This window comes from Mchenga conophoros, linkage group LG11, assembly GCF_057382185.1.
Source record: "Mchenga conophoros isolate Kocher_MC1m ecotype Shallow Benthic linkage group LG11, M_conophoros_male_GT1.1, whole genome shotgun sequence".
Lineage (NCBI taxonomy): Eukaryota > Metazoa > Chordata > Actinopteri > Cichliformes > Cichlidae > Mchenga > Mchenga conophoros.
The window spans coordinates 22,539,928-22,750,144 of NC_140536.1; the positions used below are offsets into that span (position 1 = coordinate 22,539,928).

At 40.8% G+C, this 210,217-nt stretch overlaps 6 protein-coding genes across 12 annotated transcripts; 4 read left to right on the top strand and 2 right to left on the bottom strand.

Annotated features, from left to right (window-relative positions):
• The first annotated feature begins 2,781 nt into the window (after positions 1–2,781).
• LOC146564056 (CTP synthase 1-like) lies at positions 2,782–14,358 on the top strand. Of its 2 annotated transcripts, none has more exons than XM_085291513.1 (18): positions 2,782–2,941; positions 4,664–4,843; positions 5,904–6,074; positions 6,225–6,325; positions 7,265–7,381; positions 7,624–7,707; positions 8,215–8,295; positions 8,981–9,132; positions 9,749–9,881; positions 10,052–10,140; positions 10,711–10,805; positions 11,292–11,354; positions 11,493–11,536; positions 11,622–11,718; positions 11,799–11,854; positions 12,090–12,186; positions 12,381–12,525; positions 12,975–14,358. In XM_085291513.1, exons 2-18 carry the CDS (start codon positions 4,678–4,680, stop codon positions 13,048–13,050), a joined length of 1,767 nt encoding a protein of 588 aa, XP_085147639.1. In that variant the 5' UTR covers positions 2,782–2,941; positions 4,664–4,677; the 3' UTR covers positions 13,051–14,358. The 2 variants fall into 2 exon arrangements, with proteins under 2 accessions (XP_085147639.1, XP_085147640.1); XM_085291514.1 differs by having other exon boundaries at positions 2,823–2,910.
• Positions 14,359–14,494: 136 nt separating this feature from the next.
• rab42b (RAB42, member RAS oncogene family) lies at positions 14,495–17,955 on the top strand. 2 transcript variants are annotated; one of them, XM_085291517.1, is made up of 3 exons: positions 14,495–15,036; positions 15,250–15,472; positions 16,220–17,955. In XM_085291517.1, exons 2-3 carry the CDS (start codon positions 15,255–15,257, stop codon positions 16,668–16,670), a joined length of 669 nt encoding a protein of 222 aa, XP_085147643.1. In that variant the 5' UTR covers positions 14,495–15,036; positions 15,250–15,254; the 3' UTR covers positions 16,671–17,955. The 2 variants fall into 2 exon arrangements, with proteins under 2 accessions (XP_085147643.1, XP_085147641.1); XM_085291515.1 differs by having other exon boundaries at positions 15,185–15,472; positions 16,220–17,953.
• Positions 17,956–18,497: 542 nt separating this feature from the next.
• Positions 18,498–23,403, bottom strand: taf12 (TAF12 RNA polymerase II, TATA box binding protein (TBP)-associated factor). The gene is made up of 6 exons (XM_085291518.1): positions 23,252–23,403; positions 21,869–22,089; positions 20,039–20,116; positions 19,730–19,844; positions 19,007–19,095; positions 18,498–18,865 (listed from the first exon to the last, which is right to left on the bottom strand). The coding sequence occupies exons 2-6, from the start codon at positions 21,944–21,946 to the stop codon at positions 18,830–18,832; spliced, it is 396 nt and encodes a 131-aa protein (XP_085147644.1). The 5' UTR covers positions 21,947–22,089; positions 23,252–23,403; the 3' UTR covers positions 18,498–18,829.
• Positions 23,404–25,729: 2,326 nt separating this feature from the next.
• LOC146564059 (CD166 antigen) lies at positions 25,730–37,042 on the top strand. The gene is made up of 7 exons (XM_085291519.1): positions 25,730–26,059; positions 26,684–26,805; positions 27,378–27,576; positions 28,717–28,862; positions 30,886–31,030; positions 35,182–35,326; positions 36,315–37,042. The coding sequence occupies exons 1-7, from the start codon at positions 26,008–26,010 to the stop codon at positions 36,400–36,402; spliced, it is 897 nt and encodes a 298-aa protein (XP_085147645.1). The 5' UTR covers positions 25,730–26,007; the 3' UTR covers positions 36,403–37,042.
• Positions 37,043–40,068: 3,026 nt separating this feature from the next.
• On the top strand, positions 40,069–203,631 carry cadm4 (cell adhesion molecule 4). Of its 5 annotated transcripts, XM_085291522.1 has the most exons (10): positions 159,507–161,565; positions 168,726–168,872; positions 175,307–175,594; positions 178,284–178,445; positions 180,830–180,920; positions 185,610–185,782; positions 194,646–194,762; positions 200,343–200,471; positions 201,443–201,521; positions 201,671–203,631. In XM_085291522.1, the coding sequence occupies exons 1-9, from the start codon at positions 161,469–161,471 to the stop codon at positions 201,481–201,483; spliced, it is 1,245 nt and encodes a 414-aa protein (XP_085147648.1). In that variant the 5' UTR covers positions 159,507–161,468; the 3' UTR covers positions 201,484–201,521; positions 201,671–203,631. The 5 variants fall into 5 exon arrangements, with proteins under 5 accessions (XP_085147647.1, XP_085147650.1, XP_085147648.1 ...); XM_085291521.1 differs by lacking the exons at positions 159,507–161,565; positions 201,443–201,521 and adding an exon at positions 40,069–40,425; XM_085291524.1 differs by lacking the exons at positions 159,507–161,565; positions 201,443–201,521 and adding an exon at positions 159,173–159,499.
• A 2,589-nt stretch (positions 203,632–206,220) lies between these two features.
• LOC146564061 (adenosine receptor A1) lies at positions 206,221–208,138 on the bottom strand. The gene is made up of 2 exons (XM_085290349.1): positions 207,771–208,138; positions 206,221–207,070 (listed from the first exon to the last, which is right to left on the bottom strand). Exons 1-2 carry the CDS (start codon positions 208,136–208,138, stop codon positions 206,221–206,223), a joined length of 1,218 nt encoding a protein of 405 aa, XP_085146475.1.
• Between the last annotated feature and the right edge of the window lie 2,079 nt (positions 208,139–210,217).

Sequence of the window (210,217 nt, forward strand, 5' to 3'; positions counted from 1 at the left end):
TTTGCTTTCTGACCAGTATCTATTTAAAGCTGTTTTGTGTGTGTTTATGTGTGTTTTTGTGCATGCGCTGCTCTGCTGCAGTACAGCACCGATCATTATTATCCATGCTACCCACATGCCTAACCCCTAGAAGCCACAGCCACTGTTTATCCAGCCCACCAAGCACATGAGCAGCCATAATGACACTAATTGCCCAAGAGCTCACTCTTCCTCTGAGTGGTTTTGAACTGCATTGTGCCTTAAGAGCCATCTGTGTTCCCATCCTAAATCGATTTGTCTTTAAAATTCCAAAACTACAAGAGGACAGGGAAAGGCACCACTCTTATTCATAAATAATGTGTGTTTGGCATGAGGGGTGTGGGCTACTGTTTCTGTGTCTGCTTGAGCTGGGAGTTGGCCCTCTCTTGCCCACTGGAGGTCTGGGAGAGTAGAGCAGCTTGTGACATCTGACCCTGCTGCTATGCAGCTTACAGAGAGGAGTGGTGGGGAAACCTGCCAAAACAAACTGATGTTTGACTTTGGTGGAATATTTCTCATCATTCTTTTCTCGTGGATAATTCACTTTATTTGCACAACAGGGAAATGGTTGTTTTCATTATGATGATATTAGTCATTTTTTTGAGTCACTTAATTGAAACACAAATAATCTTCAGCAAAAAAAGCAAGCAGTCTTTTATTTATGATTTCATGGAATCAGATAATTGTGCTTTTTATAACTAATGTAATCAATTACAGATAATTATACAATTAAGGCAGAAATTAACACATACTTTCATCCTGGATTTAACTGCTGAATTTTCCCAGCTGCCTGGTTAATCATCTGGTTTTTAAACATCAGAAAATTGTAAAATTCTCATTACAAGATCATAGTCCAACAGTTAGCATAAATGATCCTAAGGAAGTCTAACATTTCCTTCATAATGATTCCTTAAGACCTGAATATATTTAGCCAACAAAATGTTTTGGCAATAAGTTGCCTTTGTTGTGTTTGTTGTTAGCGTAATTCAAACCATAGCTACTAACCTCATGCTCTAACAAGACAACATAACCACATAATAGGAGACAACAGCTGTCCCGATGAAGTTTAAAATAAACTACATCACTTCTTCTTTTTCTTCTTCTTCTTTTGGTTGCTACCTTTAGGGGTTGCCACAGCAGATAATCTGTCTCCAACTCACCCTATCCCTATAGCCTCCTCCTCTGTCACACCAACCCTCTGCATGTCCTCCTTCGCTACACCTATGAACCTCCTTTGAGATCCTACTTTTTTCTTCCTGCCTGCCAGTTCCATTTTCAACATCCATTATCCAATATATCCACCATCCCTCCTCTGCACACGTCCAAACCATCTCAGTCTTGCCTCTCTAAGTTTGTCTCCAAGCTGCTTAGTTTGAGCATGTTCGTCTGATATACTTATTTCTAATCCTCTCCCATCCTGGTCACTCCCAATGAAAATCTTATCCTATTTTACACCTAAAGTTCAGTTCTCATAACATATCTCATCTGTCTGTGCACAAATAACCTTGAGTGTCAAAAACAGTGCTATATGTTTCAATACGTCTATTTTATTGGGAGTTAGGTCAACAAGTTTCGCTCTAACTTAAGCTTCTTCCTTTTGGCTTCTCTCGCTGTTTGAAAAAGGTATACACACTGATAGTGTTGCATTTATAGAGAGTGACTTTGGATGTTGTGACACACATGACCACTAAGCATTGCAAATACAACATTGCATGGCACTCTCTTGTCATTTGCATCAAAGAAAGTCTACATCAGACTGTGGGGGTGGTGGGTGCGGCCTTATCCTCAGATATGTTTTGCAAATAGGTAGATTGAGAGAGGTGGAATTAGCTTTGAATGGCTCTCTTGTATTTTAATGTTTCAAAGACACGAGGAAAGCACAGTAGTTCTTCCTGCAGGAGGTTAATGTGTGTCTCTGCTCACTTGTCAGATGTAATTGAAGGGAACAGCTTATGAAAATGAGGTGGCAGGGACGAGGTCTTTAATTAGATCATGGACAGAAATGAATTAGAATCACCACTCTCATTACCCACAGCAAAACTGGAGCAGCACAACAGTGAATACAAAAAACTTTAATATCTTCGAGGCTGTGTTAGGGTGTAAACTGGGTTTTAAGTGGGACTAGTGCTTTGTCTCATTGTGCCACACTTGCCAAACAATAATACATGAGGACATTGAATTTCTGTGTTAGTAAATGTAAGGCTTATTTCCTTCCAGATCATTATTTATTAATAGTATTATTATACTTGTGAAAGGTCAAGCTTTAGCCTGCTTAGGGGATGAATAATGCAACATAGAAAACTGAGGACATCTAGTGGTGAGTCGGACAAATATGATAATTAGAATAAAGTTCTTCTCCACATATTTTGACTTTCAAATTAGAATAATAGCTATATTTTTTTTTTTTGCTTTATTTTAATTAGTAATCACTACTAAGCATGATAATATCTCATCACAGTAGTGGAGAAAATCTGTCAATTTATACAAAGAAAAAAAAGATTAAGAAGGCTTTAATAATCCAAAATCATTTTCCTGATGATTTTTAATTTCTAGTTTCAAAAAAGCTGCACTGACCTTGAAATGCTTTACATTCGCCCCAGTGTGTAGACTCGGGCATAAAAATTCGACCGTAGTTTAATCTGTAAGGCAGAGTTTCTCCGCAGTTCAGCTCTCCCATTGGTTAATCCTGTGTGAGCGGCGCCCAAGGTTTGCCTGAGCAAACAAAAGAAAGGAAAATTTACTTACATTACGAAACGGAAGGACGCAAACTGTCTGTTGGAGAAGTGGCTCAACCAGTCAGCGCAGCCTGTCATACACGTGTTTGCTGTACTGCAACAACGTGGGCTTTCTTTACGAACAGAAAGAAATTCGTTAGATAAACACTACATCAAGGTATTTCTGGACACTTTGCTATAGCCGTTTGGTGAGTTTGTATGGATTTTTTTTTATTGACGCTGTATCTCGGAAAGTCGTTTAATAGGTGAAGAAAATGCCGCTAACTTGGTTATTGGTGTCCCAAAATTGGTTATAACCAGTTAACTGATATAATAACACGATAAATATGACATTTTTCTTGTTGGATGCTAATGAATGAATCATTTTTTTGTCTCTGTAAGTAAAATCCGTAAGCCAGGACTTCACACAAGACAGTATGGATAATGTTAGCTGGGTTACGACAGGTGAAAACTAATCAACCGACCAGTTTTCCTCTGTGAAATATGTATGTAGCAATCCTTTAACGACAAATTACCTGCGGCTAAACTCAGTAACCCGCGAAAGCTCTCAGGAGCCCCTCTGGAGAAGTTACTCTTGCGCTCTTTTTTCCCGCCAATTTAACTTCATACATTGTCAATAAAAACAATAACAAAAGTTAATGATTCACTGCGTGTTTCACACCGGTGTAATTCGATCACATGTTAACACATTCTTAGGTTTTACAATTTGGATTTACCCACTTGTGTTCGTACAGTCTCACTGTAATGCATAGGTCCGAACAATGTAAACAAATGGATGTAAACAAAGGGTTAGCCACACCTCTATAAGGAAAAACACCATCATGCTGTCAGTTTAATCAAACCATGAAACAGACAGGCTGTGCTGTTAAGTGTTATAGCTATAAATTTACTGAGCACATAGCGAAATTCTCCATTTAAATGTTGGTGCAGGGCAAGTACCTTGTTAAAATAGACAGTTTAGGAGTCATTCTGTGCAGGGTTTTCCTTGAATCTGACCCCGCCCCCAACGAACACACACACATACGCACAAACAAAATGATCTTTCTCTTGTCCTAACTTCTAGATAACTAAATTAATAAATATAACATATTATTTAACAAATATAACAATTAAAATAAGTTGTTGTTTTTTGTTGCTACAGAAATGTCTTTTAACTGTTAAACCCATTTACTTAACGTCAATATATTTAAAGGACAGTAAGGGTGGTAAGTCCCACAACTTATGTGCAGCCCTTGAAACCTGTTTGAGATGTTTTGTTTTCTTCCGATCTTGTTTGACTTGACTGGGTGATCAAGTCGGTCATTCTGACAGATGGAAGCCTGTTACATATTACCAAGAAAGAAATTCCTTTCAATTCTGTTTACTTCCTTTATTTTTATAACTACATTTTCGACTTTTATAGTCCAATACATTCCACAGCTTGGGTCTTTTTCTGAAGAAACACAAATACTAGCACTGGTTTGATACCCTGTTATGTTTATGTCGTCATCTACAAATAAAAATAATGTATTGATTCAGCCATGTAAATTAAGTCTTATCTGAAATTAAATGCTCAGTATGAGTTTGATTATCCTTACCTTAAAAGAAGGCCAAAAATGTATTAAACAACATTATTCAATTCTACTTATTTAAGTTCTGGAGTATTGGTGACAGGGTAGTGTCAAGCATAGCATACAGCAACTAAAATATCTCGCTGGACATGTGTTTATTTATTTTCCCCAAAAACACTATAGAAAATTATAGAATAAAATGTCTTTTTTTCCACTTGCAGAAGGACCCTTGGGACTTTTAATACTATTTGTCTACTTGAGTAAATAAAGCTTGTAAATGCCAGTATTGCTAAGAACTTGTCCTAGAAATGTAAAGTACATTTGTAAGTCATTTACTGGATTCCTGTTTTCTGTGTTTAGTCTTAGATGCCACTATGAAGTACATCCTGGTTACTGGTGGCGTTATATCTGGTATTGGTAAGGGCATCATTGCCAGCAGTGTGGGAACAATCCTTAAGTCCTGCGGTCTTCATGTCACAGCCATCAAAATCGACCCATATATCAATATTGATGCTGGAACCTTTTCACCCTATGAGCACGGTAAGTAATTTATAATTTACTGCTTCTAACAATGTCCTTGTCCTCAGTCAATTGCCATCAGCAGTTTGATTCAATTGTTTGATGGAGTTCTGTGGTTAACATTTGACAAGAAGCGCTGTGGGAGTGTTAGAGCCTTTAAGGTAGAGTGGTGTGGGCACAGGTTGTTTCCATACAGTGTACAGTCCCTGACCATTTTTTGAGGTGCACCTGTTTAACTGATTGCCAATGGAAGTGTAAAATCAACCAATCACATGGCAGCAACTGAGGGCATTTAGGCATTTAGATAGGGTCAAGATGAGCTGAAGAAGTTCAAACTAAGCAGCTGAATGTGAAGGAAAGGTAGATTAAGTGACTTTGTACATGACATGGTTGTTTTTGCCATCTGGGTTGGGATTTCAAAAACTGTTGATCTCTTGAGATTTTTTTATACAGTGGTCCCAAAAAAGAGAAGATATCCTGCATATTCGTGTGTTTGTAACCACAAACACCTCATATACAGACCACCGACAGTTGTGAATGTCTTGCAGCAGCATTTTTAAGCAAAAGCAAGCATTGGGTTGTACTGCTAGTGATGCATTAATGGCATTGCTTGCTTTTCCAAGTTTTTGTTGAACAAACTAAATTTAGGAATGGCATCATTCATAGCTCTGACTTTGGAGGCAAATGGAACACAACATTAGTTCACTGTGCCAAAATCACAGATCTCATTCCAATAGAGAACCTTTGGGATTTGGTGGAATAGGGAAGTTGCATCTTGGACGTGCAGTCAACAAATCTGCACCAAAGTAAGTCATACTTTTATGTCAGCATGGACCAAAACCTCTGGACTGTTTCCAACACATTGATGAATCTGTGCCACTAAGAATTACGGCAGTCCTGAAGGCAAAGGGGGTTCCGACACAGTATGAGCAAGGTGTACGTAATAAAGTGTCAAGTATATATTTATTTGTTATGTTAGTAAGCGGGGCTCAAGTGGGGCTCAGGAAGGATTTTTACCAGGTGAAAAGCTACTATGAAACAAACTGTGTGAAAACACTGATGTACTGTTTGTCTTTTCCAGGTGAAGTGTTTGTTCTCGATGATGGTGGGGAAGTGGATCTAGATTTGGGTAACTATGAGCGTTTCCTGGACATCCGCCTTATCAGAGATAACAACATCACAACTGGAAAGATCTATCAATCAGTAATCAACAAGGAGAGAAAAGGAGACTACCTGGGCAAGACTGTACAAGGTTGGATATTACTGGTTACATAACTGCTTTTATTGCCAAAACGGGCCTTAGGAAAGCGGATTTGACATGTGTGCATGCATTTCTCAGGGTTGAGTTATACAATGCAAATGCACAGATAACTATAGCTAAAATGTTTCTTTTCTTTGTCAGTGGTGCCACACATCACAGATGCTATTCAGGAATGGGTAATGAAGCAGGCAACCATTTCAGTGGATGAGGACGGTGTGGAGCCTCAAGTTTGTGTCATAGAGGTAAGCTGGGATTTATGTTGTTGGCCAAGGTGACCTGTAGTGTAAATAAATATGCTGCAGTGGGAAGTATCTTATTTACATTACCATGGGTCATTCTTTAGTCTAGTAGTTCTCAGACTTTTAAAAAAATAATGCTCCACTTCAGAAGTGGAATACTTGTTGAATTTTTCTGAAATAAAGTAATTATAATATCTACAACAAATGTATTTTTCACATAAAAATGGATAATTTTCATTCAACTTAGTTTCATTTAACATTTTTCAACTGGTCGTCCATGCCCCACTTGCGGTAGCTCCACACCTCACAGTCTGAGTACCACCGCTTTAATCATTTGTGCAATTCTGTTTTTCTAGTGATTTTGAGAAGTAGATGACATTTTCCAAAAGGATTGAAAAAAAAAAAAAAAAAAAGCTTGTTGCCTGAAGCGATAGCAAATATTGGCACCATTCAGCAGCAGGTCTGAGAAATAGCTGAACCCGAACAAATGAGTGTCACTGTGCTGCACCAAAAAAAAAAAAAAAAACAGTAAAAACTGGTAAATAGAGGGATTTAAAAAATGATTTGCTGTTGAAAGGTTGTAAAAACACTAGCGCTGTTTCTAGCCTTGGGAAATAAATGTTTTATGTATTTTTAAAAAACAGTGTTAAATCATTGTGTTATAAATCAAGTGTTTATTTTACAGTATGTGCTGCAGAATTATTTCGTCTTTAATATATTTGCAGCTTAAAAGAGTCAAGTTCTCATAAACCAAGTTAAATTATTATCCTGCCTCTAGCAGTTCTTTCTATACAGCATACTTCAAACCAGCGCTGACAGTATTATGGGCTTGGTACTGCTGACAGTGTGCTGTATTTCCCAAGTCTTTCCAAAGTGCTGAGGCTCAGCCTGTGTATTCTTGCATGTAATTCTGTGCTTTAAGCTGGTGTTTTGTGTCCACAGCTAGGAGGCACAGTGGGGGACATCGAGAGCATGCCTTTTATTGAAGCTTTCAGACAGTTCCAGTTTAAGGTGAAAAGGGAGAACTTCTGCAACATCCATGTCAGCTTGATACCACAGGTATGGTTTGCTAGTGACCATGCACAACCAAGTAGTGTTAGCAGATATTGTAGAAAAATTGATTACCTGTAAGATCACCAGATCTAATGAGTAATTTGAAATATTTTTGTTTCATTAGTCTTAAATTCATTCTTTTGGTAATTGAAGGAACGTGGTATTGAACAGGGGGGGATAATCACTTTGGACTTATATTGCACGGCCATTTATGCTTTGTTTTGTGTGGCTGTATCTTTTCTCTAAAGCCCAATACCACAGGGGAGCAGAAAACCAAACCAACCCAGAACAGCGTCCGAGAACTCAGAGGGCTGGGATTGTCTGCAGATTTGGTGGGTAGTCAGATTAAACTGATTCTTATATCTGCAAGTCAAATGGATATCAAATGCACTAAGCATTAAAATGGCTAACTTGAATTAATTTTACAACTGCGTGCTAAATCAATAGATGAACTGTTTTCTGTAGGATTGATTTGGCAGATTTTTTTTTTACCACTATTATATCAGTATCATCTGATAATGTCTGTCACTGGATTGGGGGGAACTCACAGGGATCATTTTGTGAGGACGAAGAGTCATATGAGATGTGAAATGCCCGGTTTTAGGTTTTCTCAAGTCAGTTAGCACAAAGAAGCTGGTTTAAACTCGCTTAAGAGTGTACCTCTCAGATCTTGTCCTCATTCTTCTGATAAAGCCATCCTTTTGAATCACATGTTAATTTCATTATGTACACAATCAAATAAAATTTGGAGTGTATTAAATCGTAAACACTCAAGTGTGCGCTCTGGCATTATTTTGTTTGTATACATTATCCTGATATATATGTCCTTCTTTTGGCAGATTGTTTGTCGCTGCACAACTCCTCTAGAAACATCTGTCAAGGAAAAGATCTCCATGTTTTGTCATGTGGAGCCCACACAGGTGATTTCCTGTAAAACTGTAGGTAGGGTAGGCTACTTATGTTAGTTATGAGCTAGTGCAGTTCTCATCACTACTCACATCTACTCTTTCAGATAATGTTGTCATATTTTATAAATAGATATAACATTATATAATAATTTATTATTATTAAGTAATTACTTTTTGTTGCTATGATATCATTAGATTTAGATAGATGCTGACCTCAGATGTGGAAAGCATATCCTCTCATCAGCCACTTTGTTAGGTACACCTGCTCAGGTGCTTGTTTGAGCCAAGCATCAGAATGGGAAAGAAAGTTGATGTGACTTTGAAAGCTGATCTACTGGGATTTTTCATCTCCAGGTTAATTCCAGAGTTCGGAGAAGAATAGACAGACTGCTTTGAGCTGATAGGAAGGCAGCTGTACCTCAAATAACCACTCGTTACAACCAGGGTATTCAGAAGGGGTCAGAATGTGGTGTAGAGAAATTGAAAGCGTGGATCCATCCTACTTTGTATCAACAATTCAGACCAGCGGTGATGTTGCAAAGATGTGGGGGATTTGTAACATTTTATACCAAGAGACACTGTGGTCCTTTTGATAGCTAAGGCATACCTAATAAAGTGACAGGTCAGTGTATTAAAATGGTTTTTTAAAAAAAGGTAGCAGATGACAACAAATAACACGTCTTCTAATTCCTTTCAGGTGATCTGTGTCCACGATGTCTCCTCAATTTATAGAGTTCCTCTGCTGCTGGAGGATCAGGGTGTTGTGAGGTACTTGTGCGAGCGGTTGAACTTGCCCATTGAGATGAGACCCAGAAAGATGTTAACAAAGTGGAAGGAGATGGCTGACCGGTAGGAAAGAGTATCTCAGCCTTTAACTATTTTGAATTTTGTCTTGAACAGAGAAAACTAGATACATTCATTTAAGGTACAAAAAGGTGGACTTGGCTGCTATGTGTTTTGGACTGTGTATTTCGAAGCCTTGAATATCCACGATGCTGTTTTTGTTTGTTTGTTTGCTTGTTTGTTTGTTTTTGCTCCTTGCTCATGACATAACCTCAAATACAACACAAAAAAAGGACTCTGTGTGTTTATTAAATTTAAAACTTGGTGTCAGACTTGTAGATCATCCAGGCATGATCTTTTAGTCACCATTACACTGCTAATGAAAAAAAATATTATATTCACTTCTTGAACATAACATTACTAGACAAGTAGGCGTGACAGATTCAATCTAAGTTTCAGAACCTCCTAATATGTCAGCAATAATTTTGCTTGTTATGATTTTGGTCACAAAACTTTCCCTAAAGAATGCTGACACCAGAAGCAGATTTATTTATTTATTCTTTCCCTAGTGAGTACAACATACTGAGCGTTGAGGGGATCGGGTAAAACGGGTAGCTGAGGAAGTAATCATTCAAAGAATGCACCAGATTCTGTACTATAAATCATCTCCCTCTCTTTTCAGATCCGACCGTCTCTTGGAGCATGTTTCCATAGCCCTGGTGGGAAAATATACAAAGTTAGCTGACTCCTACACATCTGTTATTAAGGCCCTAGAGCACTCAGCCCTTGCCATTAATCACAAACTAGAGGTCAAGGTAAGGAGACAACTCTCTTCTAATTTCTGAATTTTGCATCGCTGTTTTCAGTTTGGACTGTTTTTAGATAAACTTGCTATACTTAAAATAAAACCTCACATATTCCTGTATTTGTACAGCCTGTTGTTGACTGATCTCTATCCAGATTACACTGTTTGTTGTTATTGCAGTACATAGACTCTGCAGATTTGGAGACTACAACCCTGCAAGATGATCCAGTGAAATATCACGAGGCCTGGCAGAAACTCTGCAGTGCTCAGTGAGTAGACAAAACAAGGCGAAAACACGCTAATAAGTGTGGATAATCAGCAGCTGTTGATATTAAAATGTACACTCTATTATATATATATAGAGTATTATAGTTCGTGCAGCTATGGTAGTAGCAATATTGCAAATGGGTTAAAAGAAAAGTCCTGCTTGTCTGTGGCTGTTTCAAAAGAAGCAGTAACAGGTTATGCTACAAGTTGGGGACAGCGAAAAAGATTATTGTATTACCGCAGGGGGTTGTTTTGATAAAGGAAACACAATTTAGGATAGTGTTGTTGTTTTTTTTCTTCTTTCTTCTTCATCTTTTTGAAGAAAAATGTCACTAGTGTGTCTTAATCAGATACTATCACAAACGAAAGCTTTTCTAATTATGTTACTTAGTTCACTAACCATACGATACTGAATTATCTTACATTGGCTGTACAATACCAGCCTGGCATTTTGCTTTTTTAAGTTTTCCAGAGAGAGTGACACAAGGTTTAAATAGATTTAAGTGGTTCTACATGTGTCTGTGAAATCTCAGTGAATTGAGCATTGATGGTCTTTTCTTTCTTTTCCACAGTGGTGTCTTGGTGCCAGGAGGTTTTGGTGCAAGAGGGACAGAAGGCAAGATGGAGGCTATTTCTTGGGCACGGAAACAGAATAAGCCATTCCTGGGTAAGGGAGATGTCAGGCTATGCTGTATGTTGTGTATCATATTATATTGCAGTTGGACGTAGTTTGAGCAGTTATTGAAAGACAAATAGGGGGAAACACATTGAGTTGATTATAGATATAGACTCAGTCTAAGCAGAGACTCTGTCCTACACACCTTAGTGCTGGGTGGTGTAGAGGATGTGCTGGGATGCTGTTCATATATTTTATGTATGATATGAATTTTTCAAATACCGCTTACACCAATGAAAAGACAAACCCCCTACTGGGGTTTTGTTTCAAGGTCTTGTATTTGTTTTGGCTGCTGAAATTCTCTCTGGTGCATATTGAAAGGGTAATCTGTATTTACTGCACACCTTTCTTTACTGACAATTAATCATATGAGGTAGCATTTAATATCCAAATTCATTACATGTAGTCAGTGATTTATATGTTATGTAAAAAGATGTTGTTTAATATTTAGAATTCCACTGGCCTTGTTCTTTGCAGGCGTTTGTTTGGGCATGCAGCTGGCAGTGTGTGAATTTGCCCGCAGTGTTCTTGGATGGGAAGGTACGTGATTGTTTAGTTCTGCTGAGGACACAGCTAAGAAACATTTGCTTCCAGTGGTTTCTAATTTAATGATGATTAAGGCTTCCACCTATTGGAAAGCTGATTTGTGCTCAGATCAGTTCATCTTGTGTTTTTCAGATGCCAACTCCACAGAATTTAATCCAGAATCCAAACACCCTGTGGTATGTTATCTTCTTTGTTTTGTTTTTTTACCATGCATGTTTACCATCCATTATTAGTTGTATAATCTTGATTTGATCCCTACAGGTAATTGACATGCCAGAACACAACCCAGGCCAGATGGGTGGGACTATGAGGTTGGGAAAGAGGCGGACCATTTTCTCATCCAGCACCAGTGTGCTGAGTATGTATCTCCCTGGATCAAATGATACCTGGACTTCTTCTACCTAATTACTGTTGATAAAATATTTTTTATTCTTCCAGGAAAGCTATATGGAGATGTGGAATATGTTGACGAACGGCACAGACACAGATTTGAGGTAGTGATCCAAACAAGGGTTAAATTTTTTTTTATTATACAGCGAAAAGTGTGGAAATTATTTTGTAATTACAAAATTTATTAAGCAAAAGTATTGTGTGCAGTATCTTATCTAACTTTGAGATTTGATTTGAACATTATTTTGTTTTGTTGGGCCCATGGCTTTTCTTCTAGAAGTACTGCAAGAACAAAACAAAAAATAAAACCTTGGATCACAGAATCTTATCTTATTTCAGGTGAATCCAGAGCTGAAGCATCACTTTGAACAAAAAGGACTTCAGTTTGTTGGTCAGGATGTGGAAGGAGAGCGGATGGAAGTCATTGAATTAGAGGGTATGGGGAAAGTGTGTTTGAAATCCAGCACCCACCGGCTTCTTCTAATACATACAATTCTTGAACACGATGTAGAGAAATCATGTTTAACCCCAAACTGTCCTTCATTATGATATCAAACATTTAATCTTTGTTGTTTAAATGAAGCCTGAGGGAGCAGAAACGTGCAGTAATATGCAATTTTTTGGTTTCAGACCACTGTTACTTTGTTGGAGTGCAGTATCATCCAGAGTTCACCTCCAGACCTATCAAACCTTCTCCTCCATACTTTGGTCTCCTGCTGGCCTCTGCAGGAAAACTCCAGAGCTACCTGGCCAAGGGCTGTCGCCTTTCTCCACGGTAAACACCAGCACATCAATCACTTGCCAATCCAAAAGTTATTTAAAGGAAATGAAACTGCAATGGTGACAGTCCAACAGTTTTGAAGTTTAGCTGTAACTGCAGCTATAACTTCCCAGTTCGCTTATTCCATCACGGTGTTTCTCCAACCTCCAAACAGTTGAATGTTATTTCACCTTTCTCTCATTTTTTATCATATTTAGCTGACATTTATGCTTTGATGACACTTTTAATAAGTAATCTGAGTGGTAAACATGTGAAAAAACCTCTTACAAAGAACCTACAACTTGATCAATATTTAACATCAGTCATTAAGCATTTTGCCCACACATATTATATCTGCATTTAAAACTGATGCTATGTCACAACAATTCCCGCAGTTACAGAAAAAATTGCCCCTATAATGTCTTGCTGATGTAATAATCTTATGAATTTACCTTTCATTTCAGGGACACCTACAGTGATCACAGTGGTAGCAGCTCTCCCGACATGGACATGCGTGAGCTGAAGTTTCTGTCTTTGTAGAAGTAATTTTTGTGTATGTGCCGCTCATGGAGATCACCCAGGAAATACCCTGACTGACTCTGCACAAACAATCTTTGTATTACTCTGTATTTTTGAATTGTTAATACTTTATTGTCATAACAATTTATAATTTATGTTCTTCAAATATTTTGCCTACAGCAAAATATTAAAGGTAGTGAATTCTGTTTATTTTAGTGTTTTAAAGTTGCTGCAAAAATCAAGTATTAATAAAGGTTTTATGAGGGAACTTAAAAAATTGTTGCTGTAATGGAACTTGTTAAAAAAGAATACACTAAGGTACATGATTAAAGGGAAGACATCAGCCCATCGGTATAAAGTGTACTGCCGTTATCATAATGATGTTCTGGTAAAATAATGAGAAGATGTGTATTTTGGAGTTTTTCAGAGAAATATTTTTCAGAGACTTTCTCTGTTTTTTGGAATTGAGAAAGGGTTAGGTGGGATTATATATATTGGGAATTACTGATATATTTACCTTTTTAAATTGTTGTAATTGTCAGTTTTTTCATCTGTATTTCCCCCATAGTTTAATACTGGTTTGGTTTTAAGCAATCTTTCTCTGTATTACATCCAGATCTGTTTGGACATGAAGCTGTGACTCTTGGGTGAAAATGTGAAATATTCTGCTCTGATAATGTTAAAGATTTAGGCATGAATCAATCACATGGATGCAGGCTTTTAATTTCTGCACGTAAGCTGTCATTTGAAGACTCGCTCACTTTGGAACGCCATTAGTTTGTGAAGCCCTAAAACTGAACTGACCAGTTCATGTTGCACAACTTTTGCCTATGACCAGGAAACATGATTGCCCTTTACTGCTATTTCTGACTAAGAACTGTTTAAATTGAAATATGCTGATGCACAATCATCTGACAGCTGGGGAAATTTAAGCAACCTTTGCGACAACAACAGAATAAAACTAAAACTACGATCTCAAATGGATCTTGAAGCATCAGTAAAAGCATCTAGTAGGTTATAACTATCAAATGTCCCTCTTGCACTTTCAGTCTACTAAGTAACATGAGATCCCATTTTGTTACCATTGTGTGACCCAAATGTACTGAAATGCCTTTTATTTATTAAATTTAGATGCATGTGTTATGCAGCACATCTGTTTATTTGTATTTTTTTTTTGGGGGGGGGGAGGTCCTGGAGAATACTACACCTACAAGCTGTAAGTATCTGTGAATGACTTTTCATAAATATGCTGGTGTCACAACTGCCTAAGGATGGACTTTTTATCCTACTAACCAGGACAGTGGAGAGGAAGCTTGTTGCTCTCCATGGTCCCTTCATGTAACTTGAACCCGTTCCATCACTGCATAATGTTAAGAGGTCACAGTCACTTTACATATAGCTGTGAGACCAGTTTGGCTTTCCCAGAGGATAAAAACCGACATTGTTATCAACTTCCCTTTTCAGATCTTCGCTGCACATATGAGATCATAAAGTGATAAAAACTGTTGCAAATAGTGTGGCAACTGTTAGAGTTGCCAACAGTCACCCTCATTTTGTATGTTTGGTGATGATGATGTCCCTACTGGCTCTCAACTACAGGAAACTGCACAGTTTCCCCTGATAAGTTTTTTTTTATGCAGCCACTACTTCCTTAAACTTCCCCCTTTCCCACATCTGGCCCTCCCTTTGTCCTTGTGCTCTTGCCCCTCCTTTAGTCAAGTATCAACAAGCAACCTTTAGAAGTACACGCCCCTGCAAAGCCACACTTGTGTACAAGCTTACTGTACTAGTTAAGATCAGCAGCTCAAATGGATCCACTTTGTGGGGAAGATTTTTCTACATACCTGCCCTCGTAGAGGATTTGAAGAGCCACCATGAGAATGAGAGCTGTACTGCAGTCACAAAAGGAAAGAAGCTTGGGATGGCTGTGAACACTGCTGCTGCATTGGTAGTGAGATTAATAAGGAGTGGCTTAATGCCTGTTTCTCAACATTTGGATTGTCAGAGGTAAGAAAGCAACTGGTGTTGAGTTTGTGTGGTAGATAGTCTCCATGAAGTTATGTCTCTTTCTTTCTCTTCAGTCTCAGTAATCTCTCACTATATTTGCTTTTAACCTTTTCTAATCTTTATGACAATCTGTTTTTCTCTTTCCCAGCGCTTGTGCACACCTTCATATCTCCAAAAGCTGTCATTCCTGTCTTAATCTCTTGTAACTGCCAGCAACAATGGACCTGACTTTGTGGCAGTACCAGTTCAGGATCATCATGCTGGGCGATTCAGCTGTGGGAAAGTCCTCCCTACTGAAACGCTACACAGAGGACTTGTTTATGGAGTCCATCAACGAGACAGTAGGTGTTGACTTCTACGTTCACTTCCTGGAGGTGGAACCGGGGATCCGTGTAAAGCTGCAGTTCTGGGACACAGCAGGACAGGAAAGGTTCAGGTATGGATGATCTTTGAATAAGATATATGCAGTCTACAATGATATGAGCTTTATGTTGGAATCCAGGTAACATTTATGTCGTTTTTAATGCATTAGGCCACATTACAAGGACCCTGTTCAAAAAATGAAAATTAGAGACACTTTAGTTGTGTGCGACAACTGAACTAGGGCCTATTCCGTTCACAATGAAGTTGTTTTGCTTTGTTTACTTTCATCTATGATTGTGTATCCACCCTGTCAGTGCCACAAGATAGGTGTGTACTGTGTACAGAAGTGCAGTTTGTGCAATACTTCTAAATGGAAGATTGAGCTCTTTTAAATGTAGTATTTTCCAGGCTCAGCGTATTTAATGAAAGAACTAGGAGAAGCATGCTTCATTCTGTCTCCAAATCCTTTATTTTCCAGTTCTCCAGCTGAATGAACTGAAACAAATTGCAAACTACGCCTGTTTGCATTTAACTTCACTCTGGATGGGATCTATAATCCCATTAAGTGAACCAAAGGCTTGTCCTGTTTTCAGAAATACCTGTTTAGATGAAGTTTTCACCACCTGACAGTTTAGATGACCTTTGGTTCAATAAATCAGGGGGAACTGTTTGTATGAATGCTTGTCCAAAAGAGCTGAAGTTATACACAGCAGCTGTTAACTGCTCATTAGAACAGGACATAAATGTTGATTCTGTTTGCCAGTGTGGGTTTTTCTATCTCTCAAGATTTTTTACCCCTTTGTCTCACTTCTTTCCTCAGATCAGTGACCCGCTCCTATTACCGCAACTCAGTTGGAGGCATGCTAGTGTTTGACATCACCCATCGAGCCTCCTTTGACCATATTAAAGACTGGCATGCTGAGGTGTGCGAGCGAGTACAGCCACATAAGGTTCTGTTCGTCCTGGTGGGTCAAAAGAATGATCGAGATGCTCACAGGGAAAGGGCGGTGAGCCGAGAAGAGGCAGAGAAGCTGGCCCAGCAGCTAGGAACGCCCTACGTGGAGGCATCTGCAAAGTCTGGGCAACATGTAAAGGAGTGCTTCGAGCTCCTCACTCGACGAATCTACCAGGGACTATTGAGTGGAGAGATAGAGCTGCAAGAGGGCTGGGATGGAGTCAAGTGCACTGTCCCACAGGCGCTACAGTTACAGCGAGCCAACATGCCTCAGCCAAGAACAGCAACTAAGGACAAGAAAAAGTGTTGCGGTTAAACTGTGGACATGTGGTGCCTATCTATGTGAACTCACGTGACTGTAAAAGCAATAAATAACTGTGAGCAGGTTGGATCGGTGGTGGCATTACTGTAAGGCACAAAAATCATAAAACACGCTGGTATGAAAAGTATTTTTGCACATTTTTTGTGAAGATGAATCTTTTAGAACTATAAGATGCTAGTATTTTATTTTGTGTTGGCTCTGTGAAATAAAATGGGGAAATAGGTCAGTTTAGTGTTTCATTTTTTTCTGTAACAGATATTTTTACACTTTTTGCTTTTTTGCCATCAGCAGGTCATGCGCTCGACTCCTGTTGTATTGATTATCATTTAATGAGACCGAACCTTTCACTGTAAAGCCCAATAACCTTTCCGATCTTGATATAGCTTCACCATTAGGTTAAAATTTAAGTTTGCTCAATGTCACTTGTAACACTGAGCTCAAAATATGCCTTACAAAGTACTCAAAGCTGCTAGTGAAGCTGTGGACTTTTAATAGAAAAATCTATATTCTGTATTTATAAGAGAAATATGGTAATTCTCTCTTTAGTGAGATGCCAGCTCCACAGCATATTACGCTAATGGACTTATGAGGTCATGGCTAACCTCAGTTCAGCTGGGGCAGAGGCTGTAATATGACAAGTTGTTTGTTCTTTTCTCTAATTTGTCTAATGGGTGCTAAAGATGTAATTGTGTCACAGTCACAATTATTCAAAAGTGAGAGAAGAAATGAACAAATCTAAATTATTGATTTCTCTACCTCGAAACCCGTACACTGGTAAAGTGGTTCCACCGGCTTGAAGGTTGAGGAGGCGAGGTAGTCTGCACAGCTCATGCCCACACAAAGACATTACAAATAGCGGTTTGCAAGCAGGTTTATGACTTTGAGGGGTCAAAAGTGATAGGATTGGAGCCACTGCTCCACAAAGGTATTCTGTATTTTCTTTTCAATTTCTATATTCCTATATTGTTTGTTCTGCCAGTAACTGGCAGCTATTAAGGTACTTGGTCCCTTGGTTCAGATTACAAATATTGTCTTGAGCCTTCATTTGTCTCTTCAGTTATTCTTATGAGCCTGAACAGTTGTCTTGTAACATGACTAGTAAACATCCTGCGAGGAACTGGTTGTCTGTAGGTGTTTCTGTGGAAATTCATTAAACTCTCAGGTGCATACATTAAATTGGGGTTTTCCCCCAGTGTCTCTGCAACTAAAACAAGGTCATTAAATGATGGCTGGTAGCCATCTGCTGTTTCTGAATATCTTTCTTTATCCTTGGTTGGCTGCAAGTATGCAGGAAGTCCATTTAATCACATCTGAGCCTTTGTGGTGTATTAATGTAATACATAGTGTGGCAATTTCACATCTACTAGGTAGCTGACTAATAAATGTGAAACAGCATCTCAGATAATTAACATATCCATGTAATTTGACCAACTTAAGTCTGGCAATACATACACCATACTCCAACCTTCCGATTGGTAATTTCAGTCATTAATTTCTTACAATGACAATTTCTTCCATCTGAAGTTTGGAAAATTGCATCCAAATAAGACAAAGTAAACAAAAGAAAAATTAAAAACCAAAACAATATGCTAAAAAATGTGTTAAGGTTGGTGTAGTAGTTTACACCTGAATTAACTACAAAAACCTATAAAGAAGTATAATGATAATCATTGCACAAATTGATTCAATAAAAACAGAGGAGTCCCAATCAGTCATTTACTTTACTTGCAATATATCTAATCTAATGATAAATCTCTAATGAGAAAGGTAAAACCAAGTATTTTAGGAAGGCACGTGAGTCAGGTAACACTGACATCCAAGTAATGAACGATACCAAGAAAGTATTTTTATTGACAAAGATGCAATGGAGTTCTGCCAGGTTTAGCTTAATGGCAACAATACAGAATCAAACATACAAAGACCACTATTGTGCAATGACTCTGGCAAAACACATAAAACTTACAGAGCTATGACAATGAAACATTAATGTCAAGAAAAATACATCCACCAATACCACCTCTCTATTTTAGTCAAAAAAAATAAACAAACAAACAAAAAAAAAAAACATCCCAGTTGACAGGAAAATAAAAGAGAATGGGGGAAAAAAAAAAAAAAAAAAAAAAAAAAACCACAATAGGTACATCTTAGTCGTGCTACTTTTTGGTTGTCTTGCGGATCAGCGCCATTCTCTGAAATGAGAATAAATGAAAACAATTAGGCCCAGTGTTCATCATAATACAAACCAAATTAACCATACTGACAAATATAACATCAGCAGTTATTCTACCATTTACAGTAATCTAACATGTGCAGCAGAGGCAATCGCTCACCTGTTTGTGGGCCTCTGTGGTACAAGCCTTCTTGAACGGCCGGATCTCATCTGAGCCATAACCAGGAATCCACATGTTCCACTGGCGCTCTGAGAAAAGCAATGCACAATGGCAGCAGGCCACAGACTTTAAAAGGCTCATCGGGATTTACAATAGATATTGATATCGAAGTGATCATATCTGGCAAATAACCCAGTCTATAAGGAAAGATCTAATTTCCATCTCATTTTCAAAAATTGATATATACATGTTTTTTTTTTTTCTTTCAAGGCTTTTACAGTAAATAATTTAAACTCCCTCTGTGATATTCAAACTTATCACAGAAAGCACATAGTTTACCTAACATTTATCTGAAACCATCTACAAATATTAAATTAAGTTCTTATCATTAATATAATTTAAGTGATAAAAAAATCAATTCATACCAGATGTTTTTTATGCATATAAAGTATGCTAAATCACCTTGTGCTCTCAAAGTAACAACAAAATTTGAATATAAATAGCCAACAAATGATAGCAGCAAATAAATAATTCAAATCAAATTCTCATAAGGCATGTAGCACTGAATTAAATATAAGCCTTGATAATATTTCTGTAAACAGCTGCCAACCAATAACTGCAGAATAAACATTCTTAAGTTTTTTGTGAGAGCTCAAGGCACACAGTACAACCTGACAAAATAAAGAATGACCCAATCATTCAAAAACGTCACAAGCAACTTACCTAGATGTAACTGAACATCTTTCACCTCCAAGGTGTTGGACTTGCGGTGGCGTGCCAGCTGACAGGCTGCCGTCACTACACTCTCTATAAAATCATCCGCAATTTGTAGCAGCATCTGAGAAGAAAACAGGGATTTTGAAAACCAGACAGCGAACTGAAGAAACCATCCGTTTCACTATAGCTTGGATACCATCATGTTAACAGCATTAGGCAAGTTTTAATTGCAGATGATGAAAAAATATGTAAATGTTATTCAATACAGAGAAGATCAAAAAAATCTTGCACAATTTATTTAAACTACTGACAAACCTCCTCAACGTCCTCATCCAGCTGCTCATTTGGGTCAATCTCTCTCACCAGGTCCTGCAGCTTTTTCTTACTTAGCACCTGGGAAAAAAAGAAGATGCATCCATCATCCTTTAACAAAAGCTAATGGGTGCAGTTGTGTGGTCTGCATAATACCTTAGTGATAGTAAGAGATAGAGATGGCACGATACCACTTTTTTATGTCCGATACCGATATCATAAATTTGGATATCTGCCGATACCGATATGAATCCGATATAGTGTTTTTTAATCAACAAAACTGTTTTTTAAATATCTTGCTGCATTTTGTATAAGTTCATACTCAAGTTTAAAACAACAACTACACTAAAGCTATTCTGTTATACCTGTATGCAAAAAAAATTATTTCATAGTTCAGCAATACTGATCAATCTAATAAACTTAAACCTACACCATCCTCCCTATTCTGGTATTTTAAAGAGTACTTAGCATAAATATTAAGCAACCTAACTAATAGGGTTCCAACTCCCAGCAACAACAAAAATAAAAAAATTAAAAAAAATAGGGAACCACCCCTCACGCTCCACCTCATGATGCTTAATTGACGTAATCAACCTTAATTTGATGCAGTGTGGAAAAAAAATGCACAGAAATCAATTATTTTTCAAGAAATATTAAATAGATTCAACATCTTTCTTCAACAAAATTGCAGACTGCACAGATGGTACCTTCCCAAAGGAAAAAGTACTATAGCTTACTAGGGTATATTAGACTTAACAGTTACTATATACAATAATGGACTTCTATACATTTTACATCAGATTAAAACTTTGGGTGTAAGATTCAGATAAATATTAAATAATTAAAAGCTCGACATTTTAAATGAGAATAAGAAAGAAAAGTATGTCTTTGTGCCCCCTTTTCCCTGTTAATGCCCTATCGGCCCCCCTGGCTAAACTTTGCTAGATCCGCCCCTGCACAGTTACCAGCCGTCAGCTACGTAGAAAAAGATCCTGGTGTAGAAAGTAATAATAAATAAATTCTAACAACAGCTGATCAAGCTTAAACGTGCTGCTGTTGTTCAGCCGCTGGTTTCCTCTGTCTGGTGCAAAGTGGGCCAAAAGCAAACAAGAGACACGGACTCGCGACAGAAAAGCCGATCAGCTGATCATTAAGCAGTTTCATGATTGAAGTAGCAGCCGGAGAGCGAGAGGCAGTCGCTCGTTAAGCTTAACGCAGGAATGCTTTACAAACATTCAGAGATGGACTTACACACGTGCTTTACTTCTCTCAGGGATAACTTTGTCGGAGATGAAATGCCAGGTTGCTAGCGAAGCTCCACATGCTATCCAGACCACCGACAGGTCCCGCATGCCACAGCCGCTCTATCACGTGATGCCTACTGCTCCGACGTGCTAACGTTCTGAGGTGAGTTACGGCGTGTTGCAAGTTTTGTGAGGTGCTTTCGTGATATTTAATGGATCGGATTACATTTTTTATTTTTCTCCGATATCCGATCCAGTAATTTAGGTCAGTATCGGACCGATACCGATACGTAATATCGGATCGGTCCATCTCTAGTAAGAGATAAAAAATAAAATGAAAAAAAAACACAATACAACACAGTTTTCTCACATTTAAAGCAAGGAGCCATAAGTTTTGCACTGATATTTTCATGATATTTCATGTAAAAAACAACAACAAAAAAACCCCCAAAAAAACAAAACAAAGAAAAAGAAAGAATCTTCATGTAAAACAAAATACACTCTCAATCTTTTGCATTTTAAGAGGTGAAGTCAGTAAGTTATTACACAGATCCTGACTTTGGTTCTACTAAGCAAAAAATTAACTAACCTGAGAGCCTTCTGGACTACTTCTACCCGCAGGGCCTGGTGGCAGACCCTTAACCACTGTCACAGTGCTGTTAGCCATGCTGGTGGCTAAAGGAAAAGCAGAGAGACTCTGAAGCGTCACTGCGGGGCAAAACAGTTGTGGTAGGTCTCTCTCGAACCCTCAGCAGCAAGTTGAACTCAGATGTGATGAATTACCTCTTTACCAGGACCGCAGCCGTGAATCTGAAATTAAAAGTCACAAAATAGAGTTACTACAGAAATTAATCACAGGTTGATCAAGCTGTTTAGGCTGAATGTCAGGACATTCATAAAAAATCCTTGTATCATCGTCTTCTTTGGCAAAAATGCAGAGTTTATGTCTTTGAAGCCTCTCAATTCTCAGAGCTTGAAAAAGGGGCCAACTGTCTTTGGGTTTGTGAAGCCAGACCTTCCATTTAAGAGGCTTCTTCAGTTCTAAGTCAAAGGAGCTTGCAAAGACAAATGGTGGGATGTCCAGGTATTTAACCCGTACTAGCGATCATCCCCTTTGGAGGTGGTCCTTAGAGTCGTTGACAGACTACTGATCATGAGCCAAAGTGTCAAAAAAAAGTGCGGGTCATTTCCATCACTGGGGGATAAGGGCAAAACTACTCTTGCCCACTCCATCATGTGACCTATTGAGGTTATGACCATCTACACCCACTGTGAACGACCATTATTGATATAATTAGAATGTCAGGTATCAACAAACTCATGATGATGATAATGGCCCACTCCTTTACTCACACCTTGGTTCATGTGATGAGTCACATTATTAATAGTGGGTTAACGACTCTCAGGACCACGTAAAGGGGAAAATTCCTGGGATGTCCCACCTTTTCTTTTTAAAATTGAATAAGACTCTTGGATTAAACGTCTTCAGAAACCTAAAGAAGTCCAGTTGCTTTCTTTATTAAAGCTCTCAAGACTTTCCTGGTTTTAAAGTAAAAAATAACACGAAGTTTTACCATAAAACCCGGTGCTTTATATTTACAATAAAGGGCCTTTTAGCGATAGTTGACTTTACTTATTGTTTACAACATTTATTAATAACTCTACTACCTTTACAATACCGAAAGTATGCATAGACCCAAGCCATGCAACTTAGCCGACAAACAATGGCATGGGTTTACTGAAAACATTAATCGAGTTAGTGAAAAATACGACACTCAAAATATAAAAACAACAGATCATAGATTAATCATGGCCGTGGAGTTTCACCGAATAAAACAAACAATAAAAAACACACCGAAGTTTGCGCTAACATTGGTGCTAAAAACAATAGCGGCTAACGTTAGCACCGAATCCGGTGGAGAATCTATATGGAGGCTAAATCTTAAAACTGTGCGTTAAATTGTCAACTTACTCAGTTAAACAAGCACTATCTGTCCATCCTTCGGCGTTGCTGTGATGCCAAATTTGTTGTTTGACACAAAAATCGTCTCTCACTTTCCCCTTTGGGTAGCTGGAAAAATAACCGAGGTTTCCTTTCAATACTTCCGCTTTGTTGATCTCCGTTTCCTGTGGGCGCCGCAGTCCTGGGTCCTCTACTTTGCCACCTGCTGGATGTTTCGTGGAATTACAACAACAAAAAATTGATCTTTTAATAAAGAAGCGTTGCTTTCTTTAGTATCTACACGAACTAATTTTACTAAAAAATAAAAGTTTACATGCTTCGAACAATAGTTATAATTCTTTGTTATAATATATATAATAATATAATAATAATATTTTCATCACATAACTTATATACTTATTCCTTTCCCTTCTGCACAATACAGTGCAAAAGTCTTGAGTCACCCATATTTTTAAATACATATTTTATTCTATTTATTATTCATTATTACATTATGTTTATATATTTTATATTCTGTTCTCAAGGAGTTGCTTTCTTGTAATTCTTTAAAATTTAATCGAGCAATAGTTCTCTCATTTTCATTTTTTTAGTTCTTTCTCGTTCGTTTTCACTTCAATCATTGCACCTGAACATTTTCAAATGATTATTGTGTGATTGTGTGTTTGTTTTGGTTTTTATTTGTTTTCTTTTATACTATTAACACGGATATTATCATTGAAGCAAAAAAAAAAAAAAGAAAAAGAAAGAAAAAAGGAGTTTTTCCTTTCCATTGTCCCAGGCCAACACGGTTGTTCATAAAGGGCCATCTGATTGTTGGGCTTTTCTCTGTTTTCTCTGTATTATTGTAGGGTCTTTACCTCACAAAACAAAGCGCCTTGAGGCAACTTTTGTTTTGATTTGGCCCTGCAGAAATAAAACTGAATTGAAGTAAAATATCAGATGAAACTGGACAAGCAGAAGACAAAAGAAGAGGTGGTGGGTCCAAAAAGTTTCATCCAGCATATGAACAGTATCTGAAAGTCATGTCCTCAAGAAACAGAAGTCCAGCAAGAGAGATGTGTTTGGAAAGATGTATCTGGACCTTCAGTTGAACCATCTACTGTTCACTGAAGCCTCGTCAGAAATGGTCTCAGTGAAACAGGGAGAAAAGGCTGAGGTATGACAAATTACACAAAATTTATACAGAAAATCAACGACAACACGTCTTATAAAGTGATGAATCAGAATCTGAAAAATTTCATTCCTCGTCAATATGTACAGTGGAGGTCAGGAGAGCGATACAACAGTGAGTGTCTCAGCCATCTGTAAAACATAGTGGATGCTCTGTCACGGTTTGGGGCTGCATTTCAGCCAGTTCGTTTGGGGATTGTATGAAAACTGGTGGAATTATGAACACAGAAAAGTAGAACACAGATTTTCATCCACCATGCAATACCATCTGGAAAGTGTTAGCAATTGATCTCAATCACACTACCAAATGCAGTGAAAAGCCCACCATAATAGAAACACAAAGAACAGAGTTCAGGTTGTGTTGAAGAATAAAGAAGGAATGTATTTAATTTTAAAAACGTTTGCTTTATTTTAATGTATGTTTGTACGTTTCAATAAATCAACTGCACCTTTTTCCCATTTTCCCAGCAAAATATAAAGTAATGAGAAGTGGCTCAATAATTTTATAAGACACTGTAGTCTCTCTTTTTTTTAAGTAATATGTTGTTTCAAGGCCAAAAATCTAACAAAACATTTCTTTGTTGTTGCTTTTTACTTTATTGGTGTTTTTATTCATCCGCAGTGAACAAATACACAGTAATCTCAAAATATTGCGCACAATATCCCCAAACCCCATGAATGTCCACTGCCCATTTACACCACGGCCACCATCGCTAATAATAACAATAAAAAACATGCAATAAAAACATTAAACCATGAAGTGTTTGACAACATATGCAGTGAAACGGCAATGATAATGAATTACCAATCACTCCCTCAGGGCGCTTTTTAGGGAAAATGGATTTTTATGTTTATCCAGTTCATTCTACTAAATGGAGACATAACAGCACACGAGAGCAAATAACATTTTATAGGATTTTGACAGGTAGTCTCTTTGCTCGGCTGTCTTGCATTGTTTTTAACGAGCTGTCTGCGCGTATTCATATAACTCGAACATGTGTAGGTCAGCGCATCTGAGGCCCACAGAGTCTGCGGTTCAGCTCCGGTTAACAGCTAATCAATCAAAGGTCAGAGAAAATGAAGCGTAAAACGCTGTGCTTCCCCGGTTTTAGATAGCACGCTCTGCGGTAACGTGTCACAAGTGCTTTCACATTCCGATGAACTTGAGCAGCAAAACACCGACCTCAACGAGTTCAGACGTGACAGACTCCACCGCCCTAAGAGACAAGTGACGCACCGCGAAGTGAATTTCATTATTGGAGCAGCAGCAGCGGTCCTTGTTTTGTTCACTGAGTTTACACTGCGTTCACTTTACAGTGTTTCTTGTGTATGTGACAAATGAGTCACAACATATTCGTAACTAGACTCAGTAAGTCGTGTATTTATGGTTTGGTGTTGACTGGTTGTTTACTTTTTTAAATGCTGGCTGGATTTTCAACTTTTCTTCGAACGCGCTTCCTGAAAATCACACGAAGAAGAAAGCCACACCTACACCCTCCTATACATAAATACTGAGCAAACTTTCATTTCGAGAAAGTGCGCAGGAGCCCACGACGTGTTCGCAGATATTTGTGTTGATATTGTTTTCCACAGCCATGAAAGCGCTTCTTCTTGCTGCAGTGGTCTCCCTGATTCATGGCAGTTATGGTAAATATTTTTCATATTACTCATGGACTTTTATGCGGTTCTCTCAAAGAGCTGAATATTATTTGCTCGTCTGTAATGAGATATTGGTTTAATCTTTCAGCGGGGTTCTGGTCTTCCTTTTTTCATAAATATATTCATACAGCTGAAGCCCCTGGGCTTCGTGTGGCGTCTGCTCGCCTGTTTGTCTCCTTGTCTGTGTGTCTCTTAGTTGATCTGTTCTCTTGAGGAAAGGCTTTGTTTTCCTCTTCTGTCACACTGATAGGTTTTCCCTTGCGACACACAGAGTGAAACAGGAAATATTGTTAGAATTATCGAGAGACTAACGCATAAGAGCAGCTAAATGTTTTATGTAGAGTGTGCGGAGGCCAGCCTCGCATTCAGTTCTTGTGAAAAAAATATGTAAACCATGTTATGCAGCACTTCTTGCCTGAAATGAAAGAGAATCAGTCTCTGTTATCAACAGTATCCGTCAAGTTGAAAAACCTGTTGGTCATGTGCTTGTGGTGTTTTTATGAGTACTCCAAGGTTCTCCGGGAAGAAAGCTGTTTTGAAAGCAGTGCTCAGGAGGTACACCCACCTCCGCAACCTCTCACTTAATCATCTGTTATGTCTGTCCACATGCAGCGTCTTTGGTCATCAAAGGGCCAACTGAGCCAGTTTTGGAGGGAGACACGGTCACGCTGGAGTGTCTATACACAGACTCCGACCTGAACATCAGCCAGGTCCACTTTGAGGTCTACTCCAAGGTGAGCTGGAGGAAGATGGGTGAAAAAGGAAAAGAGTGCACTTGAAAAATATCACGATGTGCATGTCACAGCTCTGTTTGTAACGTTGGAGATTTTGTATACCTGAGAAGGAGCTCACTGCTATGATTCATTACTGTTCCTAAATTTCGTTTTTCAAAATAAAGATTAAACTTTCTTATAACTATCAAAAGTTCAGTAAACATTATCACTTCATAACATGTAACTCCTAAAAATGATCCACCACAGTAATTCCCAGTAATGACAATGATTATGTAACTTTTCCTCCTGAATATGATATTTCAAATGTAATCAGATGGCTGCAAAGTAATAATTCAAGACACGTGACTTTTATTTTTTTTATGTTTAATTAAATCATTTTTAAATCACTAGGGATGTGATTACTATTGTATAACCTTAGACTGCTAATGTGTATAACTATCATATTAATTTATTTTCTCTGAGCTTATGTAAGCTCAAAGAAGTATTATGCAGCAGAGAATTTTCATTACTGAAAAGTAAATGTAAAAGAAGACCTCTCTTTTTCTTTTTATTCCCCTCTTTCTCTTTAACAGTACATGCATGGCTGGCGTCCCGTTATGGAGAGATATTGGTGCTTCTACTCACTGAAGATCCAGCAGCTCGCAGACACGCTAGTGCTGTCTATTCCCCATGCAGGAAGGTACTACGAGGGGCCCTACCGCTGTGTGTCCAATGACGAAAACGTGACCGAGCCAGACAACTCCTCGCAGCCCCTGTCCTTCAAAGTGCATTGTGAGTGTGTCGGGTGGCGTGGGTGGGAGCTGTGAGGAACAATGACTCTGTGACGCTGTGTTTTCCTTTTGACAAATAATTAACCTTAGATCGTTATAGCGTCTGTGTGTGTCTGCGTGTGTTGTACATGTCAAATAGGCATCTGCAAAAATCTAGATAAATATGTGAGTAGAAAATAATGCATGGTATTGCTGAATTTCACTTTCAGTAAGGAAAACACAGGACAATTTGAGATTACTAGTATTGCTAACAAAGGGACGAGGATAAAACACCTAAATATACACCGGTAAACAGTCTAAAACAATTGAACAGATAAACTGCGAAACCAATTTCCGTCATATTTCCCACCCAGCAGGAGGTAAAGACAATCTTTCAGACACTGTGGACACAGCTCTCTTCATAGTGAGGGATAGAAAAACATATTAAATATTAATAGACATATCTATACAATGGCACTGCAGAGGTTGCACAACAAAAACAACAGGAAGTAGAGCTCCGATGCAAATATGTACTCTTACCTACGAAAGATTGACCGCAGTTGTTTTATTTTTTTTTCCATTCGCTTCAGATAAACAGAGCCGTGTCCCCAGCGGGGCGGCTCCAGCTTTAAGGTATCCGTTATCAATGCAAAGCTTCAAGAAATGTCATTCATGGCATAGCTAGTCAGATTTTCAGTGCCCTCTAACTTCTCAGTGGCCATCGAATCGACCATAATGTTGTTTGATAGGCTCCTCAGCCTCACAGGGGTGATCAATATGAGGAAAAGATTAGAATGGACTGTAGGACCGAAGGAGAGAGAGGAGGAAAGAAGCCAAGAGCTGGATGGACGTGGGCCATCTATTGAGATAGAAGAGAAAATGAGCCATTATTCACAACATTGCCTCTCTAAAGACTTCAATAAGATGAAGCCTATTATCATTATTATTGACCGCTTGGTACAGTCTGTACCACAGGGAGGCAATCAAACTTGAGCATTTATGCTCAAATATACTTAAAATATCTGAGTGTTTACCAGCTGCTGCCACTGCAAACATATGTTCAGTTACGGCCTGAACGGTTGACAAAGTTGTTTCAGCTTATATTAAATTTCCTGCTTCATTAATGCCCGATCACACGTTCTCATTCCCGACTGCGTCTTAGATATGGGGGAGCTGTCACTGTCCAGGGAAGGCTACACCGGATACCTGGGTACCCCACATGAGCTGAAGGTGCGACTCGGAGACGACGTGGTGGTGAAATGCTCTGCCAGCTCATCAGAGGAGCCGAGCTACTTCTGGTACAAAGAGGTGAGAAAGCCTCGGGAGCGTGCACAGTGGCTGTGCCCTCATTATGCTTTTGGAAACTTGTCATTCTCTCTCTCACCACTCTCTCCCTCCCGCTCAGTTTGACCTTTTTTTTTTTTTACTGTCCTGTCTTCTTCCATTCTCACCCAGTCTCTGCTGGCTTCTTGCCTTTGTTCAAGCACTCTCTTAGTTTTCTCTCCTCCTTTTCTGTTTCCCTTTCTGACTTTGTCAAGCCACTTGTTTCCCCTTGCCCGCCGTCTTTCCATCCCCTTCACAGAAGAAGTGCTCTGTATTTAAGTGACCGGTTGGCTTGGGCACACCACTCGCTGGGGATTGCAGCTTGCCCACTTACAGAGGATTAATAGTTTAATGAGGTCTAGACAAGAGCCAGTCAACCTGAAAACAATTATGCGGATAGATTTCTAATGATTTTTTTTTCCAGTGTTTGGTTAACCGGCATTGAATTATTCAACTGGGCTCTTTGCTGAGCGAAGAAACTCTTGCCCAAGGGAAATTAAGACATCGCAGTGTAAAATGCCAAACTGACAACTGGCATGGCGTCCAAGAATAAGTTGATGAGTCAGGAAATACACCGAGTCTTCACAGTGAGAAAATTATATTATGCTTTCAAGGTGTCAAAATCGCAACTTGTGTAAGAAGTGTAATGAAGCTATGCAACTATTAAGACATCTAGGGACATGCAGACACACTTGCCAAGTTTCCCGTTTTGTTATTCCTCTTGATAAGTTGGCTTAGGGTTAATATGCTTGTTAAAGGGTCACTGCTAATCCGGGTTTTAAATGAGCTTACAAGTCCAAATCCAATTCAGTGGACATTTTATGCTGTTAATACTGTTTGTCCTCCACATGATCATATGTAATACTTCAAGTTTTTTTGTGGTTATTTAATGTACAACACTGTCACTTTGATGAAGACTAATAATTATAACCAGTAGAAGTGACAGTGTATTGTATGTGCTCACAAATCACTTGGGACCATTAGAAAAAAAGGAATTACGCATTCAGGGAAATAATACGACCAAACAATATGTTCATGTCACAGTTTATGTGAGCGCGTGTGTGTGTGTGTGTGTGAGTTTTTCTGTCTGTGTCTGCAAGCCCACTGTGTGTTTGACAGAAATGGATGTGGGGTAGAAAGTGGCGTACAGTTTGACAGACAGCCGCCGTGGGCACATTGGCCCCCGGTAATGACAGCAGGACAGAGGCAGAAACAGGCCACTGCTTTGGGAGCCAGTGGATTTGCATACAAAATGCTGCTTTGGCCAGACCTGGCCTTTATGGGAAATCCTCTTAATTCAGATCCATTCAAATTGAAATGGACTTTCTTGGCAGGAACTGTAGCTCCCAGGAGCCAAATCATTTGCATGGTGTAATGTTTTTTTGTTTTTTTTTTAAACTCTCCTCCACGCTCATTTGTTTTTCAATCCTTGTGTTTGGCCTATTATTTGTTTCCTCCCATGTTGGGCTCTATCTCATAATAGTGCTGCTATTTCTGTATCAACAATTCATCCTTCTCCCTTGCCATCTCATTATGTGTTGTGTTAACAGTGTGTTGTTGCAGCATCATTCTTTGCGGATGATGGTGTTATCTGGGTTATTGACTTGTGGTGATGTGTGTTCATTCATTGGGATTATTGCTCAGGTAAATACGTTTGATTTGGGACTTTTGGGGGCTGCTCTCTGAGGATCAAACACCCGCTGATATTTCTGTCTTTCTGTCCCATTACCAGTCCATCTGTTTCTTCCAGTCTAGATTTCACTTGCTCTCATTTTCCATCCTTGCACAAGTCTGCCTAAAAACGATTCCCCTTTTTCTCTTCTCTTTTTTTTTTTTTTGTCACATGGCAGTATATGTTCTCTGTTTCATCTTTTGCGCTCAGCTAAGTGCAGTTTTAATTTGTATGTGTTTAGCTGTTTGTCCTAAGGCTGCGAACAGTCTGGTAAATAGACATATTTTCCTCCTTTTTTCATTCTGTTTTTCTCCACCGTATGTCTTTCTCTCTCAGGGAAGTGACTGGGTTCTGCCCTCTTCTTCACTGAAACTGTCAAAATTGAATGCGATGGATGAAGGACAGTACACTTGCTCTGCTAGGCATCCATCTGTGGAGTCCCTCAACAAGAGACGCACTATCAGCATTACTGTACTGCCGGGTAAGAAAAGATTTACCTGGGTGAGGCCTTTTGTCCTTTGTACTGATTTTTCTACATTTCCTCTTTCTGAAAACTAGCTAAGGTTTCCTTGTAACTGAGGGGAAATTTCATCCATCAATATTAAACATCCCCTGAGCAAAAACAAAACTAAATATTATGTTCCATTTCCTTTTCGCAGTCAAATATCACCAGAAAGGTCAGGTATTAGGATACTTTTACGTCAGCAGGAGCGTATGCAGAAGTTGTCAGATACGAGACGCCAACCTTTGATGCTTTAAATTTATGGGAAGTACAGTACAGGCTTGAGGTTTAATGTATCTGAAGGAGAAATTACAAAGAAATATGAAAAAGGCCACATCGCCCCAACAAAGACATTTATTAAAACACCTCACGTTAAAAAAAAAAAAAGGGGGGGGGGAACAAAGTCCCAAAAGAAATTACCTCTAAAATGTCAAACATGTAAGAAGGTCATACCTGAGGATATAATACATTTTAAATATCATAAACAAATGGTAATAGTACAACTGCCTCGACTTTAAAGGATAAGAGGGTAATTATAAGAAGCTGTGGTTTTACCTGACCTTTGATTCCTTTTTTTCTTTTGACTGAAATATCAAGTGATGGTGTGTAAATGAAGAGCTCTACTGAAGAGTTGTGAAATTTAGACATTATGAGCCATTTTCCCACTGTTACATCTAAAGTCCTATAGTCCCTTAGACATCATACATATACATAATGTACAAATGACGGTATAATATATGACGACAATAACTGACGAATCAGAAAGTGTAAGATTTTGTCAGCTCTGTATGCAAAAAAGTTAGGACATTAAGGCAATGGTTTGAAAATTGCTTCAAGTTTGGGTTTAGTTAAAAAATGAAATGATTCAGTATAAGAAGAGCATCACAGATGCCAAATCTTTCATGAGTAGAGATGCGGGAGGGGTTCATCATTCATAAAACTCAGCAGTCAACATAAAATTGCAAATAATTTGGACGTTTATCATCTGAAATCCAATACTGAATTAAGTTAGGGTCCTACTCAGACACGCTGCACTAAAACCAGACATGATTCTGTAGTAGAAATCATTGCATACGCTCAGGAAGAGTTTTAAAAACCATCATCAGTAAACATAGTTTGCAAGTTAAAACTCTACCATGCAAAGAAATGAATTTACAAATGAGGCACATAAATGATGCCAAAATCTGGTTCACTGAATCAAAATGAAAAATTATTTTTGACAATTGTGGTCACCACATCAAATGGGAAGGAAGCACTAAATTCGCTTTTGTTCAATTCAGTTGTATTTGTTATCAGCAAGCACTTGGTGACAGTGGGAAGGATAAACTTCTGGCAGAAACAGATTGTGACCGGTTGAAAAGTGAGGGAGGAAAAGGGAGAGTATAGAGAGATGAGGACAAAACAAACCATGTAAAAGAGTAGACAAAATGCAATGACATACAGAAGGGGTGTATAAATATATCAAGAGTGAAAGGAAAAATTGCTCAGAAACTCCCCCAGCAGCCTGAACCTACAGAAGCACAACTAAGGGATGGTTCAGCCTCACCTGATCCAGATCTAACTCTATAAGCTTTATGAAAAAGTAAAGTTTTAAGCCTAATCTTAAAGGTAGATCTATCTCCCCACAGCTTTTTATCAGTGCACAGTGGAGCATTAGTTCCCATCGCATGGGTAACATTAAAGTCTGTAAAGATCCTTGAAGCCTGACCGTGTATAATGGTTTTAGAGCAACACATGGTGGCAACCAGATGACTTTTTCAGGAAACAAAGACGCTGCTAAACCACATTCTGCACATTACAACAGCATGACTATGTAGTAAAAGTACCCAGGTGTTAAGCTGGCCTGCCTGCATCTCAGACCTGCTATTCATTACAAAAACAAACAAACATTTAGAACATTGTTAAATTAAAAGCCCAACAGTTCAGGGAGACCCTGTGCAGCCGAAATCCCATAACCAGAAAAAAAGTAAAAAACATTTGCTTTAAAAACAACACTTGGTCTCTTTAGAGTGTTGTTAAGAGACAGGTAATCCAACACCATGCATATAAACTAGGGCTGCCACAAACGATTATTTTGATAGTCGACTAGTCACCGATTATTTATGCGATTAGTCGACTAATCAGATCATCATCCACTGGACATAAAACTACAGCTTATTGCACCAGCAGCATCTGCTCTTATATAACTATCATTAGCTTACAGCTTTAAGCTTTTAAGGTGCTAACTAAAAATAAAGACAAGATGATAGTTTATTCAATTTTAATGAAATTTGCAGATTGTTTTGGTAAAGTTTAATAAACTCCTTGCTATCTAAAATATAACAGGACACCGGAGTATATTCTCCAGCATCTCACACTTCTGATAATCAGCTGTCTGCTTGACGTTTATTCAGCTGTGTAAAAACTATAACTTTAATCTCAGCCAAACCGATTTACTCAGGAACAAATAAAATACTAAAAAAAAAGCCAAACAACAACATTTTTAATTTATCTAAGTGACTCATATATATTTAACCTGAGTCGCGAAAGACGGCGGTGGGTTTGAAAACAATTTGCCGGGAGTCCAGTGTTCTCACGGCGCTAGTGACCTAGCCCCCGGCTAGCTATCGAGCTAGTGGGTAACAGACGTCTCCGAAAACGTCGGAGCGCTTTTGAAAATATGTGGTGTCCTGATAAACTGAGCCGATATTTGAGGTTTACACAGCTACATTCTCGCCTGAAAATATGTTAAACGTTTATTTTGTGACCCAGAAATAATAAGAGTAATATTAAAACTAACTAGCTACCGCCATTGTTGGAAACTAAGCTGGGCCGCGCTATGATTTCTGGGACACAGCTGCTTCTTCTTCTTCTTCTTCGGGGTTTAACGGCAGCTGGCATCCTTGTACATGCAGTGCTGCCATCTTCTGTTTCAGTCCGTTATTACACTCTTAAATCCTGCTATTATTCCTGCGTCTTTTGCGATCTTACAAAGCTTCAAACGACGCGTCGACTATTAAATCAGTCGTCGACGATTTTGATAGTCGACGTAATCGTGACTAGTTGACAAATCGTGGCAGCCCTAATATAAACATGAAGTTGTTGTTAGCAATAAAGTGATATAAATCTTTTATATTTTTCCAAATATAAAAACAATCAAAAAAATCAGTTTACTTTAGTTTCATTTGCAAATCAATGCATTCTTGCATGCATTCACATTGTACTCAGCTTTAGGTATTTAGGCACTTGCACAGTCTCACTTTGCCTTTGTCTAAAATCTGCATGATTGATAAGTGATTTTTTTTTTTTTAAAATCTTATGAAACATGATGGTTGCTTTCAAGTACAAAAGTAATTCCATTACAACATTATAGCTAATCCAATTAACAGAAACTCATCAGTCTTCATCGTCTTCATTGCTGATCTGTGAATGATTACAAACTGTTAACACACTGCAGTGTTTAAATGCTATTCTCTCACCCAGTAGGAGCTTTATAGTTCCAATAGTTGAAATTATGCAATCTGTAAAAATGCAATTAAGCCAATAATAATAATGGATTGGATTTATATAGCAAGGCACCCAGAGCGCTTTACAATGCCACTATTCATTCACTCTCGCATTCACACACTAGTGGAGGCAAGCTACAGTTGTAGCCACAGCCAGAGACTGACAGAAGCGAGGCTGCCATATCCCGCCATCGGCCCCTCTGGCCAGAACCAGTAGGCAGTAGGACACAACAACCAGGACAGAGAGCCCGGGGATCAAACCGGGATCAAACCGTGTTGCCTCCAACATGTATTTGTTGTTGCCTCCAATACTCGTAATCTTAATTTTGCAGTGTTTACTTTATCCGCAGCTCTAAAGGCTGGATTCAGAAAAATCCCTCTTTTTTTTTTTTTTTTCTCCCAAACATTACCATTAAATTGGGAAATTGTGCACATAACAGGGCCGATCAGCCAGTTCTTGCAAATTGTAACAAGCAGGCTTCTTGAAGCAGGCTGTAACAGTTTGAACTGTGAGGAATACAGTCTTTTCTATCACAAACAAGCATAAGGTTGCCTTTAGAAGCTTCGCCTGGAGGCAGAATGTGAATACTTTTGCTGATTTCGCATTCCGTGTGATACATGTTTTCCTTCATGTCTGTCCCACAGAGGATGCCCACTGGTATGAGACAAGTGATGGCCGTCTCATGCTGATGATCTCGGCAGTAGCTGTAGCTCTTGTGGTGTTCATCCTCTCGATGATTGTATTCCTGTGCCGCAGAGCCAAAGAGACCAAGACCAGCAAGGGACCCATGTAAGAAACAACTGCGTGTTTGTGTCTTGTCATCTTAAGTCTTCACTTTTTAGATGTGATCTTTTTAAAGCGTGTTTACAATTTGATGGATTGTGTGTCTTCAGTGCAAGAGAATGTTTGTGCTTGTTTATCTAGTCACCCTCCCCCTCCTGTTACCCAGAGGATAGCTTTTTAAATGATTACAGCAATTTCCACAAAATTTCACTCTGTCTAGTGTGATATCATGTGAACCAAAGTCATTTCAGTCACCGTGTAAGTGTAGGTGTGTGCGGCAGTGTGCACCTTGGTGTATGCTTCACTCTCTGACTGTTCTCTCAAAAGAAAAAGAGAGGATGGGAAAAAAAAAACTTTACATATGTGCTGACTTCCACCTATTTGAAAAGGCATTTACCATCATGAATATTAAATTCAATCTCAGAAGCCCTGATCCACTTGACCTCATCCTTGATCTTTTTCGTCCTCCCTTTGCTCCCATGCGTTTCCACGCACTTCTTACTCGCCAAAGGCTCGGGCTTATGACAGTAGGTTAAATTCTCTGTCTAGTGTAAAAGTATAAAGAAGGCTACAGCAATTATAAGGAAATTAGTGGAACTCCCATTAATCGTGAAAGCTGACAGTGCCTTAATGTGCACCGTGACCCAATGTAGCTTTACCCATTAACTTCTTTTCCATGTAGATTAAAAAAAAAAAAACAGTTACAAAAGGCAGAATTTTCACAAGATTCTGCAGCAATCAGAAGTTCTGCATGTTTGTAGTGGCCTAAAAACAACTACTAAACTTTACAAACCTGTGCTGAGTATACAAGCATGTGTGTACAAATAGATACAGATAAGAGAGGGAGAGGATAATGTACTTTCATATCAGCAGCCAGGTGCGCTTCCAGTGCTTGGTTCTAGTATTTCCTCACTTATACCTTTCGAGCACCTACTGAGAGATCGATATACTGATAATCATGCTTGTCTTTCTTCTCCTTTCTTCCTCTCTCCAGTGATGACCGGTCTCAGAAAAAGCCGATCTACAAAGCAAGCTCGGAGTCCCTACCCTCCACTTGCGGAGACAATCAACCTCTGGTGTAACTGCAGAGGCAGGTGGAAGGAGAACGGATGAAAGGATGGAGCGAGAGATGGAGTTGTTGTCCATAAAAAAAATAAAGAATGTCATAAAGCAGTAAATGGGTATATATTGGGAGACATTATAGGGCAGAGTACAATAAAAATCAGCAACAAGCGGGGTATTTAAAAAAACAAAACAAAAAAAATCAACTGAAGGGCAAGTGATTGCTTTAGAGATGCCTGAGCAGCTTGGCTTGTGAGCGCACGCTGCAATTCTGCATCTTGGACAGAAAGGTGGGCAATTTTCCTTTCATGTATAATGCAGTGTGAAAAATGGCGGGCTACGTTCTTAGAAAATGATGATGAGGATTCTACTCGCAGCGCTATAAAGATGCTCCATTCAGTTTTCTTCTTTTAGTTGCACACATAATTGCTCAGCTGTGTATTGTGAATGAATCGTTTGGGTGATAGGACAAGGTTTTATGTTGTCGATTTGTTTCTCTTTCAACCTTCATGTTTTCCAAAGCAGAACCAGCTCAAAGCGTCTTCGAGAAGGTTATTGTAATCTCTTTACTGTGACAGCTCTCAAGCACATTGCACTCGGATATTTAATTTAATGTAGTTGGGATTTTCTGTGGTATTAAATGGCTTTCAGAAAATATTATTTACCATCCTCCAGTGTGCCATTGATTTTGTTCCATTTAAGAGACACTAAAGGGGGTGAGGAGTATTGACAACATGGTAAGAGCCGGACATGCATGCTTGCTTGGCCGCACATCCTCTCCATCCAATGCCATCTCAAGCTCGCATCAGCTTGTTTACCAACCTTCCTCTTCGGTCTGAAAGACCTTACTTTGAAGCGATGACCTTTACTCAGAGTACTGTGCATGTGCATTCTTGCCTCTATTCCCATCTGCCCGTAAGCGGAGAACTCAGCCCTCAGTCAGTTTGTATACACGTGTATGGACTTGCATTCACAAACTAGAAACTCTCATAATGTGAATAATCGCATTGGCAAGTAACCTTGAAAGCTTTCCCGTCAGTTGTAAGGGCAGACAGTGTTGGCCATTACAAGTAAGTTCTATTTTAACTAGACTAGATTAGTCTTCTCTGTCTCCCACCCAACCCCTCCCCAAAAAAAGCATCACAGACTACAACTTCATCTTTTTAATTTTCTCCTCTGTTGCCTTGTAACCCTTAACGCTGTGCCTCACCACCACCACCACTGCTTATTACCATAACCGTGCTCATAATGCTGAGAATTTCATTACGCTTGTCTGTTGAAGTTATGTTGGGTTTTATGCGGTTTTTATTATCGTGTGTGGTTGACCGTAGGCCGTTGTTAATAATGGGCAAAGCGGCAGTTTAACACTGACACTCCATTAACGGGTGCATGCGCCACAGAGCACAGCCAGGATAATGTTATTAAACTGATTATTCAAGCCCCCTGTACAGCTCAGCTCTGCAGCAGCAGCCTTCCTTTGTTTAGCATTTTACAGACTCCTTGTATTTCTTCTCCAACTCTACAAACTTCTGCTTGCTTTATGTCTGAGGTCAACCCAAGGAATGTGGAAGCATCAGACAGGGAGACTATAACCACAACAGAAAGACTTAGGGGGGAAAGAAACATGCTTCATAGTGGGGGAAAGAAAAAATACAATGTTGTGAATTTAAAATGCTCTCCTGAATGTTAAATGCCAGTGAGCACCATTTCGTTTTGGCCTTTGAGTCAGTCATGAGTAAATCATTCTGTGCTTCCTTGTGGATTTTGGTCTGGGGGCTTCTGATGTGCGGCCAAAAAAAACAAAGAGACACAAAATTATGTATCAGGAATTTCACACACTGGAGCTTTCCCTGAGGTACAATGCTCTGGTCGGGAGAGAGGGAAGTGAAGTTTACAGTGACATTTTGACCTTGACAGTGTCTCGATGGATAAAGCATCGGACAACAGCTTAGGTGCTGTGCAGTGCATACAGATTTCCTAAAAGTGTTTTGTCTGGTGCACGCAAGGTCCTGTCCGGATAAGGATGCAGATCTGTACTGTGGCATTAAAGCTAAATAGCTCCTCACTTATGTCCGCAGTTTGTCAAGTACCCTAGCTGCCCTTAGTGCACGCAAACCAATATCTAAAGGTGACTTATACCAAACGGGACACCGCACTGACTAATGCCTTACAGTGCCAGGCATTTGTAACACTGTGTCATTGACTACTGCTGTTCCCGTCACGGTCACTTGAGTTTGTATGTGCATTCTGCATATGTTGTGTCAAATGGCTGAAAATGAAGGAGTGGAGTTCGCAATAGAAGCAGGTGTTTTCCCCTCATTACTTCCTGACAATGCCCCATCTGGTGCGGGGGAGCTGCTGCCACAGACTCCCTGCCAACCCGGGAACAAACACTCGCAGAGAGGCTGACAGGGAAAAATGGGATGGGATGGGAATTGGGAAATGAGTAGGGCAGATATTATCCTCGCCAAACAACAAGGTTAAAACTTGTGTCGAGTAATAAGATCTCTCAGTGGGGACCTTAAGATCTAACACAGATCCATTAGTACAGGTTAGCTAAGGGGTAAGAGTTCAAAGCAACTTTATGGGAGTCAAGAGTAGAAATATTAATATTAATACAGACTGCCCAGGTGCTCTGGCTGCTTGAACTTTCCTGACTGTTCAAACTAAACTGACCAAAGTGTCTGGAGGACTTGTCAGAAGAGGCGGAAGCAGATTTAAGACGTGTGACGTGCCATCCCTGCAGTTACCTGAGAGGGGCGCCAAAGACACAGTTTCAAAAAGATGCCTTCAAGCCGTGGATGCTATAAGTCCATAGTAAACACTAGATTAGAGGGGGGACAAAAAGAGATGTGGAGAGAGAAACAATTTTCATAATGGACCAGCGCTCTCTGACTGGAAAACACAATTATGGGCAAACTGTGGCCGCAGCATGAGGGTAAAGTTAAAGAGCCCCTTTAGCACGACCTAATAAGCCCTGACTACAGATGATCAGAAACACCGGCTCATCCTTAGCCCAAGTTTTTGTTCCGAGCTATTACCGTCATTGTAAACGGTGATTTAACAGCTTACACTCAGGTCTGTTTCTTGTTCTTCTTGATGAGTCCTATGCACATTAATTGGATTCAAAGCAGCCTCTGCAACAGAATTGAATCTCAAACTACCCAGAGGCTACTGCTTGGACTGATTTGGCACTGAGTTTCACGGAGTTTCTACCACCAAATAGCCAAACAGTAATTTCAAACGAAGTGCCATCTTTCAAATGATCGCGTTTCTTAAGCTGCGTTTCCCTCCCTACAGTCAACTTTACATTTTTTGCACCACTTGTCCCTAAATTTGAACAATAACAACCATTCATTTCCGTCATCTTAATCAGCGTGCCTTGCATCTTTTAAGTCCTTGGGGTGGAATTTGAAATAAATTGGTTGTTTGAGTCGGAAAATTAATGCTGGTTATCAATCACATTTAGAGCGAATTGATTTCAATTAACTGGAAGACGCAGCCCCTCTTGCCTCCCCGGCTCTCCTCCTGGATAGCCCATTTCTTTTTTTTTAAACCCAGCCCCTTGCTCACATCCGCACACCCCTCCACCTGCTCCTGCTCTCTGCAATTGGCTAGAAAGACATCCAGGACCGCCCAATTGGCAAGCTTTACAATATATTTACAATGTAAAGTAACCAAGAAAAACCGGCCAAGCCGTCATATTCGGGGATTCAGAGGGAGAGAAAGTGGGTGTGTATGAGAGGGGAGCATTACTATGTAAAGACCTGCTATTACGCTCGGAAAGCCTAACAAAGCACACATTCGTTCACGCACAGTCGCACGCGCGCGCCCTGTCACACACACACACGCGCGCACACACACATAGACGATAAAGGCGCTGTCGGAGGGTGAACCTGCGGGTTCATGTCACTCTGATTTCTCAAAGGAAGAGGAATATTAAGAAAGATATCAGAGGGGAATACCCGCGATGGCTTTCGCGACCGTGTGGAACTACTGCGTCCCTCTAACCATCGTAACAGTGGCTTGGCTGCTCAACACTGGTAAGGCTCAAATGAAAGTGAACGAATGTGATGTGAATGGGAAGAGTGTCACGCCGTCTCGATGTGTTTGGGCTTTTCTGTGCAAGTTTATCTAAGTCCTCTAAGTAGAAGCTGAATAACGCTTAAAATGCACCGGGTCCACTCTGACTTACTGTGCACTTGGACGGGAAGGAGGAGGAGCGCACCACGGAGCAAAACACGTGCAGATGTGCCAGTTTACTGTTGTTTTGTGGACTGGTGTTAATATTTCTCAGTGGGTAATTAGAGTCAATGCCCTTTGCGGAAGCCGGGGCTGTATTGTTACATGGATATGAGTCATTGTCTTAATCACATGTCGGAACTGCTACGCTGGGAAGACCCCTAAAATGTCAAGTCGTTGAAAAGAAAAGTGAAAGGTGGCCACTTTTTTTTGACCATGCATGAATATTTAATGAAAGAAGCCAATGCTCTCTCAACCCTTGTGCGTCACAGAATTTACATTTTCTCCTGATGTTGGGATTCATTTTATTACAGCTGTTGTCTGTTTCGGAATGGGAAATGGGAGCCTGTGACTTATGCAGCCTGTGAATGCAGCGACACACACAGAGCTCCGATTAAATATTCTCATAGAACACACGAGAGCTCATAACAAATGCCCGCAGTGGACCAGACATGTCTCAGACACACCAGCAGCGGCAGTGCTGTTTGCTACTGCTTTTATATTCTGGAGAAGGGTGAGGGACTGTAAAGACCTTTGAGCCTCCCCCTTATCAGCTAAAATAACATCTAACAATGCTTTACAGCAACTTGTAACAGTACCTGTAGTGTTTTGTATTGCTTTTATCACCGTCACTGGAACACTTCAGGTTGGGATAGTCCTGCTTTACTTCTTTTACACAGTAGTTGGCTAGTTATGGTCACTCAGTAGCTTCTTAAGTGCCACATTTGCAAAATATGGGGATTTGGATTAGCCTCTGAAGAACTTCAGCTGGATATCTTTGTGGGATTTGTTTGGATGCAATTTGAAATAAAACTTTCAAAAAGAAAAGTCCATCTGAAGCCTCTGTGATTTTGACTAAGGAGGATTGATGATGACAATGTGCACATAAATGTTGCTCTGCTGGTTTGTGTCCTGTGGCTGTTGCACTCTGTGACCCCTTGTTTATGTTGTCCTGAGGCAGTGAAATAGTTAAGTGCTTGGTGAGGCATGGACACACTCAAACCTGGACGGTGCTGTTATGTTGATGTCTCTTGTATACAAGAACTACCTTACCAAAGCCATTTTTGTGGCTGCACTAATACCGACCTCACCAGAGCCAGTATATTGATAGATATTGATTTTTTCCTTTGGAGAAAGTGTGTGTGTTTGTGTGTATGTATGTGTTTAATGAACACTGGGTGGTTAAGGTATGCATGAGCTATAGGTATTTGTATGTTGTTCTCACTGTGTATGGGGTTTGTGTTTGTGGGTTTGGGCACCCATCTATGAATATGTGTGTGTGTTGCAAGTATGTGCTTTACATTAGTGTGTGTGCATGGGCGTGCGTGCTGCGTACAGTGCAGGGTTTTGCCTAAGCTGCAGGCAACCTCAGCTGGGGGCTGCTCACTGATCACTGTCATTAATCTAGCCTCTGACAGGGGCTGAGAGAGACAGGAGGCTGGGGAGTTTAGGGGTGTTACAGGCATAAGGTCGGTGGAGAAAGGAGGGAGATGAGGTAGAGTAAAGATGGTCTGTTTCTAAAAACCTTGCAGATGTGCACCGATGCTGTGTCTGCATTAGGAAAAAAGAGATTTAATAAAGATCTTGTCTCGGTTATTTTTCTTCCACCAATCTGAAAGAAGGGAAAGGTGGGAGGCTATAGAGGGTTGGCAGTTGTTATTATGCTAGAATAGATATGGACAAACTGGGTGGATAGATGGATGAGTGGACAGATAGATTGAGAGGTTGCTGTGACGATAGCGAGGCTGGAAGACTTGGCACTTCTGTGAAGGATGAGGGAGAGACAGAGGGATGGAAAGATGGATAGAGGAAGAAAGGCAGAAAAGAACGAGGGAGCGAGGAAAAGTGAGAGAAGAAAGGCAGAAAGACTTCACAGTGTGTCTGACGGGCAGGCCTGAGGGACATGCACACACAGTCAGTGCTGTATGTTTGTGCGCAGATTGCCTGGCTTTGTGGAGGTGTCTGATCAACAGCAGCTGCAGGCCAAACTTGCAAAGCACGTACAGTAACAAATGCTGTTAACTCCACCTCTGCTTCGTGCCCACCCTTAATCGCTACCCTCCATCACTTCCATTCTAACAACTCATCCCCATTTCTCTCCTATACCGCCATTACCACCTCCCTTATCGCAGTGTGCATTAAATCACCTCCATTTGTTTATTTGAATGTGTGCAATGAGAGCCATCCGTTTGAGCTTGTTCCCCATCATCCTGTTTGGACCTTGGCTGGGACTCTGGTGGCTGAAAAACAGCAGCAGTTGGACGTACTTGTGGGAGGAGATTTGAATACCAATTATAGCTGGTGTGTGCAAGTGCGCGTGTGCATATGCACATACACACAAACACTCAGTGAAGCCATGCATAAATCAATGTCGCTGTGAGTCACAGAAGGGAGGTTTGGCGTGTAAACACAAGCATCAAGGGAAATGCAGTACCCACAAAAAATAAAAATATGGACACATACTATATGATCACTCAAATAAATGCAGGAACGCATATGAACATCCACACACATCTTGCCTATAGACAGCTTACCTGTTTTGAACATAGTTATATTACTGCTTATGCAAGAGTTTGTCTGAACTCAAGTGCAGATTTTGATGCTTGTCAGGCACAGTTTGCATCATTCCAGAGTTAACGTCGCCTTTTTACTTTCTTCCACGTTACATTGGGCTTGCTATTTCAGCATCTTTGTTTTTTAATGTGCTGAAAATGTCTTCACCGTGAGCCAAGGTTTATCCTTTGATCCAAACCTTGGAGCATAATTTTCCCCGTAAATAAGATAAACTTCTTGGCAATTTAATTATGAAGACCTAGACCTCCCTTCTTTGCTCTCTGCCCTGCCATCTGCTGGTTCAAGGTGAATATCTAAAGCCCAGTGCACAATCAGATTTCAGCGTTGAATTCTTTTCCCCCTCAGATTCCCTGCTTTTTGTAGGTCGAAATAATTGGACAACCTGAACTTGGCAGACTATGCCTGTCAACAAAGAAGAAGCTGAAAGGAGCTTTTCTTTAAGGAAAAATATGCTGCCTGTTGCTGCTGCGCGTGGCCATGTTTGATCAACCAGGGCATTCTTAAAGGGTCCTGACAGGGTGGCCCACTATCTCGGCTGAACAACTGGCTCAACATAAGCTCCATAAACAAATTGGACTGTATCACTTTTTGGGATAGTCACAACTGAAAGAGTTACAGAGCTCAGTGTGGGCTGCTTTTATTCTCCCTTGGGCTTTCATGGGTCCATTACTCAGAAGCAGAGGTTTCGAGGTTCACCATTTAGTACAGGTGATGTATTTTACAGTAATTATCTCCTAATCTGCCCTCCAGTCTTCTGTGCAATCCATAATTCATTTGTTTTGATCTGCGGTTGCTTCACACAATAAATACATTTCCGTAACTTCTTCCAGTATTATATACCAGGTTCAAAAAGGATTTTGTTTTCACTTGAATAGAAATAAAAGGACCTAGGAAGGAGCAAGTTCCTCTATATCCCTGCAGGGACACATCATATGACTAAGCGTTCCCCTTTTCAGCCTTTTTTCAGCTCTTGTTTTCACTCTGCTGCGTCCTCACGAACAAGTTCATGCAAACAGAACACATGAAGCACAATGATTGAAAGGGGCACACAAAGACGCCAATTGGTAATTGGATCCTTATATCTCATTTGACCATTTGTTTAATCGTCCATTAGTGAAACTTTCTGTCAATCTAATCAGGCCAGCACTAATGTAGAAACACTCTTTATGGCTGCCACCTCATCTCCTTCCCATTACTATTCCCCAGACAGTGCAGCTTGTGATTATCATAATGGTGATCTATGTCGTCCTTACGTGTCGCTCTTTGAGAACAACTGGCGTTTCACCAACTTTGCAGCTGAAGTTTTTAATGCTGACTCGGATGCCAAGGACGTCTCCTCCATTTGCTGGCATTCGAAGCCTGCCAATCAATCTGATACTCTTAACTCTCTCTGAACTGACTGGCCCAGTGCAAAAGTAGATCGCCTCTTTGGGTCCAGCTGCCCATGCTGCGACCTCGTGTCCCCTGAGCCAGCAGCTTTTCTCCAGATGCTGAACCCTCTCGATGTGTATTTGTCTTTGCCATGAAGCTGTGACTGTGTCACAAAAAGTGATTGTCTTTGTGTAGCTTTTTAGGGAATACTGACAAAGGCAGCTGCTGAGCACAAGGTGTGATTATGTCAACGGAAGCTAACCCTGAATTGCAGGCAGGTAAAAGAGACAAAGTTGAAAGAGGCAGTCCTCTGACGTTAAAAAACCCCCAACTTTGAACCACTAATGCCATTCTGGGGAACATTCCTTGCTATTGGTGACATGGTTTCCATGACTAAGAGTAAACGTTTATGCCTCCTGCCTGGCCCTGGGCTTGTTTAACACCCTTCCTTGCTGCTGTGACACCTGTTTCGGCAGCTCCCACAGGGCGCAGCGCTAACGTGGCCAGACAGCAGCCTCTGGTAATGCCAGTAACCAAGGTGATTATCCCCACTCAGGCACTGCAACAGAGCCCTCACTAGCTGTGATTGGATGAGAGCCTTATTTAGCTGAAGAGGGCAAGTGCCTAAAATTGAAGAGTTGGAAACTGTGTACTCTGGCAGTGCTGAGGCTAATACACATCCTGCCTGGAAGACTTGATGTAGAGACAAGAGGAGGAGAGGATGACTGGTAATTAGGTGCTCGCGTCGGGGTAAGGAGGGTCAGAAATGAACTTAAACCTAGGTGAAACTGTCAGGCTGGGCACAAATGTTGCCAACAAGACCCCATTTCCCTTTGCTTTTGGGAGGTCTGTGTGTCCAGTGGAGGCTAGCTGATGAAGAGTGACCAGCCTTAGCTGGGGCACTGAGGGACTGATGGGGTCACAGAGGGAGAGTGAAAGGGTTACGGGGAGAGAGGGAGAGATGGCTGGCTGCACAGTGTATAAAAGAACGAAGGAAGACCGCAAGGAGGGGGAGGGAAAGCGCCAGGGGCTTGCGTCACAGACCACTGGAGCAGGGAGGAACAGAGCAGAGGAGAAAGTCAGGCAGAGAGAAGTCCAACAAACGAGTGAATGATTGCAGGATTTCAGCTCTAAAATGGAAGGGCGTGTTTAAAAAAAAAGAACAAGAGAGAGAGAGAGAGAGAAAGCAATCCCTGCGGTGCAGTATGACTGATCTATGGGGCCAAAAAAGTGAGGAAGGAGGGAAGAGAGAGATTAGGTAGGTGGGGCCAAAGCAGAAAAGTAGAGGGTGCTGATATGAGAAGAGGATGTGGGGAAGGAGAAGGAGGAGGGGGAAGAGGCGAAACAGAGAGATGGATGGCAATATACCGAGAAAAGCGAGCGCGGGCAGGCACTGTGTAGGTGACCACACCTGAGAGGCAAAGTGTCATGATCGATGAGGTCACAGCATGCACATGCACTGTCACACCCACATGCACACAAAAACGCAGGCAAACAAGTATTGAAATTGTTTACCAGCAGCTCGTGGACAGTCCTCCCACTTTCAGCAAAGCTACATGGCGCTTCGGCTTGGAGAATTAAACACCCACACACGCACAGGGCTATTCATCTGTCTGCCATTTAGAATCCTTCTTCATATCATTGCCATTAATAGGTTTGCTTTGATGAGATTGTCGGATGCTGAAAATTGCCAAGCAGCGCACTATCTACTGGGAAATCAGATGGAGATTTTCAGAAGACGGTCACAACAATGCTGGAGAGGTCTCGGATGAGTTTTCTATCTTAGAAAGCTCGCAAAATGTCTCTCCCATGAGTGGCAAATTCATTCGCGCTAAGACCATGTCTGACAGAGATAAAGTGATAGAGTCAGATACAGTGGTTACAGAAACCTCAGGAGTGGCATTTCTGTTCCTTTATTTCAAACATCATCAAAGCTTCATCATGTTAATGAATGTTTAATGCTTTCTGAAAACATTAAAAGTTGTATGGAAAGAGGGGTGTTTGCTTTAAAAATGTATTTAGGAAGAAACTGTTTTCATAGAGTATTTTTCTAAATGTTGCAAAAGTACACATTGCAGTTTACTGTATCCACTTTAAAAACCAAATGCTATCATTCAAGATAACACCAGAGATAACAGCAGCTGCCGATATATCAAAGTCAGACTGCTCAGCTCTGTTCTGCACAGAAGCCAAATGATAGTTGATAAAGGTACTGAAGAAAAAAAGAGCCTCCACCGTAGTTAGCGCTATACTGTCAGAATCACCCCTCAATTCTCTGCGCTGCTTGTCTCTGTCTGTCTGCTCTTCTCTTCATCTCCTTCTACAGCCTAAGACAAGAGCCTCCACATCAGGAGTAGTAGGCTTTGATCCACTTCATTAGCAACCCGTAAACAACCATTAATTAGAGGCAATTAATTAGCAGCACATGAAAACAATCCTCAAAAAGTTGGCTGCTCTCAATATCCCCAAGTGCTCGTAGGAAGGAAAGAGTGTGAAAGAGATGGACACAAAGAAGAAAGAAAAAGAAAGAAACTTAGGGGGAAAGAGCCTGCAGTCATGCTTAATGTGCTGGTGCTTGATTTACTGCAATGATTTGCCAGGCTCTTTGAGATTCATAAGGTCATCAATTCATGCTCTGCTTTCAGCAGGGCAAAACAATAGTGAGGCAATGCAGCCGTCTGCACTGAAGTAAAAAGAAAAGAAACTGAGCCAAATTGGATTGGTGCTACGATTGTTTCTGCAAAGACTGTTAGAGCTGGCAAGGCCACTTAAAAAGTAGCCAGGCACCAATGACCTTGAGGAAAGCTCTGGTTGATTCTCTCCCAGGATTCATTTCCTCTCGAGCGGCTGAAGGGGCGTTTAAGTGCATGACTGCTGATTCACCTTATGCTTGTTAACAGGTACAACCCCTCTCCCCTCATCTCCCATTAAGCATCACCAGTAGATTGAGGTGGTGCTTGACTTGACACAGACATGTTCTTTCTGTTTGATGAATAGTTTTATCATTGAACACACATGAACCATGGCTCTCCTTTCTGGCCATTGCAGAAGTGGAAGAGAGAAACAGGCTTACAGGCAATGATACTGAATGAGCTTGACACAGGCCTAGGGCACTGGGCGCAGTTGCAGGGAAACAGTGGTTCATAGCAACTGCCACCCACTGGGCAGTACTGGTGAATTGAGCTGTGAAGCAGCTTGCAGGGGCCAGTGGGGTTCTGTGGATGGTACCAAAGTCATTTTTAGCTCTTTCCATGTAGCCGTGAACAGCAAGAGGTTTTTGTGTCTGCAATATGCCGTAGATCCTACAGTCTGGAAGGCACCACAGAACACACAGTACGACACTGTCGCCTCCTGACTGCATATACAGTAACTTACTTTATTGCTTGAGAAACTAATAAAAGGAAGCTGTAGGGAGGAATGTGCTTTCATTCTTGATTATTTTTTCTCTTCCCAAAGGCCATGAGGTCTACCATCTCTCCTCCGTTTATCAGAGCAGCTTTATCTGCTTTAGTGTCCAAGATTCCAGTTGCTATGCAGTACATAGTACAAAATGACCTTTATGGACACACACACACACACACACACACACACACACACACACACACACACATACATATATATATATATATATATATATATATATATATATATATATATATATATATATTAGGGGTGCAACGATACACAAAATTCACGGTTCGGTTCGGTTCGATACTTTGGTGTCACGGTTCGATATTTTTTCGATACAAAAAAATGTTCATGCATTTTTAATTTGTCATTTATTAAAATTATAAATATATATTTTAACTCAAAAGTACAGTTTTTAAATTTAACCCTAACCCTTGTGCGTGTTTTTTATTTTGACAGCGAATGCGCACCTGCGGACCACTTATGTGCAGCCCTGGTTATTTAGCTCATCATATTGCAGCCACAGAAATTCTTTTGTCCATGAAACCATAAAGCTGCACTTTCTTTTTGCCTTATAGTCTCATTTGTCATAACTTCTCCGTTTTGTGGTAAGCTTTTCTTTGGCTGTCACTTCTTCACCCTGACCTGTCTTATTTGGCTCAGCAGAACTAAAATATATATGCTGCTGGTTTTACACGCGCACTCACATAAGCTCAGCGATTCTCTGCACGATCAACCTCTCACATGTTTAAGCTTGCTGCGGGAGATTTCACTTGTCATGTTTGCATAGTAAGCTAACGATTAATAAGACGATGTCAGAGGAATTGGTGCACAAATTATCATCACTCACAGATCAGTGCTGTCGCTCTCTATACACAGTTCGCACGATTGCAAAGTGAAAGCAAAAAAACAAGCGCAAATTCAAACAAGACTTCAATATGTCACATATTGACAGTGGCTCACCGATGCCAATGACATAATTACCCAGCTACATTTCTGAAAGAATGCAAAAGCATTGACATATATTTTTCCTTCCTACAATAGCCCGACGGGCAGGGCAGAGATAGATTTTGGTAGCCCGACTGAAAAAAATCGCTAGCTCCGGGACGTCGGGCTATATATATATATATATATACATATATATATATATATATATATATATATATATATATATATATATATATATATATATATATATATATATATATATATGTGTGTGTGTGTGTGTGTAAAAAATGACTGTCTGATTTGTTTAGATACCCACATTGTTGTGTTCACCTGCTAAAGGTGGCACGCAGCTTCACACAGCCCTTCTTTCATTACCAACACTGAGCAACAGTATATGAGGAACTACGTAAGATCATTAAAACTCCAGTTTCAGCCACGTTAAAGTATTTAATAGCTATCATAAATGTTAACAGGCTGTCACATATGTTAATGTTAGCTCTTTAACTATTAGCAGTTACCTAATAGCCACATTAGCCTTTGTTATTGTTAAGGTAGTAGCTAGTGGCTGTGGCTAAAAATAAAAAGAATGTTATTGCTGCCTGTCTGTAACATTAATAGACTTTATTAATTTCACAGGATAACACAATAATTGATGACAGAAAAGTGTTATTTTTCTCTTAAAGTCTGAGATTGAAGCAGGAAAAAGTATTGGATCAACTAGACAGAAACGTGGATGGCCTATCTTATCAACTCTGTTTGATCAGCAACAAAAATATGGTACAACTTCACCAGAAGCACAGTACTAACTCAGAAAACCTTAAAATATTGTTGCCTTTATAGTTATTTTTGCCTAGTCAAAATGCCTAGTCGTGCCTATCATGGCTATTATGCCTAGTTGCCTGTTTTTTTTTCTTCTAAACTTGTCATGTAATGTATGTACCAATGTGTTGTGTTTTTGTGGAAAATATTACAATTCTCACAGGAACGTAGCAGGGAGAATTTCCTAGTTTGATCCAGGAGTTGAAGTTGTATTGCGACCACTTTTGTACATATTAAAGGATGTCAGTGGGGAAATTTGAGCTTTTGTTGGCAGATTTGGAATCACATCTGAGAAGACATAGAAATAATTTTAGAGAGCTGATTAACCTGGAGCAGCATCTAGCTGTGTGTCTGAGATAAACTAGTGGGTTTTTACTTTTTTTTTTTTTACTATTCGTACATTCAGTACTGGTGTACGTGTTACACTATCAGCTTATATTTCGCCAAATGCAGAAGTCTGATTGGTCAGGTCTATTAAGTTTGAAACTTTGTTAGAAAAAATAAATATAGAATGCTGCAAATTTGTCCAGCGAAATTTCACTATCACTGCTTTGTAATTTTTTCCCTAGTGGTTTTAAAATGTTATTTTGTATTTTCCTGGGTATCAGTATCCAGTTTGAAATCCTAACATCGTAACTACCCTACCTATTTCAACAATATCCTGATCTTTAAAGATTAATTAAATCTTTTAACAATTAAAAATAGCCATGAATTTCAGCCATCTGATTCTATGTGCTAGTCAGAGAAGTTACACAAAAGCAAATTATGCCCTTAAAACAATCATAAAGCCCTAGCTTTAAGGCACAGACTATAACATTAATTAGATTTGTATTGTTACATTATAATAAGTCAGCCATTATCAAATATTTGCCACTGAGCAATTAAACACCAAAAGGTGTGTGTGTGTGCATGCAATCACAAATTTTAGTTTGCGACAGCACTACTTGTATATGCAATTATAACGATGCTTATTTATCATGGAGATCGATTTTAAGTTGAGGTGAGGAAAGCAATTTATGAGCTTATGGGGGAAATGAAAAACAAACATAAACAACTCGTAATTAAAAAGCAGGTTGATCCCAAATGATGACTGACTTGTAAATCAGTGGTTAAGTTACAGAAATGTGCACAAATTTGAATCAAAGCAGAGAGACAGGTTGGCAAGTTGACTCATGCACTTGCGCTAATTTACACACCTAAATTTGCATATGCACAAATACAAACATTGCAAGCACTCCAGAGAGCCTTTGGAGTTTTCATACTTCCTTACTGCAGTGGGGATTTTTGTGCTGTGCTTTTTAAATGCCATTCCTGTCTTCCTTTTTCTAAGCTTCTAGAGTATTGCAGACAAATAGAGGGACACACCTGGTGATTGTGTTTTAAATGCACATTCACTTTTTAGCTTTGTTGTTATGGATGTAGCACTCTTTGTCTGCCTTTTGTTCTCAAGCTAAACCAGTTTTTTCCCCACTTGATTGCTATACTTCTTCTCTCTCCACCTTTTCATGCCGTGTTCTTCTTTTTCTGGCTGCCTTTCTTTTATCCTTCATTCCCAATTCTCCCACAGTGTGAAGCTGGTTTAAGGGCCTCAACACTGACTTGCTGTCTTTTTGTTTGTACTCACCATGATCGCTAAAAACCTCTTTTGTCCCTCCTTGTGCTCCGATCGTTCTGTGCCTAACCTCGTTGATGCTTAAATGCCCATGCCTATGCCCACACACACCCGCCAGTTCTGTGATCCAGGTGCATGTGTCCGCATGCATCTGCTCCAACTGTTACTTAGAGTTTGCAGTGAGAGGGAGACTCAATGATAGTTGGAAAGACAGACTTGGTGAAGGGGAAAGGGGACTTTTTGTTGCCAGGACTGCTTGCTGATGGATACTTTGGCAGTTTCTCCTGCCTCCCTGCTGCTTCCACCCCATTCCTGCCTCCTCTTGCTATCTACCTCTTGTACTGTAGCCGCGGGCAGGCGAACCCAGGTGTGGAGGGATAGACAGTGAAAGGGAAAAGGAGAGAGAGAGAGAGAGAGAGAGAGACACGATTGACAGGGCCCAGGTGGTCACCACAAATGCCTGTGTTTTTGCTTTCTCATTCTCATTTGCATGTACAAAATGTTTTTTCCTTCCATCTGACTCTTTGTTTTTCCTCACCCGCCTTCCATTTACACACGCCGCATCAATTCATTTCCAATATTACTTTTGACTTCTCCGCACCTCTTCTCACCCTCAGTTCCAATTTCTCTTGATAAGTTCAATTCCAGCTTCCTTTCTTTTTTAACTTTATATTTTCTTTTTATGCTCAATTGGAGTTTTTTTTTCTTTTTCCCCTTATCTCCAGATTTACCTTCTCTTGCCATCTCTTTTGCTCTGGGCTTGCTGAAGTGTGCATTTTGCTTATACGCTGCACAGCAGTATTCTGAAGGTGGAAGCTCATTTTTGTACATGCCCTTCAGAGACCGTGCAGTCCCTCCAACCATATCCATTCATCTCCCACCCATCTTCCCTTCCTCCCAAGACAGTTTTCAACTAACCCCCTTCTCTCTTTCTCTCTGTCTCTGTCTCTGGCCTTTCTTTTATTTCTCCCAAAGCATAAACACCAGAAGAGAGTCGAGCACCTTCATATTTAATTCCCTCATATACATCCTACCAATTTCCATCTTTCACAGGTAGACTTTTATGCAGGCCTCATTACTTTTGTCTTTCCTCCCCTGCTTTGTCCATCTGTCTTATCTGACCTATGTGGCCCTTATCCATTACATATTCACCTCTCCTACCTGACCTGTTCTTAACATAGTGGTCGTTTTACAGTTTTGTGTGCTCTTATGCATGTATTTGCCTGAAAGAGGCTAAGTGGTATTCTGCTCACACATGCAGGCACATACACATGCATCATTGTCCTAGCAATCTTGTCATGCCAAACACACCTCCGACTGGTTGAGCCTGGCACGTGAAAAAATGAGCATAAAAAGTGTGTGCACCTAGAAATCTATTTTGTGTACGTTTTTTTTCTAATCCACTGCACACTTTCCTTTCAGATATCTGTGGAAAGCTCCACAGAATTATATAGGAGCCACATACATATACCACTCACCCTCAAATCGCTGCACACATATTTGCGTCCAGTCACAGACACACATAAGTAGATGCTCGCACACAGACACACAGGAAAACAGCAGTCAGGTTCCCTCAGAATTTCGGAATTGAGTTATGTAGCCTGTCAGTCAACTCCCAGCTCCCACACGTAACATACACACACGATGGGTTTCATCCACGCACACATCTGCCTGTCTGGCAGTGCATATTTCGCATGGGGAGGGACTCAATTACTGCGAAGGTGAAAGAAGCTATAAACATGGCACAGATACAGTGAAGCTCGCTCAGCGGCACTGCAGTCAATCACAGAGCCAGGTAGGTAGCCGCTGCCACTTTGCTCATCCAGTTGTAAAGTTCTAGCATTGGCCAGAGGTGGTGGATGGATAGAGGGAGTCAGAGAGAGGGAGGTGGTGTGGGGGTGCAAAATGCTGCCATCTGACCCACCTGAAAATTATGTTGCTGTAACCGACTTACATGCCCCTGCCGCTGAGACGACAGAGAGCTGGGATGGATGGAGGGTGGGAGGCAGTGGGAGATGATAACAACATCCTACCTTCATTTCAGCCCTCATGCACACACATATTCTTGTTTATGTACACTACCACAAGCACACAAACAAACAGAGTCCCTAGCATCACCCGTACTGTAGCTTAGCTACACGATTTTGTCACCCTCCCACACTAGAGGACTAAGAGCACATTCACACAAAATAATGCATCATTTGCACAGATTGCATCTGTTCTCGTTTCCCTTTGTGTGTGTGTGGGGGTTTTGTGTGAGGATGATATAACAAACACCTTTCATGGTATTCTATAACTGCCCTTACCGCCACTATAATGACAGCTGAGGTTTAATATAATTTGCACATATGACCTACCATAATTACAACAAGACAAGTCTTCAAAACAGCAGCCAAACATTCATTCATATTGTTTTCTAACTGACAGCCAGAAGAAAGGGTTTAATTTTCAAGATCTGCTGTGCTTTTGACCTTGCTGTGAACTAAGTTTTTTCTGATATATTGAACAATAGATAATTCTTTTACAACTTGATCATACTCTTACCTCATTTTTAATATCATGTTTAATAATTTAGTTGAAGAGAGCTTTGAAAAAGTAACCTTCAGTTTTACCAAAGCAAGATGGAAAACAGATTGGAACCCCCCAAAATATGATATAAATATGATATAACTCTATATACTATACTGTATATATATATATGTATATATATATATATATATATATATATATATATATATATATATATATATATATATATATATATATATATATATATATATATATATGTGGTATGTGACTTTTGTTGCTATGATGCCAGGTCTCTCTTGTAAATGAGATTTTTAATCTCAATGAGATTTTTGCCTGGATAAATAAAGGATTAATAATAAATATATATAACTACTATGCTATAATTTTGTGCAGAACAACTTCAGCCTACTGCACTTACTGTGGTAGTACATGCGTACATCATCTATAACTACAACCAATGTAGTTGAGCTGTAGTGTGCAGCTATTTATTGATAGATTGTTTCAGGTGCACTCACGTTAGACTTCCTCCCTAAATATTGAAGCTTGGCTTGACTTGTTGGCTTGTGTGCTTCTATGTTCCAGCAACATGTGTTTGTTTCTCCTTGGTAAGTACCAAATTATCATTACCAAAAAGAATTTGGCCAGAAAAAAAAAAAAGATTCACTTTGGATTTATCCTCTGAATATGAGCCCCTGGTTTCAGATAGTATTTCTGATCATTTTTTCAGCCTTGGGCATGTTCACAAAGTGACAGTTAGTGGGTTACACCTGGCAGGCTAGCTGAAAAATAACATAGAAAGAGCTAGACAAATGACAAAATTCTACTCCATCTCAGCTGTAACAGGGACCCTGTCTGGCACAGTTGACTCTTTTTTTTCACCTGAGTGTCAAAGAATGTAGAAAAGCTCTTTAAATATTGAAATCCTGCAGGTATTGTGATTTTCTTGCAGTGCAGTCTGGCTAAACAGTTAGACTACGTGGCTGTATGATCCAACAAAGCACACTGCGGCTCTCAGAGAATCCAACAGACTTTTCACATACTTGTAAATAGTGATGTTCTGCCATACCCCCTCCCACACATACATGTACTGTGCATGCACAATTCTGAAACAGCTCCTCTGCATTCCCACGCACATATAGAGATTCAAGGCAACAGATGGGCTTATGTATTTGTGCTACTTACATGTACATGTGGCTGTGGCTACAATGTAGCTTGCCATCATCAGTGTGTGATTGTGTGTGTGAATGGGTGGATGACTGGATATGTAAAGCGCTTTGGGGTCCTTAGGGACTAGTAAAGCGCTATATAAATACAGGCCATTTACCATTTACCATTTACACAAATGCAAACTGATGAATAAGCACTGTTTTGAACTCGTGCGCACTTCACACTGTGACAGCTCCGTAGTTATTTTAACAGCACTGCACAAAGCTAGACTTGATAACTACAGCTGAGATGGAAAGAGGGAGCAACTGCCTACTGAGAATCCTAACAGTTCCAGCAGTTTTCTCACTTACCTCCGATACCTTTCGATCCTATCTGTCTCCCTCCATCTTTTATTCATTTCTGTTCCCCTCAGCACATCCGTATTTCTCCCTGCCTCATCCTCAGTCTCAGTCTCTCTCCACCTTGTCTGTCTCTGGATTTACCACCAAGGCCTGCCTTTTGGCAGTTCTTCTGCCATTTCGGTTGCCCTGCTCATCTCTCCCATTCTGCCTTTTTCCTCTTGCTCCTTCTGGCTTCCCTTTCTTTCCATCATAGTCTGTTTCGTCAGCTCTTGTCCTTGGTCCTGATATCTTCTTTCTTTCACTCACTTTGCCCTTTCTTTCAAAAGTTTGAGTTGGAGGTAAAGTCTAGAAGACAGGGTGAAAAAAGTATGAATAGATTGATGTCAAGGAGAGACCCATACTGTATATCGTAAACATGCATCTGCCGCTTTTAGATTCATCTTATTAATAGCTTGCACGAAACTTGAGGTTGTGACACTCTTGTTATTGCTTTGTGTTATAAATAAAAAGACTTACAGAATGGAAGGGGTAGAATCAATAAGCAGCCTTAAAGGGAAATTAAAGAAGGAGAGAAGGGGATGGGGCACAGGGACAAGCTTGGTTCAGATCAGACATTGTTATTAGTTGCTGCTGCCCTTTAATGAGAGTTATTTAACGGGCCAGAAAGCAGGCACGCACAGCAACCAGCACGCTGAAGCCTTATTTGCAGCTCCATATACAAACCAAAGTCTGCCAAAACGTCTTTATTTAAGACTGTGAACAATGAAGGTACTGGGAAAAAACCCAAATCATTCCTCTTGGCCAGACCCACCCCATCACTTCTCACAGTAAACTTGTGAGAAGGAAATGGGCGGCGGCCTCTTACAGGAAAAGTATTCATTATTGGACAATAAAGGGCTGATTGGAGAGAGTGGACGATTGTTCAGAACAGTGTGTGGAAAAGCTCAACAGGAGGCAGAGAGCGAGCGTGTGATGGCATTACACACCCGATGTCTTCACTCAAAGGTAGCACTGATTTTCTTCGCACCGTTGTTTACCCCTCAACACCGTCTCAGAGCTGCCGTGATAGAACATTGTTTTTTACGCTACTGGAGTTGAGGAGAGTTCTAGGAAATCATCTTTGCTTAACTGCTGCACTCAGCCTGCAGTGCAAATATAGAGCTATTCATAGACCGGTATGATTACAGCATGGATTTCAGAGACACTTTGGCAATGTCATATTTACATTTAAATATTGTCTGGATCAGTGTCTGACACTCTTCAATTATGTGATTTGCCTCCCATGTGTAAACATGGCTCAGCGGTATAATGCGATTCACTGTAATAAAGACATCTAAAGACAAAGGTGGATGAAGGTGATTGATGGAGCAAAGCAGACGAAGAACATCACTTGCATGGTGTTCAGCCCATGTTATCCTTACCAACTTTTCTTTCATTTTTTCTCCTCTGCTCTCACTTCACAGCTATATACCTACACACAGAGAAAAATATACTCTGTAACTCTGGGTGATCCTCCTCAAAGATGTTTACAATGTTTATATACGACTTAACAGAAGCACGTTTATTCTATAAACCAGCAAAATGACCAGGGTATTACATATGCCTACAGCTTATTGCAGATATATTCACAACCGTGAATGTTTCCTCAGACAGGAAAATATAGAGATGGCACATACAAAAACAGCTATTTCAGTATTTACACCTTGCTAGTACAAGGTTAGACTCCCATTTGACATAGATTCAACAAGGTGCTATAAACATTTCTCAGAGATTTTGGCCCATATTGACATGATAGCTTCACACAGATGTTGCAGATTTGCCAGCTGCATATCTACGATCCAGCCGACCATAACACCAGCCCCACCAGACTGAAACACTGATATAAGGCAGGATGGATCCATGCTTTTATGTTGTTTATGCCAAATTCAAAACTTAGCATGAGAATATTGCATGGAGATATCGAGACTCATCAGACTAGGCAATGCTTTCCCAATCTTCTATTGTCCAATTTTTAATTAGAAACACAAAATAAACACTTTCATTGATTGTTCCTTTTGTTGTTTGCGTGATTCTTCTTGATTAATTACATACGTACTATTTGCTGCTTTGCGACAGAAAAGGTCACAAATGTTTTGAAATTATCACTCAGTCGTTTTTAGAATGATTTGTAAAAGATTTTAGCCAGCAGACACGTTCATTACTTTCGCATAAAAGCTCAGTCGCATTTGATTAAAAACCATTTCGCTAACTGAAACAATAGAAACCCTGCACTGCACATTCGCATTCAAGCTGGAGATAGATTACACTAGGGAAATGGTGCTATTCTGTAAGACAGATTTTTGGACTTTAGTTTTATTAAAATAATGAAACAAATCTTTGTTCTCCAACTTTCATTTCAATGAGTTATTATTTAAAGTTCCGAAATATAAGGTTTCGTGGTACACTCGTAACAGAAGCATCTCATATGACATGTAAAAGTGTGTAATAATAAAAAACAACTGTCTAATCTTAGTTGTAAAAGTATTTTATCAAGCATATCTTGATAGTTTTTGTTCCCATGTAAGTGTCAGCTCAGGCCATATAAAAACACGTATTCTTTTCTAGAGAAAGCTCACAAGCCCTGTCAGAACTGATAGATTAGCCTCTAGGTGTTTACAGGTGTAGGTGAGCACAGTGTTAATTTCCTAGATATGTCGAATCCAGAAGTCTTTGAATAAAAGCAAAACCTGAGTGAGTGTGGGGTTTGGTGCAAAAACAAACCTGTAATGTCTGTCTATCGATTATGTTAGTTAACAAATTCCTTTTTGGACTCAAACCAGAACATTTTGATACTCAATCTGATGACGGATCTACAGCAGCCATTTTTAACCCTCAGCCATAAAAGCTGATAGGGTGCTGTGGACACCACCCTGTCAGGTGGACACTCAAGTTTGTGAATGCAATAACTTGAGAATGAGTTGATGTAGGTGTTTCAAACTGACACCATAGGTGTAGCTGCTAGAAATCTTGGATGGTTCAGAATATCAGTGACCTCAACCTCAACGTCAAGGTCAGAGGTCGGGGTTTCGGAAAATCTAGAGAATGCGATAAAGACATTTTAATCTTTCATATGATATCCTGTATGTTCTTACGCATACTATTGTGACTATACTGAATAATTTGCATGGACATAATGCAAGTTAACCTATCCAGTAAGCCAGTGATTAAAAACATCAGGTTAGTGCAACCGCCTATTAATGGATTTGTTGAGAATCTGTTAGAGTCGACTGCTGGAAAGATTAGAGCTCCAAATAAATTGTCGCCTAAAGCCCAGATTCTCTCTTTGATGTTATCTTTCTCTTGCTAGATTGCATTTTCACACTCAGCTCAATGCACTCATGAAGGTCTTTGCAAGCATGATGTTAAGCATGCGTGTGTGTGTGTGTGTGTGGGGGGGGGGGGGGGGGGATACTGAGACAGTCAGTTGAAATGAAATGGATAGAAAATGTATCAACATTCATTTTAGATATTGATTAAACTTTTATAGGTGTACCACTGTGGTCCCGTGTTTCATTCCTGTAAAGTTGGAAGACTCCCAAGAGACTGATAAAAGAAAAATCAAAACAACAGAGGCAGAAATGAACGGACAATTACTCAAGTTTGTAACAGAGGCTGTCTGTTTGCTGCAGTAACTCTGATGGCATCACTATGGCATCACCTGGAGTAATTTTCTAAGACTTCTAAGTTTCTCCATAGTCCCACAAGCCCTTATGCACGTGGTTCCACAGGCTGCTGTCTGTGAAAAGCATGCTGTCATTTATGTGTATAAAAGAATCTAAATTTACTGGACTATCTGAGAGTTTATTTTACATGGAGACGCAGTGACGCAATGAAGACACAATAACCACTTCCTTTATCTTGGTAGACTAGTCCTTATCAGTGTGGATCTCAAACTTTGACGATTGAACTCACCAATTACCCATTTTATTAGAAGTTAAAATGCATCAGTTATCACACAGAGCTGTTAATACACCATCATTATGCGACACCTGAAGTTCACAGCACAAAGGGAGGAAGATTATGTGATTTTTGCAATAAATCAGATGAGATATTTCTGCCAGTGCATCTTTACTTTTGCTTTTTCATTTGAGCGTATTAATGTATTTCAAGAGGCCCGTGTGTGGGTGTGTATGTGGCTTATTATCTGTGTGTGCATGGCTAGACTTGTGTTTGTTGCTCTTTCTGTTTTGAAAGAGTACAAAGAGCCCACAGCGGGAGTGAAAGCTCAGCCTTTAGCGCTATAGGCCTCTGATGGAGAGATTAGCAGGGAGAGCTGTGAAATAAAGAGTGTTAATTAAAAGCGGAGTGAGGGTGTGGGAAAGTCAGGTACTGGAGATAACATGGAGTCAAAGAGTTGAATAAAAAATTATTTACCTGCCCACACATACACATGCACACACTCGCACACAAACCCATTTTAACCCAAGAAGATGGAGGTTGAGGAATAAAATGAGCAAGTTAGTGATGTGGAAAGTGCAAGAAAGGGAGCATTGCTGAGTAGGTGGCAATGGGAATAAGGGATTAATTGAATGCGATTTTAATCCTGTTGTTTGTGTTCGCCTGTTGTATACGTTTTATACTTAATTTTAAAAGACGGGCTGGTGTTTACCTTGTGCTTTTTTCCAGGAGGTCAAGTAAGGTGAAAAAGAAAAGTTGAAAAAGTGAAATGCATCAGGCCTATGATGGCATATTAAGAAGAGGAAGTAAAGTCTATTCCCTGCTTTTTCATGTCTGGAGCAGAGTAAATGGAAGGAGATAACATTTGAGTCAGGCATCCGAAATGATTACGGTCTCTTACCATCACATAATTCAAGAGGGGAATAATGTTTGTCTGTGTGTCTAAAAGGGAAGGAGAGAGAAGGCTAAGGGTGAGGAGAAAGGAAGGAGACAAAGTGCCACCTCATAAAAACAGTTTTAACCTAAGAAGTTTGCAGTTATGTGATTGGGGAGTGCTGGAGAAAGTGGAAGAGGTGGAAAGGGCAGCAAGCGAGAAAGGACTAAAAGAGAGAGGCAGCGAGCAAAAAGGATTAATCGAATCTGATTTGAATCCCACCGGCGATATTTGACTGAGTTATATGTTAGGGGTGCAAGGGGTCGGGAATTTAGGGAGAGAGGGGGGCAGGGATGCAGTGGAGTGAGGTGAGGTGAGGAAAGAGAGGTAAGGGTGGGTGTGGGGTTTACTTCTGTAAATCATTTTAATGACTCCTCTCCTCTGCATTAGGGGGCAGCCAGAAGGCCAAACAAACAGTGTGTAATTAGAGCAGGCGAATGGGAAATAGAGAAGGCGAGAGAGTTGGGGCAAGGGAAAGTCATTTGGTAAAGTAAAGGATTGGAACAGGAGACCTTTGGACAATAATGGTTATGGCTCTCATTATATGGTGCCGCTGTTAAGAAATGAGACCTGACAAGGTCTGTGAAACTAGAGGATGATGAAGCTGCGGGCAGACGTGGTACAGTAGTGACGTCAGCTTGTGCTGAGATGCTGACGATGATGCCGATACTGTAAGATGGCATATTTCTGGGCGGATGGTGAATAAGATACACGTATAATGATGATTATGGTGGTTGGAACTGTGATTACATTATTGGGGTTTAAGATAAATGTGATGACAGTAGCATGGCTGCCAGTGCTGTCAGTTTGTCTAATTATCCATCCATCCAATTTCTATACCCACGTATCCTGTGTAGGGGCACAAAAGGGCTGGAGCTACTCCAAGCATGCATTAGGTTAGAGATGAGAGGTATATCACAGTGTAAACACTAACAGTACAGAGAAACACTCACATTAAGATCGTTAAGAGTGCTAACTTCATCTGAACTCTCTGGATTTCTGGAGAGCGATGGAGCTGCTGTGCTCTGATAATTAGATCTGCTAAAAGCTACATTTAAAATAGCTGTTCCACATTATAACGTGTCTGAGAATTCAGCCTGCTCTTTATGTTCGCTGCAAACTGTGCATTACTCCGAGATGCAGCAATTTATGCAGTTTTATAGAGTATTTAAATGGGCTATTGATTTTATTTTGTTCACATATGAAATGCCGGGACAAACAAATATTTAACAAATGATTTTAGTGGTTTTATATCGGATGTTGAATTTTTAAAAATATCTCGTACTTTAAAGGTTAGGGTTGCGTTTGTTCTCAATTTAATTTTATTATGGGGGTTGGAAGACTTATTTGTTGGGATCACTCTTTGTCCTTATCATGCTGTGAATGAATGGACCCCTTCATAATGTGATTAAAGTGTAAGAAAACGGGGACAAAATCTATTTCTGTCTAAAATGGATGCTGAATCTTAGATAAATCTGAGACTTCAGCAGTTGGAGTTGAGCAAATCAAGTGACTAATCAAGTTGCAGTCTTTTTAGTACATTTGCTAGTTGGGTTTTACTGGACAGTGTTTCATTCCTTCTCCCGTGTAGCGATAGCAAGACAAAGAAGCTATTTTTACGTTTTTTTTTTTTCTTTATTAGGCAGCTGATCCTGGAAGAGTGAGAGATTCAAATCAAGGATGTTGCACTTCATGGTCAGTGCCTTAAACCCCATAAGCCTCCAGGGTCCTCCAGAAGGAACTTTACAGTAAAGAGGCTGTAACTGTGAAAGATGACCACATGATTTGTGTAACTCAAACTTCTGTTCAGTAATGTTTCTTTTACGATGTCACTTATTCTTTAATAATGGAAGATTTTCACAGCCAGTTGTATATGTATAGAAAATAATATTAATCTATTTAATACAACCTAACCATCAGCATATAAATATTTTTAAGCATTAATTATCACATATGACAACATATGCATGTGCTAATTGGCTAAATTACAGTTATAGCCTTGATGTAAACAACAAACAGAGTCTCTTTAAAGCCACAGTATAGTTGTAGTAATGAGCAGTCACAGTTTTGTGAATTACACTCGTGTGGGCAGTTGTAATGACTTGTGTTGTAATGCATTTTGGGTCAGTTCCTATATACAAAGGTTTCTAAAATATTGGTAGTGGTGGGTGTTTGTTTTTTTTTGTTAAGATCCACAGTGTTTACAGTAATAATGGTGACAATGAACTGTTACATTTGCTGTCGTCAATAATTTAACAGGACCTCAGGAATTGCCCTCTGTTGTTCTCGTGTGACCTCCTTCTCACACTTACAACAATCCATAATTCATGTGGTGTGTAGTGGCTGCTGGATGGTGATACTGCGATGCTATCTGCCGCACACAGACGAGTGTTTGTTTTGCTGGAGAGCTGCATATAAATGAATGCAGGCAGAAAGGAAAACCATATAGGCTTATCTAATGTGCAATGGATAGTGGCTGTGCAGTGAATGGAGGGAACGATGAACACAAGGATAAAAAGGTGGAGAAGTGTTGCATTGTGCGCTCATCTAATGCATGCGTGTACAGTACGCGGTGCATGTGAGTGTATGATCTGTTTAACTGTGAGTAGAAGACTAGGTGATTGAATGGAGAGAAACTAGATGAGGAGGAAGAACCTGATTAGGAGTGTTTGTGTTTCCTTGTCCTATTAACTGTAGGCATGTTTGTGAGTGATTACTTTCTGACCTGTCGCCTCTGGCTTTGTTTTTTTACATAGACCCTGTCATTTACACCGCACACATGCACAAACACACACATACACACACACAAGTCTTCTAAATCCAGTGCATAAATCCAGCCAAGGGCCACAGGACAGGCAGGAAAAGCACCTCAGAGACACAGAATTTCTCTCTTCCTCCCTCTTTTTTCACCCTCTGATCTCTCCCTCCCTCAATTTTTCTCTTTTTCCTTCTCTCCCTCCTTCCTAAATCCTCATCTCCATATTCACAGACAGAGGGGCTCTTTAAGACGACCGCTATCTGAAATGGGCCGGCAGCACCTCTTGTTTGTGGCTCTCCAAATGGAGAAAAGCCATTTCCTTTTCCTGTCAAGCATGGAGGTAGACTAGTTTGTGCTAGTATGTGTTTGTGCATGCACGTCTAAGATGTGCACTTGTGTTTGGATGAAAAGCAACGTTGTCAAGCAGTTTCACAATGTTATTGGCTGAGAGCAGACCAAGTGTTGGAAGCTCGACCTTACACTTTTAAAATCGCACTTCCCATAAAACCCGCAAATTGCTGGAAGAACTGGGGAAATGCAGAAATGTCCCATCAAAGGGGGAGGGGGGGATCAAAAAGAGAAATGAAAAATGGAAGTTGAAAATGTTTGCAATTTTTAAACACTGCATGACTGCTCACTTTAATACAAATCTGTGGGCTGTAATTTGTTTAAATTCTAAAAGGTTAAAACCTCATACTTTATACAACTCTGCAAAACATGATTGCTGGTCTCTTGCCAAGTAATGGACTGTCTACATAGACTGAATAATATAATATCCAGACTTGTTGTTTATTATGGATGGGAGTGAATTACAAAACCATACTCAACAAACTTAATAACAATAATAAGAAAAGAAAAGAAAATGCAGACACTATTTTCCAGCAAGTGAGCTTTAAAAGCCCCAAACACAGAAGGTGGTTTGAATTTGATTTTTGGAGTTTATTTATCTGTACAAATGTGGGTCACACATAAATGTAATACCATATGTATTTCATTAAATTCTAGATATATTCCCCCATCCATGACGCTTGATTACCATTGTGCATAACTGCATTGGTAACATCAATAAATCAATGTCATGTAACACTGATATCCCAGCACATTTATTCTGCCGTGGAACAATGCACCATTGAAATTTCAAATTCAGAGTGTACATACGAACAATAGAGAGCAGTGCAATGTAGTTTTAATGCCGGAGGGATGAGAGGAGGCAGAAGAAGGAGGTGAAAACAACAGGTGGGTGTGGAAGTGGAGGTATTAAGCTGTGCAAGTTGAGGAGTGGTGAAGAGTTTTCTTCCACTTGCTTTTACCTTCTCCCATGTGTTTTATTTCTTTCTCATCTTTAATGTATCTGTGATGCAACTGAGGGCAATAGCTGCTTGGAGATTCATTGAATCATCAACAGAAAAAAAAAAGGTCTGATGAAGGAGGTGACGAAGGGTGGCTTTGGCTCCCACTCACAATTTTTTTTACAGATTGAGTCCACTTCTGTAGGATCAAAGCATGATGTTGCATTAGTGGAACGTCACAGGTTATCTCATGTCTTGCGATCCGAGAAACACTTGCGTGTTTGGCTCAGAGTCAGGCTGCTGCCTCACGGAGTCAAATGTTCGAAGCTTTTGCCTCTTAAATCCTAAATCCTTCTGAGCTTTGAGTAGAACATGGGTGGCTTTATGCTGGAGTAGAATTTGAAGGGTGTGTTGTAATGTAGAGACAAACACAGAAGGATTGAAGATTAAACTGTGCTTTAAAGAATTCACTATATTTGTGAGTAATTAGCATGTATGGTTTTAGATCAAAGGGGATCAGATTATTTATTGTTGCATCTCTTCGTGTTCTGTTCCTGGAAACAAGCGAGTGAAAACCAAGTGTTACCGGTGATTGCAACTCAAAGAATTTGCTCAAGAAAATTAATGTAAGGTCTTGTGTCTTGGTGAAAAATTCAATGTAATGTCTGGTTCCCAACATGAAAGGCTTGTACTTTGCATACCCAGTACCCCGAATCCTGTCCCGACCTCCATCATACCTACAAAATTAGAATATCAGTGAATGTAATCCACGCGGCAATTTTGCAGACTTTGAAAAAGCATTCGGCAAAGAAAATGAGTTCTTCAAGGTTGCGTGATTGAACTGCTCGAAGTATGTCCAGTTAATCAAATGCAAATAAAAGCTATGGCATTTTAATCTGTCAATATTTTAGTGTGTAAGAAAAAGGTTTAAGGTTCTTCTGGACAAAGTAATGGAGGTGTTATTCATCATCAAAGTTTTGCTTCCAACCTCAGTGACTAATACATGCCTGTGTGAGACACTGATTGGCAAATACAAAGCGTTAATGACACACATGTCACTCACAGCCTACTACCCCTTTTCTGAGCAGTGTGCAAGGGTTTGATTGCAACTGTTGTTAAAATGGTATCAGCAGGTGGATAATAAGGTGGCTTTAGCTGGCTCTGATTTGCAGTGGGGTTTTTTTAAAGCCTTTGCACATGTTAAGGTCAGTCTGGCTTTCCACAATCTTAAAAGTTCTTTAAAACCAGTTCTGTGTCATCACAAACTCTCATAAGACATAAACGAGGAAATGTGAGAACTCTCCCAGGTGACTAAAAACAGAAGCGTAAAATGTGTGTGAAGCACACACCCGCACAAACACCGTAGATTTATCCTCATTTACTCCTCCTGCCTTCCCTCCTACTGCCTCTCCAGTCACTAATCCTTTTTTCAGCATTCTCTGTGGGCTGATTTTCCCTCTACTTCCATCGCATTTTCTCCTTTCTCCCCATTCTTTTCATTTTTCACTTTTCCCCTGTTTATTTCTCCTGACTTGTTCCCTTTTCTTCTCAATCCCTCCCTGCCTGCCTCCTGTCTTTTCTCCTTCCACCTGCTCTCATTTCTCTCCCTGGCTCATTTTCTCCTTCTCCCCCTGTCTCTTAGTGTATCGCTGCAGACTCTTGTAGTCAATTATCCCTTCTGTTAATGAGCAGATAAATCTAATTGCTCTCTCCTTCAGTGCCTGACGGCGTCTCTCTTCTCTGCCTTTCTAAGCCTGCGGTATGAGGAACATTGTCTCAACCCATCATTTTTCAACCCTTCCTTCATACAGTGGCGCCATTCCTCTTGTGGTTTCTTGGTCTTTAAAATGATTAAAATAGATCTTTCTGTTGGTTAACTACCTGCTTCTTCCATGCCATCCCTGCCTTTTTCTTTTCAATGACTGTACCTTTTCTTTCACCTGTCTCCTAACTGTTTGTACTTAAGCTGACTCTTAACCTTCACCTAGACTGCACTTCTCTTCTTCTCTGCACTTCAGTACAGCCATTGGTGTGAGGCAATGGGGGCCATTGTTGTTGATAGTGACACATGGTTGTTGGTTTTTCAACTTGCACAGTCCAGTTCTTTGTCTATCTTGAAACTGTTTTTACAGTGCTGCACACTTGTGGTCACAGACTGAGAAATGGCCATTTTGATAGGTACATCTTGCTGGTACCAGATTGAATGGCTATGGAGGCTATCTGAGTAGAGTGAATGCTGTGGTCATAACGGAATGGACATGGTCAGCAACAATGTTCAGTTGGTATGAAATATCGTTCACGCCATTACACCACCGCCAGCCTGAACTGTTGTTGCAGGGCAGGATGGATGTATTTTTTCCTGTTCTGTGGTCTAAAATTTTTAGACAACCACCCAGTGTGAAGTTTATGCCACAGCTGCCCTAAATTAACAGTTTTATGGTGTATTGGTGATACTGAGAATTTACTGTTTTACCAAAAAGGAGAAAAAAATAAGAAAGCACATTGTTATTTTTAAAATGCCAAATTACAGATCATAAAAAAACTAATAATGAAGCTGTCATCACTGCTTCTTGTGCTCACTTCATTTTGTTGCTTTATTTCTTCATTGTGCAATGAGCAGTGCTACAGTTTTCCTGCTACAGTCACAATAGGGTGTAAACTGATGTGTCAACACTTCATAATGCATGTGAATTCTTGGCAGACGGGCGTCTTATTGACATAATTGATGTTGCTGGATGGCAGGGTGACTGTAATAACTGACATTAAGCAGTAGCAGCATAAAGCATGGGATGAGTTCACTGTGTCATGCAGGGGTCAACATGAAGTATCATTTGTACTTCCCAAACAAGAAGGATGGGTTTGCATTCAAGTTCTGCAACAAAGGCAAGTTAAAACAGTAAGACAGTGTCACAGTTTACCAATCCTAAAAGTAAACTATTAAACTGTACAGTTGTCAGTATGACAAAATGTTTAGTCAGTTTGGATTTGCCAATGTCATGCAATACGTTTGTCAACTATATTCCCAGGAAAAGAGTGGCTTTCCAAAAATATGAGAAATATGAAGCTGAGGGATTTCAGACTTGAATGTGTGGTTTGCTGTTCACCCTCACCCCCACTCCTTTTAGTAACTGCTACAGATGATCAAGCTTTAACTTCCAAATACTTACAACTGTCATGTAGTTTATATGTGTTTCACAGCAAATTGATGCCATAAGACTTTTATGCATTTCTGAGGTGATTGTGAGGTTTCCAAATTTATTCTGTGCATACAGATAATTAGTCCTGGTGATTTAATTAATATAAATAAGTTGCAAGTATTTTTCAGGTGTTCAGAAAGTAATAAATACAAAAGGAAAAACAGACAAACCAAAACAAAAACAACAGTACAACACACTGAAGCATAGTTGGGATTATTTTTTGCATGGATATTGTCCGTGCATATATTTACATCAAAGGTTTCTGCTGTCTGCAACCCAAACACTGATGCATTAAAATAGGTAGCACACACAGTGGGACATGTAAAGATAAAACACTTCCTGAGCACAAATATACATGAAACCACTGTAGTAGAAAATTCACAGAAAATTTTGAAGATGATGTGTATGTACACAGTGGGATGCATAAAATTAAGAAAAGAATGTAAGAACATCACAGGCAAACGTACAGATACGGCCAGAGGGAACGCAAACAGGAGCACGATGAGCAATCATATGGTGCTTTCAAACGGAGCTACATTTATGTACTCATGAAGCATGTCTGTGCGTTTAATGTGTCTGAAATAAAATGCCATTTCAAAACATATCATACAAGAAGCTTTTTATCTACACAAATATTTATGTGTAAGTGTGCTTGTGAAACTACATGAGCGCTGTCTATACTTGCTTGGCAGGTCAGTTTAAGTTCATTTCCACCTCATCTACCTCAAGCTCATCGTGCCCTGCTGAGCCTAATCAGTGTCCTCTGAGACAACTTGTGTCTACAGCAGTACCCTGAGAGCAGAGCTCAGTGATGAACGGAAACATCCTCAGTGCAAATGCACACCTGCATTCATTCAAACACACACACGTGCACACACAACAAAACATGCAGTTCAGACAGGCTTGAGTTTCCCAGTTGGGCAAGCTCTTTTCTCATCACTGCAGAACCCTGTGGGAAGTGAGAAGAGTGGGATAAAGATGGTTGGGTAATGATAAAAGAGGTAGTTAAGGCATAATTTGGAGCCGCACCTTTTTAGTGGCGCTGCTGTCATCAAAAAGGCTCCCATCAAGAGCCAGCCCGTCTTGGCAACCCCACACACAGCACAGGTCAATAGCAATGGCTATGGCAGCCTAAATCAAAGATGGTCATTCTTTCAGAGTGGGTGGTCATGCTGGTGGAGCTGCCATCCCGGGCTTTGAGACTCATTTGCCACCTGCTGGCACATTAAATGCCAAATTAGAAGGCCTGTTGTTTCATCAGAAGCCTGCAAGTGTGACGTTTGTTCAGTAATGAAGAAAAATTGGGCCTGATTACAGACAAAAATCAAAGCCCTTAGGTGATTCTTTTCAGGGTGTTAAAGAGGCATGACAATCTTAAATGATAATTTATGTTTCTTGTCTGAAATATTCCTACAGAGTAAAGCTGTAGATGAATTGCATAGTTAGTTTGACATACCTGCAGATCGCTGAGGTTCTGTCTAACAAGCACTTTACTCTATTATTCCAACTTTCTTTGCATTGTCAGTTTGTTGATAACCACTGACTATCATTATTTTCTGTTTCTTTAAAAAAATACCAGTGTGTTTTTCTTCTAAGCTACATTTTATTTAGTTTACGGTTGCTATGGTTATATCTTGAAGGAGACAGATGCAGCAGTGATTTGATTGATCGTGGGCTAGATCTCCTGTTGTGTCCTTATTTCTATAGAACCACCATTCATTTTACATTTTACACAGATTTAAAAATAAATTGTGAATTACATTCAGTGAAGCTTCATTTTCAAAACATATTTGTGTGGCCAAATAAATAAATGAAATGAAAGATCTCCATCTACATTTTGTGCTGAAAGACTCAAAAAGCAGTTTAGAAAACGACAGAGAGAATAATATTAGCTTTAAATAACTGTGAGTTGAGTATAATCACAATTTTTACTTGTAAATATTAAAAGCTAAATGATGACTTTTTGTGTTGCACAACATACAAATGAAGAGTTCTAGATTTTAATTGAATTTTATTTAGATAGTGCCGCCTTAAGGTACTTTGTATTGTAGTCAAAACCCCAATAACAGAGAAAACCCCAACAAACAGACAACCCCACATGAGCAAGTACATGGCGACAGTGGGATGGAAAAACTCTGGTGACACCAGGCTCGTAGACGATGGAGGTGAGGGCAGGAAGGCAGGGGAATAAAGACACTGCAACGTGGTGTATAAACACATAAAGCTTTTGGTCACATTTTTTTTAAAGACTTTGTCTTGTTTTAAGTTTTATAGATTTTTGTTCTCCTCAGGAGCTGCCTCTGCAGGAGGGGGAGATACAGGAGAGGTGGAGGAAGATCTCAGCCTGGGTGTTTATTGTCTTATGTAGTCTGGAAGATGAGTGGATGGTGGGGTGGGTGCAGTTTTCTCTGTGGTGGGGTTGGGTGGACTGTCCCGGGCTCTGTGGGGCCGGGCGGCGCTGCTGCACTGGGCCCGGTCTGGATGGGCCTGGGCCCCCTTTCCCTGGCGGGTCGCGGAGTATGGGGGTGCCTACTGGGGTCAGCGGGGGAGCTGGCCCCAGGGAGGGGTCACCTGCCCCTCCCTTCCTTCCCTCCCCATCTCCAGCTGCCTCCCTCTTCCCGCTCCACCACAACCACCCACACATGCAGGGCCTTGGAGTAGGGGTATGTCACCAGGGTGCAGAGGAGGCTACCCCCCCCCCCCCCCCCCCCGTCCCCTTCTGTCTGCCTCAATTTTATCCCACAACTTAGACATTCACATTACTCACACTCTCATTACACATACATATAGGATCTTGGGGGTGGGCACGATACACGGAGTCCAAAGTACCATCAGGGTGTACACCCCACCCCTGGCATCGTTGCCCACCTCTCAATTTTAAATACACGTAGACATTGAGGGCTAGCAGGAGGGACCATGCGCTTACCTGCTGCTCTCTGGCAGGTAGCTCCAAGCCCTCCTGGGTTTTAAATGCACCTTAGAACACACATGCATCAACATTACAATGAGCGGGTGAAGGGAGGTTCGGAGTCTTCTCTCACCCCCGTTCTCTGCGACCTGCTGGAGCAGGGGGGCTAGGACTAGGAGGAGGAGTTGGCTGTCCGACTGCGGTCTGGAGTGTGGAGCCTTCCTGCTGCTGCGGAGTCGGGGCGGTCTGCCTCCCCCCACCGCAGGGAAAAGGGAAACACCACCTGGGTCTGGGTGCAGTTCCCCCCTCCAGGGGCGGGGGCACCTAGACCCGGTTTGTAGAGTACGCTTGGGGAGTGTGATCGTGTGTACAACGTCTCTTTATGTCTGTCTCCACGTTGGTTGAGTGTGGAGTAAGTGCATATGAGAGCATGAGGGTGGGAATGGATGTTTGTATCTGTGTGTGCCTGTATGTCTGTGTCTATATGTCAGGTTGGGTGTCAGGCGCCACCTCTCTGGGGACATCTCAGGCCCTCCAAGGTTTGGAGGCCTATCTCCCCCTACCACCACTTCCCCTGCCAGTGGCGGACCCCCTCAGACATCGGTGCGTTGGTGGTTCTTTGTGTCCGGGGATGGGCGTCCAGGTACACACCGGCTCACTCCTTGGCGGCCGCTTATCGGGGCCTGGAGCCTGGGGCTCGCTCGGGCCACTTCGGAGGTGGGGTGCCCCCGGCCTCTCGGCCTGGGGCTCGGTCACTCAGGCGCAGCTGGCTGCCGGCGGAGCTCACGGGCGCGTCACTGCAACTCCCCCTGGCTTCTGCTCCGCGGCTGCTGAGTGAGCCCTCATCTGGGACTCTCCTCAGCTCTTTCCGGGACAGTGGCGCAGCTGCCCCTCTGTTGGTCTTCCTTGGTCTCTTGTGTTCTGGGGGCCTCTGGATGTCTGGAGTTTTGATCTCCTTCACACCTGCTTCACGCCCTGGAGGACGGGGCTGTGGCCCCCCCACACCCTCTAGCAGATTATTACATGAAGGAACCTTTTAAAAAAACAAAAAACAAGCGCGTCCATGCTCACAGGTGTACACACGGGTGATCACACCCACAAACTACACCCTTTTTGGCTCCTACCTCAAAGCACACTGTGTTCTGTTGATCTTATGTCCTGCACAATAATGTTTAACATTTAGTATTTACTGTCATATTCCCATATATCATTGTGATGTTGTTTATTATATTACTCTTGTTCTCTTCTGCTTGCTTTCTTTTTTCTTTCTCAGCAGGTGATCCAGGTGATTGATATATGCATTTTTTTTTCTCTGCCCGTTCTGTTGGTTTTTGTCTTTTGCCCTTCTCCCCCGTCCCTCTTCTCAGCTGTTTCTCTTTCCCTCTTTCTTTCTCCCCTTCTTTCCCCCAGTCAAGTCTGTCCCGTATTCAGTAAGTGAAAATAAAATAAACAATAAAAGGTGAATCAAATGGACCATTACGGCAAGGCTGGGATGGTCAGTTTGGTAAAGTAAATCCGTTGGGCATCTTTCTTTGCCTTTAGACAACAATTCTGATGGCAAAAGAGCCAAACGGGACAGGCCAAAAAAAAAAAAAAAAAAAAAAAAAAAAAAAAAAAAGATTAAATCTGCCGCAAACAGCTCAAAGCCAATGTTATCCAAGCCAAGTCCTGTTTGTCTTGTGAGAAACAAGAAGCAGCAGATCTGACAACAGGTACCTTTAGGGGTCTCATAGGAGAGGTGGTTTTACAGATTTCTTGATTTTAATATTGATAACTAAGGCTGGAAAAAAGAAAAGTTTAGTTAAGTTGAATATCTGATGTGGATGTTATATTTTGGTGTTACCTAAGACTTCTTCACACTCTTTATTGTACTTAAATTGCAGGTCTAGATTGTAGCCTTACTTTTTTCAGGTGGAATCGTGTGAAAGGCTATCACAGTGCTGCTGGACATTCATGTAAATATAGTGCTTTTAGCAAAAAGGGTGACATCCAGTTCAAAAACTGGCATTTCAGGTGCAGTTACTGCAGTGAGCTGCATTTGAGTTAAGTGGCTTTGATTATTGCCAGGTGTATTCACTATATTCCTATATTGAAGCAGCCGATCCATCCTGGCAGCAGTTGTGAGAAAACAATTCATTATATTTCTAGCTATTCTTAGTTTCAGCTTTTACTTTTATGGGATGTGATGAAATATAGCAGATCATGAAATATAATGAAAAGGTTTGATCTGTGCGAACCAAAAAGCAGAGTAGCTCATGCACAACAAAGCCTGTGAAATGAATTTAGAAGGAGGAAAATGAGGCACTTGAGGAGTGGAGAAGAGCTGATTAATGGTAGGGAACAAGTGTGATTGATTATATGATGAAGTTAATCTTTATTTCCCTCCCACTCTCCCCCACCCCTCCCATTTTCAAATAAGTGCCCCCCTTTGCTGACCTCAACACCCACACAAATGTTTGAAGCTTCTTTCTTTCTTTTTTTTTTTTAACACTAATTTCACAGAAGGATGTGTGATTATCTCCAATCGCTGCACTTCAAATCAAGTGCAGTTCAACATGTGCAGCTGATCGGCACAGAGATGCACAGCTGTATCTTTTCCTTTTAGCCCCAAATCAGCGTTGCTCCCGTTATACCCCAAAAAGCAAGCATAAGTGAAAAGCACATTTTCAGAAAAACTGCTTAACTGAAAGGAGAAACTACTGGTGTAGTTTCTTTGGAATTAAAAGCTGAGATTTATTATTAAAAACAGAGAAAATGAGTTCTGAGAATGAAACATCTCACTAAATGGTCAGGTAAATATTGAAAATTTAGTATTGATCAATAACCCCATTATGAAGCCCTGCAGAAATATATGTTATGATTTTATTATACTTATTATCTAAAGACTTACTGAATTTTTTCAGCCTTTAAACTCCGGCTATTGAGCGAAGACGATTTACAACCAGGGGATGGCATATTATAGACAGCATAATGCAGTTCACACTTGACATACGAAGTGCAGGTTCTACAGATGGAGCCCCAACTGACAGAAAATTATATATTCACTCTGTGTATAAGTTGGTGGTCTAGCCTGTGTTCAAAGACAACCTATCTGTGGTGCAATCTTGTAATATCCACCAGCAAATAATGCATTATGTAGGAAGGATTTTTTTTTTTTGCAAAGGGTACGTAGAAGTAACAGGAACTAGTTATTTCATTGAAACCGTTCAGTTTCAATACCTATAATTCGATATTCTTTTGTATCCATTCAAAGAATTTCTCCTTATACAGAAAATTGAGAGAACATAGTTTGTCAGAATTAGAATTAGTGTTTTCATAATGTCAGACTTTCAATACACTGTTTTCATGATGCATTTTAATGTTAATGTCAGTAACTGTAATCTTACACTTTGTTTTCCTGCAAGTGAATTACTCTCAAAATACAGATTTAGAGAAGACAGACTCTGTAAACAGAACTGCAGAAAGTTTGCAAAACGAACAAATATATAATTATTTTAGATAATATCTTTTTTTAATTATAAACATGATGTCAGCATGTAATTATCAAATATCAGAGATTTCATCAGTAGCAGTTATTACTCGTCAAAATGAAGGCAAAAAAAAAATGTTGGTTAATGAGTCAGTGCAAGTCCCGAGACAGCTTCAGAGCTGACTGCAAACAGAGCATCTGACACCATACTCACAGACTTATGTGGCCCTACATCATTTTTTCCCTCCTGCATGCTTTATTCAGCTCTGACTGATCGTGAAGACACATTTCCTACTCCGTGTCTCCTCTGTGTGGCTGCATTGTGCTTTCTGAGTCAAAAGTGTCAGGAGATTTTTGTTCTAAAAACCAAGTATTCTTTGAAATACCTTAAGTGAGATATGCTTTATTTCAGCAAATAAAAAGCACACTGTATAAAGCAGTAACAGAGCTGTGGCTGTAACATTACTAAGAAAAGAAAGTAATAAAAGTTAAGGGGCTTATAAAACAACAAACTTCAAAAGTAATGGACCAAAAGAGCCAAAAGACAAAGCCACTATCAATGTGGGAGAGAGAAACTAAATAACAACAAAATCTGACCGAGAACAAATGGAGTTACATTTACACTATACAGTTTTTTACAGACCTTCAGGAAACCTCACATTTCTACGTTATGTTTACAAAACACCCTTTTGAATAATTGATTCAGATTCTCACTGGAAAAATTCACCAATAATACACACAGCAGTTGATCGACACCTATAAAGCTGCCTGAACCGAAAGAGTACATTATTGCTAAAGGACATAGTCTCTCTAATCAATAGATCATCACCATCGATAAACATTGCGTCAATATTAAATGGATTCTAAAAATTTGTTTATTTGTTTTGTTTTTTTAAATTGATAATGTGTGATAGTCTGACTTAAAGAACAGAAACTGTATGGTTCTTCACATCTGTACTTATCTGGAAGCTCAGTGCTGTCAGTTATCAAAGTTATTGCCCAAAATGAACATTTGAAAAAGGAAGCTTTGTCCCTCTGGATAAAATGAATACACCGCATTTCCATTGATGGATTGCAGCTGCAGATTGACAAGATTGTCTGTCAGCAGGATGTTTGATGGCGTTCCAGCTCCTCTGTATTCCCAGGAGACTGTGAATCACACACACAGATTCGCACAAACATGCTTCAAAACATAAAGAATAGTTTAAAACTGCACCGCATCAAATTACAGCGTTGTTGGGTCAAACAACAGCGAGAAAAATAGTGGCGATAAACAGAAAACGAAAACTCAATAACCCCTCTGTTTTCCTTCAGGTTGCATTTTCCTCTCGTGTTCATCTTTCGAATTTAAAACTTTTCAATGACTCCAAAGTTGTCTGCGGGCATTCGAAGCCACACAAGAGACACACGCGCGCACACACACACAACACAGTTTCTGACTGCCGTGAACCTTAGCTGAATTACAGAGGCTGTTAAGACTGTTAGTCTCCTGTTTCAAGTTGGCGATAGATGCTCCTGCACTGCTTATAAGCAAAGCCGGGCTATGACAGGTAATCACTATTACTCGCGCGTTTCCATTTGAGTTACTGATCACAGCATAAAAGCCCATAGCTCTGATTTGTGCATACTATAAAACTCGGGGAGTGAAATGAAAGAGAAAGTGAAGTGGGATGTGGGAATGGTATTGAGAAGGGTGGAAAGACAGAGAGATATAAGTGTTAGAGTAGGTGTGATAATGAAAGAATGGAAGCATGGATATATGGAGGTGGAAGGAAGGGGTATCTGAAAACTATTCTCAAATGGAGATGTGGAGATTGGACAGGAGGGTGAGAGACCGGAAGAATGACAAGTGTGTGGGCCAATCAATAAGATCCTGTCAGAAAGATGGCAAATTGGAGAGTGGCGTGACACTGAGACAAATTGACACAATCAGATCTACGAAGATGAACAGTCATTGGAGAGTATGTGTGTGTGTCCGTGTGTGCGAGCATGTGCATGTATGTGTGTGGGACATATAGCAGACAAATAGCCGAATCACCACACACATGGACAGATAAAGAAAGTGGGCGCTGGGCAGACAGGAGAAGATGATGTGAGAAATGGGAATAGAAAAGTAGGAAAAGACAGACAGCAGTCATAGCTGAAAAAGGAAATGAGAGCAGAGCAAGAAGCGAAGGTATGTGGCTGAGAAGGCGCGTATATACCATAACCTTAAATCTGTCAGCGCTGAGACCAATATTCTCTTCCTCTGTCCTTGTGTCACTCACACATTCCCTTTCCATCTCAGGCTTGCACGCATCCCTCTTTGCAATTGCGCATTAATTTTTCAGTGTCAATCTGGCTTGTGCCCTTAGCTCTGTACTATCTTTCTCACTCTCAACTTTTCTCATTTCTTTGCCATTTTGTTCTCAGTTCCCATATTTTTGCCTTCTCTGCCTCAGTATTTTGTTCCTCCGGATTTGTTTTCTTGTTTTTGCCGCATGCCTTTGGTTAATGTGCGTTTGTGCTCGTGTGTCTGGGCGCCTGTTTGTACCCATTCAGCTTTAGTTTATTCAGTCAGCACCATTTGTCTCTTTTGTTTGTTTGTGAGCTAGAGATAGATAAATATAATTAGACAAATGAAATAGCGTCTTCCCTGTTTTATCTCCCTTTGCTCTCCCTCTGGTGGGCATAATCCATCTCTGGCTCCTTCTTTCGTCGCCCCTTTTACCCTTCCCTGTCTTCTCCCCCTTGTTTCTCTCCCCCTCCTTCCTAGTCACTTCCTCCTTCCCTCTTCCTTTCCTCTGTCTCTTGCCCTAAACTATTTTCATTTGGGCTGTGAAAGTTGCTGTTTGAATAGGCATATTTGTCCTGCTTAATAGCATACCACCTCGCTCACTATGTGATTTAGCTCCTTGGCCTTATCTCGTGCAAACACAACCACTTCTCACTGTATCTGGAGGCTTCTCTCTCTTTCTTTGCCTGCTTTTTTTTTCTTTCCCCCTCTTGCGTGGTTCTCTCTTTCCGCCCACACCTCTGGCCATTGCAACGCCCCACAGCTTTATCGAAATAATGTTAAAAGCGACAACCATGCGTTTTGTATGACTAGATATGATAACTTTAGCATTTTGTCATTACACTAGTATAGAGAGCAGTTCAACCTTTATCTAATGAGCAGCAGGTAGCTGGCTTTATGAACTTTCTTGTGCCATTAAAAAAGCCCTGCGGCTTTGAGTTTTTGATTTCTTCAACCTAAGGCTGTAAAATGGCATATTTCATGTATACAAAGAGGAAAAATGAGCAAGCAGTTGAGGATTTGCAGTACTGCTTCAATAGTTACCACAAATTTCGAATTCATTTTTCCTCTAATGGGACATTATGCATTAATCTGAGCTCATTTGACAGCTTTTCTTACAATGTGGCGTGCTTTACTCTGACCTTTAGGGAGAATGTAGGTGGGAAACAATACAATTCTGCCCCGACCTGCTGAAATCATCTCCAAGGTTACAGTGTGTCAACCGCACCAGTGCAGCTACTTGCAGTTCAATACCAGAAGACCGCGTTTTCACTGGGGAGCTTCCTGCTGTGGCTGAGTGTAACAGTGAATGTGAATGAATATGAGTTTCACTGAGAAAGAAAATCCATGGCTCCATAGTTTTTACAAGTTATGTTTAGAAACACATGCAGCTAGTTTTCCTGTTACAATATCTGCTGCACTTGCCAGTATGCCTTTTCCTAAAATAACTGATTTTATGTTGTGGTTTTCTACTGGCTTTAATTAAAGCCAATATAAACACAGATAAGCCTAAAAACAAATTGTGAATTTCTTTTGTATAATACGCCTCTAGCTTTACAGATGTCAACAAAGACCCTACAGCACTGATTACTACTACACTGATATGTGTAGTTTGTCTCATCTTAAATGTCAGCGGTTTTGCAACAGGATGCTCTTTCTGTGTCACAAATATCAAAGAGGCAAACATGGAGCCATTCCTCAGGAGAGCAACGATTCCAAAACCCAATTACATTGTCCTTCCAAACCATCAGTCAGGGATTGCGTGCATCTGCACAAACTGGGGGAACAAACCAGAGTGTTGTTCTGTAGACTGAAAGAACATACTGCATTTTTTCCCCTTAATGGGGTTTCATGAACTACAAAGAATGAAAATTCATTTAGAGCTTCTTTTGTTGTTTGTTTTCAACATTTTCCAAATACGTCCGAGGGATCTTTCCCATTCCTTCAGTTTAATACTTGTGTCATTCTGTTACGAGGCAGTGATGTCGTCTATCGGTGGGAATTTATAGACTGCAGACGTGCACCACAAGACCCGTACATTGTAAAGACATTGTAATGCATGCCCACACATGGACTCATAAACACATGTGGCCAAATGTACACTCACAAACTCACACAATGTGACCCTCATGCAAGCGAACACACATTTGCAGTTTCAAGCGGCACACAAATAAACACTTATCCTTGTAGAATTCTTATGTAAGGAGATTTACGTAATCAAAGTCTGAGACTGTGGCTCTACTGTCCGTCTTTGTCCGGTCTGTGGATCGACAGCGCTGGGAATTGCAGCTGCATTGTAGCTTTGAAAAGGCAGTGAGAAGTGGGACCTGACCTCCTTTAGCCTAATTGCACTGATCTTGGTTGAAAGTGTGAGCATAAGTGATATCATGTGCCATTGTCTTTTCCTGAGCTTCTATCAGAAAAAGTCCCCTTTTGTACTTGAGGTTAAGTTTTCACTTTTGTTTTCTTTGGACCATGCAGAGTGAAAAAGTCGTTTATAGGTTTCATGTCCTTTCATGTTTTTTTGTTGTTGTTTTTTTTAAATCAGTGCCAGACATTTCCTGGCATATCCTGTTTTAGAAGCCAGAAATCCCCTAGCTCCCCGAGCTAAAAAAAACCCCAAAACAAAACTAGCATAATTTTAGTAAAATAAAAGTCTTTTCCATACAAAAATCCTATTTATTAAACTTTTTTCTCAGTCTATATATTTCTGTGGTCCTCTACGCCTCACCTTCAGTATGTGACAACAGAAAAAGTCACATAAATACTACAAGAAAAAAAAGGATCTTTTGATAATGACAATAACTGACATAGTGTTGAGTTACCCAAGTCCTTCACATATTATGACTGACCATGACATTTAAAAGTCTTGCTGTGAAAGCCACAAATGTGTGAAATGATATATGTTTAATTTGAGCACTTGTAATGAATGATAAAAATGTATCACTAAAACACACTCTGTAACAGTAGATTCAACAGCACTGACAGCAGTTATTCAGTCAGACTGAAGTTGTATAGCTTGCCTGTAACCTACACAAACAGATCAAAGCAAATAAAGCCGTATGAATAAACCACTTGCATGTGCACATAGTGTAATAGAAAGGGCTTGGCTGAAGCATTTAGAGGTCAGGGATAGTGCTCGAGGTTGAAAAAGAAATCAAAAGGATGTTGTAACAGAGATGACAATAAAAGACAGTCACCTAATGACTGCCGCATATGGGTGTATTTGAGAGGCCTTAATGTTTTTATGGGATAAGGCACACCTACTATCTCAACTCTGAACTGCTGTCAGCGTTTCCTAATTCACATCGACGATTCACCATTTCCCAGAATCACGTATTTGCATGTCCGTGACACTGTGCTGCAGGTACACTGTGTGTGGGTGTCTATGTTTGGCACAGAGCTCTTTCTCTATATGCCAGCTCGCCACTGTGATTTTTCCCGGGGACAAGGCTAGGTCATGTTTGTACTTGTTAGTTTCGGGTAGCAGGCTGTGAGTGTGTGCCAAGGTGTGACTCTGGGTAATTTAGCATGTGAGCCTGTCTCTGTTATTGACAACCTGTTTCTGTTTCTCTGTCATTACGCACTGTATGTTTGTCTCCGTTTATGCCACAGCTGGTTGTATTTGAAAACGGTTTTATAAATATGGGTGAAATTTAAATCATCCGCCATCACTGATCATGACATGATCAGTCATAGGCTACCAAATAAATTCCTGTTGTTCCTAATTATATATTTCAACACGTCTTGTGTGCTTTTGGCAGCAGTGTAACGCTTTTGATTGTTCCGTATGCCACTGCTGAATGTTAAGGAGTGAAATTACAGTATCTGACTTGATGAAAAAGCTTAGAGATGCACATATATTTCGTTTAGACGCTGAGCTGAAACGATGTAAAAGATTGATTTAAACGAGGTGCAACACTGTCAACAGAGGAGTCCAATCAGTCCTTCGGTGTCTGACAAACAGCCTTATGGGCTCATATTGTAGGTCGCTCTGGCATGTATTCAAATCTGCAATAACTGATGTTTTTCTGACTCAGTACCCACTGTGTAAGATGAAGTATTATATGCATTCAATCAAGTAAAAACTAAAAATTACAATAAATGTGTTCCCAAGTAGTTGCTAGACATCCAGACCAGAACGATCATCCTGGCATACCTAGGGACTTTCATTTTCTGTCCACAACAAGTGGAAATTGTAGATGTAGTGAGAATAATTTGGGAACGGAGAAGTGAATCTGTTCCACTCACGTTGCATTAACAGATGAGATGACCCTCCAGTGGGAGTGAATATGCATCTGGACATCCCCTGATGTATGCTCATGCGCATTAAGAAGGAGAATCTAGCAGTTCTGGAGAAGACACAAGCACATCATGATTCTCAACCATTATGGAGCTAAAGGGAGAGAAGCACTGGCAGCTCTTCTTGGTGCAAATATGCACTGTCACATCTGGAAGGTGCTATTGTCCATCCTTTGGTGATAGGCCAGTGGCTTTGGGTCTGGCTCCAAAAAGGTTAAGCCTGCTCTCCTGGCTGGTATGCACTATCCAAAGAGCAAGATTATTTTTCTAATATAGACGGCATTTTCAAGTCTTTTCAAATGGGCGTGGATATACCACACTGTGTCCTCGACCTTTTTTCCTGATATTGGTAGATAAGAAACTAGCTCTGCCTAGCATTATGTTGAATGTCACTACCATCTAATCTGTTATCAAGTTTTTCGGCAAGATATCCTTTTTTGCGTATCCCTTGTTTCAGTGGGATTCACTCCTGATGCTGCACACTGTGGTAAAACAATTGTTCAAGCTGATAGCAGAAATCTTTCCCAAGATGCTGTCTTTAAAAAACAGTGCTCCTTTTAGAACCGATTTCAGGGAGTGAGTGACTTTTGTGTGTTATCACTTTCGTTATCTTGTTTTTCTGTCAAGGGAGACAGGACTTTTTCTACTTTACAGGCAAATTGCTCTTTTACATCTAAGAGTAAGATCAGCACCCCTTTCCCCTTGTTTCATAACGGTGAAGTAGGAGGAATCATCACACTGTATGTTCTGTTTCATCATGCTTTGCTGTATGTGGCTAAATATCAGCCACATACAGCAAATGTCCGCACACTACAGAAGATATTCACAAGGTTTGCTCCTGTCAAAACAGCATTGTACTCACTGGCTAGATGATCCTATCACACACGCCTTCATGACTGTGGGAGTAGAGCCTCTGCAGGATGGAGGTGCCTTAGCCTTAATCTCAACCACAGGCCTCCTCAAAGGAGGCATTGGCAGAATTGCACATCATGGGCCTCACTGTGCCCTTTTATTCTTTCTTGTCTTTGCAATCTGTCTGAGTCTTTGGAGACTAACCCAGTTTTAACAATTCAAGACAGTCTATGATTTATTGTCAGATCTGGCACTTTTATGCACATGCTTGAAATCTCATCATGGGTTAATGAGAATCATAAGATGTAACACCTCACTCGCCTGGTACGACAGGTTAGCTGTGGGTCTAATTTTCACTCTGTTTTTTGCCGCACACTAACTGACGTGGTAAATGAGCATGTTGTAACTCATTGCCGTATACTTTGTAGGCCTTTTTCACAGGAGGATTTTTAACGTGTTATTGTTGAGTAATTAATAATTGCACCGTTCCGTTTAAAGGGATCAGGGAGGAGGGCCGAATGAAAAGCTTAAATACACTACCAGGATGGTGCTGAAGTTATAAGGTGGCTGTCATTTATGAAGCAGTGGATGGAGTGCAACTGTAATAAAGAGAAAGAGACGGAGAGATAAAGGCCAAGATCCACACAGGCCAATAGTGCCTCTAGTGACTGATTTATTGATATTAGTTAATAAAAGGGGGAAAAAACAGCTTTACTTTGTGGTATTGGTTTAGGTATTGTCCCGGTGAGCCAGGGTTTAGTGATGCAGACTGCAAGGAAGCTACCAGCAAATCACATCAACAAAAATTTTAGATGGGCTCTGAAATCCAGTGTTTATCTGTGTTAGCGACCCCGTCTTTGAGTAGATGACAATAGGCAAAGAACAGAAGAAAGGATGTCAGTTATTGTGAGTCACGTGTCCTGCACTTCAGTGTTGAAGGGAACCACTGCAACTCTGTTCACAGTGCTTAACAAACAATACCATTTTCTAAAACGTTTAGAAAGAAAATTGCTGTTGGAAATTGAAGTCTCAGAGTTTCAGCGAGATAAAGTAAAGTGGGTGATGCAGTAATTGGAATGTGCTTCTCATACCACTAAGTTTCTGTAAGTTTTAACATGAATTTTCTTGTTTTCTTTTTGACACACTTCTTTAATGAATTCCATCTGTTAGTGCTCAACTGCTGCCTGTCAGACCCCCCCCCCCCCCCCCCATCTCCCCATCTTCCTGTCTCTCTGTGACTATCCCTATCCAATAAATGCATAAATATTCAATAAATAAACAAATAAATAAATGAAGTAAAACTTATTTCAAATAACTGATTAACTCCCCAAACTGATCACTAGAGACGTTACTGGCTTCATGTTACCTCTGTTCTCTTGGCTGTTGGTGTCCTCTGTCTCTCAGCAGCACTGCAGTCGCCCACTCCAAGTTGTCACACAGCTGTTGACTCAGTCTTAGTAATTTAATTTTTTTTTTATTTAAGCCTTTTGGTTTTAGAGGTTTTTTTTCTTTTTGAAAGTTTCTTTAATAAAGCTTAATATTTTTTGAACATCTTAGAGGTTGAACTAACACTGTTTACAGCTGGGGTAATTTTTCCTTATCAGTTTTTTCTCTTTTTTAAAAAAAAAAAAAATATTATTCTTGCTGAATTCTTCCAAGACACAAAACATTTTCCTTCAGGGTAAAAAAGCTGAGCATTTGTATGACTCCACCAAGCCGCATGCCCCATGAGCTACTTCTATGTCAGGTGAAGAAAAAGCGGGTTTAGTGGAAGCAGAACTCAGGTCACGCAGGTAATACCTCCCACAGAGTCTAACCCAAAGGGGATGTGTGCAGAGAAACAAGTTGAAAAACCTCTTTAGTAATCTGGTGCTGTGGCACATATTCAACATGATATAACTGGTCATCTGAGAAAAAGCTTTTAATAGTCATAATTTTTAGATCTTTTTTTTTAGCTTTTAGTCTCCACCAACTTACAAAGGAAATATTGGCTCTCACCAATGCTAAAATGCTTCCACTTAATGCCAGCGTTTGCCTGTTGTGTCTGAAAATGACAATGATTAGCTGTAAGACTGCACCAAAACAATAATCCTGCAGACCTTAACACTGAAATGCTTTGAGCTAAAATGCTAAACTGCTCAAAAACGCTCGGTACTTATATTGTGTAATTGCACCTATGAGCAACCCTTCATAGATTAAGCATGATCCATTTTTCCATGATTAATATAAAACTATAAAATTATTGTTTTTATTTACATGAAAGTGTTGGAGCGAACCACTGCAACTCTGTTCATAGTGCTTAACAAACAATATATTGAATTATTGTTTTAAATAGGTGGAAAATGACCCAGAGCGGTGTAAACCATTTAAAAGAAATTACATACTCAGTTGTGGCTGGAATTCATTTTTCTTGCTTATTTTATTATCTTTCTGCCATGTCATTGATTCAAAATGATGTATTCACTGATTATTTAAAGGATGATTTGAGGTTAATTGTAAATCTAGGCTAAATAATAATGAGCAGTAGACTTGCTGTGGACACTGGAATAATAAAATCCCAATTGTCTGTATGTTTTTACACAGAAAGTGTGAAAACACATCATGACACCTGACAGTGCTGTTTATTTGCAGTGCTGTATGCATGCTTGCTCAGTGTGTGTGTGTGTGTGTGTGTGTGTGTGTGTGTGTGTGTGTGTGTGTGTGCTCCTTGTGGAGGGAATGAAAGAGGGAAATTTGGGTTTCTATATCAGACTGTCTACTTGTATCAGTGCCAGAGGTGATGTCTTTCGTGTGAGATTTCTTGTGGACATGTGTTTATTTATATTGCTCTACATTTGTATCAAAGTGTCAAACAGGATTAATGTCACTAAGTTTGCAAATGTCTGGGGTGACTAAGTTAGGTCTTGAGTGTCAGAGATATGCTTTATCAAATGTCTGCTTGGATTAATGCCTTTATAGTATATTTTATAGTGCGTACGTAAGGCAACAATGTTATATTAAGCCTTATGGCTTTTTTCATGAAGTTAAGTCATTCACTTGTTGCATGTATGCACACTGTAGAGTAGGACATGAGGCTTCTTTAGCAGGCTCAGAGCCATGCGTCTCCCTGCTGTTCATAAGACTGTCTCTCCGTCTGGCTGTGTGTCTCCCTGCTTGGCTAATAGGCTTTATGCTTGCTTGGATCACACTATCTGTGGGTGCTTGAAAGCCTGAGAATGCTTTAAATTGTCTAAGTGAAAATGTCCTCAATACAGTTAAGAGACTCCATTTTCCCTATGGAGTTCCTTAATGCAGAAAGAGTAAAAGAGAAAAAGACCAGTAGTGCAGTCAACATCTTTATAATTGTAACGGCATTACTAAAGCTGATTGCACTTAATGTTCCCTAACAATTCCCTGGTGCCCTTTTGTTTATATTGCTAATGTGCATTTCCAAATTATAATTTAGCTGTGCTATAAGAAAATAGGCAGTTTTTTGTTATCTTTGATTGGAATAATGTAAAAAAGAGTGGCATTAAATACATTCGCAGATAGATGGGAAGGAACAAATTCATGCAACCTTGATTGCATGTCTCCGTTTCCCTCTCTGTATATGTTTGGTCTGAGGGGATGAATAGATGGATGGACAGATGAAAAGATAGCCTCTTCCGGTCTTTGTGGCCGTCTGCATGTCCAAATAGTTTTCAGGGCTTGCTGGCAGGCTGTCTGTCTGGCATTTGCCCAGAAACATTACTTCTCAGTCCCAGTTTCCTATGTGAATGTTTAATAAGAGCAGCCTGCATGCTAATAGGGCTGCTGTAATTACGTCTCCCTCTCCTTTCTTCCCATTTCTCAGACCACAGCCGCCCAATCCCAGTGGTATTGCCAATGTTATTTTTAGATGGCAGTAGTGATAACTCTGTCACGTCACAAACATTTCCCGCACGGTAGCTTTCAGAGTCAACCCTAACCTTCACTTGTTCTCGCGTTTGGTCACCTTTTTCTTTTTGGTGTTCTCCCCCACTCTTTTTCCATATCACCAGCTCATTCCTCTTCTCTGCCCACTCTTTTCTAATCCCCTCTTTCCCTCTTTCATCTCCTCTGTGGAAAATGGGATATCAGCAAACATTCTGCCTTGCTCTCATTTCTCTTTTGCTTCCTTCACCACCCCCCTTCCCACATCTATCCTCCGCTGTACCCCTTGGCCACCCACATGTGCTTTCTCTTTCTTACCTTTCTCCTCTATTCATTCCTCACACCTTTCTTGTTGCTCTGCAGCCCTCCATCCCATGTCCTCTGTAATAGCCCTAAGTTTTAGTGACTGCACGAATGTGTCAGCCTGAGCGATGGCCTTTTCCTTTCTCCCTCCATCTTTCTGCGTCCCTTTGATTTCACCCTATCTCTTATTTATCTTTCTTTTATTATTTCTTCCTTGTAATTCTTTGCCTCAGAGGGTGAACCTCAATATCCTATTGGATTTATTTTTTTTTAGTATGACATTCATGGCGTCAAAGGCTTTTATCACAGCACCACATCTACTCCTACCTCTTGCTTGCATCCAGTCTCTCCTCTGTATGCACACCCTCTCAAAACTTCACCACACATATTGCATTGACAAAGGGGTAAAGCCAAGCACCTGTAATACCTCTAATTCAGATACTAAAGAACCAACTTTTCTTTTGGCTCTCAACTCACCTTTAATTTTTTTCTGCACCCCTTCTCTTACTCTTCATCCATGGCCTCCACTTTTAAATCCCTGTCTGTGTCTGTTATCTCCTCTTGCGCTCTCTACTTTCTCTCAGCATGTGCTCAGATTCCATTTGGATTCCTGTCAAAATGAAGATATCCGTGTGTAATTCAAAAGTGGAATAATAGAAAAATGAAAAGCAAGCAGGCTGAATGAGTGAAAGAGGGAAAAAAAAGGCTTGTTGGAAACTTGAGTAGGGCAAACTGTCTTGTTCGTGTTCGCTGCCATTCTTTTACTCTTTCTTTCTCAGTTACCTCTATTCTCTCTGTCTCTCTCCCTCTCTCTCTCACGTTATCCAGGCCTCCAGAGGGATCCACTTTAGAGCTGCATGAAAATCAATCACTCCCAGTGTCCCGTCCACCGCCCTTTCATCTTGTCGTGATGTGTGTGTGTTTTGGGGGTGGTGTGGGGGGTTCTTTCAACCTTCTTTTGTGCTTCCCTTGTTCTTTTTGGGAGGCTCAATCCCATCCATTTAAAAAACAAATCACTTGGTATTTGCTTAAGGTGGAGGGGGCTGATAAAACAAAGCAAACCCAGTTTGGCCTCTCTGTGCGCCCCTCTGAACACTTGGCTCCATGATCTGCATAGTGATTGGCTCGTAAGACGGTGGGACTCTAATTCATGTTGTTTTAAGGTGTGTCCTTTTTAATTCTTAGAGTGGCTGCCTGGTCTGTAGGACCGGTAATCCAATAGGTTGCCCTGTTTAAAGGACTAAATTAACCCCCGTCTTACCCCCAGTCTTCTTCTGTCTTCCTCGGTCTGTCTTATTCCCTCAAGCAGTGCTGGAAAGGGAGGGAGAAGAGACAGAGAGGGGGACAGACACTCCATTTCAAACAAAGTTATTGTGTTGCAGAAGGGTTTGAGCACAAGTGTGAATGTGTATGTGTTCCAGTGCTGCTATCCTTGTGTGAACCAGTCTGAGCTCGAAACCTTGGAAGCAAGGACGTCTCTGGCAAGTGAAAATGGTTTCATACAAAGTGAATTTTCAGCTCTCCACTTCAATACAGGGACGCTTTGTGATGAAGTACTGAAAATGTAAAAGTTACGTTTAAAAAAAAAGAGTGTTCTGTGAATAATGAATCGATACAATTAGATATTATAAAGTGTTTTTTCTACACTCAGGTGAACCCTGTGATATTTCTTGTTTTTTTTCCACCCATGTACGGCGCGATTGGCGGAGCATTCGTGCAATGCCTGAAACTCATCGACTGGAAGCAACTGAGCTACAGTGTCAAAACATGGCCAAGAGGAGCACCGATCCACTGATCAATAGATGGCTCTACCTTCTGAATTTTTTAAATGTCATTTTTCAATGACGTGAACATCATATGAAATCCAATTCTCCTCCACCATAAAGGGTTTGAGGCAGAAATTTTACAGATGGACATTTCACAACATAAACCCAGTAAACCCGAGGATGTCTGCCACCAGGAGAAGAGAGAAAATATGTCTTTCTAATTTTGGTGAGTTGCTCTGTCAGAGGGCAACTCTACAGAGTTACTAATCAGAGCCTGTTAACAAGTCTTGAGAAGTAGTACTGCGTGTGCAAAGAGAAGCTGATGGCGATTGAGGCTGAATGCTGCAAAGAAATATCAAAAAACCTTGCATTGCAGTGCCAGAAACCAGTCATCTTTCCAGATTTCTATAGCCCGCTCTTACCTTTTGCTCAAGATTAGTGGCTCAGCAGGCTCACTGGTTATTTTGCTTTGTGAGTAATATCGATACCAAGATTTGACAAAGAATACAGAAAATACTAACTTTAGTTTTACAATGAAATTTTATGTAAGAGGTCGTTATTAGCTCAACAAAGTTGCATTAAGTGCTTAGTATGTGTCTAGCATGGCTTTAGCTGAAGCCAAGTGATGCTAAAAATGGTTATGAATGAGTTGTGGGTGAGGGAACAATCAGCGGACAGGCTGTCGTATATTTAAAAATAAGATGACAAGATGTTTTTGTGCACCACTCCAACACTAAAATGCACTCATAGAAATACATACAGGAACACAAAGGTTTTTTTTTCTTTTTGGATATGAAAGCAGAGGCAAAATAAAATACTCTATACGCTCCCATAAATGCCTGAAGCGATGGAAGATTTATTTGTAAGACGCAGTGCCAAACCCCCTGGAGCTTTCATCGTATTAAAATTGTTGTATTCACCAGTCACACACACACACACACACACACACACACACACACACACACACACACACACACACACACACACAAGGACACACTCCGTTTTGCATTCCATAAAAGAATCCGATTTTTCCCTGATTTTCACAACACTTTCTTTCTTTCTTCTTCCTTACTTTGCGGGCAGGTAGAGCAGGTCATCCACTCCCCAGCAAAGTCTGAGATGGTATCCCACTGATGATGAAAACTGATGAACGTAGATTAGAGATGAAATGAATCTGATGTCATAAAAGTGAGCGTAAATAGGTGATTATGGTTTATACTGTTAACCAAATATATAAAAACAGTTCATTTAGTAGAATTACCACAACTGTAATCATCCTCATGTCCTCTTCCTACCCTTCCTGATGTCGCCATCTTTTTTTCTTCTTTTCGTCGTCTGTTCCCAGTAGTCATATCTAAAGTGTCCGCTGGGGATAGAGCGCTTTCATTAAAGTCATTATGCAATCGCCCATGCTCCCCCTTTTTCCGAATCATTTTATTTTTCCTTTCCAGTGGCTTCTCCCTCCTTCCTTCTCTCTATACTCTTCCTCACTACTGTCTGTCACATGCTGTAAGAAATACAGGAGATTCATATATTTTGCTCCTTCTCTGTTATTGCCATGGTGTATCTGGTTGATCTCACTAGCATCTATCACTCACTCTCTGTCTACCTTCACTTTTTATTTCACTGATACTTCTGTCTCTCTCTCTTTTGCTCCTCTCCTCACATTATAATCTCTCTATTTTCTCTGTTATCTACCTTTTCCTGCTGACACACAGCTTGCCTTCATAACATGGGATGCTACATGTAAATCCTTTACTATTCTCCACAGATTAATCTGCAACGCAGCATTCCCACCTCTGTTTTCTATCTGTTTTCCATACTTCCTTTGATCTCACTATGAATTCCCTCTTTCTCGGGCTGTCTGTCTTCTCATTTTTACCCCTTATACCTGTTACTTTGATTATTTTTTTTTTGCCGCTCATCGTCATGTTCTGCTTTACTCTGTCCCTCATCTGTGCATCCCCCTCCCTTTCAACTAACTTTGTTTCTTGTCATCTTTGAATCCCCTTTTTCCCTCCCCTGGTTTCTTTTCCTGTTTAAATTCCTCACTATCCACTCTGTCATTCTTCTAGTTTCTTCAGGCTTCTTCTACGCTTTCCCTTCATCTTCCTGTTAACCACCCACTCTCCCAAAAATCCATAAAAAGGCCTCTGAGTTTATCAGAACTAGTTTTTGCTTCTTTTTTTTATTTTCTCATTCTTGCCTGACTTCTACCCTAACCCTTTCCCCATTATAACTGTATGTATACTGTGTGTGTATATATAAAAATATATATCATTGTGCCCTAGGGCTTGTCCCAAATCTAAATGGGGCCCGTGGGGAGCACACCTCCCAGCAGTCTAATATATTCAGGACCCAACATGAATATTTCAAACAGTGCCTTGTTTCTGTTTATTTAATGACACAGCTAATTCAAATGCCTCCAATGATTAAAAATTCATTTTATTTGTTAGATGCTTGCCTTTTATTTATTCCTGCCACTGCGTACATAAACAGCCAGAATGAGAGTGTGTGTGTGCGTATGTGCATATGTTTGTGAGGCTATTTGTGGGGAGTGCAGACACATGGAGACAAGTGGAGGCTTGCTTTGTGCTTCTTGCAATCCCCTTTTGAGTGGGTAACATGTGTTGCGCAGAGTGAAAGAGCACATGTGCATGTGCTTGTACTCGTGCGTCTGTGTGTGAGTGTTTGCATGGCCTAATTTTCACATTGTTTAGATTTTTCCATCTTTCCTCCAGAGGCCTCACTATCACAGCAGAACAACTTCCTTCATCACAGAGAAAAAACACAGAAACCGAACCGCTCTAATGCATTCAGACCTCTTTGTTCCATCTTCCCTTGCCTTCTCATTTATTCGAATGATTGGTGCTGTTCCATCTTTTCAACCAGCTGTTTCTATATCGCCTATCCTTCCCTGTTGTCCCATGTTGCCTTTCATTTCTCCTGGTAGAACAAGTGCCTCTTTATTCCTCTTATTGATGTTCATATGCTTGTCCCAGTCATCGACAGTCATAACACTGATCCTTTGCGCTAAAGGTGCTGATGCTGATTAGTTGTGAAAACTGTCAAAGCTTTATGTTTATGGTCTATATTTTTTGTGAACAGCATGTATGTACCAAGGTGCACATGCATGTTCACCCCACAAATTCCAAGTGACAACTGATCCATCAACGCATGTCGTCCTTTAAGTCTTCTGTTCTTTATCTCTCTTTTCTGAGTCTCCATGCGTACCTTCTCTCTGATCCTCCTCTTTGTGTCGTTTACACTCTCCATCTCCTCTCCTCTTCTCCCCTCTATTCTCTTTCCCTTTGTACCTCTTCTACATGTCGGGAAAGAAATCTCTTTCATTTGATTTTTATTTCCCCCTTCCTTCCTCATCTAATCTCGTCACAAGGCGCTGGCAAGTGAGGAAAAGAAAAGGCGCGTGTGAAAAATGGGGTCTTTATTCATGTTGTTCCACCCTTTCTTCTTCGTATATGCCGCCTCTTTTGCCGGAAGGGTGAGTTTGTCGCACATATCTGAGAAAAAAAGAGTCGGGGAAAAAAGCTCAGTGGAGGAGTGAGAGATGGTACAGAACAGCAGGGAACAAAAACAGGAGAGAGAGAGTCAGGAAGGGATTTTTTTTTTGAAGGGTTGTCAGGCCATGTCGAGTGAGAGAAAAGAAGGGACATGAAGAGAGAGGAAGAATGCGGAGGTGTCAGATCTGTTTATCTCCCTAAAGAAAGTGACAGTCGTTTACCAGCTAACAATCCATTCTTGCTACTGCACTTCTCTGAGTCCTTTTGTGTGTTATTCTGTCTTTCACCCTATTTTTCTCCCTCTCTCTCCCCTAGAGCGTGCTTTCAGAAGCGGCCTTGCCAATTTACTGTAACTCTCCATCATCTTTTTTCCCTTTTCCTCATTTTCCTTTTTCATCTCCCTGCATTTCCTTTCTCAATCAAATATACATGGGCTTTTGCAGGACGCCCTGTCTTTCTCTCTTTTCTCTCTCTTTCAAACATTCTCTGATGTTTTCTTCCACCACTGTCACAGCATTTTATCTTGACATTTCAAAACCAAGGCGCTCTCTCTCTCCAGGAAAAATGTCTCAATTGTACACATGATGTTGGGCTCATTCATGTGCTCGACTGTGTGTGTGTGTGTGTTTGTTACCCTGCCTTTATTGAAGAATGTGTGTAGGCCATCTATTTCATGAAGTATTCTGGTGCCCTGAGGCGTCGCTCAGACGCACACAATTCATATCGTCTGCGCTCTGTTGTCAACTTTTAACAACAGTCATTCTGTTGTCGCGTGAATGTCTCCATTTCTATATTTGTGTGTGTTTACATGAATTTGGGATTGTTCATACGTGGACAAGGATTAATAATTGATTACGCTGAAAGTGCAGCCACTATCGTCACTAGTGGCGATAGTGGCATGTGTGTGTGGGGGGCATTGCATGTGTGTGTGTGTGTGTTGTTGTTTGTGTGTGTATGTGTGTGTATGTTTGCTCCCTCAAAGAGTAATTATCACTGGAAGGTTGCTGCCCTATTGGCAAATGCCAAATGTTTTGTTCTGCTCTGCTCCAGGTTAATTGGCTGATTGAAGTACAAGACTCCCACTAATGCTTTCTTGTGCTGTAATCTGTGTGAGAGAATGTACGTTTTTATCCGTGTGACGGTGCCTCCCCCTGTGTTTATTAGAAAAGAACAAGTTTTTATGCTTAAACCAAGACAAGCAGTGCAGGAGGCGATGATAAGGATAAATCCTGTTATTGTCATAGTTTCTGCTGGTTATGTTGACATTATTCTCAACAAAATTACCATCTGAGATCCGGGTCTATGCAAAAATTAGGTGTGGTGCTGCAAATAACTAAAGTGGTGTAATGTTATGGTTTAATAAAGAATTAGTGAACTCTAATGCAGCATGGAAAACAAAACACAAAGAGAATCTGGAGACGTGGACTAGATGGTGTGTCAGGTCAAAGTGAGACGCTGGAATTGGTGAGTGGGCTGGTAGGCAAAAAAAAGCAGGCAGGCAGGGTCTCACAAAGTCTAGCTGGCACACGAAGGAGGTCTGAAGCACAGAGAGAGGAAAATGTGGTAAACAGAGGCAGGTCAAAAATACAAGAGCTAGAGAAAATGCTCGGGGAGCCTGGTTTGTCTACCACAATAGTTGATGGACAATCTGGCAAAGAATGGGCGTAAAAGCTACGGTGTTTATATACTGTAGGTTGGTGTTGTAGTTGATGTGAAACAAGTGTGCCAGCTGAGGAGTAAACCATGTCCGAGAGAGAAAAAAGGACTGGGAAATAGCTCTGTAACAAGCAGCAACCTTAAAGACAGAAAAAATGAAGCCAAAATGGAAATGCCCAAAACTCAGTTTTATTTAGTAGCTCGAAAAGTGATTCAGTCCACAGAGACCTCATCTTAAAATACACACGTTTGAAGCAGAAATATACTATTTTGACAGCCTAGTACAAAACATGGCTGTGGTCTCTAAAGCTAATGTACCTCTTTCTGACAGCTGAATGGGTGATGAAATTTTATATAACTCATTCGTTTAAATTGTATTCGAGATTTAAGTTATGCACAGTTGGGCGCTTTGAGCTACAGGTTGGTGCAAATTTATCTTGTTCTAAGTTGCACAAAAATGGATCCTAAGGATGATAGAAATGTAGTTTTAAGCCTGCTGTTTGGTAGCCAATATTAGCACATCTTACAATTAGACTGGTGCCTTATGAAGCTAGGCAGTCAGTACAAGTGTTACTTGATGCTTGTCACGGTCTGCAGAGACAGGCCGTGCGGTGGTGTGTGTGATGGACCCAGGTGCATACACAAGTTAGTAGACGGGAGTGGACTTAACAGAAAGCGAGCCTTTATTATGGCTGAAGACAAAGTGCACAAACAAAGCAGGGATGGCGTGACTAGACTATAACTAAACTGGGAAAACTAATACTGCGACAAACTAAGAAAACTCAGACTATGATGATCACTGCAAGGACTGACCGTGAAAACATGGAGGTGAGAACACAGACGACGCGACACAGACTGTACGAAACACAGAGACTAAATACACATGAGGGATGATCAGGGGAAGTGGATGCACACGGGGAACACAGGTGACACTGATAATCATAACAAGACACGGCAGGAGTGAACGTAACACTGATGGGAGATGGGCAAAGTAAAGCAGGAAGGCGGCTCATAAATACACAGAGGGGCACACAGGGGGTAAGAGTCACGAAGGGAAAACACATAAGGAACAACGTAACAGATCAACCCAGGAAGCATGGCCTAAATAAAGAACAAAATACAAAAATACACGAAAACTAAGAATACTGGGCCCACGTGGCCCAGGACCATGACAATGCTTACATAAGAGCTCTCGCCTGAAGTATAGTCACTTCATATTTAAAAAAAAACCTACAAAAGGCAGCAGAAAACTGATCTCTTTAGCAAATCCTGTACACAAACCAATGCCTGGCGTGAGATTATATTTAATATCTGGATCTTTTTTTTTTGTTCGCGAGAACTTAAAATATTTATTTCCTGAGCTTTTCAAACCAAGATACTACCAGACACCATAATAAACATATAAAATAAGGAGCAAGTTTTTGTGTTTTGTAAAAACATGATCCAAGACTTACTGAAAGCTGACAAACAGCAGACAGACTTTTAACACAATTACTCTGAGGGCCATTTGTTAAAGAGTACCTAAGCTGACCCGAGCGCTGGATTCTCTGTGGGCGATGTTATTCTGAAGCTGAAATGTCGCTTATGCTTGAAAAGAATGCATGAAAAGCTCTGGACATGTGTGCACATGAACATTGTGCAGATGTCTACGCTTTGTGTTGAGAAAGAAAGAAATTTTGATAAAGTGTAGCCTGTCAAGTTTGTGTGTGTGTGTGTGTGTGTGTGTAGTTCAGAGTGCTGGTTAAATGAGAGGGGTAATTCTATAGCTTTGTGAGAGCAACACGGGGCCTAACTCAGCATTAGTCTGATCGACTGATCTCCATTTGTTCCACTCTTGTAGAGAGAGGCAGGGAGAGAGAGAGCAAGGGAGAGAAAAAAGGGGTACGGAGAGATAGAGGAAGCGGGATGGATTACATAACCATTTGGGGGAGAAAAAGAGGAAAAATAATAATCTGTAACAAGTGAGCCAGCTAAATTTGAATGATGTATTAGGTCATTGTGACAAAAATCCTCATCCACTCAAAAATCCCGCTTACACACAGTGAAGCACAAATTCTTCTTCTTCATAAATTTATAACCTAGACCAAAAGTCAGGGATGCAAAATGACTTGTGTATATTACCTTATGTGGAACACAGAGAACCATTCGAAAAAGAAAGTCAGATTGTCCATTTTTTTTTAGCTTTTTCTTTCTTCAAAAAACGTAATCTTTTGTGGATCCAGGGCCAAAACAAAGAAAATGTGCATTTATAAATTTGGTCTAGTGAGCGGTTACTCTAAAAGAGGGAGGCAAGTAATTTTAAAGGAGAGAAAATGATAGTAAAGATAGATAGGGGAGAAGAGGACTCTAGAGCCTTCTCCCTTTTCTTTCCCCCAACATTGCAGTCCTTTGATCTGAGCTCATGCCAAATTTAGAGATGTGGTTTAGCCCTAACCTTTCGTCATCTCTCTCACTTTTCTCTCTCTCGTACATAGAAACACTCGTTGAAAAGGCTCTCTCTCTCTCTCTCTCTCTCTCCTACCCTGTGTTTCTCTCTCTCTTTAACACACACAGCACAAATCCATGCATTCACATGGCTTCATGCTGTTATAATTTGGATTCCGCGTGAGTGGGTGCATAACGATGACAGCTAGAGGACGGCATGAAAGAACTGCCACCCAGTCCTCGAACTGAGACAAGCTCATATACCCAAACCCAGCCTATCTGCTTAACCAGCACCGGATCACATTATAACCAAGTCCCAAAAGCCTAACACTGATGCCTCGGGCCTTTTTTTCTCCTTCTTCAGATGTAATTATCATTAACACTAGAAATCACTGCTGCTCCAACGCTGCTACTTTGAAAAAAATATTCATTTATTTTTCTTTTCGACATTCACAAAGCTCAGGGACTGTAATCTGTTTTCTGGAATGGAGAAGTTATGCATAGTCAAAAACCAAGAATGCATGAAAGGTGGTAATTAGAAATGGAAAAAAAAGTTCTGATGTTATCATCAAACCAAGGTTATCTCAGTAAGGAAAAAAAAAACAACGGAAAACTGAAAAACCTAAAGTTAAAAACAAACTAAAATATTAAAAAAAATAAATATATGTAGAATTTTTTGGTCCATGACAAAAGCCTCTTAAAACGAAGGAAAGGAAAAAATGTTAGGAGGTTAAAAACACGTATTGCACTCATAATTTCTTTCACTGACCTTGTCAGCAGGCTAAAGCATAAATCCTAATTGTGTTGATGGCTGTCTTATGACTGAGGTATTCATATTTCATTTAGATTAAATACACTTACATATGAAATAAATGTATACATTTTTCATTTTATTTCATTACAGTTCACATACAAAACACACACACTTGATTCCAGTCTGGGTTGAACCTAAAGAGAAGCAGTGAAAACATTTAAAAATATGTAGTTTTGGAAACATTTATCCTGTGAAGTAATTGTATTTATCATTACTAAAAATCTCACATGATGTCACACCATTTGTTTGATAGCAGGACTTTTTTATTGATTTCATACCCCAGTCCCACATGCATTTTTTTAGAGCTGTTCTAAAACACTGACATTTGTTGAGTTATTGGTCTTTGCGATAAATCTTTCAAAGAAATCTAAACCATTTTTTTGATATGTACACAGAATATAGATTCAGAAGCTTTGCTACATAAAGATTAAATAAAATGAAATATGCTGGAAGCTATATAAATTCAATTAAGTGAAATAAAAAATAGAAAAGCTGTAGGATTTGAAAATTAAATTATATCCATATATTTCCCTCTACTTATCCAATTATGGTTCACAGGGAGTGGCTGGATCCCATCCCAGGCAGGGTGCACCCAGGACAGGTTACTAGCCTGTCACAGGGGCTAACACTGGGAGGCAGGCGACCATTCACACTCACACTTACAATTTGACTAATTTACATAACATGCCTGTTTTTGAATTGTGGGAGAAATATAGAGTGAAACACACACACACACACACACACACACACGAGTCCCAAATGGGTGTTGGCTCTGAACCCAGGACCTTCCTGCTGTGAGGTGACCAGTGCTAACCACTGCAGCACCCCTAGATGAAAATCCTATTCTATAACGCTGTCTGTGTTGTACACACCTGGTCACATTTACTCTGGTTTGGGCCAACGCAAAACCCTCTTTTGGCATTAAAAAATGATTTGCTGGGGAGGTGAAGTGATAAGTTTGGGAATGAAATGCTTAGACATTTATTTTTGGTGTGTGTATTGCATATTTGGAGGAGTATTTGCAGGCATTTCCTTTGTAGAGTGCTGAATTTGGGGAGGAAGGTATTTAAATATACTCATACAGTGTGATTTACTAAAGTTTGCAGAAGGAAATTTGCTTCAAATCCTGTCATTATTTAATACAGGAAAAAAAAAGCATCTCTTGTTTTGCACTTTACCTGCCTGTGATAATAGCAGCTAGGAGGAGAACACTGTGTGAAGTAGAAAAGAGAGAGTTTTCTCCATTTGTGTTAATCTATTTGGAAGGCCAGAAGGCCATTGCAAGGTATCAGTTGGTCAGTCAGGTTATTCTTAATTTTATGGAGAAAATCAAAGATCATCTTGAAACCTCAACTAGACGAAATCACAAAATAAGCCACAACCAGACAAGCTTTTCTATCTGCTGTGGTTTGTGTAGTGCACATTTTTGTCCCTGGCCCTCAGGTTGCTGATGTCAAGAGCACATATAATATTTCCAAACTGCCAAGAGGCTCTTCAAAACGTGAAGCAGTTTCAGCCACAGAAGATTTCCCAAATGTCCTATGAGCAATTGGGAAACTCATGTTTAGTTGATTTGCCCATTTGAAGCCAAGCATGTGTTCTGCATGAGAAGGCAAACACACACTGCATAAATATCCGGGTAGTGTGTAACCCCACCACACTTATTGCCAGTGTCGTGGCTAAACACCCATGATCCATCGATGATTCATTTACTGTCTGTAATAGCTGCCTTTTTCAAAAAAGTAAAGAATAAAGATTAAGTTTATATTTTCACGATTTGTTTTCTTACAGCTGGTAAACTTTAATGCATCGATAACCGCCTCACTGTCTCTATTTTAGAAGTGACCATGCCAGCCCCTTCTAAGGTTTGATAGTCACATCAGTCCAGAGGTCACTCCTCCGAGGTCACCATCAGAGGAGTGCTATGATAGGCTGACATCAGTCCTCAAACTGAAATTAAGTCCATAATCAATGTATTCAGTCTGTTTCCCTGTTCTAAATCGAACCGGATGGGCACGCCTCCACAGCCTCAATAAGGCCTGCCACATTGCACTGTGCAATGGGATGCCTGTTATGATGGTGGAAGAGCCCAATGATGGATTTAGCCCTTGAACCACTTCTGATCTCATGCAGGCTGTAGATGGATAAAAGACATGGGAACTGAATATTAATGATGATTATTATTTCTTTTTTTGGTAAAATTTTCATATTGCTGTTTCTGTCGAGCATACAGAAAGCTACATGTGATCTTTAACTTAATGACATTCAGTTTTCAGATAATGTTGAATGCTTCAGTTCCATGGACAGCGAAGTTATATTTCCCACAGAGATGTCAGTGGGGTAAATTAGCCTCTGTTTTCTGCCAAACTGCTTCCGGGAAGTTAGGCAAGTTAGCGTGGGAGAAAAAAAAGTCCTTGCAGTGGTAATGAAATGAACACGGGTGAGTCGGGTTACTGCCTGATGTGAAGCTTTCTGCAAGAAAGAATCAACTGAAACTTTTTTTTACTAACCAAATATAGCAGATTAATGATTTATAAAAGGAGGCGACGCAGAAATCAGAGTGTTTTTGGTGTGCAGTTGCACATGCTGGTGTCATTTAGACAAATGAAACCCAAGTATCAGCTTAGAAACAATCAATCCAAATTGTGCACAAGATTATGAAAATACAACCTTCGAAAATAAAAAAATAAAACGTTGCCAGATTCTGATATCAGCCCAAGCTCACACACTAGGCTTGTCAGTGCTGCTGTGATTGTAACAGTTTGCATATTGTGTTCTTCAAGTCACTGCAAGTCTATGTCACAGACAAGTAGTTGCTGGGATGAGAGTGTCAGGGTTCCTGGGTCGTTGACCCAGTGATTTCAGTTTGTTCATGTTCAGTTTGGTTCGCCACATTAATGTTCTCACTTCCTGTTTTTTCCCGTGTCAGCTTGTCTCCCGTGTCATTAGTCAGATTATGTTCAGCCCTGTACTCACCTGTTTCCAATCATTGTCATCATTCACCTGTGTATTTAAGTTCCTCGGTTTCACCAGTTCTCTGTCGTGTCATTGATGTTGATGTTCATGTCGTCCCTCCGTCTGTATGTTCAGTTAGTCAGCCAGCCATTCTTCCAGTCTTTCAGCCAGCCAGTCACTCCATCTGTCCTGCTTTGTTCACTCACTCTCCAATAAATCCCCTTCATTTCTGCACCGTGAGTCCAGCGTTTGGGTCCTCCTTCTTTCGTCCACGACCTCATCCTGACAGAATGACACGACCCGTGCCACGAAGACACGATGTGGACCCAGCGGACTCGGACCTCTTCGAGCGGCAGGACGCAGCGTTCTCCATTTGGGCGGAAAAACTCAAGGAGAGACAGCGGCTCTTCGCGGAGCGAGAGCACGTCTTCGAGGGCACTCGCTTGGCTCTGGGCGGGCCTCGGAGACGCCGCGTTCCCCCACCTGCTGCCTCACCTGCACCGGAGCATTTTTTCGCGGAGAGTGGACGTTTCACGCCGCGTTGCGGCCGCTCCCTCTCTCGCCGCTCCGCTCCTCGCTCACACACCTGCCGCCTCATTCGCCGGACCTCCACCATCGCCACGGCACAACGGCTACGCCTCCCACCTCGGCTCAACGGAGGCTACCGCGCCAGAGGCTCAGCTGTTTATCCCGGCCGCTTCCTCTTCCCGGAGAAAGCGGCGCACACGCCGCCATAAAATGGACTATTTACAGCAATTCCCCGTGGTGAGTTCCAGCGACTGTTTTCCACCCTCATTTGACTCTCCACTTCAAACCAATAGTAAACCCATCTCTGATTCATGGGACGTTTCCCTCCTAGAGGATGAAGTGGACTGGGAGGATTTTTTCTGCTCTGCTCCCCCAAAGACTGTTCAGTCAAAAACTGTAAATAGTGGTGGCAGAAGGACCAGAATAAATCCCAATAGACCTGTCAGTATCACTCACCCAGTCATCACTCACCCAGTCATCATTTCCACTCCTATCAGTCAGCTGACACCCACAGCTGCCTGCTCCCAGGATGAGGGCAGCTGTGACCACGTATACCTCCACACTCACTTCTGTTCCTCGGGTGGGGGTGACTGGTGTCCAGCCACCCCCCGTGCCTGTCCCAGCACCTAGGCTGAGGGCGGCCAGAACCCAGCCTGACCCCCCTAGAGGCGAGGCAGAGCTAACCGGTTCAGCTGCTACTTCACCACTTCATCCACCTCCTAACCCAGCCTTTCACGCCCTCGCAGTATCCCTAGTTAGATTAGCTGAACTGTCCCCTGCCCAGGCACCAGCCTTACGAGCCCAAGCCGTAATTTTATCTCCGTCACTAGCTCACTCTTTAGCGCAGCCATTAGCCTCACCGGCCTCTGTTTATCCGTCAGTCTCCTTAGTCCAATCAGTTCCCTCACCTGCTGTCCAGTCTCCTGCTGCCCTCCAGTCAGTTCAGCCACCTGTAGCTCAGTCTCCACCTGTCCTCCAGTCACCTGTAGCTCAGTCTCCACCTGTCCTCCAGTCACCTGTAGCCCAGTCTCCACCTGTCCTCCAGTCACCTGTAGTCCAGTCTCCACCTGTCCTCCACTCTTCTGTAGTCCAGTTCCCGGACCTGCAGCCACAGCACCCAGAGCCAGCTGTGAGCCTTCCTGCTTCTCAGCCAGGGGTTTCCGCACCCGCTGGCCCGGCCGCTCCTCAGCCAGGGGTTTCCGCACCCGCTGGCCCGGCCGCTCCTCAGCCAGGGGTTTCCGCACCCGCTGGCCCGGCCGCTCCTCAGCCAGGGGCCTCCGCACCTACTGGCCCTGCCTGTCTCCGGCCAGAGGCCTCCGCGCCTGCATCGCCTGGTCAGGCCTCTGCCTCAGCTGCACCCACGCCCGGCCCGGCCTCTGCCTCAGCTGCACCCACGCCCGGCCCGGCCTCTGCCTCAGCTGCACCCACGCCCGGCCCGGCCTCTGCCTCAGCTGCACCCACGCCCGGCCCGGCCTCGTCTGCTGCAGCCTCAGAGCCTTCGTCTGCTGCAGCCTCAGAGCCTTCGTCTGCTGCAGCCTCTGAGCCTTCGTCTGCTGCAGCCTCTGAGCCTTCGTCTGCTGCAGCCTCTGAGCCTTCGTCTGCTGCAGCCTCTGAGCCTTCGTCTGCTGCAGCCTCAGAGCCTTCAGCCTCAGAGCCTTCAGCCTCGCCTGGCCCAGCCTCGTTTGGGTCTGGAGCTAAACGGCCATTTTCTAGACCGCTGGCTAGGCCACTGGCCGGGCGCCATCGCCGTCGTGGGCGGCCGACAGACCCTCTTCGCCTGAGTGGCCGCCGTCGCCTTCCGCACGGCCGGCCCCCGGACCGCCTTCGCCTGAGTGGCCGCCGTCGCCTTCCGCACGGCCGGCCCCCGGACCGCCTTCGCCTGAGTGGCGGCCGTCGCCTTCCGCACGGCCGGCCCCCCGAACTGTGTCCACGTCGCCGCCGTTGCCTTCCACGCGGTCGGCCCCCGGACCAGTGCTGTCGCCGTTGCCGTCCGCACGGCCGGCCCCCCGAACTGTGTCCACGTCGCCGCCGTTGCCTTCCACGCGGTCGGCCCCCGGACCAGTGCTGTCGCCGTTGCCGTCCGCACGGTCGGCCCCCTGAACTGTCTCGTCTCGGCCACGGGCCGCGTGGACGCCCACCTGAACTGTCTCGTCTCGGCCACGGGCCACGGGGGCGCCCACCTGAACTGTCTTGGTGTGGACTCCGTCCCTCCGTCCTGGGCCCCCTCCGCCCACCCTGTTCTGGTTTTTTTTCTTTCTCTTTTGGCCGTCGGGTGCCGGCCTTTGGAGGGGGGGGTACTGTCAGGGTTCCTGGGTCGTTGACCCAGTGATTTCAGTTTGTTCATGTTCAGTTTGGTTCGCCACATTAATGTTCTCACTTCCTGTTTTTTCCCGTGTCAGCTTGTCTCCCGTGTCATTAGTCAGATTATGTTCAGCCCTGTACTCACCTGTTTCCAATCATTGTCATCATTCACCTGTGTATTTAAGTTCCTCGGTTTCACCAGTTCTCTGTCGTGTCATTGATGTTGATGTTCATGTCGTCCCTCCGTCTGTATGTTCAGTTAGTCAGCCAGCCATTCTTCCAGTCTTTCAGCCAGCCAGTCACTCCATCTGTCCTGCTTTGTTCACTCACTCTCCAATAAATCCCCTTCATTTCTGCACCGTGAGTCCAGCGTTTGGGTCCTCCTTCTTTCGTCCACGACCTCATCCTGACAGAGAGAGTGTGTTCCAGTCTTGAACCACGAAAAACAACAAGACCCAGTTAATCACTGGCATAAACTCTGGTTCTGAGAATAGACAGCTGTTGAGGTTGTTAAAACAATAATCTGAGTCTTTAACGGCTTAACAGGTGCATTGTTGTGTACTTCAATTTATGCTGCACCTCGCCATTACGCACAACATTATCATTTACCTTGTGCAGAACTCTCCTGAAACGCTGGCGTCATTGAGCTTTGCACTGAAAGGCTGCTGCGTCAAAAGGATATTTGCTCAGCAGGGTCCCGACGCATCTTCTCCAAGGCTTTATTAAATGAAACATTTTCTTTTGGACATGTCATCAAATTATGTCATCGTTTCCATCTGTTCAACACGAATCTCCCCACCCCACGCATTAATTTTTCTCACAATGTTGCTCCAGATTCATATAGATTGAACATTCATTTTACTGTATTTGTTACATGTCTCCTCATCACTTATTGGAAAGTTGCTTTTCTCCCTTGCCCGTCCTTAGTCTACACTCCACTGCATAAAACATATGCTGCACTGTAATATGTTTGTCACAGTACAAGTAACAATCTGTGCCTATGTGTTAGATGATTGGCCTCATAATCATCATGTCTGGTTCTTTACGACAGAGCTCTGATTTGTGCTGCGCTTGTTAGATTGTGCTTGTCATTACTGAAACGAGCAGGTGGGGTCGGCGTTCACAAATTGTACCTGCAAAACTTTACACTAACTTTGTAAATCTTGTTTTGGTTAGAGATGAGGTTTAACAAGACGTCGTTCAAATAGCTGTTTCATATTACCCTTTTATCAGTTAGGCAAAATGAAAGAAACAATCTTGCTGGTGAAAATAGTAAAAAACTCACAAAGAGTTCAAATACACCATCAGGAAAACTTGTGACCTCTCACTCCGGAGGCCTTTTTTTTATCCTACTGAGATTACTGAGATAAGGTGCAGAGCCACAATGCTGATGTGAGAAGATGGTGCTGATTGGAGTCGAGACAAGTAAGTTCACAATGCAATAGTGAGCCAATCATATCATATATACATTTATGTCTTCCTATATCGCAACACTGAACAGACAAGTGGAAGAGGGTGGACGGACGGATGGATGGATGGTCTGACTGGGCCACTCCAGTCTGTGGAAACTATATCAGCATCTAAATGTTTATTTTTCCATTGTATTGAAGTCAGTGTTGACTGTGAAAATAAAATCAGCATTTGCAGTGAATAGAAGGTGATTTTTTTCTTTCCAATTGGTTTTAGCTCATACAAATATCAATAGGGCTATGTCTATGTGGGGGATTAAGTCAACAGCTTTCTCTCCATAAATGAAACAACCTAAGGGCTTCAAACTGCTGGTGTGTCAACACAAATTCTGCTCTGTCAAGTAAGACAAGTAAGACCTAAAGTGAAGATAAACCTGAAGCTGTCAGCAGAGTCTCATCTATGTCAGATGCATTCCCACCACTGTTTAACCTTCATATTTTCACTGAAGGATGGTGCCTAGGTGGAGCATGGAGGAAGCAGGAAGCACGACACCTCACTGAATATTTTGGATGATTATCTGTTCTGTTCTCACATGGGCTCAATTATATTGATTTCAACCAGGGAAACAGCAGGTTAAAATTACCAGCATGGCTGATTCAGACATTTGCGTTCTTATATACAGCGCCGCAGGGTAATGTCTAGAAAAGTGCAGGGTTGCAGTGCATGTGTGAAAACAGCTACAGTATATTACACTCGGCTTGACCTTGCTAATGGCATGCTTCCAATTTGAGTTGGTGGCCTACAGTGAGGGTGTATTAGGAGCGAAGCAGCAACAGAACTAGAGTCTATGTCAGAATGAGCTTGCTGGTGGTGCACTGTCTGAGCCTGCGGGGTCGACCATTACCTGCGTTCATGGGGTTTTATTGAGAGATTTTGTGTGTGTTTGTGCCAAAGCAGATTGCACATGTGTTCATGCGATTTTGGGTGAGTGGTGAGTTGATGTGCAGTTTATTGTTTGTGTGTGTGCAGGTGCTGCTGCGGGGTTATGTGGCGTGTTATGTGAAACTGAAGGTTCAAGCAGCATTTTTAGATGAATAATGAGCAGTTTTGGTAAGTTTGGGGACCACCGTGTAGATTTTTACACATGGGTATGGGGACGTCGTGTGTTCTATCTTGTGGGCAATGTACCGTGTGTCATGTGTGCAGTGTTTTCTCTTGCTGTGACTGGTGAGAGGTCTGGATAGCACAGAACAACAAAGAAGAGAGAGAGAAACAGCAGGTGAGGTCAGTTAGAAAGCTATGCTGGCCAGCACTTTCTAATGAGACTTGGAACCTGCCCTGTAGCAAGGAGCTTGGCAGGCATAGAAATGAGGTAGGATGGTGGGGAAAAGGGGTTAATTACAGAGGGAGATGTGAAGAAGGTTATTTTCCATAATCACCTTTGTTATATTATTCTCTCTTTTTTGCATTAATTTTCTGTGTGATGGCATGAAAATAAATTGATTTTCAGTTGTGTGTGTGAACATCCTCATCTGTTATAATCACAGGGAACGAGTAGCAAGGGTGGGAAGAAGAAAAGGAGAGAAGAAGTCAGTAGGCTAGTTGCAGATGAGGGAGATGAAGGAAAAAATGGCTAAAGGCAAGACGCTGATTGAGACAGATGAGAAAAAAATTAAATGAAGAGAGAGAAAAAATACAGCTGAAGAGGCATGTAAACAAGTATTGTCTTCAAGGCTTAAACAGATCTGGAGCAAAGACACAAGAAGGAAAGGAAGCTGGGAAGGAAAGGAAGGATTAAATAACGAAAGAGATTTGAGCGATGCCTGAAGTGGCAGAGAACGGGACTTTGGAAAAAAGGAAGGAGGAGCTGGAAGATGGGAAAGTGAGAGGAGAACAAGTTCAGAGTCTTAGTATCAAAACATTTCCCTCCGCCTGCCACTATATTTCTTTATAATGACTTTTCTCATTCAACCTCCAGTCTTATTATCGGTGCTATTCAGCCGTCCTGCCCACATGGGTCAAGTGATGTTGACCTGAATCCTAAGTACCTTGTAGCACCTCAGACCCATCTCTCTAAGTCATTCATTAACAACCACGACGAGAGCTCAGGGGTGATGGCGAGTCGGTTGATTTCCTGAGCTCTATTTTTTGAGCTTTAGTGTAGAGCATACAGAATTGCAGTGCCAAGTCGTTCTGAAAACTCAAAGCAGTTGTTGAAAGATGTTATAGTTTGCAGAGTTACTGTAAATCACAGAGTTGATGAATGAGCGCTTTCAAGCAAGCGGGGTCAAACATCAGTTTAGACATTGATTGTTGGTACAATTGTGCTTTTTCATTTGCTGAGTGAGCGTTCCTGAGCCAGCACAATCAGCCAGTGGTTGTAGAGATCCAAGAAGTTCATGCTTAGAAATGTCTGGCAATCCAGTGGGCTCGAGATGCATATACGTGTAAATATGCTGACTGAGACTGGGTAAAGCATATTCACAGTCTAATTCCTCTGTGAATTGTTTGTGCAGAATTTGTGAAGAAAAATCTGTAATGAGGGATGGCAGCACAAAAGCCAGCATGGTTCAACTTTTGTCATCAGATCGCTTGGATTAGATAATGACATTAGGAGGTGTTAGGCCAAATTACAGCTCATATACACTAATTAGCAGAATGCTACTATTACACAAAAATGTAAAGTGCTGATAAAAGCTCTGTGGATCGTGAGCCAAAACAAGAAGCCATCAGTTAAAATGTGTTTCTATGAATAAGGTGAGAGAGATGTACACACTACAAAGCAAAAGAATAAAATAATATCACAGTGTAATGAAGGGGATAATTGTAGTAATGATACGGTGTGTTTGTGTCCATGAAGCTGTTTACCTGACTGCATACTGAACACCGGCTTACTTTAAGTGTTCACTGTAATTCTGTTTGCATTAAAGTGCCGTGCAAATTAAGGATAATTTGTAACCCCTTGCTACACGATGATGTAAACGCAAGCAAACATGTAGGGTGCTTTAAAAAAGCGGTATTCTTTTTTTAAGATTCAAATAAAGTAGAGAGCCGTACAAATCCATTAAGAGGAGCTGAACATTTGTACACTTGCCTTTCTTTTTTTAGCAATGCAAGCCGTCAAACCACCTCCTGCCTCCATGTCTCCTCCATTAATTACAGCTTCCGTTCTCCTCTCCACCTCCCACCTCTCATCACTCCATCATTGGAAAGGGGTAAAAATATCACACCATAAGATCTCCTTACCAACGTCCCCCCCACCCCACTCCCCACCAACACCTTCATCCCATCTTTAAACAGTCACCCTCATTCTTTCATCTTGCCACATTACCCCCTCCCTCCACTTACATCTGCCTTCCTCGCTCCGACGTTATTGTCACATTCCTTTTTTTTGCCTCTATCTTTCCATCTATCTACCTCTCCAGAATAGCCATCTCGCCATCTCTTTTCCTCTCTATTACGCTGTTGGTTTTACCTTCTAGCTTCCCTCATCTCTCACTCTTCCTTCCTTTTTTCTGAGGCGCAGCCTGCTCTTTCTCTTTTTGTCAGTAGAATGAAAGATAAAGATCTTTAATTAATCAATCCACATACTGTTGCCGACAGTGTCTCGCAGTCCTATGTCTGTGGCTCTGCCGCTGTAAAAAAAAATGCCCTTTTTTAACCTTTTCTATAATTCATCTTTCCTCTAAGAATACAGCAGTATTATTATTTTTTTTTCCTGATACGTTCCGAGGTCTGACCCTTTCGCACCTGGATGAGATTCTGCACAGGAATTATGATGAAAGTTTTCCTTAATTTTTAACCTGAAGTATAAGAAAATAGTTGATGTCTTTTTTATGATGTCTTTTTTGTATGACAGTTTAAGTACAAGTACTTCAAATTCAGTTTTAGTATTTTTGGTCTGTTGCGCATTTCTTTTTTTTCATGTCAGTTTGAGAAGCAACCATTAAAACTCTTCTTTTTCCAGGAAATTCAACTCGGTAAAATTCACTCAGTGTCAAAATGAATGGGTCCTCGTGGCTAAGTAAAATTGTATTGTAAGGGCCCCTTTATTTCGTTCATTCTTGGTGCCTTTGTCCTGCAAGCCTAATCAGTAATTAGCCCCAAGCTGGCAACTGGTGTATACCAGGTTCTTAAAGTCAGACAATGGAAAAGTTTTGATGAAGAGCAGGTGGGCTAGAAATGTTACAGCTACCAAGCTGCAATAAAGAGGTAAAACTGGATTTTTGCAGTATGGAAGCGATTTTTGTAAATGTGCTTTTTAAATGTTTTTGGGTCGAACGCCTGACCTTTTTTGGTATGGATGTGCTTTTTTCCATCTCATGCACTGCAGTGTGAAACGCCCTTATATTAACCTTTGATGTGTACTGAATCTGATCATATGCATCTGTGTATTCTGATTTGTCTGACTTATGACACCTAGAATGAAAGCAATTTTGATGGAAATTGCAGTTCACTCCGAGGATCTTTTCGCTAGATGGGCCAACATCCTCATTTTATTTTTGGCAACATTTTTTGGTAGATAAAGGCAAATGGCTTAATCAAGAATTGAGCTGCGGTTTGGGAAATGCCTCAAAGGGGACTGGTGGTGACTCCCGGGCCTGGGAGATCCCCATGTACTAATGAGAGTAGTAGTAGTAGTAGTGAAGAAGTGAAAGAATTGAAAAAAGGGGACGAAGTGTGGGACACGAAAATGAGAATGAACAGCTTGTAGAACTGGGAGGTCATATATAGATAAGACCAGGAAGGGGCGTGTTCGGAGATATGGTCCTGCTCCTGAAAGAGCTGGAGCATAGAGCTGCCTCTATGTCGCAGCTACAGTTGCAGCCCCAACTGCTGACAGTATTGATAAGCAGACCAAATCAGAGCTAACTTCCTGTTGTTCTTTGAACACCGACTGTCCGCATGCACCTGTCCGCTTACTCGTATGTAGCATCTTTTCCTAACGTCTCTCCATCTCAGCTCTCCCTCTACCACCTCAGTTCTCCCCTTCCCTGCTGGCGAGCCAAGCTAGTTTGAAAACTACTGCTTTGTATTAAAAACTGGAGGGATGAATTTATGGATGCTTGGAAAGTTTTCTGCTTGTCACTCACTGCCTTCCCTTTCACTTTATTGCACCATACAAAAATCCTACTTGATGTGAAAAAAATTTGCCCTTTGTTTTTTTCAAAAGTTGTTGCGCCAAGAGCAAACAATGTGCCTGCCTTGCGCTGCTGGCTTCCTTCCATCAGAGTATATGTGTCTTTTTTAGCAGTCTAGGCATATTCACTCTAAGTTACGCTGTACGAGAGCCTTGATCAGATGCCTAAAATGTAAATGTCAGCTTCTGTACAATGTCTCTTTCTCTGATTTATAGCTGCTGCACAACACCATATTGTTCCTTTCCTTGGCTGTTGTCATGCTTTCTTAGCCTTTCCCTTCATGCCTACTGTTCCTTGTGGTGAGAACAGAGCTGTCAACAAACACATACACATTCACACAGATGTGTGCACATTACACCATCACACATACAGACTCACTGTGAGCCATGATTGTCTTCTACAGACAATGAGCGCCAAGTGTGACCTCTTGCAGCATCCCTGTGTCTTACACTATCACTCTGTAATCCCTCATCTGTCCCTGTCCTCATCTACACCTGCTTCTCTTCACAGTCCTCCTCACGCTGCTCATTCCTTACAGTTGTTTTCTTTGTTCACACCCTTGTCTTTGCTAATATTTTTCTTTCTTCCTCCATTCTGCATCCCCTTAAGTTTCAATTTGATCTCTCCTCTTAAAAATACAAAAAAAACAATGTTGTTTTATCTCTGGTTTTCCTTTCAGCAAACTAAGCTCTGAGCTCTCATCCCACCATCCGATTATCTTGACCTGTTAGCTTGATCACTATTGACCCTGGCGCTGTCCCACGATCCTTTCATTTCCTTTCATCTCATGCTGTCCTTTGCCAAATCTATTTTGGGCTGTCTGTTTACCTCTCCATTTGAATTAAATTTAAATGAATCAAAATTAGCCCTAATTACTCTTCCTATACTGGCAAGCATGGAAAATGACTTAATGTTACAAGGGCATACTTCACTTGTATAACAAAACTGCAAGACACTCGGGCGATATGTCTAACTGGATAAACACTAATTAAATAGTGTAATTAAAAGACAGTGCAAAGACGGAAAGAAGGTCATGCACAATTTAGCACAGCCTGCTACGCCACAAAACCCATTTGACAGGTTCGTTTGAAGTTTGTATGATTGACGTTGATACGTAGCTTTTTATTTTTTCCAACACTGACAAATTTTAGTTGATGGTTCAAGTTCAGTATAAGACAAAAATCGATAGAATTTCCTAGCGAGTAGCATATCTAAAAAACGTCTATTTTACAAGCAGGTATAGTTTGTGATAGTGTGTGTTGTGTTTTTCATTTTCTTGTTATCAAAAAAGCCTTGGGTGAACAACAACTTCTCCATTAGATCACTAAAGCTCGGTCTTCAATAGCAGATGACTCTGATAAATTGTCATGAATTTGCAGCTATTCACTTTTTTTCTCCCCTGCAGACGTTAAAATGATGGTTTGAATTTCGTTATTACCCATATAGATTCTTCTGCTGACACTGACATTAAATGATTGTATTCTCCAGAACAGCAATTAGATGAACTTTGTGGTGAGTGATGAGTGAGCGATAATGACTTTGAACATTACAGATTTCATCCTTTTAGGATCATGTTATTTTAAATGAGTTGGAATGCAAATGTAACCCGCGTGAACTCGTCTTACTCCGTAACACTGCATAGATATTTCCAAACTGTAATGTTGTGAGCTGACACGCAAAGTGCAGTGTCGCATAAATGCCTCACTCGCTGTACAAGTAGACGACTTTAGACATCTGTCACAGAAACGTAGATTGTATGTAACAGTAGAATAACCTTTGATCACTTCCCTCTCAAAAATACAAAGTGCTGAAAAAAGAGCTACGGCAGGGAAGAACTTTTATTCCTTTAAATCTTGAGTCAGTGTCAATCAGCCACTCCTGTCTCAACTGCAGGAAATCGCTTTTCAGACTTAAGTATTTTTGAATGTCTTATTTCACCAACAGCTCAACAAAATATATTGGCTGCCACTGTATTAAACAATGAATGTCAAAATGAAGGCGTAGTGTATATTAAAGATGTGGACTTCATGTTTTATGCATCAATCTGATTAATTATCCTTTCTGAGAGTGTGACGTGTTGAAACTGATTTGGCAGCCAGGGACTGCACCACCTCTACCCCTCCTCGGTGAGGAGGGGTCTGAGTATTACAGAAGGAGAATGAGATGAATGAGCTTGCAGTTACACATGAGAATCAAGTTTATTTTTCCATCATATTTGTAACATAAAAATAAAATAGTCTCTTGTGTCTCTTTTTGTTTTCCTCTCTGTCTCACTTCATCTCTGCTGTGCTTTCCACCGTCTCTCATTTAGCTCTCTCATTCTCTCCCCCTCCGCAAGCGTGTCCACTATCTGTGGTGAGAGACAATTATTTAAAAGATTAATTGCAACCTACTGTACTGTGGTTACTGTCAGAGGCCCCACTGGACCATACGGGAAAAGAAAAAAAGACAAAAGGAGAGAGTGAGAAAGGGAGTAAATGCAACGAGGGAGCTGTTAACAGACTGAGATTGAGAGCGAAGAAAGAAAATAAGAGGTAGCGTATATGAGATGAGAGAGAGAGGGGAATATAAAGGTGGAGGAAAAGACGCAGAGAGGGAGAGGAGAGAAAGTGGCAACGAGTGCGAGACGGGGACAGGGAGGAAGGTAGCGAGGGAGGGGTCGAGTGAGAGCCAGCAGAGTAAATGGAATTTGAGGCTACTGTAGCGTTACTCTATCTCGATGGGAAACTAAGGATATAGGTGGATTCAACACTGTTGTGTGTGAGAGAGAGGCTATATGCTTTTTTGTGATAAGTTTGTGGGCCCCCGTGTGCAATTGCTTCCATGCACTTCTTTCATGTCAGCGTGTGTCCTGGTGGGAATAAGAGACTGCAGTATCGTTGTGCTACTCTGAGGGGAGGTAGCACTGAGTAGCTCACAAATAAAGCTCGATGTAGGCACACACTGACAATCCCAGCATGGACAGCGTGAGCGTGTGAGCACCTGATGTACCACTCATTATGGAGACTAAGCCCTCATTGCTCCTACCTTGATCTTATTGTGCTCTCAAATGAAAATAGGGCATTTTCCATTTCCTGACAAGATTTTTTTTTTTCTAATTTAGCGTCGTGTTTACTTATGTAAACCCAGCTTTACACTAAATTTGATTAGATCACTCGTGTTAATAGTTTGGAGATTACTCTGTGTTTGCAGTGATTCTGCATGAGTAGCTTTAGATTATTTTTACGAAAGCCTTCCTTTTTTTCCCCCACCTGCACTTTGAATCGTTTCAATAAAATATAGGGCCGGTAATGGTTGCGGCAATGGCAATGGCATTAAAATATATGCAGTTTCACTTTGCATACTGCTTAACATTAGCCATAGCTTGAAGCTGTCAGTGTCCTCAAGGATTCTCCTGGCACTGCCTCATTAATTACCTTGCTACTCAATAACTACTGGTAGACTCAAGTACAACAGTAAATGAGATTCTTACATAATACAACATGGACCAATAATGACACTGTGAGCTCACTGCATGCATTAAGTTTGGAGGCCATGTAGTGCAGTTAAATTAAATTAAAACTCACAATAGATGTTCTGTGTTTTTTGTAACGTATATCTCAGTTTTTGTCTCACTGATATGAATATAAGAGTCAGGGACGTGAATAATAAACATGTTGCCAGTGCTTGAAATATTTTGAGCACAACCTATGCTTTTTCAGGAGACAGTGCAGTTGAAATAACGGGTGAAATATGGTGAGGTAGCACTCGCGTGGTTATACACAGCCACATAAACACCTGTAAAACAATACTTCCACCACAGATTTCATTGTTGGTGTTTGCAGAAACAGGCAACAGATAAATTACCACATAAATTTTTACTGAGCTAAGGGCAGAGATGTCCAAGTTAGGTAATCAATGTAACATATAGACTTTTGCTATCATACAGGTATTATGCAGAGACCTTAAAAACAGCGCCGAGTTGTTGTGAGAACCCATGATACAAGTTGATTCCGGATCAACTCTGCCCTCTCTGCAACATGTCCACGAGACAGATCTATATGTGTTGAAAGTTTTGAGAATTAACTGGAAGCAGCTTCCCTACTTCACTCCAGTTTTCCATTTTACCTGGACGTTACTTCATGGCAAAACTTTATACTGATGTTAGCACACCGAATTGCACTGAAAGTTTACTGTGTAACGCACAATACAAGGGTTGAATTTGAACCAAAAGTAGCATTCGCTTACTACAGCAAACGCACCAAGCAGAACAGAAAACAATAGGACCCTACATGTGACAATTTGAGTGATGGGTGGCCAGTAGTGATATACAAAGCAATATTATGCACCACAGATTGCTGAGGTGTTGAGAAGTCAGGGAAAGTGAGCTGCAAGTGAAAAGAAAAAAAAAACTATAATGGAAACTCTGAAAAATAAGCAACCCGGTGCAATGGCCATGTAACATGCTACTTTTGTGCAACCTGTAATGTTTAATCTGTATCGACACGGTGTCAGATCAGTGTTCATTTAACTCTGGTACTGCTGATGTTGAGCTTTCAGAATTGGTGGAGCTATGGGAATGTGTGTAAAAGCTTAAAACCTTTACAAATGTAGCATGAATAATTGCAGCGGGCCTTCTTATGTTTCGTCTTTGCCTTTAGCGGTCTGACACGCAGGCGAGGAGAGGGCTTGTGAAACCACACAGACGGTCAGCATTTGGTTGCTTTTAGCAAGTGTTGGTCAGTTTATAAATGTGTTACAATCTGTTACATTCTGATGCTCCAACCAGCCCACACACTGAATACTAAGATTTATTTCTCTTGTTCAGTCTGTCCACACGGTATGTGTCTATGCATGGTGTCTGTGAGAGCTGATGCATGCGTCTATATTTTCTGCTTGTGTGCCTCTGTGTGCCCTTTAAGTGCATAAACTGGTCTTTCGTTTGTTTATAATGTCCTGTGTGTATATTGCATTTACATGTCTATATTTGTCAATGCACATGTCATGTCTGTGTGAGGCTGTCTGCGTGTGTCCTTTGAAATGTGCAGAGGGGGTTGTCATTGTTCGTCTGTCAGTCTTCCTGTCAAGACCATCAGAGAGCAAAGCCAAGGAGGGAGGAGTGTGAAAAGCGCTGGAGAGGAGGACGGATGAGAACAAGAGAGAATGAGAGACAGCAAGGCAGTTGCCGGGAGAGAATTAAAGAATTGTTTCAGGCGCTACACGTTATGTTTAGTCCCGCGCTGTTCCACATGACAATGAACACAATCTACACTTATGGAATGAGATGGAGTCCTTACAATGATAGAGAAAAAAAACCCCAACTCATGATCAATTTCCCAATTATGGGATACGCATCCACACCTAAAGAGAGACAAGGGCTTGTGCGAGGGCACAAGAATTCATTACTTTATTAATAATGAAACGCAGACACACAAAGACACTGACGCAAACACAGAAATCCCAGCCAGACAGGAGTCAAACATCCTTTTTAGAGATAGTTGGATTCACACAAATGCAGTAATGAGCTCTTCAAGCTTTGCCTACACACAGGCTGGCTCTCCCATGTGTATTCACCCAACTCAAACATTAACAGGGTAAAAGATTAAGTGCAGACACGCACACACTTACACGACACACATAAACCTCCTGACTCTCGCTTTCTCCTTCTCTCACCCACACAGACAAACACACACACACACATTAACAACAGGTCTGATAAGCATGCCCCTGTATCTCCAATGAAGTGTCAACTACACTTTAATTGGGCTTGAATCTGATGGCTGCATGTACGATTTTATAACCAAGTCTGTGTGCGTATGTGTTTTTTATGCTGAGCTCTATGTTCGTCCTCTGTTAGCTGTCGCTGTATTTGGCCACCCTCGATGGATGCTTTGGCCCTGATCTCTCAGGTCCTCAGTATCGTTCTCTGGGGGAAATCTTCCTCATGCAGCTTAAATTATGGCCTTGTTCCATCATAAGCTGGCAGTTTAAAACCCAAAAATAAGTTTTAATAAAAGTTTTTCAGTGGATAAATGAAACACTGCTGGCATCAAGTTTTGGTTTGGACAGTGAAAATCAAATCGACAGTTTTTCTCTTGTTCTGTGGCAGTAAAGTAAGGAAGGAAACTTTCTGTCACCCCCGATCCCACTCTGTGATCACTCACTTTAAATGTCAAGTCTATCTCACAAAGTACATACTGTATTTATTTGAAAGCCATCTCCTTCACACAATAGTGATCTGATTGATAATTCTGAGCGGCACAGAGTGGGCCTGCTTTTTTGCTTGTCAGATATTTGACAGCAGAAATTGATAAATATATGAATAAAAATGGCTAAATTGTAACTTTGTCTGCAGAGAACAGTGTCTAAGGTGGCCACCGCCCAGAAGAAACAGGGTGAATGAGTGCAACTGTTTTATTTGCAGAGGAAGAAAACATTTAGTTTTTGTTCTGTTGCTCGCATTTAAAATGCATTTTCATTTTTTAGTGGGCTTAGTGTTGATGTAGTTTAAGGGCAGTGCAGGAAGAAAAGACAAGAAGGAGAAAGCAGAAATTTATGCCATTTGTGGGATTTCTCTGTTTGTGTCTTCTGCATTATAACAAATAGGATATATTTGTGCCTGTGGGAGGCCTGTTTGTGTCCTTTTCTAGGTGTGTATTTGCACCTGAATGCGGGTGCTCTTATCTACATATAACAACGTTGGTGATGGGAAGCAATCAATCGTCCAACTATCCCATTAGGAGCAGAAGCTCGAGAAAGGATATGTGTGTGTTGGTGGTGATGGTGTGGGTGTAGGCGGTCCTCTCTGTTAATTTGTGTCAGGCTATTTGCATTCACAACACAGCTAGAAGAGGACAGAAGGAGAGAGAGAGAGAGAGAGAGACGAACAGGAGAACCGACTGAAAGGGACAGGAAACAAATGGAGTGGAAGGAAAAACAAGACCCGTGGCAGAGAGAAAGAGGGACAGATTAGATGGTAGAGGACAAGACAAAATGAGGAAAGTGTCAGAGAAGGCCTAAGAAAATGAGTCAGTGTTTAAACCCTTAGGCTGCTTACAGGTGAATAAGGCAGAAATTGACTTCACTAGAAGTTACCCATCACATACAGTACAAGTAGTGTTTCTACAATTCAATTCCATTCAATTCCATTTTATTTATATAGCAACAAATTACAACAACAGTTGCCTCCAGGCACTTTACACTGTAAGGTAGAGACCCTAGAATAATACAGAGACATCAGAGAAAACCCCAACAATTATATGACTATGACTGGAGACTGGAGACGGTGGGAAAGAAAAACTCCCTTTTAACTGGAAGAAACCTCTGGCAGAACCAGGCACATTGAGAAGTGGCCATCTGCTGCGCCTGGTTGGGGGCGAGGGAGGGGAGGCTAATAATAACTAATGATTAAATGCATTAATGTGAAAAATGTGAGTGAAGAAGAATGACGGATTCATCTCTGAGACATTGACATCTCTCATTTTTGAGATGAGAGGTCAGCATGTACAAACCACTGCCTACTGACCAATTAAAAATAATATTCCTCACCGGGCAACAAGAGGGTCACCAATAGTTATTCCTTTTTTGAACTGCAACAAATGTTAAAGCCAACTGGCTGTTGTGTAACGCTAACAGCTAATTTAGACTTCTGTGTAGAGCCCTACGACATAACCTACGTAAGTGGCTGACGTCGTCACCAGATTCATTCTTGTGCCTGGGGTTTTACGTGATAATTACCTTGTTGTCATGTCCCAGTGTGTCATATGTGGTGTCAACCATACAGACACAAATACATTTTTCTGACTTTTTCAAGATCTTTACCATTTGTTGTTATTTATTCATTTATTTATTTTTGCTTTGTTTCGTTTTGAAGGCAAAGATTCTTCTCCCATATTTTAAAAACTGAAAACAGTTGACAAAATAGATGGAAATGCACAGGAAGAATTGTCTGTGAAGGTTCTCAGTCATCCAGGTCATCGTAGTCAAAGGAGCTTGCAAAGAAAAGCGTCTGGACTTCTTTAAGTTGCTTGAAGACGTTTCACCTCTCATCCGAGAAGCTTCTTTAGTTCTAAGGTCAAATGGTGGAGAGTCCCAGATATAAACCTAGTGGGAGTGACCCCCCACTGAGGGACAAAAGGACCCCCTGATGATCCTCTAATCGCCTGAGCCAAGGTGTGAAACTGGGTGTGGGTCCCAATCAGCCAAAGTTTCGGGTGTGTTCATTAGGGCTGCCACAAACGATTATTTTGATAGTCGACTAGTCACCGATTATTTATGCGATTAGTCGACTAATCAGATCATCATCCACTGGACGTAAAACTACAGCTTATTGCACCAGCAGCATCTGCTCTTATATAACTATCATTAGCTTACAGCTTTAAGTGTTTAAGGTGCTAACTAAAAATAAAGACAAGATGATAGTTTATTCAATTTTAATGAAATTTGCAGATTGTTTCGGTGAAGTTTAATGAACTCCTTGCTATCTAAAATATAACAGGACAACGGAGTATATTCTCCAGCATCTCACACTTTTGATAATCAGCTGTCTGCTTGACGTTTATTCAGCTGTGTAAAAACTATAACTTTAATCTCAGACAAACCGATTTACTCAGGAACAAATAAAATACAAAAAAAAAAGCCAAACAACAACATTTTTAATTTATCTAAGGGACTCATATATATTTAACCTGAGTAGCGAAAGACGGCGGTGGGTTAGAAAACAATTTGCCGGGAGTCCGGTGTTCTCACCGCGCTAGTGACCTAGCCCCCGGCTAGCTATCGAGCTGGTGGGTAACAGACGTCTCCGAAAACGTCGGAGTGCTTTTGAAAATATGTGGTGTCCTGATAAACTGAGCCGATATTTGAGGTTTACACAGCTACATTCTCGCCTGAAAATACGTTAAACGTTTATTTTCTGACCCAGAAAGAATAATAAGAGTAATATTAAAACTAACTAGCTGCCGCCATTGTTGGAAACTAAGCTGGGCCGCGCTATGATTTCTGGGACACAGCTGCTTCTTCTTCTTCTTCTTCGGGGTTTAACGGCAGCTGGCATCCTTGTACATGCAGTGCTGCCATCTTCTGTTTCAGTCCGTTATTACACTCTTAAATCCTGCTACTTATTCCTGCGTCTTTTGGGATCTTACAAAGCTTCAAACGACGCGTCGACTATTAAATCAGTCGTCGACGATTTTGATAGTCGACGTAATCGTGACTAGTCGACAAATCGTGGCAGCCCTAGTGTTCATTGTGAAACCTGGCCCCACCTTATCATGCGAATTCCTGAGGTCAGATGGCCCAGGATGTGAGTGGGCGTTAAGGTGTCTGGGAAGGGATCTCAAAACTGGATTATAGATGGCAGAGAGTTGGTGTCATAAACCCCCGCCTCTGTTCAAAGATGGTCGCTCACAGTGGACATAGATGGCTTCTTTCACTCCTCTTTCAAACCATCTGTCCTCTCTGTCCAAAATGTGAACATTGGCATCCTCGAAAGAGTGTCCTTTATCCTTAAGATGCAGATGGACTGCTGAGTCTTGTCCTGTGGAGGTGGCTCTTCTGTGTTGTGCCATGCGCTTGTGAAGTGGCTGTTTGGTCTCTCCAATGTAGAGGTCTGAGCATTCCTCGCTGCACTGTACAGCATACACCACATTGTTAAGTTTGTGTTTTGGCGTTTTGTCTTTCGGGTGAACCAGTTTCTGTCTGAGCGTGTTGCTGGGTCTGAAATGCACCAGGATGTCATGCTTGGAGAAAACTCTCCTGAGTTTCTCTGATACACCGGCTACATAGGGGCAGTGTTGGGGAGTAACGGAATACATGTACCGCCGTTACGTATTTAAAATACAAAATATGAGTAACTGTATTCCGTTACAGTTACCGTTTAAAAAGGTGGTATTCAGAATACAGTTACTTTGTTGAAATAAATGGATTACACTGCGGTACTTGTTTCATTTCGTCGCGGGTCAGGACTGTTTGGGTTTTGTTTGACAGCTACGTTCTGTTGTTCCAGGCGGCAGCGTTACGGTTGCCATGGTTACAGGGCGACGCTCTCTCTCTCTCTCTCTGCGACTGTGTGTTTCCTGGGTGAGAGAGCGCCTTTCCGTTGTTGTTGTTGTTGTGCTAAGCAAACAGGCAGAATGCTACAAGCATAGCTCTAAAGAATGTAGCATCATGGGCAGTGTAGTCCGTGTTGCAGGGAGAATGGACTGCCATACACGTTATGGGTCTGTGAGCGCGAGGAGGGAGAAAAAGGGGAGTGGAAAGGTACGAGTTGTCATCGAGGAAAAACGGGAGCTGGAAGCATGTAAATATAATAATAACCACTTCAGCCAAGAAGAGTGCCTGACGAGCCCAGTTGTAAGTAAGCTATTAAGACTCGACTGTACGCTGTGTTCGTGTTTTCCTCCGAAAACAATAAGTTCCGTTGGAGCGGCCTTTCAATGCCTCTCTCTGTCTCTCACAAGAAAAGTTGACCCACACAACAAAGTAAAGCTATTTTTTGGCTACGAGCCGACAGGGACCCCGCCGTATTAGTCAGAGGTCTGTAACGTTGGGTTGTGTTGTGTGGTTGAGAAGAGGCGGCAAAACACCCAGCAGGCCAGGCGGAAGGATACACACCCACACTGGTATCAGTAATCCACGGTGGTTCTTTAATACGCATTCTTCAGCAACCATATAAAAGCCCGGCTGAACGGCTGCGGCTCAACAACAAAACGCCCAGCGCTCACACAACCCAAGCGTTGCAAACAAAACAAAAAAAAGGGTCTGGAAAAGAAAACATAAGTCCGTCCCTCGTTAAGCACGAGCGTGAAGGCACGTGTCCTCATAATCCCAGAGCGAGAGAGAGAGCAGAGAGAGACCAGTGGCACACACTGATGACACCATCAACCCTCGACTTGGGTGTCTTAAAGGGACACCACACCATAGTGGCTGTTACATATTCCCCCCGGGTTAAACAAAGGCTGCCCTCAGCCGGACCCAGGTGACCCTCCTCCCGCTACCCCCGTTCACCACACATAGCTACTTTAGGTAGTAAGCAGGTCGTGGAGGAATTGTTACACACCTGTACAGCATTGGTACAGTCCACTTAACCAGCCTCCATACATGGTCAGCAGGATAAGAAGTTAAAACCAAAACAGGGAAATGTACAGTGCAATATTGACAAACTGGCATACATGACAGTGTCCCACATGGTGAATGTCCATTTAAACAAATGTTAAAGAAAGAAAATAAACTTAGGATAGCCAGGACAATTGCAGAATGAAATTCCCTTTTTCTTTCATTGCGTTTCTTCTACTTCACAAACTTGCAACAGACAGCATAATATGTGAAAACAGTACCAGAAAGTACTGTAGAAAACCCAAACAACAGTCATGTTACAACAGTAACCAATACGAAATACATAAGAAAAAAAAATTCAAATTCAGGAACTATGGCAAAGCTGCATCGAACCCACGCCCAGGAAACGCAGGTCCACGCGCATCCAATGGAGCCACGACGAAGAGGCCAAACAGAGAACGGCGCCACAGTCCACAAACCACGCTGGAGCAGCTCCAGTCGTTGCCATGGAAATGCACCACCGCGACCCTTTGATCCTCCCGACGTCCTCGTCCAGGCCAGCCTGGTCCGTTCCCGCGAAACATGGCGGACAGCCACTTTGCCGCGTCGTACCTTTTTATGTACCAATCATCAGATGCTCGAAGATACTGCATACTGAGGTCCAAGAGAAGATGTTCGGGCGCCATTTTGTAACGTTGGGTTGTGTTGTGTGGTTGAGAAGAGGCGGCAAAACACCCAGCAGGCCAGGCGGAAGGATACACACCCACACTGGTATCAGTAATCCACGGTGGTTCTTTAATACGCATTCTTCAGCAACCATATAAAAGCCCGGCTGAACGGCTGCGGCTCAACAACAAAACGCCCAGCGCTCACACAACCCAAGCGTTGCAAACAAAACAAAAAAAAGGGTCTGGAAAAGAAAACATAAGTCCGTCCCTCGTTAAGCACGAGCGTGAAGGCACGTGTCCTCATAATCCCAGAGCGAGAGAGAGAGCAGAGAGAGACCAGTGGCACACACTGATGACACCATCAACCCTCGACTTGGGTGTCTTAAAGGGACACCACACCATAGTGGCTGTTACAGGTCCCTTTACTACAGTTCGGAGTCGCGGACCTTCAGTAATAGTAGTAAATCACACAGCAATAGTACATTCACGTTGTTGTAAAAAGCATGATAATATATTAAGTAATCCAAAGTATTCAGAATACGTTACTGTCATTGAGTAACGTAACGGAATACGTTACAGAATACATTTTGGGGCATGTATTCTGTAATCTGTAATGGAATACATTTTAAAAGTAACCTTCCCAACACTGCATAGGGGATGACAATGTTGTTGCATCTGTCCTTCTTATCCTCCCTCGCTGGTGTCTGGTCTTCTTTTCTGTGCCTCTTTGCTGACTTTAAGAACGCCCATTTAGGATAGCCGCACGTTTTGAGTGCTTCCTTTACAGACGCCTTAACGCCCACTCACATCCTGGGCCATCTGACCTCAGGAATTCACATGATAGGGTGGGGCCAGGTTTCACAATGAACACACCCGAAACTCTGGCTGATTGGGACCCACACCCAGTTTCACACCTTGGCTCAGGCGATTAGAGGATCATCAGGGGGTCCTTTTGTCCCTCTGTGGGGGGTTTCTCCCACTAGGTTTATATCTGGGACTCTCCACCATTTGACCTTAGAACTGAAGAAGCTTCTCGGATGAGAGGTGAAACGTCTTCAAGCAACTTAAAGAAGTCCAGACGCTTTTCTTTGCAAGCTCCTTTGACCACAGGAAGAATTGACATTACTGAACAGACCAATCACAACAGTTTCTGGGTATGTTGAGATGTAGGCAATGCTGTAGGGTTTTGGAGGAGCTTGCTGTTATACCAATGGCCAAAATTGAACAGAAATACAGATTACCTGTGAATGCAACAATGTAACCCTAAGGCATGAAGGTAGGAATTTTTGACATTAAAATATTTTGCAAGAATGCCTATGCACCAATTTTCTGTCCATCCATGAAAGACTTACTTTTAACTTTTATGTAAAGGTCAGAAAATAAGCCTATGTATGTCTACGCATACCAATTCTACACCATAGGAATAATCTAACCATCCAGTTCATGCAACAAAGAATATTCCTTTATTTAATTTGAATATTTTTGCTTGGAAAACATTTTTCAAGTTGATTTGAGTTGGTTTCTATTTACTCTGTAGTACTAATGTATCTCTTGATATATCCCCCCAGCAGCTTCACTGCTGCACCATGACAAGGGTATTAGTTACTCCAGAGCAAATTACTTAATTCACAAGCCATTTAGCACTGATCTCTTCCACCCCAGTAACCAGATTCCACTGTCTGCATGCTTCCACTAGCATTAGCCTTCATGTTCCTTTCCTCATTGTGTTTAGCATTAGCTTAGCTATAGGCAATGCACTGCCCTATTAATTAAGTCTGTTTTGAGTGTGGAGCATTTCAGATCACGTTAACATGCTAACTGAAGCAGGACCACTCTGTCTTGCCTTGTTACCTCCCTCATCACATGCCTGTTTCTCTTCTGGAGCTTTCTGTTTTTGAAGCCTTGCCTTCTCTGCCTTCATTTTCTCCTGGGGTCACTGACCAACCATAACACCAAATGGAAATAAATAATAATAAAATCTGTGTGTTTTTATCTTGAATGTATGCAATTTTTTAATCCTTGTGAGAACTGAGATTTTACAATTTTGTTACAAATTTTGTTCTTTATTCTCTTATTCTTTGTTTTGTTTAGTTTTTTGGTTAGGATTAGACATGTAACAGTGAAGGTTAAATAGTAAGGATACAGCTCACATAGTGGTTCTTCCATTATCTGCAGTTTACCTCTGCAAGTTGGGTTTATCTATCTACTCTTTTGTGTGTATGTGTGTGTGTGTGTGTGTGTGTGTGTGTGTAGTCTTATGTGAATGGAAAAGTATCTTGTTTGGCTGATGGCACAATTTAGATTGAAGTTACGGAAGAGCAGAGGATAAATGGAGGAAAGGAGATGAGGAGTGAATAACATGATAAAGCAGAAGCTGGGAAATTGAGGCAGAAGTGTAGGACACCTGTCCAACTTAGGAAGGAGATTGGAGGTGATGGTGGTAAGAAAAAAAACAAGTGAATAGACAGTAAAAAGAAGGAAACAACTTCCAAATAATGCTTACTGGATTCAGTATTCCTCAGTGATGACAGCAGTGTGAGGACTGTCTTCTACAGGTGTAAACAAGAGCTGTTAGTGGTGATTGTAATTGGTCAGAAATACAAGACAACAGAGTCCATGTAGTTGATTTAGTGTCACTTGTGACTCAAGGAAAAAAATCTTACATAACTTGAAAACTCCTTTAAGCTTGTGCCTCTTTATTTACAACTGCATTAGAGTGAAGTTCTGTGGCATGATAAAGTGCCACTTTGCAACAAGTAGAGTGGCAGATTATTGAATTTAAATGAGCATTTCAGAAATGAAATGCACACAGACACAGTCACTGCAACTTTTCACATACAAGAGTGGCACACAGCTCCAGGAAGCTGCCAGGATAAATACACTCCTGAATGCAAAATTCACAAGTGGCAAGACAAACTACCACAACATTACAGAGGGAAATAGTACCATTACCTTTAAAAAATAAAAATAAAAAAATAGCTAGTTTTTTAAATACATATAAAGTGTGGGGATGAACAAAAAGTATTTTACCAGCATAATATAATCTGCAGTATGATCATTGCTTTAACAATGTAACAGATAGCTTTCAGATGGCCTTAAGATGTTTATGCATACAAGTTATTATATTAATTTTGTATTCCAGGTGCAGTTATAACTATTTTATACATATTGCATATCTGCTTATTTGAGTTGATGTTCAGGTTCTTTAAAGGTCTTAAGCTTCACTGACGTGACTGTTCAGGTGATACATGCTGAGGGAAAACTAGAACATAGAAGGAATTGCAATACATGCTTACAAAACACTTATATCAGGTCATTTTATATTAAGGTTTTAGTGGAGGTTCTTGGTTAAAACATTTATTTAGCAGATGACATATACATAGTCTCAGTGAGCCTCTGGTCTGGTAAAAGGTCAGAAGTGCGAGAGGTGACATCGAGGCTGAGTGAGGTCGTGACACACACACACACACATGAGTTAGATTTATTTAGAGGAGAGAGAGATTAGTCATGTCTCGGTAAAAGAGGACCCGTTTCTTGGTGTCTCGGCAAGAAAGAGGAATAGGACAAGAACTGAAAGGTACACAGGAAGTGCCAGCCATGAAAATAGAAGATGATGTTCTGTGTAAAAGGTCATTGTGGTGTTGATTTGACGTATGTATAAAATGTATCTGTGACGCATGAAGGGGAGTCAGTAAACAAACCCTGATGTTATAAAATAATTGTTTGTGCTTTAGTAAGTCGAAGATCAATTGCTGTTTCCAGTGATCTTCCCACGTGTGAATTAAAATCTTCGTTTGACTTCACCCGGCCGGACCAGTGTGGTTATTTTTCGATCACCTCTTGTACCCTTCCTCAATTTTTGAACCTTAACAAAAGCCTTGTTTCCAGATGTGTTAGGGTGCTGTGTATACTTTTTAAAAATGTTTTCAAAAATATGATTATATTCTAAGAAAATGGTAAACAGGTGTTGTGATTTACTGAAATGTAAAAAAATACATGGAAATACAGTATATTTGGCAAAATCAGTTTATACAGTTCTAATGAGCTTTAAATCAATATTTGTTGTGACTCTTCTAGGCAAGCTTTCTTTGCCTCTTGTTTTTCTATACTACTTCAATAATGTTCCAGCTCTGGGGGGGAGCAATCCATGGCTGATAGTGTTCCATCAAGTGTTTTCTATGTAGGTATGTTTATACTGCATTAGCAGTGTGTTAATGATCCTTGCCATCCTCAGCTATAAAGCCACCACCAGATGGTTTTGTCTGGTGACAAAATAGTACCATATCATCATCCCATTAGAGCAGTTTTTCCTTCCTACTGTCGTCAAAGTGCTTGCGCACATGGGGTCATATCATTGTTGGGTGTTTCTCTGCATGTATTATTGTAGGGTCTACCTTACAATATAAAGCATCTTGAGGCAACTGGTGTGATTTGGAGCTTTATAAATAAAGTTGAATTTAATTGAATTGGTGGAACAGCATCTTTTTGCATTCATGAGTCCATCAGTTTTTGAAAGAACCCAGAACTATTGGCTGAAATGCAGCTGCAAACCAAGACACAGCCTCCATCATGTTTTGCAAATGACCATAGACACTCACTGTTGAACCTTTCTCCAGACTTACTCTGTACAGACTGATGATGATATGAACCCAAAATTTCAGATTTGCCTTCATCATTCCATAAAACCTGCTTCTTGTGATTTGATGCCATATAAATACAACTGAATTGAGTTAATTGAGCTGAACTGAATTTGAAATTGAAAAAGGGAAAATTGGCTTGACAGTTTTTTAGTGCTGTATTACATACAGAAATATTGTTACTGACTTATATAAGTATTAGGCATAGTACATAGGATGCTGCAAGTATGCACAAAGTAGTTAAGCTCTGATCTGCTAGTACATCATGAAGAGGGAGAGTTAAGGAAAGATGATCATACTTGCATGTGTTAGCATAATGCTGACTGTGGCTTATGTAGTCCTGTCTGTTTTAATGTAAATAGATATATACACTGGCAGTGCATTTGCATTTTTATCTATGTTAAAAGACCATTAGCTGAAAAAAGAAGGATTGCACAAAAGTAGAGAGAAGAATAGCATGATAAAAAAAAATGAAGCGAGCAAAACAAAGTTAGAGATACTGAATGTGAAGCAGAGAAAGAGAGATGAACAAAGACAGCACAGAAACACCTCTAATGAAGACGAACAACAGAGAGAAACTGTCACTGAAGAGGAGCGATGGTTGATAGATGGTAGCGATAAAGAAGAAGACGAGGGTTTAACTCTCACAATGCTCATTCCCTTGTCTGCCTGTATCAGGCTACCCATTCTGGCCACCCGGTGACATCACTGCTCCTTACTGTTGGGCGTTAGTGTCGCCGCGGCAACTGGCTCTCCTCCAGCTGTTGCCAGGCGGCAGTCTCCATGGAGATGTATATGGTGGGGTGAGGGTGAAAGTGGGAGAGGGAAAGGGAGAAAATGAAAAGGGAGCTAAGAGGCTTCACACACACACACACACACACTCACTCACTCACTCACTCACTCACTCACTCACTCACTCACTCACTCACTGACTTGTGTTTTTTTTTTTACTGTATTCTTTCATTGTATTCCCTCTTTCCTGCTTCATTTCACCCCCCTTCTCTCTAACTTCCACCTCAGCATCTTGTAATCAGAGTAATACATATTGTCGCTGCTGAGCAAAGACACTCCACCCCCCTTTTTTCCTTTTTACAGTCATAACACATACACTGTGTTTGCACACATGGGCAAAGTCTACATGTACACACTGTCTACATTTCTACAGGTAACACATCCTGCTCTCTGCACCAATAAAAAGTATTTAACCAGCATTGTGCAGATTATCCTGCACTGGTCTTTTGTCAAGTGTTCTACTGCACAATACAAAAATATGAACTGAAACTGAATATAATGGATGTGCACATACACTTATAGTCACTTATACTTATAGCTATTATAGTCAAATAAGTGCCTTTTACCCTGCAGAAATGTAGTCCTATTATAAAGTAAGGCTGAAGAAATGATCACCCCACTCATGAATTTCCAGCAGTTATAAACTCAATGTCTTTCAGCTCTGTACTAACATCATTGTGGTACTTAGGGGTTGCATGTGTTCTTTTGCAAGTGCACCGAATTCAACAGTTTCTGCTTCAACATTTCCTAGCTGAGGAAAAATCCAGTGTTCTGTTCTTTTCTGTTCGCTACGTACTTATGTGAAGGCATGTGTATCATGTTCAAACGTCATCAGTCTTTGTCATCTGCTGAGTGAAATCTGATGGAATCGTGTTGCGGTGATCAATTTAGATACAGTAAAAGCTCTAAACAATAGTATCACTCATTAAATATGCTGGGTATGTTGTGGGAACTTGCCCAGGGTTAAAATAAACTCGAACTATATAACTATGATTGTTGATAATTCAGTGAAGTATGAATATAATATAATATAATATAATATAATATAATATAACATAGTTAAAATTAGGTAATTCTCTTAAAGTTATGTATTCTTATGCTTCACAAAACTTTTCCTTTCCAGACGCTAATAATGGTTTTACCTGTAAATGTTTCCTGAAAAAGTAATATGCAGTTAGAGTCGGAATTGCCTGAAGTGGGCAAGTGACTGTAGTTTTTCCAGCAGGTGTGGAACCTTTGATGAGGACGATCAGGTAGTTAAACAAGTCTTTTCCACATGTTAAAATGGGTTAATATTTCAAACTGCGGCATAACTGTTGAAGTTAAAATTTTATTTTTGTTCCTCAGGGGAAGTGCAGGCTGTTAGGACCCAATATTTGTGCCTGCAGGGATTAGTATTGTTACTCTGTGAACTGAGGCTCCCTGGCTAGCTCTGATCTACTGTGTCTAGTTGCAGCTCTGCCAGTTTTTCTGCCAGGCACTTTAATCAGCTCCTCATTGCTGCATGAATTCCCAGTGTAGGCCTGGCCTCCCTCCCCTTGTGCCTGGCAGCCTGTTATTTTTTCCTGCCATATCCGCAGCACATCAACCTGTAAGTGTCATTTAGCTATCAACACACATGGCTCCCTAGAGCTTTTTTTGTTATTAAAAATTGGGACACGCTCTCCTCTAAACCAGGGTGCCATGTATTTTTGTGTGCAAGCGCTTGTGTTGATGTTCATTTTGGCAGTGCTATTACTAAGAGTAACCCCATATTCCTCTGGAGGAATCAATGAATCAGGGATTATTTGTCTATCGCTTTGTGTGTACGTGTATACCTGTGTGTAAGTGGGTCTTTAAAACTGTAGGTGTGCTTATTCACACATGCATTGCTCTCAGTGTGTGTGCGTGTCTGTGTAAATGTGTGGTATGTGTTATTCCTATGCGTGGGCTGAATTCTGAAAAAAGCTCAAACTGCAGGAGAATTATAACCCATGAAAATCTTGTTTTCTCTCATTGGTGTATGTCAGGTCTGAAATTCACTCTTTTTTTATTGCATTTTTTTCTTGTGAATTTTTCATACCTCAGCCCAGATAAGTACGCTGATTACCTGCTTACATGCGTTTGATTTACCAGCTTGTACAAAAGCCTCCTGAATGATAAGTTAAGCTTGCTACTGGAGAGACCAACCTACACCTGTGCTTGTGTGTGGCTATTTGCAAATGCTATTACATACCCGTTTATTCTATTATTTTTTCTCAAGTGTAGATTGAAAAGACGGAAGAAGAAATATCTTTGCAACACAGCTGGCTCCCATTACAGGTTTGGTATTTTACCATCCGTGTAACGGGAGCAAAATTAAGCTGCCAGACAGACTTCTCTGTGCATACATTTGTCTCTGTTTTCATATTTCTTATTCGATCAAAATTAGGCTGTCAGAGATTTACACGTGTGCCTTGTGTGCACTCTTGATCAATATCAAGATTCACTGCAAGTGTGTATTGACATTTGAGGTCGTGTGTGCTTCAGCTTTTACTTCAGTGCCACATCTTTTTGGATGCACACTCTAACAGGCTTTAGCCTCGGCTAAATCTGTGCCATATTAGTATTTATATATTCAGCTTCATTTTCCACTCATTTACACGCAAGTGCAAGCACATAGGTGCACAGTCTGCACACACACAAACAAACACACACACCCCAAATGCTTTATTTATTTGTGGGAGTTTTTAAGCTAATTAGTTTGAGTCCAGGGGAAAACATTAATTGCCTCCCAGGAGTAAAGGTGGATGACAAAGGGAAAGGGGGAGGAGGGAAAGAAAGAAAAGTGAGAAAGACAGAGAGGAAAAAGTTGTGGACTGGGTGGAGCATTACTGGCAGCTTGAGCATGTTCAAAAGGCATGTTTTGACATGACTATTTTGCAGTGTGCCCCTCTGCATATGCAGGTGTCTTTGAGAGTGTATCAAGACAGCGTGACAGATCAGTATTGATGGTGATTGACAGTGTCTTCTCCGAGACATCACCTTTGTGCGTGTGTGTGCACGCACAGGTTTGCATCCGCTAATGGTGTGTTTGCAAGTGTGGGCGGTAAGCACAACATCCCTAACTGACAGTGGCAATACTGTATAATTTGAGTGACAAAGAGAGTGAGCAACGTGACAAAGACAGGCAGAGGCAGAGATGCCAAGAGAGGTGCAGAGAGGAAAAGCTGTTTAAAGACTAAGAGGGATTTACAGTAAGACAGGAAGAGAGGCAGAAAGACACAGTGACAAAGTTAGAAAACAAAGAAAGACACAAGAAGACCCAGTGGCAAAATGATGGAGGGATTGAAATATAGGTTAGAAGAACAAGGCCTGAAATTTATTGCAAGAGAAAAATAAAAATGATGAAAAGAAGGGCATGTCAGAGGGATTTTTTTCCCCGTTTGAGCCAAAGCAATCAGTCATTTTGTTTATCTCAGACCTTAACCCAACTTTCTATGAATTTAATCTTGACTCACTGCCTTCTGCTCCCCAACACACAACATTTTTGTTTGATGTCTCTCCTAGTTCCCGCACTGTTTAAAAAAACATAATAGCGTGTTATTGGAAGAATACATTGGCTTGACCTTAACAACAACATAATAGGATAATTACTTATTTATAATAACGCAACAGCCGGCAAATCAACAAGACACATTAGTTTGATGTAATGCATCCAAGATATCAACTTCATACCGTTCTGCAGATAAGTAAACAAAACAAACAAAAAGGAACAAGTGGAAACAAAGATCAGCCACAAAAATAAAAGCCAAAAATGAAACCAAGTGTCTGTAAAACTGCTACTGCACTCCAGCTGTTGTTGTTTGTGCCTTTGATATCAACCCCATTACAGGCAGCTCTCCATGTCGAAAGAGTTCTGTTTTCTTAGATTCCACTGAGTGAGTAGGGTGCTCTTTACCGTGATGTGATTCAGTCTGCCTTGAAGCCCAAAAGACACATAGGGCATAATGGGATATTTATAGAATACAAATTACTCGAAAAGGCATATTCACTTAGCCCCAGCTATTGTTTTGTTTTGTTTTTTACTGCAGGGTAATACCATAGTTGATGTATAAGTGCATCTGGTTAACTATGTGTCTTGCCTTGGTCACGGACAACTTTCCACATCACAAATCAAGTGAGGGATCAAATTGCCAACCCTGTAAAGGGAGCATAACCCACCCTGATCTCAAAGTGCTCAAAGGGCTAGAGAGATTTCTTAGACCAACGAACCTGCTCACTACAGAACTGCAAAGTTATTAAAGTTGATTTTTCTTAGTCATCTGAGTTTGCATAATGTTGTAAAATTTAGCTAAAAAGATTGATACACATTATCCTCTGATTATCTCTGCTGTGTGGATGCAAGGTTGGTGGCATCTACCGACAGCTAGTCCTGCCCCTGCAACTCCACATTACACTTTAGAAGTCAAGTCCTCATGGCAAACATACTATGATTAAACATGTACAGGTAACAAGACAGCTTTGAAGTTGCAGGAAAGCTTATTCTGCCTCTTTTAGCATGCAGAAGCTACCACGGGATCTTAAACCATAAATGAATACCTCCCTGACAGATTTCTCAATTATTACAGAATGAAAAGACTAAATAACTGATCAGTGTAGCTGTCAGTTCAGTTTACTTAATAGTAGACTAGTAGTTTACTTAGTTTGTAGCTTAGCATACTTCACTTTACTCGAAAAAAAAACACACCTTAGAAGAAGTCACAGTGCCAGCAAAAGGTAAAGGCAGCTGGTCAAAAATGGTTCTATTGTATTTGATTGTATTCTGTTCGATCTTGGACTGCAGATGTTGTCGTGCTCTCTCGTCCTCCCACTTCTCTCCTACACAATATCTTGTAATGACAATAAAAGTATACGGTGTACCTGTCATGTTTAGATATGATTTAACAAAATACAAGTGGATTATGTTCTTCAGTACACCGCAGTGATCCGCCACCTGCCACAGTAAAAAATTACAGAAAGCTTTATCTCAGTTTGCTCAGGATCAACAAATGCCTCTTTGTGCTATAAAGCACGTTCTCTCTAATGTTCTTAAATGCAGCAGATTTTCAAAATCATGGCTGATGGCTCTGAGTATAACTGATTTAAGGTGATGGAAGACTCCTGTAGAAGAGGACTCGGACTTAATGTATGCCTCATTCTGTAATTTACTCATGAAAGTTGCCTCTTTCTCATTTTCTGCAGAGAACACTCACATTAGTGAATCATACTATTGTATTAGACATGTGAGTCATGTGATACATATAAAGCTTAACGATTTACCGTATTTTCTTTCTGTTAATTTTCCTGTTATTTGTGTCTGTTGTAAATGTAACTACACTAAACATGGATTAAAAGGCAGGTTTCTGGTCATTTGTCTTCAGCAGGATTTCAGCAGTAGATCTAACTTCTAGCACTGCAGTGCTTCTGTCTGCCCCATCTCTCCCCGACTCCTTCCATGGCTGTCTCGGTTTTCTTTTCAAATTGCACTGGTTTTACGTACAGTGTGACATTTTTTTCTAAAGGTTTGTTTCCATCAGTGGTTACTCTTCTGGTCCTTGTATGTTTCAAGGCCATTAGTCACATTGTCACAAGGTCCATAGGTCATGACAGAGTGCAGCTTGGGCTTGTTTACGCCTTGGTTCTCTGGGCTCATCTGTTCATCTTTCTGTCTTTCTGTTTCTCCCTCTACTTTTCTGTCTCATTCATTTATAGCTCTGTCTTTCTATTTGGATGTGTGATGACCTTCTTCTACACTCTACATATCAATCCATCTATCCATCCATCCATTGGTGAATATGTACATGCAAATCATGTAAATCAACAAAGTAAGGCAGTCAGCAAAATGTTTATCAATCACCTGATTAATTGCCATGATGACATTTTACACTGTAGCAAAATGCAAATGGAAATGAGATGAAAAGTGCATCTCAGTTTAGATTAAACTAATCAGTGATTAAACATTTCCAAAGAACATTCATTTGCACTCCCACATAGTTACTATACCACTTTACTACTGAGTATAAATATGTTGGACATGTATTGTTTATTTTTTGGAAAACTTAAACAGCTGTGCACTCTGACTGTATTACTCCATTCAGTGCTGCTAGATATATTCAGATCCTTTACATAATTAAAAGTGACAACACCATTCAAATATTCTTCTACCAGTAAAAGTCTAACACTGTACTTTAAGTCCTTCACTTTAAAAATAAGGAAGCTCTAATTAAAAAAAAGTTAATTTGTCCATTTTTCCAATTAGGTCATTTTTTAAATATTTTACTCTTGAGTAGTTTAATTTCGTTTTTCCACCTAACAAAAGTAATTTTGAGAGTATGAGTATGAACATTTTTTTTTAACCCATAAAGGAGCATGAGGAGAAACACTTTCTTTCATTGGAAACAAAAGCATTAGGTCATAGACAGCATCTTTACTGCACGTCATTCATTGACTGGCCAGTTAAATTAGGAAAATCAAGTCAATCCACTGGCCAGTACTTGTATTCACTGAAAGTTAAGGTCACTTTATTTTGTAATCCAAATGTGTGTTTATGCTTCTTAGTTTTAAAGTTATATTTCAAATTTTCCATCTAATTTGTTCCATATTCTTGAGTTAAAGGTGGAGCCACTGATGGGGATGAAAAGTAATTACTGAGGTTAGGCACATGGTTTACAGTGGACAGTAAGGGATTTAAAAATTTGGAAAGGAATCTAAAAAAAAGCTTTACTGATTATTCCTGTAGCAGAAAATGTAGTTTTGATTCAAAATAGGCAACACACACAGGAGAAAGCATTATTTGCCTTAGGGAATAAGAATAAGTGGAATGAAATAACTACTGGTGTGCTTTTCATTGTAGTTAAGTGAATGTCGTCTTCTTCTTTCATGTCACCATGTCCTTAGCGTCGTCCCCTGTAATACAAACCTCCTGCGTGTCTTTCTTCACTACATCGATTAACCTCTTCTGAGGTCTTCCTCTTTTCCTCCTGCCTGACAGCTCCATTTTCAACATTATTTGTTCAGTATATACACCATCCCTCCTCTGCACATGTTCAAACCATTTCAACCTTACCTCTCTGACTTTGTCTCCAAACCGCTCAAGCTGTCCCTCTGATATACCCATTTCTGATCTTGTCCATCACTGGTCGCTCGCAATGAAAATCTTAACATCTGCAACTCTCCAACCTCCAGCTTGGCCTCCTGTCTTTTCATTAGTGTCGGCGTCTCCAAACTATTTATCAAAGCTGGTCTCACTGCCACCTTGTAAACCTTGTCTTTTGCTCTTGCTGGTTTCCTTCTGTCACAAATCACCCCTGACACTCATCTCCACCCGCTCCACCCTGCCTGCACCCTCTTCTTGAACACTGTCCATTGCTTTGGATGGCTGAGCCCAGGCATTGTAAACATCTACCTTCACTACCTCTGTTCCTTGCCGCTCTCTCTCTCCCACATTCACACACATGTGCAGAAAGTAATTACTGTAAATAATCAACACTTTGTTTATCTCTATAAAAACATTCTCTTATCTCATTTCTCTCTTGTTACTCTGTCCTATGCATCACACCTTGTTTCAAAGCAATTTAAGACCTTCAATGGTGTGATATATCATCTACACACTGCTAAAGTACAAAAACAATATCAGTGCATTTTATATTAAATATATGAATATTTATACAAACATCTAAAAAATGTATTTATAGAGCTGTATTATTTTCATATGTTTACCCAATTTTGTAGCTAAGTTCACTGAGCTTCAGTGAGGTGATGATTTATTGGATTATTCCAAGCATATAAAATAATTATGCTCTTGAAAATCACAACATTAAATATATGTTGTGAGTGGGAGGTGTAAAGTATGATGAAAACTACAGTTACAAGTGCAAGTTCAGTATTTGTACAAGTTTAAAAAAAAAGTTCTCCATCTGTTTAGCCTGTTTCTTCTACACTGTGTCTTCCATGCTTTCCTCTTTTACCCCCCTTTCTGTCCGACTGTCTTCTGTGCAGCTTTCTAACTGTATTATAAAGCCATTTTCTTACAGTAGCCACTCTGTCTCCTTGCCTCCCCTCTGTACCCGTTCTGTCCCCTCCTACAGCTTCAAATCAATGAAACTGCACAGGCCCTTCCTCTCCCCCTGGCTCGATGAATACTGTTCTCGCCCGTCCTCTGAATACTTTTCCTTCCTGCTGTGTCTTCTCCCTCTCGCTTTCACTCTTTCAATACTTTCTTCTTCATCTCCCTGTCACTCTTTCTCTAGCTGTCTCTCTGTCTGTCATCCCTGTTGGACATTTAGTCTGTTTTCATAAAACTTTCTCTGTCCTCGGCTTGCTGGCTTTTAAAATGTCAGATGAGAGCCAAAGAGCAGTGTTTTTTTTTTCCTTTGACATACACAGTGTCTTTCACAAACACACAAATGCAAGCAAGTAATGACACGCACCCACACTCAAACATTAATGAATGCTTCCTCCACTTCTCCGCATACAGACACACAGTTACGTGCATGCACTTTGTCACATCCTCCGCACACATACATTTGATGACTCACACTAATAGGTAGCGCTATCTTTTTTTGTGCACACATGCACACATTTGGCTGTCACAAAAACCGAGCAACACTCTCAAACAATATATACATATATACACAGTGTAGTGTCTGCTGGTTCTGTCTAATTTTACCCTGCCACATGTAGGCTTGCCAGTAATGAAGCCTGTGAAGAGTTCTACTCTTCAGCGGTACAGCCAATTACAGCAGGCATCCCGAGCAAGGCTTTTAAATCCTCTACTGTGAAGGATGTGAACAGTGTGGTGCAACTGCCATGTTCTGTCACACTCTCACATCATTATAACTTTACCATTTCTCCAATGGAGCATAGGGAATAGGACGTGACTCTGTCATATGCTGGCAAGTAGTATGTTGTGGAGTGTGAAAAAAAAATTGATGATGATAATCTCAGTAAAAGAGAATTTGTTTAATTGGAAATCCTCATGATGGGGGAAAGAAAAGAAAATGTGGAAAAAAACATGTGCTTTTGTGTCTGGTTAACCATTTGAAAGATTTTTCAACAAGTCAGATATAAAAAAGAAGTTTAATTTCACAGCTACTTGGAAACGTGTTTCTGAATTTGTGTGTGTGTTTGTGCAAAAGTGCAAACAGAACAAGTTGTGTGTTTCACTGTTTTTCTTTGTCTGTTTACTGCGCCCGATGCACAGTATATGTCTGTGTTTGTATGTGGATTGTTATTGGGTGTGCGTCCATGTATGTTTCTGTTTGTCCACACTTGGACTAGTACAGTATGTTTCTTGTTATAGATTGTCAATAAAAGTGTATGCGTGTGTCGTGTAACGCAGCAGCAACGCGTGCGTGTGCACACGTGTTTACCAGCAGCTGTGTTTGTCTGCAAAGGAAATGGGTGGAAAGCTCTTTGTCCAATTACAAATAGGCTGTAATGTGTGACTCTTATTCAGAGAAGGAGTGAAAGACTTACAGTTGCAGCTTCTTTCAAATGGCTGTTAGGAATAGAGACGGATGGAAAACGATAGAAGAAAAGTGTTTACAAATGAGAGAAACAAAAAGGAGGAGGTAAAAAGCACATTATGGCAGAATGAAAGTGATCTGTTTCCAAAACAGCCGCTAAATAAGCAGGACAGAAAAAAGGGGGCAATGCCATTCTAAGTGACTAATATGGGAATGGAGGGATGGAGGAAAGGGAAAAGGAGGGTTGAGCAGTAGTTGAGTTGATGAAACACTGGGTGAGAGGGTAAAACTCGAGAGAAGCATGCATGCTAAAAGAGAGAAAGAGCGAGAGAGAGAAACGGACAGGGTCATGCCAGTTTCCTTGCCATTGTCAAAGTCAAATGCCGTGGGTCTCTGAGGAAACATACAAATGAAATGTAAATGAGCGGAACCTCTGGAGGAGGGGTAGTTTTCATGTTGATGTTTCCATGGAAATGCACACTGACACACACGCACAAACAAACGCACAAGAGCACGTGTGTGTGCGTGTGTTTGTATGCTGGAACGTGGCTGGATAGATGGATTGATCGAAGGATGAGAGGTGGATATAAAAGAGGAGGCGGCTGATGGGTAATGAAGATGAAAGAGAGGCTGTTTACCTCAGAGCTAAAAAGGGGAGAGTTTGGAGAAGAGGACAGTAAACTGGATCTGGCCATTAATGCAAAATACTGGAGAATCCAAGAACAAACTTAATAGAGGGAATAAATAATAGGCTAAGGTAAACAATTGATGTTATTGGTGGTAAATGGAACAAGGCAAGTGGAGAGGAGGGAAGGCAGAGATAAGAAAGCCTGTCTGTGTCGTCTATTCATCACTTCCTTCTTCTCTTTCCTTCAGGTTTTTCATCCTCTTCTAAATTTATGCATCAGTCATTATACTACATCTTTTTGCTTTCATAGTTACCCATCAACCTTTCCTCTGAATTTTCAAGGCTTATTCTCTTTGATAGCAGTTGTTTAATGTAACTATTAGGTAAAACACACACCTGCCTGCTGATGTTCATTTTCAGCTCAGATTGTAGATATTTTTTGGTCCCAGGTTACTTTCACAGCTGTCCTACAAGCAGTATTTTTCCTTCAAGTGTTCTCTTTAAACGAGGACAAGCTATTATAACCACAATAAGTCAACCAGCCAGCCTGCAGGTTGTTGCTCTAACTCCGAGTAACAGCAAAAACTTTTATCATTCTCAGGCACTTGCTCATGGGAATGAAGCCAGAGTGAGCAGCAGTACATAAAGTATGCCGTTTAAAATTGGGTTTCAAGAGTGACTGCATCTTTATGTGCAAATCAATGTGATACGTGATACATGCAGTGAAACAAACTCTTCATTACTGTATGTGTAGGACGCTGATTGAGATCCCCCCAAAAAATAAAAAAAATCCTAAATTAAGTACAGGATGGTGAGATGGCGGAGGTAATGAGGGAGCAAGAGTAACGAAGGACAGAAGGGGAAAAAAAGATATAATGAAGAAGAAATCTGACGTGGACTAGTGAGACTAAATGAGAGAAAAACAGAGAGGGGGAGGAAAGGGAGGGAGAAATAAACAGGCAGAGAGGTGGAGATAGCAAAAGATGCAGGGTGCACAGGAGGTATGAAAATGATGGAAACGAGAGAAGAGAGAGGGAGAAAGAAGGGAAAGGGAGGAAAGGAAGTAAAACGAGTGATGCGAAGGGGAGAGCGGATGGACAGATGAGGGAGGGGAGCAGTCGTGCAGGGAATGGCTTTGAGGAGAGGAAGAGGGCTAACGGAGGGCCATGTTTAACAAATTGCCATTTGAGATGAGCCAGCGGAGGGGGGGATACAACAACTGTAGAGCGGCTGCAGATTGCACACAGCGAGAGATGTACTCAGGCACCTCCAAACACTTCATCATGCATGCACAGATGAACACACACGCACACACAAACACACACTCAAACACAATGATTCAGATACAGGTAGACAGAAATCGCAGATACATGATTACATGATTTGATGGAAAATTGGAGAAGATGCTCGTCTTTGTAGCTGTGAACTCATCCGCACTTCTCATTTATTACCCTTATTCAGTGACCCCTTAAACATACTATCTAAGCTCTCGTACACCAGACTGCTGTGACTGAGAGACATTTATTTTATAGCTCCAATTCTTAGCGCGCCTATAACCGTAAGCCTAGTTTTAAGTCACATGGAAATATTTTTTCTCCTTATTTTAACCAAAACATAACCTCAAAATCAAATTATATCTAAACCAATCCCCTGAAACTGTACTGTAGTAAATCAGATATATGCCTTACCTTTTTTTAAACTGTCTACTACATCATTTGAAGTGAAACATCATCATTTTTAAACCAGACAAGAGAAGAAATATAGTAACAATATGATGTCGCTTTCTAGAAATGTCTTGCCAATATGTGATGGCGCTTCTTTTGCAGAATTTTATAATGTGCTGCAGTGTCAGGGACTGCTGCATGGTGCGATTAGATAATTTATCACCATTGTAATAATGGCCGCTTCCTTAAAGGAGAAAGACATGAGAAACTGTCATTACTTAAGTGACTCCTTTACATAAAAATGGTTTTTCTGTCTGTAAACAGTTTTACTGAAAAAAATCCAATCTCCAGACTCTTAAAGGAGAAATATACATAACAATCAAAAAAAAATTCTGCCTTATATTCAGCTTCTGTTCAACGTAGAACTTTACTGAATTCTTTATGTGTTCTTGTTTGACTTTAACCCAAAAACAAGACACTAGTGAAACTTTTAAAGCCATAATTCAGAGTTTTTCACTCTGTATGTAGAAATAACAGCAGAGTGTAGAAAAGCAACCGACACACAAAGTGGCAGAGCCTCTGTCTCTTCCCCACTCTAAGCCCTCCATAACCATCAGGCGCTCTCTCTGGAGCATGTCTTTCCAGAGGCCCTGCTGACATTCTTCTCTATTGGCCGTTATCCCGTCTCCTCCAACTCTACGCTCCAATGACACAGGATGTCATAAAAGTCCCATCAGCACAGCACCACCTTTCATACCCAACAACTGTCCTTCCAGCCTCCCATATCGCAGACTGACTGCCCTCCTCTTGTGCACTCTGACCATCAACAGCAAACGAGGAAGGAGACCGAAAATGAGAGAAATGTCCCCCTCCCAGGCAGCTTTTATTGGTATTTTTTAACATTTTTTGGCCTCCCTCTTTATATTCACTCATACATCTCTACATTAACATTTGCCTCCTTATGTAATATATTACCAGAGCCGATCATTTTAGGCAACTGTTTGATTGGCAACTGATTGTCTCCCTTCTCAGTTTTGTGCCACCTACTCTGTTCTCCTTTCTCCTGTTTGTGATCCAAAGGTCAATATCTGTGTGGCATCTTGAAGGATGTCTCAATTCCTAAAACACATTGCATGGATAGAGGAGCGAGAAAAAAGGAGGCTATTTGTAGAAGCTATGAGAAAGAATGCATGCGAGTGGATAGGAGGAGGAGTCTTTTCAGCACTTGCTTAATATTATATAGGAATGACATAAAGATGGACTATAAAAACAACAAATAGTCATGAAAATAAGTTTGTATACTTTATTAAAGTTCATCAAACACTGCCACATCATGGTTGTCACAGTGCGGTATGCCACAGTATGAAATATAGCCACGCTATTTAAATATATAAATCTAACAATTGTCATGAACACTGTTAGGCTCAATTGACAGAGATCACAAAATCCAGGCTATAACAAAACAGTGGGGAGATGATGCAGCTGTGCCATGCGTCCGATTTAATTAATCTCTTTAAAGTGACCACTGTGAAGCGAGGCTGTCTCGTTTTGTTACATGCATGTTGCCTCGACTCCTCTCTTCGCATTTTACTTCCTTGTCTTCCCTGCCTACCTCCCATGTAGGAGGTTCTAAGACATGAAGAGGCATAACGAAGAGAGAAATCACAGAAATAAACACTCAGAACCGAAAACTGGGATGTGTTTATTGACATAAACAGTGTAGACACAGTGGTCTGTAAACACCCAAAAGAAAAAAAAAAAAATTTTGATACAGGAAAATGGGAAGTAGAAGCAGTGATTTATTAAACTCAGTCACTGCAAATATGCATTGCCTCATATACTGTATGCAAATGCAGTATATGAGGCAAAAACAGAGTTTGTGCAACTCTAATTGGTAGGAGCACATTTACTTCAATAAAACTTGAATTGTCTTAGGCAAGATTTCTTGTAATTTCTTTAAGTAGTCTTCTGGAATCATTCTCCAGCCTTCTTGAAGGACATTCAGAGCTCTTCTATGGCTGTTGGCTGCCTTTTGTTTCAATCTTAGTCAAAAAGATCCCTCACTGCTTCAATAATGTTGAGGTCCAGCTTTGGGGAAGCCAATCCGTGACTGATAATGTTCATTTTTAAATGTTTTTCTCTCAGGGTATGCTTTTACTGCATTGGCAGTTTGTTTGGGATCACTGTCAAGCTGACAAATGAAGCCACTGCAAATCGGACACTTTCTAGATGATATAGCAAGGTGGACCAAAATCTGACTGTACTTTTTTACACTCATAATTCCAACACCACTGGCTGAAATCCAGCCCCCAAAACACGAAGGAGCTGTGGCCACTCACTATTTTTCCTCTCTCCTGATGTCCTCTGTATATATTGGATGGATGGATGGATGGATGGATGGATCCTTTGATGGTAGCTAAATATATGTGCTTGTATTCAAATCCCATATTTTCACTTCATAGAGTTTATAGATAGATCCCAGTGTGATTAAGTTAGCGTTACAGAAATAATAAGACACTTAACAAATACTCTATTTGATGTAATCTAATCTGACTTTTATTTGTTTATTTTTGTTATTTTTAATTAAAACATTAGCAGTTCTGTAACAACATATCTTAATAAATGAAAAGCGGCATGTGTTTCTTTATTTTGAGTCTTATGCACTATAATAACTTCATGGTTCACGCAGCCACCTAAAAATTCTATTATTGTTTTGTTTTTGTAAGTGGCACCAACTGCTAGTGTTTTCACACAAATAATATTCAGATCAGACTATACGCTGTACTATTTATAATATTCAGTGAGAACAGTGTAGCTGATAATAAAGAAATGATTCTGGGGACAAAAAACACACACACAAGTTAACCTAACTTAGTTTTTTGTCCTGCTTTTGCTTTTTCTATCCTAGAAATATTTCCAAATGATTGCCTATTGTGCTTCAAATAACTGCTAGAACTATAGGCTTCAGGCTGTTAGTGCCGGAGAATTTAGAGCTGGTTCACAGAGCCAAAGTTTTTTTGTGAAGAATCAGCCACAGGGTGCGTATCACCTCGTTTTTTTGATTTTGTGTCACCGAGTGCAAGTAAAATGCAATTTCAATATTCTTTCTGGAAAACCTGTATGTCTCTTTGCGATCGAACACCTGCATATATTTTGGTACTTTTTAGCCCTCGTCTCACACATAAGAAAATAGTTTTTTGTTTGTTTGTTTGTTTTCTGGCTCTTCGTTAGTCTGGAACAGGGAGAACAAGGTGAGAGTGAATCGTTGCTTATGCTGTACTTGGAGTTTCAGACCTGTCATATTGCCTGTAGGTTGGGTTATACTGTTTTCAAGTATGTCTGAGTACCTGGTTGTACAAAGAGTCCTTTATTGATGTCTGTGTTTTATTGTATGAGAATGCCTGTGTCTGTAATTTGTTTCACTTTATTGACTCGAGAGGTGGTTTGAGGCACTTTGTGACTCTAGCTATATAAAAGTCTCCACAAATACATTTTACCTTATGTTGTTCTTAGAACAGTAAATGTAAAACATCTTTATGAAATATATTTTGCTGAATTATGGTTTTACCAATAGCTAAGGCAAACAAAACAAACTTTTATTTATTTGAGAATACACACAAGAATGCACACACACACACATTTTACATACCTACCTCTCAAGGCTGACAAGTTAGATAAAAGGTTTAGGTAAGAATAACACCTCACTGCTTCTTCTGCTTTGCCGTGTTATCTGTATTGATTTTATTTTTAAATTCCATCCATATTCTAGACGTCTCTTTCTTTCCTACCATATATTCACCTTCAGAGAGTTTCAAATGTAGCATCATATTGTGCCCGTATGCAATGAGATCATTTCCACCACCGAGTAAAATTGTGCCTTAAAGAGGAGGTTATGGTGTAGCGTTATTTGGTGTGCCATTCAGGTAGTGTGAGAACTGTGTCACACTGTTCTGTCTCATACTTTTACAAAGGCCTTCACCATTCTGCTCTGTCAATATAGGGCAGATCCACTGGGGGAATGGACTGAATACAAGAGCCATTTGCAGAAGAGCCTTTTCATGCACTGTCTCTTGGGTCTTCTGAATTCTGTTTGTCACAGAGACATGCACTGCTGGTGTTTGTAAGGGTCAACAAAGACTGATGACATCCTGACGTAAGAAGGAATAACAGTAGGGTGTCCTGACTGTAAAATTAATAGATAAAAGCTCTACTGATTCTTTTGCATAGGCATGCGTACTCACCTGGTTTTGCTTTGTGTCATTTTCTGCACCCACCTCAGTTTCATTTTAAGTAATTTTCACTGCTTTACTTTTCCTTTCAAATCCTTTATTTTATGTGTCACTACCGCTCGGTTCATTAAAAACCGACTCTGAATTAGTGTGTCTTTGAGTCTGCAATTTAGATGATTAAGAAACAGTGAAAACTAATTAAAAATTGCTAATAAAAAAATTAAAAATGAAAGAATAAAATCTGCTGCTCTTGTTCTCAGCTGCTCTTTTAAGTTTTTTAGACGAAGCATGGGTGACTGTGGCTGACCGGTTTTAGACTTGTTGGAGCAGGGGAACCATATAAGCTTCTGTGAGAAGTGATATCAAGATTTTAAATTGCAAAATGAAATGCCAAGAAAGTACTTTTGACAAAGTGAAAAAAGTACCCCAAATATTCTCTTTGAAGTCTGAGAAAGAGTGAAACCATTGTGAAACCTTCAAAGGGTTAGTATGCATTTGTCCCCTCAGGTTTCCTGTAGGACGGTTAGGTCTTTTGCTCTGCAGGTTCACAACATGAGCTACAGAAAGAAGAAGAAAAAAATGTTTCTACCTGTGTGGCCGCTTGACCAGCAGAGTTAGAAAGAGGAAAGAGACAGCTTCATCTTTAAACACACAGGGGATCATCGAAATCCATCTACAGCTTAAAGGGGTTTAATTAGCAGCTCATTTGAATTTTGTCCCCATTTAGCTCATGTCATTATGTCTCTAAATCATTATCTGAGCTTTCTCTTTGCAAACGTGTCTAAATGGCTGTAAACAGCACTGATCACAAAAATGCTTCTGAATGAGCGAGGATAAAAAACAGGTGAAGTAAGCTGGAAAAGTATCTGTTTCTTTGAGAAATTGTAGAAATTTGTCTTGCAAAACTGGTAGAAGCAAAAGAAAATGAGACTTGTCAGCTTTCTCATCTTGGTGTGAATGCAGAGTGAATGCGTGTCTATAAACTGTGTGAGTTTATAGACACGCTGTGTGTAAATACGGACAAACTCCTCAGCAGAGTGTTTACTTCATTGTTTACTGGTCACCATATTAGCTGAGTGCTATTTTCTCACCCTTTGGGGGCTCAGTATGGCCCATAGTGTTTGCTCTTCATTGCAAAGGAACCAATTTTTGAATTTTAGGGGATACAATGTGGTATCTGGAAAAAACAAATTCGACAGAGGAAGGAAAAGTTTCTTTCTTTGCTTTTATTTTACGGCTCACAATGACCTCAGTGTTTGACAGACAAGATGGGAGGAAGAGTGAGAGAGATGAGCTAGCGACTGAAGTGGCAGATGATGCCAGAGATTTCTGTAAATGATAAACAATCCCAGCAGAGGGAGACAAGTGAAGCAAGGGAGTTGGGAATAACGGGAAGACATGGGGAGAAGAGTGGAGGACAGATAATTATGCGGGGAATAGGGAAAGTCAGAAATGTGTGGCCTCCTGAAAATGCACCATGGTAGCCTGGTTTCCATGTGAACACAGAGATAAGTCAGGGGATGACATTTAAGCATGATTCTTTCGCAAATGAATTCCAAGCAATTATTTGGATTTTCCGTGTCTGGTAATCACACTGAATTTGACTTTATCTCCTTTCATTCAGCCCACGTAGGCATACATGCGGGAATAGATGCTGACACTTGCGCACGCTCACCATCTAAACTCATGTACTTGTGCGCACATACACACAAAGCCACCCCTATCCTCTCTGCCTCCCTTTGTCTGCCCTGATGAATAAACAATAAGTCATCTTTGTGACAATAAAAGTTGACATTCCACCCTTCCCATGAGCATCTCTTCACAATGAATGGCTCTCAGCACAGTGAAGGAACATCACACACTCAGCCTGTCCCACCTCTGCTTCTCCTTACTGTTTCGTTGCCACTTCTCATACTCCCCACCCCCCCTCAAGCCCTTTTCCATCCCCATCTCCCTTCCTGGAGTTAAATTCAAATTGTGCAGTCTGCTTGATGAATCCATTGTTACCAAAGCACTTCACAGAGAGAGCTAAATGCGGGCTGAATTAATGGGGGCTCAGGACCAAATAGCTTTCAAAAGGCAGCTTCTTTTCAGCTTTTGCTATTGCTCATGTTCATCCCTCGCTCCCCTTTTTGCTTGCTTTCTTGTATACTCTGTCTCCCCTCCTCCCCTCAGGGCTTAGATAAATACTCTTTTTACCTCTTCCCCTTCTCTGATGAAGATCCCCCCCCCCCCCCCCCCCCCCATCTCTCTCTCTGAAGTCTTTCGAGCTTTCTTGTTTCTGTGTTTTCCATCTATCTATCACTGGTCATATCTCAGTTGCTTCCTTCTTCTCTGTCTCTCTCTTTTGCTACTTATTTGTTTTCCCTTTCTCATTCTGTCATCACAAATTACCTCTCCTCTCAGTTTCTCCTTCTCAGCACAGCATCCTCTCCATTTGTATGTCTCCCTCGTTGGTCGCCATCTCCCATCAGCTTACTCTTTTTGTTTTTCTTCTTCTTCCCTGCATCTGTCCCTCTATTCCTAGCAGGGTGTCTAGAGTCCTCTAGGGTGTGTTCGATGTCACGGTGAGGCTTGTCTTGTCGCCGCAGGCAGCTTTTATCACCATCGACCTAAAAGGAGCACACACATGCATAGACAAACACACATATTCACATGTATGCGCACAAATTGCAAGATACTGCCTTGGGAGCAACTAGGGGTTAAACCTTAAGGGACAAGTTTGGCCTAAGGGCTGTGACATTATCAAAGTGCTCTCCTGAATCCAGTACCCTTGGGTATGTGTGTGACTGTGCCATAACTCTTCATTTATATCACTGTTTCCTGCGCGTGTGTGACCGTACATCCCCGTGCTGGAATATGTTCCCCAATACGTCACATTTAATCTGTGTGGCTGCAATATGTGTGTCCCCTGTTCTCCAGTATTGTGCGAGAGCCATAACTTGTGTGTGCATGTGTGTGCAACCCATCTAGCTCCACCCCACTCCCGTCCTCTCTGTGAACTCTGCCCCAACATTCACCGCAATAACTGCCGGACAAAAAGACCATTCCAATCAGATTCTAGGGACACACACATATGGTTAATCCATTTCATTTCTTAACGATTTTCACTTAAAAAAAAAAAGAAAATGGACCAAGAAAAAGAGAAAGAGACTGATGGTTCATCAACAAAAGCCAGTTTTCTCTTAAATTTCATGCTCACGTGCACAAGAAAGTTGTTGAGTTTGCCACAGTTTAGAGAAAACCGTGCTCCTTCTGTCGCAAAGATAATGCTAAATATGTCTCTGCTAATAGATGGACACAAAATGAAACAGAGATGCAAATTATGCTGCTGATTATACTCGAGATCACTCCTCGTAGAGGCCTTAGAAGTAATTAACAGTAACACAAGAAAATAAACACTATTGGTGCTAAAAATCTTTTTTTGTTTGTTTTTGAAAGATACTATTTTGCATTTTTTGGAAAAAATATTTTCATCAAAAATTAAAAATGGAAACGAGTGGGTCAACAAGTAGGACACGCCAATGTGTTAAATGTGGAAATTGCTTTGAAGGCGAATGCACATTGTAGCATCAGCACATGGAGAGAAAGACGGGGACAGCGATGAAAGCTAGATAATGGCATCATGTAGAAGAGATGAAACACAGGACATAAAGAAAGAGTGAGAGAGAGTAACGAATTTTGAGTACCCAGCAAAACACAGAATGTGACAAGTAGATAAGAAACAGCATGATGCATGGTGACAGGAAGAAGGACAGACGGAGTGATGGAGGGAGTGGCAGTGGAAGAAAAAGGATGGAGTCAAGGAGAGGTAGCAGGATGGAGGTAGTGGGGAAGGAACGGGGTGTAAGGTACAAGAGAACAACAACATGGAGAGAGGGAGAGAAGGCGAGAGGAAAACGGGGGCTGGTGAAGCGATGAGGCGAAAAAGTACAGCACACCAGGGAGAGATAGAAATGATGGAAGGATCGCAGCTGAGGCACAGGGACAGACGGATAGAGACACAGTGACAGAGAAAGGCACGGGGAGGGATGGAGTGAGACAAAAAACAGGAGGTTTTCAGTGTTTCCTGCTGCCTGAAATGATGGCACAGTACTTTACCAACAGTATGACAGAGTTGCAGCCAGAATTATGCATGTACATTTTTATTAGTATGAGGTGGCCAGAGTGATAATGGAGCCCTTAAAGTAATTCAAGCTCTTAATACTTTAATGGCATCCGTAATGTTCCTGAACAGAGTTCACTGAAATTCACTGCATATATTACAGGTAACTGTAGAATTTTTAAAAAGTATTTAAAAAGTGGGTATAGCTATATTTTATGGCTGCTTTCTGAGGAATTTTCCTACATAGTGTAATGCTCTAATTTTTAAAGTGCTAAAAATGTTGGTTGCATATATATATTAAAAGAATAAAAAGGACTTTTGGATCCAAAAACTGTGCAAGAATAAAAGAAAAAGGAGACCAGCGTGAAATGAGAGAGAGTCAGAAAGGTGTAAGACACAGACAGAGAAAGACTGAGGCTGATAGTATGCCCGAGGATTATCGGGCTGATTTGCTGCAGATTTGCCCACACGGGCAATTGGATCAAAGGCTTGATCAGGACTAGTGGTCAACCTAAATATATCTGGTAGAGTGAGAGGTTTTAAGATTCAATTTCAGGCAACCCCGTGAACTTGTAGATTGATTTGAACTACTCCAATAATGTCAAACATGTCCAATAATTATCGCTGAACATTTGCAAAGATCCGGGCAAAATCCTGTGCTGCACAGAGATCGTTATGGCTGATCCGACGACTGTGCGTTACCAGTCAGGCAAGCGGAGTTTATTAAAGCGTGGTGTGAGGAAGAGCATACTGAGGCTGATGTTTTGCCTCCATTGTTGTGTTCATTGTGATTATTTTGTAAGTGGTAAGTCTGCATAAGTAGGATTGTTTTGGTTTTATAATAACAAAATAATATTGTGGTTTAGTTAAGTTTGCCTATAAACTTAAACAAATATTATGTTTCTTCATAGTCTTCATTATTTTCCTAATGTTGTTTTAACAGCGTTGGAGACAAAATCGTTCATTTTCACACCAGCTCTACAAGCCAATATTCTGTTGTTCTGGGTTTTTTTTTTTTTTATTCAACTTGAAAAACAAGTAGCACACACTTGGGAAAATTACCTAAGACAGAAAATCCATCCAACAACAAAAAAATAAAAAACCTGAAACTGTGATTTGGTCCTGTTAGAGTTCTAGTTTATCATTATCTCATTGTGCCAGAGTCCCCAGGATGAGTGTTTTCATATCACTGTGCTACAGTGTGCTCTGCTTACTGTCAGTCACCTCACAGCTTCCAGAAAAAAATTTCTCTGCTTCGACATCATCCATCTCCAAACATGTTGCATTACACTGTCTCAGTCTAAATATTCTCACAGCAATATTTTTGTATTTGAGGCATCTTTCTTGGCCAGGATGGTTGTAGATTTCAAAATAGATATGAGGCACAAATGTCATCCAACCATTATTCGTGCTGTTTGGATGAGTGAGTGGTACTCCATGTTTCTCTATTCCTGATCTGTCTTTCAGGATACTGATACAAAAACATAAATGCACTGGAGTCTAGAATGACTTTGTCTCAGGCAGTATATTTGCAAAATAGGTTTGAGTTTTAAAGTCAAAAAGTGCCACCTACACACAGTGAGCGGGCGAAAGAGAGGAGCAGGGCTGATGAGAATGAGGTTCGAGTGCTTTGACATTGATAATTGTGTCAAAGGAACATTAAAACAAAGTGAAAAGCTTGAGAGTGGAAAAGGAAAGGAGATTTCTGCAGGCGACATTGAAACCATATTGACTAACTCCCAACCCTTTTTTCTTGATCACACTAGTTTGTCCCAGGGGAGCAACTCACCTGATTGGCTGCCTTTCAGGGGCAGGCTACTCTGGTCCGGAGGTGAGCTTGTTTCCTGATAGGTGGTTGCTAGGCAATGGATGTTGGGTATGGAGAACAGACCAGCTGTAATGGATGATTGTGTGTAACTATGCCTCAGTGTGTGTGTGCGTGTGTGTACGGGAGACAGAGTTTCTGTGGGGATTGTGTCTGTTTTTGTGCATTTGCATCATTTACTATGTTGGTGTCTTTCCAAAATAACTCACACTGAACAGCACATGTATCAATTAAATGGTGTATGTGTGTGAGTGTATGTGTGTGTGGTTATGTGTGTGTGATAGCCTCCTGCAGGCAGAGGAGTGTAATAACTGTCATTACCAAACCATGGGCTTAAGTCCTCATTTAAAGTCTAAAAAGAATTTAAAGGAGAGCTGCTGCCAGAGCCATAGCAATCATAAAACTGTGCGTGTGTGTGAGCCTTAATGTGTGCTGGCTAGAAAGGACGCACATAGAATAAATATACAGACATGCTTTCAGTTATGAAGGGTCATTTGGCATAACTCTAAGGCTTCCATCTGTTATGCTTTCACACACAAACACACAGCTTAGAATGTATGTATTGTTGCGCAGGCCCCACATAGAGCCTTATTAGGCCTGTTTGTGACTGCTGCAGCTTAATTTAGTCCCCTGCTGGGGGTGTTATTCTCTTCATTTGAATTATCAACAGGTGTACTGGGGCCTTACAAATAAAACCCAGCCTGATAGTGGCGGTTCTACAAGTGTTGGTAATACTAGTCGGGCTCTAATTCTTGTTCTGCTGCTGTGGTTAGTCTTTAATAGCCTCAAATCCCCCAAGTCCCCTTGAGCTAGGTAACCAAGCATGATGTTGATCAAGCTGAATTAAAAGTGAAATCTTGAATTTTTTTAAACAAGGCGAGAGGTATATAAAATTTAGTCTGCTTAATTGCTGCGAGCTGCCGATTTAATGGATCCCTCTGCTGAGCCTTGGCAGATTTTCCCTCCACTTTGAGGAGTCCAGGAGTAAATGAAGGAAGTGCACGTTTGTGTCCTGAATTCACTGTGCCCTGTATTCTGACAGGTGCTATCGTCTCACTGAAAGACCGTGAACAGGTATTTGATTGCTGAAGACAAACAGCATCTCGCAGCCCTCTGCACAATAAATGAGGGAAAGAACTTAAGATGAACTGATATGTTTTCTTGTTCCACTCGGTGTAAGAAAGATAGAAGATGAGCTAGCTTTTGCTCTTCTTAGCCCCAGCTGCGAGTCACTAAGCATCGTCTGTGATTGACAGCCCTTATGAAAGAGAGGGTGAAGTGGAAATTTAACAGATTTCTTTCCATTAATTACCCTTTTTTAACTGAAACTGATAATAATCAGTCAGCAGTCCAGCTTGAAAACAATTAGCATATTGGAGAGGCTTTTTAAGTTTTGCAAGTGTGTGAGTATGTGTGTGGGTGTTACTATGGCCCTCTCTGCATATTAAAAGTATGATTAATAAACTTTAAATATGTCTACTTAATAGTTCTCGCACAGTGACGTTGATCTGTGTGTGGTGTGTGCAGATTTTTGCAGATGTATGTTCACTGCTCAGTTGGCTGCAAGACAGCATTAAAGCTTATTATGTAGGTAAAAACAGCAGTGGCGAGTGATAAATGAATAAACAGAGCCTGAGGGCAGTTAGAGCTGAAGGATGTGAAGAAGAGAGCAGAATAGAAGAATAGGGCGTGATGAATAAAAACAGTGGTGTGTCAGGGTCACTTGTGTGGAGGCAGTGATAGGTACTGTTGAACTTGCCAACTAGCTGTTTAACGCAGCGCAGATGCACGTGGGCAGTGTGTGAAGTGTTAGTGAGGGAGGGACAGAGAAGAGAAAAATGAATTTGATGCTTTTAGATATCTGATGTCAGCAAAAAAAGAAAAGAAAAAAACCCACCAAGAATGTCAGCCATATTTTCTCATCAAAAGAAAACAAAAACATGCTTGCTCACATATTAGCAAGCAAAAAAACACCCAAACCCATAAGGCCGTTCAAGTTTTATACTGGAGTCAGCTGTGACAGATAGACAGACAGTGGATGGGCAAATGGAAAAGAAGTTATAGTCTGTCGAAACATCATAAATTTCTGTTCCAATAAATCATACTTTATTTTTACATCAGTAATCATTACTATAATCCATTTATCAACCATTGGCTCTTAAAACACAATTAGTAGCCTTGTCATGTGTCACAATTAGAGAGATAGTAATTTGTCTGCATTGATCTTCATTTGTCTGACACAGTCATTTAACTGTGGGTAGTTTAATGTGGGAGGATGTAAAACCTTATACAAAAGCAATCCAAAGTGCTGTTCAAGGTAATAAAGAAGCAGAAAAAAAGTTATGAAATGCATATAAACAGGTTGAAATCTATTATGTCACTGTCACTCTAGGGAAAACAGCAGTTACAATGCCTTTGAAATCGCTGTTTCCAAGTGGTGACTACTCGCAGTGGGCTGCCATCTTCAAAGTGACTTTGGTGCATCAAGACGGCAATAAAACTGCATTAAGATGGAGTCAGTCTGCTATCAGTCTGCTATCAGTTTGTGATTGAATGGGTTCAAGTTGGCAATTAAATCTAATCTGTTTGTGATAATATAGCGATTAACTGTAATAAATTGGTGAAAATTACAATTCTGTTGCCATCTGCTGCCATCTACATAGTCAGAAGTTCACATTAACTACTCACATTCAGAGTCCAGCCCGAACCTCATAGATTTCAAACAGAAATTCAGAAATCTCTCCACAAATAGTGACATAGTTACTGCAGGGGCGCAATTTAACTGCAAAATGACAAAGGTGCTGGGAAAACTTGCTTTTACATACGAATATAACCAAAATACAGCCAGTTGGCAATGAGATGAGTTGAGTCCCCCTGTTGCAGAAGGATGGGTTGTGGATGAGTTACGTTTATTGGCGCAGACTAACTCAGACTGATTGCAATGTGTGGGCAATCTGTCTGTATTTACAAATTAGAATAAAACTTCTGCCAGTCTGTCTGAGTCGGACCTGTTTGGAGACTATTGATTCCCAGCAGGTGACCTGTGCAGTCACCTTGTAATCACCCAGAGGCTCAGAGTGTTGCACTTCTGGGGGCCCCAAAAGTTGAGGCTGCTAACTAGTTGCAATCATTTACTAATTGCAAAAGAATTCAGTGCAATGACTAGGCAGCCATCAATTTTCCCCATTCAGAAGGAGGTTGCCATCCTATTCTTGCTTGTGTGTGACTGAGTCATTAATCGTCATTTGGTGATTTTCATGAAAGAGTCAGTCAATTCAATTCAATTTTCTGCATTTAAACATACTTTTAGGCTCTCAAAAACATAAAAAGTCTTTATAAAACAACAGTATAAAACACCAGTTCTTAATTGTTTATAACACGTACACTATGTATAATAGATCAAACCAGATATTCTGATTTGCAGAAATCAAATCTCACAACATGACAAATGCTATTTTTCTAACTTTGAAAAGTGTGTGTGAAGAAAATTAGTATGAGGGAGAGAAATGTGAAGGAAAGGAAACTCTTAGAAGTGAAACCAGAAGGACTGCTGTCAGAGTCACCTTGTAGGAGCAGTAAGTGAGTGTCCCAGTGAGGGATGTTTGGTACAAGCCTGCTCAAAGAGGAGAGGAAAGGGGTTGGAGGAATACACTACAGAGTGATGAAGGAGGAGGAGTACTTGGGACAGAGCTCTGACAGATTGTCATTAAGAAGGACAGCTGGCTTTTTCCGTAGTGACTCTTATCATCTTTAATCCACACATCAGATACACACACATACAAACTCGCTCACATTCTAATTTTTCCTTTCTTCTTTCAGGTACCATGGTCTCATTTAATTTGAGATCATTGTTTCAAGACAAACTTCAGCAAATATAAGTGGCAGCACAAAAGCAGTGTATGCTAATTTAATAACGCGCTCAGTCAAAATACACATAAAAAGGCAATTATTAAACTTCTTGGCAAATACGAAAGGAAAGACGTTTTTTTTATTCTACTGTGTTTTTTTTATCAAGTTTTTGTTTACAAGCAAATTGGAAATTATGCACAATGTATTTAATTATAACAGCATCTGTGAAATCTTGCTGTATTTATTGGACTTCAAGAAACACAGGTGTGAACTGCATAGCTAGCTTTAAAAGAAGGTTCAAAACAACATACAATAGATATAATGAACTGCAATCTGCCTCTTAGGCTGCTTGTTTGACTCCCATATTGTGACTTAAATCTCCTGTAATACAGACACTCAGGTTGACTTAACATGATACTCACCCATATTGTAAGCTGAAGGAGTTAATCTCTGTAATCATCCCTTCTCTCCTGAGCAACTGTGAAACAGTACACTCCTGGCTGAAGTTGTAGTCAGACAGAACTTCAATTTTGGAGGTAGCACAATTATACACTGGGACTGGATGAAATCCGAGTTCACACAGGGAACCCAGACAGAGGCAAACTGAAAAATTTTTAACTTAAAATCTGGAATATCAGCATGGCCCTGGAGGAGTGATGCTTGGACACAATTAAACATGCTGCAAGTACAAGCATGCACACACATCCACACCCCATCAAAGAAGCATAGAGGCATAAATTAACTAATTAAAAACAATTTTGCTGACAAATACAACGCCGAAAGTTCCTAAAACTGTGAATGATTCAGTGTATGTACTTGTATATATTATAACTTTAATGCAGGGAGATAAAACAGAGAAGAAGGAAAAACCAGGAAGAAGAGGAAACGTTACAGAAAGACAGAGAGAGGCTGGGAAAGAAGATGCAAAATCATGAAGGAGTGGAATGAAAATGCATGACGGGGAAAGAATGGAAAGAAGAAAGTGGGAGAGTGATAGGGAAGCACTAGAGCAAATCAAAGTAAAATTAAGTGCATTTACATATTTAGATGAGCGCTTCTAGTCAGCCTGTCTAATTATTTCATCTCCATTTTTCATTTGCACGCTGTTCGATCCAAAAGCAGCAGGCCGTGAGGAAAGTCTCTCTCTCGCTCTCCCATTCCCTTCACCATTACTTTTATCAAACTCACTCTCAGCCCTCTCTCCCTCTGACTCTCCACCCCTCGCGGCCGCCTTTCGTTATCCGGGTCATTAACATACGCTTTTTGTCCATTCACACTTGTTCTTCCTATCTCCCTCACGCCCCCTGCTCCCACTGTCTCTCACCATGTTTTATGCATACGAGGATACTGCCCCACATGTGTCCGAAAGTCTGTGTGTGTGTGCAAAGGTTCACTGCTAATGCCCCTTCTACTACCATGTTTTATGCATCACGTTGTGCACCAACCCAATATTAAACCCTTCAAATGAACTATGTCAGGAGCAGCCAAGCCACGTTAACCTTCTATGACTGATTTTTCACTCTGTTTTTATGCCTTCTTTTCACACTCCACAGTTCTGTCTTTCTCCTCCCTCACACACTCTGCTTTCTTTCCCCTCTGTTTTTGTTTTTGTATATCCTTTCTGACTGTATTACTCACCCTTGCTGCTATAAATGTCTTTCTCCGTCTACATCCACGCTCATCAGCGCAATCTATTAGTGTCTTGCATGTTTGCGTGCATGAGCATGTGTATTTTTGACTTGAAGTCTTGGTTTGATTTTGTGTTTGTGTGCACCTCTTAGGGAGCAATGATTGTATTTAGGCAGAATTGTGTGTGTGGCATCCAGGGTATGCATTTTCCTGCTACTGTTTGCATGCAGCACTGTGTGCTTCTTGCATCGTGAATATATGTGTTTGTGTGCATGTGCATCTGCGTACATGTGCATCTGCTGGCATGAAAGGTTGTTATGTGCTTTAGGTGTTAATTGGCTGCGGAGCTTCGTTAATATTCTCCTTGCGAGCCTGCTCGTCAGGAACAGAGCCGGCAAACTGATGAGTTTGTGATTTTCCTCCAGAGAGACGAAGAGAAAGAGGGAGAGAGAGCGAAAGGGGGAAAGAGTAAGAGTGACTCCAGTGCAAAGACCTGCTGTAAGGTCATAGTGAGAGAAGAGTCGAGCAAGAAAAGGATTGGAAAAACGTAACAGAGGAAGAGAGGGCAAGCAAGGCGGGAGCGAGAGACATACGAGTGAGGAGCAGGTGGAAAAAGCAACAGACACAACAGTAAGAGAGACAGAGAAAATGAAGGGATAGAAAGAGAAATGTGATAAAAAGCCACAAATGGTTCCACTGAGGCAGCGGGTGAAAGGAAAGATTATATCATGCAAGGGAGAAATTATCCCTTTGTTAGGCGTTAGTGAATTGGCGGAATGGGGGCAAAGCTGTTGGCAGGGCACTCCCCAGCGAGCTGGCCCATCGCTGCTCAATTCTAATCACATACACTATGCCACGACAGCACACAGCTAACCTGTACCAGACCCTGTTTACAGCTACACATTCACACTGAAATATACAAAGCCTCTGCAGAGTGAATAAAAATGAAACATCATAAGCTGCAGCCTTGACAGGCTGATATCAACATCAGTATCACATCATATGAACATACCTGCAAAGTAAAGGGCAAGATAGTGAGCTGGTGCATACACATGCAGTCACTGACAGCCATTTGTCACACATGTACATATCAGGGAACAAAGGAGGGTTCCAAATACATAACGCACAAATGTTAGCACATGCAGTGGGGACACAAAGAAAAGAGACTGACACATGCAATGCAGCAGAGAAAACAGTGAGCGGGGAGTTGTACCCTGTCACTGGGAGGTACAATGCCACATGGATAATGAGTGTTACTCCCAGCAGGTAGCAGCGTAGCATGTGACTCATAGCGACACTTGTTCAGAGAACAGCTCAGAGAGTACGTTTTAGAGTTGGCAGGTAACAATGTTTGCATTTATCTTACTCAATGAGAGATAACTGAGCTTAGCATTCTGTAGCGCCACAGTAGGGCTCCTATGGTCATGCATAAAATGTGCGTGTAATGACTTGTTAAACTTAAACTGTGTATCTTTTTACATGCATGACAATGGCAAGGGTCTGGAGGAGATTTACAGAAAGTGCCAGGCTTGTATTAAAAAGATCCCAACCTTGCTGGTCAACATGCTTTACACTTTGCTCTACACCTTCTCTTTATCTGCGCAAATGAGAAACCCCGCAGCTACCTTGATTCCTCATGCTTTTTTTTGTGACTGCTAGTGTTACATATTTTATCTGCACTAACAAGGTCTATGGGGTCTTCTTACATGACCTGCATGATTCCAGGTTAACAACTTGCAAGTATGCAACTAAAGCTAATCTTTACTAAATGTCATTGGGTTTGCAGACATTACTTACAGGCACTGTAACTCTTGTCAAATACCAGGATGCTTTGGTACAATGCAATGCGGTCTTCTAAAATATACCATTTGGACTGATTATTGGTTTGCCAGCTATGTTTAATAGGAGAAGTAACTGAAGCTGAAATTATGCTTACTGGCAGTCTTTCAAGTTGATGAAATCCAACTTTCTTTTACAGCTCAGTGTAAGAAAGTTTTTCTTATCCAAAGCACGGGACTTGGACACCAGTATTCACGATTTTTGCCAAATTCACTTCAGCAAACCTGCAAACTCTAACTATGCTGCACGCTTGCTAAACTGAATACTACTAACTGAATATTTTCAGGAATGAGAATAGATCTGAAGCAGGTTTGTATTCCTTTTCAACAAGGCCTTTACGCTGCCTTTACTCGTGTGCTTTTTGTGTCTAAAACAAACATAAAATAGTTTTTAAATAGCATTTTGTTATGTAAAAATGAATAGGGCATAAGGAGAAGGAACAGAGTGATACTGGACATTTTTATACCTACAGTATAGGTCTGAATGATGCCATATAAATATTTTGCATTTGCAATTTAGCTTTGTTCAAAATGTGCATTTTCTTTACTTCTTTTTATAAATTGACTTAATTATTGCAACATAATTTTCCATGTAGGCTATGTAACTTTGCAAAATGTGAAAAGTACTTGAAAGAACTATACTGTTTGTACTGAGACATTTGATGACTCTGGGGATGTTAAGATGTTCAACTTGATCCTGTGCTTGAATTGGAAGAGTAAATTCACTCACTTCTTCACACATTTTTTATTATTATTATTGTATAGACACCCCTTGAGAAGTGAGTCATAACAGAAGTGAGTTTTTAGCATTTGTGTGAGTGCTTGATGTGAGAGGTGTTTTCTAGCTTTTGTCCAAATCATTTAAGAGTATCCCAATGTGCCACATCATTTGTTTCACAGAGTCATCTTGGAATGCTTCCTTGAAAAATGTTCGAAAAAGAATTGTCACTTAAAAAAACACATTGACAAACTATTCAAGTCAACAAACACAGGACTGTGGAAAAGCAGAAGAGGAAAATCAAGACATCGTTTTTGTCTGTGTCGCTAGGTATTTAGCATTTCTTGTGGTGTTTTTGGTATACAAAAAGTGCTCACAGGAATTCACAAAAATATACGTGCTTAAGAAAACTTGTTGTGGTAACAAAATCACACCAGCAGCTGTATTATTGACCAGTAGTTCCACATGCTGATGGTGATTGGACAGTCCTTGGGATACAAGTGCAACTTGAAGCTTGGAAAGATGCATTTTTTCAGCGATCATGATAAAGCAAAGCTTCACAATATGAATTAAAATGCAAGATTCCCCAGAGTTTTTTGTGGAGATAAATTGCAGTGAATTAACCAAAGACTGCATATTTCTAATAAAACATTCAGCTGGCTTGTTCCACTACAATAGCACCGGGCCATCAACACAATTCTTTATCTTCGTTTCTTGCAGTGTGACACTTGAGAGTGTTGTGGCTTAAAATTTGCCATGGTGGAAAAAAAGTATGCTAAAATTGCCAATTTTATGCGCGGTTGATGCATTGTAAATGCTTAATGGGACTAGAAATAACAATAGGATGTCTATATATGTCTACCTCAGCCCTGTTATGTCTTTCCCTCAACTCATAAAATCAGTGAAAAGAAACTGCCAGTACTGTTATCGACCATAAAGTGAGTTTAATCTCAGGGTTAACTATACATACACAAAGCAGAAAGCTATGACAAAGCAGTGTTTTATTTATTTACTCGGAATAGACAAATGTGTCAAGTAGGAAGTATCTGAATAGGCTACTTCCTCTATAAATGTGCTCAGAAACATCAGTGAAATTGGCTCCGAAGGAATACTGCCTCTATAAATGCTTTTAAAAGTAGAGAGGTTTACCATTTTAGGTAGAAAATATCAACTAAAATGCGCAGTCTTTACACATAACCTATTTCCATGCAAACTACGTCATTTCAGACAGCCAGTGATTCAAGCCCCAGTATCGGTTTTGCATTCTTATGAGCCTGTCGTGTTGTGAGCAGCATTGACTTTTATTTATTCGCCAGCCCCCAATGTCAACAAACAGTGAAAATAAAGAAAATCAAAACTTTCTAATCCTAAATTGTGTAAAGAAAGGCTGTTGGTGTCATTCGAAAGCCACCCCAATGATCGGGCCATATTGATCCCTTTGCCCAGGAGTGTGAGGTGAGCTGGAAGTAACCTGAGCTGTGCCTCCAGAAAATGCAGTCACTGATAGTGTCAAATAGATTGAGGAGCTGTGACTTTTCTAATTAGAGTTCAGAGCAAACCCAGCTGGATTAGCTAGTGCATGGCTCTAGGGTAGCTATTAACACCAAGTCAACCAAACAAGAAATCAGAAAGATGAGAGGAGAAAGAGAGCAGAGGGCCAGGGAGAGGCTGATTGAGCTTGTCAGGCCCGATATGAATGTACTCAGAGCTCGGTCAAAATAGTTTTTTTTCCCTTTTTTTTTTTTTTAAAAACAGATACATGACCTGCAATTTAGAATTTCTGATGTTCTCCTTGTAAATTCCTATTCATTTTGTAGTATCTCAAACAGCAGCTGCAAATAGATTTTTTTTTATTTCTTTTTCACTTTTTTGCGTACACTGAATAAAACCCAGAGGATATTACTCAATCAGGACAGTTCAGATAACATTTGGTTTTTGTGACTTTCTCGTAGTGTAGGGCTTTGTAGCAGCTCATAAAACAAAATCTATAAAGCAAGAAAACTCACACGTTTCTGAATATGCAAATTTAACGTACAAATTCACGTGCCTGTGTTGTTGCCACACTAACAGCCTACTTGAATCTTAATTTGACTTATTTTACCTTTCAGGAATACACCCCCTCCTCCTCCTCCTCACTTTGACAGTTAATAAACCTACAAATTTCATGCTTACATAGACACATATACATATGCTCCACCTCTACGAAGACATCACCACCTCGTGCTTAGGCGCACACATACACTCATATGTTCCAAACCCACTCGCCTCAACCTCAAGGGAGACATAAGAAATAAATTCGACACTTCCGCTTACCCAAGAAGCGCCTTAAGGACAAAGAGAAATTTAATCTCGGATAAGCCTCCCGATAGAATCTCTGCATTAGCCCTCTGCTGCTGGTTCACAGCTATCCCATCAACCCTTACCTCCCACACCTTGGCACAATTCCCCTGCATCCCTCCTCCTCAACACTGATTTTTTTTTTATTTCCTCTCCTTCTCTCCCTCCCTTTTCTCACCACTTCTTTTCACTCACCTGCTTCCTGCTTTGTCATTAAATTCTTTTCACTCACCTGCTTCCTGCTTTGTCATTAAATTCAGTTTTCTTCACCTCACTGCTAATCTTTCCTCTTTTACGTCCCTCTTGTCTCCTCATGACTTGTCCATCTCATGCCTTCACAGTCTCTTCCCATTCTTCCGGTGAGGCTGCATCTGTTCCCAGGTGTGGTACATACTGTATATATCTATATTTCTGTTCCTCTCCCTTGTCGGAGAGCTTTAATACCATTGGTATTAAATGCTGGCACGACCTCCTCGGCATACTTAAGCAGGCAGTTGTAAGGCTGTTTGAGTGCTTAATATTTTCAGCACGCTGCTGACTTAAGCCCCTTAAGTGCTTTGGCAACACTTATTCCACGGTGGCACCAATGAAGCCCATTAAAAATTTGATTTGGATGAGAGAGAGGGGGGAAAAGGGAAAAAAAAGAGGAAGGGGGATAGGGGACACAATTTGCCATTACTTCCATTCCTTCCGCACACACTGCGACAAAAACAAATACACCCATCAGGGGGTTGCCCACACAGGGACTTTGCAGACAAACAAATACGCACATACTCACCAGTTGTGGGTATGATTTGCAATGTGTTCTTTTTGTCTGTAATTATGTCCTTAGTTAATCTATAAAGTACATTGCCATGACCCTATTTTGATAAAAGCTCTTGATAAATAAATTTGACTTTATTTGACTTGATGATAGGGAACAGCGTGTTTCAAATTAAATGCATTAAGATGTTTGTAAATACAGCTTGTGGCACATTAGGACCGATAGTTTATGATTAGTTGATTAAGAACAAGTAGAGGTGCTATTATAAAAGCAAAGCTGTGTTGCTTTTCGCTTTTTACAGGACAATGAATGTCAAAGACGCAGAGTCTGCTGCAGTTAGCTTCCACTATTGGCTTTGTATTGCAGGTTTTATTGCCAATAGCAGTAATGATAGTACATGAGCTTGAACAAAGGAATTTCATTATACACAATGTGGTGAAACAAAATTTACTGTCAGGTTGGTCTAGCTGTTAGCAATGATTTCTGTTTCATCACTATAAAAATATGGAGCCGATACTTTTTGATGGGCCAAACTCGCATCAGCGTAACTCATATATACTCATAGTCATGTTCATTTTTCCTTTCTCCGCATCCAGTTTGAATTACAAAGACAAAAAACACGTACCCACTTCTTGTCAGCAGACAGCCATGTGCATCGCTGCAGCCATAAAAAACGCCCATTTAACATAAAGAGGCACTATGATGCCTCTGTTCGTGGCTGCATGGATAAATTAATGGCTAGTAGATAGTGAAAGGGCTAAACAGTCAACCAAATGTACACTCTTCTTCAGTCAACACAGAACAGTCAAGCACAGTTCACACACGCACACACACTGCCACTGTTTGTTGACCTGAAAGGCATCCATTGTCACTGCTTCCATCCACACACAGACATCTCTAACCTTCACAAAATAGTATGCCAAATATGCAGACACTGATCCCACACTGACACACGCACACAGAGTCTAAGCAAGGAGAGGGAGGCCAGGCTTATATAAGCAAGTGAACGACAGAAAACAGACAGATGGATTTGATCAGCAGTGATAGCACGCTGGGATTATGACAGTTTTCATAGATCAACAGGAAAGAAGCAAAACGAGGACAAGTTGTGGGAACTAACTAGCTTCTGCGGACCAGAGGATTAAAAGAAGAGGACAGAGAACGGGCGCTAGAATGGATAAACTAAGCACGATTTGAGATCAGTTTTAACAAGTGGATAGACTTTGTTTCCATCTGAGTGCTGCAAGGCCTTAGACCTGCCAGACCCGAGCTGCTGGTGTACACCAACACAGAGTAATTTTCTTAGCATCAGCCAGTTGACCAATGAAGTCAGCGCTGTAGGGAAGATTGGCGATGATCCGCTTTCAGCTTTGCCAGGAGTGTCAGAGCAATCGCCGTTAGAGCTCATTGTGTTTGCAGTAGCACAGAGAGTGAGAGAGAAAGCAGACAGTGTGTAGTAATCTAAGGATGACACCCGCACTTTATTCCATCAGATAGTGCTCAGTGAGGTGTGCGGTGCAGCTCGCTGCGCTTTGTCTCTACACTACAAACACACACACATTAAGCACTCAACAACTACACACACACAAACACACCAGAGCCACACACTTACACAGACCAACAAGGCATCAGGTCCTGACAATCAGCGAAACTGTGTCTGGACCTTGAACACAGCAGGGTTTGAGATCAGTGTGTTTGAGCGAGAGTGTAACTGGAGTGCACCCAGGCGCCGACTGCAGCCAGTGGAACACGTTAGAAAGGAAGCGTTAGGAACGCCGATGCTGCATGATTAAACTGTCCGATAACCTGTGATTATTCAGAGAAGTCTAAAATTACCGTGTAAAATCTCTGTCCATTTGCGCTGCAGTGTGTACATGATAGCTCATCTGCAAAGTTCTAGCATCCAAGCGAATAATGGTAGAATTCTTGTGAGGATCACGTGCAAGTCTCCGGGGTAATATAGCATACCAAAATATGTAGCATCTGAATGTAAAGCATCTTACAACAGTTTTGTTTAGTGCTTTGCAAGTTCGTTCTTCTACACAGGGCAAGCACTTTCACTCTGTCTTTTCAGCGCTGCACTCGAGCTCAATGGATTTTATTTAACCTTGGCTATCTCTAGATGAGTTGCAGTAAGATAGTGTCTCAGTCTCTCAAGAGGTCTGGATGGTTTGGTATTAGCTCTAAGGAACATTGACTTCTCTGCCTACTGATTTGTTGGGTGAGAAGTGCTGAAAACCTTGTCTAACTCATTAAAATACAATCTGTTTGAGGATGAACGTTGTTGCCCTAGATTCTTCTGTCCTTAAGGGCATAGCAATGGAGATGGTTCTATTTTGAAAGTTGTAATATTGTCAACACCAGCAGAGAAAATCAGACCTGCTTTGGATGTCAGTTTCTTGTGCTTTATTTGACTGAAATATTGTAATACTGATGGTTTATTTCCCTTAAATAAGTGTGGTTTGACCCAATGGAGACAGGTTGCCTATTTGTTGTTGTGGTTAACTGTGTGGCTCATTATTGCTCAGACCCTGCTATAAGCTCCAAGTGTGATGGTGTAGTATACAGCTGAAGAATTAATTAACCTGTGCCTCATTCAGTTAATTGCATAGCTGCCATTACTGAATACTCTTGTTAGTATACGGTCTGTTTGGCATTGTTTTTCTCAGTTTATTGATTTTGAGAATCTCAGACTTTGGTCTCAGGAGACTTAAAGCGCTACAATAAAAAATTACATTTTCTTTAAATTGAACTGAGCCTCTGTAGGACTTTGCAGTGGCAAATCTCCTGCATTACATGGAATTAAAACAATGCATATTCTAAATTCTGTCTAAGGAACACAAGGAGCTATAGTCAACAAATGAACTTTGTTGCTGTAAGCTTTTCTCTGTGTGCATTGTGATATAGTGTCTAAATCGCTTGCTCTATAATTGCTCTGAGCTCTGGCAAAACATTTGTGTGTTGCGTGCAAACGCTGGCTAGAAGTCAGTCTTGTGTGGCTTTGTTGCTAAGGTAGTTTCTTTGCATGTGCTTGGATGCTGTATAGCAGTTTGTCCTCATACAACAACAGTTAGCATGTGCATTTGTTGGCATTGTTTTTGAGAACAAATCCAATTGCATATATGTGTGTGTGTGGACTGGTTTGTCAGTAGCAGTGCAGGCAGGGTCACAAAGGAGCCATTGATCAAACAGTCACAGCCACACACACACACACACACACACACGCGCATTTATACATACAAACACAAGTTCTCAATACACAATGAGGCCTGTCCGAAGCTCTGTCCTCTGCCGCCTCCTTCCTGCTCCTTACTCTCTTGCTCTGCGCAGCCTAGTTCTGGTCCTGCTCTGCATCACTCGTAAGTCCTGCACTTATTCACATGAACTCACACCCACATACTGGTTAAATGAAATGCGCACAGTTGTTTCTACTGCTACTCACTAAGTAAGTCAAGGAAGCAAGCATTTCATTTTCACTTGTAAACACTCTTAGTATAGACAGTATACATCAGCGTAATTTACATTTTAACTCCCTGCAGATATTCATCCAAATGTTGTATAAAAAGAATAAGTCATAAGTATTTGGTGTCCAAATGTGCAAAAAACTAAAAATTCCAAGATTTGACCAAGGGACAGTAACACACAATGAAATCATTTTTCAGTGTACTGGTAATTATACTGATCAGATGCAACATTGCAGCTATATTGTGTACGACCCCATTGTGCTTCCAGAACAACTCTGACCCACTGGGACATGGAGAAGGTGTCGTGTAGGTGTTAGCATTGGATCCTTTGGGTCTTGTGGGTCGGGGTTTCTCAGTACTTTTGATTATGTTGCTGCTCAGCCTAATTTAAGTTTGGTAATTGCATCTAAGGTTAAAGAGAGACAAAATGAAGACAAGCATGTATCCCCATGAGATGAAGAGACTAGGGAATAACTTGAGGACTTAAGGAAAGCAAATGAAACATAGAGAAAGCAAGAGTGTGGTTCAAGAACCTAATGTGAGAACGTTAGACCCACAGAGTATGAGAGAATGGTGCAAGAGTGAAGTGCAAGAGACAAATATTGAGAGAGAGCCAGACTGACACAAGGAAAACACGATTTGGCCAGACAGACACTTGTACTGTATGTGAGGGAGGCAGGGAGCCGCAGAGGCAGAAAAAGTGAAATGGAAAGACAGAGATGGAGAACAGTGCACTCTGTGTGTGTATGGAAGAAAGACAGAGATGGAGCGGATGGTACAGAGATGAAACAAGACACTAAAAGACCTCAAAAAGAGTTGCATGAGATTGAGATTTGAAGCCAAGAGATGATTGATTGAACACAAACCAGAGCAGTAGATGAAGTGGAGTGAGATCAGCAGTAGAGTTGCTGCTGTGCTATTAATACCTCCTGTCATTATTATTATGAATTTAAAGCAGAGGAGATGTTGTTTCCCTGCTACTCACTAGTAAACAATATCCTTTTCCCTTCATTTAAAAATTCTATTACTTTTGAAGTGACATTAATAGTGATGGTACTATGATGGAATGTAGAGGGGGTCTTGGGTTGGGGTAACAAGTGGGGAATAATCTATATGGAGAAGGAGTTTTTGTGTTGGCAGTCAGCTTTTGGCAGTCGGGGTTTAAATTTCAAGCCAGCAAAGCAGTTTCGAGTTGTGCCTTCAATGAGCATTCACATACACTCTCTCGCATGCGCCGTTTCAAAGGAGTACGCACAAATGATTTTAAATACATGCACATATCAGTGCATTCTATTTCCCACACATACACATCCATGAGTTTCACACATATGATATTCACAATATACACACACCAAAGGAAAATTTTGAAGGGGTGTTAAAATCAGTGCTTTTGGCTGTGTTGAATCTCCAGTGTAGTTGCCGTGGTTGTAACAGCCTTGTAAATTTCCTTTAAGCTGCTGTTGGGGTATGTGTGGTGGCCATTGTTGCAGGGTTGTTGGGACTGTGACAGACTCAGGCCGTAAAACGCTGCAGAGTAGATGGAGCTAACCAGCTTTGGCTGTCAGAAAATGTGGGGAAAAGGAGGGGAAAGAAAAGAGAGAAAGAGATGGTAATTTGTGAAGCATAAGAGGAGGTGAATAAGGGAGCAAAAAGAGTAATGGGATGGGTGGACAAGGGGAGCAGAGAGGGCTCAGACAGATACAATTCAGTGGGGGAGGAATGAAGAAGGTATGGGACAAGGCAGGGATGAGGTGATTGAAATACGCTAAAGGGCTAGAGAGACCTAAAGATGCAAAGGTCAAAATGAGAAATGTGTTGAAAGGAGGAGAGGAGGTGTGAGGAAAAAAAGGGGGATGAGAGCAGTAAAATAATAAGATTTCAGTGCAATGGAGGATGGAGGCAGTGTGACTAGGGAGCAAAATCAGAATGCTAAAAACGGGATTTGAAATATGTAAATAAATGAAAGTAAATGTTTCTAATGAGAGGTCAAGAGTGAAAAGAGACAATTTTATGCTGATTTGCTGATTAGCAGTGCAGTTCTAATAGCACACCATTGGTTGATGGATGAAATGAGGTCTAAAGTTTCTGCTGGAGAGAGAGAAAGAGAGAGAGATTAAGAAAAACACAGAGAAAAAAGAGGGTAGGATAGAGGGACAGGGCTGAGCTATATGACAAGTAATTAAGAGAAGAGAAAGTAGAGAAGATGAAAGAGGGGAAACTGAAACATTCGGTCTCTTGCTCCACTTATTTTTGTTTTGCCCTCTTGTCCCATTCATTCCTCTCACTTTTTTCTGTCTTCCCCTTGCTCCTTCTCTTCCCCTCTCCCCGCACACTATAAAAACAGCATGATTATGCTGCAGACTTGAGCTGCAGAACAAATCACATTTAGGGAAGGAGAGTGTGGAGATGGAACCAGCAGAGAGGCAGGAAAAGATTCCCACTGAGTCACAAAAAGAGAAAGAATGAGAGAGATTGCAAGGGGAATGAAAGCATATTGGAGTTCAGAATGAAACTATTGCAAAGCCAGGAAAAAAACTACATGAAGAAAGAAAAAGAGAGAGGGAGAAAGAGTTTAGAGACCAGAGATAACAGGGAAGATTTAAAGAGAAAAAAGTTGCAAAAATTCTCCTGAGGCCCAGGAGAGAAGCGGAAAGGGGACCTTTAGGACAGCATTAATGAAGAAGATGCATGATGAACGATGCAATAAAAGATAAGGGAGATGAGAAGGAGAAAGAAGATGGGCCGAAAGGAGAAGGAACGCTGAATGACGAAGAATCAGGGATTAGATAAGGCAAAAGGTGGGGAGGAGATGGATGGAGAGACTCTGGGTTTAAATAAAAAGAGGAAAGAGGGAGATGTGAGAATGAGATTAGACAAGAAGACAGCGGGAGGAGAGAATTATGAGCTGTGGATGAAGTAAAAAATCGGGGACAGGGTAGTACACTCAAAAACTGAGAAGAAAGTGTGAGCTTAGGAGGGGAAAAGAGGATTTCAGAAAGGGACTGAACAAAGGTAATGAGAGAGACGACAGTGAGATTTGTAAAGGATTATGTATTATTTATGTACAGGGAGAATTTTTTTTCTTGGAACTGGATTTGATTGGCAGAGTTCTGCCTCCCTGTGAGATAAAGCGATAATTTTAGACAGGGAAGAGAAAGAGGGGAGAGGGAACGGGAGAGAGTTGCGGGTCTGCAAGGTTTGGAGTGGAAGAACGTCAAAGTCAGCTTTTTCATAGAGTCGGAACGCTGCAAAACTCTGTGATTAACCTAGAGCAAGTGTTCGTACACACATGCTCATAAATATACACTCACGCAGATAAACACTGCACACTTCATTTGCATACATACCGTAGAAACCGACTTGCCTCGCAGACTCACGGGATAACGCAAGATAAAAAATATGTACATCCAGATGGGAAGTGATGGAGAAGTTGCCAAAGGACGAGCCCTTATGAGTGGAAACTATGAGCTGCTGTTATTGTTTTAATTAAAGCAGTAACAACATCAGGGGTTATGCATTGTAGTCTACAGCACCAGTTCCCTTGTAAATCCGTGACCAGCATGCAAAGAAAACACAAGCTCTTGGCCCTCGTCCAGTTGAAAGATAATGACAGATAATGAATAGGGAGACAGTGACTGCACTTCTTCAAGGATACATGAGGGCTTGTTTGGGGCAAATGGAGACAGTTCATCTCTTATGTGGCTTGTCTTTCTGTTCAATCTTCACCTTTCTCCACCTTCAAAGACATGGAGAGAGTGAGTTAAGGGGAGAGTGATACCAAGTGAGAGAGACGCAGCAAGGCCGTAATTCAGCCTGCTAACCCTGCACCAGTGAGACAGTTTCTAGAATTTACCGTAACCAAGGGTGAGCCAGCAGTCCACCTGGCTGCCTCCCAAATCCCCTTCTTTTAGCTCTCTACACCTCACTCTGTCCCACTACCCACCGGCTCCCTTGGCTAATAACTCACCCTATTGTGGGACCATTAGGACGGGTCCCTTGTCTTATGAATTTGCCTGCCTATTATTTATTTATTTGTTTATGTATTTTGAAATGATGGCCCTTCTTGGATGTCTCCTGCCATAGTAAATAAGGGCTTCTATTTTCTTTTCCAGGGCTGTGACAGCGGGGGCAGTGGCATGGGAAATGATAGGAATTTCACTGCTATAAAATACTGCCCCCGCTTGGTTGGAGAGAGAAGTGATTGTTTTTGCTCCCCATCCAGTTTTATTTATCCACTGCCATAACCGTCAGTGCACTACCATGATATCGATTGCACTCGCCATTCTCTCTTAATACGAGTCGACGCTTGTGGAGTATTTTATTATGGGCACAGATTTTAATGGGGCCGAGATTAATACCTCTGTCACAGAGGTTGATTCCCTCCCCCTCCTTCTCATTCCCTCTGTGGATTGTACCATGCTGGTGATCAGAGGCACAGGCTCATGGCCTTGATGTGAATGGCAGCCTATAAAACCTACAGTCAAACTAAAGTGCTGTACCCAGCTGCGTTACGAGCGGGAGTTGAAGAATATGCGTCATCTCTCGCATATTTCGTCCAGCCCCCACCAGCTGCATTATTATACCCGAACCATCACTTCCTAACTCCCTGCTATCATTTCCTGGTTAGAGCCCTCATTCCCCGCCATCTCTATATCCCTCTGCTCTTTCGTTCTCTTTGCTGAGATTGATCATACACCAGCATGCAGCAGGTGTTTCTGGGTGGCATCTCTCAGAAAGCAACTGCGGATGTCAGTCATCACTGATGCATAAGCCACTAATGAGTTTTAATTTTTATTTTTCTTTCCCACTTCTCTTTGTGCTTTACCGCCATCCCACCACAGCTAATTTTCTTTGAAGAGGTGACAGCTGTCAGGAGAAGTGGGTGTACAAATGGACAGCTAATTAGTTTCTCTGGCCTCAGCCCAGAAGCAAACTTTTGACCACTTTCTGTCTTGCTCTTAAGGGCACGCTTTCTGTTGGTTCCGATGGGTCACTAGTCACGCGCAGACCCGGCACTGTTTTTGTCAGGATGCGCAGCAGCGCTTTTGCAATTACATCTGTTTAAGACAATGGTGGCCAAGCCCAGTTTCTATGGTGATGAGTAATAACAGCCATTAGAAAAATAATTGGGATGGCAGTGGCAGGCCCTGATGGCCCCCGATATGAATCACAATATTGATGCAGAGAATGAGAGCAATAATGACTACAATTAGTGGTAATTGTCAAGATTTTTTTCTCCATTCCATAAAGTATTAGAGTCTCCTTTGTCGTTATTCCCCCTTGGTTTCTTTCTGACTTCAGTTCAATATCCATTGTGTCTCTGTGTTTCCCCTGACGTGATGAATGTGTAGGCTTTGAGTATTTCATTAAAAAAGATTATAATCAAAGGGGGATTAGATTTGGATGAAGTTCCAGGGATCAGATGATGTCAAAGTAGCTTAATTGCAATATGTTAACACCTGCATATGCACAGCCAGTGCACACACAGACATGCATGCAAAACGTGCTCAGGACACACACTCTGTTGCAGATATAGACATTTATTTTGGCCCAAAGCAGTCAAGTCAGCAACTCCTACTACAGCAGCTGCCGTCTGTTTGTCTCACAACATTTCTTGCTTTCTGAAGGTGTTTTACAACGCTCAGAGACACTGCTAGACACAGCGGGAAATATATATAACATTGCCGTCTTTATCAGTTCTTCTCATTGCCTGCTTCATCACTGTGTTTCAATATTGGTGTCGTTCTTCCTCTAAATCCTCCCCGCAGCCAACACATTGCCAGGGAGAGAGGGAATGCAAATGGAGATGCAAATTGGTAAATACTAGTTTTGGAGGCCCAGCAAGCTGGTACTCTCTTCAAGGCAATCACATTCCACTCCTGGCTGGAACCATATGACTAATTGCTCCGCAAATCATTTGAATTCAAACGACGGCTCTCAGTGTCCATTGTGCTCAGCGGGAGGTGTGACTCAGCCGAGTCGTGTCAACAGCCTGACCCACAAACATGGAGGGTGCAACAATCAGAGCATAATCAAGCTCCTCATTACTGACTCTTGAGCTGTCAGCAACATCAAAGAGGCTCCCTGCTATTTCTCAGCCCCCTTGTCTAAAAATATTGAGTTGGAGGAGCCAGACAAGTTTGTTTGAAAGACTATGTAAGACAGTTTTTGGGACTGTGAAAGTCACTTTCTGTGCACACGTGCTTGTGTGTCTGTGCTCATTTGTTATTGCGTACTTTTCCAACCACGTGTACATGAAAGTGTCCCTATGAGAACCATTTCATTTGGATAATGGAGTGTAATCAGTGGGTTTAGAATGCACCTGGTAGAGAAATGGCATTAAGAATGTGTGAAGTCCAATTAAAGCTCCCATCCTGGTTTCATAGCTCGGCACTTTGGCCAATTACAGACTTGTACAATAATGCTGCTGCAACTTAAACTGTTCATATACACACAAGTAGTGACAGGGTAGCAGTGTGGTCATCTGTTTGAATGAATTTAAGTTGTGTGCACATGTGTTTGGCTGTATGCCACCAGGTTTGTGCTTATGCATGGCCATTCAAGCATGTATCTAAAGCCCAAGAGACAAACAGCCACTTAAAGATGTAAGCGTTATCTGTTCAAATGTGTTTGTTGATGCATTCTGTTAGACTAGCCCAAAGCAATGTGGATGTTGTATGTGTGTTTGTGCATGTAAAGAAACGAATAGCAGTAATTATAATCATCCATCTTATTATCGTATGAATGCAGTGCTCGAGAACCTTCTTTTACCTGTTGAGTCCTTCGGTGGCTTCTCTTTTGCTCTCAATCGCTTTATCACTTTATCTCTTTCTCTTTTTTCCCTCCTCTTCAACATTTCTTTCATTATTGTGTCTGTGTGATGAATAGCAAGCAAATGAATCATCCTTTAAGTACTATATTTTAAAAGATTCAACCTCAAGAGAATTGAACAACTCTCTATTCCCTCAATCTGTTTTCTTTTCTTTTCCCCTTCTTTCTTCTGGATTGTCCAACCTCTGTATCACTATGTTTACATCTCTCTTTCTCTCCCTCAGCCCATTGTCAGGCAGTGCAAGCAGAGAATGTAACAGTCTTGGAGGGGGGTACGGCTCAGATCTCCTGCCGCCTGCAGAACTACGATGGATCAATCGTGGTCATCCAGAATCCCCGCCGCCAGACTCTCTTCTTCAACGGCACGCGAGGTGTGTATCTGCGTGCACGCTGGTCTCTGCAGACAAACCTAATTTATCCTTGTCTATGTATTTGCCTTTGGTGACATTTAAAGCGAGCCTTTTAGACACATTAGCAGTGACTCACCAACACTTTCATTTTACATTTTTCTTCTCGCAAATGTCCTCATTTTCCCTTTGAAGTGATTTCACATTAGAAAGTCAGCTAACCACCACGTGAAATTAGGAGATGGGTTTACTGTGTGCCCTAACAGTGTGACTACTTATCTGTTTTAAAAGCACAGTTCGAAGCTTTCTGCATAATCTGCTGTTAACCCCAGTGATGAGATCAGAACTTATTAAAGTCCTCATTAGAGCATGGCCTTGACAATCACATGTTTTTTTAAATACAGCTTTATGGCAAATTATCATTGTAACCAATATTTTAATGAAAGCAGAATTCACTGAGGGCCTCGGGGCAGGCAAACTCTACCTGTTTTTTTTTTCTTACTAATTAAGGGCAGAAGTTGCTACCTTAGCCAGATTTGCAGCAGAAATGCTGCTAGGAAACCTCTGAGCAAAAGAACAGCGATCAAGGATATTAAACATTGCTTTGAATTTTGTGTGTAGCAGCTTAATTGAACCAAAAAATGTGTTATTTATGCACTACATAATCTATGTGATAAGACATTAGTTTGGGCTTAAGGCTACAGTTTCATACTGTGGCTTGTAAATGTTCACAGTAAAGGGGAGGATGGTGTATGTGTTTAGTTCAGGCATATAAGACACCAGTAGCCTGGTCTCCTCCGAGCTGAGCCCCTTTCCTTCAAGTCAAACGCGAACAAGTTCTCAAGGAGAAAAAAAACAAGCACAAAAAACATAGACACTGATCAGTAAAGAGGAAAATATCTGTTTAACTCCCTTATTTAGTGAGCTGGATTTAATATTAAAACCAAACAAACTTTGAAAACAAAATCCTATTAACCAGCTAATCAGCTAGCTGCTGCAATCTCTCTGTAACGAAGGGCCAGCACAATTGTGTTCACAGTTGCTTGGTTTTGAGCATACATGATATTATTATGCACAGGAGTCTCCACACTGCCACCACCGCAGCCCCCGCCAAAATCACATCAAAAGCACAGTCTGCAACAAGCGTAAAAATCATCTCTATCTGTTTGGAAGAGCAACCAACTAGAAAACCCCAAATCCCCCAGCAAAATCACTTGCTCATCTTTCATCCAAGGAGCTTTCTATTGTGAAAACTTCTCAACAGTGTCTACTTTATTGAAGATCTACATACCAAGATCCAATTCTTTCCTTCAAGTGGCAGAACACTCGTCTCTATAGTGCCTATCTACTCCAAGAAATATGTTTTGATTACTTGTTATTTGGAAAAGGATTTTTTCGCTGCTGTAATTGCGTGACAGGTGATAAGACAGATAATCTGTTTGCTGAGCTAACTTCATTCAAGCTGCTCTTGATGACTGTTTCTGAGCGCCTGAGTATCGTACACATTAGCATTTTAATTCCAATCTGCAACTCTTGCTAAGTCAATAATTCTGAATTCTTATCTGAGCATCTTAAAATTTGACTTTTACAAAACATTGTGTTTGTGCATTAGACAGTCTAAGGTCCTAATAGTTATTTTAATGCCACTGGCAGTTTCACGCAGCTTTAAAGGTTTAATAGTTTGTTTTTCAGTGTGCAGTAAGTAGGTAGAAATTGTAAAATCCTAAAAGGAGCTTAATGTCAAAATAATGAACGGCCAATAGATCAAGAGCTGATTTTCTTGGTGAGGTGGTACAAGGTGCAATGCTCAGACTTTTTAAAACCCTTTGCTTTTGACCACAGTAAAAAGGAGACTCTTATACCTCAAAGTTGTAATTGCAGTCATCTAGTGTGATATTTATATATGTGAAAATTTGCACTTGAACACATTTTCAACTTTCTAATCATTAAAACCTGCAGTTCTTGTAATTACATTGATCCGACAATCAACACTCCCACACTCCCCACAGGAACAGTCTGCAAAATAGCAGTCAATGAAAGTTTTCTGAACAGAATGCAAAGATGAGAGAAAAATCAGTAAAAACAAAAATCAGTTGCAGGCGTAGTTTCACTGTTCACAGGTGCAGCACTCCAGTGCTTTTGTTCCATACACTTAGCCTTCACTTGTTAGTCACCTCGATCACGGAGCGGACGTAATTGGGTAGTTGAGGTTGCTGCTTTGGGAAACCTTCTCCCCCCAATTCTATCAGATCAGCACGCTGCCGGTAAGTTCCATTAAGTATTTAAACAGAGTCGCTCCGTCTGCTCTCCCACGAGGCTTGGACTTGCACCCTTTGGAAAGCATGATGAGGCCTAATCAAAACGAGGAAGAAGAAGCGGTTTGAAGGCTCAAATGAAAGAGAAAATGAGAAAGAAAGAAAAGAGTGAGGGAAATGAGAAAAGGTGCTGAGGGTTAAGAAAAACACAGCCACAGAGAGAATAAGGAAAGGGAGGATCAGTTGCTGAAGAAAGACACCGCATTAGGAAGTGCTCCAAAGTCTAGCAAAGCTATAAAGCATTGATGGCTTCCCATAACTAATTTGGCTCCTGTAAGAACAAAAAAAGCCTCATTGTGGACATTTTCTGGGAGTGTAAATTGCACCTCACTCTGGCTCTCGCCACCTCCACCATTTCTTCCATCACTTCCACTCTATTGCCCATCTGCCACCCAGATTACAGGCTAAGAAACTAAGACCTTTCTCTGCTGATGTATTCCACACTAGCTGCCCAAACAGAGCTGCTGCACTAAGTGCAGTGAATTAGACTGCCTGTTTTGCTAGTGAGCAAGTAGTCAGGGGTGTATTTTATGAGATTGTGGGGACAGAGAGCTATAATAGAGCAGTAGAACTAACTAAATGGACCCTTTCTCCGTAGTTGTCCATATCTCTCTTTCTCATCTTATTGCCAACTCTCCTCAGCATGCAAATGAGATAGGACAATCATGGTGAACTTGGACTTGAACAGAAGTCTGACATTTAGTTGCCATTTAGTGCAGAGAGGGGGAAAAAGATTTACCTGTCTGCAGGGAATGGCTCTCTAACAATGCTCTCATTGCCATCCGATGGAGGGGAAATTTTAGGGGTGGGGTGGACAGATTAGTGTGGTGTACCTCCAAGAAAAGTGGACTAACTCCATTGCCCCAGGCTGCTCTCTTAGTCTCCTGTGGATTTCTGTCTTTATATTATTTTTCCCTGCCTGCTGCATTATGTAGTCTATTTTTCTCGTTTTTCTACATCCCCATTTGCTCACTCTCGCTCACACACACACAAGCATGCACACACTCCCGCAAAGCTAATATCTATACCGTAGTGTCTGTTCTGTGTTGTAAATTGTCCTGCGAGATGGCCAGGCCAAATCCAACACAAAGGAAAGAAGAGAGGGACAGAATAAAATAGAGATGGAGCATGAGGGAGGTTTCACAGCCAAGTCAATACAAAGTGAGTCTCAAAGGTATTTATGAGAATCTATGGACATGAAACTACTGTCAACCACAGACTGTTATTGGTGTTATTTGTCATTATCAGCATTTTTCTCCCTATTGATTGTACTCTTTCTTTGCTAACAAAGGAAAAGTTGTTACATCTTCATTACTCCTCATCCCTCATGTCACTGTCCTTTCTTATTTTTCTCCTTTTTGGATTATATGGTTAGTAATTGTAGCTTATTGGTCTGAGATTCGGGATTGGCTTTAAAATTGTTGCCTTTGATGCCTTTTGTTATTTTCTATTGTTTGACCTACACAGTATGTTATACACAACTGTAGTATTCAGCACGTATCTCTGACTCAAAAGTTTGTGCCTCTGAATTTAATATCTTTCCAAAAATGAAATAAATGGCGTGTTTCAGTTCTTCAGAGAAAGTAAAAACAATAATGATTAAAATCTAATAAGACAAACAATAAAAATGCCAGATGCTAATTAAGCATGGGCTTAGAGAGGAAAAAGCATGCACTTACAAAGAGAGCGAATGAATGCATTCTAGTTAACCAAAGTCCAATCATTGCTTGGGGAAATGAACGACACTCTCCCTCTAAGCTGGAAATGAGTGAACCAAGACATCTGTTATGTTGTATCAATGTGCAGCCTGGAGCTGCTCCACCGAGACTGACTTTGCAAAACTGTTTATGAACTTTTCTATATCAAACCAAGCTTTGGATTTAACAGCACTATCAATTCCCGAGCGGCAAATCAACAGGGGTGCTGTCGCAGCCACAGTTTCTCCCATGTTTTGTCATTTTTTTTCCTCTGCAAAGCTGTTCATGGGAGTGACATCGCAAACAGAGGGGGAAGACTCTTGTTTCAGAGTTGGTGAGATATAACTGACTGTTTGCTGTTACAGCGCAAACTATCATGAGGCCACGAAGCAACTGATTCCAATGATCAAAATGTCATGTACCTCTATTGAAGCAGCCTTTAGTTCTCTTGTGCTGTTTGACAGATACTTTCAAAATACTGCAAACAAAATGTAAATGCACTGAATTTTCAAAGATGCACAAAAAAAAAGCAAATCCTGTTATTTGCAAAGTACTTTCAACCAGACTTGGCCAATTTGATTCAACTAGAGTCATATCAGAAGTCCACCCCAACCTGTAACTTTGGACCTATAATTTTAATCTTAGCTGTAATAAAAATACATGCAGTTCCAGCAACCTGTTCTTGCTTGGTTAGTAACAGGCTGCCTCAATGGCCCTCCAACTACTCGTCCTAATTGCTTTTATTTTGCATTGCTGTACAGGTTCATCCTAGCCTGTCTCAAGACCTCTGAATCTCTGCCCACATAGAAGATACGTGTAGAGTTCCTGAACTGATGGTTATTTCTTGAGCAAAAGTAATGTCCTTTATCTGTGCTGACCCCTCACTTCAAAAAATAACAGAAAGTTACCCCAAAACTTGCATCAAGGTTAGATAAGACTGACGCAAATAAGCAGGTTGTTATGTTGTTCACCATGTCTGACTGAACACTTGCCTGACCACCTGAGGCGTACAGAAGCAGACGAGGCGAAGATCCTCAAAAGCACTGTCACTGCACAAAAGTCCTGTCAAAAGAATTCTTTCGCTTTAAGCGCAGTTTATGTTGCAATTTCATTCAGTCTGGTTCTCATTGCAAAAACCTGCATTTTGCTGAATAAAAGTCCAGCCGACTCCAAGTTTGTCTGTAGTCTTTTAGTGAGTTTTCTATTTAACTTGTTTTTATACTCTACCCAGTATATTTCACAGACAATCACAGTGCTTTTTGCTTCACCACATCTCCCTGACACCTTTGGTTGCTTATTTTTCAAGTTACGATTTTACCATATTTAGTGTATGAAGAGGTTTTTTGTGTTTTTCAAGATATTAGGCAAAATTGTTTATACACACTGAATGAAGAAAGTATGGAGCTTTTCATTGATCTAGTGTTTCCTTTCAAGCAGCCAATTATCTAAATCTCTTTAATTTAGATATTTAATAGCTTTGGAAGGTTGATTGTGGCCAGATTGTGGCCATTTAAGCTACCCATCACCAGACCCGTTTATTGATTTAGCCAAGTCTACACCGAGCTCTTTTACCTGTTGCGCAACCTTTCAGAAGTCAAATGTCTTTTCAGGTTTTATCAGCTGTCCCGATCACAACAAAGTAGCCAATCAAAGTAGAATACAGGATCCTAATAACTGACCAGTTGGGACTACCTTGTCACCAACTGATTAGCTCCCTCTTGTGGAGAATTTGCATCCTGCAGAATAAATTACCTTTTGTGGGGACTAGATGTCAGCTTTCTGATATGCTTTTAAAAATGTAAAATTGATAGATTTACCAAGATGAAAGCCTGCCAAGTAAAATGTATGAAAACAGAAAATTTGTAAAATATGGCATCCTTAGCAGTCATAGCTTGTGTGTCTGCGTGAATGTAAAAAGATCTACATACGTTTTTTGGGTTTAATTAATAATGACACAGTGGGTAGACTTCAAATAAATGCTTTACATTATAACTAGCAGTGGCTCCATATTAGTGTAGTGGATTGCACATTTGCTTAACAAGCGTAAGATTGCCTGATTCTGCCTGACTTGGGAGGAGACACAAATCCCTTTGTGTCAAGAAGAAAACCTGCCAAAGAAAACCTGCAGTGCTTCCTGTTGTGGTGATCCCACATGACTAAGGGAGCAGCCAAAAGTAGCTTTGTTTCTTATTTCATTATAAATTGTAACTGTCTTTTTTTTTATATTTGTTTGCTGACTATTGAACTCACCACCCATCATCTTGTTCTTGAGTTCCTCACCAATTCCATATTTTTGTTCCATGTCATTTTCATCACCCCTCCCTTTCTTTCCCACCTTTTCACGGTCCTCTTCTCCGTATCCTCAACAATGCCAACTCATGCGGTTTCACTTCCGCGCCACCCTCTTCCCTCTCCTACTCTCTTCTTTGTCTTTGCCCAATTCCAGCCTTGAAGGACGACCGTTTCCAGATGGTGCTCTTCACGCAACGGCTGGTTCGCATCACACTGACCAACGTTAGCGTGTCCGATGAGGGCGGATACTTCTGCCAGCTCTACACGGATTCCACGCACCACCAGGTGGCGACACTCTCAGTCTTGGTTCCCCCAGAGACACCCACAGTGGAGGTGAAGCAGGAGGCTGTGGAGGGCGGCGAGGCGGAACTCACCTGTGTGTCACCACGCAGCAAGCCGGCCGCCACCCTGCGATGGATGCGTAAAGGACGGGAGATAGCAGGTACATGGCTGACAGATGGACTGATGAATGCTCAAATGATTGTTTGAGATAAATGAGGGAGTTAATTGGGTAATAAAGGGCAGGTGAAGTAGAATGGTTGGGTGATATCACAGATTGAGTGCTGAATAAAAGAATGAGTGATTGATCGGTTGATTGGGGACTAGCAGATGGATGTGTTGATAGAAGCAGGTAAAAAAATAGGTGAATGATAAGTGAGCAGGGAAATGTGCATCTGGGCTGTGGGGCTGCCATGTTTTTTTCTCTCCAAACCACTTTCTACATTTTGATCCACTTTTTTTGTGCAATATTTATAGGCAACACTAAAGTTCCAACTGATTAACAGCACTTCTTTTGAGACTGGAACAGTAGTATTCCTTCTATTTCAAGTTAATTGAAGAAGTAAATCTGTGTTCATTAAATCAACATCAGCTAAATAATGTAACACTTTTGCCTCTCCGTGTCCACTACAGTGAACATCTTTTCATTCTGAAAACATATACATAGACTTTGTCCGTTCTCTCAAGCTAATCTCTCATGAAAATTAATTTCAGTTGAATTTATTTGCACGTAATCTGACAAGCACACTATTATATTAAACTGCCAGAAGCCTCGCGCACTCCTGATTTTCTTCTTTTCCCATGCTATCTCTTTTACAGCTTCGTGAAGACAGTTTTTAATTCAACATCTTCTGACTTTCCCTACTTCTTTGCTGCTGATAAATCTATGAGCCATCCATCAGTCAGATACCCTGATCTATCCTTCGTCTCTAACTCTCTGTCTCCTTTGGGTTCCCTCAGTTAAAGGAGCAGTTTGCTCAATAATACATCTGGGAAATATCTTTCCATGGCCCTTCAACCTATTTAACCCCTGAGAAATCATTTTTGTTTGTTTTTACACCCACCCATTTTTTTTTATTAATTTTCTGTTAAATCAGCATTTGTGTTTGATTTAAATTGCTCAAAAACTTTATTAGTTGACTGAGCAACAACAAAACAGCTCTTGGGGACTAAGTCATGCAAAGCATTTCTGACTGAGGCTCATTGTTATTATTTTTATTCGGTTTTATCTCCAGTTTTTAATAAATGCAGACGGTATTGTTCAAAAGTACAAACTGGTGTCAGATGTGTTTTGTATTGTTATTAATTCATTCATTTATCTGTAACTTCAGATAGCTCTGCACAGACCAGATTAAATAAAGCGCGATAATCTGTTGTCAGCAGCTTATTGGACATGCACCGAGCAGCGTTTTGCCCTTTTAAACTTCATGTCAGCTGTCATCTCTTTTACCTTCTATTTTTGTCTGACACCGGGTGTCTCTTTCATCCAGTCTCTTCTCTTTTTCTCTGTCAGAACGCACCTGTCACCGTCATTCTGTGTTTTTTCTCCATGTCCTTATGCTTAACTTCTTCACCTTCTTTTAAAGCAGTCTCTTTTTTCCTTTAAGTTTCACTGCTGACAAAGACGTGAGGCTCCTTGGCGTAGTTGTTGGCTACACAACACTTTAAGAGTCCAAGAGACAGACAGGGACTGTCCTTTTACCTCAGTTGTCTTATCTTGTTTCCTAATGCTTCTCTCTCCTCTCTTCTCTTCCCTTCTTTTCTCTCGCCTCTTCTCTTCCACCCATCTCTTTTGGCCCTGAGTTAAACGAACTGTGACACCAAAGGTTAGAAGCAGATCCCAACAGATATCAGAAGTACTCTTTAATTAAGACGCTATCTTCCCGCCGCACCCTTATTCTTGCTCATCTGCACACGCTAGCATCCTCTCAGGCCTCGATTAAGCTCACTTTCATTTTCTTGCCAGCAATAATTGAAAATTCAGTGCAATATAAGTATATTGTATTCTGCCTAAACAAGCACAAACTCCCAATACGTGACCATGTCAAGTCCCGTTAGTTTGCTGCCACTATTCCTCCTCCCGCCGTCTGTCTCTCCTCCTCCTCTCTTCTTGCATCTTTCTTCCACTCTGCATCTGCCTCGCGCTGTTATCATCCTCTTTCATGTCTGCCCCCACCACCCCACCCCTCTCACACACACACAGACACACACACACGCATCAATCATGCTTGTTTTGCTGCCCTCGTTCTCTCTCTGTGCGTCCCTCTCTCCTTTCCTTTTATTCTCTCACCCTGTTCCTTTGACGTCCTTCTCTCTCTCCATGTCTGGCTCAGTTAAAATCTCAATTGGGTTATGCATATTTTCTCTTTTATCCTTCTCTCTCCTCTATCTCTCTCTCTCTTTCTTTCGCTCGCACACAGACAAAACATTCAGTTGATTTACTATCGGAAAACAAACTGTGCTGCTGCTCATAATTGCCATGAAATATAGATGCAAATTGCTTTCTATTCTCTCTATCTCTTCTTTGCTCCCTCACCACTCATCCTCCCCTTTACAGGTACCTGGTGATGCTCTAAAAAGCTCATTCATCAATCCCTCACTTCTTACTCTCTTTCTGCTCAGTTTTTCTATCCCCTTTGGTTTCTCATCAAAAAAAAGAAAGCGAAATCCCTTCTTCTCCTCCATCTCGCCTTCTCCCTGCAGCTCACAGTCCCCTAACATAGGTGTGATGTCTCAGCAGGGAGAAAGTAAGAACAGGCATATTTTGGCTGCTAAAATGTTTCTTGACCACCTCACCGGTATTATTTACTTCCATTATTTCAATCCCCCCTGCTTCCCCTGCCTGTCTCCAGGTGTGGTATCCCTGCAGGACAATGGGAAGACATTCAGTGTGTCCAGCACCATCCGCATCCCGGTAGAAAGGAAAGACGATGGGGCAGCTCTGAGTTGTGAGGCATTCCACCCTGCACTTAATGGGCAGAAGAGGATTCGGCATTATCGCCTGGATGTCTATTGTAAGTCCCTTCTCTTCTTTTGTGTGTGTGTGTGTGTGTGTGTGCCTCCAAACAATTTCTATCCATCTTTCAGACAAATTAAGTAACATAATGTTCATTGCCAAATATTTCAAAACAAACATTATTTCATCTGTATTGCTGTCACTGAAATTGCTACTTCAGGCCTCTTCATTATAGTGTTTTACTTTAATGCCAGCAATAATTTTGTCAGGTTAGCAGCCTCATTTTTCAAACGGTGATATCTCATTTTAGAATGATCCTCTTTTATACACCGTCCAGGATTTTAACAGTGATATTCAGAACTGCCCTGTATGAGACCTGCACTCATTAAAACCTAATACATACAAATCTTGTCATGCAGGGAGCTGCCAGAGATAGGAACACGGCCAGGTTAGGCTCCTGGCCTGTTGTTTAAACAGCTAAACAACATCAAGTGAAAGAAATGTGGAGTATATTAGTATGTGAAACAATCCCTGCCCTACGTTGACTTTGTCTTTTTGTTGCTGGTGTCTTTGCACAAGTTTGTGTGCACTAAATTGTAATGTCCTCTTAGAGGAGGCAAAGCGGGAAAACTACTGAAAGAGATAACTCCCTGGGTTTTTGTATTATATATTTTATGCCACACTAAATTGTCAGCATTTGTTTGGGGGTTTTTTTTGGTTCTTTTTGAAGTCTGTTTCAGTAGAATCAGTGTATAAAATGAGAAAATCAGATGTAAGCTTGTCAAGTTTTTGATGTTTGTTTTTGATGTGAGGAGGAACAAATATTTGCTTTCAGCTCAGTGTTTTGATTTGAAGATATTAATTTGTACTACTGTGTTTGCATGCTGCCTAAGTGAAGCCAAAAACTGAAATGGACTGGAAGATTAAAATTTAGAAAAAAAGAAGGCACTTTTTGGAAAATACAGGGAAATGCGTCTCAGTAACAAAATCCAGAAGTGACAGAGACTAATCAAAAGCAGCGTGCTAGCAGGACCGAAACAAGGGACACTCAAATATACAGGATGTGGTTCTGTTAACCTAACCACCGGAGCTGATTGCAGCCACTCAGGCAAAAGACAATGCTTCTGATCCCACCAGAGTACACTTTGGAAAAATTCCCAAAATTACTCTCCCCTCAGAATTTCTACTTTTTCATGGAAGTCACGTCAAGCAGCGCAGAGCAGATGAGGAGGGCAGGAAGTTAGACATGGGGACGGCATAGAGAATCTGGTCAGTTTTCAGAATATAAGAACCCATGCAGACTAAACGCTCCATTTCTGAAATGCTACTGGTGCGCCTTGAAGTCTTGTGATAATGGAGCAAAAGTGTGTCAGAGGCAAGACATCAAAGACATGTACCACATGTATTTCAGGGGTCAGGAAAAGGGAACAACAACATAACAAAGTCTGTGGGGAAAACGCACAAGCTATACACACCAGGGAAAAGGCTAATAAGACAGGTGACAAGACACAGAAAATACTACACAGGGACAGAACAAAACAAAAAACATGTTCCAGCACAGAAATCGTGGCACATTTTTATTTTATTTTTTTTAATTATTTTTTTTAGAAAAACAAAGATTGTGCAAAGTTCATTTTGTTTAGTTTTTTCATGTGGATCCCTATTTCCTTCCATACTGGAATTGTCTTGTGGGCAGCAATTGATAAAAGGCATTATTATAGCAGATAAACTGTGATGAGAATACAAGATAAAAGTGCATACAGTGTGGTCTCTCTTCTCCCCCAATATTAATCTGATGAATTTCAGCAGTCAACCATATTCAGTAACTCCATTAGTTCTATCTTCACTGTTCCTGACAGCTTGATGTGATTGCTTGATCCAACAATATATCATTTTGAATAGTCAAACATTTCCCAGGCATATGTAAATATTTATAGATGTGGATGATTCATATTTGGCGAATATGTTTACATCGGCCTTGTGAGTTCAATTAATTTGCCACTTCTATATTAATGTTTGTTGATAGATCAGACTGGTGAGCTATCAACAAACATTAACATCTCTGCCTGGATGCTCCTCCAGCCAGAAAACTGGCAATAATGACCAACCGCGGGTGTGGATTTGGCTCCTGATTGTTCTGTTACTGAAGCAAGTGCACTACAGCAGCTGCTGGAGCGGTGGGCTGCTTATGATAACCGGTGTCTAAACCATAGGATTGTCGCACGGTTGCCTTGGAAACAGATGTCAAAGACAATTTTCCTTCCATGTTCTAACTTTTCCCTTTCTGTTACCTGTCTTTTGTTTCGGATTCTTTTTTTCTTTCTTGATTTTTTTTCCTGTTCCTGTCTGATTCTTGCATCATTCGGATCGAGAAATGTTTTTTCTGTTTTTTTCTCTGAAATGCTTACTCATGTCACCCTCCTCCTTTCTGCTTTTCTACAGTTGCACCTACAGTTCGAATTGTTCCTCCTGCTGGCATTTTGCGAGAGGGCGACTCGCTCACCCTCACCTGCTCTGTCACTGGGAATCCTCTGTAAGTCTATTTGTATATGTATGTGTGGTAAACAGCTTGGCATTGGTGTGCTTTACATTAAGAATGTGCTGCTTTTGTCTTGCTTTCCACATTATTTACCAGGACACATTACGAAGATAACACATTCATGACAAATGAATTTAGCTTTACTTTTCACAAGATATGTAAAAGTTCTGTTTGCCATCTGGTTTCAGGCGCTACTTGTGAAAGTGTTGCAGGCTGTCATAAGAGAGAGATTTTTCCATAATTTTTAAAATGAATTCCAGATGAAGTAATCATAAATTATAAATTGTTTGCCTCGACAAAGCAAAGGGTTTTGACAAATTTGTTTAAGGGTACGCAAACATCGTTTGACTGACAAGGGCGTGCAGGAGTTTGCAGAGTTCAGTATCAATCCTTACAAATAGAAAATTTAGCAAAATTGAATCGTGTCTAACACAGTTTTGTGGAATTGTTTTGAGCTGCTGCTACAAGAATGACATTTCATTTCTAATATTGCTAAAGATTTGTAAGGCTTGACTTTATCTCTGCCAATCTGTTAGCAGAACTCTGTTTTACACATTTACCCAGACCATTAATTATAGATCATAATTAAATCCCACCAGCTAAATATAGAACGAGCTGGAATTGAATAACAAGAAACCCTAAAGAACTGCAAAAGTGCTGAAGTTACTGCGCCCCAGTAACACTAGAGTTAAATGTATTTGTTTGTTTACTGGTTTTCTTTTAATATGTTTCAAAGAACAAAAATATGTGAAAAAATCTATCAGAGTAAACTTAAATTTTGATTTGTTGAAGGTTCAGAGAAAGTGTTAGCTGTCAACAATGTCAACAATGAAGTGATAAGGGGTGCTACCAAAACCTTTTTGCCATTTATGGGCTATAGAGGTAAATTGGGTGCAGTAGGTGATCTGTGACTATCCAACAGAGAGCGTCTCTGAAATATATTACTGTTTATTTTCCAAGTAATTACTATCCACTTTCGTTTAAAGAAAAATCTCCTTCTTAATTGCTATTGTGGAAACATCCTTGAATAACTTCTACCTGCTCCAGTGGAGCTTTTCACAACAGAAAACAGGTTTTCCTGGGCAGCTCCCAAATGTGTGAGTATAAAGCAATTATCACAGAAGGGAGAACATGTGTGCTTAACCAACATTACTGGTTCTAAAGGAAGAAGAAAATCAGCGAGACCTTGGGCACTCTTAACCAGAAAGCTACAACAGATTCATTGTTTTTGTCTAATACTTTTTTCACATTCGTCTCTTTCTATATAATTTCTCACTGTGATCCTTCATTTCCAGGATTCTACTTCAGAAACTGAGTGCAATTATCAAGTACTTTTAATTTCAGCCATCTTTTTTGTGTCTGTGAAATTACTATATTGCATAGACTTATCTTTGTATTTGTTGTACGTTCTTGGTACTGTGCTCAGAAATCTAAATATCAATACTTATTATTGAAAATATTGGGAAATGGACTTGAAATATGAGCTGTAAGCCATATTTATCTTCTATTACACGTGTAAATGTACAATATTAAACCACGTAATATATTTCTTGTTATGTAAGGACACGTGAACGTAGCAGTGTTCTTCTGACTTTGATGAAAAGCAGAAGAGTGGTTTCACCCGACATTTACCGTTTGACAGATGGATAAAAACCTGATCCATATTTTATTGCATGAAGGACAAAGAGAAGAGGCGCTTTAGACTATGTCTGATAGGATATTGGAAGTGTGTAAGGGGATACAAAAAAATTCTGTCTAAATGTGGACATGGTATGCACTGTGTGTGAGGTTACCCAAACCCAATCAGCAGTCAACAATTTTAAGATCCGACCTTGAAATGAAGCCTTTTTCTAGAGTGTTGGCAGCCCTTTGGGCACTTTCTAGAAGGGTATTGGGGCCTAAGCTCTTAAACCCTCCCCTAGATTGTCTGTCTGTCTGTGGGCATTGGGTCTGCTAAAGCTCCCTAGTAAAGCCCATTGCAGCTAAAGTGTGTGCATGTGTGTTTTTGTGTGTGTCAGTGTGATGAATTTAGTGAAATCCCACAGTTAGGACTGGCTGAGAAGTGTATTGGCTATAGCCCCACTAAAGCTTTGTAACGGCTGGTTGGGGACACTGTGTATGCGTGTGTGTATGTGACAGTGAGGGATGGGACTTCAGGCAGCACTGGACTATGACCCTCATCTCATGCTGGACTGCACACCCATAGACACACACACAGTCACACACACATTACAGTACCCTTGTCACCCTTGCGCTTGCTCCCTGGCCCTGTTAACTGCCTGTTAAGCATTAATTACTAATTATATGTCACTTCCTTGTGGCGAAGGGTACACTCACTGTCTGTCTGTTACTAGGCGGGGAGATTAAGGCAGACAATGTCTTTTCATTTAGCTTGATAGCCTGATTATTTGTGTGTTATCTTTGTAAGGGATTACTCAGAGTAAGAGTGCAAGTTTGCTGTTGCAAGAGAGGAAAAACTGGAGATTTTGTTTTAAAACATCAGTGTGGAAAGGGAGAAACTGTGTATATGCATCTATGCTGAACCAAGAAGGTGGTTTAATTAGACTTCCTGAGGGATTAGATCCCAGATGAGTCAGGATTGTAATCTGGCCAGGGTGGCAAGAGCCATGAAACCCTGCCAGACACACACACACACAAAGATTTGGGGGTCTGTAATCCTTGTACCTCCCATCTGCTCTGCCTTCCCAGCCTCGTGACCAATGCATTTTGTCTGCCTGCTTCTGCACTTCAACTCCTACTACACATTTTTTCCCTCACTCTACCTGTAATACATTCTTCTTGTTTTCTTTCCTACTCTTAACACCTGACAACCCTTTACTCTGTCATCTGCTCCCTTGTCACTCTTACCCAGTTCTTTCAAGCACTCGCTGCCCTCTAACCACATATCTCATGATTATTTATCGGGATGCATCCCTCGCTTGCCACGATTTCTCCTCCAAGACCCTTCTTTCATTCTCTTGTCAACCTCACCCTATGGGCTTCTTTACCCTCCGTCTTCACCTCTTTTTTTTATCATGCCACCACTTCTGGTAGTGCCAAAGTCAATCTGATACTGACTTCCTTTGCTTCTAAAATTATTTAGCTCTTCAGGCTTTATTAAATATCTTTCAGACTATCCGTATTGTATCCATTGCATTGTTATGCGAGGTACTTGCTGACAGTGTTAAGCAATGTCCTTGGAAATATTTGATTCAATAACCCATATTTTTATCCCGTGAATTTAATAACAGCATGACTACAATGATTATTAAAGAAGTTATAAATTACATTACTTATTAACTAACTACCATTTCTGTCAAAAGTGCCTCTGAGCTGATCTAAATCTTGAGCAGCCTTATATCCTGTCTTCTTTATTTGACAAGCATAGAAGCATAAAGTAATTATACAATAAAGTTATTTTTATTTGGACAAACAACAAGTTACATGTTAGAGATACAGTGGCCACTAACAGCTAACTAAGGCCAGTCTTTTACCTCGTTCTTCTACTATCAAGGTAAAACCTAAGGGTTAGTCGTCTCTTCAGAAAACATGAACTAAAGTGTGTGATTACTGCATGTAAGCTTATCTTGAGATATCTTTTTTCCACAAGACATCTCTTTTTTCAAACAATACAGCTTGCTTTGTCATTTTGAAACCACATACCAGCAGAGATGCAGAGCAATGATCAGGGAATGCAGGTAGAACGTTTCTGAACTGATAAAAGACATGCAGCTACTCAAAACGTGTATGTCACGGGGACAGCAAGTAGACAAGCCGAGGTCTCGTTCTCCCCAGCCACCTCGTCCAGTTCATCAGGGGAAACACAGGGGCATTCACAGGCTAGAGTGTCCTGGGTCTACCCTAGGGTCTTGAAACACCCCACCTAGGAGGCCCCAGGAGGCATCCTAGTAAGATCACTGAACCACCTCAGCTGGTTCCTTTCAATGTGGAGGAGAGAGGTCTACCCTCAGCCCCCCTCAAATGACTAACCTCCTCATGACATCTCTAAGGCAGAACCCAAACCTCATTCAATGGAAGCTCATTTCTTCCACACATATCTGCAATATCATGCTTTTGGTCACAATACAGAGCTTGTGGCCATAGGTGAGGGTAGATTGAGAGCTTCACTTTAGCACTCAGGTCTCTACCAAACTCCAATCATGATAGCAAATACCACTGCTTGTTGTAGGTATAATAACAAACTGCAAAAATTAGACATCTAAAGCTAAAACCTATAATATTTAAGTTAGAAGATTCCAGCATTCTGGTCAGTTAGGGCATTTGTAGTACATGTATGAATTTCCTTTGGGCAGTCCAGTTTCCTGGGCCAGAGACATGTATGTCAGGTTAATTGGTGACTCTTAAATGTCCATATATGTGAAGATGCTAAGGAATCAGGGTTCCGCCCTCTCCTTAAACTATCAACAGTCTTTGACAGCACTGATTATGTCATTTTACTGACAGATTATGGAACTGGGTGGTACTCAAATGGTTCTCATCAAACGTATCTAACTAGCACTTCAGAACTGCATGTCCTCAACAGGACCACTCATGTGGGTCCCCCGGGGCTCAGTGCTTGGTCCAATTCTGTTTTCTTTATATATGTTAGCCCTGGGTCATCTCCTACCATTGCTATCGCGGTTGACTTTTGATAACTGATTGAAGGTTTCATATTTCTTACAGGCCCAGAAACACTCAGTGGTCCAAGATTAATGACACCTTACCTGAGAGGGCAGAGATTTCTGGCACTACTCTTCAGATTTCCCGTCTTAGCCAATCACACAACGGGACATACCTGTGCCAGGCCCAGAACGACTATGGTCGTGCTGCTGATCATTACACGCTGTTGGTATATGGTGAGTAAAGATCACTAACAGTGAATTTGCTGTCCATTTTCTTAGTTTTAAGACAAGTGCTTGCAAAGTTTGCTCCAGTGGTTCTTTTTATGTCCCTTAAGTTTTAGTACCTGAGGCTGTAGTTAACGGTCCTGAATAATTTTATGTTCAGTGGTTGCTTTGTTAAGCTTCTTATTTCTTTTCTTATTCTTTGATAATATTTTAGAGAAGTCTTTTAAATTGTATTGATTCTTTTATCTTCCCTGAGTATTTGGAGTCTGGCTATACTGTCAGTGGGTAACAAACCCACTACAGCATGATGCTTGTCTCATTTTTCTTTCAGCTTTATTTGTTTTTTTGATTCGGACACAGCAGGAAACCTTTGCTAAGCCTGCTGTGCAATTGATTTCACAGTGCTATTGATTCCACGAGGAGACTAGCATGCACAGATACTAGTCACCAACATTATTATTCTGGCTATCGCTTGTAAAGAAGCAGCTTATTATCTCTACTGTGACCCAATCTTCTCCTCAAGGAATTCAAAATAACTTATCTTCAAGTGCAATAGCTAAAGATACAAGATATTTTGACAACTAATGAATTTCACAGTGCGTAATGACACGGACAAGACAAGGACAGAAGTTGAAACACAGTGTGCAGTGAAAAACCTGTTGGAATTCTTTTCTTGTTGCATGAACAGAGGTTTTAGAGGGGAGGAAGATGCTGGTAAAATGGCTTTGTTATCACGATCTGCAAATAAATTCACTGGTGCTACATTCCCAAAGTGTATGTAGTAACCTGTTCTAGTAAGCAAGCTCACAATACCCGTCTATAGTCTTACAATGGCCCCCAGTAGATTTTAGACTTTGTTTTAAGCACTAAATGGAGAAGATCCAGATTGTTTATCTCAGCTGCTTCTCTAACACACTGCTGAGATGTATACTACTAGGAAGTTCAACAAAGCCAGGCTGGCTTAACAAAACCCCAAATCGCAGTTGGAGCTGGTATCACAACAGCGCGATGGGCATTTCACGCGTCACAAGAGTCCACTTCCACACAACGTGATCTTTGAGAATGCCTCCTACTAGATATTATAAGGTGATGATGATAAAACAGTGATATAAATCTATAAACAATATAAAAAAATCTAACAGTCAATCGCAACACTGTCACAAATAAAACAAGAGATTAATGCTGCAGAAAAATCAATAAGCTTGGAATTAAGTGCGCAGAGTGAAAAAACAAAGAGCAAGTTAATTATTTTATCGCCACGTGTGCTTTCAATGTTGCTGTCTGTTTCTAACGTGACAGCCACGCTTTAGAGCTCAAGAAAATATAAACTGGATGCAATAAAATATTAAAGGTTACCATTCCACAGCCTAATAATGGAGATGTGGAAATTGCTTTGGTTTATCGACAGATCAAAGTGGAATTCATTCTATTGATGTGTTTTCTGTGTTCTGGTAGCTGCAGTTTCATCAGTGTAAAACAGACTTAACAGTACATTAGAATCAAGTATACAAACATTTATACATTTATTCATACCAACTGAATATATGCACATTCGAGCGACAAAGCGATGCGGCACCTGGGTTGCTGTAACTTTACAGCAGGGCTTCATGTATGATGTTAGTAAGGCGTGGCTTAAGAACTTGCACATATGAAAAAAAGGGAGAATCTATGTTGCACTTAAAACATGCTGTATATATAAGAATCAGTGTGAAAACGTCTCTTTTCACAGATTTTAAACCCAAACTCTGATTTTAAACTCAACACAGCTCACTTACCAGTTAGCGCTGTTAGCATTCTGTGATTGCAGGTTCAGAGTTTCTTAGCTATTGCACACAAGATTGAAGACTGTGGAGTGCGATGTGACCCCTGTGTCCAAAGCAAATGTCTCCCAAGTGAGACAAATGAAGAGACTTTGACTTTGATAAGCCTACATACTACATACTAAAACCATGAAATTAAGATGTTATATTTTTTTTAAACTGGAACTCTTTTAAAAAATCAGCTAAAGACTTATTTGTTTATGTAGCGTTTCTGTTTTATTCGATCTTATTGATAATGCCTGCTTTAATTATCAGCTTTTGTTTCTTCTGTTTTATTCTGTGTTTTTGTTGCTCTTTACTATATTTAAAACTTCTGTTATTTTTTGTGATTATTTCTAGTTTTTATGTAATTCTATTTTGTTTTACAGCACTTTGTAACTCTGTCTCTGAAAAGTAATTTATAAAAAACATATTTGTTACTAATCCACTTACTTGCTATGCTAGTCCTTATTTTCAGTAATAAGGACTGTGCGTGTGCGTGTGTGTATGTATATATATATATATATATATACACATACATATATCACATTACACTGTTAGATGTTCAGCACGGCCAAATTTCCAGATAATGAGGTAAGCATAAGTCCAATTAATCCCTTTGAGCTGAAACCTCAGGCATCAGATTGCTCTAAATGTTTGGTTTCAGCTACTTGTGGCTCTGTATCATATCAGTGAGAGCTGATATCCTTATTAGGGTCATTTGTAACCACAGCTCTGAGCGAAAGCACATCACTTTCCTACCTCTGTTTGTGAGGGGCAGCTGATCAAATGAAAGGGTGACTTGAAGGGAGGGTGGCGAAGAGGAATTAAAACAGCTTCACCAAGGCTCAAAATAAATAAGCATATTTTTTTTACATGTGTAAATGTTGCTAGCAGAGTTCAATCATACAACTGTGGAAATGAACACAGCAGTTATCCCTTATTAATAAAAGGCGATGCTAGCGATGCCGCTTGCAACATCACATGAATATCTCGCACCACTTCTTTTCAGGAAATATGACAAATTGGCTAAACTTTCTCTCTGGCTTAGAAGTACATTTGAAAAGAATATGTTTAAAGTTGTGTGATCCAAGAGAGTAAGAACTCTGTAAAACTTGCAATCAAATAAGGACAAAACAAGATTTGTGAAATTTTAACAAGACTGCAGCAGTAGGGCTGAATTGTAAAGCAAGCTCGTCATTAGCGGCTTATATGGATTCATATCCAATGCATTTGTGGTTTGACCTAATTACGTGCACACCACTGTCACTCAGTAGGTTTGCCCTTTTGATCTAACCCCCCACTCCCCCACTGGCAGCTCCTGTCATGTCATTCTAGCACCTGGTTTGAAGATCAGAAGCAGTGGGAAGAATGAAGGGGGCTGAGACATCATATCTTATGTAACATTCTTAGGTTGCTTTTAGTTAGCGCACCCTCGTCTATCTATCTTTCTCACTGTTGCACTAGCCATCGCTTTCTTTTCCACACCGAGTGCACTTTTGTACAATAATCAGATGACACACGTAATGGCAGCTTTCCACAGACATCACGGGTGGCAACACTGGCAAGATGAAAGATGACATCACCACCAGCTCTCCTTTCTCTCGCACTTATTCTTTCTTTCGTTCTCTCTGTTTCTCTATTCAAAAAGGTTAGACATGTCGAGCTTTGATGTGTGTTGCCACCACTGTAGAAAATGTTCTGTCTTTTTCCACTTCACCATTTCCTTAGCAGTCGTCTCCATTTATTTTCCTCTGTGGCATTTTTTCCTCAAATTTCATCATTTATCTTCTTTATTTAATGTCGTTGCTCTGTGCTGCTTGTTAATTTGACATATCGCTCTTTTTTTTCTTATCCTTTCGTTTTGTGAATAAAATGATACTTTCAGATCAAGGAATCTGGCCTCAATAAAAATCCATAAAAGACAGGAAATCCTCATAAACAACATAAGCCTAGCTTCAGCTCCTTTGTGCTGCACCATAGATTTTCAGCAATCAGCTTCTTAAGTCCTCTCGGTGTGCCCCGTATCAGTGGTAGGTTGCTGTACTTCAAAAAAAAAAAAAAATGTAGTCACCCACTGGGCAGATTGTTTTAAACCTTATCTCAAAGAGCTCAGAGTTGTTGATGCAACCATCATATTAATCTGTAGGCAACTGAAAGTCGCACTTGATTTTCCCGAATGTCACAACTAATAATCCAGCTAATATGGTGAAAATTATTTCTTGAGAAATGTCAAACGTATCCATTGAATTCAAGCTCTAATGTTTTCGGTAATATGTGTGTCTTTGTAAATGCCGCAGAACTTAAATGCACGCTTTACTATACATTTGTATTGATGTAAATAAGCCACCAAGGATGATTTAACATAGTGCTGGTGACATGCTAGCTTCTGAAAACTAAATGAAAGTCGCCAATCACTAATAAAATTGATGGGATTTAATGCTATAAAACACAAGATGAATCATAACTCCAACATTTTACGCAGCATGTGCTTTCTTTCATTCCAGCACCCACATTGTTTAAGTAGGTGTCATCATCTGTTTCTTTCATTCAAATAATGATTAACTTATTTTGTAGCGAGGATCTTCACTTCTTCCCAAAGCATTATGCAGATCAAAAGAAATGCAGTTTTACTGGTGTATTGATGTAGTCGCATGCTTTACCTTTTCAATCTCTCTGAGGTTATTTTCTTTTTTCTGTTTGAAACACTCTTGTTATTCACCTTTTCCCATTATAACTTGCTGTATTCTGTTCCTCAATGTCATTTTTTCCTTGTGCTTTCAACTGTTCTCACCTTTTTAGCACTTCCTGTCCACTTCCTTTTCCTGTCCCTGCTCTTCAAACACCATCACTATTTCTCACTTGGCCACCGGTCTGCCCCTTATTCTAGGTTCAGCTGCAGTTCAGTCTCTTTACCGAAGAAGGCCTTGCTCTCTGAGAAGGCGACACGGAGCAAACTGGGTGTAAAGTAGTGAGAAGTTGGATTGGGGGAACGGGGGTAGGGGGGTGTGATGGAGAAATGAATAGGGGGAGATGAAGGACGATGGAGGTTGAATGCAGGTTAACATTCAGTACCACGGCTTGTCAAATACACGAAATGTCAGTTTAGCTGGCTCCCAGCCTTCCCACAGGGAATCCCTGGGTGCACTGGAGGAGGAAATGCAGGCAAAGAGGGGATGATGGAAGATGTGTGTTATAAGGTATGAGTCAGCAGAAATGAAACCATTCTGTTACAGGTGCAAAGAAACTTGTTCATCTCTATGTCTCATTTTGTGTCAACCGTCCCTCTGCGAGAATTACCTGCCATCAGGGTCTGCAGCCTGAGCTTAAACTCAGGCAAAAGGGCTTCAGATTTGTCGCAGGTGCTTTAAGTGCTGTCACTTTACAAAGAGAGGCAGGTTTAATGCTAGCCAAGGAGAATCGTGAGTGAGAGGTGGGAAACTCTCCAAGGGCCTTGGTTGTGCAAAGACATGATGCATTGAAGCTGAGCTTTATTGGACGAGTCACACATTCCTACCGCATATTACTCTGTGTGTGTTATTGAATTTTTATTCCTGTATACATGCATGTTTATGATTTAAGAGCGAGGTTTCTCAGAGTGCCCGGGGACCAATCAGAGGGCTAGGTAGCATTATATGGGCTGCACATTCATTCCTCCACAGTTTATGGCTATTTTCACACATGGTCTTCATCTCTGACCTTATATAGATATTACCCAAAATAGGTGTGAGCACAGATGTACTAAATCACAGTTCATGTGAGTCCACAGTGATCAAGGAAGCACCTTACCCAAGACAAACTGAGTATTTCAAGTATTAGAGCTAATGTTGCTTGTGGGTGCTTTTAACTCTTTTATTCTAGTGTTCATAACACACAAACACGTTTCTGTCTTCCTAATAGGACAGAGGGTGCTGGTTTGAAAGCTAGAAACCAGCACAAAAACGATTTACTGAAATTAAATGAAGAAATTAATCACCAACATAAACCACTATCCTCTAAACAGACACATTAAAACGTTAACTACCCGTGTGTGATGTCTGCATTTTTCTGTTATGGCTCTTAATTCATGCTGATTTCCTTAATTGACACACTTTAAGAAGCCTTGATTTAGAGAGAGTGAGATATTTCCTGTTGCTGTGCATGTAGGTGTGTGAACAAATTAAAACAATGAAATTAACTTTCTGCAGCATTCAGGAGGCCACTATTGATGTAAATGTGAGAAATTTCGAAAGAATGAGAAAGCAAAGGCACACGCACACAAACACACAGTCTCGGAGCGAGTATCTGTAAAATCCTAAAAGGATGTGGCCTCTGTTGGGTGTTTCATCTCTGTGCCACCATTGTTAAGTAGAAATTGGATTTTTTTTTTTTATGTGTATGCGCAAAGATGCATGAGCATGTGAGTGCCTGTGACGGGGAGGAGAATGTTGTTGATTGTCTGGTGAAAGCCCAAAGGGCTTCCTTATGTAATTGAACTTAGTTGCTGCACTCAGATGAATCGCCAAGCCAATAAAACCTATTAGAATTGAATTGCATGAGAGAGTGTGCAAGATGGAGAGAGAGAGAAATGTCTCTCTCCATCTTGGGGAAATAAGTATTATAGTTTTCATATACTTAACACATGTGCATGCACGTGTATGCATGTGAGGGTGCTCGTTTCTGTGAAATACAGAAAGAAGCGAACAGTGGGAAGAATGCAAACTGGAAACTGATTTACAGAAAGTTGCATGGAAAGCAAAGCAAGGGACAAAAAGATGAAAGGGTGGGTACACGGTGAGATAGAGAAGGATATTAGGTGACCAGGGATTAGTCTGTCTCCTCGACTGTTGTAATGAGCCGTCAGGGTAATTGGAATGAAAAAAAAAACAGACCTCCACTTAATGAAGAGAGACTTTCAAAAAAAATAGAATGAGAAGGAAAGTGTAAAAAGGTTAGAGGCAGGGGGCCGAAGAAGCTAGACTGAGATAAAGCCGAGTCGTTTTAGTTTTAAAAAAGAAAAGCTTCAGTGCTATTTTCTTTCACTTGTGACAATGCACCTGACATCCAAGTAAATTTTCTATGAGTTTTCAGGTAATCAGTGTCGACCTTTATGGTCACAGTAGTGGACCTTCGACCAATGTCTAAGCACTCAGTGCGCTAAAAGATAACTGGCTAGACAAGCAGTGCTTTGGGCTAAGCCCTTAAAATAAAGAACACTGAACATGAAAGAATAACAGGGCTCATCCAAAATGGTGGTACCGTATCCTCAGGCGCACTACTGTGAGACTGAGATACGAGGAGAAACGTCATTATCGCAAGTGCCGCCTCATCCATCCCTCGAAATAACATGGGCTGTGTGCCTGATTGGCAGGCGTATAGTGTTAATGAATAACAATATGATGTGGGGGAAAAAGGACGCTATCGGCCAAGAGAACGACAGCTGTATGGCATTCTCCTTAATTAAGTTGAAGAGAGGCAGTGAGGGAACGCAGTCACAGAGGAATGAAACCAGAGAGCCAGCTGAGGCAGCCAAATGAAGGGAAGTGGAGAAGTGGACAAAATGGGTTGGGGAGCGAGGGTGAGGGAAAAAAAGAGTTTTGTTGATAAAGAAAGAAGAAAAGATGAGTGAGACTGAAAAAAATAAGAAAAAAGTTTAAAATAGTGAGCGGGGAACATTTATTTTTTCATGATAGTCAAAAGAAATTAATCAGCGACCAGTTAATTGGTGCAGTGACCTCAGCAATTAATCTTCCGCTCTTAGGCTCAAATGAAATCTACATGCATCCACACACACATACAAAAGCATATAACATACAGCAACTCATACACTAAAGAGAGATTTAAGTAAATTCTATTTTCTATCAAATTCGATTTGTTCCACTCTCCATTTTACTTTATTTTTCCCGCAGATAACTCTTCATCTTTTGCACAAAATACATTATGCATCATGTAAGTCACGAACACAAGAGAACACCAAGGCTAGTCTTGAAGAAAGGGAAAAAAGGCAGTAGTGGGGGAGGTATTGTGCTGACATAAGAGGAGTGCAAAAAGAGATTGATGATCTCAGGGCCGGTGGGAGAAAGAGAGAAGAGACAGAGGAATACTTACCAATAAATTACTCCTGAACAGAAAGGGCAGCTTGTGTGCATGTGTGTGTGCAATTAGGCATTTGTGTATAAGGACATGTACACTGAGTATGCGTGTTTTCATGCACAAGTGCATTTTCCTCTATTACAAAATAACTTCAGTGTGTGTGTGTGTGTGTGTGTGTGTGTGTGTGTGTGTGTGTGTGTGTGTGTGTGTGTGTGTGTGTGTGTGTGTGTGTGTGTGTGTGTGTGCCCTACACTGAGCACATAGACTTCCTTGCATGTTGCAGTTTTATATAAATTGTCTGATGAAGTGGCGTATTATTCATTCTGAAAGTGCTGATGCACACACACTCACGCCACCATCTCCCTTTTAGTTCTTGTCAGCCATTATTTTTTATCTTTAACAGCACTGAACTTGTCTTTTTCTACCTCTCTACCTACCATTGTGTCTTAGCCATTGATTTGGAGAATGTGTCAAGATCCAAGCTATTGTTCAGCATTGAATGAGACATTCCCTGCATGGCACTGTTCTATTGGGAATGCATCTGTCACAGACAATGTCTCTGTCTCTCCTGCCATTGTACCATAGAAAATGTGTCAGTGATAGAGAATGTGTTCCTATATATTCCAATTGCTTCACAGATGAATGCCAGTCTGCCAGGTGTAATTCTCATCAGCTGCCACTTTAAAGCATGTTTTTCACATCATGAGCATCTTTAACCTCCTTAGCTGGTATATAACCTGCCAAAGAACATTGGTAATGTGTTTGTTTATCACTTTTCATGGGTCAGAATATATTTCTTCTTGAAATCTGCATACATTTTGGGGGAAAATGATTACTAATGTTGATATTTTAGTGTTTGAAACAACTGCAGCCACAGAAACGAAAGAAGCATGTGTCATGTTTTACATCCAGTACTAACTTTACTACAAAACACCTTTTAAAATGTCCCTCTGTGTTGTATTTGTATGTCTGTGTTTATCCCATTCCCTGTCTGCCTGTAGATAATGTGTCTGTCACTACCATGGTCCCTTCCACTCCTACTCCTACCACCCCACCAATCACCTCCCATTCTACCACCCCAACCCTCCTACCACCCACCTTGGCCCTGGATCCAGAAGGTAACACACATGCATATCTTTCTTTTCTGGCTTTGCTGCACCCCAATGGGAAAACAGATAACTATGACCTGCAAGGAAGAGATCACATCTGGGTTAGCCTAATTCTTTTCTCCAAAATGACTATACTTAAGTTTAGGGTTTTTTTTTCTAGCTTACCTTTTAAAATTTATTATGGATTTACTACAGAAAATTTTTTGTATTTTTAAACATGGAGCCAAAGAACAGTATAATTAGTAGACTATAATCCCTTTGAGCAGTTGTCCACATCAAAGTAGCAGTACTTGTTGTTGCCACTGAAAGCCTCATGCTTTCTATACATTCTATCTCTTTCATTGTGGCCATTACTAAGGTGTTCAAGTGGATTGTCATTTAATTGCAGGATTTCAGCCCTATTCATTGTCCCTCCACATTTCCCATGGCACTGTGATGCAGTGCTACATGGATTACACTGAAGACTTTTCACAGTTACGGGTTACCATTCTTTTTGTCCCATAATTTAAGCTAAACTGCCAAAAAAAAAATATATATATATACACACACACACACACACACACACACACACACACACACACACACACACATTATAAATATATATAAAATGTATTCACAAATGTAGATAGAAGACAGAGTGCCTAATCTCTCTTGGGTTTCTCCCTAGTCGTTCTTGTGACCCAGCTCTTGCAGGTCATAGTCGCTGCATCTCTCGCCCTGTCATTTCCTTCTCTCCAATGGTGTCCTCCACCGCCCTACCTATACTCCACCTCCCTCCACTCACACATGCAGTCGCACACACTGTACTGCTGCAACCTTCCTTTGCCCTGCATCCACATGAGCGACCCGCCTGCAGACGCTTGGGTATGCACCATGCGCAACCATCTATTCTCTCTTCTCTCATCACTAGCTCTTTGATGCTCCCCCCGACATGCGCTCATTGCCCAGTCAGCATTTTTACACGTGTGTGTGTGTGTGTGTGTGTGTGTGTGTGTGTGTGTGTGTGTGTGTGGCCTAAGCAGGATTCCATGGTGCTGTTTTTTTTACCGTTAATGAATCTGCATTAACAGTTAGCAACACACCTAGTTTTAAGCTGACTAATGTTAGCCTATGGCAGGATCAGAAGGTGCTACACAAACCTTTATCTGCTTATACACACACAGACTCACAAATGTACATCAAAAGAGAGAAGGAGAGCATGAAAGTAGAAAAGATCAGGGATCCAGGTGTTTGTAATCATATTTGCTCAGATGAGTGTTACGCTGCAGCTATAAGCATGGTTGCTGTGTGCATATTTATAACTGCACACTCTCATTCAGTACGCCGTATCTTTTTTCGTCTACAGAATCTAATTATCTCATTCACTCACAAAAGCACATGCTCACTGTTTTCGTCCTGCTTTCCACACCTTCAGCTCCTCTCTGTCTGCTCTCTGTTTTTTTTAAAAGGAAAGATGAAGCAAAGAGAACAGGAGCATTCTTCTTGTTCTGCTGTTGCCTCTGTCACTATCCGTGACAGGTAGAGGTTGTTCACCTGCTGGGCATGTGTGGAGATGTCATAAAGGGTCTTAAGAAAGTTTCTATTTGGACAGTTTTGTGGATGTTTATTCAATGTGGTGTATCATAAGGACTCCTTAGGGAAACAACTATTTTTTTTAGTCAGTCATTTCCCGTGGTGCTTTGGGCCACTGAGGATTAACAACATATTTTTGGAGATAAAGACAGATCTCTTGAGTATACCTGTTTTTTCTTTTGTTTTGCTTTTCTTTGGCTCCTAAGAAATATTCCTTATTCTCACTGTGTGTCCTCAAATAACTAATATTCATTTAAGTAATAAATATAGATGCAAGTCTTTTGTCATCCACAAAACCAGAAAAGTGATGCAAGTTGCTCAGTAAGACATTTGTCCAAGAGATGCATGTAGAGAAAGGATTTTTTTTTAAGTCATTGATCCTCAGTTTTCTCCTTTCTCTTCTTTTCTTTCACCTCTCCCACAAGTCTCTCTTCTTCTGCTGATATCTATCTGTTAGCACTGTATTAATGATTCATGTTTTAATTCCGCTCTATCAAGGTTCAAGATCTGCATCAATAACTCTGTGTCCTTGCATTCTGTTGGCTTTACCAGCTCTTACACTGACTCAGCCCATCAAAAGGCTTTTGTTATCGCCCGCAACTCAGACACAAGTCCAGACTCAAAGACATATGTTTTATTAATTTTTTCACAACAACAAAGAACGAGACAACACAGACAAAGCAAGACAGAGATGCATGGGCTTCATCTGCAACACTTATGAGTTATATTTTATACATGCTAGTAATACCATGTCAAAGAGCAGACAAAAACTATTTCTGTGATTCATTTGCAATATGCCACTAAAAGCATCAGCAGGATTAAAAGAAGTTGCATTTGGAGTCCAGTGGATGGTGTAATGGTATGTTGTGATAATATGACACAAGTACATATTTATGAACTAAAAAAGTCTTATACCACTAAATAGAGTATACCCATGAGAGGATATTCATCATAGACATAAATCCATACATTCACTGGTGATTTTGTTAGGTACACCTGTCCAACTCCTTGTTTTAGCATCTAATCAGACAATCACACAGCAGTAGCACAATTAATTTAGGCATTCTAGACATGATCTAGACAACCTGCTGAATGAAAGAGAGCATGAAAATGGAGAAGAAAGGTGATTTGAGTGACTTTGATCATGGTTGGTGGTGCCAAATAGGCTGGTCTGAGTATTTCAGAAACCACCGACTGGGATTTTCACACACAATCATCTCTAGGGTTCACAGAGAATCATCCAAAAAAGAGAAAATATCTTTCTGAGAAAATGCCTTATTGGTGCCAGAGGTCAAAGGAGAATGGCCAGAGTGCATCAAGAGGACAGGAACTCAATAGTAACCCAAATAACTACCTGTTACAACGAAGGTGTGCAGAAGAGCGTCTCTGAATGCACAACACATACAACCTTGAAGCAGATGGGCTAAAGCAGAAGAAGTGGTTCCCACTGGGTGTAATTCCTACCAGCTACAATTTGGCATGTCTGATGAGTCTCGATTTCTGCTGCGACAGAATGTGGTGTAAGCATGGATCCAACCTGTCTCGTATCAGTGGCTCAGTCTCCTGGTGTAGTGGTTTAATGGAGTGTGGAATATTTCTTTAAAACAACTTGGGCCCAGTAGTACCAAATGAACATGTTTAAACACCAAAGCCTATCTGAGTATTGTTGCTGACCAACTCCATCCCTTTATGACCACTGTGTCACCACCTTCTGATGTTTCTGATGCATCCAGCAGTACACCATACCATGTCACAAAGCTCAAATCATCTCCCTAAGTCCACTGTACTCAAATGGCCTGCCCAGTCACGGGATCTTAATCCAATAGATCATAACCCAAAATATCTATGGAACGTTTTTAGCACCCAGTTGAATCTATGCCATAAGAATTAAAGACAGTTCTTAAAGAAAACCAATTCAACCAAGTACTAGCAAGGTGTACCTAACAAAGTGTTGGGTGTATTAATGTATGTACTAAAAATGGAAAAATGAAAGAGTAAGTGGTTATTAACTTTGACATGAATATGCATAGGTTCCTTAACATATGACATCTACATACAAACAAAAAGTACCTTGCCTGTGTGTGTGTGTGTGTGTGTGGGGGGGGGGGTCAGAGTGTGACCCCATTAATGACTTCCCTAAACCTGCTGGTCTGGAAGTCCAACAGTTCATCTAAACAAAAGGCACTTAGCCTAAAACAGATATAGCCACGTTTATCCTACCATAAAACAATAAAACAAGGTACGACCTCTTCCCATGCTCCCAGGATGTAGGTGTGCATTCCAATGCACACCAAGCCTTTGCAGCCTGCTAAAGATCACACATCCTATCACTACACAATTGATTATACACCTCTAAGCATATATGGTTAAATATTTCTAAGCATAAATGACAATCAACAATACAAAACCTAACACACTCCTAGCTTATTTTGCTTTATTATGTTCTGTAAAAATGCAACAGCACATAGGTTCATTAGTGCTCAAAACTAAAAAATGTTTCTTTGTGCCAATGTGGGAGTCAGGGGGCCTTTTCTCCATCCAGTGAAGAACAATTCACATCCTTGCAAGAAGCACACATTTAAAGTTAGCTCTCTGGTGGATAATTAGAGCTGTCCTGTAAATTCAGGAGAAACAAGGCTGATTCCAATTATCTTAATTCTCTCTATCTCTGCATCTGTGCATGTAAATACCTGAGTGTCTTTTTTTGTTGTTGTTTTGCCAGGATGTACTACTGAAATTGTATAAAGACACACATAAACACAATCATTTCCTTTGGGTTTAGCTAAATGATCTGCAACAGGTGCAACTAACAATAAAGCTTTTGACTTTTGAGTAATCTTAATTTTGACAAACTGCTTAAAGGGCAACACGGTGGCACGGTGGTTAGCACTGTTGCCGCACAGCAAGAAGGTCCTGAGTTCAATTCCACCATCAGGCCGGGGTCTTTCTGTGTGGAGTTTGCATGTTCTCCCCGTGTCTGCGTGGGTTCCCTCCGGGTACTCCGGCTTCCTCCCACCGTCCAAAGACATGCAGCTTGTGGGGATAGGTTAATTGGATAACCCAAATTGTCACTAGGTGTGAATGTGCAAATGAATGTGAGTGCGAATGGTTGTTTGTCCCTGTGTGTTAGCCTTGCGACAGACTGGCGACCTGTCCAGGGTGTACCCCGCCTCTCGCCCTATGACAGCTGGGATAGGCTCCAGTGCCCCCCGCGACCCTGAAAAGGATAAGCGGAAGCGAATGGATGGAATGGATGGATGCTTAAAGGGGAGCATGACATCTCAGAGCACTAATCGTGTGTGTGTGTGTGAGAGAGAGAGAGTGTGTGTGACTTAACAAATTCTTCTATTTTCATTTTCTGTCATTTGACTGTTTGATTGATTGACCGATCAGATATCAAATGACAAATCTTTTCAATACTAACATGCACTTCTTTCATCATTTCTCATTTTAGCCGTCATTATTTCTTACCACAACTGCAACTTTATACTGCAAATTTTCACATAATTTGTCTTTTTCCAGGTTTTGAGCTCACTTAACTCATTTTGCGGTGAAATGTTTGGTTTCATTTCTGACGACTGCACTGCTTGAGGTGTAAACACAGTTTCTCTCATTCAAAATGCATTGTACTCTTGACAGGTTCCTGAATGGAGTGGTTTTGCAGTGGCTGACATAGGCTACTTATTCCTTTATTCAGTCTCCTCATTTCTTCACCCTTTTCTCACTCATTTTGACTGTCTGGCATTCTGTGGAGTGAGTGGGGGGGTTATGAAAGGTGATAATGCAAGTTCGGCTGAAGATATCGACTTCGCTTTTCTCGTGTCTTGCTCCCTCTTCCAAGCTGATGGAATGTGCTGCCTTTCTTTCTCTTTTATCTCGCCTGCTTTCATTTTTGATCCATTTCTCTCTTTTTTTCCCCTCAGTTTCTTTGCCAGCACTTTTCTTTTCCTTTTTCTCAACATTTCCCTTTATGCAGTCTACCCACACACACTATTTGTCTTTCTTGCTCTTCCTCAGATCCTGGTGCAGTGGTGGAGACTCACAGTGCAGTACCCTACGCAGTGATAGGTGGTGTTTTGGCGCTGCTGGTTTTCACTGTCATCTGTGTCCTCATTGTCACCATCTGGTGCTCTGTCCGACAGAAAGGTAATCCACAGACACACTCAAATTCACATATCAGGTGACACAAAAGTTACTCTCACAAGCATACCTCACATTTTTGGGAATCGGGGTATTTTATCAAATTTCCACAGGCATGTTTTCTCATTTCTCAACTTTCTGACTTAACGCGCTGTGAAAATATTATTGGATTCTAGTTACACTCAGAGTCTGTGAAACTCTGTGTAAAATTGTCAGCAGAAAGCATGCAGGACAGGATGCTCCTCTCCAGCCAGGCACTGTCTGTGATAAACAACCTTGGAAGAGAAAAGGTTGGGTGGGAAATGTAGGTGTGGTCCCCAGTGTTTTATGACTACATGTTAGTGTATCAAGGCTCATCTATTAAAGCAGAGTCGCCGCGTTCCCTATCTTTTTAAGTGCCCTCTGTTGGCAGCCACGTACTATGCACTAAAGCTGCCAAGAAATGATCTAGGAATAGTGCAGCAGGCTGCGACCAGGGTAACTTACCCTATGGCTAGACACACCGTCAGTCAACAGTCAGTATGGCTTGACCGCCAATCAGCATGAAGACAGGACCATTACAACCAATCAGTGTTGAGACAGGGTATTAGGGCTTCGTCTTGGTCCCTTGTGACTGTCAACATGCCAGTCAACCTCTGTGGTGCAACGAATAAGGATGTCAGTCACCCGTGGAGTGAAGGGACACTCCAGCATGAAGATGACTTGAGTGGTTCTTGCTCTCTACAAGTTGTACTACACAGATTCATTAATCATACAGACCTGAGGGGTGGTAAAATGAGTTTAATGGGTTTTCTGAGTGACGCAAACGTGCCATTGTTCTCTTGCACCTAACTTTCCCTCCACCCTTTTCTGCCAATCTCTCTTCCCTCCCTGTCTTTTATTCTCTATTATCTTCTATTATCCTCCCTCTATTACCTCCTCTCCTTGTGACTCTTCTATTCACGCATCCATTCGCCAACTCTGATTTCTGCTGGTAGGCTCATACCGTACACGAGAGCCAATTCTTGCCTGGTATTGACCTAACAATCAGTTAACTAATGAATTAATCAGTCAAAGGTATGCTACGGAGTAATATTAGCACTGACTGGTTTGATTTTGCTGCATGGCACTACAATGATCATGACGCTTTGCCGCCTAACCTTCCCCCTACAATCTCCCTCTTGTCCTCTCTCTCTCTGTCCCCTGCTCTCTTTCTGTTCACTCAGGTTCCTATCTTACCCATGAGGCCAGTGGGTTGGATGAACATGGTGAAGTGCAAGAGGCCTTCCTCAATGGGAACGACGCCAGCCAGGGCAAGAAGGAGTACCTACTGTAGCCCTTCTCCTTCCCTATTCCCTTTTCTTCTGACCTCATACCCTTTCCCCCTTCCTGTCCTTGTGTCCCACCTTATATACAGTATACACACACACGCACGCACACACACACAAACACAAAATACAATGCGCCATAAGAGGCAGCCTTCTGAAAACGACTGTATACAGATACCGCACACAGCCAATCCATCCTGTTCCAGTCCACTCCATATACATCCTGTAAACAGACATAAACTAGGAGACAGACTGAGAAAAGAGAGCCTCTAGACCCACCAGCCATTAACGACTGTGCCATATACTGTAAGCTGGAGAAACTGGGGAAAATATAGGGAGTGAGAAAGGGAGAGAGGGTGAGGCCACAGAGTTAGGTGAATGTAGACAAAAGCGAAATGATGCCATAATTATTTTGATTGAGAGGGAAACGGGGAGCACAAAGAAAACCGGCACTCTGCCTGTGCAGCCGCCAAAGTGGAAAGGGAATTAGAGGCAGATGACTGCTATAATTCCCCGCCTGGAGAATAGAAGAATCCATTTCACAAAGCTCAATTTTTTAACTGACGGAGACAGTGGGAGCACTGTGTGAGAAGGGAGAGAGGACAAAGGGGAGAGAGAGAGAGTTGACCAGGAGCTTCTGAGTGCTTGATGCTTGAAAATGGATTTTTTTTTTTTAAATTGCCAAACCATCTTGGCTACACAGCTTAGCTAATATATAATTCCCTAACAAAACTAAACTGAGTCCCAGGAAGTATCCATACTTTATGAACAAACTAACTGTCCTGTTTTGCTATCCTTGTTGGGTGGCCTGCCAATTTGTAAAAAGAAAAAAAAAAGAAGCATCTTTTAGTGTTATTTTTCCCCTCTCACTGCGACAGTGGAGGAAATGTGGTCCTCTTTTAATTTGCTTTGCGTTCACCTGTTACAATCCTCTCCCCTTACTCGTATATCTCTCGTTGTCTCTGTATGTCTCTCCCTCTATCACTTCTTCTTTGTTGGCTCCTAATAATGAAAGGATTAGTATTGGGCTGCGTTCCTGAGAAAGAAGAAAGGAATATGACTTGCTAAGGCATTAAAGAAAAGTATAATTATTTTAGAATGTCATTAAGAGGATAAAAAGGTTTAAAACTCTTAATAAGAGGGCCAAGAAGAATCAGAGTGAAAGGACTGAACGAGAGAGTAAAATAGAAGGCTTTTTTCCCTGAATGCTCAAACACATATGCAGATACATGCACACATTCATACGTACAGTAAAACACGTTGACAGTATACATATCTCTGAATTCCTTGTTTGTATAAAAAAGAACTTCGACATAAATTAAATTAAACTTTTAAGAAATAAGAAAACAGTTTACTACTGAAACGCATTATGAGCAACTATACTAACACAGAATACTAGCCTATAGAGGTGCAAAGCCGAACAAACTACTGTCCAGTGATCTTTAAAGAAAATGAAGAAAAGAATAAAAAAAAAACATTTGTCTTTATGAGAAACCAGAGGTCTTATTGATTTTCTATTAATTATTATTATTATTTGAACAATTATGATTGTTGTTACTGTTATTATTATTGCCGTTGTTATTATTATACTTGTAAATGTTAAAGAAATGTACACTTCCCATGGTTTGTTTTGGTTCTACTGTAGAGAAATTGCTGTCATTTTTCACTCTTTTCCTCTTATCTTTCCTCTCTTTCCCAGTCTTTCTCTCTCTTTGTCTCCTGTGCCTAGTTGTCTCTTCTCCTGTCTTTCACTCTTGTTGATTTTACCGTCCATGTGTCATTGTTGATATATAGCTAACTATTTCTTTATAGGGGAAAGATACAAAGCACGACAAAATAAAAAAAGAATCCAAAAATAACTTCGGGTATCAGACTGTTTTTTTTTTTTTCTTTTTGGGAGAGGCTGGGGGCGAAGGGTGTTTACTGCATAATTAGCTGGTACTGATTTTGAAATCCTGTGAATGCAGAACAGGAGATGTAGCATATGATTAGATCAATGGGGAATAGTGGCGTTATAGGTGGGAAGATAAAGATGAAGGCAGCGGAGCCGGTTAAAACTGGCAGCTCTTTCAGAATAAACAAAACAGATGCTTGTGTGGCAGTGCTAATGAATCATGAGAGCAGATAGCAGGCAAGAAAAGGTGACAGGAGGGTTGATTCAGACGCACGCAGAAAAATATGACTCTGCCATTAACTTTCACGCAATCAATACCCGATTCTGTCGGGAAGCACTCAACATGTCCATCTGTGTGCAGGGCTAGATTTGAAAGCTGCTGGAGGTCGCAGGGTGATAGATCGATGTGTTTTCTTCTATCGATGGCAAAGCTCCTTGGTCGCCTGTCATAAAGACAGATTGTCAAACGGCAATCAAAGTAATGGACTTGCCAGGCGCTACCAGCATGAGTTGACACTCTGGCCAGCAAACAATTCAGTCGAAACTAGACATATCTTGAGTTTATGATGACGCAACAGTACCACTGGAAGCGCTTACTATCAAACTCACTGTGGTCGATGAGTAATAAAACTGAGAATATTGCCCCTTTTTTATGTCTTAAAAAACAGAAGTGTGTGTCCTTCAAACAAAGGTTTCATCTGTTTGTTTTCCTGTGGGATACACAGCACTCAGTCTGGTTGTCTTTGTTGGTTGTTTGATGCTGATATTTCTGCTCGTCCTCACAGAGGGGAGAAAGAAAAAATAAAACTCTACAAAAAGTAAACTTTTTAGTTCACAGTTGTGTTTGCGTTCCCCTATAGAGTCCTCATAATCACACGGAAATTCACAGCATTGACTGTTGGCTGGGTAGGCTTTCTGGGAAACTAGGCTGGACATACTTATAACACAATTCATATGGTATTTCTGAAAGCAATACGACCACCACTGTGATCGTGGAGGGTGATTATCAAATCGAAAAACATAAAAATCGAAAAAGTGGAAAGTAACAAGCCATCAGTTCTTAATCCATAATTCTATTTATGGCACGCAGTGAATGTACCAAAATATGGCTAATAATATGACAGGAAAAAGTATGAATAACTCATATAGCTTTTCTCTGACGTTGGTTTCACAAATTAATCCCCTGGAACGGGTTCACATCAGAGAATTTCCCATTTGTGAGAGTCATATTTCATTTTTACAATTTGCAGCTAATATTTGACTTCAGTTCAAAAGGAAAAAAAGTAATTTTATTTTACTGCCAACATGCATGATTGTATCAGTCCTTTCTCTTTGGTTTCACCAGCGACCCTAGCATGGCAAAGAGGTGACAGAGTAGCTTGAAGCGCAGGTTACTGAAGTTTCCAAGCTGCGTATAATCAGGAAGTAGGGAGCTTCCAAGCAGGCAAAACAATTGAATATGCACCTGTGCCAGGGAAGCTGGAGAAATTTAATTCTTCACTGAGTGATATTTTTTTACCCCAGACTTTACTACATTTCTTTGTCAATAATGTGTTCCAGGGAAAGGTGTTTTTTTTTTTTTTTGCAATGACATGAAGCATACCAGTCTGTGTATTTTCTGAATACATTAAGATAAAACTGAAAGTGCTGAAGGATTTGAAAAGTGAGAAAATGAATAAAAAATAGGCACAAGGTCTATAGAAAGCTGGAGAGACAGAGCAGGACTATGATCATGAGAAACAGGGGGGAAATGTAAATTAGGGTGACCATATTTTGATTTCCAAAAAAGAGAACACTTGGCCCAGCCAAGAAAAACTTCAATAATGAATGGTGAAATAAAAAATGTCATATAGGTTTTTACAAGTCAACAAGTGCAAAAAAGAGGACAGTTGGTCACCCTAATGTAAATGGCATGTTCACTGTCATACATATGTCCTATGCAGAGGGAGATGGATTGCTACTGTTTTCTCCATCACTGATTTCTTAATACTAACATGCTTCAAGATGAACAATCCAATTAGTGTGAATAAGGACCTTTTTATTACAAGAGAGAATCGTATTGTATTTACAAGTTTAATCAAAGCAGCCATGAAAATTGTGTCATAACCAGGTTAATTATGTTTTCCTTACACTCCCACCTTCTCTCTAGACCACTACTGAAGGTTTAATTAAATGCTGTCACTCATATATCTACATTACTGGTGGTTGGCTTAGTAGAGATTTAAAGCAGGCTTAGAATAAGACCCATAGGAAGAGCAGTCAAAGAAAACAGACATCTGTGATCAGGATAGTAGTTATCACCTAGAGACTTAATTTTCTCACTGACATTTGGTGTGGGACCTGATAATTAACTGGCCTGATCATTTGCTAGTTATGCATTATGTGTGTATACAAGGTTGCAGATTGCTTAAAAGCCAGCAACAAACAGAAATATGCCACATTTCTTCAGTCCACAGGTCATTTGTTTCCAATACTAACTATTTTTTACGCACACGAAACATGGAGGGAATGTTGCTCTATCTGCTGTGAACAATAGCCCAGATCTTCCAAGAATTTAGACCTCTGGGCACACTTTGGCTTTAAGGGAGTGTTTGGCTGAAGACCATGGAGCTGCCTGCATCGCCTCACACAGTGCTATACGTACAGATTTCCCTCTGGACTGGGCTACTGCAGGTGGAAGGTTGGTAACAGTTAGAGGGAATGATGCCTGTTCTCCCCCCATGTGTTTCCTAGGAGGAGTGAAAAGGATCTGGGGCACAAGACTGTAGAGCTGGAAGAGGAACAAGGCAAATATACGAACCCAGTGAGGAACATAAGTACTCGGGGTAAAAAGCAGGAGAGTGTGGATAATGTGGAGTGGCAGGCACAGCAGAACTAAAAGGGAGAGGGAGAGGGCCAGGGAGCGGGCCAAGCAGGAGTCATGTTTTGGGGGATCTGCATGACTAAAAGGAGTCTTCCTCTGCTTCATGCATAGCAGGTCAATGTAAATGGCCAGGAGCCAAAGCAAGGGGAGGATAAATGCCGTCATCCCGTGAACATAGACCAAGAATTGGGGACTGAGAATAGTGTCAGGAGCACAGAGTGTCCAGTGGCTGCTGTGAATCTCAGCATAGGTAAAGTTGCTCATGTCCTCCACATAAAATTTTGACAAGAAGCCTCCGTATGGAAGGTACTTCCCAATGACTTTGACGTCATACTTAGGGGGTGGGGAAGAGGTAAGATGGGGTGAAGAAGTTGTCCAGTTACCATCCAACTCAAGACCCACTGTGCCTGGGTCCGTACTGCTCGTGCTGGCGTTGAGGACATCTGTGCCGATGAACTGAGCAAAGGAGGAGAGAACAGAGGCCACCCAGCACAACAGAACTACACCCAGAGTTCGCTGACGAGTGACCACTGTGGAGTATCTGGCATCCAAAGACATGAAAAACAACAACAACATATTAGCGTGGAGTTAATACTGAGACTCAATAGTACTTGATAAGAAATTAGGACATCACCAAGATGATTGTTCCTAACTGACTCCTGTCTACCACCAACTCCAAAAATACAAAATGGCACGCCGTACATCTTTGAAGAAAGTATTTTCAGTCTAAAATGAATTTCTGATTTTCCATTCAAGTCCGAATTTGTGGGTCACTGTCAATCAAACATCTAAGAGCCTTGGAGCCAATTGATATTTACTCACCATCACTCACATCGCATCACAAGCAGTTCGCAATAAGAACATCTTTATGAGCACTGAACAAACAGGTTGTTTTACTACATACAAAGGTGTGCCTTGACTTTTTTTTCCCCCTTTTGCACTTATATTGATTTCTTTCTCTCATTTTTGCTAAAAGCATGCTTACAAATCTTGGTTGACTCTTGCCACCCACATATTCACCCTTTCCCACACATATACAAAAATGTATTAAACCACTCTTTTCATTTTTGAAGTTTTATTTTACTTTGAAAATGAGTCTTATATAAGAAATGTCTGCTTTTGTGTATTTTTTGTTGTGTGTGTGTGTGCGTGTGTGTGTGTGTGTGTGTCTGCTTAAACTTTGAAACTGAAATTGAAAACTTGTGTCCTTTTTCCTCTACTGATCAAACTGTTACGCTCACCTGTCTGCCAAACGATGGTATAGGTGGGTGTCCAGGGTAAGCAGTACCAACAGGAACATTGTAAACTGCCTGACCATCATAGGGCAACACACAAGGGTTATGCAGGTGTACAAACACTGGGAGCTTCGCAGGTTGAGTAACACGTTCAGAGGGAGTCCTGCTGCACCTCCTATGGCTCCGACGCAACCCAGACACAGTCGAAGACAGCATGAAACACTCCCAGGCTGGGGCCTGGCAATCTGGGATCCGTCTTGGACATCAGCCATCGTGCCCTTGCTGGTGACTGCCATGCAAAGCCGCACGCTCACCACAATTATAGATAAAGATAACATGCATTGGCATAGGGAATACAGCCACGTGAACTCCATGTCTGAGGACAAGTTTTAAGAAGACAAAGAAACAAAAATTTGTGTTTTTACAATTTTGAAAACAAAACAAAACAAAACACTGATGATAATGATGTGGGCAAACATAAATTCAAGAAAATACATATTGATGCTTTCTATGCAAATAAAACCTCCTACTCTACCTGTCACCTCTGCCCTGTGTTCCCATGTGGTTATTGGAGCCAAGACGGCTCCTGGAGCATCGCTTTGACTTGAATTGTAAAAGCGATGGTCAAACACACAGAGAAAGACAAAGAATAGAGGGAAAATAAATGAGAAAGGAGTGACAACGGATGGAGGAAATTGTAAGGTTAAGCAGTGGATTGTGGGTCAGAATACAAAAAACACTCAGCAGAGGGAGAAAAGTACAGTTGTAGAAGGATTTAGAATGTGATGCAAGTTTGTGCTAGGGGCAGAGAAGCAGGCAGAAAGGGAGTAGATATTTTGATAGGTATTGGAGAGCTGTAAACGTGTCTGGAGAGTGAAAAGGTCAGACCAGACCAGACTTGACAGAACTTCTCCATGTAGGATGTGAGCACCATGCAAACACATGACAACAAGCACCAAGCTGGGTGGCAACATAGAGTTACACGCTATGTTTTCTCATACCTTGTTCCAATGTTTAATGCACCTCTTTTCTCCCTCTGGCCCACCATATTTCATTCACAGACACATACTTCTTGAAGCACAAACAGTGCTAGACATTTATGCGTAAATAAATGGACAGCAACACTCAGTTACACAAGTGTGCAGTGCCAGTGCCTGATGAGTAATTTTCAGCAAATGTATTCAGACATGATTGACAGCTAATTTTAGTGCGTTTTCAAACAATAGTCTCCCAGAAAGCAGAGTAAATGAATATTGAAATAGCAGATTTGCTGCCTCAATGTGCCACCTGTCCATTCCATGTAATTAGTTTGACCTTTCTGAAACATTTGGTGTTAGTCCTCACTTCCATAATAATCATGACTGGCTAAAATAACCTCTTTATAACACTTCATAATCACTTTACACAGTTGTCTCCTGTCTTACTACTTGAAGGGGCTCAGCAAAATTGATTTACTGAAGTAATTAATGTAGTTCAAATCCACCTTGTGTGAGTTTTCAATTCAAATTGGTAGCTGGACACTCCCAGCGTAATGAATTGCCTTAATTAATCAATTAAGCTCTTTGAAAGTACATAGGGCCAAACTTTTCATCATGGCAACAGTCAATTTGACAGAGTTGAGAAATCAGTGGGTGCCAAAGAGGTGAATTAGATTAAAAAGGTACAGTTACCTGTTGTGAAGCCCCTGCGATGATGAGCTCTAACCTATCGTTGGTTATGACTTGGCTTGCTTTTTTATTCCGCTCAAGGATCTCTATCTCTCCCTCTCACCTCTCAGTCTAACTGTCTGCCCCCACTGACAGCATAAACCTGATTCATAAACCTCTGCTTATCAACCTGCCTTCTATCTCTCCCTTGTCTCTGCAAACATATCAATTGTGTCAATGTTGGAGCATGGCTGCCCTTTCCATCTGATTTGTGCAAAGGGCAACACATTCTCTTCCAGCCAGGGAACTATGTAAATAAGGTACACCCCCCCCCCCCCCCCCCCCCACACACACACACACACATATATACATTTATTATGTTATATATGTAGTTTTCTCTAGATTTTTTAAAAATAAAGAGTAAAACACTATGCAATTCTTAACAGCTTGCTGTTCTGATGTAGCAGTTTACACTATCTATAGACACGAAAACAAATATGCAGGCAGAAGTGTATTGATGTCTATATACACCTTTAAGAAAGTCTCTCTTGCCCCTATATATATATAATTAGAAACAAACAAACAAGCAAAATACAAGAAATCAAACTGTAAGATTGACATTTAGGTAACTGTCTGCCTCAAAAGGGCCAAGCATTACGGGAAGAGCACAGTTACTGACAAATCAATAACTGATGTAAACGTACTAACTATTGGCTGCTGCCATTTTAAATGCAGCCATAGTTAAATGTGAAAGTGGAGATCTCCATGAGAGAAGAATGAAAACAAGCGGATTTTTTTTTGATAGAA

Bases quoted from the DNA above. Each gene is read 5' to 3' on its own strand.
- rab42b (XM_085291517.1), top strand. From the start codon at position 15,255: ATGGACCTGACTTTGTGGCAGTACCAGTTCAGGATCATCATGCTGGGC. The intron at 15,473-16,219 runs GTATGGATGATC...TTCTTTCCTCAG, and splicing joins GCAGGACAGGAAAGGTTCAG to ATCAGTGACCCGCTCCTATT.
- LOC146564061 (XM_085290349.1), bottom strand. From the start codon at position 208,138: ATGGAGTTCACGTGGCTGTATTCCCTATGCCAATGCATGTTATCTTTA. The intron at 207,071-207,770 runs GTGAGCGTAACA...TTTGGATGCCAG, and splicing joins TACCATCGTTTGGCAGACAG to ATACTCCACAGTGGTCACTC.
- taf12 (XM_085291518.1), bottom strand. From the start codon at position 21,946: ATGGCTAACAGCACTGTGACAGTGGTTAAGGGTCTGCCACCAGGCCCT. The intron at 19,845-20,038 runs GTTTGTCAGTAG...TTTTCTTCTCAG, and splicing joins TGGATGAGGACGTTGAGGAG to ATGCTGCTACAAATTGCGGA. The intron at 18,866-19,006 runs GTGAGCGATTGC...TTCTCATTTCAG, and splicing joins CCACAGAGGCCCACAAACAG to AGAATGGCGCTGATCCGCAA.
- LOC146564056 (XM_085291513.1), top strand. From the start codon at position 4,678: ATGAAGTACATCCTGGTTACTGGTGGCGTTATATCTGGTATTGGTAAG. The intron at 4,844-5,903 runs GTAAGTAATTTA...TGTCTTTTCCAG, and splicing joins CTTTTCACCCTATGAGCACG to GTGAAGTGTTTGTTCTCGAT. The intron at 10,141-10,710 runs GTGAGTAGACAA...TCTTTTCCACAG, and splicing joins CAGAAACTCTGCAGTGCTCA to TGGTGTCTTGGTGCCAGGAG.
- cadm4 (XM_085291520.1), top strand. From the start codon at position 161,469: ATGAGGCCTGTCCGAAGCTCTGTCCTCTGCCGCCTCCTTCCTGCTCCT. The intron at 175,595-178,283 runs GTACATGGCTGA...GCCTGTCTCCAG, and splicing joins TAAAGGACGGGAGATAGCAG to GTGTGGTATCCCTGCAGGAC. The intron at 180,921-185,609 runs GTAAGTCTATTT...TATTTCTTACAG, and splicing joins TCTGTCACTGGGAATCCTCT to GCCCAGAAACACTCAGTGGT.
- LOC146564059 (XM_085291519.1), top strand. From the start codon at position 26,008: ATGAAAGCGCTTCTTCTTGCTGCAGTGGTCTCCCTGATTCATGGCAGT. The intron at 26,060-26,683 runs GTAAATATTTTT...GTCCACATGCAG, and splicing joins CCTGATTCATGGCAGTTATG to CGTCTTTGGTCATCAAAGGG. The intron at 27,577-28,716 runs GTGAGTGTGTCG...ACTGCGTCTTAG, and splicing joins CCTGTCCTTCAAAGTGCATT to ATATGGGGGAGCTGTCACTG.